The 207,133-nt window shown below is 41.3% G+C and overlaps 4 protein-coding genes and 1 long non-coding RNA gene across 21 annotated transcripts; 2 read left to right on the plus strand and 3 right to left on the minus strand.

Annotated features, from left to right (window-relative positions):
• The first annotated feature begins 5,855 nt into the window (after window positions 1-5,855).
• On the plus strand, window positions 5,856-14,665 carry REELD1 (reeler domain containing 1). Its single transcript, XM_068187783.1, has 6 exons — window positions 5,856-7,425; window positions 8,225-8,447; window positions 10,083-10,234; window positions 10,980-11,265; window positions 11,925-11,988; window positions 14,060-14,665. Exons 1-6 carry the CDS (start codon window positions 7,206-7,208, stop codon window positions 14,663-14,665), a joined length of 1,551 nt encoding a protein of 516 aa, XP_068043884.1. The 5' UTR covers window positions 5,856-7,205.
• A 6,103-nt stretch (window positions 14,666-20,768) lies between these two features.
• On the minus strand, window positions 20,769-23,670 carry LOC137472550 (acrosin-like). Of its 2 annotated transcripts, XM_068187785.1 has the most exons (6): window positions 23,417-23,670; window positions 22,986-23,192; window positions 22,383-22,648; window positions 22,005-22,150; window positions 21,250-21,523; window positions 20,769-21,219 (listed from the first exon to the last, which is right to left on the minus strand). In XM_068187785.1, exons 1-6 carry the CDS (start codon window positions 23,653-23,655, stop codon window positions 20,963-20,965), a joined length of 1,389 nt encoding a protein of 462 aa, XP_068043886.1. In that variant the 5' UTR covers window positions 23,656-23,670; the 3' UTR covers window positions 20,769-20,962. The 2 variants fall into 2 exon arrangements, with proteins under 2 accessions (XP_068043886.1, XP_068043885.1); XM_068187784.1 differs by having other exon boundaries at window positions 20,769-21,523.
• A 7,868-nt stretch (window positions 23,671-31,538) lies between these two features.
• SLC10A7 (solute carrier family 10 member 7) lies at window positions 31,539-169,891 on the minus strand. Of its 9 annotated transcripts, none has more exons than XM_068187787.1 (12): window positions 169,631-169,873; window positions 166,185-166,267; window positions 162,272-162,408; window positions 158,041-158,116; window positions 124,850-124,888; window positions 79,874-79,909; window positions 68,214-68,297; window positions 57,948-58,113; window positions 54,982-55,033; window positions 53,360-53,433; window positions 37,554-37,699; window positions 31,539-34,316 (listed from the first exon to the last, which is right to left on the minus strand). In XM_068187787.1, exons 1-12 carry the CDS (start codon window positions 169,728-169,730, stop codon window positions 34,272-34,274), a joined length of 1,038 nt encoding a protein of 345 aa, XP_068043888.1. In that variant the 5' UTR covers window positions 169,731-169,873; the 3' UTR covers window positions 31,539-34,271. The 9 variants fall into 9 exon arrangements, with proteins under 9 accessions (XP_068043888.1, XP_068043889.1, XP_068043890.1 ...); XM_068187788.1 differs by lacking the exon at window positions 169,631-169,873 and adding an exon at window positions 168,103-168,399; XM_068187790.1 differs by lacking the exon at window positions 31,539-34,316 and adding an exon at window positions 39,665-39,730 and having other exon boundaries at window positions 37,622-37,699; window positions 169,631-169,877.
• A 2,048-nt stretch (window positions 169,892-171,939) lies between these two features.
• Window positions 171,940-189,548, minus strand: LOC137472553 (uncharacterized). Of its 8 annotated transcripts, none has more exons than XR_010998260.1 (5): window positions 189,478-189,548; window positions 182,770-182,929; window positions 174,318-174,379; window positions 173,119-173,291; window positions 171,940-172,250 (listed from the first exon to the last, which is right to left on the minus strand). It is a non-coding gene; the product is annotated as an uncharacterized lncRNA (long non-coding RNA). The 8 variants fall into 8 exon arrangements; XR_010998262.1 differs by having other exon boundaries at window positions 174,318-174,384; XR_010998261.1 differs by lacking the exon at window positions 174,318-174,379.
• Window positions 189,549-197,423: 7,875 nt separating this feature from the next.
• On the plus strand, window positions 197,424-199,337 carry POU4F2 (POU class 4 homeobox 2). The gene is made up of 2 exons (XM_068187798.1): window positions 197,424-197,795; window positions 198,263-199,337. The coding sequence occupies exons 1-2, from the start codon at window positions 197,496-197,498 to the stop codon at window positions 199,202-199,204; spliced, it is 1,242 nt and encodes a 413-aa protein (XP_068043899.1). The 5' UTR covers window positions 197,424-197,495; the 3' UTR covers window positions 199,205-199,337.
• The last annotated feature ends 7,796 nt before the right edge of the window (window positions 199,338-207,133 follow it).

Consider the following 207,133-nt stretch of genomic DNA (forward strand, 5'->3'; position numbering starts at 1 on the left):
TGTATTTTGCAACAATGCTCCCAGATAATCAAAGCACAGTGAATAAAAGCAGGTCAATTTTACATGGATACTTATTCCAATTTATAAAGTATATCTCCTCTTACATGCAGTCAGCCAAGAAGAAACCCAAACCAACTCCAAAAATTCAGATACTCCTTCACCCGTGTTCCTGCATTTAACATCACATACTCAGAATGTTTTCTTGTTCTTCATGATGAAGTTACAAGTTAGGGTAATGTACCTCATGGTGAGGGTATTGAGCCAATTCTTTACATGAGCTTTCTTAAGCCTGGCGTTATTCTTTGGACAGTTTATAATGCCTCCAGGAACAAAAATACTTCTAGTTGTGGATGGATTAACACATGACAACTGTGTGAATATAGCATTGTCCCATTCTTCCCAAGTACCAGTCTGATGCAAGCAGGGAATAGTCACATTCCAGTTATCAGAGGGAGAGAATGTGAGCTGCAAATTTTAATTTTACTGTTTTTTAAGATGAAGAAATAATTCTAAATTATTTTGCAGTCAGTAGTTAACCTTTCCACATCAAGCACTTCAGAAGCCATGATAGAACACACAAATAGAGTTGCTACTGTACAATATACTTCAATAACTTATCATTTTCTGACAAGGGTTGAAAAAGGTCCAGGATATAAGACAAACCACCAGCTTGCTCTTCTGTTAGTGACTTTTTTTAAAAAATGTACCTCCAAGTGAGGCATGCAATTTTTCATTCGCCTTGTCATCTATATGTAGCTAGCAGGTAATTGCTTTCAGTCCTGGAGACTGTCTAGATTTTGCTGTTTGGGTTTTTGTTTTAATACAGGATTAATATTTTTCTCTCTCCACCTTTCTCTCCCCCTCCACACACCTACCCATGTATAGCAACACATTTTGCAGACTTTGATTTAATGTCAAGAGTTTGCATTGTTAACTTTTTAACTGTGGTTCAGTTTCTACAAGTCTAGTTATAGGACATTTTTCAGTTGTAATCTGCTACTTCTGGTGGTCTAATCTCATACTAAGCTCTATATAAATATAAATACTATGTAGTTTACATGCTAAGGGGTTTTTAATGCATTCTAGGTCATGAAGTCATTATTACTATGTGAGGTAGACAGGAAGATTTGCATTGAAGGTCAGCTGTTGTAATTCATATTTAAATTTCAAAAGTAGCAAAAGAAATGAAGCTTTTACTTCCTACAATCACTGACTTCCAGTTTATTTTACAAATTCTTCATATGACATAATTTGCCATATTCTGATGCTCTTGCCCCAATACCTGTGTATAAAACAGTTTCACCTGGGGATCAAGCTCACTGAGATCAGAACTGACCATGAAACATTAATACGTTGAACAACCTGCAAGTATTCCTCCACCACTTTACTTAGAAGAATGTACCCAAAATTAAGTAATCCAAAACTAACAAAATTACTGAATTTCAAAGACTGAAGCTGCACTCATGTTGATAGTCAGTACTTTTATGCAATGAGATCACACTGTGAAACTATGGTCTTTCAACTGCTACCCCACCCTCAGCGACACATTCAGTTCACAGACACTTCATGAAGAGCAGTAACTGTAAATTTGCTGTACACCCACATCCAGCACAAGTTTCTTGCACTGGGAAAGCCAAACTGAGCCACATCTCCTGAAACAAAAGCCTGGCTGAGAGCAGCAGCACAGCATACCTCATGGAAACTAGAGAAAGCCTGGAAGGAGGAGGCAAGCTAGGTCTCTACTAAAGCCTGCAGTGCCCTGGAGTTGCCCTACATAAAGGGAGCAGAGCATGCTAGGAAGGTTTTGTTTTAAAGGTGTATATATACCCTGATGACCACTCACTTTTACAGTTTGTTTCCACCTGGTTCCTAGTTCAAAGGGAATCTAATGCAAACTATGCTGAACATCATTCATTTGAGTTCTGTCTTTTTTGTGATGTTACCATGACAAAACAGCTACTGAGAGCCCTTCTGGGTATGACTTGGTCTTTAGTTCCTCAGGCTTTTTCACAGCTCTGAAAACCAGCTGTGCCCCACAGCTGTGTTGTTCCTGGGAGATAAGAAAGCATAAAAGTGTTTGCAAAGTGACAGCCTTGCAACGTGTGACTGATGGTGCCAGAGCAATGCCTGATCTTTTATATCCCAACTCACATCTGTGGCCACCTCCAGCCCTGTGTTGGTTTTGAAAACAAGCAAGCTTTGGAGTCAGCAGTTTCAAACTCTGGGATTCCTGTGCCAAACTGTTCTCCAAGGCCTGAAATCAGATGGAAGGGGGCATTTCCTGAGCTGCTGTAGTGACCCTGAGCAAAGGACCCTCAGCCACAGGATCCCTCTGCCAGGTCACACTCACAGAGCTCATGGGCAGCTCCCACTCGGTGCCATGATCACACCACCTGCCTGGCCTTGCCTTTCTTTATCTAACAGAGGAGCAACAAGAGATCATCCTTTAGAATAGAGGGTTGGTTTGTGTATGGAAATTATAAAATAGCTCAAGCGGCAAAAAGGGAGAGCAGCTTTCCATGGATAGTTTGCATCTGCTCTGTGCAGCGCACTGTGGGAAAATCCATGTGGGCTCTGACTGATGCTATGTGCGTGTGAGGAGCCCAACATCTGAGGGCATGTTCATTTTACCTGCTGTCTGTATTCCTCATCTTACTCAGTCTTATTAAAGCAATCATTAAACTATTTGTTGCTAGGCCTTGCCTCTCTTTCTCTCTCTTCCCTCCCCTCAACCCCTCCTCTAGAGCAGAACAGCTGCCCAGGTTGCAGCTGTTCTGCAGTAGTTACCAAATAAAATAAAGGATTATTTTGGTTTGAATTTTTAAGGGAAATAGGCTCACAATGTATCTTGCATGCATGTGTATGTGCCAGTTTGTTCCTAGCAATGACATTTTAGTCACTGTCATACTTCAGTGACAGAAGAACAGCAAGAAGAGCCAACTGGATAAAAGGGGAAGGACCTGCTAGTACTTTTGCCAACCCTAGTTTTGCCTAAATAATATGAAAAAAACATCCTGGTCTCCCCAAACACAGAGGCACAGATATGCATAGGTCAATCCATGAGATCCTAGTTTGGAGATAGTTCTCTATTCTCCCTGTGGGATACCATGGGTTTTTAACCACTCATCTCACAGCTGGACACTGCTCTTTGTTTTAAAGATGACTTGAAATATTAAATAAGGTGGTGCTACCAGCTTTGCTGGTTTAATGATCAGTTCCTTGTGATCTGAACTCAACTGTTGCCACCTTCAAGCTCTCTACTTGATCAACCTGCTCACTCTTCCCTAAGCCCCCTCAAGCTTTGTTCACAGGATTCAGGTGGCTGCCAGCTGACCAGGAGGAACTTCTAACTCATTAAAGCCCTTACAATCTTGCAGCAGCAAAGTATTTCCCAACCTGTCAATGAAGCAACCAGCTTGCTCTGGAGTATCAGCTCTGAGTTTCTTATGTTTATGCCCATATTGCATACTGATCTCCACTGCACCTGCTCCACATCTGCTGGCCCTGTTGTGCCCTGGTGATGTGGAGATGTAGAAACAGGCTGCAAGGACAGAGTTTCTGCACCACAGAACCTGCAATGTTAAGGGGTTTATAATCCTTCTGTGCACTTATCAGTGGCATTTCAAGTTATATGGTTTATACTCTGTCTTAATTATCAAGCCACTACAGAGCATACACCGTTTTCCCCAATGCTATTTTAAATTCCCAATTGCAGTTTGTGGGTTTTTTTTCTTCTAGAAATCCACTACATGAATGCTGCTGGGAAAACAATAAGCAGGGTGTAAGTTGTCTTATGTCCCCTTCTCCTGACAGCTTCCTACTAACGAAGACGTTTATGACAAGAAAAATCAAACCTCTCTCCAGTTCCAGCAGTGCCACGTGGTCTGCCTGGGCCCCATGGTCAGAGCTGAGCCCGGCTGAGCCCAAGTGACTCCAGCAGGTCACAGCCCCGGCCAGAGAAGGCTGAGGCAATGCTGTCCTGGTGGCTGATGCAACCAAAGGCTCTGAGAGGGCAGTATTTCTTACTGGAAACATCTGCCTGTCACTTGGCATTTGAATGAGCAGTTCGAAGCTGCTGGTAGGTGCTTGTGTCAGGGTAATGACTGTGACAGGCTTTTTCCATCTCTGAGGAGGAGATGGTTATGACATTTGCTTTGACTGTGGCTTTGAAGCCATGGAGTTCCTGTGTTTGAGAGCAGGCAGTGAGGATGAATGTTGTGTAATGCCGTATTTCAGATCAGCCCAGCAATTAACACTGTCCAGGCAGTGCCATCTGACTGGTGCTGCCGAACTTGTGAACAGCAGCATGCCCTGCCCTGCCAGAGGCTGCTGCAGCCTTGGAAGCGAGTATGGACAGTTCAGTCCTGCCCTACATCCTCTGCTGTTACACATGGGTTAGATCTGTTTGAGCCTCTTCTCCCCACAGCTTCACCTTGTGCTCCAGGGAACACCAAACACTGCTGTTTCAGGTTCTGCCCTTGGCCACTTTTCCCTCTTTTCCAGGTGGGAGTCAGTGGAGAAATGGCCCTCACTGATTTTAGGAATAAGTTAGGAAGAAAAAAACATAAGAGACTAGCTGGTTTCAGGAAAGGATTCATCATCAATACAGCATAAACTTATTCTCTTTTGTGTATGAAGGATGGGCAATTACAAGCTGGAACAGAATCAAGAATGCAAACTTGTCCTCCCTCCCCCTGAACTATGCTCTGCTTCCCCTGAGTAAAGGAAAGAAAACTACAAGACTTACATTATATCTTGATATTCAGTGATTTTAAGGTGTCTTTCAAGTGCAGAGAAGAGCAGGCTGGTGAGAGCCCAGTACCACCAGTTTCCATACTTTCCAACCAGTTTAACTGCTAAGAGCTGGGATGTCAGCAGCAGAACCTCAGTGCCAGCCTGGCATTTTGTGTCTCTTCTAAAAGACAGGCTGTAGAGGAGGCAGGCTGATGGGAACAACACTAATGAGTAAAGCATCTGCAAACCCCCAGTTTTTGGGGGTTTCCCTAGGCAGAGGTCACCAGGATGCCCCCTCTGGACAGACTCACACAATGGTCAGATCCAGCAGGATTACAGATAAGGCACGACTGGCAGAAATGAGCCATTGGCAGGGTGAGCCTGGTGACAGTGGGCAGGATCATCAGAGAGCCCTGATCACCAGAGCAGTCTGCAGTGACAAGGGACAGGATCAGCTCTGCCACTGACTACCAGCACAGCTCCAGCAAAGCTTGGGCAAGGAGCAGGGCTGACAGCCTGGTCATGAATAAAGCTCATGTGCCAGGGGACAGTCATACTTATCACATATTTGGTCCCCTGTGCCAGCTTAGGGGGATTTGTGGGGTGTTGATGGCTCCTTCTGGCAAAGCTGGCACATGGGATGAACCTTCCCAGCCTTTATAGCAAAACTCTGCTTTTACTGCCAAAATTAACCCCATGTAAGCATGAGAGACAGGGCACACTGCTGGGGGCATATGGAGGGAGCTGGGGAGCTGATGTGGCTTGGCTTTGCTTTGCTTCGCTTCAGCATGGAAGAAGGGATGTGTGTGTGGGCAGGGTAACAGGAGAAAAAGTCCCATCATCCTGCACCTCTGCAAAGGATTTTCAGGGTGTCCTACATAAACCTCATGATTTGCTGTGGGTCTCCCCTTTCCTTCCCCACTAGTTGCCTTTGTTTTCATTGAAGAAACTTGGAGATATAACACACACACACACACACACACACACAAACAAACAACACAAAACAAAACAAAACAAAACAAAACAAAACAAAAAAAACACCCCAAAACCAACCAACCAACCAACAAAAACCCACACCGGGTAGGATGTGAAGAAAATACCGAATATGATTAAAGCAGGATTTGGGCACTGGCAGAGAACTGCCGTGGGTGGTGGGTATTAGCAGTAACAGCTGCTGCGCTTCCCATTAGAGGAGCAGGCGAGGAAGGTCCCTGAAAGGATGGGTCTTCGGCAGGCTGGCAGGGCAGTGGTGGCAGCGAGCCCGGCAGCGAACGTGTCCCAAGGTAAGCACCGGCGGCATCGGCAGCCTGAGCCCGGGCAGCCCCGGGGAGCAGCGCTGCTCCCCCGCGGGGATGGGCACAGGAGGGCGGGATGGGAAACAGCACAGCCGGGGCAACACCCAAGGGAAAGAGCTGCTGCTCGGGGCTACTTCCATGAGCTCCAGAGAGAAATCTTACCCAGCAAGGACTGTTTAGGTGTGCCCAGAAGGGAGGCTGGCTCCATGAAGAGGAGACATCCTGCTACTGGTCCAGCAGGGCTGGAAGAGTCAGCAGAGGCTCCTGTGATTCTCACGAACATCTTCTGGCACACACTGGTTGGAGTGGCAGGATGCTTAGCTGCAGAAGGTTAAACTGCATCCATCTGCTTGCTGCTTTAGGCTGGGCATGAATTGTTCCGCTTGCAGTGGTGCTTCGTTAGTCAGCTGGCAAGTTTCAAAAGTGCTTGAGAGGGAGGTGTAAGCTAGACCTCCTCAGCCTCTGTTGCCTCTGATTTATTTACATTTACTCATTGACTAAGTGTAATGACATCTAAGGCAGGCATGTTGAAAAGAAAAAAGCCTTGCATTAAAATCAGAAGCACCTGCTTTGCAATATCCATTACAATAAATGCCACACACTCACCCTTCATCTTCACTTTGAAAAGTGCATTTTGAAAAAGCAGAATGGCACAATACTCTATTCAATCTGGAAATGTGTTTTGTGCTGTCACCGCAGGGATGTGGCTCTATGATGGCAGGCAGGGACAGGCTCTGCCTTGGGCACTAGCCCAGTATGTGATGGGACCTGCAGCAGCTCTACAGGTCCAAGGGGCAGATGTTTCCCCTATGGATCTGGCTGTACATTTGGGCTGGGAGTGGTGGAGGGTGCTGAGTGTGGCTATACAGAGCCTGCTCCTCCTCTTAAAACCCGCAAAACTTTTTAGAGCAAATCTTTTCTGGCTGCACCCTCCATGAGCAGCTTGACAAGAAATACATCCTCTTGTGGGGGGCTCTTCCCTCTCCCAGCCTGAACAGTTCACTTCAGAATGTAAATGCCGTGGATTCCCAAAGTGGTTTCAGGTGCCACAGAGATCATTTATTCTCTTTTGCTTAAAGACTGCAGGGAGGGCAGCTCTGGAGATCAGATAAATCAATGGCACCATTTGGGAAGCCACAGCTTTGAAGTGAACTCCACGTTGTTTCCTGCTGTAGGATGGAGGATGGTGGGAGAGGCCACACTGCTATTGTTGGCTGGGCCTGCACGACCCTGTGCTTGGTCTCCTACGTGGCCGCCTTCTCGCAGGGTGCGAGCCTTTCTGCCTGCAGTGACATGATGCCTAGGCATCTGAGGGTGCAGCTGCACAGCTCCAACAGCAACTATGTCACTGTCCACACCAACATGTCCTTCTTCTTCCCGGGAGACAAGGTGCCAGGTAAGGAACAGCTTCTCATTCCTGCATCTGAAAAATACATGGTAACTTATCTCAAGCGATGGAATTAATCTCTGCGAGGTCTGGGAAGAGGGATAACTGCTCCGAGTGAGCTACAACACCTCTCTTGTCATGAGGACATATTTACAGAGGAATTCTGTTCGCAGCATGGGTGCTTTGGGCGGGATTCATTTATCTCAGCTGCGTCTCAACCATACCAACAGACCTCATTACATGCAGTGGCCCATGAGAGGCACTTCCAGTGGGTAAAGTCACCTTCCCAGCCCCTCTGCACCACTTGAAGGGGTCTGGGTGACTCACCTGACTCTTGGGCATGGTTGGCAGTTTTTCACATCCCTGTCATTGCTGCTTCTCAGGCAGATGCAGACAGAGCTGAGAGGCACCATTCCCCAGCTTGGCCACTTGCCCATTCATCCCTGTGCAAAACAAAACCCCTTTGAGAGCAGAACACGAGCTTTTGCTTACATACAGAGTGGTGTCCAAACCTCCTTGCATAAAAATGGCTGCATACTGTCTGATCCAATATGGTTAACAGCTTATCTTCAAGGAGGGATGGGGGGGAAGTCTCAGGCAAATCCTGTGTGCAATTACATATTGCAAAACCAAAGGTAAAAGTCTGGCCTTCTGTATCTAGCATGTCCAAGACAGACTATGAGGACAAAAACAGTAAGGTGTTTTCAGTAGTGTTGCCCAAGGTTTTTTCTGGGAACTCCATTGCAGGCAATTCACTCCATAACAGCAAGACAAATCCCTTTGTGTCCTGTGTTTTGTACTCCAAAAGTGACAGTAAGAAGCACCCGGGATTACATGGGCTTTATGCTGCAGGCTCGCAAAGTGTCCAACAACGAAATCGCTGGCACATTCATCTTCCTGCCTCCTGGTTCCAAGCTGCTGACTTGTTTTGAAGATGGTGACACTGTCACACACTCGGACAAGTCACTGAAGAGAAACCTGTCCTTTGTATGGAAAGCACCAGACCAACCCATTGGAGACATCAAGTTTTTGTAAGGACATGCTGGTTCCTAATCAGAATTTGTGTCTTCTCAGTTACAGGCTGTCCAGCACAGTGGTTTATGTATCTTGAACCCAATATAGCTAAATACTTACCAAATGCTGCAACAGTATCCTAGCTGGTACATTAGTCACCGTTAATTTCTGCTGCATAGTGCTGCTTTTTATTTACATGGTCACTGTTTTTTCAGAATACATACAATGGAAGATGACAGCTTAAGCATTCTAGGAAACAGAAATGTTAAGGCATAAAGAGAGAACTGTGACCGTGTTGGCTGTCTTTGTAAATTATACAGCCCATAGGAATTCCCTGCCTACAGGATAATCTTGTATATCACTTCTTAAAAAAAAAAAAAAAAAAAAAAAAAAAAAAAAAAAAAAAAAAAACCAGACAAAAAAGAGGTAGTTTTAGAAAAAGTTAAATGTAAACAGAATTACTCCCAATAGAAAGAGCGTGAGCACTGTGTCAAAACTTGACATTTCTGTTTTGCACCAAAGTCCCAAACTGTTCTGATTTGGAATGAAATGAAACATCATCTAACTGACTGCCTTAGAGGAAGCACAGTGGCTCTTCATTTCAAAAGATATTAAATTGTTATATTTCAACTTTACAAAGTCACTTAGAAACTGCTTGGCCAGATCCTTGGCTGCTTCCCAAAACCTAAGTGTCCTGTTGAGTGCTGTGGCTTGAGCATCTCATCATGATTCAAGAAAAATTCATTGAAACAGAAATATTGCTGCTTGGGATTTCCAATTTTTGGTCATTGCTTTCTATCAGGAAATAATATTAAAGTTTAAAGAAATAATATTAAACTCACAAAAATCCCCAAATAAACCTAAACAAATCCCAAGAAGACCTAGACCTAGCCATCCACTCTGATACTTCCTTCATGTCTGGCTTTTGACCCTCCGAGCTGATATCTGATAGATTCTTTCTTTTTACCCCATCACAGCATCTGGAAAAATGCCTTTTTAGGCTTAAAAATGCTTCATAAGTGTCATCTGGCACAGGAAAACCTAGGTTGGTTTCCCCATAGATAATTCTCAGAAGCAGCTGAGCAATCTGAGCTGAAATTGTCCCAAAATCTCCAGCTTAAATAAGGCTCTCAGGGTGAAGTTAAAGGTTGGCCAACAGTTTTGGCACTTGACAAAAAGCAGAGGATTAGGCAGGCTCAAATATCAGAAGGCTGAGAAGAGAGACTTTTTCTTCCCCTTACCTATTCTGCTGTTTGTACAAGTTACATTGGCTTGTTTTAATTAATAAATACCACTGTTGTTTCCCTGCCTACAGAAGATTGTAAGCAAAGCTAGTCCAAGTTTCACAAATGTACTTCTATCAACTTGATGAATGTAATACAGCTTTTTAAATTTGTTTTTTTTGTTTAAGTTCCCACACATTTTTGGCTGAACTTAATTATTTATTGAGTGGTGATTCTTTCCCCACATCTTTCTTATAGGACCTGGTACCTTTTATTTGTACTGCAAAACGTACAATAGGCTAATCCTTCAAAATACTTTTGCATTGGTTCTCTCTTCAGATTAAAGCAGTCTTTGTGATTAGCTAAACAGTCAGATGTTTTATTAATGTCATAGAGCCAGTAAATTCTTGCCTGATTATGTTTTAACAGCATCTCAATAGTCCAGTCATACTTTGTTTACTGGGCAAAGATTGAATCTGCCGTTGTGGCTCAGGGAGGGCAAAACAAGACTCTTGCCGACAAGAAGCCCGACGCCGTAGCACCCACACCCCTACAGGGACCAGCTGACCCTCACCCCACAGGTATGGTGAGCACACCTTGCTGTTTCTTACCAACACCCCCTGCAGAGTAGTTTTACAGCTTATTCTGGGCAAGTCTCCAACACAAGTGGCCCAAATAAGCTGGGGAGACCCATTTAACTCCTGTGTCTGTTGAGGACATCAGTGATGGCCTGGTGAGCTCCTTGAAGTGAAGGTATGGGTCAGTATTTGAGGTGTGGGTCAGTATTTGAGGAGCCAGTTACAAGGAGGGCACCAGAAAGTTAAATGGGGTTGCCAGTGACATAATGTCATAATGCCATTGCATTATGATTTCAATGCAAATCTTAAAATACTTTACCTAAAATCTCAGCTTTTGAAGAGAAGGAAGTGCAAATAGCAATGTTGCCTAAACAGAGGAACATATTTGTCTCTAAATGTGATTATTGCCCTCCAGGTATATGTTTAGTTGTATTTATGCAGCTTCTGGTCAGTAAGATGCTCCAAGAATTTACTTATACCTAAATCAGACGTATTTCTCAGCATTTTTGGCATGGCACCAAGGCCGAGTTTTAATTATTTTACTTGACTATTACATAGGCAGTGAACTTTGCTGCTTTACTTTCCATGTGGGTTCCCTCTTAAAAATAAGTGACATGAAAAAAAAAGAGTCACTGCTACAAAGCTTCCTGGCAAACCTTGTCACTGAGTGGGATTTGAAATAAACAAACCGAAGACAATATTCTGCTCCCCTCTCCCTGATTTTTGTTTTGTCTCCCTGCTGGCCAAGGTCCCATCTCTCCTGCAGCTGTCACTGGCTCCCTGCTGCCTGCCAGCCCCACTGGCATCGTGGCAACACCAGCGCCAGAGCCAGATTCTGGTGTGGGGTCGGAGACTCGTCCCTTTGCTGAGCCAAAGCAGCCAGCCCGGACTTTGCGGGCTGTTTCTGGCAGGAGTATCCGGTCCAGAGGCTGGGGGCTGGAGCTGTCCCTTCCCACCCAAGACATTGGAATGGTGGATGCCTTGCAAGGTTCCCTCTCCCAGGACAATGCCTCCGGCTACAGCACCTTCAATGGGTAAATCTAGGTGGTGGGAAAAGCTGTTTCTCCAGTCCTTGCGGGGAAGGAAAATAGTAATAGTTTCCCTGCAGATGAACAAGGAAAACGTAGGAAGATGCCTAAGTGTAGGAAGGTGTCTGGGGGAGGTTGAGAGGGTGTTTGCTGAGGTTTTGAGAAATAATTCTTTGGATATTGCACATGACAGACAGTGACAGGGAGAAAATCCAAAACTCCTAAGATCCCAACGCTGCATTGCTCAGCACAGTGGGGGACTAGCCAGGTGGTGGAAAGATGTGATAAAAACTATCGATTGTTGTAACATTTTTCTGAAAGTGCATACAAATATTCAGTGAAACAGTGAACTCAGCAAACCTATTTCTCCATCTGCTGGGAAAAGGAAAAAAAAGAGGATGCAAAGCAATTATGAAATTTGGGCTTGGGGATGTCTGCTCTGAAGTTTTAGAAGGTTTGAGCTGCATGAGCTTTCATGCAATATTTCATACTGTGGGTGAAAATGATAGGGATAGGAATCAATGATCAGGCATAATTCAAAATACAGGTTGTATGATCCACATTGACTGCATGCCTCCCAAAACTGCTCTAAGGAGCAGCACTTCTTGGTGGTGTGAGCCATGGTGTCACTTGCCAACCCTGCCTTTCCTCTGTCCATATTTCAGAGCAGGAAGCATTGCCAGTACTGCCACCCTACACTTGTGTTTGTTGTGTACAGGCAACAGAAAGGTAAGAACCAGAGGTGGGGAGGATGCCCCAGCAGCCCATATAGGTGTCATAAGTGACTAAAACTACATTGAAACTGTAGAAAGTTTTAAATTTTTTTCCTTAACTGGAAATTGGGGTTTATATATTTTTCTAGTGGTTTTTTTTTGTTTGTTTTGTTTTTTTTTTTTGTTTTTTGTTTTTTGGTTTTTTTTTTTTTAGCTCACTGCCTGGGTTTTTAAGAGGCCCACTGTAAAAACAATTGCTTTCCCTTATGTAAATGTGACTACAGGCTGCTGGAAATGTGTATGCTTAGAGATACAGGACACAGAGTTAATGGGGTAAGTCCACTGTGCAGGTGATGGAGAGAAGAAAAATACAAGGAGAAGAAAGAACTAGATCTGGTTTCAAAAATGCCAAGGAGAATGAGAAATAATCTCACTGAAAATAAAAGAGAAAGGCAACATACAGCACAGAATGAGCCAGAAATATTTAGGAAGGAGCAGAGGACAGAGAACAAGTAAAGGAGAGATGTATACCATGAGCACCTGGTGTATCCTTGGAGAGAAGTAGAGAACTGGCAGTAGATGGAAACCAAAGGGTAGAAGGATTTATTGCACAAGGCAAGATCAGAAGAGCATAATGAAACAAAAACATTGAGAAATTAGGCAAGAATGGGGAAGAGTATGAAAAGAAAGGAGAAATGAGTTGAGATAGGACAAGGACTTGTGAGCAGTTCCATTTTCTATCCCAAAGTCCCAAGTCCTGCAGCATATCCTTACAGTACGGTGTTTGCATTTTAAGGGCAAGTGATTCATACACATGCAATTCTAACTTTGCCAGCCTGTCACTTTACAGTTTGCAGTTCAGCCACTGAAAGTCTTCTATTTACTACTGTATTTTAATAGCACCTTCAGAAAGCATCCCTTCCACAAAGGATGCTCTGACCCTCCACTACTTTGCTTCACAGCTTGTCAGGGCTCCTACCTCAGCTTTGTGCTCCTGTCACACTGTCTTCCCAGGAAGCTTTAGAAATCACTAATGATGGTAGAGGGTGAGAGTTTCTCTGGTGTAATTAATGGATGTGTGAAAAAGCCTGCTGGGCTGGACAGGCTGGTGAGGTGCCAGCTACTGAGGGCCAGATCCAAATCTCAGTGGAGCCAAATTAAAATTTCCAGTACATTTTGCAGGTTTTGGATGGGGGCTCAGGTGCATAGTGGGAATGGAAAAATTCATTGGGGGCCTCCTAAATTGCATGCTTGTTCCCCAGTTAGTCTTGGATGATACCTGCAGCAAAGCCTGGGCTGCAGAACTGGTGTGGAGCAGCTGGCATTTTATGACAGTTAAAATAAGGTACATGGAACTAGACAGTGCCCAGAAACAGGCCCAGGCAAGAACCTACATTCCCACTAAAATGGGTGGTTAAGCAACAAAGAGGGGCAGAAGATTTGAGACTGGCTATGTAAACTGAGAAAGCAAGACTGGCTTTGGGGAGAGTTTATAGGTTGTATGTGAATGCCCCAAAACTGCTGATGGCAACGACCATCCCAAGTCTTCCATGCCTGTCCACTCCACAGCGTCAGAAGGGCAATACTGAATCCCAGTGGGTCCATGTGAGCCTACACATGCAGCTTGGCTGGGAAAATCACACCTGCCCTTTCAGCATGACCCTGGTGCCATTCAAGGTGGGAATTGTTTATTAGGTGATATCATTTTGTGATAATGATGCCTGTGAAAAATACCACCACCACAACAGGAACTGCAGACATTTAGTCAGACAAAGCAGTGGCCTTCCTCTCCACCTGTGCCCTTCACTTTTGCCCCTCCAACCCACACTGCCTTTGCCCCTGGGACCAACTGGGGTGCCTTGTTCCTCCCATGGAAATTCTGGTGTGGATCAAGCAGGGTTGCTTCTGCTTCATTTTCTAAAAGCTACTGAGTAAACAGGGAATAGAGAAGAGTTAATATAAAGCCAGAGGGACACAAGGGCATTAGAAATACAGTTGAAGTGTTCCATGAGGTAGGTAGAAAGAACTTAATCAGCCCCCTTTTCGCTTCCCTCACTGCACATTTTGGCATGTTTTTGCTTTCAAAGGGCAGCACTGAGAGTGGGACCATCTTGAAAGCCTCCTTACGTGTAACAGCATCTCCCTCTGCCCTGCATGTACGCACTCACCTTGGCAACATCGCTGCAACCACAGCCTGGCTTGGTGATGCCAGCACTGCTGGCAATTTGTCCTTGGCATCAAGGCAAATGGCAGGAAGAGAGTTGGCACCACAGCCAGAGGAAGCAGGCACCCCTGGAGGAGGCAGGGGTGAGGTGGACAAGGATGAGCAGGAGGCAGCTGGGAATACCCTCCCATGGGTGACCAGACCAGCCCCCGAATCTGCTGTTCCTGGGATAGGGGAAGGCCCTGGTAGAGGAACCCGACTCCTTGCAGCCCGACTTGGCATCCTCCTGGTCTCCACGGCCGCGCTGGGCCTGCTGCTGGCAGCTGCCATGCGCTGTGTCTGTGTCCAGCACTGCCTCAAGCGGGCTGAGGTGTCCTTCAGTGAGCCCGACCCTGACATCATCACCATCACGGAAAACGGGGAGGTGATGCACTTCCGAAAGATCCGGGACGACAGCTTCGTGCTGGTGCCGGCTGAGTGCAACTGGGTCAGCCCCTCGAAACCCGCGAAGAGGACTGTGGTGGTTTAGTCCCTCTTTGTGCTGCCAAATAGGCAAACAAACCCAAAGCAGCCAGTTCAGACAGAGGTGTTAGGCAAATGTATCTAAACTACAGCTGCTGAGAAAATTGAAGCTGATAGGTTGCTCAGTGTGTTTCACTTACTGCAATTAATATTGTATATCTGCTCATTAGCTGTCACTGTGGCAATGACATACTCTTCTTCTGTTGCCTAAAGGGTGTAGCCAAAAATAGAAATTCTTCCTCTGCATTGTGGTATTGACTCCTGTTTAATATCAGAAAAAAAGTTTCTAGTGTTATATTTCTTTCTAGGAACTACAAACCCAACCATTCTCATTTAAGAGCTTACATGTTTGACTCTGTGTACGTGGTATCCCTCGGATAACAAATATTTGCCACAAGACTTAAAGTTTCAATTTGAAAATAAAAAGCAATAACTCATTAGTGGAGAACATTGATCCCAAGAACGCTGAATTGATCCATGGAGTGAAACACAGGATCGCAGACACCAGCTTTTGGAGGAGAAACATGCCTCCTCATCAGGTGCAAATGGAAGAAAGTCTTTCCTGTCCATTTGCACCTGATGAAGAAGCGTGTTGAATGAAGCCTGACAGCCAACATTTATTTAGTCTTTTACTTTGAGTCACTCAGTGACACTGTGCAGAAGCATGGACTGAGAAGTACCCTTCCCAGGTCACTTTGGAGATGCCCTGCAAAGGCTGCATGGGAAGTTAACAGCATTCTTGTTTGTGCAAACTTCTCTCTGACCCTGTGGTTTTCTGCAGGAGACCCCAAAAGTAACCCTTGGAAAACAGCATGATCCTGGACACATCCTAAGGAGAGGTGACAACAGCAAGGGTAAAGTTTTATTTTACTGCAGCTTTAAAAGAGCCAGAAATAGACCTGATAATGATCCTCTTGAGATGTACATATTAGAGCCTTTCAGAGAGCAGGAATTGACCCCTCTGGTGTCCTTTTCTAGAGTGGATCAGCTCATCATTCCCAAGCCATGTAGTGGAGAAAAAACTTACATTTTGGTGCTGCAGCCTAATTCACAGCCCACAGCAATCCCCCTGAACCAAGCAGATAATGACAGGACTCTGATGGTTCACCCAGCCTTCCTGGCGACAACTTCCCCTCTGTCAGGAGGGCTCTGTGGCCATCTCCAACTAGCTGCCCATCTCCATGCGGGATAGTCAGTCAAAGCCCTGCTCTTACATCCTCCCTTACCTCACCACTAACTTCAGAGGAGACAGGTGGGACATGAGTTCTCCTGCTTCAGCTCCAGCACGATGCACAGAGTGCAGCTTTTGTTAACAATGCCTTCCATTAGCATTCAGAAAGAGCTGGTTTCTGACCATACTGCTGCACTGTGATTTGTGCTGCACACATGGACAAATTTTTTATCAACTTCACTTCTAGGCCTGGTGAGCCTTGGGCAAAAGAAATGAGGAAGAAAAGAAGTGTACTCACAAATGCAGCTTGCAGAGATGAGCTTGATGCTGTTAACCACTGCACTTTGAAGAGAAGGGCAACTGCACCCTTTGCTGCAGAAAAAACAAGGGTAGTTCTGTAATTGAAAAGACAAAGTTTGGTTTAGGATCAGAAGGATGCCAGGTGAATGGTTTTATATTCACTAATTGAGCTTATGCCCTACCTACCAGTAAATTTCCAGGTTTTTAAACACACATCTAGACACTTACAATGGCATTCCTCTCCCATGTCATGTGCCTTAGAAAGAAGTCATGTTTCTGTAACCCAATGTAGCTGAACTGTGTAGTGACTAAAACAGACTGCACTCAAGTCATTGTTAATGCAGCCAAAAAAATCCTAATTAACTGAGAAAATAGGTCAACAAACTCTTAAATATTTAAAGAACTATCGCATATTATTTTAAAAAGTTTCTTATGATGGCATAGCTGTTTATGAATAAATTACCCATACCTATGACCTCTTTCCCTGTTTCTCTAGGATTAATATTACCAGACTGCTCTGGCTATAAAACCAGAACATTCCTCTCCTCAGCTCTTTCCTCACAACCCAGCACTGCTTCTTTCTAGGCTGACTAGAGCAAGGGAAGGCCTCATGGAAGTGTTTGATTGGGAGAGTGGCACTTCAACACCATTCTGCCTTCTGCCAAACTCTGCCTTCTGCTAAATTGATGTGCTCTAGTATTATTAACAGTAAGACCAGTAATGGTGAGCTCTGAGGGATTCAGCTCCTCTGAATTAGTAATGAGTTTTGCTACTTTGCGACTCTCTTGGCTGAGACCTAAAGTGCCTGTGTCTTTTTTTTTGAATTCTGAATGATGTTCTGTTTGTTGTAGTTGCCATGACAGGAGGAATGGAGGTCTTATCTCTTCCGAAGGCTGTTAAAAACACAAGCACTGGTTAATTTATTAGAAGGCAAACCATTCAAACATCCCCATTCTTAACTGACTTGCCTTATATGGAAATTAGTCTGTGCTCATGCTTGTAACAGATTTCTGAGAAAAAAAAGTCAGAATTAGGAAAACAAAGGCACAACCCATTCTAATATTTACTGGAGAGACAAGTGAAAGACTTGCCTTATTTTCCTCTCTAGGTGCATGACTGGGCTGGTCACAGACGTTCTGCTGGAACTGGGGATTTCAGTTCCTCCAGGGCAGCTCAGCCTGCAGAAACCTGTGGCCCATGCCAGGCTGTCATCCCTCAGTGAAGAGACAAGACTCTTAGGAGAAGCCCCAGGGCCCTGTGGGCCCAGCAATCACAGTCAGCAGGGATGTGTGAGCTCAGGTTCTCCCAGATCAGTGTGGATGCGGCCCCGGGCATTTCAGAGATCTGGCTGGCTGGCTTGGCCAGCCCTTTTGGCACAGTTTCTGCAACTACTCAGGACCACAAAACCAAGGAAGGCAAAGCAGCAAGGTCAGGAACCCAGAGAGTAAAACATTCAGCAGATGCATGTGTTATTTATTCACTCAGATTAAAATAATAATGACAAATGCCTGTAAAAAAGAAAAGGAGACGCTCTAACAATTCCTGCAACATTCAGCTCCTAAAAGACAGCTGCTTGGCAGCAAAACCACATGACAAAGTAGCAGCCTGACCTGCAAAGCTGGTGAACAGCAGAACAGATCTCTCACTCCTCCTGGCAAGCTGGACCCCTTCACTGCCTCTGCCAGGCCCTTAAGGCTCATTGTGTCTGGACAGCTCTACAGGGCTCCCTTCCTGTCTTTGCCTTCCCTTCTCTCTCCCGCCAGCTTGTCCAAGGCTACGAGAAGGCAGAGAAGGACTTGGGGAGTCACAACTTCCCCTGCACCACGAGCTGCTCAGAGATCTCTCCCAGCCCCTTCCTGCCACTGAACTGCTTCCCCTTCACAGGTTTTGTCTCGGCAGCTCTCTTTCCTCATTAGAGTGTGTGTGACTCTCTCAATAAAACATTTTGCTGCATGATGTATGAAGGACCGTGTCTCAAACCACATTTTACTGTATATTTAAGTGCATGTTTTGCTGATTTACTACTGCTCTAGAGAACGTCTCCCTCCCTGAGCAGGGCAGGCCCGTAACGGATACATCAGCTCTGACTAATGATTATTAGTACATCCCAAGGTTATGTCCCACAATCAAATAATGTGTAGGAGGGAAGAGAGACTCCAGCTTGCTTGGCGGAGGACAAAGATCACAGATAGTCCCTTTCAATCTTCAGATTGCAATATCCATTACAGATTGCCACCTTCTAATGTCAAAGTATAATTTGTTGTTGAGAAAATGTGTTGCTGTTCCAAAGGTGAGTCAAAGATCAGGCTGGCTGTATATCAGCGCATGTTGATGTACATTAAGAACTGACGGCCAGGTACCAAGGACATGGGGCAGCTGGTGCAGAGGGAACGGCAGCAGACGTGACTTGCTGATCCTTCCTGTGCAAACACACGGCCCGGAGTGGGAAAATATTTAACCCAGTCGAAGTCCGGTGTCACCAGTAATTACCAGTGTCTAAGGCAGCAGCAACGCGACGTGTCAGAGGCAGCGGCTGCCTGCAGCGGTGTCTGCCCGCGCGGCTCGGGGCAGGAATCGTGCAGTACCTGCGCTCCCGGGCAGATCCGTGCGGGCCCACGCCGCGGGATTCGTCCCCAGGCATTCCCCAGGGCAGCGCTCCCGCCGGCCGCCGCCAGGGGGCAGCGTTGTCCCGGCGATGGCGGCCGCGCGCTCCGGGCCGGTCCCGGCGCCGCGGGGAGCGCTCGGGCGGAGGGAGGGTTTGTAATCCTTCCCTGCGCTTATATTTCAACCTGTATGGTTTATACTCTGTCTTAATTATCAAGCCACTACAGAGCATACACCGTTTTCCCCAATGCTATTTTAAATTCCCAATTGCAGTTTGTGGGTTTTTTTTCTTCTAGAAATCCACTACATGAACGCTGCTGGGAAAACAATAAGCAGGGTGTAAGTTGTCTTATGTCCCCTTCTCCTGACAGCTTCCTACTAACGAAGACGTTTATGACAAGAAAAATCAAACCTCTCTCCAGTTCCAGCAGTGCCACGTGGTCTGCCTGGGCCCCATGGTCAGAGCTGAGCCCGGCTGAGCCCAAGTGACTCCAGCAGGTCACAGCCCCGGCCAGAGAAGGCTGAGGCAATGCTGTCCTGGTGGCTGATGCAACCAAAGGCTCTGAGAGGGCAGTATTTCTTACTGGAAACATCTGCCTGTCACTTGGCATTTGAATGAGCAGTTCGAAGCTGCTGGTAGGTGCTTGTGTCAGGGTAATGACTGTGACAGGCTTTTTCCATCTCTGAGGAGGAGATGGTTATGACATTTGCTTTGACTGCAGCTTTGAAGTCACTGAATTCCTCTGGTTGAGAAGAATCTCTTCCTCATATATATTCTAAATTTACCTTCACTTTAAAGCTATTCCTCCTTGTCCTATTACTATTTGCCCTTGTAAAAAAGTCCCTCTCCAGCTTTATTTTAGCCCCTCTGTTTGCAGGGGCTCCAGAAGTTCTTGCAAATAGCTTGCAAGAAAACACCCTGTGTGGCATCATGCTCTCTCTGGGAGGTTCACTGCCACCCCACCCTCTGCAGCTGCTGGCCAGAAGCTCCTTCTCAAGAAACACCCACTAGAGTACATGGCTCCTGCAGACAATATGCACATGTCCAATCTCGTTACAGCTATGGCAGGCGAGCAGTGCAGCACAAGTCAAATATGCCAGAGATACCCACGGAGTGTCATCCTTCCCGTGCAAAGCACGGGAAATGGATGCAGCACAGTCCATGCTGGCCACATCAGCCACAGCAACACCCTCTGGGAGGCTCCCTGTCCTTGATGTCTACAAGGGCTAGTGCTGTTCTGGGCCCACACTGACAAGGGCAGTGGTGGCACCTGGAATGAATGACAAGGATGCCGCTTGTGTCTGTGAGACTGGCTCCTTGATCCTCCCTTCTCCCTATCTGCCATGCTTACAAATCCCCCTCAATCTTCCTTGACTGCTCTCTTTCTCTGCCCTTCTCCCCTCCCTGCTATCTCTTCCCCCTGAATCCAAGGTTTGTCCCACCTGTGAACAGATGGTTTGTCCCATCTCTTGCAGGTGCTGTTAACTAGCTCACCTTGGGCTTCCATGGCATTACAGATGCAGTTTCCTTGGTCCTTCTTCTACCAGGTTTCTCCCCAGAATGACCCCAACTCTTCCTTCAAACATCTCTGAAGTGTGGCCACCTCACACATCAATGTCCCTTTGCTACCTGTGAAATCATGCTCTTCCTTAGGGGCACTGTATCTCATTTCAGCTTCTCCCTGTCTTTGTGACAGTCAGAAATTTTGCTTGTTGTGCTCAGGAGCTTCCCAGGTCTGCTCCATTAGCTAAGGCTTTTGACAGGCCCCAGTCACCAGCTTGTGTGCCTCAGTGTGTCCCTCCCCAAGGTGTCTGCATGTGGCATTGTCTCCTCCTGTCCTCTTCCTAGCCTTGATCCGCCAGTCTTCTCCATCCTGTGGTGGCTCTGAGCACTCTCCTCTCTGATTAGACACAGTTCCAGCCCTTTAGAGTGACTCTCTTTGTGTCCAAGTGGTCTGAGGCAGCCTCATTTTGCAGGTCATGGGCAAGGAAGTCCTTGCCTTGCCCAGGAGACCAAACTGGACTGAAAGCATGGTTAACTGCAAACACAGGCAACTTTATTTCAGCAACTAAGTCAACATTAGCACTTGTATATGTAAAGAAGAGCAATGTGGGCAGGACAGAGCAGGCCTTTGGCACTGAGGTGGCCTTTGGACCAGCAGGCGCTGCCTCAGCAGGAAACGGTCGTGGTCCCATGCAACCTGCACTGGATCCTGTCCATTCTCCTGCTCAAACTGAAATTCCCTGTAGGTTCTTCAGGAGCTCCTGGATCTGAGTGAAGAATTCCATCAGCTTCTTGAGTGGAAATGGGCAGTTCTTAATCTCTTCCACTGGTGTGGGTATCGAACTTGGCTTCTGAGTGGGGATTGGTTTTGGCCATGGCTTCTGAGTGGGGGTTGGTTTTGGCCATGGCCTCGGAGTAGGCAGTGTTGTTGGCCATGGCTTATGAGTGGGAAGTGTTGTTGGCCATGGCTTATGAGTGGGAGGTGGTCTTGGCCATGGCTTATAAGTGGGAGGTGGTCTCGGCCATGGCTTCTGAGTGGGCCATGGGGCGTTTGTATGATGAGTCCAGGGTTGTGAGGCAGTTGTATAATGACTCCATGCCCGAGAAGCTTCTACTTGTGGAAGCAGTTCCATCTGGATGAGAATCCAGTCATAGAAGTGCTGAACAGAAGTGTATATTCCAGGCCGTTTTGCTCTGGCACAGCCTCTCCCCCAGCTGGTCACTCCAACAACCCAGAAGAAGTCAGCGCTGTTGTCTTTGCACATGAGTGGACCCCCGCTGTCACCCTGCAGAAAACCAGAGAAGAGAGAATTAAGGTGGTGTTGGGTGGCCCCTGTCAGCAATGGTGGTGATTCCTTTTCTCTCACAGCTCCTGCCAGAGCTGTATTCCCAGCAAAGCAAGGCTCTGCTCAGGTGCTGGAGCCTCCAGAAGCTTGGCTGGGAGTGGGTTGGGGCCTGTGAAGTCAGGCTCTCTCTCAGCTCTGCAGAGTGATCCTGGATGTGCAGAGGACAGATGTTCCAGTATTGGTATCTGGACCTCTAGACTGCCAAGAGCACTAGCAGGGCTTTCTGAGCAGTGCCGGCCCTCTGAGACAAGGGAGGCCCTGGGCTAGGCCCTGCAGATGGGTAATGGGTGGGAAGCCCCAGCGAAGGTGGGGAGCTGGGGCTGAGAGTGACTGGCCAGGGAAAGCAGGGGCTGGGCTGTGTTGGGGGGTGCTGCCTGCGCTGCTGGGGGCTGAGTGACTTGTCACTGAGTGACACTCCTACCTGGCAGGTGTCGATGCCACCCTCTGGGTAGCCAGCACACAAGTTGTGGGTATGGATGTCCCCCTGGTACCACTCACTGCTGTTGCAGATCTGGACACTGATAAGGTGGACCTTGGCCTCCTGCAGGACATCACTTGATTTTTGAGCTGTGAGCACAGAAAGGAATGAGGACTCAGCAGCTTGCTGCCACTTTCCCCATCTGGGGTGCTCCCCTTCCCTAGGGCTTGGCTTTGTCTCTACAGAGGTGCTGGAGCTCTCTGTCCCTGCTGTCTGCCATTAGGGAGTGGGCAGCCTGATTCTGGCTTTGGCCCCTGCTGTCAGGAAGCCCAACCCATCTTCCCAGTGTATCAAGCTTGCCCTCCATTTTTAGAAACTCACATCTTGCTGTAGTGGCACCCCAGCCAGCGACATAGCAGGTTTCCAGCTGTGCCACGTTCAGCGTGGCATTGGGCACACAGACCAGCTGGATGTAGGAGCTGCACTGGACAGGCTCATTCAGTTCCAGCAGTGCGATGTCGTTGCTCTGGTCGGCAGAACCGTATTCCTTGTGAATCAGCAGCCGCTTAATCAGGCGCACCTCGGCCCCAGGGCCCGGCTCAGTCAGCTGGGTGGCCCCGATCAGCAGGCGCATGGCGCTGATGTTCCTGAAGGCACATGGAGAGAGGGGTGAGAGGGAGCAGAGCCTGGAGCTGTGGCAGCCCAGCAGTGACCAGCCTTCTGCTTCTCAAGGCAGAGAGGAAAGCAGCACTATGGAGGCGGTGACTACTCTACCACGCCTCAGGCTCTGGGAATGTCAGCTGGAAGCTGCTAGGAAGTAGTGGCATGTGCCCAGCCTTCTCCTGAGCAATTTCTCAGCTGGGCTTTCCATTGCCCAGGCACTGGGCACACTGCAAAGAAATGTGATGGGAGAAGTGTATGGCCCTTGCTGACAGGACACCATCTGATCTTGTGGGGATATCCCTGTTTCCTGCTCCTCCTTACCTGGAATTGGCAAAGCAGTGGGCTGCTGTGAGGACCCACTGTGTGCTGATGAGGGACCCTCCACACAGATGCCCTGTGCCTGAAACTGAGGGATCTTGGATGCTGACGAGCCAGGGCCAGGCCCCTGCCTCAGCGCTTTTGCCACCCACGACGCGTGTCATGCCTCGCTCTTCATCAGAAGTCAAGGGCCGGAGCCCACAGCTTCCTCTGCAAGGAGAAAGTCATTTCCATCCTGCTCCATGGCTTGCTGCTGCTCCAGCAGAAGCTCCCCACAGGGTGTGTGGGGACAGCACGCCAGGCCTGTCCACAAGGAACTGAGGCTTCCCCATGGGGCTCGGGAAGCTGTGGCCTGGCCACAGAGGGCAAGCGGACGCTCTCCAGGGAGCCCCCAAAGTGCTCCAATCTCCCTCCCAGAGCCTGGGGCCACTTACTCGCAGGAGTTCCACGTGCCCTGCACAGGCCTGCACGCGGCCAGCAGCACGAGGAGGCAGAGCAGCAGCATCGCTGCCCGTGGCTCGTGCCAGCTGCAGGAGTGAGGCCTCCGTGCGCCAGCACAGCCGCAGTGCTCGCAGCACCTGCGCCACCCTCGGCCCTGGGCTGATGTCACAGAGCAGTCGGTTCCATGGCCTGGGCACTGCAGCCTCTGGCACAGAGGCACAGGGAGCAACATGGAGCCATAGAATGGTTTGGGTTGGAATGGACCTTAATGATCACCCAGTTCCAGCCCCTGCCACGGGCAGGGACACCTCACACCAGATGCTGCTCAAAGCCCCGTCCAACTGGGCCTTGAACATTTCCAGGGATGGGCCAGCCACAGCTTCTCTGGGTAACCTGTGCCCGTGTCTCACCACCCTCGCAGTCAAGAATTTCTTCCTAATATCTATTCTAAACCTGCTCTCTTTCAGTTTGAAACCATTCCCTCTGGTTCTATCACTACTTGTTCTTATGGAAAATCCCTCTCCAGCTTTTCTTGTTGGCACCTCAGCTTGCAGGATGAGGGTGTGCAGGCCCTGGGGCACAGGGAAGCACAGATCCATTTGTCAGCAAGGTGGACAATTTTGCTTTCATTCTTTAAAATATGACAATTTGACTGACTTTTCCTATCATGTAGTACCTAAGTAAAAGTCAGCTTGGTCATGTATGTGTGGTATTTTGGCCTATGTATCTAAAATGGAAAATAGCCGAGTCCCTGCTCTCCAGGACAACTTCTCAGCCAGTCAGCACTCTCTCTGAAGGACTATGAAGCGCTAAGTGCTGCCTACAAAGAACAAGGCATAGAGAAAAAACTGATGAAAGCACTGGTATTAAGAAGCATTGAGATATATCTGATAAAATCCAGCTTTGCTTTCCATGCCAGCCCATATATTCTGAAAAACTCCTGAAGATCCTTAACCAAACAAACAAAAAAGAAAATATGCAATCAAAATGGTATCTAAATATTAACCTGCTGACTGATACAGATGTATACAATTAATATGTGTATATACACATATTATTCTAGTTATATAGTGCTTTCTACCCCTTTTTCTGTTTTCAGACAGAGCAAGGAAAAGACACAAAGAAGAAAAAATGAGAAACTTGAAAAAAGTCATAATCTGTATTTGCAAACCAAATTAAACTTTTGGACACCTCAGTGTTTAAGCACTTTCTTTTCAATCTTATTAAAAGTGCCCAGTTTTCAGAGAGTACCTGTCCTCCCAGAGTGATGGTTACCTGATGTGTCAGTGCCAGTTGAGCATCTGCCATCATTTCTTATTTTGGGAAATGCAGACCCCCATGTGTTTACACTTCTTCAGATTGTCTATCTCTTTCAAGGAGTTAGCAAAAGGTTTACATTTGCATTGGTTTTACTTATCTGAGTTGTTTTCCTATTCTTATGATCACCCTTTTTCTCAGTGAGAGGTTGAATTTCTGGTGCAGTAATATGCATCCACATAATAATGAGGGCTCAATACATTTTAAAAGGGAGAGTCATTTAATCATTGATGAAGGCACAATATCCTGAGTAAGTCTTAAAACCACCAGAGGTCACACATGGGTTTCTTCCTTCCCCTTTTCATCTTCCAGCTTTTTAAAAAAATTTGTTTGTTTGTTTGCCAGTACAGCTGAATTTTTGATACAACAAGGTAGCTAAATTTCATGTATGGAAAATACTGAAAAATAACTGCATTCAATGTTTGAGCAGACCTAGTGATTCTAAACACATATTTTCCTGTGAAAATTAATGGTGTGCCCAGAATAAGAAATTGTGCTGGTTTGCAAGACTTGGCAAATTTATAATGCATCATTTTAGTGACAAACAGGAAAAATTAAAAGGAGGTGGGCGTTTTTTTTGTTGTTGCTGTTGTTTTGTGGGATTTTTTTGTTGGTTGGTTTTGGGTTGTGGGGTTTTTTGGGGGGGTTTGGTGGTGGTTTGGGGTTTTTTGGTTGTTTTTCCCTTTAAGATGGATACAGCAGTCAACACATTTGGCGAAATCTCATACAATGTTAACTGAGTAATATCAGCTAGAACCACAACTTCTGTTGGAATAAGGGCCATCTAGAAAGTTCTCTTTTTGGTGAAGATGCTGAACAGATGAATATTTGAATTTTAATAAAATGAATTTGAATATGTCTCATGCTGATTTGAAATTTATTAGAGAAATACAGACTTTGGATAAACTACATTGTTCCTGTCTTCTAATTTCAGCCTGTAGCAGCATCCTCTGTGTGTGACTACAAACACTGGTATCTACGGCAGATGTTAAGTACATATTAGTATTTGTTAATTCATACAGTTTTGTGGTATTATGTCTTGCAATTAGTTGAGACATGTTTCAACTTGAAATCCATTCCTAAACAACAACAGCAAAAATTATCAAGGGTACTTAAAAACTAGTTGGAAGTGGGTGATCAGACTCTTCCATTAATTAGGAAAAAATCAAAGAGATGGTGGAATGTGTGCTGCAGAAGCACCAGTGACTGCACCAAATAAACTCAAATCAACAAAAAGCTAATTAAGTAAATGTAGTGATTTCCTACAATGTATTCTTGAAAGATAAGAGGGGCACAAAGTACCTACAACTTCCAGAAGAGAGGGAACTGAAACAGTGGAAGATGCTGGTATATTTCAGGACTTGGTCAGGGCCCTGGGCCATGACTGAAACACAACAGATGCACAGACACAAAGGGTGTCCCAAGATGAAGATTATCAACTCCACTGTTAGCTCTAGCTTCTCAGGAGACTTGGGGTGTTCCATAATACTGGGGAGAGATAAATAACTGAGCCACTTATTAACACAAACCAGTTACCTCCAGTCTCCAGGTGTGGTCAAGTTCCCTAGAAACTAAGAATCCACACTTACCAAGAATCCATGCCTGTCAGCCTTCTCATTTGCCAAACGGTAAAAAACCAAACAATAATAAGGCCCAGAACAAGCATCAGTCCAAATTTTTTACTTCAAGTCAAAGGACAGATTTGACTTTTGATTTTTAAAGGACAACTATCATGGCTTTTAAGCAATAAACTGCAGAAGAGATGAACAGCACACTTAGAATCTGCATGATTTATTTGGCAAAGCCTATCAGTTCTTTCTGGAGAAAATCAATAATAATTCTCATCTGTTTGTCAGTGGGAATTTAATGTAGGCTAAAAAGTCACTGAGAGTTTTATTCAGATGGAAGTCTGCTCAAAATAGAACAAAAAAGATGAGTTTGAGAAAAATGCTTAATAAAATGCTTAAATGAAAACTACTCAAGACTTGACTGCTCATCAGAAGAACATTACTTAACTTACTCAGCATCGCTGTACCAGAATCTGGCAGCAAGTTTTAAAAAGGAACCCTTTTCTCTTTCTTTGCAGTCATAATTTAGAACAGCTAAATTACTGGCTATAAATACTCTTTTCTTTCTACTAATGTATTATGCTTCTGGGATTGTTCAGAGCAAATATTTTGTTACTAAGAAAATAAGCTCCTAAACTGAGGCTTCTGGAAAAAAAATTAAAACACATTCAAAGTAGTATCTATTCAAAGATATCACTGTGCCATCTTAACAGACTAAATTTTATTTTCACTAGTAACAAAATATACTGAAATTATTCACTAAATTTATTTTTTAAACATAGGAAGCTGCTGCTTTCCATATACTGGAGCATATTTATGCATATACTAAAATTCAAGGTTCTTATTCAATTGAAATATAAAAATTCAAATAGGATGAGTTAGCGGAAGGAGTTTGCTGGTGAAAGCAGAGAGCTAGATAAGCAAAATACATTCCTAAAAATATGTGACCAAATTATAGAACATAGAGGATAATGATTTAATATACATAATGATACACATGGAGGAGTTTTTCCTCACATACTGTGCACCTTACTTTAAAACAAAACAAAAAAAACCTACCAAAAATCACCTGAAAAACTGATACTAGCAAGATTTGAATTTTGTTGGGTTTTTTGCTATTGCCCTGATAGATAATTAACATGAGATTATTTGGGACATTGATATGTGATTATGAAGCTATATACAGCTCTTTATGCCTTTTATAATCAGAGAGGTTACACGTTTTGTGTCACAAACAGGCATTACCTGATCACAAACACAACACAAGTCGGGCTCCGCTGACTGCGGCGCTTCTGTTCACTCACACAAAATTCCCCTATGTTTTTACACCTGGAGAGGCCAGAGGGAGGAAGTTTGTGAGCACAGGACAGCACAATAGTGTGGGATTTGGCTCTGGCTCTGGGAGAGATCCACGCGTGATGCTCACAGCCAGCCGGGCTGGAAAGATACAGGCTTCTCACATTAACACTCCATGAGCTGCAGCAAACAGAATTACCAGATTAGCTGGCTCAAATTGTGTCATACTCTTATTTTTAGCATGCTATTATGCCTATGGGATATATTTTATTTATTAGAGAATTGGACCAGATAAACAGATGTTGTAGCTCTTTTCTAAAAAAGGGCTTTATGCAACTTGCTGTGAGGTATCTAAAAGACTATGTTTTGGGGAAGGGGCAGAGTGAATGTGTGAGGCAAATATAGTAGTCCTGAGCTACTTCTGGGAAATTATATTTAATTTTTCAGGCAAACAGAGACCTAAAATAGATCAAAAAAGGGATTTTTTTGTAATTTTTAGAAAGAAAAAGAAGAGGTTTTCTCAACATTTTTCTAATTTGAAGCAATACTATGAAACAGAAAAAGCAGTAATTTGCTGGAGAAGTTGGCAAAATATGTAAGCAGCAGTTTGGGATTGCCCAAAGGACTGACAGTGACTCTAATGGATCCAGCAGTGAGCTTCAGGTCTACATCATGTGGGTGTTTTGTTTTGAATGGTAATTTGCATGGGTTAAGTTGTTCAGTGTCAGCACAAAAAGCTGAGTTCTGCTTCCTCGAGCATCATCTTGGAAAGCTGCCCTGGTTTATTGGCTACAGGACAGGGTCTCTAAGAGAGCTTGGAGAACAGATGAGAGCATCATCTTGATGATGACACCAGGTTCAGTTAGGGACAGCTAACTGGGAGAAGCTAAAATTAAAAAAAAAAAAAAAGGAAAAAGACATTTTATCACTTACTTCATCAAGCAGTGTTGACAAGAAGTGGCAAAACTACACAGGGAAGGTACTGGAAAATAAAGCAATTTTGTGACTGTGCAGCAGAGAAAGGATAGAAACAGGAAAGGACTACAGTCACAATGCTAAGGAACAGAGGGAGCACAGAACTGCAAAAAGCTTTTGTCAATAGAATTTCATACCCAATTATTGTCACAGGACTCTCAAATTTTATTTCCTGCATTACTCCTGGCAGAATGCCAGTCCTCACATGACCTCCATAATTTTTTAATCCTATCAATGAAATTGTCTCTCCTTCAATTTCATCCTTTCCTTCAATTGTCTTTCCTTTTCATTTTCTTCCCTTTCCAGACAGCTGATTTCCCTGAGAAGTTGGAATTGTTTCATAAGAAAACTGACCATGAACAGTAAGTTTTCTCTTACAGAGATGAACCAGCACCAGCATGCCAACATCTGCAAGTCTTTGATTTCGTGACTTTTATACTAGATGTAGCCCTCCCACACAGGATGCCACCCAGAGACTTTTTTCCTTTTTCTTACCTGGGTGACAAATGGTTGTGCCAGGTGGTAGCTTTGAACACAGGCAAAGAGCAGATGAGATGTAAGAATGCAGAATCCTTAGGAGATGCACGGCCTCTTCTGTGGGCTGCAGCTGCTGGGTATGGGCTGTCCCTTGGAGCATGGATCACAATCAGTTCCTAATCTCACACCTGCTTCTGGTTGGGGCTAGCAACACAGTCAAAGTTCATCTGAACCTACCAGGCAGCCTAAGAATTCACAGGTTATTTTGTTACTTAACAAATCCAGGTGTTCCTATCAGCTCAGCAGAGCTCTTTTCTACATAATAATTCCAAAAGCCTTTGATTTACCTGCCCTCCCTGCCCCTGACTTTGATCAGAAGGGTAGGTGGCAGGGAGCAAAGCCTGATTCAGCAGCAGCTATTGCTCATTTTCTTGTCACTCTATAGGTCACTGGCTGGCAGAAATCTCTGTGGAAATGCATCTAAAAATATTTTGAAAACTTGGCCTCCATTGATGAGAAAATTAAGTGGTGACTCATGCTCCCATCAGCTCCAGACTCAATTACTGCAATTTGGGGGACTGATGCTCCACTGAGACTGCAATTTGCTTAGGGGAGTAGCAGAGAGGCCTCATTGGCATTCATTGTTTCCAACACATCTCTCTTGTCCTTTTAATCACTAATAAATTTAATTTCACTTCTCACTGAAGATCTCACTCTCCACCTTTCTGGCAAGAGGAACAATCCCAAGGCTGCTTTCTTGACCTCTGCTGCAGCTTTAGATGCTGGCACAAAGCAGACTTGCCTGGAGCAATGCCTCCAACCTGCATTTCCCAGCATTGCTTTCTCTAGTCCTTCACAGCTTGTCCATGAAACTCCAGAAGATCCCTTACCATCCCACAGGGTGCTCTCTGTTCAGTGAGAATTTTATGGGAACAGGACACAACCACTTTAAGGAATTTAAATCAAAATGCCTCCTCATAGAAGCCACAGTCTAATGATCACGATCAATAGTGTGGTTGAAGCAAGAAAATGGCAAAGAGGAGACCACATCCCTCATTCCTCCCCTGACATTGTTCTGACAGGATGCTCTAAGTTTTGGTCTGGGAGACTGGGGCTACACCATGGAAATAGGAAAAAAGATATTTAGTTTGTAAGATGCTGGAAAGGGCAGGCCATCAAATCTAAAGTAAAATACTCTTAATTTAGTCTCATCATGTGCTATATAATCCCTGAGCTTTGTTAGAACGATGGCAGGGCTCTTCAAACAGGTTCCCTGGGGAGACTGCTCTGCAGCTTAACAACCTTGCACTGGAGATGTGCAAGTGTAACCAAGGGCAGAATTTAGTCTCTTGTCTATTTAACGTGTTTGCTAGGGACTGCCTGTGTTCCTGGCACTTTATAATAATAGTAATATAAATGCATTTGGATTATAACCAAATGGAGAAACTATGATTTAGCCCTTTACTGTGTTGTAATTCTCAAATGCATCAACATCTATTTAAGTGCAAAACAGTCTACATTTTACAAATACAAAGCTGCGATTGTCTGCTTTAAGGGTTCTGTATGAGATTATGATTCAATACAAAACACAATTCAGTGTCGGAAATTTCATTTTTAATGGCAGAATAACATCAAAAAAAGTAGCTCTTTCTCCATATGCAGTCTTGCAAAAAAAAATGTATCCCAGGGACTTGGCCCTTTCTAGTCATTTCTACATATATAACTGCTCATCTCTTATGCACGTATGCACTCGCACATAAATCAGTGTGCTTGCAGACAGACCATATTTCATCTTGCCTTCTAACCTCCCACTGTCAAGATATTTTCACAAAAAATGTAACAAATAAAACTAACAGCTCCTTTTTCCTTGACTGCCAGAGTAATGCAGGGGACTACTCTGTACAACCAAGCTCCTTCTGCTCTGTGAACAAGCACAACCGCGCAGCTTCTGCTGAGACTGCCTTTCTACCACATAACCTGCTCACACTAACTAAAGGATCAGTGAGATAAAACACAACCACATCTTTGATTTTAACTAAAGGGAAAGCAAAACAAAAAAGAAAAAAAGGAAAAAAAAGCAAAACAAAAAGGGAAATAAAATGTTTCAGTAATTCAACACAAAGTGCTAACATTGCCCCTGACTTCTGAAGTGCCATTTTATTGTTTGGGAGGGTTTTTTTCCTCTGCTATCACTGGATGGGATTATAGAGATGCAGAAATAGAAAGTGTTGATGATGAAGAAAATCTTTATGTTGTAACATGGCCAGAGTTCTCATTTGCCATCAGTTTTGCCTGATTATGTTTAATATCAGTTATATTTAAAGCCAAGAAGTTGAAAAGATTCAGAGTTGTTCTAATCCTTTACTGAAAAACTATTTAGGTTCAATGAATTAATTTTCAATTGATGACAATTAGCAGCATTCTGAGGACTTTCTTTCCCCAAGTTCATTAAGTATTTCCAGACAGTTAATGGGCTTTAAAAAAAAAAAAAAGCAAAAATTTAAAAGCTCACCCACAAAAGAATAAAACATGTAACAGAGGTAAAAATGTGACCTAAAGGATAAATAATTTTATCTTGTTTTCTTTTTAACAAAATTGAATTCAAAACAATTCTGTTTATTAAAGACATATAACAAGTCATAAAACAAACATCTTAACAGTCTTAACAGAATTGATGTGCACAATTCAGTTTTATTAAGTATGAATTTAAAATATGTATTGCAGTTTAGCTTGATATTCCCTTTAGACCAACACCTCCAACACTCATACACAATATTTAAGCTGCCCAAAAGCAATCAACAAGGACTTTGTAAAGTCTAACAAAACTACATTGTAAAACAGTCTGAAATAGTCTTAAATGTTGAAAAAAAAACCAACAAAAAAACAAAAACCAAAAGATGTGTTCAATGGAATCTAAGCACATTGTTGGAAGTACCGAAAAGCAGAGATCCAGTACACAGAGGTAGCTCAGTAAGGGTACTTGCAGTGTTCTGATTATTTAACGTTGACACAACCGCAGTCAGCTACTGTCTGCTTGAACTCCTGCTATGTATTTTAAAATACAAGGGAACACTGCCTCTGGGCCTGTTGTGTCAACATTCAAAACCAACAGAAAGAGTCATTGATTTCAGAGGGTTGGGATTAAGTCATTATATTCTCTGGAAATTCAGGTTTATGGAAGCAGAACATAACGAAACTGTCCAGAGTCTGGATGCTGTCCCCTGCTACAAGCGGGGTTTTTAAACCCAGAGGAATTTTTTCCCATATGGAACCAGTTACCACTTAAAATGCTTAAGGAAGTGGAACCTTGAATTTGGCCCAGGAACTCTCCAGTTCCTAGCAGGCCTGTTGGTGGATCTGCCTGTGCTATCTAGGGGTGCACTGATCAAACTGTGAGTTCACTGCCCAGTGGGAAGAGAGCAGAGCCCTGGGCACATGGGCAGTGCACAGTGTCCCTCAGCCCTCTTGCCTACTCGGTAGGGAAAGCTTGATCCCCCTTCCAGGGACGGAAAGAATTCATCATGTGCCACCTCCCATAACTTTGTCACATGGTCCTTTTATTGGTGTGCCAGTTGTGAACAGGGTGATGCTGTCAGCTCCCCACAGTTTCTCATACAGATGGCAACAGGGAGTGGCCATCAGATAAAGCACTGAGGATTGGTACCAGATTACTTTTTTCCTGTTGCTCACAGGACTGGAAGTAACAGACTAGGTAAACCAAGCACATTATTTTGTTTTTTAGTAAGGCAAAAGGGTAAAAATTTCACACGCCTGTTGTCACACAGAAGATCTTCAGTTTGTGTAAAGGCGTGCAGCCTTATCAGAGCTCTGATAACCTACGTTTGCTACAGACTTGCTTCGAGGTGTTTGCACTCGGCCACACCTTTAGCTGCAATGTTAACCACTACACACACAGAAGCTCTGCATTTACATCGATCCCACATTGACCTATTCCTTTCCTTACTTAATATTTTAATGCACAATTGCCAGCACAGTTTTTGCAGATGGGCACACCCCCCAGTCTGGACTAGAGCATGTTTCTGAAATCTTTATCTCCCAGACAAGATGTAGTGCTGGCTGTATATTTAAATATATGCCTGCATTCCTTTCTCTTCAATGCCTAGAAACAGTATTTTGTATTCTTTTTTTACCCAAGTTTATTAGAAAGAGTAATATTGTTTTTTTTTAAGTTGGGATTGATTGTCAAATGAGCTAAGATAGAATTTCTATTACTATAAGGATCCTTTTAATTTGCAAAAAAAAAGAAGTCAACTTTCTTGTCCTCATAAGCTACTATTCATTACCAATGCAGCAATAGAGAAAACATAGCTTATCTTACTACAATAAAGGCTCTGTTTCAGCATCCTAAATCTCTGTGCAGGTCTCTGTGCGTTGCACAGGGGGAAGGAAAAGAAAAAAAAAAAAAACAACCAAAAATTCGCGTTCTTCAGGGGTAAATGATAAAAAGATCTCCTAGCTGCAAACACAAATACTTCACTCATAACTCAAGCACCAGACCATTTCTTTTGAAGACGCTTATGAGGCATTTAAGATATACAATGGCACAATATCATACAATGGAATTGAAAGAATTTTTTTGAGATACCATTAACTTTGAAGGAATGTCTAGACAACTGTGTCAACAAATGCAAATAATTCATGCTTTTCAGCTTCTATCCATTGGATGGCCCCATGCTGAGTATACACAAACTCAGAAGAAAAAGGCATGTCACAGTCATATGACTAGGGAGTGTAACAGAGTCACACAGAAATTCAAGTCAATCTCAGAAAAAAGCCTTCAGAAAGCTCTTCCCCAAGAGAAGAGCTGGTAAGCCAGCAGTGGGATAGACTCCTGGTCATTTTGGCTAGTTTAAAACAGAGACTTGCTGCTGGTGCACCCTGGCTTCAAAGGAGGGGCAATGGAAGAACCAGCTGTCAGTCATGACCATTCACGCGATTAGAAAAATAAACTAAAGGACTCCAAAATACTGTACAACCTCTTGCAGCAACCAACAAAGTGGCTCCTGAAAACAATGCTTTTGCCAAAAATGCATCTGTAAGGCACTTAACAGGTATCTTTTAATATATATAGATAGATATATATAAAAATAAAATATACACTAAAGCAACATTCACAAAACCCAGCTGTGTCAATTGTCCATGTGTACAGTATAGTACATATATACATTCACTGTGACACAGGCCATCTCCACAATTATACCTTCACGGGTGCTTTGGGCTGCCTGGTTAATTTCAGTGCCTGTGAACAGGAAACAAAACAGTCACTTTTTTATGCCCTTAAAAGACAAGCAACAGCACAAGGTAAGAGTCTTATTTATAAAGGGCAACAAAACACTGCGTGTACATCTGAGCAGCTGAGAGCGGAGTCAGCATGCAGCTGACAGGCTGGTGGGTTCTGAGATGATCTTTGTGTCTTATAGCCCATCACAACCTCCACTTACACAGAGAGCCTTAACAGAGGAACCACAAGGACTATGGCTACAGTACCAGTGAAGGAAGCAGAGATGGGTCTCAGATGCCTTTTACAAAGTGACCATTTGGACCCCACTCAAACCACTCGTGGCACAGATAGAAGAGCTTCAGATGCACTTAAGGAGACAGTGAAGAAAATTTGTGCCAGCATCTTTGTGTCCCTGGCTTCCTTCCACATGGCTCAAAGCCAGCTCAGAGGATAATCACTGCTGCAGTGGTGGATGTCATGCACCTTTGATGTTTATAACTTCCTTTCTGAGAAAAGGTATGAAATACCATAAGTCCATCAGTCCAGAGGTGATCTTATGGCGGGGGACATCTGATATCTTTGTAGCTCCATTGTTGCTGAGGAAGAAAGAAACCCCTTTCTTTTTTGATGGCAGGGTCCAGCTCTGTGCTCCTCACAGGGCTGGCCAATTATGGTAGCTGAGCTATTTATTTAGTGTGTGACAGAAGTTCAGCTCAGTGCTCATGCTTCCAGTTTGGCAGGAAGCAGCCTCACTAGGTAAGGAGAGAAATATGATAGGCTCAGAAGGCGTTAGGTTTTCAGCTGCTCCTGTACAGCAGTGTGGGCACTGGGAAGGATGCTGGCTCTTGGTATGCTCTGCAGCAAAAAAAGCTCCATGCCTTCTTAAGTGGGACAAATTGGCCCAGGTGAGAGGAATTTAGACAAATTAGCAAATTCCTGAAATTTGGAACCGCCATTTTTCTGAAGGAAGTCTTTTGGGTGAAGAGCCCTGACAGACTGGAATTTGTCTGAATTCTTGTTTCCAGCAGGTTGGCTAAACAAGCAGTTTTCAGTCTGAGAGATGCCTGATGGGGCTTCTTATCGTAGATATTAACCTTTAATATTGCTTAAAGCTTGTAAGCACTGCTTGAAAATCACTCCAGCACAAATGTAAACCCTTAAAAAAACCCCAAACCTTTAAAAATAAATGGGATATATTCTGCTCAGGAACACCAGCATTTAACTATTGTTAAACCCAATCCTTTGAGATTAGTCTTTTGGATATTATTCAGCAAGAGACTTTGGAGAGAGAGACATCATTCCACACTTTGTTTGGGGAAACAATTTTTTAACTTTGTAGTTTGGCAGATTCTGCTGCCATATTTACAAAGTAGAAATACCTTAGTGTAGATGAACCTCTAAATATTTAAATTCAATTTCATACAACCCGATCACATGTACTATCATAATTAAGTAAGAATGTCACTGCAGTTGAGTACTGTGACTGGATAACTGCCTCCCCCTGCAAGAGAGACGCCAAAATGAAGCCAAGGTGTTTGTAGAAAATAAACATCAAGGGTGATGATGACATGTTTATTTTCAAAGCAGGAGACCATTATCCAGTCACAACATTCACTTCTATTATACTTATTGCAACTGTACCAGACCCAACCTCATTGATTTTTTTCAAAGAGTAATTAAAATAACATTTGTGAATAATACAGAAGACCAACTGAAGAAACTGCAGCAACAGAACAACAATCCCCCAAAGTGGTTCTACAGTGGCATTACAGTCTGCTTAGCACAGGAGGTTTATTTGATGCTTAATGAATAAGAAACTAGTGCTGGTGAACTGTAAATCTCTCCAGTATTGGTTGACTTTTCTGATGCTCTGTTTAAAGGCTGTTTTAATTTGCAGCAGCTGACAGCAGCCCCTAAAGGCCATTACTGCCCTGAGAATCAGGGAGGTCTGGATGAGCTCCAGCTCCACTCCTGAGATGCTGAAGAGAAGTCAGCATTGCAAGGATTGTTCTGTCATCAGCAGCATAAACTTTAGGCTGTCTTTCTAAAGGAATAGCATGGAATTTTCTTTATACCCCCTGTAAAGTCTCCTGACAATTTCTGATTAAAAGAAAAACAATGATTTTCAGACTGATGGATAATTGCCACTGGATTCTCAGATTTTCATTTTCAGATACTCAGATCAGTATATATTAACCAGGTCTGATTTCTGAACACAGTTTCTAAAAACGGAGAGTTTTCCTGCTTTTTACAGTTCAGATAACACATGAAAATCACTGATTTGGGGAATTTTATCATTCAAGATAGCGAGGTTACTTTAGTGGTGTGAAGCTGTAAAATGACAGCCACTGGGGTTTTGCTGAAAATTGGAAATATGAGTGTTAGCAATAAAATTTCTCCACTGCTAAGTGGAGAATGCAGGGTGCTGATGGAGCTGGGCTGCCAAAGGTTGCTTCAGTTGCTGCAGCTTCTTGATCTTTATTATCTCAGAACATTAAAAGATAGCATTCAATTCTATTTCATGGACTAGCTTTTTGCAGGGTGGTTATTCTGAGAACCTAACTGAAACCACTACAATAATTTCACATAGATCACAGGATGGCTGTCAGATGTCAATACCTTCAATTTGTACTGAAATAAGCATAATTTGAATCAGTGATGTTGATTCCAAACCCTCTAGGTTACAGTCTATAATCCTACAAGTTATCATGCCTTAATTTTGGCATGAAATGGGATAACCCAAACTGCTGTGGACTTTTTTTTAATAGACGCTATTGTAAATGGTGACACAAGTAGGGAGGGAAGGGGAAAAAAAGTTTTCATCCTGCTTCAATCCAGTTCAGAAAGCGTCCTTATTTTACCTCATTTCCCCAGCTCCCATGCCAGCCAACATATCTTTGTCACTTCTCCATAAAGGAGATCCAAAGCTGTGATTATTAGTCAGCTAATGGATGGAGACAATCTTATGGGGCATATTTTGAATTCATAATTTGAATGAATTTGTAACTTGAATTAACTGTAGAGGTCTAACTTCATGCTTTGAACTCTTTCACAGTCTTTTCAATCCCCTTTTCAAGCAGGATAAAGTTCTGCACTTTTATTTTGATACTGCTGTGATTATCACTGTCACAGAGGAAGCAAGGAAATAGAAAAATCCCAACCATAGAAGGAACCCCAGGAGTTTAGGACATGTGTTTAGGTATTTTTCCCCTCACAGTACAATTGCCATTATAAATCAAATCCAGCAATCCTTACCTTTTGCCTAGAAACCATCCAGGATTTTATCGTTGGTACCAACAGACTGCCAAGAAGGATCTGAGCAGGATGATAGATGAGCAAAGGGACAGAAATTAAGGACAGGTGTTCATAACCTGCAAATACTATCTTCAGCATGGGAATCCCTGCAGGCAGAAAAACAGCAGACAGACTCTTACCTCAGACTTTGAGCTCCAGATAAAAGCAAAGCATTTTATGTTGCACTGACATTTAACAATAAAAAAAAAGAAATCCCAAAAATCCCAAAATGAACTGAAATGTTTTATATATTAAAAATCCAGCCCAAATGAACAAGAACATGAATACAAAAAATACATGGCAGAGAAAGTTCTGTGGCAGAAAGGGTGGAGTAGGGAATGCCATAAAAGATCTTTTCTAAATATGCTAATATTGCAGTAAATAACTGCTGCTGAAGACTTGATATACAATATATTCTGCTATAGCGTGACTGTTCAGTTGCTGACCACAGTTTTGTACTGCTTCTTTACTACTTCCTCTCACTGGGCTGTTCTATGTTCGCATGATTGTCCTCCATCCAACCTGCCCAACTCCTGCTTGTAATCTTTGCAACCCTTCTTTGGTCTGTTCTCCACTGGAGGAGAGTCATGTTTTGCTCGTGCATTCCCTCCAGTTGGCGAGCATCCAAATGAGAGCCTCCCCTGCTTTGGTTGACCCATGAGATAGAAAAGGTTTAGTCAGCTGGGTGAGCAATATGAAGTGATCCTGCCCACAAAGAGTTAGGCAGCAGCTGGAGTACAGAAGTTGCTAGATGCTGAAACAAGTGAGTGCTAAGACCTAGAGATGGGCCATTTTTTCCAAGAGCTGCAATTTGCTCTCAACAGTGCTAATACTATCAGACATCTCCATGCACGATCTTCCTGCTTGATGATGTGATATGTAAAAATAAGTTTTATTCACTTCTGCAGTAATGAAAACAATTATACCTACTTTGAGCATATTACTGTTCAAAATTATCTGTTTATCTTGGAACTTTGCTACCATGCTTCACAAAGTGCAGGCGTGGACAAAATCTGCAACCAGTTCTGTCTTGCCTGACCAGATATTTGCACAGCTGCCAACAAGAACAGCTGTGATTCCTCAGAAGCCTCCTGAGAATGCACCTTATTTTCTCTCTCATCTTAAACGTCACTCTAGGAGTCCTCTGCCAGCACCAACCTTGAAGTGAAGCAGACTACACATGGTTTTCAGAGAGCTCATATGATTGTCTCATAGAATCACAGAGGGTTTGGGTTGGAAGGGACCTCAAAGACCATCTTGTTCCAGCCCCCTCCTACAGGGACACCTTCCACCAGACCAGGTTGCTCCAACCTTCATCCAGCTTGGCTCTGCCTTGTCTCCTTTCTCAGCAATGACAAAACATTGAGCTTTGTGCCACATACCCTCCATTTCCCCAGGAGGAATTGCATCAGATCAGCCAAAGCTGTCATCTTTATAGCAACTTTTCTTTATCTCTTGGATAAACTCTAATTCTCAACACCATTTCAGGTTTCCTTTAATAACATTGACCCCTCCCTTTGTGAGCAAACAGCTTATTTGTTGAATATTACTACTTCACCAGTGCCCCACTATTGTTGACATGTGTCTGGGCTTGCTGAAATCTTCATGATGTTTCACAGCACCATTTCTTGTAATTATTATTATTATTAGCTTCATCACATTACATCACTAAAAATCTCATGCCTACGCTAGTAGCCTTTACCTATGTATATGTTTGCAGGGATGGATTAATTTAAATAAATAAAGGCTTGCATGCTTTATTTCAGTGTTATAATTGCCTTCAAAACAACATAATGGACCTATCACACAATTGCTTATTATTAACACTAATTTCTGGGGCTTGGGAATAAACAGTATGTAGATAGAAATTAAATGGGCATTAGCATTATATTAAGGCACATAATTTACCTCAAATGCCCATCATACTGTTTTTGTAAACAGATAAAGGTTTTATTGCCTGTTTCTACATCTCAAATTGACCCTCGTGTGTCCTTTTCTATTTTCTAATCACAGAAAAATATACTAGAATGCCAAGCTATTAACATGCTGTATTTCTGTTTGTAAGACAGTACCTGGTGTTTTGGTAGTGCAATTTCATCCACAGATCCAAAAACATTTTAGAAAGCTGAAGAGGGCTCCTACAGAGAATCAGAAACACTACAGTGACTAGCCTAAGATCACACAGAAACTAATGGCAGAGACGTGAACAGAATGCATTCAAAGTGACTGAGACATGCTTTAGATAACTGTACATTTTCTGAAAGAAATAAAAGAAATTCCAGCTTCAAAGGTAAATTCTCTAGAGGAAAACTATTTCTGTAAACTAGGAAAAGAAAATTAAAGTTGTCAAATATAAATACAAAATACTATAATTAACGTGACAATATAATTAGATCACTGAAACAAAGAGGTTCTTAATTCACAGCTTGTTTAAATACATGTCACAACAACAGGTTCTTGGAAACTACTAATGTGCAATTAAAGTTCCTATTATTTACCAGGAAATGCTAACTGGTGAAAAGAAGAAATAATAATCATTTTTGCAGGTAAGGACTAGTCTAATGGAAAGAAAAGAAACCCAACCTTGTTGCCTTTTCATGCAATTTCTGATCTTTGTAATTCCAACTTTGCCGGTATGCAACTCTCTCAGAAAATATTTCGTGACAGAGATCCCCATTGTGTAGTCACAAATGCTTGTGTCAGTAACATTACCACAAAGCTAAACTAAACAGCATGAGTGTTATTTATTTTTAAAAACGCCATCTAAACTTTTTAGTAGCAATATGTAGTAGCTGCAAGCATCAGTATGACTGATGCCAATGTTTTCCAAACATATAAACCCATGCATGTAACTAATTAGGGGAAACATGCTCCAATAGTTACTTCTACCTCTATTAAAATGAAACACAAAAACACCTATATTTTTCTCATATATACACACACACACACACACACATATATATATACATGCATATATATACATATATACATACATATATATACATATATATATATTCACATATATAAACACTTGGGAGAAAAAAACACTGAAGGCTCATGCCACAAACACCCATTCATGCTGCTGTGGTTTATGGAGTTACAAACTTCCAGCAATCTAGTTCAACTCTCTGCCAAAGACCCTCACTCACTAAATATCATGAAACCTGAATAACAAAGTTGTCTTCTGTGCTTTGGTGCTAGGTTGGTGAGCTTTGCTCCACGTGGGGGTTTAACAAGCTTCCCATCTTCCTCCAAATAGGAGTGGGATGAGACAGCAGCACCTCACCTGACTAGAACTACAGAGAGCTGCAGCAGAAGGGAGAAAAAACAAAGATCGTTCTACAGGTATCCCTTTCAAACAAGATCAATGGTATTTCCAGCTTTTTACCCCAAATTTCCCTCTTCTCCTTTGCTTGGGTATGTTTCTCCTACCAGTGCTCCCCCATGTTCCCATCTTCCTACTTGCTCTTTGGTCCTGGTGTTCAGAGGTTCTTTTTCTATTTGTGTTTTCTCCATTCCTCCCTTTCTCTCCTCCACTCCCATGCATTCAGCCTCCAAGGGTTTGTTTCCCAAGACCTTTGATTCTACTCCATGCAGCCATGTAAGTTTTGGGTACTTCCACTAAAATCACTCAGCTCTGCTAAGGGCAGGGGCACCAACATCACAGTCCCACTGCAGCTGAGAGAAGAAGATAGGGAGCACGTTTCAGTTTTCTTCCTTTTTTGTGTCCTCACTCAGCTCTTTTTTTTTCCACATTAAGCCTTTTGCAAACCTGAGGAAAGCAAAGGAAACACTGTTTATCCTTGACCTTCAACAGCAACAAGGAAGAGTGAGAGCACTGCTCTTGCAGCATAGAAAGCCCTCTTTGCTCTCCATCGCTCCAGGGTGTTCCAGTTTGGCTCCAAGGCTGTAGGTTATCAGCCCTGGCCAAAGGCCACTGCTTCTCTAATAACCTGCTCAACTGAAAGCTACTTAATCCTTCCCCCAGTTTGCACCCAGTGTAGCCTCCCACATCCTCCCCTTTCCCCTTCGCTACTTTCACATTTCCTAAAAGGCCCATGAAAATATTATGCTGCACTTCACTACATTTAGTTAACTGTAAAATAATAATAATAATAAAAAACCCTAAAAGATTTGAAGGCATTTTAAAGATAATTTAAATATAGGACTCTTTTCATCTAGCTATCACTGCAGTAATATAAATGAAGCAAATTAATTTTAATGCTCCAAGGTTCTGATTCTGTGTCACTGTCACTGACAGGATCCAACTAGACTTTATGAGATGGCATTTGACTTTATGGAAGTGAGCACTATGCACGCATTTACAATTTTACAGGGACTTTAAGCTGTCATGCTGAAAAATGTTTATAAAACATTAATCAAAAAATGCCTCTTTAATACAATGCATTGTCTGAAAGATGTTAGAAGGCACATATTGTAAATGGATTCTTTTTCTGACTAAAGTAATTTCTACCAAGAGCCTTTCCCCACTGCAATACAAGTACGCAGTGTGGAGAGATAAAGAGCACTTTCTCAGCACATTACTACCTGATCCAAACACTTGGGAAATCACTAATGTACAGCATGCCATATTTCCATGTCACACATGACACATTTGTCTAAAATTACCCAACAGAGTTTGACATTGCAGCATATTCCTTAGCAGAGCTTTCAACTGACATCTGCCAAGTAAGAACTTCAAGTAGGAGCTTTCTTCCTCTAACAAGCAAGTAAGAGTTTTCTTTTATCCTATACCCATGACGGAAATGATAAAACAATAAGTACTGGAAATTAGGGGGTTTTTTTCTGTTTTAATATGTTTATTTTATGCTCACTGGATGTGTAAGCTCCCCTTAAAGCACTGTTTCATCATTTGCTGTTTTCTATCACATTGCAATGGTTTCAGAGAACTTAATAGAACATTTTTATTACCACCAAAACACAGGCCATTATCTCTCACAGCCAAAGCAGAATTATTGCTAGTGCTCTACTGCCATACTTCACTGTATAGGTTTTTTTCCCCTTCCATGTCTTCATAGCAAACAATTTATCCTAAACCTTTATTGCCTACATTACTGAAACACATTCCACATCACAAAAAGCTGCAGCATTTCTCCTCAGGAAAAGAGATTTGGGGCAAAACAGAGAGGTCATCCTAGGGCTATGGAACCAGCAGGCAGTCAGGAATCAGAATGCCAAAGAACCCTCACAAAGAGGCAGTGGAAATACTTGGAAGAAAAGCTTTAGCCTCTGAATTTTTACCCCTCCCTTGTACTTGTCAATGCATTTAAGAACTCTCAATTGCTACAATCTTCAAGTGCAATACACAAAATGAATCAAGTGCATGATGGTAGCTTCTCTGATGCTCTCCACACTACTCTCTTGCTGAAGGATCCTCTCAGGGATTGATGTGAAAGGAACATTATTGGTCAAACAGCTATTTCTTTTTTCATCTGAGAAAAGGCCTGTAAAGAGGGGCATATATTGCGCTGAACCTCTCCCAGGCTCCCAGAGAAGGGAGGGTCTGAATTTATGCTGCAAAGACAGTGCCAAATGAGCACCTGAAACTTGGCTGCTGAGTTTCAGAACAGCTCTGCATGAAGCCCAGTGGCTGCATGGTGGGAAGGGCTGGTAAGATTCAGTCAGTGCCCAATTTAGAGGATTAGAAAAGAGTTGTTCATGCAGAGAGCTGGCAGAACAGTAAGATACTGCTCATCTCACTTGAAAACTTTCTTAAGGGCTTCCCTGTTTCTTCCCAGGCAAATCATTGCTGTAATTAGTTTTGAGGAGACAGAAGGTCACATACTTTGCCTGTCCTCAGTGAAGCCAAACCAGGGATAGATGTTTCTTGCCCTTGTTCAGACTGTGCTATGACATACTGAGATCACAATAGAAAAAGATGCTTTTGACAAATTAACTGGATTCTTTTTCCTACATCCATGCCCTCTTCAAAGCACACCCTGAATTCAAGTTAAATGCTTTTCCCTAAGGACCAGTTTCTTTCAGATATGGGAATAGCTAAACGATACCTGACAACCTCTAACAATGCAAATATTTGTTGGCTACTGAGTATTCCCATTCCAGACAAAGAAAGCACCTTCCAATGTAATATGAGATCACATTACATTGCAGGAAGAATTGTGCCCTTTTGCCCACATACATGCTGTATGAAGAAAACTTCTGCTTAAAATGTTCTCAGGGACAAAAAAGACAATCTTTTTCAGTATGTTTTCATATTTCGGGTCAGTGACAAATGCAATGGAAAGCAAAAACCAGGCTCATGGAGTGGTACAAACACACATCTGAGGGGGAGATTACACAAGGGACTGTGGGATATTAAGAGACTCTGGAAGAACTGCAGGGGAAAACTGCAAAATGAGGCTGTCCTCGCTCAGTTTGGATGTGTGGACCCTAATATTCAAAAACATTTCCCTCTCTTTGGGAAAGAAAAATCCCCTTGCATTACATTAAATGGTTTACCTCTTTGCAGGGCTAGAATTACTGGGAAGGCTCTGCCCTTAATCAGTGATTTGGCCATATACTGGCATACAGTTCTGTGGGATGCAAGAATTTATGCTATGTTATAAGAGTTATATATATATATGCTATGTTATAAGAGTGGTTTAATAATTAAGTAAAGGAGGAAGAAGAGGAGACATTAATGAGAAAGAGTTACAGCAAAAGGAAAATCCTCTAACGAGAATTTTTAAAAAGAAGAAAACTTAATATGCTTTGAATGCTTTTGCTCATTCTTTTTCTTTACGTAACTGGCCCACTATACTCATACAGAAATCAGTAATTCAAATGCAATGTAAGTGCAGTTAACAGGGAACAGCACATCTTGATACTATCAAAGTTTTAAGGAAATAAAATTGCAAAAGCTGGGAGGAAGAGAAAGAAAGCACAGTTTGTCTGTTTCTGGGGCTTCAATGGGTGCATTCAGATTGGAAGTGATGTTTAATGAACAGCATAGGCAATCCTACCAGCTGCTAACAATGAAACATTTAACACCAACAACTGAAGACTGGCGCCTGAAACTCCAGAACACCTCCACCTGGCTGACAATATGGTGGTAGGAATTAGTTAACAGGGGATTCAGGAATGATTTGAACACTGTAAGTCATTTTTCATATTCCTTATTTGGCACCACAATTTGCATGCAGCAATGCCGTAAGCCCACACTCACACTTCAGCGCTTTTTTTATTGCTTGGATACCAGCTCACTCTTCATACATACACCTCCTACTCAAAGCACAGGCAGCAAATTGATAATGAATTACAAATTTGCTATCAATAACTTAGCTACAAAGTTAACAGAATTTTAAATCTTTTTTAGAGGTTTAGTACAGGAAACCTACTAATGAAAGGAATTCTGGACAAAGAAATGGACAAGTAACCTAAGCCCACAAAGTTGAGATTTGATTAATTTGATTCTTTCCTTGAACGCTACTGCCCTTCCACACACAGCTAAGGTTGAGATTTCACAGTATTAAAGTCTTTATTATATAGATTTATCTACACATATTATTAAAAACATTAAAAACATGTTTTATAGTTTTTCTTATTACGTTTGTAAAGACAGGCAGGAAAGGTTTATGCTCCAACCTGTTTCATACTATCTTTTCATCAGATTTTTTTAAAGTGTTTTCTCCACCTGTTGTCGCTGTAAAGCAGGACGGTAATGAGAACACTCCAAGTCAAAGGCTAGAGAATGAATTCTGATTTATTTCAAATGCACCACTCTATAAATAGAGAATATTGTGTGGACTAATTTCATTGGTCTTAGAGTAACAACATCTCACACCATTGGTGTGCACTGAATGACGCACAGTGGCAGAACATATCTGTAAACAATGTGAACAACAAGACAGATTAGAGAATTATTTACATTCCTTCCCAAGTGTCTCCCAGGCTCTCACCTGGTTAGAAAACCTTCTTTTTCTCTCTGCCTGAACTGAGAATATCCACAACCTGTAACCTTGATGCAAAGGAAAACATGTTACACAAATTCATTATAAATAGTAAAAAAGGAAAACCCTTCTTTTCATAAAGGAAAAACCTATATTTTTTCCTTTATTCATCTAATTTCTGTAGCCAAAAAAAGAATATATGAGGCCGGAAAATCTTACTGCTCCATTTGGGAAGGCATTTTAAGACAACAGCTTCCTATACCTAGAAATCCTATGGGATGCTATCTCCTATTCTAAAACTCTGTGGATAGGGTTCTGTGCTTGCAGTGGTCATGGCAGCTTTTAGAGCTGGATCCCTGCTCCAGACTACCAAACTCTCCTGCAATAGGAGATTTCCAGATTTCGCTACTGCTGTTGATTTCTCACATCTTCGCACCCACTGCTTTAGAAGTGTCTGGAGTCAGCAGCTCAGACTGGCTGCCAGAAGGTGCACTGAGAGAGCAAATGTAGATACAACTCTCTCAGGGAGACTCAACATCATCTTCAGTAGTCACCAGCTTTACTATGGGTGACACTCGTAGCCTCTGCCAGCTTGAGGTAAAAAAAACCCCAACTTGAGTCATGTCCAAACACGGATCTTCCCAAGGGTAACCTGTCAGCTGTCTACTGAATATAATGCAGTTTCTTAAAGTAGATAAATTAGCTTTAACTGTTTTAGGTGGAGAAGGAGAGCTCCTGTGTCATTATCATTTTACAGATGGATATGTGTGTTTACTTTTTTTATTTCATTATAAAGAGGTGTGAGCTTGCTGTCATTAAAAACCTGCAATCTGGTTTTTAGTGTCTGATCCAATTACGTGTGCTTCTGGAAAGACACACAACCAAATAAATAATTGGAGAGGTGTAACTCTGAAATGACAATTGTTATTCATCGATCTCTTTCTGCAAGTCGAGATTGAGAGACATAAACTTCAAGTGAATGAGATCTCCTGGGAGAGATTCTTCAGTTCAAACACAGTAAACAACTGATGTCCTCTGATGCACATTTTAGTACTGCTGCAGGCAAACTTTCTAAATATTAATAAAAAACCTATACAGATGAAAAGGAAGCCCTGGGAGCTGGTACAGAATTTCTCGCCACATTCTAGGTCTAATCAAGGAAACATATGTTTCAGGTCAGAAAGGAAAGGAGATTCCCTAATTTGTTGTAGTATTTCCCCTTCTAGAATCACAGAAAGGTCAAAATTTACTAAATTGCAACAGATTAAATGTACTAGATTGTGATAGCTGTGGTTAAAAAAACCAAGGGAGAGACAAGTATTCGGTGCCTAAAAGCCACCATAACTCCCTGGATTATGCCATTTTCTACTGTCAGACTGGCCTGCCAGCACATTTCCCTCTGCAAAGTTCAGACCCAGGGATGCTCTGCTCTGAAGGAGGGAAACAGGGGCCAGCCACATATGAGTAACGAGAGAAAATAAGATTGATGCTCTGGCCCAGAGCATCCCAGTGACCACAGCCTACCCAAAACTGTCAGTTTTGACTTCCTGTGCAGACAGTTCCCCCACGTGAGCGATGGTGTAAGTATTGCAGAAACGCTTTTGTGTGCAAGACAGTGATTGGTATGCAAGCAGGAAACACTCACCCTATTCCCAGTTACAGAAATCTTCTGTCTATATTTCAGTTTGCTAATATTTATATAGGTAAACATACCTATATAAAACCTTGTATTATATATATATATCCAGATATACATGGTTTTGCAGTGTACTGGAAATAGGTAACAGCATTTCCCAGGCATTTTTTTGAGGTCTGCTGAGAGAGAAGACATGACAGTTACTTGGTGATAACCTGACTGATAATACTGATGGATAAGAACCAAATGTTGGCTCTAGAAGACTGCCAAACTAAGAAATATGACTCACATGCCTACAAAAGAAAGATGCTAACATGAGAAAAGCGCAGTAGATCAAGATACTTCTGTTCTCCTCACTGTCATATCATGTAACACAAATCCTTTGATTCTTATTTTTCCAGAGACAGAGAGGAGAATCACAGAGCTGAGGAAAATGCCCAAACAATAACCTGCTGTTCCTTCCAAGCAAATGCTGGGCAAAGACTGAAGTGATGAGAAAAAGATTTCATTTTGGCCCAAAGAATCACTGTATCAAAACTTAAAGAAGGTTCTAGCAGTCACTAAGCCCACTCCTGAGGGATCTCAGAAGCAGAAATGAGAGAGTTCCTAACTCTCTGGGCAGCAGTGAGGGGTCCAGACACAGCCTTTAGAAGACACTCATTCTTTGAAGCATTCTCCTCCCATCAGCTTCCCTTCTGCCCTGAGGGTCAGCACCCACCAGTTCCCAGGCAGAGGAGTAGCTGGATCATTTTTACTTACATCACCCTATCAGACACCCAGGGAAGCAATGAGACTAAAAGCCTGTAAAAGATACAAATGCAAATTCAAGTGCTACCAACACCAAGAGGTATGACAGAATGTAGAAAATCTCCTGTCCAACATTCATGGGAAAAAATCTGAAGGTAAAAAACAGCATCAAAAGTCTTACTCTTGAAAACTTTCAGAGAGCAATTAACCAGGATTATTTTCTATATCTTTATGTGAAAGGCAGAGGACCTTGATGAATAACTGCCTTAGAGGAAAGTTCTCTGCCAGGAGCAGAGAAAAACCACTACACTCCAAAAATACCAGAGAATAGCCTCAATTCTCGCTTAGGGCAACACACGTGATTTTGCCACCCTACCTTTCTATTACAGAATGATTAAGAGATGCCTCCTTTTTTAAATCATCCACCTTTTATCTTAGCACAAGTTAGAACATTTTAGCATTTTTCTATGTAAAGGAGAAAGGTAATTATCACCAGACAATAAATGGATTAGTACAGCATTTCAATATATTATTTATCCTGAAAAATCTTATAAGGTGATATCTGTAGAAAGCATGACAGAAAACTATAGATACCTGAGAGCAGAATGGAGCTATATGTCAGCATGATGCCCGCTGTCCCACTGTGCAGCTGGGCAGCTCGGGGGAAGGCATGGGCTGATTAATCCACAGCCTGAATGATCCCCTCACAGACATTCCCCTCTGAATCCACTTGTGCACTACATCAGGCTTTTAAGAATTGTTCAAGTACACGCCATTGCTCAAGTACTTGAGCAGTAAGAGGCTGAATATTTAAAAAATAAATTTGAATTAAATTAAAACAAGACAAAAGAAAGTTGTTGTTTTGGCTTTTATTTCTAGAATGAACTCTATTCTTGCCTGAAAGTTATTTGGTAGGCTAGAAACTTTGACTGTATTACTTGAAGGGCTTCATGGTGAGAGAACTGCTACATTGCTGAATCCAAATGAGGAAAAATACATCCTCTATCACAAACAATACCCCAATCTTATTATTAGGTAGGGATATTTTTGCTGTTTTGTTTTACCAATCTGCTGTTCATCATACCTCCAGTATTAATATTTGCACCTGTGGTAGCCAAAATAGGTAACAGTATTTTGATTTTGCTGATAATTTTACATAGTAAATACCAAGAATTAAATAAAATATATGTGTTTTGACAATCCTGAATTTTCCTTTCAGAGTTGTAACTTCTAGCTAGCAATTCACTCTCTGAAAAAAATAAATTAACGTTCTGTATTTGGCTGCAACTTTTGTGTAAGTGCAAGCAACAACTGCAGTATTTTTTTAAATGAGCTACAGTGATAGCTTTGCACTTCCTTGAGGCCTCTTCTCTTCTCACTGAATGAACTCCAGGGAATGGCATCATGTCGGGCTTTCCAGATGGATTATGTGAAGCCATAGCTCAATGTCATTTTCAATAGCAAGGCTCATAATTAAAGGTCAAATAGTCACTTCATCTGCAATCAATCAATAGAAGAAGTACTAATACTAAGTACTAATCAATCAATGGCAAATGCACTAATAAAAGCCATGCATCAAATGTCTGCATATGTGTGTGCTCTCATGTACCTAGCATATATGTGAGCAGGGAGACGGAGAGAAAGGGAACAATGTGGGGGTGAAAATGCCAGAGGCCATTGTGGATACTATATTGATCTTGGCTTCCTTGCAAGTTTATATCCTGCTTCGCTCTTTAGGTGAAATGCAAATAAACATTGGTTTTTCTGCATGTGTGATGCCCTTTATTCAAAACCCTGCCGAAGCACCCACCTCTATGCAGAGGTACTGGTTTGTGCTCCCAACCAAGGAACACAAAGGCACCTACCCTGTGTAATTTGTCCTTACACAAACACACCCTGCACTCTGATCTTTGAGACAAAAAGTGTGCCAACTGTTCTGTCTACAAAATAAGACCCAGCACATGGGAGCAGCACTCATCTCTGTGTAGAGCAAGCACTTATTCATGGATGCAACAGTGGAAGTGGCAGTTGGCCTCATGAGCATGCACTGCATGGGAATTAGCTGGTTTCATAATATGGTGTGGGAGAAAGTGACTTACAAAAGTCTTCTCATGCCTCTCCTATTACCACTTCTAAAGCTTTAAAGCTGTCAGCTCTTCTCCCACTTTAGTTGGTGCCATTCTTAGCTCCCCAGGGAATGGGCCAGACATACCTATTTGGAGTTTCACCTGCCAAGCTGAGAGAAATCAGTTTCAAAGCAAAAGAACAGGTGTTGGGGGGTCATTTATGCACTACCACTGGAATCTTGAAGACAAACAAAGCAGAGCTCCACAACAGATGTGAAATGAGAGCGTGAGCCGTGTTTGTGCTTTCCGGCATTGCAGTGACAGAGGGAGAAGGAACATAAGCGAGCAGAAGATCTCTCATTGCATGTTTATAATAAACACCTATGGACAAGCAGAAATGTGCCAGAACAGCAAAAGAGTATAGGCCAAAATGCCTGTGTTTATCTTGTTTCTGCTAAGACCAGGGTGGACAGGGAAAGATTTAAGAGTCATTCAGAAACTGCTAATCCTTAAAAATGAATTAGATCTACTCTGTGCCCACCTTCAGTGAAGGAAAGAATGCCTCCTGCTCTGGTTAACATATCTGTTTGCATCACCAGCTCAGGCACATGCCTCATCACACTCTGGCTTTGTAAAATCCAATATTACTGATTTTCATACACATCTGTTTTTATACAGCTCTATGTCATCTGGAACAGGTACTAACACCAAACAGAATAAAATATCAATGGTCCCAAACTCAGCCAGCTGGAATCTGATACACAGCAGGCATACCTGGACACCCATGGAGCAGGGGTGCACACAAGACCAGCAGGTACTTCAGGCATACCAAGGACAGGCTCCCAGGGGACTGCCAAAAGGAGCATTTCCCCATTCCTCTCCCAGGATGACTGGAAAGCAGCCTGCCCCAAAGCTGACAGACAGAACAGCCCACAGCTCAGAAACAGCCCCACAGTACCACATTCCACTATCTACATGTTCACTTCAACCTGCACACTTAGACATGGGATATCTGAACTAGGGGAAAAATGTATTTATGGCTGGGGAGAAGCTGCAGGAATCCTTGAAGTCAAGGTGGCCAAAGTATTTTTGCTGGTGTACTCAGGCAAAGAAAACTGCAGAATACAAAATCTGGCTCATAAGGCTATGCTAATATAAGCAGTAACTTGGAATTGGGAAAATATAAGCCAAAAGGTCAAGGGAGCTAGGAAGCTCAAACTAAGTTCTTCTAAAAAAGAAAATAACATAAAAAATTGAGAGTGTAGTAGCAGAAGAAAAGTGAACTGACTCAGCTGTGTGCACAGAGTCAGGTCAAGACAGGCTGCATCCTTATGGTAGAGTGAGTAAAAGAAATGAACAGTCCTCATTTTTTGGGGGGTGATGGCAAGCCCCTTTAGGACTTAAATATTTTAAAAGGCTTTGTGCTTATTTTCTTAGTGTCATGGCATGCTGGCAGAAATATGCAACAGAGCCTATATAAAACTATTCCCTCCGGGGAGAGAAAGGGAAACTTGCACATTTGTGCTGTTAAACACAACCAGCTTCTCCAGCTTTTCTTCTGTAGTATCACAGTTGTGCCCTAAGTTCATACACACTTCCAAACAGAAAGCACAGCAGTGTGTTATGACTTATGTGTGCAGCTGCTTTCTACAAATGCAAGAGGAACTGTCCTGAATACAAGCTCCTTTATTAGTCCAAGCTCAGTTTCATAGAACATTTGGCTGGAAAAGAGCAATGTCATTTAATCTATGTACTGCTCAAACGCAGGATCAACTCCAGCTATTTAATTCCCATCTGAGGCTTGTCTACAATGATAGGAGATTGAAGACATCAATAGGCAACATATTCCAAAGCTGAACTGTTTTACACTAGATAGGTTTCCCTGATTGTTAGCTGAAATCATCATCACTGTAACAAAGTCCTTCCCTTTACAAAGTCCACTGTGACAGAGTTACTTTCTTCCTTCTTTGCATCAACCTTTTATGCATTTGGAAATCACTGCAGTATTTCAGTTATCTTCTCTCAACAATCCCAACTGCTTCAATCTACCTCTGGGGTCACGTTTTTGAGGTCTATGATCATTCATGGCACTCTCTTCTCAGTTCTTTCCAGTTAGTCCACATAATTTTTGAATTGTGGAGCCCAAAATATTGTGCAAATATCAAAAGCCATAAATCTCTCAAGCCACATAACTTTTGCTGCTTCCCTGCAACCCACAGGACCCTGTGTGAATGGAAGGTAGGTTAGTTTAGTATGCTATGTATTTGACAAAGCTATGGGGCTGTTACTCGTCTCCTTGTTCTTCCTACACTGTTAAAACAACTTACTTAATTACTTGGTTCAGTAGTTTTCTACAAAATGAAGTTAAAACTCACTGATCTATAATTCCTTGTTCCCTCCTCATTTCCACTGGAAAAAGGGACATTTTGACTTTTCCTTGTCTTCCAGGAACTCCTCCACTTCCCACAGACTTTCAAAGGCACTTGCTAACAGTTCTGCAGCACAGGCCTGGCTGACGCAAAGAACCTGAGGTGAGTTTTGCTCTATCAAACTGACTTGGAAAACATCTAAGTCCGAACATGTTCTTCCCCTGTTTCAGGCTGAGCTCTTACCTTTGTCATTGACACTAGCTGTGCTCCTCTTTCACAGTTACACTCTTGAAAAGAGTCAGATATTCAGTCATATTCATGTTTACTAAACATCTATTTTTATAATCTGAAAACAGCCCAATTGTGTCCCTGACTGAACCTACTGGAGGAACCAGCAGCAAGTGGCTGTAAGCATTTCTGATTTAACAGTATTTTCTGAATATCCATCAGAATATTTTATTATCACTATGGGGTCATAAGTGACAAATATCTCTATGATGTTATGATAAATGAATACCAAGAAATAAAGCTACCGAAAGTGTCTGCAGACTCCAACACATACATTTTGCTCATATTAAGCAAAAGAGTATTGTCTATTTGTGATTTCTGAATACACTATGTCCTTTGATTTTCACTTGTACATCCCAGTTTTTAGATGCAAGATTTTACTGTCAAACTGGGCAGATACACCTAGCCATCTCTTCAGAAAAAAACCTGAAATTTTATCAGCATTGGATTAAGCAACAGAGCAGAATAAAAACCAAAAGAAAAATACAGCTTTTCACAAATCAGGTGGTCTTACTCTACAATCACTAAAATCTCAACTGAGAAAATTGTGTTCTCTGCCCTGTAGGGAGAATTAGTTTCATCTGTGCAAAAATATTATCCTACTTTTAGTATCATACTGGTAACAGTACTTGTCACACTAAACCCAAAACCATTTAAGCAGAAAAACCAGCAACTAAACCAATTTTTTTTTCAACACAGCAAGGCATTAATGTTACTGTTGTTTTACTCACAAGTTTATCTCCTGACTTACCCAGGGTGAGGGATTTGTGTGTGGAACAGAAAACGATAGCCACTGTGTCTGCTGGTGTGAAAGTAGAGCTATTCCTAAAAACAAAAGAATTTTAATAACCTCTGATAGCAAAAACCTTCTTAAAACAGCATCTATCAAAATTATTACTTTGAGGATCCATATACACATTCACATCACTTTGATCAGTCTAGTGACAGAAATAATTCCAGCCATAAGTAACAGTAGCATTTGACTTATTTTTTTTTAGCAGAATAGTTTCTCTGTTGTGGCAAGCTCTCTAATGAATACACTCCCATGTGAAGGATAGAAATTTTGAAGACATGGTGTGTAGGACATAACTTTATTCCAGCCAAGTTTATTTTGTCAAACATGCAAAAATATCATAGCAGGGGCAACTTGCCTCCACAAAATAAGAGAAAATGAACTATTCTTTCTTTTTCTAGTATGGAGCAGTAACAAAATGCTCAGTTTGAACAATATATTGAGTCTACACTACGGAGTTAGCTTCCACTTCAGAGAAAAACTACATCTAAGGGTTTAAACACTGGGACTAAGGTGAGGAGGGGTGGGAAACTGACACATATATATAGAGAGAGATGACTGGCCAATGGATCACCCTTTGTGCCAAATTAGGAGTAATTCTATGAGATTCTAAATATTCACCATACTGAGCTGGTTACTGCTTAAGGTATTTTAGATTTCACAGCTGGGGCATATCTTCCCCCCAGGTTAGGTCTAGCAGTTCAGAAGTTATTTTAAAATGCCTTTTAAGGCTAGGATATGATCTTGTCACAGAGAAATTTTCTTGTGGCACCAAAAAAAGCCTAAGTAGCTCTAAGACACTGTACCCTTCTTTGTGATTCTGCCTTATGGATATTGTATAATTTATATAAAGCATTTGCTTGGAGTCTACTGTATTGTGGCACTCCCCTTTCAGCAGAGAGCTGCTAAAACAAATACTCCAGTAAGCCTAAGTGAGAGGGCAACTGTGGCTACTCCAACCAGCATCAGTGATGCCCTGAGTCACTGGCTAACACCATTCTCACAGTACTAGTTTTTGAGAATGTACAAGTGTCCTTCCTGATTGATACTTTTAAAAAGTTAAAAAAAAAAAAGGGGAAAAAAAAAGAAAAAAGAAAAAAAAAAAGCTCTACCAAACATTAGTTCAGGACAGCCGTCTTTTAAGAATCACCATATAAATGTAGCAAATTTGACATATATAGAGAGGAGTGAATTGCCAGCACAGCAAATGTATCTGGAGATGTAAAAAGTCAAACTGAGTTCTTTCTCTCATATGTCATCAGCATGTCTGCAGGGCAAATTATACCTTCAGTGACATCTGTGCAAATCCATTTTTTTTCAGTGGATGAGGTATAGCAGTGATTGATTGAGATTTAACAACTCTGTAATTAACACACATGAAAGAAAAGAATTCAGGTCCTGCTCTCTCAGCCTATGAAACTCTAACAGAGCAAATGCAGCAAGAACAATATGAAACACCAAAATGAGGTCACCCCTATTCAGAAACCTGCCTTTACACATTTGCATAAACTTTGTCACCCAAACCAAAGATATCACACAAAAGAAATATTCAAAGGTTGGGATTCAGCACATTCAATTACCTTGTGGAGAAGAGGAAAGTCAAAAACATGAAGCTCATCTGAACAGAAAATACTGAAAGAGAAACAAGCTAAAATTAGGCCACAATTGTAATTCCCGTGTCCCTGCCTTTTGTTCCCATACTGCAGGTCAGAAAGGAGGCTGGGCCAAGTCTATCCAGAGAAACCCACTGACAGACAACCTTTAAAGACTGCCTGGAAGAACAACACAGATCATTATATCCAGGGAAGCCAGAATTAATGTTATGGCTGCACAGGTTTTTAAGTTCTTCCTGGGGTAGATCCTCTGAATCAAGTATTTCTTGACACGATGAATGGCAGGAAATAGTGCATGTGCTGCACATCTCTTTGCACAAGTTCTGATTGTTGGGTTGACAACATAAAATGTGTCAGACATGCTCTGGTTGCTGGGCATTTAGACTTGCTATTTTACAGGAGAAAGCACAGTGTGAAATGATGATCCAAATAAATATTCCCAGCCCTGGGTATATTAATCATGATCATTCATGGGGAGAGAAAGAGAAGATCATCATAGATGTTTGGATTCTCTCTGAGACAAAGGCTAATTCCTGGGCTGGGCAGTGTGTGTCAGACATTTACTTCAAGTTCAGTCAGTTCTGTAAGTACAGGTAGTTGTGAGCATCCCAAGGGGAGCTCTTCTCTCTGCCGGTTCTGCTGACACCCACAGGGGCTCTGGGGGGCACAGAGCCCATCTTTGGACTGCAGAGGTACAAGAAGGAGTCAAAGTCCATGAGCTGCAGAGACCAAGCATCAGCCCAGAGCAAGGGGAATCTCCACAAGGCTGAAAGAGAGACCCCGTGACCGGCACAGGCCTTTTCTGAGTTTGTGGGTTTTGGGGAAAAAGCTTTTACTTGCAGCAGAATCTGGGGTGGGTCCTCTCCCTACTCCTTGCAAAAATTGTGAATGCAGTAAGGCTGACATGCCCCATAGGGCAGTGCAAGTCAAGACAATGCTTTTGATTTTGACCCCAGTTTACAACTGGGAAACATGGCAGGGATATTAGCTATTATCAGTGACATTTTCTATTCTCCTACATACATTTCCTAGAATGTATAAATGTCACCTCAGCATGTACTTAATTCCTCCTTCATGAACTAAAGGAGCAATCCATTGTTCCTGAATTATAATTTTTCTCCAACTAAGTACATAATTTAATATGCACAGAATTATTACACATAATTCTGTAAAGCAATAGGCATGTGTTGCTACCAATTATTCCTCGTGAATATTTTGCTGTGGCTAGAATATTAGCATTAAAATTACATAAAAACATTAATCAGCAGAATAACAAACTCAGTTTCACCTCAAACTCCTCGTGCTAATTTCACTTCCTGGTGTTACACAATACAGACATCCAGCCGACACATCCAATGGTGATACAGAAACTTCTTCTGGAATACAATGTGCATACCCATCTCCAAAACTTCCTTGGTTCTCAGTTTTGTAAATATTCCAGAAAAACTCCCCAACCAATTGTCTAATACATTCCAAGTAGTTCCAGTCCTTATGTTAATGTTCTTACTAAGAAATTCTAGCTATGCACACTGGCAATGAACATGTAGATATGATTTTCAGTGTATTCCACAGCAAATGGTGCATTTCATTCCTAATGGCACACATACAGAGTTGTCTTGAAGAGAAATAAAGGCCCAGAAAGGCAACAGAAGCACTATACAAACACTATACATCAGCAGTTCTAGGAAGAACATGTCTTCTTTAAATAAAAACTTTTTTTTTTTTTTTCAAACTAGGGGTCAGCAGAGTACCAGAAAATTACTTCATTCTGAGTTTCTTTGCACAGTAAGTTTAAGTTGAAAATCTCCGTACCAATCTTTTTTGCTGACAATTTTGTACTGATTTAAGTGCAAGGCCCTTCTTGGATGCCAGTGCAAAGAAGTATTTATTCCATTTCAAAAAAAAGCTCCATAGCATTGCTTCCTACTCCTTTGCTTTCAGAATAAAACATTTATATTGTACCATTTATAATTCCATGTATTATTTTACACAGGTATAGTGTTTCATAATCCAAAAAAAAAAAGCCACAATTAGGACAGAATTAAGATCTGATGCACAAAGGGCAGGGGCAAATTTCCTACTGGCTTTAGCAGAAGTCAGGTTTGTAGAAGATCCATTATTTTTATTAGACAGAAGCATATGCAGACACACAACTCAAAGTAGGTGATGGTCTGATCTCTTGCAACCTAACAATTTTAGAGTATGAGATGTGATTTATACTGAAGTATACTGTGGTTACCTCTCCTCCATGCAAATTGAAACTCCTGTCTGTGGACAGTCTGAAGCAAGATGGGAATTCCCTGCTGGGAGAGGAGACAGTGCCTGTACAGCACTGCCTTTCCCTGGGAGGGAGGGATCTGCAAGCGCGTTTCCAGCTGATGGCAAGGATACCAGCAGCCTATTCTCACGTGGATGTTATTTAAGGCTGAATGACTTGAGTGCTTCTAAAATAAACTCTAAGAAATGTGCTCATCCACAGAAACAGATCAACACATTCTAACTCCTAACTAGGTTTATAATATGCTAAAGAAGAACAGTTTAAAAATTATAACAGTGCTTCTGAGTAACAGCTCAACCCCAAATCTTCCACTGCTGTTTGGAATGTGACTTTTGTGTATTTTATGGCCGTTAAATAACAAAGAAGCCGAAACCAGAATGCCAATAAATGCTTGTAAAGTACTACTATGCCCTTTCAGAAAAGAAGAGCCACAGAGCAACCTCAGGCACACCTAAATAGCAGGGTTCATTCTTCTCTAAACACTTACTTAAATCCCTAAATGCATCCAGCTTCTGAGAAGTTTGGCAATCTGGTGTACTAGATGCTTTAGAAGCTCTAACACTATGCCAGTAGCCCCACAGCTCCCCCACTACATGTAGCTCATTACAGACCTGAAACACACACCAAAAAAGAGTAATTTTAGGGCTAAACTTACTTATAAACACGATTATAATCAAGCTAAATTTATCCAGGTCAATATTTGGATTGGCAAAAGTATCGCAGAACGTTGTGTAGATGATCATCAGGAGCACACAGCTGCTGATAGCACCAAATGGAGGCTTCTTCCTTTCAAGCCAGTCCTTGATGTATCTTCGGACAATCTGAAACACAGAAACCAACAGGTTGTCTCTTTTCAAAGATGCAGGGAGCCAAGTTGGGCATCACAAAGTGAATCTGACAGCGGAAAGACACAAAGAGAAGAGAGTAATTTGGATGACGGCCACAGTGGATTTCAAAGCTTCCCTGCCACACAACTCTTCTTCTGGGGAATTTAACATTTGTAGTGCAACTTCCACTGGGCATCCATAATGAGAGTATATTTTCAAGTGCATTCAAATCCATCCTTAATCATGCCAAATGTTCTTTGCTAGCTGTCACTGAGACATGCCCATTAAGCCTCCCCAAAGTTTATCTCCTCTGCTGATACTAATGGATGCATGTAATTATCACAGTCCCCTTTGCATCAACAGACAATTCCAAGTGCAACTTTGGGAATCTTAAAAATCTGACATCTTCAGGAATTTCATGATGGTAGATAATCGAAAGTGATCCATGGAACATTTTAATATTTAAATAGATAGCGATGCACCAGAAGTTTTTAATTAAATTATAACTCAAGCTTGAAAAGCAAAAGTGCATGTGTTGTGGGAGTTTAAATAATTCAATCTCTGAATATCTGGAGTTTTTGTAAATCCAAAGACAAATGCCATTTGCACGCTTTTAGAATACCAGAATTAACACATGAAAACAAGGAAACCCACTGTACTCAGTGGAACTTTTGCACTTTCAGGAAGCAGAATATGAAGCAGTTTTTCAAGAATTTTTTAGAAACTACTATAAATTTTACAGCAACCTCAACATTCAAATTATGCTGAATACCATAGCACTAAGCCTCATTCACCAGATACAATGCATCTATTTTAGTCCTGCCTGGGGAGCCACTTTTAGTTTTTCTGTTTACTTTGTATGGTTTGAAAAAAATTTTTAAAGCTTTTATCGTACAGCTGTGAGTTGTGTTAATTTTTCAGCAATCACATTATCTTTCCTAATTTCTCCTGAGGCCTCCTTATACTCTCTGTTATCACACTCTTTTGCAAATCACATCCCGGGATCCTGAAGCACTTCTGCCAGAATGCTCCAAAGGTGTCTCAAGACCTTCCTTTAGTGGTGCCACTAGCAAACATCACCACCATTGGTTTAATAACTCAGAAAATCTTAGAGGTATTCAAGATTAATATCATGCATCATCACCAATGCTACCATAGGACTCTTTCACACAACAAATGCCAAAGCCACGGAATCAAGTTGCTCTCAGTTTTCCTCACTGCTTTCCTGGACTGTTTGCAAGCCTCTCAGCAGGAAAGTCCTGGGAGCACCTATCCCAGTCACCCCAGCAATGAGACTCCATCAGGGCACACACTAAAACTTTGGCACATAGGCTTCATGCCAAGCTAAGCAGGCTGAAGATCAGCACTCACCTCCCAGCACTTGTGGGCTTCCTGCTGATGAAAAATAACAAATTTGCAGGAAAATATCTAAGGGAATGCTCAACACCCTGGTGAAAACATTGAACTTAAAAATGTCACACTTGCCAGATGTTAAAGAGAGAAAATAACAAAAAATATAAGGCCAGACTTCTGAAAGAGCCTCCACTAGAGCTCCTTCAGCCACTGGGTAGAAATAAGACACTGCACTGATGAAAGAGACACAAGAAAGTGAAGACATGCAGAGAGCAATGTGAAAGACATCTAATGGGAAGTTCAGATGAGTCTAATTCTGAGTAAATTTGGGACTTTATCAGAAGCAAAAAGCAGTCTTTCACTTCTAGTGAGCAGTTTTTTTAACAAAGTTTAAAAAAATCCTATTATCCCTTAAATTGTCACATTGGGGGAAAAGAAAAACTACTTAAGGCCACCTATTAATTTATAGTCCTTCCAGAAGATTTATACTGAAAGTAACGAGATGTTGAAAAAGAAAAGTGATGGTTCATTATGCCATGGTACAATTTCTAGCAGAAGTATTTGATCCAAAAACTATAACTGTGTGCCTGCTCAGGGTCTTATTATAACAGACATGACAATAATAACATTATACACATATTTATCCTTGACTGACACAGAAGAGAAATAAAAAATATTTTAAAAAATGAAACTGCAAGTATTTCCTTAGACTCTTCAATTGAGTGATACTTTCTTTAAATATCCACCTCTATCTAGCCTGGATTTTTTTGTGAATCAATATCCATAAATACCAGTACAGCTTCTTACTGCACATTGTATTTTTTAAAAAATTACATACTCAGACCCCAAAGAACTAAATTGTGGCTTCAGGAAATCATCTAATCAACCCAGTGTCATGCTAAATGTGCACAAAACACAGACAAAATATATCTTCTCTAACTCAGAATCCCATACATTTTGATCTTCTCACAAGGTTCAACATGATCTGTAATTTCAGAGGTCAATTCAGCCTATAATCATGGATTCAAGGTAACCTAAATTCTTGTGTAACTTGATGGGAGAAATATAACCCTACAGAATCTCATGTCAGCTGATTCACTTTGACTGAAAAACAATCCATTTGTTATTCATGCCTGGCAGAGTTGCTTCAGGACAAGGATGCTTTGAAAGCCTTTTCATTCTTAACCCAATTCTCTAAGTTTTCAGGGTAAACACGGAGCTACAAAAAAACCAAAATTGTGAATATTTGTAGTGAAATAAGGATAAAAGCCACAAATACAATAAAGACAACACACATTCAGAGTCTGGGCTGAGATACTAAAGCTTCATTTGTCTGAAATGCAGCAAAAGCTAACACAGTCATTTTGAATGTTAATATAAACCAATGGTATCCAAAATGGATGTATCCCACTGATGGAAGAGAGCAAAAACGGGATGTATTGGGTTTTGTGGCAAGGTTTGGTAGCAGGGCAGGTGACAGGCATGGCTTCTGGAAGAAGCTGCCAGAAGCTTCCCTTATGACTGGTGGAGCCAGTGCCAGCCAGCTCCAAGATGGATCCATTCCTGGCCAAGGCTGAGCTCAGCAGTGATGCTGGTAGTGATGCACTGTAAAGATTTTCATGCAGATTCAAATGCCAGCCCAAAGAGCAGGGAAAGGCTGACCCAGAGGTTTATTTTATAAATAATCCGCCTGATAAACTCACAGAAAAGTTAGACAATAAAAGAACATAAACATGTCCAGCAGGCAACCACCTTCTGAAGACTACATTCTGGCAACCTCTAAAGGTTTTGGAAAGGCATCAGCTCAAATTTGCTTCAAAACACAGTTTCAGGCTCAAACTTTCCTCTTGCCCAGGATTTAATTTTTAACAACAAAGAAATGTAATTACACTTGAGTTAACAGTAGTGTCCCCATTTCAATTTAGTTCTCCTACCAGAATAGTTATATCAGCAGTATTTTTCCTACAGGCTGCTCTGTATCCTGCCATAACCTTCTTGTCAAAACACCAACCTTCCTAAGCAAACGGGCTCACTGCTCTAATGCTTATTTCACTTAACATCCTTGGGCAAAGAAACATGATCTGCTGTTCCAGGAAAGCAGGTAAACAGTACTTATCTATTATTAGATCACACATGAAAATAGCAAAAGGTGTGTTACAGAAAAACAATTTACTTATCTAATTGTACCTTCAAAACAGTCACACTGTATGCCCAGAGAAATCTGTCAGTAAAATACAGCTAGACTGTTTCTACCTGTCTGCCCAAGTGCTGAACACAGAAGGTAAAAAAAGCAATAAACAATGTAATACATTAATGTTCATTATTAATCGAGCTAAACAGGGCAAGGAGATTCCCCACCCCCCTTATATGGAATGGAATAATTTCTGAAATTAGTCATGCAGTACATCTCCTAAAAATTATCTAGATCTGCATCTTATTTATTAAATCCAAGACATGAAAAAAAAAATCCCAAACAACCCAAACCCAAAAAACCCCAAGGAAATGGATAGGAAGTCACAGTTTCTGTTTCAATTATACACAAGAGTCTCTCTCTTTACATCATTATGTAAAATAGATTTTTCCTAGTTCTACCAATTATTATGGACTGACCTCCTCTTTAACAGAATTTACAGTGATTTTACATCACTTCTGCTCCTTTTTATTGTGTATTGGTATGTTCTTCTAGATACCTGGGAAAAACACCTGTGGCTTTACCATCTCAAAAAAACACACAAGTCATCTTTTCCTTGTGTTCAAACACAGGAGTAAACAAGCTGAAACTGCTGGATTATCACCATACCTAAATGCAGCAGTCACCTTACTTAATTTGTCTTCTAAGGTAAGTTTCCTAACTCATTCCTAATTAATATTACTACTACTTATAGCAACAGACTTGTGCAATTAAGTCTAAAATACAAAATTTTCTTTTGAAAATCTTTGAGCCAGGGTAGATATTTTCAACAGTCCTGTAATTTTTCCATATCTCTTATATAATGATGGTAAACCAAGAAACACAATTGCAAAGAATATTGGGAACTAGGTCAGTGAAGCCTGTAAGACATGAAAGGTGAGACAAGAATTGGGAAAAAAAAGGAAAGAAAATCAAGTAAGATGACAGCAGCTGTAAAACCAGTATAAAGAATCAAGTCCTGGACTGGGAGAGAGATTAATTGGGTTGTATAAAAATAGAAATGAAATAAGATGCTAAGATGGACATCATTCACAGATTTCTATAGCATAACCGGCCTCCATATATACAAGGTCTGCAAGCCAGTTCAAATGCACAGACCATTTTATAAAGCAAAACTTGCACCACCTCAGCCAGACCCTGTCCCGATAATTTTAGAGGGATTTTACCTGTGTGAAGGCATAAATTCTCACTGTTTCCTGAATACTGCAGTAAAGTTTCAGATTTTGGGATGGTTCACCTGCTTTCCTAGAACATCATCAATTGTCAAATCTATCCTTATGCTACAGAGTGTGCAATCTAATGTTTTTTTTTTTTTCTGAAGACAGGGTGCAAAAAAAACATTTTTGCAATCTGAAGGAAAAAAATCTTTTTCTAGAAGTATCTTGCTCTTTTCCCCTCAGTTTACCAAACTCCTCTAAAAGCTATCTTATACCATTATGTCAGTCAGCTTACTTCCAAGAGGTAGCTCCTGACACCTATACACCTTTAAAACAAGGTTTATAGAAACCACATAAGGCCATTTTCAAAATTATGTTTCACAGTTTGGGGTAATTTGCAACTGTTGTTTTAAAACCTTATAAAAAGGTGCAACATGGTAAAAATGTGAAGGTTGCCTGCAGCAGCAGTACCTTTCCTCATATTTTACATTCTGTGGTAACAACGCTCTGTTCCCTGCCTAAGTCAGGTGTTAGTAGGGAGTGAAGTGTGCTCTGAAGGCTGTTTATCCCCTCCTTTGGTCCTCTGCAACAAGCTTCTGGGAGACTTCATCTCCCAGGTCTCTCCTCCCTGCAGCTCTCCTGGACTTTGAAGAGAATTAGGGCTACTTCAGTGTGGATTTCATTTACAAGAAGAGACAGATTTGACACTGTTTCCCCCTTTTTTTGATAACAGTTCTGTTAATTTTTATTTCTCCCACCTTAGTTAAATAGTTCCTTCTGCTTCCTATCAACTGCCACCTACCTTCCCCTTACCATCTCTCATTCTTTAAAAATAAATACCTCGCTAAGCTTTTTAGTTTCAATTTCACTTACAACTTGTATTGCAACATAGCACCCTTTTAGACTTGTGTTGATAAGCACAGCTCCCAGATGCTGATAGGGCTCCTCTGGAACATTTTGGGCAACGATGCAGAAGGCACTTAAGATCCTTTACTTGGAGGACATCAAGATTTTTTTTTTTTGTGTGTGTGACTAGATTCAGTGAGAATTTCTGTACAACTGGTTACATTTTATAGATTTGGGAAGAACTACACAGAATCATAGTATTAATTTTAGCTTTAGTTAAGGTCTGTTTAATGCGAAGTGCCCACTTTACGCTGGCAGACAAATTACCAATGGGGCAACTAGAGAATGCATGAATGATAATGTACAGACAAGCTTTTTATAATTTATTCATAGAAAACAGTGGGTTTTGGTGTGCTGCTTTGAAAAATGTTCAAACTAGTAGAATATAATGAAAGCACAGTGAAAATTCTATTTCATTAACATTTAATCATAAATCGCTCTTTAATATAAAACATAAAATAAAAGTCTGTCATAAGCACTTAGGTGTAGGGAACGGAGAAAGTCTGCAAAAAGGGGAAAGGAAGCATTGTGGTGGGTTTCACTGCTCCTGTTGTCTGTCACTTCAGAAGAAAAAAATAAGCAAAGAAACAATAGTCTCCAGCTAATTCTCACAACTGGTCATGAAGAAACTGCTTGGATATTTCTCAAAACCTTACACTTTGATGGCTAAAAGTATTACCAATATCTATGGGCAGGGAAACAATGATTGTAGCAAAATCACAACAACTCAAGAGCAGCAATCTTACCCAGGACTCTGCTACCCAGATAAAAAAATAATCAGAACTTCAAGCTGCCAGAGCAGATTCAAAAATCCATGAAATATCTATTACCATGTTTATTGTATAACAAGTATTCTCAAATTCCCCTTAGAGGTATACAAGAGTGATGCACAAATAACAAGCTCTTACTCCGTACAGATCTTCAAGGCCTATAGGAAATTAGATCTTCATAAAACACTATAGATTACATCCCTTTTCGAGACCTCTTGTCAGAGGGGTCTTATTCGTTACTCCACAAATACAAATGCAATATTATACTATCAATATTGATTTGAGTAACATCAGCCTGTCAAGTAGCAGAACATATCTGCAGACACTGAGGACACAGGCTTCAACATTTTTTAGGATCAGACAACCTGCACGTCTCTGACAAAGAATGGAGCAATTCTTATTGGGGACCATTTATCAATCACTGCTATCTGTGAGACTCAGTGCCTTTCTGATAACACAGTATCTTCTTCTTCCTTTAACAGTTCTTTCTTTCCCTAAAGAATGGTCCACCATCTAAGCAGAGCCTGTACCTGCAGCCCTTTACACATTTCAATGTCAGCAGCTAGAAGAGCATGTTTGACTTCTGTTAATAGTAGTCCTAAAAAGCTAAAAAAACTGTTCAAAACACAGAAGAAAATAAGCATCAATTACACTATTGTGACTTCTTTCTCCCAGCCATCATCAAAAATTCTGACAAATCAGCCAAGCAACCAAAACTCTTGATACATTTTGCCATAAAGCAAACAAAAAACCCCAAACAAAACTAATCTAAAAGCACCTTTTTATGTGTTTTGCTTATATCCCAGAGGCTGCTTAAACAGCCAGCTCTGCAGCCTGCTCAGGAAATGAGCATTTAGGCAACACAGGTTTTCCCAGAGGCAAGATTTTTTTAAAGGAAAAGAAAGCCCTTGGAGAATGCTTCCTCTAAGCAGCCTCCTCTGTTTTACACTGATGTGGTTCAAGCATAAAGCCCCCGTTGATCACAGATGAGTTAGGAAGGCTGAGGAGAGACAATCCTCCAAGCAGGCAGGTTTCAAGCTTGAGGGTTTTTTCCCCCCCAGCCAAGCTCTTTGTTACCAGGTAACCTTACCAGGCATTCTTCCACTGACTTTTCTGCTGAACAGTATGGCTGCATGTGGTAAGGAATTAATGTAGTGGGCATGAAATTATAAATTTGAATTAATTGCTGAAGGCATCATTCAGGAATTGTGGGCCATTATCCCCTAACATACCTGGAACCCCAGAATGAGTGACCTGTGATTCACAAACATGTCCCTGTGCCACATGCCAGGCAACACTTCAGTGATGAGTCAGTGGTGGTCTATGAACAAAGGGCAAAACTTCCCATTTAATTGGAGCACATGAAGGGCAAGAAGACCTGTCACTGCATCTCTTGGTATCAATCCTTTTCTTGCTTATTGTCTTCCCTGACTCCTGCCCATTACTTTTAGATATCCACCTTCAGAAATGGCTTCTATTCATTCCTCTCTGGGCAGGTTGGTTTACCTTTGTACAGCTCTACCTAATCAAGACAATCACTGTAAACTACTGGCATTTCTGATCTGTAGCTTTCATTAGCATTTCTTCTCTTTCACATCCTCTGAACAGATATGGTCAAGTGCAATAACTCCAGAACAAAGTCTGTATGCTTAGAGGAACGTGGGCTACTTCTGTTGAACTTTCAATTCCAGAAACTGCTTCAAACGCTTTTAAAGAAAAATCATCCTATTTCTTGTTGAAGTGTATTTGTAAAAACACAAACTATTAATTTGTCATTGGGTTACACAAGCTTTAAGAGTCTATTTTTTTCTTTCAGTCTTTATCAGAACTCCTAAATGCCATCTCAATCAGAATCACAATTCTGATTTCAATCTTGTGATCACACAGAGCACTTATTTCATATGCCTACTGCTCCATTCATGATACTCAGCCTCATCACTTCTTACAGCTGAAAGAACACCCAACTCCACCAATCTGCTGACATATCAATTTCCTATAACATCTTTCCAAAGTAACATTCCATTATACATACAGATGAAAGTTCTCTTGAAATTTTGCCATCACTTTGTCCAGCAATCTACCTCATCTTTGGGCTTATTACATTGCAGCACAGATGTTGATACTCCATGGCTATAGGACTATTGCTAAATCTGCTGTCGTGCATTTATTCCCTAGAAATGTCCACCTGAGGCTTCCAACTAGCAGCTTCCAGTGTTTGGACCTTTCAGAAGAGGATTCAAGTACTTTTGCTTGTCTGCTTTTGGTGGACACTTAATTTTTATGAGGTAAGAATGCAATACAGAGGTAGGTTAATCAGCAACACTTTGTCCTAATTAATAAGGAAACTCTTTGGCATTTAATTCAAAGTACGAGAGCAGTTCCACAGCCTTCAGGGACACAGAGCTAATGTCCATTTTCTAGATTACATGGTTGCAAAAGGTTACACAGGTGCTGATGCTAGCGACTACTGTCTTGCTTATCATGCTTGTCCCTTTATTAGACTTCAATGTGTGTTTTTAATCAAAAGAAACTTCACTAGGAATTTGTTAAGTTTCAGTACATGCTGATTTTGAAATGTGCAATTATAGCTTGATACAAGACTGATTGACTGTCCTATGTAGCACAGGCAATGACAGACATTCTTAACCTTGTCCAGGGTGCTCCTTTACAGCCTCTGTTCTCATTTGCCTGTATTTTAACCATGCCTTCCATTTCAAAGTCTGCTTTAGGCTGACAAAATTCAGAAGGTTCCAGCTGAACCCATTCAGCTGGATGCTAGAATAAGCCGCAAATCCCACTGATATTCCCTCTGTGCATTCCAAATGCCTGAGAACAACAAATACTTACAAGTAAGTAAAAATTAGTCCTAAGGTGATTTAGTGTCCAAGAACAGTGACAACAGTTACGACAACTTTTGATCTTACTATTGTGATTTCCCACGATGACACGGGAGTAAAAATAACTAATATTAACATTTGTGAACGAACAGACACTACAGAGACAAGGATCACAGAAAACCTTATGTATGCAACTAGCATTTTTTACATTCAGTGGAAGTTTTCTATCATATGCCATGAAAAATAAGGCTTTGTGTGAACATATAAACACTGAGTATAAAATTAACTGTTGAATAACTGCTCATTTCACAAGTATCTTCCACCCAGTGTAACATAATAGGGAAGTCATATAAAAATACTTTGCAGGTGCGCAACGAAACCCCTTATTGCAAAGCATAAACAAAATGGCTCAAGCAGCCTTAATTTTATGATTTCTTAACTTGTGACCACTTAGCCTTTATATGTTTATTAATGTTGAGATTTTTTTTTTTATTCCTGTAATTATACTACAGAGGGAGGAAGGACTTCCTTCACCCCCAGGCAAAGGGCATGTGACAAAAAGACTGTGTAGTAGTCTCAAAGCTCATTTGTATGGGGCTGGAATTTCTCACAGCCTGGGCTGCCATTTTTCCCACTTTATGCTCAGGAGCTCCCTCCTCGCTCTGCAGCAGCGTATGTTTGTGGTAGTGAAGGACAGATGCTCAATCTCAACAAAGATCAATGTGGCTCCAGGGAGCACTGTAGCATCTTTTCTCTGATATTGGACTTCACTATCCTGAGGCTGTTCCTATGTGGCAGCTTATCAGGTTGCCAGTCTGTCTTTAAGATAGCTCTCTTTATCTTGTTTTTTTAAATAAGAATGTATATTTAAAAGACATACCTGTCCAATAATAAGAGGGACTACAACAGTCATAAACAGCTGCGAGAATATGGATGTAAAAGGCACAGAGGAGGATGATCCAAGCTACAAAATAAAGATATACCATTAACATTGCACTTTTTCTTAGTATCTGGAAATTTCATACACAGATATCACATATTAATATGCATTTTATTTTACATATAAAAACTGTGAACTACGTGCACTGGAAGTAGCTGCACACATGTTTAATAGTTAAGTCACAATAAAGCATTTGGTGTTCCACAAAACAGAACTAAACCAGTCTCTGATTATTTTATAACCTAGGGTAATATTTCCATCAATATTCATTTAATTGAAAACCTGCTATACATATATGTCAAGTAAATTATATAAGCATTTGTAGGATGATAGTCTAAAGAGACAGGGAGTGAATCCTCCTAACTAAACAGTTAGCTCGACTTACATTATCATTTATACAAACATCAAGCAACAGAAGTCAGTATAGTTACTTCAATAAATAAAAATAATGAAATAGTGAAGAAAACATGTTTTATTTCAGTGCTGTCAAAAAAAGAGATATGCTCGAAGTATAGAACTATTCTTTCGTTAAGACAATTGAACTGGCAGTCTTAGTCTTCAAATAGGTGATCTCTCTAACAATAATTGTAAATGCTAGAAGTATTTAGAAAAGAGAAGCATATACAGTCAGAGGAATTTTTTGGAACCTGCTTCGGAATGTTTAGGAAAATATACAGTATTTTGTACATTCTGACTGGGCTTGTTTTAGGCTAGGTAATTGGAAAGTTTCCTTTAATGTAATTTAACACCTCTTTAACAGCAATGGAACACACATTAAAAAACATACACTAAGGAGACTGAATAGCATTGTCAGAGTTCCCATAGACAACCACTTGCTTAAGAAGAGGCAAGGGATACAACATCAAGGTTTTCACAGACCCACTCTATTTTATATTTTGCACTTCACTTTAAAGATTCTCAAAATGACAACAGAATACAGAATTTTTTCAGCACCATCTAAATGATGTCGATTTCCTAAAACATTCTTGCATACATCATTCTCATAAATTATACTCAGATTGAATTATACTTTTCACACTTAATTTCCTTTCCAAGCGACCTGCATGACAGACAAGGTGATCATGCAATCTAGTAACTTTCTATAAGCCTGCCTTGAAAAATCAACATATGGGCATACAAATGGGTTTGAAATAAAATAAGATTCTTCATAAATTTGAAAAACAGAAAAATCAGAAATCTTATATAATTAAGTATTTTAATTTACGCAGAAATTTACAGCTGCACTGCTTTTTTGTACCTGTACATTTGTACATGCACCACTTGGGAAATGGGCGAACACAGCTGTGGGGGATGTCTCTGGGCAAGCTGACCTTTTGGTGCAGGCAAATGGCCTCAGACTTCATATGTCCCTTGCTGAATACACTTTGGGTGGAGAGTCTCGGGAGGAACATACAGGATCTAGCTGTTTCCTATGTGCTACCTGAACTGGCAACATCAGCTAAGACTCAGTCTGACTGCTTAATAAATTACAACATCTTGTCAGCATCACCTCCAAATTTAATGTTGTGGGCACATGGGAGGGGACCTGAAGATGACACCACAGCTGAGAATTTTGGTCTGCAGGTAGGGACTACATGAGCCTAAATTTCCCACAGGGTCAAGAGAGAGAAGTAAAAGCTTGCAAGTAAAAGCTTGCATTCAGATCACCCACAAGTACCCAAAGTCTGGCAGTGCAGCCACATTCCCAAGGGATACAAGGCACTCTAAGTGTTTCCCCACAGATAGCACAGACCTCCATCATCCCACTCATCATCTCCTTGTTGTTTTAATTCTTGTAAGGAGCTTCTGAAATTTTAAATGTTCTTAGTTTTTCAAATTGTATTTGGACTTATTGTTACGTGCTGAGAAGCTTAAAAGCATTACTTACTGCGTATTCCAGGAAGCCTTTTCAAGTGAAAGTGAAGATTTTTAAACTTTAAAGTCTGCCTGGGCCACAGAGGAGTCAGTCTAAGCAAGCCAGGACACATGCACAGCTTCACAGAACTACGACAATTTGGCAGTGACTCCTGTGCTTTTCTATAAAATGTAGATTGGACTTTGCTCATTACTTTTAAGTTTTATGCTCAGTGGATGCATAATCAGTTTCTAAGTCAGGAAAGAAAAACTATTCAACAGCATAACACACTGCTGAAAAAGGCATAGCCTTGCCAGCTTTTTAAAATATTACTTCAAATGTAGTGTCTTCAAACTGTTGGGAAGTTTTAAGCACTTTGTATATATATACAAGGATATGTTCTGCTTTGGATGTGGGGCTTTTGGTATTTGTTTTGTTGTGTTTTTTAGATAATTATAAACTGAATTAAAGGTACTGATATTAAGTCTTCAAACAGACTTCTAAACTTTGTTTCCCTTCTGTATACTTTGACAATAATTTCAGTGGGCTGTTTTTTATCAAAATCTGTTAGATTATGTTTACCAATTATTGCATTACCTTAACCTTAAATCTATATCCTGAGAAAGAAACAGAAGATAAGATACAGGCTGAAGAGAAGGCACAAACTTCTCAATTACACAGAAAATAAGGACTCTGGACATATGGTAGCTAACCACAAATAATCAAAAATACTACAGACCCCAAAACTAATGGAAGCATATTTTGACCAGGGCCTTCTCAACATTTGTAGCATGAAAACTCATCAGACTCACAACTCTAAGTGTCCCATGGACTCTCAGAAATTGCCTGGGCTCCAGAGTTCCTTTGAACATATCTTTTGGATATGTTTGCCACACTTGTTTTGAGAAAGAGGAGTGAGCATTGAGGAAACAAAAACCTTGATATAATGTCAATCAAACCTTCCTACACACTTACAGAATGCAAATAATCTGTCTGAATGAATAAATAGGATTTCTCTCAGGTTTTAGTTGGATCAAGCTAAGTTCTGTGCTCCATTAGCTATCATGAAAGTTTTGTGTAAGAACTACCTAGATGATGTTCATTGCACAGAAACTAGTATTATGTTAAAATGGCTGATTATCTTTGGCTGCTCTCCTTGTTATAATAATCTTTATGCCTAAAAATGAACCTTTCTTCAATGGCAAACGGATATACTGTAAGAACTGGCATAAAAATATCATGAAATCAAACTGCTGATTTATAGCTGAAAAAACACCGCCCCTACCTGATTGGAATGACATATGGAAGATAAAATGCACCACTTAATGGAAAAGGAACCACAAATTTCATGCTACCATATTGTCCAAGCTTATTTAGGAACATTTTTAAAAGTTTGATATTGTGAAAAGATTGTTACACACCATTCTGGATAGCAGCATTTCAGTTAAAGGTTTAGTAATAAGGCAGCTCTGCTTTAATGGACTCACTATTCAAGAAAAAGACCCTGAAAATTCTTGATTAGGGAAAGACACTTTTTACTTAAATAATCTGAGTGATTTCAGCAGGGTAACTCAGATAGCAGAAAGATAATTCCAGGCAAATCTTCCCAAACAATTATGTCACCATGCAGTACTTCAAACCTGACCTGCAGCATTCTTGCTAATTTAGTCCTAGACCTTTCTTCTCAAGAGACTGCCTGTTTTAAAAAAAACCCAACAAATAATTTAGTGTGTTTCTTTATAAGTTTGTGGTAGAAACACTGGCTTATCCTTAATTAAAAGGCTATATTTAACTGGATATGGAAAAAAACAAAGAGCAAAACCCAAACTCCCTTGCATAAAAAACAAGACAATTCCATCTCCCAGCCTAGACTGCCTCCACAAGCCAGACGTTCCATCCTCATCTTTCTGGCTGACCAGGCAGGTATCACAGTGGGTGTTCCCACATCTACACTGCCATAGACTCAGAAGAAACACATCATCCCAGTCCCACCAAATTACAGCCCAGTGACTCATGTCCTGCACACATTGCGTCCACTTTGGAGCAGGCTGTCCTTTGGAGGCAGCTTTTACTCTCCCAGTGCTCTCCTGCAATTAATGCTTCCTCAGGTTGTATCTTTGTGCTCTTTACACATCATCAACCAGCTTCAGCCTCAACAGTTTTTGAGCACTGAGAAGGAAGGGGTGAAAAGAGGGCAGAACTGATAGTGAGGCAGGGGTGAAAAGAGGGCAGAACTGATGGGGAGGGGCACTACTGGCTGCTCTTTTACACAAGATATTCAATTTTAACCTTTTCTTTTCTACATTCTGGTGGAAAGGTCTGGCTACTCTGACACCCCCTTTAAATTTTGCACTCAGGGCTGCATTGTCACCACTGCTGATTCCCCTAACCCAGCCCAGATCCAGCTGCCTCAGAGGCCTGTCTGGAACACCTCATGCCTCAATCCCTTTACGTCCTGTTGGGGATGACCGGCCCATTACATAAAGGCCACGGAAAGCAATGCACTTTTGGAAAAGATGTGGATGGCATCCAGTTTAGTGATGAAGGGCAATGCTGAACAAAACCCTCCCTTGCTTTGGACTACTTCTAGAGCCCTTACCCTCACCCAGTCGTTGCAGCATGTTATGGTAGAGCAGAAAAATAACCACGTCTGCCTCAGTATCCCAGAAATGGAAATCCTGTGATGGGAACCACCATGGGCAGCAACGATGCTGAGGCTCTGAGAAGCAGGGAGCAGATGGAAGAGTGCTGATGTGCTCGTCTGAGTTCCACAGTGCCCAGCTCCAGATTTCAGGCAGGAGGTCGAAAGAGATCATTCCCACATAACATCTAAGCAGAGCTGAGAGGTCACTGGGTGTCCTTCCCACCCCCCTGCTTTACAGGCAGTTACACGCACAGCATTCCAACATCTCGGTAAGGCACAGAAGCCGTGCAAGAGATGCCAGCACTGACCAAGAGTCATTGACTGCTACTGAAATAATCCACCTGGAACGGGTGGAAGGGAAAGGGAGGCATATCACTGAGAATGGAGTTTCTACAGGACATGTTTAAATTTAAAAATAAAGGTTTTAATTAAACCTGTCAAAACCTGCAAATTGTCTCTTGCCTCAGAAAGGGGCAAACAGAGATGGCATGTGATGCTTTGACAGTCATGCATTTTAACAAAGAGATCTTTCACTATTATTCTTAAGAATAATAAACTTAAATCCCCCAGTTCTGCTAAATACCTAGATATATTTTGCAAATTCTTGCACATTCTATATATGCTTATATATTCTATGTATGCTTAGCCACACAGCTTGTGTGGCTGTGGGAGTTGAATTGGCACAAATGAAAAAGTATCTGTCTACATACACTCTCCAGTTCTGTTGCCAAATAAAAAAAATCAAAGTTTTGCATTCAGAAGTATGGAAAAACAAAAGCTGACAATCATTACTTTTTTTTTTTTTTTTTAAATTTCCTGGCTGGGGCAATGAGACTGTATATTTCAGGTTTCCCTTGTTAAAGTGAGTACAGATGACTAATCCCCTTTGGGCTCCCCTATGACACATTAAATACCAAGCCAATCCAAACACACCTGTGGATTTTAAAGCCGTTTATAGAGCAGTAAAAATAACCATAGATATTCTTCATCTGAAATACACCAGAGCTACTCTTCCACTTAACTGTGGTGCAATGATCTGGAGGGTTAATGTACAGAAACAAGATCAAGTTTACAACCCAGAAACACCTAAATGGGAATTAGTGTAATACCCTTGGAGAGCAGGGACTTAAGGACTAGCATCCAAAAATTCTGCTGCAAACAAGGGCCTGACTAGCTGGAAAGACATAGATTCATCAATACAGGGTAGTTAAGAACCATGAATATTATTTATCCAGGAAAAAGAAAACTGTGATGTACCAGAAGAAATAAATCAGTCAAGATAGGGGATACTGGAGATGTTGCATGAGGCCTGGATAAGCCCTTGGTGAAGTAAATTGCATAATTGTGCAGGATTTGCATTCCTGGGCTGAAGAAGGAATTAAAACTGGAGCAGGTGCACAAAACACCTCAGATTAAGGGATTTGTTTTATGAATTTAAAGATTAGAAATGTATGGCTTGTTTAGCCTAGCTGACTGGAGGCTGGAAAAGAGAAAGAGCCAGGCTGATTAATTTCAGAGAAGTGCTATTCAATTGTATAACACTGGCAACAAAGACAAATGGATTACACATCCTTAACCAGTACTTAATGGAAATTAGTTTTCTGTTCATCAGAGACACAAGTTTCTAGTACCGCAAGGGTGGAGGCAGAGCAAAAATCCTTAGTTTTAGGTTGGATCATGTTCAGTTTTGAGGTGAATTGCACAGCATGGAAAAGAGATGGATTGGGTGAGTCAGGATGGGATTCTCCTGGTAGCCTGGTTCTATGATCCTATTAAAAATGTCCGGTTAACTTCTGCCCATGTTGAAGCAGGTTGTGCATTTAAAAGGCTCTCCTAGTCTTACATAGATGAAAATCTCAAGAGCAATAACATGTAGAAAAGGACCTAGAAAAACCTACAGTATTTTGTGTGTGAGTCAGGAACAAGGAGGGTCCCTATTACTTGCTCCAATTTAAATAACAAAGCCATAAAAGGTGCATGTGAAAAAAAGCAGTAAAATGATTAAGTAAATATTTTACAGCAGTCATTGAAAAGTTCTAGTTAATTGTAAAGAGTTTGGATCAGATCAGAGAATTTTGTTTTCCCAATGATTAAAGAAGAAAGGAAACAGTGAGGTAAATAACCAGGTAGAAATAATGATGCACTTTAAATCTTCCACATGAATAAGTTGATCTGTTAATAGCTAATGCACTGTGCTGCTCCCCCTCCCTTCCCCTCCCCACTGTAATCAGCCTTTTGTCACATACCAGTGAAATCCATTAGCTGCACTTCCTTATCAACTTCCAAGGCTTTCCAGCTACTAAGATATTTGCATATTTAACGATTCATTTGACTGGTATCAACTCTCATTTACCAAGTGCTTCAGAAGAAAAACAAGGCATAGTAGAAGTGTGTAGAAGTTCTGTTTAAAAACAAAAAAGTACTGACAGCTCCTTTCAATAAACAGATTTATCTGAATTAACTGGATTGGAGTAGACTTGGTAAAAAATCTGAGAAGTATCAACAACTTTTGGACCCATATTTTAATTTAAAGATTGTGAATACAAGTGAAAGCTCTTCAGCATTTGAATCAGCTTCTAATTTCACTCACTTTATTTATTTCACTTTTCTCTGTGCTACTTGCACCAGATTTCCTTCACTTGTCTACTCCTGAATTATTTCAGCAGTGCTACTTTCTAGTACTTATGACATCACCACTACAACACCAACATAAAACTTCAGAAATAAAGAACAGGAGTAAGCTGATAAAGCCTTGGAAAGATTATCTTTTGACACAAACGGTAGTTTTATTGGCAAAAGAGCTAATGGGGGAGTAATACCTGACAGCCGCATAGAAAGTTTGCCAAGTGTATCTTTAAAAATATATATTAATTTCGTATGGGGTCTTTTACATTCCACATTAACTGCTCTGCCGACATGCTTCTGAAGAATGTGAAGTACATAAAAATGTAAAATACTGACTAATCTCAAATATTTTTGATGGCTTTCAAAAGAAGTACATAGATTCACACACTTAAGACTTCTGCTACTTTGATAACTAACCTTGGAGAAAACAAAACTTATTTTTCTGCTTTAAAAATTGTCATGATTGAGCTCTCTTTAAGTGTGCTAAGTGACAAGAGGGAGATGGACAGCCTCACTCTCTGAATGCTTTGGCACACAGCCTCCTAATCATTGCTAATGAAGCATTGCAGAATGCTGCAAAGAAATATCAAACAGCATAACCTCATGCTAATGTGAAACTGATTTAACTTGCTTTGTTTCTGCTCACCACATATATGAGCCCCAGTTATATACAATTTATGGGACATTGGCCATTTCTAACATCTTTTCTGGGAATACAGCATATTAACTGTTAATAACAAGGGTTAACATAAGGATGATGATATTGCTGATTAACATGTCTGGGAAGAAAGATCAAATAGCTTCTTATTAGGCAAAATGTTAATCAGAGGTATCTGTGACAAAGTCAGATATTCTTTATAAAGTTTAGCTAAGCATCCTCATACACTGCAGTAATTACAGGCACAGTGTTTAAGGCTTCATTAAATTATCCTGAACCTCTTAGAATGTTAATTTTGAGTAAGCTTTACACCAGAAGTTTCATAGCAGAAATATACTTTTCAGAAATGTAACTGACTTCCTCTTCAACACCATTCACTTAAAATGATAAATTATTTGCATTAAATGCATTATTTATTATAGCTTCTACATGCCTTTATCAATGTTGTTTAGACAATTTATATTTACATTACTGGGCAATTATGAACAAAAAGGCAGCTCAGAACATTATATTCTCTGGTGCACACAGGGCAAAATATAAACAATAACTACTACCTCAGGTTAAGCTATATTACAAAAACAAGCTAATAGACAACAATGTGTTTTATTTCTGGCAGCACTAAAGGTATTTTATGCACTGTACACAGGGAGAATAACAAATACGAACACTAATGTAACAGAGCATTCAGACTATCACAGCACAACTCAGTAGAAGAGTTAATGCTTGTGAGTACCAGACAGGAATTAAAATTCCTTGATGACATTGACTTGAAAGGTCCATGAATAGCATTCAGCAGCTCAGTTCCGTTATTGTAGAGGTAAATGGAAGTTTTATTTTGAAACTTGAAAGTTTCACCCTGTATTAATTAAGCATTAAGGCTAAATTGCATGACTAAACTGCTGAATGGTTCAGAGAAGAAAACCAGGACTCCTCTAGTCCGTGTTTCTCATTCCACAGTAACTCCACAATACCATATGAAATGACAAAGCTGCAGGTTTTAAGCAAGCATACAGAAACATGTGAATTGTGTGCTTGATTCCACTATGTGTTCACCAGGCCATATGCATCAAGGAAACTCAGAGGAAAACTAGAGAGGTTCACAGAAAAAAAAAGGTTTCAGCAGTCCAAACCACAGACTGTCACAGGACATGAAACTCGAGGTTGCACATTCAGCTCTTCTAAATATCTACCACTGGATAAACTGAACCTTCAGAGAAGGGAGACCTCATCTTAGCAAACTGTGCTGCTGGACTGACCAGAATACTGCTCTTCATCTGTGAAACCCTCAACAAAGACCTCAAGAAGTTTTAAATATTTACATAGCACAAGAGCAGTCCTCAGGTTTTGGGATCTGTGACAAAAACCCACAGGTTTTGTAACTCCCCTCATCCCCAGACTAGTTTGTTTATCACTCTGATGACAAAGCAATTCATGTGTGTATCTTCCTCAAGAAGAACAAGTTCAAGTCATGTTACAAACCACCCAACAATTAATGTGAATTTTACACACTTCTCATACAAATCTTTCCAGGGCTGGCAGGAAGAACAGAGACATGATTTGCCTTCCTGTTCTTGCACACATGAAGTTTTATCACCTCTTCTGAGAAGAGGGAATTATGGGGCAGACTATCTTGTTATCTGCCTATAAAGACACCAAAGAAAAGAATTTTATCTTGCTTGAAAAGACACACAGATCTTTCCTTAACATTCCAGTTTCTGCAGAAAATACCCATTTTGACTATTCAGTGCACCAAACTCAGTGAGGTAGAGCACGGGGAAAGCTGCCAGTGAGCAAAAGTAAAAAGAGCTGAAGTTTCACTTAGAAACAAGGGCATAGTTTTCTGAATGAATGCCTGTGGAAGAAACAGCTTCTATATACAGGAGAGAAGAGGATTGGAAAACAGCAAAGCAGATCATCCTGAATCAACATATTCAATGCAAGAATAACAAAATACTTGTCTTTTTTTAAACAAAAGTTATCTTTTTCAACCTACAGTAAGTCTATGGTCCCAGGTGTACTGAGAAAGCTTTGCTGATGTGTATCAATATATATAATATGGTCAAAGCAGTTTGTGTGTAAACACAGCTACGTCAGTGAATTGCAATTTGCTCTAGTAAAATAAAACTCTTCCCACACAGTTATACTGAGGCAGTAGTTGATGTTACAGCCACTCTCACAGTGCTATTTATCCCAGTTTATACTGCTATATTCGTATATAGCCCATATGTTGCTTAAGCATCCCTGCTATAAACAGTGCATCCCTTGCATGCCACTTACAAATTGTTTCAGACCAACTTCTCACTTCCCCCCCTTTCCAGTGTGCTGACTTACATACTGTCCCAGAGTGCAAGGCAAGATGTATTCCATTTGCCATCTGTATGGCAGCTGTCTTCTGTTAAGTGGGCAGTTTTTCTTATCTCTTCCACAACCAATCCTCCCTTCGGGTGACATCGGCTGTTAATGGCCTATTGAATGTCACTGCATGACTGATAAAAGTTGCAGCATCCCATTGTGAGATGCTCTGCCCAGAGGGAGGAGCCAAGCATTCCTACCTGGATACAACCTTGAGTTTCTGGAACACCAGTATGGCTTCTCCACTGGATTTCCCAGAGGAACAGCTGCCTCTTCCACTGGATCTTCAAAGGAAGACTACATCCTTTTACAGGATCACTGCTCCAACAGAACCACACCTGACACTCCACGAGGACTGCAGCCACAATTGCAACTGGATTGCTGCCAACACCCTGACTAACAGGGTGTCAGGTTGTATCCTGACTCTGTCAGTGTTGTTTTGGTTTACTGCATTGTTTATTTTATCTTTTTCTTTTCTTCCTTAATAAAGAACTGTTATTCCTGCATCCATATTTTGGCCTGAGAGCCCCCCTTAATTTCAAATTTATAACAATTCAGAGGGAGGGGCATTACGCTTTTCCATTTCAGGGGAGGCTCCTGCCTTCCTTAGCAGACACCTGTCTTTCCAAACCAAGACACATACAAAGCCAACAGAAAGACAAACTTAAAAGAATATTTATGTCTTCCTTGAAATTCTTGAAGTGCTTCACAAAGCCATAGCCCTCAGCAGCTTGCACCACACCACACCAGTTATCCTCAAGCCAGCAAATCCTCAAGCACCAAGACTTCCTATCTCACCGGGGATTTACTAAACACCACCACACACCTGCAAAAGCCTCTCCATTGTATGCTAATAGCCATGCCTTTATAAAACATGAAGATAAAGCTTGGTGTCCTCCCTTTCTCTCTACCACGAGCTGCAAGGATCCAAGGCCCTCACTGAAGGGCAACAATTGAACTAACAGGAACGAAACAGCATTACATTTAGTGATGCACAGGGGCTCCAGTAATTTGTCTTGTCTCTACCACAAAAATACCCATGGGCTTAGTTGCCCAAAAGCAAGGCTGTGTTTATCTGAGTAGTGCTTTTCCAGTTGTTCTCATCCACTTCAGATCAGTGCAATCCTGTCCAGCTCCTGCAAGTGAAAGCACGCCAAGAGCTCTCCTGAGTTATCTCCTTACCTGGCAAGTGTTTGTATTTTACCCAGCCTGACTAACAGCATATGATTTTACACTTCTTTAAGAGTAACAGCTTTTGGTCATCTTAGATGAAGTGTAGGTGGTGTTTGCATACACTATGATACATTTTGATGGCCTTCCTGGGAGGCAGCTAATTTCAAATATTGACCAGAAAAATATTCTTCATCATTTATGCATTGTGAAAACCATCCAAACTTGCATCTTAAACATAACATCTAATAGGGGCAAGATTACAGTAAAAGATATATTAATATCATGATACTTACAAAAAGCAAAAGCAGAAGTGGAGTTATAACAATGCCCTGGAAGAAACAAACAAAAACATTATGTTAGTCAGGGAGGCAGAAAAATATTTACTTTCTTACCTTAGTACATGGAAATACACAAACATAATTGAACATCATAGAAATTAAGTAACAAGCTCAATTCGCTCTTCACTGAGCATGTTCTTTAACATTTATGCAGCAATCATTTTATAAACTACACTCAGTACCAAGTACCTTTTTTTAACTTTTTGCATCTAAGTCCCTCTGTTCTAAAATATACAGATATATATTCTGATACACAGAAATATAGATCATTTATTTAAAAAAAAAGACATATTAAAACTCTCCCCTCAGTGTGCTCTATCTTAACTTCACTAAGCAGCTCCTCCTCAGGGAGAGACTTGATCAAGTCCCATGCCACTCAGTCCCAGGTCCTCTTCTGAGCAGAAGCTGCATCAACTGTGATGAATTAGGTGTCGTGACTGTGTAATGTAAGCAGATATTCCCCAAGGAAATGAGCTGAGATCTCAAAACTCATTTCACTTGATTAGACTTCATGTCTCACTGGTAGAAGGCAAGTCTTTCATCTAATTTAATCACACAGGACCACCTCAGCTTTCCACATCCCCCAGGCAGATGCAAGCAAAAAGATTTGTTGTCTTCACTGACAAGGAACAGGTTTAAAGCTGATGATTGGACAAAATAGAGGATTTTAAGTTTCATGAAAGCAAATCTTAGAATGAGTTGTTTGGGATGGGAGTTAATATGACATGCATCACTTTCATAGCTGCAAACAGCAATTCCCCATCACCCTTCCATCTGACTTCAATATTTTATTATTGCTCAATAAAATGAGTCCATCATTTAATGCACGCTAATTCATAGAGCTGGCTCAAAACTTCTCTAGGCCAGGAATATTTTTCATCCAGATAGGTCACAGGAATAGCTAGCTTCTCAGCTATTCACAAATTATTTTTAAAGGACCAAGGTCCAAAACATGCTCACATTTATCTAAAAGGGTATTTATTTTATGTTTTATTTAGCTGCAAGTGAAAAATAATTGAACAAAAAAACCAAGTTGTCCCCTACTTTTCACTTAACTTGAGTAGCATGGCTTTACTTCAATCTCTTGGAAGAAAATATAAAGAAAGACTTGAAACAACTAGTTTTGTATTTGCTTTCTGGGTCCACAAAAAATCACAGATCCAGATGGACTATCAGTCACAGAGAGTTCCTATTGTGTTCCTAAAACAAAGTGCAACAAATAAATGCCACAAATTATAGCAGACAGGAAAGATCAAGGAGGCAACAGTTAAGCTGTGCAACTTGAAGCCTCTGCAGAATTTAAAAATGTATTTCAAAATAAATAATACATGCCATATCTGACTGCCCCACAGCCCAGCTATCCATAATAATTTATCTTTTTGCAAATGTCACAATTGAGATAGATCATAAAAGACTGAAAAGAGAAGTAGAAGCAGTAAGAATTGCTTCAGGGAGTCACTCACTATTTACAGGAGGTCTAGACCAAAATGCAGATAACAGATATAAAGAAATATAGGTGCTCAAGTACAGCAGCTGGAGAGGAAGAAACAAAAGTTGAGGAAGGGAGGAGGCATCAAGGGCTGAACTGACATTTGCATACAGCAGAATCTATGAGGAAGAACTGACTGCAAGATCTGTGTAATGCAGGGAACAACACAGTTACTGCATCAGAGCAACCAAACTCCAGCTTTTAGGGATGGCTGCTACAAGTACCTGAGCCAGACCTTGCCCTTTCCCCATCCACAACTACACTGCACACCCCAAATACCACCAGACATTACCAAGTGCCTGAGTGTTCCCTTAGCCTCCTCCAAGTTTGGGATGATAGAAAACCACTGCAGCAGGGTTCCACCTTCAGGCTTTTGCATAGGTGAGGAGGAGCATGGATGGAGCAGGAGTTGATCTGAAAGCATCCCATACTCCAACTGAGCATTGAGTGTAGGAAGAAGAGAGCACAGCACCAGCTTGAGAGCACAGCCAGCTCTCCTCTGAACCTGAACAAACTCCTTGATTCAGCACCATTAGCTATTTCTTATGTGCTTCATGCCTCAGTGAGGTTTTCTATGTTACAAAAAAAAAAAAAAAAAAAAAAAAGCCAAACCAACCCAACCTTTCTCTTTATCTTGTTGATAAATCAAGATGGTGTCCTTCCTCCTTGGGATGGGAGCTGTGACTTGCTACTTAATTACTTTAGAAGCTTGCTGATATTAACACAGTGGGCAACAGCCACTGCTAATTCAAAGCATGTGCCACAAAAGGAAACTGCACCTCTGTGACAGTAACACTTCTTGCAATTCTGTAAGTGGAGAGTGAGAGAATCGTCCTATACATCATAAAGAGATTCCTGAATGAGCATGCTGCAATTCTAGCATTCAAAAGGTCAATTTTAGCAATTTGTTACTAAATTTTGCTGTTAAACCCGGTGATCTTAATAATCAGAAGTGGGTTTCCTGTTGCCTCACCACAGAAAGGATTTACAAGGTTGAACTTTTCCATTTGCAACACACACACAATTCCCTGGGAAGCTAAACAATTACCTGACAGAACAGACAAGTTCACATTTAAAAATAGATGCTGTTGCTGAATCAGAGTAATTTGATGCTAATATTTTATGTTGATAGGGAGTGCCAGTTTGAAAAACCACAGGGTTTACATTAAAACCAAAGGGTTTTTTTTCTTCAGTCAGTAGTGCAGTGGTGGCTGATGGTTTACAGGGGCAAGCAAGGCACGATTTATTCAGGGAGGGAACCTCTGTTACCCAACCCACTGATGGAACTGCTAAAGAACAGACTTTGGGGATGCAAAGCCTATCTACAGGTTAACCTGAAAACACTGATGTGCTTTTATGAGCTGAAGCCCTTCTCTTCAGGTTCCTGCTCCAGACATGAAGAAGGGCTTACCCAGCCATGGTTTATGTGTCTAACAAAAGGCATTACCTTTCCCTGCACACAGCACCTTGCTTTGACACATCACCTCTTCACTAGGAACATGCTCCTCATTGTGCTCGTGAGCATTATGTGATGCATCTCAATTCATACCCACTAAAGAATAACAAATAACTTCAAATCTAAAGCCTACTGACAGAAAATACAGGAGACAATTTACATTTTGAAGGTAAAGCCCAAAGTCTGATTCACTAAGAATAAAGAAAATGTGGAAGAAAACAGTTACTCCAGAGCCCAGCACACTCTACAGCAGAGGCTTCACGAAGATGAAAATATTCTAACACTGGCGCTGTAGCTGCTTTCTAAGATTGCAACTGGCTGAGAAACACAAAAGAAGCTAAAAATTAAAATAAAGATGACCATTTCTAAGTCCATTGGATACGGAGACCATCAGAGAGGAAAATGGAACTAAATTTGACAATGCTTTTCCCTGCCCTGCCAGGCAAGTGCTGTCAAATACATAGTGTATGGAGACAAACAAATTGTAGATTAGCACTTCCAGCAAAAGCTGAGCATCTGCCCTTGAGAATGCAAGGTCATTACACAGTTTTAGCATCTTCAAAGTTCGGGTGGAGTGTTAGGCTTCCCAACTGCTGCCCACAATGGAGTCAAAGTTGTAAAGTGACTGCGTTCGCTATCTGCAGAAAAACTTTCAAGAAATCCATTTACACCTCTGATGTGAAAGACTGACTGAATATATTTCAATGATTTTAGTGGAAAGGGCAGGAAAAAAAAATCTCAGCCTGACATGAGACACTGATACAACACAGGATTCTGAAGAGTCAGATACTTGGAAACATCTCCCCACAGTAAAGATCATGAAACCAATTTTATTTAAGAGAGTTTAAATACAGGTTTGTGTGTGCAAACATGTACATGAACACACATGTAAACAGCAAGGATGTACTTGGAGATCCCTTTAATTGTTATTTGCTTTGATTAGATAAAATTGCTAAGAGGTTTTCTATAGGTTCCATCCAGTACAGCATTGCTGTAGAACAGGTATTAAGAGGTGCTTATCCTCCAAAAGAATATATAAAATCAATACATGGAATTGGCTGCCAAATCAGACAGGGAAGGGAAGTCACCTAATGAATTTGAAACTATGGTGGCAAATCATTAAGAATGAAATTATGCAAATAGGAAGAAGGAGGTGGGCACAGATCCAGAGGGACACATGGTAGAAGACAAGTAGGGATTATTGTAATGAGGCATGAAATACATGTGAACTTTCCTTAGTTTCCTTTACCCACACATTTCCCTTGCAATTTTTCATCATTCTTACAGGTCATCAATATGACACGCATATGGCAACTGCTAGTGAGAAAAACCTTAACCAAAGTCACATCTGATTTGTCTAAAGAACCAGGGCTAGAAAGGAAATAAAGGGGTTTGTAACCAAGGTTCTGAATAAATGTGTATTTTCTGAAATCAATTACCTACTTGTGCTTAATGCTACAGAGGTTGCTGAATGCTTCATGAGAACAGGATACAAAAGAAGCAGAAGTGTAAGCAGTGTTACATAAAAACTTACAGGGCAGCATTTCCATGCTGCTGATAGGGTAAGGTGTGAGAAAAAAGCTTATGAACACTGGATAATTTCATCAGAAGACAAGCACAAATGAGAAATTAACCTCAGTCTTCTTCTGTGTATGGCAGTGTTTCTCAAACAACTTTACTTCAAGAGTTGCTGGCACTTTTTGGAAAAGAAAGGTCAGCCAAAAAAAAAACCACAATTAGCTCAGTTGCTTAGAGTATGGAGTTAATAACATTAAAAAACCCTGGCCTGCGCACCCCACCTCACCACCCAACAAACAAACAAACCAATGTTCCAAATCCAAAACTGTAGTTTTTATGATTACAATAAGAGTGAAACTTAATGTCAAAAAAAGTGTTATTTCTATTTCTTATGTCTTTTTTTTTCCCTTGATTTTGTGCATGGAAGTGTGTTTTCAAACTTTTTCCTTTATTTTTAACAAGTTTGCAGACAACTTTATAATGTTTTACATTTTAAAAAGAGAACCCTGCCTCTAGAAGATGGAATTTACAGAAATCGTAAGAGCACAGCAGCACTCAGAGCCAACTCTCAGACTATTCAAATCAAGGAGCACAAGACTCCCACTACCCTCACCCCTCAGTCTGATCACAGCTCCACAGTTCCACTTCACAGCATCACCCCTGAGTAAATACACTGTTTATTACCTGTGATACCACATTATTCATCATCTCAAATAAATTGATTTCAAGTGTACTCCCATGTCATGCAGCTTTGCAGTAATCTTAACTTTAAATATCATATATAGAATGCATCCATCTGCTCAAACATGGCTTTCACACACCAAAATTCTCAGCAATTAGCTGTCTTCTCCCTTTTTCCACCTGTCCTCACATCTATGCAGAACCTCTTGGCAGAAACCACAGATGAAGAAAAATCCCCTCTGTGAAATATACACACTTGGTTCCAAACCAGAAGGGCAAAACCCACTAAAAGTCAGGCTGGGACCAGGCAAGTTCTTGTGAAACCACAAGTAGGCACTGGATGCAGTAGTGGCATAACAGAAAAGGGCCTGATAACAATTTCAGAGGCAACTGAGAATTTTACATATCTCAGTTTTGAAGTACTAAATCATTTAAGGAGGTAGATTTCAAGTTTGTAACTGAAATTATTCCAAAAATATTTCAGTGCCTTCGTATTTGGATCCAGTGGCTGCAGGAGCCTCGAGAGACTATATTTTTATGGGTTCTTTAAGCAGCTTTTAACATTTTTCTAAGCATGGCTATACAAGCTATGCTGCTCATTTGATTTACTTAAAGATGGCAGCAAAGATGACAAATTTCTGTTGATGGAGAGGTTGAAATTGGTTTCCACAAAAAAACATGTTTCCCCCATTTCTAACTTTGTCCCCATGTAAATGACATAAATGTTTGACTTTATCTCTTGCAATCTCATAGATAAATTACAACTTTCTCATATTCTTGTAATTTCAGTCATTTCCCCAAGATGCAACTTGTATCCCTGTGTTGCTCCCCCATGGACATCACAGAAGCTCCTGGTGTCAGATAATTACTTGCCTTTCGTTTTCAATTCAATTATTTTCAAAATAACTTCAAGTGTAAAAGTCTTCCCTCTTCTGTCAGTTACTCTAATGACATTGTTGGTTTTGAGAAGACTTATACAACTGCAATTATTCAAAATAAAATATGTAATTTAGCTCTTTGTCTTATTCTATATGAAATTACTATTCTGAAAGCTGGGGAGAACAAAGGCTTATGAACTGATGCTTTTGAGGATGATTAATACACTCATTCTCCCCATAATAAATAATAGGAAAATCTGAAAAGATATTGAAAAGAACGTGAAGTTAAGTTCACACATTTTTGGTAAAATGATAAATATTGTAGCCTACCAGGATTACAAACTACAATACAAAATCAAAACTACAATTCTATGTAACCCTAATTCAACTACAGTTAGAAATAAAGCCCACAACAACAGCTGTAACTCATTCAATTAGGCCAATACTAGATTTTAATAACAAAACTGTGAAATTAGAAGCACTATGTCAAAATGGCTTTTGATTTATCAGCAGGGGCAAAATAAACCAGATTTCATATCACCTATAAGATTATGCAGAGGACTTTGTGAGTTGTTCCAGACATTGCATCACCTTTGTTCTGTCATATTAATCTAGTGCCTCCAATTGTGGGAATGGACATTAATATGAAAAAAAAAAGAATGCTATTTAAAAATGTACCAGCATCAGATAACAGTAGAAATCAAAAACATTTCCAGTATCTATTAATAATTATTATTTGCAGATGTTCCTCTTGCCTACATTTTATACAAGCGTGAAAAAATGGAATCAAAAGGAATGTGAGCAGCCAGAGTTCAGTTCTTTCAACAAAACAGATCAGAGAAACAAGAAATGTTGCGATCTGAGCTACCAGCAGTAACACTACCACACTTGTCACAGATGAAGTGTAAAGAATAAATCCAAAAGGAGATAGCATTTTTTTCAGTAAGGTTGAGGGGGGAGTTTCTGGTATCAGATTGAGCATTAAGCCAAGAATAAAAAAAGGGTATTTTAGAAAGGCAAAACTAGAGATAAGCCCAGTTTGCCTGGCTTTCCCAGCAGAGGGCATCTTAAACACATTAGAAATGTGTTTCTTACACAGCAGCAGAACAGTTCAGAACACAGCAGTAAGGACCCTGAAGCTCTAAAGCAACTAGGAAAACTTCTTGGTGCTTTGCAGGTGATACAGGAGTAATATCTGGAATGATGCACAAAATACAACACATGTCTCAATCAGAGGTGGAAATGACTGCTTCCACCAAACAATCTGAAACCATGAGTTAGCTGGGAGCTGGCTGGCAGGGTATGGAACAGCTTCTACAACAGGTGGGATCCCGGGTGCTGCTTCTGGCCACACTTCACAAGTGCTGCACCCTCTCCGCAGCAGCTTTGTGTGCGACGGAGGAGGTTCCAGTGGTCTTCGCTCACACTCTGGAACAGGATCAAGACATACCCACCACACTTGTAACACCTTCCTGTAATTTTTTCTTGTGCAACACATTTAAGTTGGCTCTCTTGTTGCTATCTTCAATGAGTTCAAGGATACTGTCGACCTTGCTGGAGCTACATTTTACCTCTTTCCTTTTCCTCTTCAGTTACTTTTGCTGACCATCACTCCTGGCCTCAAGATTTTATTCCTCTCCTTTTACCTTCCACCTCAATGGAGCCTTTTAAAATTTCATCCTATGCAAACATTTTTCCTAATTCCGGATGATTAAACCATTGTCTGTTCCTATTCAAATAAATTTCTCACGGGATGTCAGCAGAAAACAAGATCACTAAGATTCTGTATGTCAGGATATGGGTTTATACACTGGCATTAAGCATACCTTGGTTAGAGGAGACATAAAGGTAAGAATGAACTTTTCAATCATTCACACCCTTACTATTTTCAGAGTGATCCCTTTGTCTTTGCAAAAATCACTTGGACACAATCTTGTAATTTCTACCACCACAAGCAGGTTCCACACCATATGAGCATGACCTCAGTGGGACTGAGGAGGAAAGGCACAAAGCTTGTAGGATTAGGGTATGTGCACCTGTAAACCCAGCCCTTCCTTGAAAAAGGGTTTAAGATATAATAAGGACATAATAAACTTAATTACATGTGTTGGGGTGTACTTTAGGTGCAAAGTATATTAGTGTAGTGTTAAGGATGCACCACTATTTCTCCTTTGTACTGTACAAAGAAAATAAAAATGTAGTGACAAACATGTTTCATAAGAAAAGGTAATTTTTGACCAAATTTTTAAGTTTGTTTTCGTGAAGAAGAAAGTCAAAAAGAATCTAAATTTCCCCTGTATTTGGATCTATGCCAAGCCACAGACTAATCTGAATTTAAATTACTAAGAAGCCATTCCCAGCAAAGCATGCCAGCCTAAGCACCTCTGCTCCCACAAAGCCATGTGGCACTAGGACAGGATGGCACTAGATGGTGCTGTGGGACCTTCCAGGGAAAACAATCTCCTCATAAAACAGAAGTTATTGTATTGTTCAATTTGCCAGAGAGTTGATTCTGTATTTTGAGACACATTGAAGAGTAATAAGCCCCAACAAAAGAAACCAGAGCCACAGAAATGGGAGAAAGACACTAAGTAAACATTCTGCTTTGACTGACACTGCTTTTTGGAGTAGCTAAGTGCCACTCTTCCACTGGAAGGCTTCTTGCCTCTCCTTCCCAAAGGCTGCTCTACCAGCCTTGCTTTAAAGGGTTCTACATGTAGAACACAATTGAAACAGTCCCAAGTCACAGCTCCAACAGGCAAGGTCCTCACAAGACTATCATTCTTTGGGAGTGGACCTCACCATCCTTTAACAGACAACATTGTGTTCCAGCCAACATTAAAAAAATTATTTTGACACAATAAGCTTTGAATTAACGAAACTTCGAACAAGCTAATCTGTGCATTTACTTTTCCTGCCATGATGATCAGTTGTATAAAAAAAACCCAGAAGCGTAAAGGAGTGATTACAGAAACCTGAGAGAAAAGCTATAGCAAATTCTTGAGAAATGAGCAGTTATAAGCTGTTATCAAAACTGAGTTTACTTATTTCTTTCTATAGGTTTTCATGTAATTGAAACTATTCAAGTAGAACAGGTTCTGTATAAAGACACCACCAACATATAAAGCAAAGCACATTTTGTTAACATAAACACTATGTTTAAATAAACTCTGATCTCCTTCATTCTTCTTCAAGTCAAGAAGCTCAAACAGTGCAAGCATAAACAGTGTAAAAAACCTCCTTGACACATGCAAAAAAATAAAACTTTATACAATGGGCAGGAGTGTTATTCCAATAAAAACCCATAAAGGTTAATTATGCATCAGTAGTACTAAAACACTTCCTTAGCATTGCAAAGGTCTCTTGGTGACCTATTCAGAAATACCACCTAAAACTTATCACTAAAGTGCTGGCATAATTCTCCACTCCCCCAAAATATGGGTTTTATCTGCATTATCCATGAAATGAGATACTATCTCCCTCACCCCAAATCAAACCAACAGCATAGTTTGTACGTAATTATTGTTATGAATTAGATAGGATACATTGGCTTTATCAGAAAAAATGTCTCATCAGCCAACCTGCTACCTGCACTCTGTGAGGTGAGAAATGCCCTCCAAATCCCCCAGGATCCTTCAAGATCATTCCAAAGTCTGCTGGAAAGTTAAGTTATTATCAATTAGTTTGAGAGCAAACTCACTGATACATTCCTCTTTTTATCTTTAGTCTAAGTGCCCTGAATTGTTTTTATTGAAATGTATGACAAAGCTCATTTAATCTGTTTCCACTGTTATTCTCAGGTAGCATTTCCACTTAGCATTGAGTATTTCCAAGGCCAATCCCAACCCAAATGCACAGAAGCCCATGCATAGACACAAACCCCCCAAACCCAGCCCCCAATATGGTAATCTATATTGCTTGTGTTCTGTGCTGCCTGCCTGGCCCCAAGTCATCAATAATGAATAGAAATGTACAGCTACAGCAGTAGCCTGTGTCATGGGCTTGTCAGGGATTTTTGAAAAGGAACAAAAACACAGGTCTGCCATTTGATTGTGTCTTCTTCTGCAAACACAGGAAGGGCAAAGCAAAGTGGTATTTAAAAAGGGGCAATATGATTAACCCTTTTTGTATGAAATGAACAGTTTTTCTTAGCCATATAGATTAGAAAATCGCTTGCAATACAACCAGTATTCTCCTAGGCCTGAGAATTCAACAATAATGTTGATTCTGAACCCAGGGAGGAGAGGGTTTTTCTATTTTAAGATAATGAATACATACTCAAGAGGAGTCAAATACCACAGTTTACACAGAGGGAGAAAGGATTTCTTTTCTTAGGAATCCAGTAAGTTCAGTATCAAATAAATTTTGCTCTTGAAGAAGAAACTTAATGCATGTAAACACATATACACACAGTCAATGAAAGCAATGGCATTATTAAAAAATATGCAGATCCTCATGAATGGGCTAGAATACACAAAAAGAAAAATGGTGGTACTTGCAGTTATTATTTATTTTCAAATATTTCCAAATACATTTCTAAAGACATTATGACTGTGGTCTTACAGAAGTGATTATCTCACATTTTACAAACAGAACACACCAGCTGGTACACTACCAATTCACCCCCCAGGGAAGGTGGGTGGCAGACTACAAAATGTCTACAGGACACACACAAACTAAACTGATTGAAAACTCAGTAGTGAACCCAAATCTTTCTCGCTTTCTACATCTGCATAAATTCCAGAGAAAGTCCTGCATTAATATATTTAATTAATAGAAACATTAAGTTCTGTAGTAGATGAGTACATATTCTCCACTTTGGAAGACTCAACTGAAGATGCACCCTTGTCTTCAAAAAACCTGGAACTAGACAAACTGAGATAATTTATGTAAGAAATGAAACTATATAAACATGAACTTCCAACCTGGCATCAAAAGCAAGACATCTCAATTCAGGCCTTCTTTTCTAGAAGCCAGTAACAAGAAAAAGCAGATGGTTAAAATACAACTGAGGAAAATCTTCAGAAAGCAGCAATCAATAATACAATTTAACCAGGCTGCTCTGCGTTCTGACCTAATGTTATCTTGTGATAACTGTTTATAATGGCTAGAGTGGGATATTACAGTATTCAGCTGAGCTCAAGTGTGCATAAATCGCCGAACATTCGTACATGGGTTGAATATGTTATTAATGACTGTGAATGAGGAAAAGGGACCATAAACCACCTTCTGTGGCAGATAATAAAATAACTGCCTCAAAATCGTAAGTGCACACTAAGGATAAAAAAACTCCAAACCACAGAAATGTGATTCTATTTAAACTAACTGATTAAACTGAGATAATTGACTTACAAAAGAAACTTTATCCTAGATAAAGAATTCCAAGAGTATTTCATAGCAGAAAAAAGTTGCTTCTCAATTCTAATTTTAAATGCACTTCAGCATGACTACACTAAATAGATTTCATTTTGCAAGTTCTAAGAGTCAGTAAAAAGGTCTCTTCTCCTAGTGGCATCTTTCATGGTTTTGCAAGTGCTCAGACCCCCTACTCCAGCCTACTGCCCAAACACAGGTTTGGCAGCACAAACTTCTGCCTTGTTTTGAATATCCCCACGGAGCACACAATCGACTTAGCACGCATTTTAATGTGCTGAATATGCATGTCTGCAACAAGAAAATTGAGGGGGGTGGGGGGAGTCTCATATGTGGTAGAATGAGCCAAAACCTCATTCTTGTTATCAATGCCATATGACCCTTGGAGTATCTTGTGAGGTTTTTTTTTAATCCATCTGCTTCAAACAGGTTGATTTTTTTGGTGTGTTTTTCACTAGATAGAGATCTCACATTCAAGAAAAGGCCAGGGCCTTTTATCACTATCACACTATTGCTCAATTGACACTGGAAAGGTAAAAAAGTCAGGCAGAAGCATCCTAAAGAACTGCTTTTAAAAAAACCACAAAAAACCCAAACAAGAAAACAAACAGGAAAAGGAAAAAAAAAAAAGGAGGAGGGTAGCAAACAAAATTTGGCTTTGTACTTCTGTATGGGCTGTGCCACTCCAACTTGCCATCAGAAGGAGGCTGCTTTTCCCCTCTCTGATATGAATACTGGTTTTGCATTTAAATCATCGGCCATGAAATGTGGGTCTTTGATTCAGTAACATAACAGAATTTTTCCAGAGGGGGAAAATTGTTTCTGAAAACAAAACAGTCCTAGTCTAGCAGAGACTGTCTAGGCAGGGAAGGGAGCTGGTGTGTGAGATAGAACCAAAGGAAGAGAAAATATTTCCCTCACAGCCCCCACAACAAAAGCTTTTTTTGATTTCAGCTCCTAAGAGTTCAAGTAGCAAGACAGTGTTAACTTGGAAGGTGTTTCTATTTTACAGGAGGTAAAACAAGATGTTATCCAAGATTTCTACCTTCCTCTTCTCAGAGCAAGAGTCTTCATTGTACTTTGTCCTCAGGGAACCACAGTTCCAGAGGTGGCTCCTTTGTGACTCTTTAGGCTTTGCCCCAGGTCTTCCCAAAGAACCACTGCCAAGGCTGAAAGTTCACACTATGGGATTAGACCATTTGTGTACTTAAATTTACAAAAGCCTCAGTCCTCTAGATCCAGAACAATTCTCATTCTACAAGAAGACTATATTCCTTTAAAAAGTGGAATCCCTTGCAATTACTCAGTTAAATGATACACCACTCACGTTCACAGAGCCTTGTTAGCTGAAGGGACAAAACATATCCCTAAGGGCTTTGAGTTTTACTGAGGGTTTCTAGGATTTTTTAACCAACAAGAGATTTGTTTGTGCCTATTTTTACGTGCCTAAAACTTTCCATAAACTGTTTCACCTGGTGGGTGGCAGACTGGACTTCTCCACAGAAGTTGAATGACACTGAACTAAATCACTTGCTATCCATCCCTACTCTGAACATGGAAATTGCAGGGAGAGCAGCAAGATTTAACTCATACTAAGATAAATAACTGACACTATTTTCAAAGCAGTTCTCAGATGCTCTGTTTGCCTCATTGATCTAACATAAATCAGTGATATGCAACCTAATAACACATTACACATCCTTGCCATCTACCACTGTGAAAATCACAAAACCAGCTCAATATTACCTGATAATAACTAATAGTTATGCATTACAGGGCAGTTTCAATACCCACATCATGGAAGATTTAAACACCCTCATCTTGGTGTTAAATATTGGCTCTGATTGAAAATGAGAAATACACCTCCTGTCTGCCTAGGAATGAAAAGTATATTTCTTCAGAGAACAGATCCATACCCACCAGTTCATTCACTACCAGTTTATTGTCAGCCCTTTTCATATTAAGTGTAATTTCCATGTGAAAAAGCCACAATTTCTTTGGGGTTTTTGTACTGAAGTCTTACTGTACATTCTCACACAAGTGACAAAGCCAAAAGAAGCTGTTTTGGTTATTTCCATACATACAACTATTTAATTTCTTTTCCAAAGCAGTTTCAGGCAATGCAAATGCACATAATACAGGTTGGCACCACACCCCAATGGGCAAATCAAGGCCCTGTTACTAAAAGTACTAAAAGGCCACAATGTCATCATCCCACTCATTTCTGGATCAGACAAAAAGGATATCAGGCTACCTCATACACAGAGCATAAATAACCATCCTGTAAGGCTAAAAGTAACAATAATTTGGGATGGTCGTTCCCAAACTGCAAACTATCTAAAGACATACTTTTTTTTTTTTTTTTTTACCACGCTGTTTTACTGAGAAGGTACATGAAGTAAAGAGTTGAAAGATTGCTTGCCACATGCCTAGTAGAGCTTTACATGCACACACACAAAAGATAAAACTGCTGAGTTATTTTTTATATAACTTACATAAGAGGAGTTTTCAAATGTAAATATTATACTTAAATTAGTATTTTTTGTTTGCCTACAATCAAAAGCCTCTAACATCACAAATCATGACAACGAGGTGGCCTAGCAACCTAGACAGACAGACACAGGAAGTTCAGTCAGTCAGTAATAAAAAGCTTTGGCTGTCTGGCTTCAGGGAGAAGAAAATTGCTTGGATGATCACTTCAATTCTCTGCTAGGTGATGCACTATTTTATTCTTTCTGATAGCTACAGTTTAAAAGAACTCAAAACAGGAAAATGTACATGTAAAGGCTGAGCAAAGATGTGGACTGAAGTTTTATTTTGTTTTGTTTCAGATTCACACTTTTGAAAGAGCCCAGGGAGCCAGAGAAAGAAGAAAGGCTGTGCCTGACAGTAACAAAAGTGAAACTAGCTGCTTGAGCTACCTGCAGAGTGGCTCTAGGAGCAAGGGGCTCTGCTGCGGGGGCAACAACCTCTGCAGCGCTAGCAGCGTCACTGCAGTGCACTTGCCAGCACAACAAAACATCCCTACCAAATCACAGACATAATTTATTTGCTTATCAGGATTCACCAAAAATACACTGTCATTCTACTCACCAGCAAATCTACATCTAAAATTACCCTGTGGTAAATTTACAGTACTGCTCATGAGAGACCCAAACTTGACCATGCTGCTGAGCAACTACAGCTCCTCCCAGAGAAAGGAGGCATTCTGCCCCTAGCAGGAAGGTTTGTTTTTTTAAAAGAGGTGTTGTCAGAGCTGAGGATTTTTTCTTCACCCTTTCTCACTCTAATTACATCTAGGTAGTAACAGTGCTAAACTCTATGCTAATGCGAAGCTTCAAATTCTTCTGTCATCATGACTGACTTTTCCCTTCCCTAGTCTTCTTGAGGCTCTTTCTTTTCTGCTCCTTTCAGTCTCTCCACAAAATCTTTTCCAGAAAGATTAAAACTACAACCCTTCAAGGAGCTGACTTCCAAGTACCTAACATTTAAGCCTATACCCAGCAGGACACAGAGGCTCTCTGCATTTTTTGTCATATATATGTTTTTTTCAATAACTCTTAATCATGAGACCAAGAAACACCTTCTAACTCCAGTACTAGTATCAACATTGAAAAAACTCCCAACATTAGCTTGTCTTCAGTCCCTCACAACTACTCGCAACTCACTCAGATAAATGGCAAATAAATCTGCTTTGGTCATTTATCCAGCTAGCAGTGATTATCAAGATGAACATTTCCAGATTTGACAAGTAATTGCTGTATTAAATACCAAAAGAGTACATTTCTCAGTAGCTGATGGCCCATCCACAGAATTCTTGTAATTAGCAGCAATAACCATTCTGGGTAAGTGACTATTCTCTTCCAAGGGTATTAGCATCTGCTTACATAAAGGGGTAGTTTTGGCATATTCTCAAGGTATTATTTCTTCTGCCCTGCTGTCAGAACTCTAATCAGGTATGCACAGCACCTACAGTGGTCCTGCATACTCCAGGTAATTAGCCCTTCCACTAATCAGAGAGCATCTCTCATTGCCGCAAACACACAGGACACTGATTGTTCCTTAACCCTGACATTTCCTTTGCTCATTTCTTAAACAACTGACTCAACACTGGGTACCTTGAATTACTCTTTCAATGCACACAATTTAGAGCTTTCCAAATAAAATAGTTTCTGAGTATTCTGCTGGAAGCTGAATTTAAAGACATGAATTATCAATGCTTCAGCTAAAATGTATCCCTGGTCTTTCCCTTTCCTCCTAATAGTTAAGAAAATAAAAGCTCGCAATACATTTCCCTGTGACCATCTTCACATGCCTTCCTGCTTGAAAAATTGATCATCTTAGATAAAAACTAATTTACACCTGAGATTTATTAAGACAAGAAACTCGTGTTTAGAAGGAAAAAGGCTGCAGTGTCTGTGCTCTGACAAATAGCAAAAAATACAGCTGATTTAACAAATGAGTGATCAATCAATGATGCAGTGAGGCACATGACAAAGGGAAGTCAAAATCCATTACATTCAAGAACCTCCTTTAAATTCCACTTCAGTGCACTGACCCTGTTGCTCAATGCTAAAGACTTTACAAGGTTTTCTGAAACATTTAGAGAAGCTTTTGTTTTGGCATTCACTCAGCTGCACCTCACAATTAACACTGCCAGACTCCTCTCTAATCAATTATTCATTAAGATTACTAGCATATCTTTTGAGTGCCTTAACTCCACATCAGAAGTGTGCGAGGGATGATACATCCGTGTGTACTTTGCAGAATAAAAGGCAGACTCAAGCAGGTTTTAACGTTAAATGAGAGCAAGGCTAAAAGGAGCGAAATCAACACTTTTAGTCAAAGTTGAGCTCCAGGCGAGCTGCAGGCAGTGCACAGCGTGAGAGAATTTGGCTCCAGAAAGTGCCCATGTGTTGACAGCTGAATAAGAGTTTGAAGGCTTAATGGTAAGAAATGTTCCGTCAGTGGTAATGTTACACTTTACTTACTCAGTTAACTACTCATCTTCTCCAGCCCTGACAGCTGATGACACAAACCCCACTCAATTCAACTTTTACCAGTTGCTATACAAACATGTTTATTGTGGTTCTCATGGCTAGTATTTTTACCAGTCAAACAAAAAAAGCAGGAAATAATTTTCAGGATACAGCTATCACATACAATTGTGCTGAGAAATTAGGAATGCAAAAAAAAAAATCTGAAAAGCTACTCAAACAATAGAAAAAACCCAAATAATTTGAGCCTATTTCTACAACTATAATAACACATGTAAAATAAGCAATTATCAATTTATGCTATTGTAGAACCTACTGTATTAAACACATGTGTTGGTGAGGAAGATATTCAACCCCTTAACATAATTTAAGCACATAGGTTAGAAAGGTTCTGTATTTAAAGCCCATGAGAGATCTAACTTGGGCTCTGATGATAGAAGATGTAAATGGTTCTTCCCACAGCACACAGAAAAAACCCTATTATCACAGAACCTTTTAGGTTAGAAAAGACTTCAAGATCCCACTCTACTGTTGAAGTTTTGAAGTTTTCAGTCCTTGTTTGCATCCACCTATTCTATCTGGGTCAGAATGAACAGTCAGATAGGATTGTCAGCAAGATGAGCATAGAGTTACCGAGAATTTTTGCATTTTCTAAACATCACCGCATGAGTGAAGTCTAAAAATCAATCAAACAAACAACCACCAAAAGAAAAGAAAAAAAAAAAAAACACAACATTACCAAAGACAAGTAAATGGTAGAGCCCATAACTGTTCAAGCACTCATGGTGCTACTAGAGCAGAATTGAGTTTTCTGAATCTGAAGTATGAAATCTCATAATCTAAGTGTGAACAAGTCTGTAGCTGCTAAATAACACGTCAGTAAAATGCCAAAGGTGCCTAATATTCCTCTATTCTGCATGCCCACAGCTGCTGCCACCCTGACTGAGACCAGCAGCCCTGCGTTTTCTTTCTACACATAGTGATAAGCATGTCATTTGCCAAAATCTGGTAAATTTGGGGTTTGGTAAATTTTGGGTAAATAAAAAGCAGGTCATTTACCAATGACTGGATATCATGTTTCAGAATCTGATCTTACATTACAGAAACAATTAAAAAACCCCAACTCATCAGCAGCTGGACTCAAGAGCCAGGCAATGCCTTCAAGCATTGCAACAGATCCAAGCACTTCAAAATGAAGTGAAATTATGCTCATCATGACTACACCTTGCTCCTTAGGTTATCAAGTGGCTTAAACGCATAACTCCCACCAACTGGATTTCTTGAAGCTACCCAATTACTAAAGACAGACAGAGGTGCCTAGAAACATTTAAAACAAACAAACAAAAATAGAATAAGGAGTTTAGAAGTGAAACTCCCATTGAAACCAAATTAGGTACTTTGAAAAGTTTAAAAAGTACCTATCACGACTTTACAAAGCATACAAGAAGCTAATTGTGTGCTTCAACAGACAACTATATTCCTGAAATATATTAATTATCACACATACTGTAAATATATGCAAAAAATCTCAATTGAAATCTTGACAGCAAAAGAACTTAGTGTTATCAGACCAGCATTACTGTACCCAAGCCAGCAACAAAGAGATTTAAATTGTCCTTGGAAGAGGTCTACCAAAAGGTATGAATTCACTGTACAAAATACCAGCTTTAACATGTATTTTGTTCCTGTTACACTTCCAGTGATTTCACAGAACTTGGTTACTCAGAAGTCCTTGTTTCAAGTGGAAATAAAATACGATATCTTCCAGCAAATCGTCTGATATTTCAACCGAAGTACAGTCTAAATCCTTACACAATTTTCTTTACTATCCTGATTTGTTCTTTTTGTTCAGAGGTAGCCCTTGCACATGTTATCTCTGCTTTTCAAAGAGAAAATAACCATTTAGATTCATATGTAAATTCCATGTTCCTTTATGGATTTCCACAGCAATGCATGACAGACCGTACAATATTATCATTGAAAATAGAGTATCTTAAAGAAAAAAGAAAAGAGAACAAGACAGAAAAAAAAAAACCCTAATAAAAGCATTACCAATTCTCTGTTAGGATCAGAGGCCTGAACACAAACTACATCTCTACAATGTAAATCTCCCAACTGAGAGCCCTTTTGGACAGTTAGGTGTCACAAATTTCTGCTGTAACAGAGGTCTGCGTTCAATGACCAGTTTTGCAAATGCTCATTGTGGAGCTGCCCATCATTTGTAAAACAGATCAAACGGTCCCACTCAACACCCCCACCCTGTTTATCACCCTGTCCTCAGGGTGTTTATGAACAATGTTTAAAAGGCAGCAATAGGCACAGCTGATCAGACCAGCAGCTGATCAGTATTTCATCACCAAATCCAATAAGGAAACAAATGAGGCAGAGCACAGGGGTGGAAAACAAAGGTAGGTAGAAAATGTTGAATGAGCCACCAATTTATGGAAGATAAAAGCACTCTCAGAAACAATTTACAAAACAATGTTCTTTTTACACATTTAATAAACATTCTGTCAGAGCAAACAAAATCTCAGAAGCTGGAAGTTAGAAAAAAAAAATCAATTAAAATGAAGTCACAGGGAATGGTGGGGAATTGTTCCTGGCAGTTATTTGATATAGTATGGCTAATATTCCTAGTCAGGCATATTAACAGTTTGGCTGCTGTAGACTTGCACTCACACAATACATAATCTCTAAGGGTTTGTTCTAAAAATTGCAGAAATATATGCATAAATACTGTTATATAGCCACATTTGAGATATACAATAACAGTTATTTACTACACAGGCTATAATACAAAAGAGTTCTACACTGCTTAAACCAGCTGAAAAGGATGTCTGCATCTTAAAAGTAAAAAATACACCATTCATTCCACAGGATCACATTTCACTTGTAAAAAATATTTTGAAAGCTCTTAAATAAAAATCTGTTTCTCTAGCCAACTGTATCAATAGATGAGCTTTTCTTTAATAACATTTTGCTGTATAATTTGTACTGTGCCACACTATATTGATTGAAGAAAATTCCAGCGAGGCAGTGTCAGTTTCTGTTTCTACAGGGAAACCACTGAGTTGAACAGCAAGGCTCCTAAGGTCAAATCAGGATGCAACTTGTGTGTTGCTACTTTAAAATTACATGGGGCTAATGAGGAAAACAATGGGAGGTTTGCTGACATAAGATAAACATCACTTTTTCTTTTCACTGTGCTGTTAATGTAACTTGAATCCCCATGTAAATTAAGGTTTTTACATTTCATACCTTTTCATGAATGAAGTGATTTATATTTGCAAGGAGAAGCTGTATTTTCTTCATATGCTTCAAGTCATTTGCTATCTCTACTGTGCTGCCAAGTGTGGCCACAGAAAGAAATCCATTTATCTTCCAGCTTATCTGGAGATTCTGCTTAGGAGAAGCTGCTGCTCTTGGCTTCTGTAGCTCATGTTTGCATTTGAGATTTACCCACCTGCACTTCAGGTGCAGGGAGGGAGACAGAAATCAGCTTGTCTTTATCACAGCGCTCTTTGCAAACACATTTCATTTCACATGGGTGCTGAAAGTACAGATAGGCAATTTGATGCAACCTTGCCTTGTTCAGAGGAATGAAAAGGGGAAGAAACAGGAGTGTTTCACATGAAAGTTCACATTCATTTATGTCTGAGCTGTAAAAGTGAATAACTAATTCTCAGCTGTGACAGAATATCTGCCTGCAGACACCAAAAGTGGAATACAGAGTACCTCTGGTTTAGGTGTTTGGACACCTGTAAGTCAGCAAGTAAAGGGAGTTTCAATCCTGCCCACTCTTCAGAAAAGAAGATTCCCCCTGTCCTGAACCTTGGGCTCCTGGATACATAGTTCCGCTCTGATGCTTGGAAAATCCTTCATCCCAGCTCTCTACCTGACATACATGGTAATTATGGATCAAAACACTGTGCTGGTGTCATGCTATGGGCTTTGCCCATCATTCCTGAGCCTGGCACTCCCTATCAGTGACATTCTCCCTTATCCTGCAAAGATCTCAGAATTACATACAGGTTTGTAATACAGAACTCAGAGCCAGCCAATGAAAAGCTTCCACACCTTCAGGCTTTTAACGTCTAACGTAAAGTTATGAAAATTGAGCTGACAATACAATGAAACAAAGGAAATATATCAATAAAAACAGTTGTATTTGAACTAAAGAATGTGCACACTAAACTAACTTTATGTTGGCCTGAGGCATTTCAGATAGGTCATGCTTCCTTCCCTCCCCCACAGATCATACAAGATATTTATGAATTCCGTTAGCAAGCACATGCTCAAAATAGTGAGCACAGACTGAAAGGATCAGCAACAGTTTTTATAAGAACTGTGCTTAATTACATCTTACTTTTTTTAGTGACTACTGGATTGAAAAAAAAAAACAAGCAACAAAACAAAGCTATTATCTCAGCTCGCTCAGTGTCTCAGAAAGACTAGATGAGTACAAAACTGAAAAGTATCTCCCAGCCCAACAACAGCATGAAGAATGTCAGAAGAAATACAATTAAAAGAGACACCTATTAAAATAACACAGTCTCTCAACTAGCTAACTTTGATTTAACAGAGCAAAACAATTTAGCAGAGAACAATGCACACTTGCTAACCTTTCATACCATGTTAACAGGTGGCAGTGCATTTTTCTTTGATGTTTGTTGTGAAGTCAGATTCAAAGAGCCTGTTCAGTTATTCTTTGTTGCATTTGTATTCCCCTTTGCTATCAATAGCTACATTAAAAACCCAAAACAAACCCTCCACATATTTTTAACCCTATAAGATATGCCTGTCAATGCACACAAGCACCATATGACCTTTTTTTCAAGCTATAATTGAAATTACATACTTTTGACTGCTGACAGATACAGTTTTGTACAGAAGTTTTGTTTGAAAAATCAAGATATATGGCTGAAAATATCAGAAGGGATATAGTTAAAGGAACAAATGGACAAAGTAGAGTAAGGACATACAGAAGGATTTTCTCAACCTGTTCCCATCTGTTCCTTACCCAAAAGCCAAACTTTAGACAGGTCTCCTGAAGTGAGTGATTGCAGTGAGTGACAGTCCTAAGCGAGCAGCAAACCAATGCAAGTTTTTCTGATGTCCAGCTCTATTGAGCTATTATAGCTGTGCCTTTATCCTGCATGTAGTATTGTTTATTTCCAAAGATTTGCACTCAGTCACCTGTTTTCCACTTGATGTGTGAGACACAGAGATACCAATGCCCTACTATTTCAATACAATGCTTCAAGTAGTAGCAGGTAAACACAGCTAACATATGGGAGAAATGGCAGAATCTTCTGGTAAAATCTAATGGAAGAACATCATTCCAGACATCTCTTTCCTTAAAACTATTCTTTTACAACTGGACGCATGTAGAACAGGTTGAAGAGAAAACAGGACAAAGTCACGGAAGATAAACCTGTTGAAATTCATTACATATACAGAAATTATAAGTAATTTAGGAAATACAGAGCTGGAGAGTGTGAGAACTTCAGGGAAAGGTGACATGTAAGAATAACCTGAACTTTAAATATAGTGCTCTTTAACTATCTGCTCTAGGCCACTGATAGAGAAGGAATATTCAGTTAGTTCCAGGATATCAGATTTTGTCTGCTGCAATACAGTAGCAAAAAAAAAAAAAAAAAAAAAAAAGAAAAAGAAAAAAGGTATGAAGTTATTTTCATTGAAGGAATATACTTTGTTTCCCCCCAGACTCCTAATACAACTGAGCTGCTATGGAACCTCTCCTGTTGTTTTATTACCTACAGACTAGGAGAATTTTAGAAATTAAGACGACAGATTAATTACACTGTACAATTTAATTAAGTCTTTGAAGAATAATGGATCCAGCAGAAAGCTCTGTAATAGCATGATAGAACTGAGAAGGAATAGCGAGTTCAAAAAACAGGCTAAAACGCCAAAATGGTACAAAATCTCCCTTTCCACTGAAGTTCTCAGAATGTAGAAAGCACGAGCCTCAGTGACCACATCTGCAGCTGCCTCCTCCAGGATTGCTGGGTCAGTGTGGATCATCTCAGTTAACAGAGATGCCATCTCTCTTAACAATTAGGGCCTCAATACAGAGCACCTGCCTCTTGCACAGCCAAGAGCCACAGTGGGCACAGAGTGAACATTCCCAGGCTACAGAGGGAACAAAGCCTGGCCCTGCACTGTGTCCTAATGAATCAGGATGTACTGCTAGTGGCTGAGAGATGTAAAATGTCCAAGCGCTAGGAGAATAGCCCCAAGCTCTTCGCAAATGATGCACTCTGCTATTACAGGCCTGCTAGCAAAATGGATCAGATTCTTCTGTACCTGGTAGTTATTCTTCTGGACAAAAAGGACAGATAAAAATAAGTTGTAGAACAAAATCTGATACCCAGTGGAATAACAAAGGTGTTCAACTGGGAAAGGTTTTCAGGCACTGCAAAATTCTGCAGAATTTTAGATGGCCAGGACACAGACACAATAAATGCAAATGCATTCACTCTCAAAGTGTGGAAAACTTGGAAAGAGAAAATTCACTTGTATAAACTTAAAATCTTGTTGTAAGTGGCCTGAAAAGCTAACTATCCAGTTAATGGGTATATGCAAGACAAAAAATCCAAACTGACAGAGATTTTCAAAATGGCATTGTGAATGAGACATGACAAAAAGTGCATTTTGAAACTATATGACCATCAGCAGTCAACAAGATACAAAAAACTTAGTCATCTGTGTGTTGAAATTATTTATCTCCATTCTGCAATGTGTTTAGACTCAAAATTAAGGACAATAATAACTTACTGGGCAGTTTGGTTTTTTTAAAATCCAAACAACCCAAAGTACATGAGTTATGGTATCAATTAGTTCTACATTAAGGCATCTGGATGAGGTGAAATTCTGTAGATGGATGTATTTATCTTACTGGTAACATACTCCCATCCAAAACCAGGATTTCACTTATCATATACTTGCAATCCTTTGAAAGGAAAACTGTGAAGAGCTCTCTAGTAGCCATCTGTCCTTCTTATGCCAATACAATGTAGACAATTATAGCAGGATTCCTTTCACCCTCTTGAAGAAAGTACATTAAAAAGGTTTGATCAAATCCTCTTTATGTCACATTCAGTGAATACAAACTGATGATCTTGCCCTTTGCCCTGGCAAACTCTCTTTGTCTTTCCTCCATGAAACGGCATATTTGAACACTGTATTTTCTTAAATGTTGTCATGATTGCATATGGAAAGAACACAGGCAGCTAAATGTTAATCAAACAAGTAAATGAGGTTTCTTAAATACTCTTCTCATACACAAATTTAACATTCTCTCACCCACCTCAAATCTTCTGTATAATGAAATGCCAGACAGGAATATTATGCAAGTGTATTTAAAAAATGGCATAAGCTCAAATTATTTAGCAGTACCATGAAAACATAAATCCTCATTTTTCTGTACCAAAGCACCAACAGATTATCTTTAAAGGGAATATTATAAGCTCTTTTCAAAAAAGCTTGAGCACAAATTATGTTTAATAACTTCTACAGCTATGGACAATTCATTAGGTTGCCGTGACTCAAACAGGCTAAAGAGCACCTCTCCTTTTTGTTCAGTTTAGTATGCAAATGGTTGTCAAACTGCCAGAGTAGCTGGTTGCACTGATTTTTCTACACTGCCAGTTAATCAGTCTCCTATTTCATCTGTATGCAACCTTCATACACACATACAGGAGAAACAAAAACTGGAAACACCCAGGTAAATGCTTACCTACAAATTACCAGAGAAGACTCAGCACTAGAACAGAATTATTTATGTTATTTGTTTTACAATAGCACTAAATGGTTAGATGAACCAATGTGCAGTGAACTGCATGTACTTATCAGGCAGTCTCTTCCTCCAAAAGTCTATAACCTGGCTTATGAGACACACATTAAAAAACCCCAGAGGACAGAAAAGGAAGCCAAGAGACAGATAGATATATGATGGGGTTTGTCTGGTTTTGTTGGCACCCCCTCCCCCTGCTTTTTTTTCATTCTGGGTTTCTAATAAAGATCCCTTAAGAATCACAGAAGTTACAAGTGATGACACAAAGTGAACAAGCACACCTATCTGCTCTAGGGCTCCAGAACAGAACGGATTGAGTAGATATTTATAGATAGAGTTCAAGGAATTGAGACAGAGCTTTGTAAAGCGCACACCCAGAGCATTCAAAGCATTTAACACAAAGTCATGTGTAACAGGCTGGCAAAGACAACGGATTAAAAGGAACCATTAAATACAAAGTGCTATGGTTGTGCTAACTGCCACTGCTTGATCATCAGGAAGTCAGGAGGTGGCATTTGATAAAGCTGGTTACTAGGAGAAACAAAGAACACTCCATCTGTGTCACACGTATGCCACAGCTCATACTAGCATTGAAAAATACAGAGGTGATTGTTCCTTTATTTACATTTTAGGAGATAAGCAGACCTGGCTCTGAATAAATAAGGACTGACAATTCTTCCTCCTTGCTTCATCGAGCAGATTAGATAGAACACAGGTCCTCTTGAGCAGTGTAGCCCACAATTAACTAATACATCACTGGTACCCACAAAGGGCATTTATCCTCCAATTTCTTACACAAAAAGCAGAAGAGTCCAAGCTCCATCTCATTTGGGTACTCTAGCAGACTTTTCTTTGGATTCTTTCTCATAATATTTGTACTTTTCAGAAACATTACCAAGTCTTAACTTTGCTATCAAACTGTGTGACATATCTCATAGATATTAAAAAATTAATCTGGAAGCCTCAAACAGCTAAAAAATAAAGGCAGTGTCGGCAATATATTAAGTGCTACTTATACCTCCATTTGGTACTACATATATTTTACATAAACTCTTAACTTCAGCATTTGAAATGTAAACAATTTTATGTAACTTTAAAATATTTGCAGTTGTTCCATTCAAGCAAAAGGGGTTTGAAAGGAGTAGCATTTCTCCAGCTGGAAGGTATTCATCCTATTTATAAAAAGACAGAATATTGCATACATGATTTGTTACTTGGACCAGGGAGGGATCCCAGTAGAATCATGAGAAGGACATTATCAGAAAGATTGTGTAAGAATAAGTGTATCAACTTACAGCATTTCCACTTTTATTAAACCATAAGAATGGAATGAATTATAGAATCATTTCGTTTGGAGAAGACCACTAAGTTCATGAAGTGCAACCATAAACCCAGCACTGCCTGTCCACCACCAAACCTTCTCCCTCAGTGCCACATCTGCATGTCTGTTAGATGCCACCCGGGACGGTGACTTCAGCACTTCCCTGGACAGCCTGCTCTAGTACCCAATCACCCTTTTAGAGAAGAACTTTCTCCTAATACCCATCTAAACCTCCCCTGGTGCAACTTGAGGCCATTTCTTCTCATCCTATTGCTTGTTTCTTGGCAGAGGAGACTGACCCCTACCTGGCTATAACCTCCTTTCAGGCAGATGTAGAGAGATAAGGTCGATATGAGAGTGATATGAAATATACTTCATTTTTTTTTCTGGCTGCAGCTTGGAGCACTTCAATACTTGACAAGATAAACTTTGAAATACACTACCAAAAAAAAAAAAAGCCTAGAAGAACAATTCTACCAAAAAAAGTAACTGCTTCCTGTAATCCTTCTGTTTTGTAGCAAAACATTAAGAAACCTTGCACTTTGGCACCAGACCAGTCCTTTCCATTGATTTTCATCAGGGCAGAATTCCACCTTTTAAGTTTACACAAGGCACAATTTCACTTCAATCTCCTCCAGCAAAAGTTGTTATCTTTAGCCTCCTCTCCTTTGGCCACAGTTAACCATCTTCTCATCTTCAGTCACACAAGAGACTATTTCTAAAATGGATCACAGACATGATTGAGTGGGGGAAATAAATACCTGGTTTTTGTTTTAAAACTCAACTCATTTCACTGTTCTGGTCTGAAACACAGCCCAATAAACCAACATGTTGGCACTTTTTTTTTGCAGCATGAGAGGAGCATAAATTCGGGTTGTCACCTCTTAAACTGACTGTCATCAGAGAAGTCTGTGAGGAATTGCACCTCAGATTAAAAAAGAAGGAAAAAAAGAAAAAATCCCATTTTGCTGGATCACACCTTCCTTTTGAAAGTGCTGTAAAAAAAAAAAACCAGAAGTGTCTACAAAAAAACTCTGACAGTTGCTGGACAAGAACATTTGTCCTTCTGAGCACCCTGCTACTGTCTATCAAAAGATCCTCAGAAGCAGGTTCACTAGAAGTGCGCCAATAAACACATCACATTTAGGAAAATACATGCTTTATTTGAAACATAATCCCTCACAATTGCAGCATTTAAAGCATATTTCTTGCCCTAAGCAGCAAAACAAGATGTTTAGTTACCTTCAATGTTTCCAGGCACCAGCAGAGAACACCCGCTGTGATGTCCTCACCAAAACACATAGAACTGCCAAATGCCCATTTGGAGACACATTAGCACCCATTCTACCGCCACATTTTTTTCTCCAAACAAGGTTAGTTCCAAATTAATAATATTTCTTTTAAAAGGCCAAGTTTGCTTTTTGACTTGCTTGATGGTTTTTCACTTTTGTAATTCCACTAACCTGAACAACATATAGAAATCAATGCAGTCCTCATGATCCCAAATTCATCTTAAAGTGACTCTGGTTTGACTATCCAAAGCATTCCATGAAATACCTCTCTCCCAACCATTTCATCATTGTTCAGGGCTGTACAAAATAATACATGCACCAAAAGAACTTACTGTGGCATGCACCATAAAATCAACAATATCTGGCCTAAGAGCCTCCAGTTACACTGACAAGCAAAGGACAGACTCTCAAACCTGCTCACCAGCTTCATTCCTGAAAATACTACCACATCTTTGTTAGATAAAATCAAATTTTTATCCCTCCAGTTACAGGGAGAAAACTCTCTAAAGAAGGCATTAGACATCCAAGATGTCACTTCCAGCAGGTAAATTTACTAACTCCACTTACAGACTTATTTCAAAGTGTTTCTTTCTGGTCAAGCAGAAAATCCCCGCCTACTTTACACACTCAGTTTTACTTTTTTCAGACACATTTTCAGTGTTCCTTAAGAAGAAAACATCTGTTAATCAAGGAGAAAAACCAATTCAAGCATATAAGTACATGTATAAGTTCAAAAGTATATTTCCTCCCTAATACTATGTTGTTCTATACAGCAATTCACCATCTTCCCAGTGGCTCTCTAGTCCTTGTGATACAAATTTTGCCTGTCCATTAGGGATGACAGTGAAGAGAACTTACATTGATGATTCACTGCTACACTGACCTCCACCACCACATTCTGCCAACACAACCAGAAACCTCCTTCATGCTACCAAGGGCTGACATCAAGTGGATGGTGTGGCCACCAAGCAAAGAAGACACACCAGGGTGACTCCTCTCCCCTACAATAGCATATTTTCCACTAACTGTGGTATGGACTTTGAATTCCTTAAATGTAGAAGGTTTGGGAAGAGAATACTGGAACTGAAGAGACATGGGGTGTGAGTTGAAACCACCACTCCACATCTCCATAAATAGTCTTGGGAATCAGTCAGTTTTGAAAGGGTTAGTTCTTCTGTAAGCAAGAGAAGTCAAATAATGCCAGAAAATAAGCCCACTGAGCCAAGAAGGCGGGAAAAATGGCTTGGCACAAATGCAAGACTCCCAAAAGCAGTAACAGAAGAACAAAGGAACAGGAGTCTGTGATTTTACTGAGGTTAAATCTCTTGCTGCGTAAGACTTCTGAAAAATAAACTTGTTTTCTGAAGTCTGTGATTCTTTGCTTTCCTGAAAAGTGTTTCCTGCTAAGAGTAATTAGAAAATCAAAGCCTCGACTCATCACTAAGTTAGAGGGGGAGAGGTAGGGAGGTGAGATAAACTAAATATAATCAGCATAGAGAACAGGTTGGCTAAGCCTCAGACAAAATCCTTGTTCTCTGAGGCTGCATTTCCACTTTTGAAACCAGAGGCTAAGCTTGCTTGCAGAGATACGAGCCTGTTCAGAATCTCAGCAGTCCAGTTTGGTCCCTTGCCTATTTTTGTGTGAGATTCTTGCAGTTTCCACTAATTGTGAGTTTTACCAGGAAACTGAAAGTGGGGCATGTCACTTTTCACAGACAGTTCTTGAGAGGTTGTGCCTGTCAGCACTTCCACTTGTGTTTGCCATTTGCCCTGGCACCTGTGTTGTGTATTGTTGTTCCCTGGACTAAGATCCTGGTTCCATGGCCCAGGACCCAGGTTTCCTCTACTCATGAGGATCAAGCATAGCCTAGTGCCATTCTCTTTTCCATCTAACCTCTTACTTCTGTTCCCACATTCTGAAACACCATGTTATCACTAAGAGTTCTCTGTTAAACTAGACTACTGCCGTGCTCAGGATTTAAAAACAGAAAAAAGCACAAGAAAGCCATGCAAACATGGAAAGGGAGATTTTTATACTCAGACCAGGTCTGTCTCCCAGCCCCGTCCCACTGATAGTTGCATTACAACAACTCTGTTTTTGCTTCCCTGGAATTACAAGAAGGCTTCACTTCCAATATTAAAACAAGACTGCCAGCAGCAGAAGCGAAAGCAAAGAAAGATATTCCTAAACCACCTAAAAACTAGCAAATGAAAGTGAAAGGGAAAAAAAAATATCTTTAGACTGTCTCTTCCACACAAGTGTTAAACCGATCTTTCAGTTATTGATATCTCACTGTCTCACTTTCTCAAGTGGCCTAAACTGGAAGCTGCCTAAATCTTTATTTGTTTTTCAAGACAACAGCCACTGAGAAGTCTCACAGACTTACTTAAAGAAAAGTGAGCAGGCTCCTTGCAAAGCAAGTTTGTAATCTGGGACCACAAGTGGAATCGCTGTTTTTCAATAGTGATTTCAACAGTGAACAGTAATTTAATCTAATTGAAATCTGGAACAAAGATAAAACCTACTCCTATTTAAAATTAACAACCTCATGTTAAAATACCATTTATACCAGTATATTAAGAGAAAATGAAGCTTTTGTAAATGGGCTTGCTTAACATGGCAGTGAAACATTCAGTGTGAAGTACTTTTATCTTGTTACCTAAAACAAATGCAACTTGTATAACATCACTCCAAATACTAAATTGCTATGAAAAAGAAAATGTGAAAGTGCCTATATGAATTCAGAAATACAAAAGAGTGAAAAATTATATCTGCTGAAGTGAAATTATATCTGCTGAACAAAAATTCTCTGTGGCAATACTTTAGCAGCCTCACCAGTCAGCCTATCAGTTGAGAAGGCTGGGGGGAGGAAAGAGAGATATTGCATAAAGTGAAAATGCAAGTCTTCTCTTATAAAAGTCAATACATTATCTTAAGCTAGAAAAGAATGGTCCCCAAACATCCGTAATTACAATCAGTAATTGTCATTAAAAGCTCTCATTATACAGAGTAGGTGTAATTAGAGCATCTTGCCCACACCCAGGGTGTAGCACACAGAGATTGCTGGAAGAATTCATAAATTAGTGCCAAATCAGTCTCATTGCCAGCTACCACACAATCTGCTGTAAATCAGAAAAATTGTATTTACACACATTAAGGCAAAGCCCACTGGCCTCTACAAAATTAGCCTAAACACAAAATGCAGTTATTTGAGGGAGTCCCTATTTCATTATGTGTCTTAGGAATAAAGGGATAAAGTTTGCCATCAATAACGCTGAACATATCTGCTGAACCCCGCAGATTCCAGAGCATTAATAATTTAAACTCTTATGGGAATTTTGTCATGGTGGAGATAGGGCTTGTCTGCAAACGGAGCTCAGGGGATGTTCAATATGATCTATTCTAGTATACACACACAATTGCTACATTTATCATGATGCAGAAGAAAATGGTCCCTTCTTAAGGACTTCGGGAATGTTTCTTCTGTAATTTACACAACAAAAACTCTGAGCATTTCTAATAAAAAAAAAAAATCCCAGGTCCTATAAAGACATTATAGTAAGAATTACACTGAAAGGCTTCTTTTCTCCCCCTCTCTATTACTTGTGCATGTACAGTGGTGTTTTCAACACATTATAAAATAGGATGGGAAGAAATTAATCCAGCTCCTGAGAGTAACATTGTCTATGCAAGATGCTACTGCCAGCACAGACAGTATGAGCTTATGGCCTAAGAAAGAAAGCTGTATGACTCAAATATTTATACTAGTGCAAAGCTAATAGCTCTATATATAACACAGTCGGTCACGTGCACAACTACTGGACGGCAGAGCAAAAATCCCCTTTTACACATGTCAGTGGAAATCATGGAAAGAACAAATCCTTTTGAATTGCTTGTGGTATTTGATTAATACAGAGTAAATTCAGACATTTCTGCAGTAGCCAATCTAAGGTAAACTCTAGATATGGACACATTCACTCAAACAGGCTTTGAAATAATTAGACAAGAAAAACCTTCCTTTTGCAACCAAGCCCTAATTCTTAGACTACAGTTTGCAGAAAAAAAACTTCAAAAACATTTATGTCCACATGCTTTTAATGTGCCCACATTGTACATTCCTGGCATAGTGAAGGTACTATCTGATGTGCACCACAGCTCCTGAGAGGCAGAAGGACAAATGTTTCCCTACAAAGATCAGGTACCAGGGAAACTAGTGCAGGTGAACACCTCAAAATAATTCCTTAATTTGCTGAATTTGCAATATTTGCATTGAAATAATATGAATATAGAGGTGATCAGAAAGAATCTTAATGGCACAAGGAATGCCTCAACATCTTAGTCCAGCTGATTACCTTTTCATCATGATTTAAGTTAGCCCCTTTAAAACCTAGAGAACAGCATCCAAATCCTCTACAAGATTACTGCCTGATTGCCCATGAAAACTGAACTTCATCATGTGACGTCATTAACCAATTATTTTTCTGTTGGGATATTTGTAAACAGAATCAGTCTGGAAAATGTAATTCCAAAGTTTTTCACCATAGCAGCTTTTACTTGAGGTTAACACCCTGATGATCTATGCTCCCATCTCAGCATAAACAAGTTATGCTAGTGCTGGCTCTCAAATGATTATTTGATTGAGGACTTCTGTGTTTCTGATGAAAAAAATAAGAAACCTCAGGAGTGAGAACGGTTAGGCAGAGGATGTGTGGCAATGGTGCAAGAGGAATAAATCTGCAGTTGAAGTGTGTGCACCCTACTGCTGAAACAGGAGCCCCCAGGTCGGGGCTGCCTCAGGACACCCCTGGTTCAGGCTGAGCCAGAACTTGCTGTTCTTCCTTCTGCATGGAAGGCAGCACAATCCCCAGAGATCTGCCTATCCTCTCTTGCTTATCCAGTAGATCATCTTAATTTAGACCTCCTGCTCTCCAGGGCTCTCCTGTCCCAAAATCCTGCCTTGTCACAAACCTCTTTTTAATCTGCTTGGACATTTCAGTGCTTGACCGAGCTCTGATGTCTGATGGATCACCCCCTCGCTAGTTCTCCAAAGAGAAAATAACTTCTTATTCTGACAGGGTTTCAGGAATTCCATGGCCCAAATACATGACCAAAACATTAACTGGACAGCCTAGGGACAGCAAGTACTCCTGCAGAAAGAGATACAAGTCCTAATGTATATCTCACTATTCCAAACTGTTTGAACAGCATTATTAATAAGATCATAGTGGTTTTTTTCTATCAGCGCTTTACCACTCCTACATGACAGCACAGTAATTATTTGGAAGAGGCTGTGGAGTGTTTCTAATAGCTTATAAAATAATACCAACAGCAAATAAAACAAATTATACCTCCTACCATATATTACAGACTTCATAGTTTTCTGTGTATTATTTGATAACACTGGCTTGGGATGGTCTCAATACAAGTTCAGCTGGCACTGGACTGTGCAGTTGTCTGAATTAGCATCCCAATTTTAATCCCAAGAGTTAAGAGAAATCAGATTGAAAAACAAAAAAGGATCCAACATAATGCTTTCTAAGCCATTATGGTGCAATAATCATGCCACAGCTTGACGTAGTAAGACTCTCACAATATATTTTTCCAAATGTCTTTGGAGTGACATGTCCCAGTTTGACAGGCTTTCATGTACATGGGTAGGAACAGCCCTCCACTAACTCTGCTTTGGGGTAAGCAAACTGAAATGATAATAATGATGAAATTCTACTTTAGTTCTCTGACTTGAATTCATATATACACTGACTAGATTTTGAAACTGCAAGACAAAATGGCAGAGGGGCCAGCTTTGCTGGGAAGTCCACACTGTAATTAGGAAGGGAGGGGGGAAGAGGAAAAAGAGAAAGCATGCAGCAAAACCATACTTTTATTAACTGAGTGACTAAACTAGGCAGTAAGGCAGTACTCTATAAATATTAGGCTTCATTTAGATTTTATTATTTTGCAAGTTGTTTGTGTTACCGTGATGCTCTTAGCTTGTATTTTAACTACCTACTAAAAATATGGAAAGCAATAGTAATAAATATATTTTATACATGAGTTCATGTACCAGTTCTTTGTCGGGGACACTACATAGTCTATAAAATGAATCTGTAGTCTTTTACTCTGTGTTAATTTGCCTTTAAACTCAGGAAGATGGATAGAAGCTGTTTCTCAAAGTCAATGACCAAAAAACCGTACCAAAATGCTAAACAAGAATAAAGGCTACAGTAAAATCGACACCGTTATTTTGCTAAATGCTTCGTTGTAGTGCATTGTCTGTGTTACAAATGCACCAAGTGGCCTTTCTGGGGACTAAATACAACTTCATATGATTTTGTACCCACTGTAGGTAAAACTCCATTCTGTAGCGCAGGGAAAGATCCAATGATCACCACTGAAGGAACAAAAACATGTGTCTCTAAGCACCAGTTATCAGAAATAAGAAAGAAATCGAGCTATGTCTAGGTGCTTATGGAAAGCAGTGCAATCTCTGGGATTTATTTTTTCTTACGAAAAAACTAATTACATGCATGTAAAAATCTTAGACCAATTTGAAGCCTTTTCAAATTTCCAAAGACTGGTTTGCTGGCTGCATGCTGTCTACTTCCCAGGATGCACTAGACAGAGTCCTGAATATCTGCTTCACTCATTACAACGAAGCTTTCACAACCATATACAGAATATTTACAGATCATGGACTAGTTCCTCCAGTCAGAGCAGAACTGCTGCCAATACAAATACCATGCCCTGTGAGCTGATGGACAAAACAATACTGTCTATGTTAAAAAAAACCCCAAAACATAACAAACAAAAAACCAAAATCACAGAGGCAGTACTTGCATAACAGCATACTTTTAGAACCAGCAGATCCAGGGACTACTTAAGAAAAAAAATCCTGCAAAGGCTCCCCTTCTCTCACAGTCATTCTAGGTGACAAAGGATAGCACCATGTCCCTGTTGCTATCTTCCCTGCTAGTCAGATGTTGGGCTATTGTGGGGTCCCACCAGACTCTTCTAACAGCAGTCCAGAGTGAGAACAACACCGGCAGTCTGTGTGCGGAGCAGGGGCCTCAGTACTGCTCCTCACTTTAAGAGACTCCGTCTTCTAATCCACTTCCAATTTTAATTTGTCCAAGAATTAGACCTCTTACAGATTGATTACTAGCTCCAGGCACCTGAAAAGTCATGACAAAATTAAATTCACAGTCTAGTACAGTTTATTAGCAGATTACTGAGATGTTGGAATGAAACACCCTCAATTCTCTCCCAATGCCTTCTTCCCATGCTTCACACCACCCACACAATAAGGTACCTGTACATCATGGAGCATAATGTCTACACAAAGCCTGTGAAGTCCAAAACAGACTGACCTGCAAATTAACACTATGTCACTTTGTGTGGAAGGACCAGATTCAGATTTCCCATGTCTACAGGTTTGCACAGCAACACTACTAACATTCAGTCTTCTTCCTTTACAGAAATTGCATTTACCCACAACTGTGTATTTGCACTGCATGTTCCTGTGAAACACCTAACTGGCAAATAAACCTACAGTGTGGATTTATCTACCTGCATTATGTATTCTCTTTCCAAGCAAAACTCAACAAGGAATCAAATTCTGTCAGCTGCTCATCACTTAGCATTAAAAGGATTACAAGGGTAAAGTTAAATCATAAATGCACAAGGACCTTCTCCCTAACTGCTGCACTATCTCACACAATAAAATTAATAATTTAACTATCTGAAACTTCACATGTGCAGGGCGCTGCAAGTAGACCACTGGTGTTTTCATTTCAAATTTATATAGTCTTTAGTCACTATACTTAATCTGCATTTCTAACACCTGCTTCAGTCAGCTGTGAAGTGCAATGTTATCTGTAAAATTTTCTTTCATCTTTGTACTGTCCATCCAACAAAAAAAAATTATGATATTGGATAATTATTTGACTTTTAAAGGATAAGAAACTTTTCACACATTTTTTGATCACTGCTTGAAAGACATGCTCATATATTTGACAGTCCATTTTATTAAAAGGTTTGAGTTTTTCAAAAACCCTTTCCCATTATTCATGTTATCTAATTCTATGTAATATAATTCTCCTTCAAGTAGTTAACATTTGCTTTCCATATAGTAGTAAAAATGTGGTTAAGAAAGTAGATCACAATTAAGCAATGAGGCATAGCAAAGTGTGCATTTTCAGACTTTAAGAGCTTGCCTCAAATGCACCAGGAGGAAGAAGCCAGAATGACTTTTCCATTCAGATGGACATCAATGCTGGCACCTGTAGCTACCACAGTACAAGGGCATGTGGAAAGAGTAGGCAGAGGGGGTGAAACCACGTGCAGCTTTCATCCAGCAGGTTTATGTGAGGCAAAAAGCTGTTCCCAGTCATGCACAGTCTCAGCCAAGTAAACACTCAATACCAACAAATGTATTCAAGGAAAGTGTCCCATGTTGAGCTTTCAGTACACTGGTTGAAAGAAGATAATATGAAAAACCTATATTCATATATCAATGGGCAAAATTTTCTATCTGACACAGACACCTAATTTAGATACAAGTATATATAATTATTTTTCTTGGAACGTAAAAAATGACAAGTTTTCATCATTTCACCCTTTGTAGAGCATACTGAGTTTGTCATAGATAAAGTCTGATGTTCATCTAGTCTGATCTTCCACCAGCTCTCAGGGAAAGGACTGCACATAAACATCCTTGCAAAAAGTTACGCTGGAGCAACCAAGAAGGTACCATCAGAAAATAATTTAGAAAAATAATTTTGTCATACTATCTTTTTTTAGGAAGTAGAAACAACAAATACAACAATTTACTTATCATTGTAGGAAAGTAATCTGGAGGAGGTGGGTGGAGAGTTGGAATGATGGTGGGGGAAACAAGATGCTGCAAGGTGCATTTGCTCGTGCCATGCCAAAAAGGTGATAAATAGTTCCCTCCCTCCTCCACAATTACTGGTCTTTTCAAATATGTGCCATTAAGGATGAAAGCTGAAGATTGTTTTGATACCTACAAAGAAGATAAGGCAAAATAATAATGAAAGGAGACTCTCCACAACAACACAAGTACAGCGATTTAAAAAAAAAAAAAGAATTCATTAACTACTCCTGGCTCATACGGAAGGGTCATGATGGTTTCCCAAAACTGACTTTTAAAAAGTCAACAATAAAGAATAAACACAATTTCCAAAGGAAGCTCCAGTTTTATAACCATGCCTTGCTTGCTAGTTGAGCTAAAGGCTTTGCGAGAGCTTTTGACCTAACCTCTGGCACCTCCACTAAGACAGTATTTGTCACCCTGACAGCAAGGGGAATGATTTCCAGCCCCTCAACTTAGAGTAATAATGACATCCGTCTTGTTTTCACCCCTAGAGACTGAGGACTGCTGAGTTTTGAACAGGCGCTGTTCAGTCAGATAGAGAAGAACCACAGCAAAAAAATCCAGGCAGAGATTTAACCTGTTCTGGACCAAAAAGCTTAATAAATTCATGTGGTTTGGATATTTTCCTCCCATAAAGAGTTAACTAAAGGTAAAAGAAGGTTTGTATAGAACAGTGCAGCACTGGTACTGCCGTTTGTACTACATGCTAGAACTCAACTCTTGCTCGCTACTGAATCCATGTTTGGTGGCCAGAGAAGGAAAAAGAGTTCCGTGCTCCCTGATGGATTAGTGTAGGTGACTGCTCAGCGCACCAGCTCGTGTTTCACAGCACACACACACAGCTGCTGGGTGAAACAACTCCTTGCAGCAGCAGTAGTTCAAAGTCCTAATCAAGCACAAAGCAGGGGCTTAAATATCCCCATTCCCAAGGAAAGGATGATTTCTTTCCACTCCCTCTCACCCCACACACACTTTTCTTATGCAGGTGACTAAAAGCTGCAGCAAAGAAGAAAGAACATTGCTCCATTTCAATCAGAAGCTAAAACTTTGGGGGAGAACATTAACAGTAGATTCTAAAAACATTTTCATTTCCTTTTGATGAATTTTTTAAAAGTGAGGGAGAAAATTACACATTTTGTGCATTTCCAAATCTGTCTGCAGGGAACATTTACCCTTAAATCAGGCCAAATGACTACATGTTTGTGTATAACCACAGCCCTAGAAGAATGCAGAGGAATGCTTCTTCTAGTATTAAAAGATACTAGAGAGGGCAAAATAAAAACCAAATTGTCTTTCACAGTGCCTCCCTTCTCAATTTCTACTTGATACACCAACCTACCTAACAAAAAGAACTAATAAATTCAAACATTTGGTTCCCACAGACACCACTAAATTCTTGCAAGAATTTTAACTCTCTTGCTTTACAACTTTGAACTCTTGTTCAAAGTTATGTAGTGTACATTTTCACTTAAAAAAAAAAAACAAAAACAAAACAAAGTATATTTCTCCACATAGTTGTCCGAAGCAAATAAAGCAGCTTTTCAATGCAAACATTTTTAAAACTAATTTTAAGTGATATGACACAGTTCCACAATACAAAGTTCAGTGACTTAACTAGAAGTCAGACATCTTGATCTTATTTTATAACATAAAAATTGATATTTCTTTCTGTTAATTTCACTTTCTTTATTTTGGAGTGAAAAAACAGGAAACCATTCTAATACAGAAGACAAGAAAATATCATAAACTAAACCCAGGACCTTTCAACATTATGATCTGTACACAATTTCTATCCTGGGATAATTGTTTTTATTTGTGGTTCATGGTTGTTTGTTTTTTTTTTTTTTTCTTTCAAGTTCTGGCCAATAACCATAGTAAACAAAACCAGAAAAGAAATAGCCCAAAACAAGCAAATTCTTTTGACAAAAATGCGATATTTTCATACTAAAGGGGACAGTGACAAATTGCTAATTATTACATAAGTAATCTTAGACAAACTGATTTCATGCTAAAACTGTATCAGCACAGATTTGATTTACATACTAATCCAACCAATCACTTGATTATATAATATTAAACACATATATTTCCTTCTTTAGTTGTTCTCCAAATAATAGTTAACAAAGAGAGGCACTCTTGATTCTCTAATTCATTAGCTTTCACTTCAAATGGAATCAAGCTTCCTGTAAATTTCCAGTGCTCATTCTCCATTAACAATGATGACTGTGGTGATGACTGCACCACAGTCACAGAGACACTTTCATTTGCAGTTTCCACACGCTATGTGATCAGAAGAAAGATACCAGATCACAAAGTTTAAGATACTTTGAGTGTCCACTCTTGGCCACAGCAACTTCTCTCCCTTCTACCTTGCAATTCCTGAATTGACAATTAGAGTGGAAGAGTGAAGCTGCTTGAACTCTCACACTGTCTTTCCGAAGTGCAACAAACATGCTGAGTTCTGCCTCTGAATTTTGACCAGCAACATCCACTTTTGCTATTTGTTTTACTAACTCAAGAAATGCTAGTGGCATGTACTTCCTCAGCTCTCTCTTTTCCTAAGAGCCTGCTAATCCATGGAAACAGTAATGATGGGGGCAGGATTCAACCTACTGTCTCAAAAGCCCTCACCGAGTACCATGCCTAGCAAGTACACTAGATGAGGTTGCTGACCAAAAAAAGTAGGTGCAAGGAAAAAAAAATCCTACCTGTCTGCTGTCATATGAGGAAGTGGGAAAAGCAGAATACCCAAATATATTTATCTTTAGAAAGGTAGCAATTACTTATTTTTTGGCCTCAAAGATAATACAAAGAGCTGTATTTAATGGCCTACTTATTGCTATCTTTAAACAAACTTTTTTGGCAGAACTGACTGCTTGAGTCCCATAAGACCAAGATGAATTAAATGATCAGTAGCAAACGCTAATGGGAAAACTGAGAAAGCCCTGAGATAAGCTACAGCCCACATAATTTCTACACATTTGACAGCAAATGGTTTCATTTTTTGTTATTAGGTAGATTTCAAGGCATTTTCCTCTTGACCACTATATAAAAAATACAGGGACTAATCATTGGCCTTCTAGAGGACACTTTTTTGAGACCTTGCCAGCACATTTTCTTTCCTCTTGGTTACTGTTACCTACCCTCCTTCTCTGTAACATATCAAAGATAACCACCAGCACTGTTGTTATTTGTTAACTGGTTCTCTGTGCTTGCTGGCTCTGCAAATCCCTACTGACTTAAAGGTCTTTTCAGACCAACGGTGTCATCAGTAAGACTACACAGTGGGTGCTACAATACCCACATTTCCAGTTATCCCTCTACCCAATTTCTCTCAATCCCTTGTGAGCAAAATCCCATTTACTTCTTTTGGAGTAACTGCACCTTTATACTTTTTTTTATTTTTTAATTTTTTTAAGGAGTTCAGCATTAGTCATAGACAGGCAGAATTTTTTATTATTGTTTTATTTAGTAAAAAATTCTACATCCCATTCTATCTGACACCCACTCTGTCAGCCTGGCTTTGGGAGGGAGAGAGATGATCAATAAAGGAATACTGGGATGGGTGCACATGCCCAGCAATCCCTGAAAATAATCATGTATGTATTTAAGCCTTTGCTAAAGGGTGTCTTTCACAGGAAGCTTTGTTATTCTGCCTTGCTTGTACCAAAATAGTACAAACTAACTCAAGTTTAGGTATTCAACTGAGCATACTATACACTGGAAGTTTGAGTACACGGTGAGAGTGAAGGCCTACATGCTTTGAGAAGTTACTTGGCAAACCTGGAAACAGCCAATGATGCCCAAGCTTACTTTGAGATTTCAGCTCCAGCTAGCAGAAATCAAAATGGGGATGTTAAACAACAACAAGAGATCTGAGCATTAACCATGAAATAAGTTACAGTAAAGCAACATAAGTGGCTCCCAAGATCATTTAAATTCCATGGAATATAAACTTTTCCTGCCTGGTTCATACTATCTGGCCCAAACACTCACTGCTGCTGAGATCTGCCATCCCCTTCCACTCATGCAAAAAACAATACTTCAAGGATAAGGTGCCTTCTCTAGTGGCTGATTCAGAGTGAGAACTTGCTCAGGACTTGGAGAACCACCCCGATCAAATTCGGAGCACAGACCAGCAGCACCTCTGTACTGCTCACAGAGCAAGAGGAGACTGCTTCTGAGAGTGCAGTGGCTCACCATAAAGCAGCTCCACTTTGAAATTAAACAAGACTCCATCTAGAATTCAGCACCTGTTGTGAACAGACTTCCTGGCAAGATTTCCTTGTAAACAGCTAGCAGAGTAAAAAGGGAATCCCAGATGACTGCTCTGCCCCTTTTCATACTGCAAAGACACAATTAAGATGGAACAAAGGGGTATACAAACGTGCCTGATTTTAGAAAAATATTTACAATGTTTATACTAGAAATACTTAAGACAGATATGGATATTTATCCTAGAAATAACTAAGATTTAAAAAGTGATAATAAAAAAGGCCCCAAATAAACCTAAACCATTCAACATCCATTAAGGTAAAATAAAGTAAATAAATTCAGCCAATTGGTTATTTCCATATGGTTGGATTTCTTTAAATGGTAATGAAATCATTGCTAAAAAATCCATTGTTATTAAAATAAAAAAGTTGGCTCAGCCTACCAAAATTAGATTTGTAAGTTGCTGGTCATTCCCATAATTAAATCTGTGTCACAAATTTGCAAGAAAAATGGACACTATGACTAAAGCATTTACTTGCAGCACTAGCGCTGTCAGGCTGTGTAAATCATTATGCCTGCTAAAGCAGACTAGATAAGAATTCCATACATTTTCATTAACCAAATAAGCTTTGTGTATATGTGAGAAGCTAACTTTATTCTCTGCTAGCTTTAGCTTGCATTTGGAAGACAATGTAAATACTAGCCATGTGATGGCTCCAAAAATTATTTGAGCTTTTTGAACGACATGAGCCAGCTCTGTCTCCTCTGAGATATGGTCAGATAACAGAAAAAACCCACACATACTTAGTTTGGACAAAGGAGATTAGTGGAATGATGGGCACCTGACATGTGCCTCATTTCATCTATTATGTTTCAACAGAGAAAGAAAAGCTAATCCAAGACAGCACTGGAGGAAGTTTTAAACAATGCTTTCAGGAGTTTTCTCAGGAGTCCAGTGGTCACCAGAGCAGAGTGCCCAGAATCCTCTCTTTTCCTCTTGATTTTCTGTCACCACAGACCTTCAGACCCTCAGCTGCAGTTCTTTGTTTAAGGTGAAGCTGATGGCTGTTCCTTTCACACTAACTGTTCATAACCCCAAGGTATTGAAGAAAAAGCCTGCACTGACTCACACCACAGACCACAGGCTGGATATTCTTACAGGATTCCCAGCCCACAGTCTCGAGCAGAAGGGAGAGTAATGAGAGTTAGAAAGATTAGACAAGACTGGTCTAGTCCAGCAGTGCAGAGCATTTTGTGAGGACATAACGTTCTGGAAGCCCACGTCCCACACACAAGGCATCACATTGTCACTGCAAACTGAGTGCAGCTCTCAACCAAGCACGTCTCCAGTGCAGGAGCAGCCTCAGTGACAGGTGGACAAAGTCAAAGCAGCTGAACCACTCAGGCAAACACCATGGAACAGCCATCAGCACGGCATGATTTGCAGTCTCCTGCCTACTAATCTGTGATTTGTACATTCGCAAGTATTTGTCTTCTTCTTTTAGAAGCAGAATAGAAGGGCTTAGGAAGCATGTCAAGGCATACAACATTAAGAATTCCAGTAGACCTACACTTCACATTCCAGGCAATTTCTTCAGCCTTTAGGTGCAAAAGTATCCTCTCCTCCAAGTGGAAGCAGCTATCACAGTGCTTTCTATCTTAGCATGTGCATGCAACCTTGGGATAACCAACCACTCTGTATGAGTAAAACACCACTAGATTATATTAAAATTCCATTAAGAGGAAAATCTGAAATCACTTCTTATGTTCTACAATTATTGTAAACCAAACTGCTTAAATGAGGGGAGGAGATAATGATATTAACTACCCAGCTCAGAGCAATCCTCTGTGGTATGAGCCTAAATATTCTCTTGGCTGAAATTTATGTAAATTGAATTCATCTATCGTTAGTTATTAATAATCTAGCTATATAAAAACACTTTTCTGTAACAATTAGTTTTTTCAAACACTGGGTTTTAATTAGACCTGAGCCATTATTAAACTAAATCAATAAAATAATGTAAATATGTACAATATCATTCCATGTACTGTTTTGTCTGTATATTTATAGGGATATGGACTTTGGTGGAGTTAAAAAGGAATAACTTTGTGGTTGGCTTGCAGTTTTTGTAAATCTCTTTACTAGTGGAAACACCCCCAGGTCCTTAATCTAAGTGCATTTCTGCTCATCAGGACATATTTGGCATTTCTACATCTTGTATATCACAAGATGTTCCATTTCATCTGAATAAGCTGATCTCAGTATTATTCTAACATTATACCAAGTATTTTCCTGCAAACATTTTGTTCCACTACTTACTTTAATTTAACTTCTCAAGCACTATTTCCTAGTCTTAAGGGGAAAAAAAAGGTGGTGGGGGCACGAGAGTAAACAGCACAGCACATCTTTCAGCCCTTTTAAATCAGCCTGTTTGACACTATCACACACAGGCACTGGCCCACAGGGCATAGTCTGAAAAGGGAAAACACTGTCCTGGCTTTGTCACAGCACCACAACCTACCCACATGCTACACATGGTAAGACAAGGAACATAAGAAAAACTTCAGCCTTGCTAAGGTCAAAGCCTTCCAAATAATCTCCATAATGTTTTGGTCACAAAAGTCTATAACTCCACCTAAGCCTGTACACATACAACTCACCATCAGTCACTCCTAAGAAAAATGCAGATGTGATTTAGATTTATCACGAATTGAAGATACAGGATATAGGTTCTCCACCCATAGCTGAATCCATAAGTTAGATATAAACTGATGGATTCCCAAAAACACTTCCCCTAGGACCTTCCATTATGTTCTCAGAAACAAGCCAATTATTTTTATACACACACACACACACAGACAAACACATATGTATTTAATGCTTTGCCAGTTTTTCAACAGTGAACTTTCTTTGTAAGTGACTACATGCTTGCCAGTGCTCCATATCTGGAGCATCTCAATTCAAGGTCATGTAGACCCACACAACTGTGAAACTACTGGAACTACTGGTGAACAACTCTGTCTACTTACTACTGTCCCTGGCCTACTATCACATTTCAATCACAAGGTTTATCCTATCAACTTCATAACTGGAAAAATTTGTAAGAACAAAGCACTCAGTAAACATATTTGTGATTTGCTTAGTGTCATACACATGTATTCCCTACATAATCATGATTTCAAAGTAGAATTACCATAACAAGTGTTTAAATGTATGGAATTTATTTGTAATTTAATAGTAACCAGTGTTTTAGTATGTTATTCTAAAAAAAAATAGTAATTAGAAAAAAATCAGCTGGTACTGTGGTTTCATTCTAGCTGATCTTCAATATTTTTGAAAAGTCTTTTCTGGGAACTTTGTAAGAATAATGTTTACTGTAATGCTGCTCCAACGTTTGCAAAAAGACCTGAAGGGAACAAAAAGTGAAATGAGGTAATTACATGTAAGCAGAACTTTCCAATGATCATGAACTAAGACCAAAACCAAAATTAGGAGTATTACATGAAAACAAAATCTAACTCAGCTTCTTGAGCTCAGATTTCTTCAAAGAGCTGCAAAGAGCTACTAGAAATAGAAAATATGTCTCTGTTGATTTACTAGGAGCCAGCATTGTAGTCAGATGCAGTGGAGCTTAAATTCTTATTTGAAGCCAAAAAGTATCTCCAAATGGCAGCCGAACTGAGCCTTTGGGTATTCACAGAAACCTCTTGAACTGAAAGCTGGAGACAGCAGGGAAACCAGGAGCTCATGCCAAACAACAAGAGAAAATATCATGCACATACACACACAGACTTAAGAGTTTCCCTAACACTTCCACAGTTTGAGGCAGCCCCATGGAAGGAGGACATTACAGGTAACAAAAAGGACAAGTACTTGGGAAGTCATATTTTAAATATGTGAGAGATCATCCATACCCCGAAAACCTTACATCCACCTTCCTAACTCCAGCCTAGTCCCTCAGAAAATGCAGCAGCACAACACAACTTCAAAATGCCATGACTTTATCACTCTCCATATACTTAAGCTTCTAAAAGCCAGTTTTTCATTAAAAAAAAGCCATGAATAAAAAGTGAGTTATTTTGTACTCAGAGTTTTGATTTCAATTTCCTAATTTGAATTCTTTTGTCATTCATTCATTTTTATACATCACAGTATAAAATTGGGACACAAGACTGGCATCACAAACACGTACTTCTAAACATGCATAAATTTTAGTAAGAACAAATTCAATTATTAGCTGCCTAAATAAACAATCAGTAGTTTGCTGACACATCATGTAATTTTTTCCTTAACATTCATGAATATCTCTCTAAACAACACATCAGTAAAAGAAATCTATTCTTCCTTTCTTCATAAATACATTTAGTGTTCTTTACCCTGTCCTTTCCAAATGCTTGTAGACCATCAGGACCACAAATACTGTTTTTGCTTTTTAAGGAAACAGTTATATTTCCAGCTGGATTGATTGCTTTCCCATATCTAGCTATTTTAGTGTGTTCCTCAGAGACATCGAGTGGCTTCACTGACAGTAAAATATGCTAAACAAATGACAAGTCACTGAGTAAATTAGCATCTACTCTCTGATCAGCTGGGTCATGTTTTCTTTTCAAAATCCATGGCCTCTTGATAGAAAATAATGAGTATTTGATGGGCCTTATTAGAAAAATCAATATATTGATGCCCATGTCTGAAACATCTGCATAATAATAGATTCTGTTAACCCATTAAGGAGAAAATTAAGATGTGTTTACACATTATTAATTTACTATGAGCAAAGACAATTTATTCACTACCTTTCTCAAGAGTTTAACAAAAAGAAAAGAAATTGCAATATCCATATTTAAGGGCATGGTGACATAAACTGAAAGATGGTTCAAATTTTTGCCATCTGAATGGCAAAATTCCACCAACAATGATGTGAAAAAATACAAACACACCAATGATACTGTTAAAAATAAGACTATTAAAGCACTTGCTATAAATACTGTGTTACTTACCAAAAAACTTCCAAAAGCAGAATTAAATATAGCAGCTGCCTAGAGAGAAAAAAAGGATAAATATCACCAATGGTACAATAGCTACAGGGCAAGAACAAAATGTCCTTCCCCCACCCACCAAACTATTAGATTCTCCAAATACACACATACACAGAGACCATTAGCCACTGCTTAAAAAATTGCCAGTCGCCTGTAACTTATGAAGACTGATGCATTCTGGTTTATGCATTCATAAATAATCTGCTGAAACGGACAAAAGCATGAGGAAAACAAAATTTTTTGCCAATAGACTGAAGAGGAATATCCACAAGAACTAAGAATATTAAACAGAAGCTTGGTGTCCCTACTCATGCTCTAATTTGCCAGGAACATTTTCATATACTGCCTTAGTAATTAAAATAAACATTACCTGATTTAACTAAAATACTGCCTTTTCATACACGTAAAAAAATTTCAATGAAATATTAATCTGGAAAATAAACTACTTTAATAGTTAATCATAATAAAGTATTGACAGAGAGAATTTCCTGTAGATTGACAAACAAATTTAAAATAGGAATAACAGAAAAAAACATTAAAAAAAAAATCCTACAACAACCCCATACTTCTGAGTCCAAAATGTCATTACTTTTCACTCCATGGTCTTTTAAAATAAGAAAATAAACAATTTTGATAATGACTTTAGTGTTTGTGCTTACCTAAATATCCAGGAAATATAAGATAGCAGTATTATTTCTTAATCTGAACTCTTTAAATTCCAGGAAGTTAAAACTCGAGTCTTGCATAGCTTTCCCCAATTATCAAGAAAGAACAGAAACTCCATGGCAGCCAGTCTGACGATGAGAAGCCACACAGCAAAGGTAAGAGGAAAGGGAGGAGGGAAATCTACCATTTATGTGCTGATTTAGAGTCAAATTAATCACCCTGGACACTTCCAGCCACAGATTAATAACAAGAGGCTGTTAGTGAGTTGAGCAAGTTTGAATAAAGTCCAAAATCAGGGTAGGAGCAGTAGCTGAACCTGCCTTCTGCTCCATAAGAGGATGCAATGAAAATGAATGGGTAATGAGATCCTTGGCTCTAGAGAGCTTAGCTTTCTTATTCAAGTTCATAATTAATTCAAAGCTTTGATAATTTCATTAGATTCCTCCTCTGCTGGCCCTATCAATAAAAGATGGCACTGGACCACAGCTCCTCAGTGGCCCAAATACAAAAACAAATGCAGACTGGGAAACCCTTGCTGACTTGCTCACTAACAGGGACAATGGCATATGGCACTCCATGTTGTAGAGGGAGCATCTGAATAGATACAGCTAAATAAAACATTATAGTTGACAGTTGTAAACTACAGTAACATATTTTAACACCTCTTTCTCATCAGCATTTCTTTTTTGAACATTAAAAAATAAAAAAGGAGGCACAAGTCCAAATAGCTTCTCTAGCCAGACATCACAGCTGAAAGGAAGCGCAACAAGTGTGAATTAAATCAGGATTTTCTACTTGTATTCGAAGCTGTGCAACTGACACTTTCATGTAGCAAGACAAAGACACACTATACTCATCCACACAAACCCAGAACATGGCTACCAATCCTGATTTGTGGATCATCTAGAGATATCACATTATTTTACTTAAAACAGGCTGCAATTCCACTTACAGGAGAAATTCTGTATCTGGAAAGGTGTAAAGGAGAGATACTAGATGGTGGTATTTTGCCCATTATCAAACTTCTTTTATTCATTCCTGACCCATCTGGAAGGTATCTGGATTTTTAAAATAATCTCAAGCATGTAACAGGGACTAAAACAATCCTGGACAAATTTTATGCTTCAGATGTTTAGGCAGTCATGTGCAAAAGTCATAATTCACAACGAGTTCTGGAGTACCCTAGTTTACAGTTTTTAACTCCCTTTCTCTGAAGTGTCAGAAATTATCCAGAGCAGATGATTAAACACTCATTACAGGCAAAAGAAGAGAAAAAAAAAAAAACAAACAGGAAGACTGCATATTAAGATACAATCATCCAGATTATTTGCCTCAGTGAGGGAGGATTTATTCTATCTGCAGTTTTTTGGAAACATTTTCCCTGCAAAACAAACTTAGAAGTAATTTCTTCTCATACTCACAAACCTGGGGCTTATATTTGTGATTCTGGTTCTGTTTAAACAAACTAGTAGTAAACTGAATCAACTGCTCCAATTTGTAATTAAACATACCTAGTTGCATAACCCTGTAGAGTTTAAACACTTTTGTGCTTCCAACTCCCTTCTATCAAAGGGATACATACCTCACAGGGCATTGTCAAAGTTAATTCATTCCTTAAAAAGCACTCTGAAATCCTTAGAGGGATGATACAAATAAATATTAGTGCTGACACATGATACAGCCAGACTCTTCATTTTCTATTTGAAACATTTATTAGTCACTATTATTGCATCACTTTTTTAGTGTTTGCTCTTTCTGTGCTTCAACAGATATCAGACTGTCTGCAGCCAGCTTAAATGAAACAATGAAATACAAAAACATGTGGATGTCTTTATAATACTCCAAGTTGAGATTTGCATGTGTCTGCAAACCATTCATTGCATTTACCATTAGTATGAGGGGAGAGCTCTCTATAAAATCCATGGTGAAGTCCTTTCAAAAGGTAAGTGCACATCCATGTATTGAAATGTAAGGTCAGACTGCATTCAAAAGCAGCAGAATCAACTAGACAAATTTTCTACATTTGCCTCAGCTCAAGAGACATGACAAAATCACTGCCAATGATGTCCATACAAGAGCATGGACAGTATCACTTGAGTTAACAATTGTACATATTAGCTCCATTAAAAAACAAATTCACTTATTATTGGGAAGGTACAATTTCAGTCAACTTTGCATGGCACTGGCCTTGAGGGAATGCTGAGAGTCTACATTTCCAAGGAGAATTCCAAATGACAAGTGACCAGGCCACCTTAGAAGGACACCTGTCTGGCAGCACTTGGCAGAAAGTTTCCTCTTCTCATAAGAGAGTCTAGCACAAAGCTTCAGCCCTTCATCTCTCACCTTTTCCTGGAATATACGTATGGAAAACACTGCTTAGATTTCTACAGTGGCAGCAACAAGATCTAAGACAGTCCTCCTGGCAACAACGGCTGGTAAAAGATGGAAGAAAAAGGCAGAGCCACTACCAAGGGGCTGAGCATTCCCCCACTAGGTGTGGATGCAAATGCAGCATCAAGTACATGCAGCACTCAAGTATATGTGACTGGGCAGCAAATCAAACAAGTGTCTTGAGAATTCAAGTATTAAATATAGAATACGTCCTGAACTTGGTCCCATTGCCTTGTTTTTGGTACCAAGCTAAACTGTCTTGGAATTTATTAGACTAGATATTGTTTTGATAATAAAGCAGCCAGACTACATTAAACAACAGGAAAAGACACCCTGGCCACATTTGGAACACCTGGGTCAAACAGCAACATTTTATCATTATCAGCAGTATTTCAAAGAAATTGTTATGCACAGCTGAACTGGAACTTTACTGCAGAGCACAGAGAAAGAGCAGTGCCTCACAGCTTTGTACATGGACTTCAGAGAAAAAAAGTAAGATTTTCTCACCAATATGTGTATAGTGCTTCAATACAAAAACATTTGATTCTCGAGTGCCATTTGGCAGCCTTTAGGGAGACAACCTTCCAAGATGTATTTAAGCCTACACTTACCCCCAGGCACCCCACAGCTGGGACAGCACATGCTATGGACACCAGGGCCTGTCTGGCCCCAAGTCATCTCTACTCTGAGGAAAGGACATTCCAGGGTCAAGGCCACAGATGCAGAGTAATGAAACCAAACAGCCCCAGAACATCCTGGAAGGAAGCAGCCTGGGCATCATACAGAGCTGTTCTGTGTCTGTCTGCAATTTCCTGCAGTTAAAACCTGAGCACTAGGGGGATGCACCACACACTAGTGGGATATACAGCTCAAGCATTAGCAACAAGACTAATTATCCTATTTAACACAGAAGGCACAGTGAAGAAGAAAGAAAAACCCAGAAGAGCAGAAAAGAACTGGGGAGAGACAAGGACTCTCACAGTTCTAGTGCAGGATTATGCAGTAGAGGACAGAGAACATTATATGGTAGTGTAACATTTTACAGCATCATACTATTATTGCAAAATTTAATACAACCATGTCTCCTATTTGACAAAAGAAGAAAAAAAAAAAAAAAAAAAGGAGAGAGAAAGACTGAAGAAAGTGATGGAAACTATTTGACCGAACAGGACAGAAAAGGAAATTTTATCTACCCAAAAAGATCAGAGTAGTTCAAAAAGGTGGAAGAAGGCAGAACGTCAGAAGTAACTTGAATGAGTTGGCAGAGTCTCTTTAAACAACTCTTTCAATCTCCTATTTAAAAATAAAATCTCATGTGTTACCACAGCTCATGTCTTAACTGCTGTTTCCAATAACAAGACGTTACATCTCTGTAGAAAGCTATTTGCCACAGCACTGTTACTGCAAACAGAATATAAATATACCTAATAAGGTTTAATCTGTGTTGCTGTTCATAACTATTCATCTGAGTTCAGACAGGAAAAAAAAAAATATAAATTCAAGTTCCTGGCTTTGAGCACTAAATTGAATCAGGTGTCCTCTTCTCTTAAGAAAATTAAGTTGCTTTTGTGCAAGAGTGTTTTAATGAGAACAGAGCCTGCCGACATTGATAAATGGGAACGACACCAGAGAGAGCATGTAAGCAGGACAATATGTGCATGTTACAGTCTTACAGGCTATTTTTCACTGACTATCCTGAATGACTTCGCTGTTTCTTAAGGGGCCTATTAATCTCAAATTTAGTTATTACACAACGTTTATTTGAACATATATTCTGTGGATGATGACAGTTAATAAAGGAAATCTTTTACAAGCTGTATTTTTACATATTGTTCCAACTGCAGCTCCCAGTCCTTCTACTGTATTGATGGAATAACCTAGTTATGATGCAGCTTTAAAAAAGGCACATATATTCAGATTCCTTTCTAAGTATATGGGGACTCTTAAATAACTGTTAAAATGCATATAAAAATCCTGCTCCAGCATGGCAAAAATGAAAGAGGCAGTGTTAACTGCTCAACCAAATCTCCAGAAGCCCAGTTGCCCCCTCCAAGGCAAAGCACATGTCTTTTTAACACTCCGGCATCATTTCTGGGAAACAAACAGGGTCTAAATTTGACTCTGATATACATACACTCCATACTGAATTCAACAGAAGCTGAAGAATACATCTTACACGTGACTCCAGCCCATGTGCTATACATGGGGTAGGGCACCACAACAGCTGTATTACATTTACAACAAAACAAAATGCACACAAAACCCCCAAACCAACAACCACACAACATATGAAAAACACAAAACCCCCACAAAACAAAACAAACTAAACCCCACAAAACTTTGATATCAACTAAATTTTGAGTCCAAAGAAATCTTCCAAAAAAATGTGCTGATGTTCAAAAAATCTCTATTAAAAATACCAAATTACTCTAATTATTTTAGTAGAGTGAAAATGTACACAACCTTATGCTCTTATTAAAAAATAAATCAAAAAATCCAGAGAATCACAAATACACACACACAAATTCCACACCTACCAACCAAGAAGCCTCCAGTATACTAACAAAAAAAACCCTTAAGTACAGAGGGGATTATGTATTTATCCATTGCCATGTCCCCTGTGGTCCAACACATTTTGCTGACTGGGAAAAAATAGCAAAGATATCACCTAATCCCCAACCCACTCCTAGAGCTGTGCTGACAACATGAAAACATTGTTTTATTTCAACCATCTTTGATAACCATCAGTTGTATGTATCAGCTGTACAATGCTGTCACTTTGTTCATAGTTTCTTTGCTTTATCCTAAATGGCAGATTTACCCACACCGGATGATCCTGCGGCTGTGTGGCAAACAAAAGTTGTGCGATGTTCATAAGAAAAGCAGAAAAAAAGCCATCTAGGCCATATTCAGAAACACAAATGTAGGCAACACACAAAGCCTTGTCTATTCAGGTTGCCAAGGTTAAGGGAGTCTTCCTCTTTCTAGCAACTGTGATCCTCTTCCTTTTGACAATGAGAAGGGCTGTAAGTAGAGCCAGCCACCAATACTCTCACCTCATCTTGCGTGACAGTCATACCCCAAGCCCAGCAGTACCCTGAAGATCTAATTTAATTTTCCCATCCTCCTGTCAGCTGCAGCTCAAAACACAAAATCACTCTCATAAGACACAGTACCTTCCACTGTTGGCTCCTATGTCACACACCCTTGGTGGGGCAGTGACCTGAGCACCTACAGTGGACTTTTGAATACCAACATGAATAAACAGAGGCACTTTCTCTTTTTTCCCTCTTCTACTTAAAAATTGCAAATACAAACATTGAGATGACTGTCCAGTGCCAGTGTAAACATTGGCACAAGCAGTGATTTAAAGCTGACAGGCTCATTAAAACACGGGCTTTATCATATCAAATACACATGTGCATAAACACCATGCCCCAGCATCTGACGTAGTCCTCCACAAACTTCACGTGGCTCTGACACACCAGAAAGCTCTGAGTTCCTAGAAAGGCATCTAGCCAAACATTTTGTATGTATTTTTCCCCAAATGGAAAGCCCATTTCCATAATTTTCCTAATCAGGGAAAAACAGGGTAACTTCTCTCTTGTACTCACATATTGTGAAGTGTAAGCCCTAGCTGCCATACATTTGGCCTATGAAATGTGGTTAGAGGGCAAAAAGTTAAGAATTTAACCAGTCACTGGCACTCTGGTATCAAAATTACCCACAAGCCTTATGCACATCATGCATTTCTTAGGGACTTCTGGTTTATCACCTTAGCAGTGAAGACACTGGGTCTCACACCAGGACAACAGATTGCTGAACAATGATTTAATAAAAGAGGCTCAGCTGAACAGTGGTAAAAAAGTACTGCCAACTTGTTCCTCTCTTATGGCCAAACACTTCATAACTGTAAGAGACTTTCTTTCTAAAAAAAAAAAAAAAAAGAAAAAAAAAAAAAAACTATGGAAGGTATCCTCAAAAGGATACAGAGCAATAACAACCTCCTGAACATACTTTTATTTAAGTTCACATTCTCTGAGATCTTAAGCTGTGATAAAAACACTTAAAGGTCTTGTCCCCTGATTCTCCTGGAGACACATCATCCATAACATGATTAGAGGTCTAGTTAAACAATACATCCCACAACTCCAAAGAGTATTACTTCCCTGTTGAAGTGAAATGAAAGCACAAGGCCACTTTTTAAAAGGTGCCCTTTGCATTTACTGTAAGGATGTGCCTGCACCAGTATTCTTCTATAAATATCCCACTCGTATTGCTTTCTGGGCAGTTAGTAGCAGAACCAGACATTTTAACTGCTATGCCTTCAAAACCAGCTCAGAATAGCATTGTTATGAAAGTCCCTGTCACTACTACCACTGGCAACAGCTTCACTAGCAGTTGTGTAATGCCAGGAGATAGGAAACAACAGTAGTGCAAGGAAGGCCACAGCATGGGGCCGGCTGGCTGAAACAGCGGCTTTGTAAAACATAAATTAAGTGTGGCCCTCTGCACAGATCCATGAATCCTGAGCTCTGGAGCTCGTGTTAGAATTTGTCATCTCATCAACAAATGTCCATATTTCAAAGAAGAACAATTTGTATTTCCTTAACCTGGCCCAAAGGTTAGGCTTTACTATAAGCCAGTATTATATGGTACTGGAAATGCCCTTCTTATGAGCTAGCCAAAGCTCTGCACACTGCAATATTGTGGTAGAGGTAGAGAGAGGAGGAAAAGTTGCATACAATAAGCAACAGACCAACGTAACAGCCACTGCATGAAAGATAAAAAGGAACAATCTTGATGCATCCAACTGCATGCTTTGAAATGCTGCTCAGCTACTTTCACCATCTATATTAGCAATTCATATAACTACAACTTACACATGCACAGAGTTAGAAAGTGCCTAAATGTGCATCTTTATATATTACATATCCCCAAAATATGCCCAAGGAATTCAGCAGTGGATCAGCAAGAACTGAAGGTCCAAGCTACTTTTCTCTGACAACAAATTAACTACAGCATGGGTATTTACCACTACCCTTCTTCTGAATCATGCCTAAAACATCTTTAAATTCTACTCAGATGGCTGCCCCCATTTTTCCACTGGACTGCTACATTCTCTAATCCAAAGGGAGTAGAAGGCGCTTGTCTTCCATGCAGTGCAAGGATTAATACTCAAATGCCAATCAAGTCTAGGTCAGGAACTTAGTTTCACAGCTACATAGCAAACAGCACGAGTACATCATGAACTACAAAGGTGCTGAAACTGTTCTTTAAAATTTTCCTTCATATTTGTATATATTTATTATGTAAACATATAAACAAAATACACATCAACTCATCAGTAACTAAATTGAAGGTATTTTTATTACTTCCTTAAGGTAATTTACTTGACTCTCTAATGGGTCATATAGACTATTATATAACTACTACTTCTCTAACAAAAAGGTGGAGAGAAAACTCTAAAACCTACGAGTTTCAGGTACAGAATTCTACTCGTTCTCTGTGGAGAGCAGAGGATCACCAAAAGCTGTGATGGCTGTGAGTTTGTTTTACTGAAAAAAGTTAAAAACTTGCCATTCTCACTGAACATGCACTTTGTGGCAGCATTCACCAAATTTTCCATTGACATCCAGAGCTGGCTAAAAACTGGAATATGCAGCATAAGGGAAGCTACAGTATTTAAACATGTGCTTTAACCCTAAGGTTCCCCTATCCTTAGAATCACTACTTTTGGCCCCATGTTTGATATTTTCTGTTTTAATAATTTCATTTTGTTATTTTGCTGCTTTCAGCTGAATTTCTCCCATACCTAGTGGAAGATGGCCTCTGTGACTGTTGTCACACAAAGCTTTCCAGCTGATCCACAATGCAGCACTGTTATCAAATTCTTACGATGCACTGAGAAGACAGAGCCAGGGAGATCAGTTTACCATGAGAAATGGGAATATGGAACACCTAAGTTGTACTGAAAAATGTGGACCATGTGAAAATTGTTTGCAAAACTGAAAAGTTAACCTGACCTGGAACAAAATATTTACAAATATCTTCCTGAAAGAATCAGGAAGCATTTTTGCAAAGTCTAAATTGCATAAACAGGGGGAGGGGAAAAAAAAAAAGCCACAAGAATGGAAACATTCCAAATTTGAGACAGTATGTAGCTCAAGTTCCATATTCCCAAAGATGTTACTCAAGAACTATGTGCAGATACAATTTGAAAGAAAAACAAAAAGGAAATTTTTGAAAAATACACTCCTTCAACAAGAAAGCAATTCTTTTACATCAATGCTCCTATTTTTCACCATTTTGTGGTGAAAAATATCTTCTTACCTTAACTCATAAGCTGTAGAGACAGGTACAACGCATTCTGATTTGCCTACAAAGAATACCAAGGACACCTCGATAAAGAAATCAATAATTTTGTGTTAAGTACAAAGGCTCCAGCAGGACACAGAATGTTACTACCTGTTCTGTGATGGTTATTCATGGGCACCCAGTGAAGCAAGGGCTCCCAGAAATTCTCAGTCATGCACAGAACATCTTTTATCTGCACTAGGTCTGCAGAAGCAATCTAGATCCAGAGTTCTTTTTCACCACACAGTACTCCAGTAACACAAGATGCATAAGTGGACAACACTGTGCAAGGAGAACATTCACAGCTGCCAGGTCAGAAGTGTGAGCTGCCAATTTTGCTGCACAGCAGGAGGTACCCATGCCAAGACAGACACCTTCTTTAGGGCAAGGCAGAGCAGCAATATATGTGAACACATAGATAAGGAGTAGAACTGGAATACCCAAATGTGTGAAGAGTAGAAAAAGACACCTTATCACTAGGAGCAATCAGAAATCACAACTTTGACACAAACCAAGTACCAGCTCCACGAGCAGCGCTTCATCTATCAAACAACTTTATATCTGACACACTAGCTGCATTTTGTAAAAATAGCTTTCAATTTCAAAAGTTCAATTTAGAGAACACCAATTTCTTTGACTAGTCAGTGATCAGCACTTTGGGATGTAAAACAGACAAATAAGGATGTTAGAAATCCCACCTGACTGGTATTTTGAATCACAATTTGCCACTGATAGAAGCGTGATAAAAGGCAGAGAAAGACTCAGTACATCAAGGCCAGATCATCACAAGGAAAAAAAAACCCAACCAAACACCAACCCCCCCCACACCTGTCTGTGGAACACATTTTCATCTCTCACATCCATTCATTCTAAAACCCAGTCACTGTTTAGTCAATTGTACTGTAGGAAAGACCTCAGAAAAATATCACAACATTGTCACCATCTCATTGAATCAAAGTTCAATTTGCTCTAACACCATAACAAATGTATTCCTGTAATCTGTATCTATATCCTACTCTCAAAGTATCAACAAAATGCAGAGTGATATACTTATCTACAATACATAAAAGAATCATATCATCACTACAAGCTGTAGTGTAGCAATAGAGTGGCAGAGCATGAAACAGTAATCAAAGTCCTGAAAATACACCATTGTCAGCACTGTACACTGGTACCAGTGTATTATAGCACCGCAGTTCCAAATAAATCAACCTAAGTGCCTGCTTTGGTAAGCACTTCAAATTCACTGTACATCAGCATTAGGGGGGGTAACACACAAAGAAACAAATCAGGGAATGGGACTTGTAAATAACAATTCAATTAGCAGATTTATATTACTCATTTCCTAATAAACTTCCTACCCACACCTACATGCAAACCCTCCTACAGCCTTCCCCCCTTCATTTACATATCTGTGCAGGCCTGCTCTCTTTCCTTGCCAGCCCCTTTGCCCTTTCAATCATGAAGTATATTACTCCACTGTCAGAGCAAAGCAGTTCCTAACAACAGGGAGCCCAGCTGGGATAGGAAGAGGGCAGCAGGCTCAGGCATTAACATAATAATCCAACTGTGTTCCTCAGGCCCTTAGGGCACACAGCATATTAGGCAGCCCTCCTGCGCCGCCCGGCCGAGCCTGCCGGATCACCTGCCCATCAACCTGTGGCAGTCGCCCCCACCTCGGCCGACGCAGCTCCTGCCAAGCCCCCATCCCAATTACCTTCCCACAGAAGACACATTTCCACGCCTCAACATGCCTGCTGCACATCCTTATTCACTCCATTCGAATGCACCTTGCCGTGCCGTTTCCAGCTGACTCGCTCCCTGCCTTTTAACTTCTGGAAATTCTAGGGATTGGAACAGGACCTACTGCTGCTGCCAGCAGGATCCAGACCTTGGAACAAGAATTCAAATACAAAGCACTGCTCTCCTGATGCAACTTTCAGCCCTACCTATCCTCTGGATTCTTCCCCGAAATAAAGAGCAGGAGAAACCAAAGAGACATGCCTTTGTTATTTCCGTGCCATGCCATCCAAGGAAACCAGTTTAGGGTGGGCTTGCTTGTTCTTGCTGGGGTTTGGAATGCTGGAGGATTTTCAGCAGTAAAGTTATTTCACAATCTTTGGTACAAGGCCTGCCACCCCACAGGACACAGCTACTGATTAAGGAGCAGAGCCCATAACAAGATTTCGGTGTACAAACACACATACTAGATATTTCCAAGAATCACTATAATGCTGATTTCAGACACAAGACCTATGAAAATGTCCAACTTAAAGAAGGCTTAGAATAGTACTACTCTTCCCAACTAACATTTCTTAACACCTAAAAAATATTCCCACATTTCAAATGCTTTCAGTAGCAAACTACAACTCAGAATATTAATTTGCACATACCCTCTATCAAGCCCTTAAAAAAGCCCTCAAATAAAAGTATTATGCAGTGTATTTCAGTGTAATTCTGTAAAAACCCTTTGTTTACCGTATATATGCTGCTTGTACAAAGTACTTAACAAAAAGAAAAATAAACACACTTGCCAGTAAAAATCAGTATTTTCCTCATATTATATAAGACAACCTCAGAGACTACTAGGAGAAAAGCTTTTGGTTCTAACATAACTTTTATTCTCATTAAAACATACATATTCTCTAATTACCCTTAACAATGGAAGGCACAACAGAAATGTTATACAGTCTTGTTAAAATAACATTTTGCAGACTGTGCAAAGCCCAATTTACTTGATCACTTGTGAAGCAAAATTTCCCTAACCTCATTAACTTTCATTAATCTAACCCTCTCAAAGAAGGAAACATTCAGCAGCAAATGTGCATTTTATTTTAAATGCTTGGTTGTTATATTATTAGTACAAAGAATTGTTAAGCATAGTAATCCATGTCACAGTGGATGTCAGAGAAAGACCACGGAAAACAACATTAGATGTATAATTTAAATATTTTAGAAAGCAATCCTTAGGAAAGCTCTGTCTCTTACTATTCCTCGAATACATAATGCTAACAAAAAGCATACATTATGAAAACCATGTCACATTTTAAAAACATTTGCTTACAAGCAATTAATTTTCCCAACACAGACATTCTTTTCTGCCATCACAGCCATAACTTGTTAGCAGCACACCCCTCTGAGCTGGGAAGAGGGCACAGTTAAAACAGCCCTTTGCCTTGAATTTATGCTGGGTCACAGGATCACCAATAAAACACCAGGATAACCCAGGGCCTTGCTAAGTACTTTATATAGTCAGGAGACTTCTTATACAGCCACAAGCCCATATATTACTGTGACTTGATTTAGATGTTTAGCATCTGCAATTTAGAGAGGAAGAGCTTTGTCAACTGGCTTCTGATCCTTCCATCATCTCTTCTGCCACACAAGGCAGTTCCCATCATTGTTGGCATAAAACTGAATAGAACTTTGAAAATTCACTACAGCATTTCTCCTTCAACACCTCTAAACATTTTTTGCTCATCCAAAAACCAGGAAAAGGAGCTGACATTTTTAAATACGAGAGATCATAAGAACACTCACAGCTTTCTGGAGTTTGTTCTAATTAATTTCCTTTCTTCCCCACATTAGAAAACAAAAGCTTCACAAACTCAAGTAACACCAAGTTGTTGGCATGCTGGAAAACTGGATATTCTACACCAAGAATTCTCTACCAAGAATCTGAGTATAATCAAGCCACCAAACACTTTTGTTTCTGATTACTCACATGTTGCCATGTGCAGACACCTTTCAAAAATTTGCCACGATAGTTACATTCCACATTTTTCCTATGAATTCCAGTGTTGTGAATGGAACATGGGACTTGAAATAAATTTGTGAATGGAAACAAAGATTTTCCTATTTATCTCATTACATGAGCTTTAGATCATGTCCCAGCCTCAATTACATCAATATGTGATCTTTTTATTTGATTTTACACATCCCAAGGTTGTAATGGTTCAGGTAAGTAAAAAGGGAAACTTATGGCTTAGGTTCAGCTTGGGTTGTCATGGGTTGTTTAAAACAGTAAACAGCCTCAAAACCACTAAATATAACAACTGCAGCATGGAGCAAAATACGTAGAGATACATTTCATTTGATGACATAACTATAAAACACCTATATATTCCCTTGAAGTAACAAACTACTAGTGCCATGCAGATGTTGTGGTTTAATTTTCTGCATAATTTACTCTTCAATTCAAACCTAATTTTCTTTTCTTTTACACTCACTCTTGCTGACTGCTTCTAGAGCCCTTCCTCTTTCATAGTTCCTATGGCTTTATTCTTAAATACCAGACAGGAGCACATTAATGACACAATTGTTTTCATCCCTGCATAGCTGTGCCAGCAGGGCATCCCTGTCATTCCTAGATACCCAAAAGCCCTAATCAGAGAACACTGTTCCCACAGATTTCTAGGGGGCTGTGTCTTGACTTCCTATGTTTTTTCCTTCACAAAAGTTATTTCAAATTCATAGACTCTCTGGTAATAGAAGCACCCAGAATGAAGCAGTATTCATTAATATGCAATGTAACACCTTAATGTACTCAAATTTATTCAGTTTGTTGTGGTGGGTTGACCTTGGCTGAATGCCAGGGTCCTACCAAAGCCACTTTATCACTCTCCTCTTCAGCAGGACAGGGGAGAGAAATGTATAACACAACACTGGTGGATTGGTATCAGGACAGAGGGAGATTGCTCACCCATTTACTGCTACAGGCAAAACAACCCTGACTTTAGGAAGAAATATTTTTTTTCCCCTAACAAGTCAGAGTAGGAAAACAAGAAATAAAATAAAAACCCAAAAACACCTTCCCCTCACCCCTCCTTTCTTTCCAGGCTTAACTTGACTCCCAAATTCTCTACCTCTTCCCCACCAGAAGTGCAGGGTGATGAGAAACAGGGCTTAAAGTCAGTTCATCACACACTGCCTCTGCCTCCTCACACTCTTCTCCCCTGCTCTGGCACGGGGTATCCAACATGAGTCCTTCTCACAGGCTGCAGTTCTTCACAAACTGCCCCAGCATGGGTCCTTTTCCATGGATGCAGTCTTTCAGAAACAGGCTGCTCCAGGATGGGTCCCTCACAAGTCCTGCCAGCAAACCTGCACCAGTATGGGCTCCTTTCTCCATGGATCTGAAAGTCTTGCCAGGAGTCTGCTCCAGTGCAGCCTTGCCCCAGAGTCACATCTTCCTTCAGGCATCCACCTGCTCTAGTGTGGGCTTCTCCATGGGCTGCAGGTGGATGGATATCTGCTCCACCATGGTCCTGCATGGGCTGCAGGGGTGCAGCTGCCTCACAGGCTGCAGGGGAACCTCAGCTCTGGCACCTGGAACACCTCCTGCCCCTCCTTATTCACTGGCCTGGCTGTCAGCAGGGCTGCTCCTCTCACATATTCTCACTCCTCTCTCCTGGCTGCAGTTGTGCAGAGACTTCTGGCCCTTCTCAACAACGTAATCCCAGAGGCACAACCAGTAAGAACCTGCTGATGGGCTTTGGCTGGTCCATCTTGGAGCCAGCTGGCATTGGCTTCATCAGGTGTAGGAGACACTTCCAGCAGCTTCTCACATCCTGTAGCACCCTGGCTTTGCCACACAAGTCAAATACACTTCTGTAAGATATTTACACCTGTTTCTGAGTCCACTCAAGGACCTGCATTGCTCTAAAGCCAGTTTTCTTTAAATCCAAATAAAGAACAGCTTTACAGGTCCTTATGACATTTCCTGTGCCACATGAACAAGAAAGCAGGTGACAATCTACTCGCAGAAGATGTCAGTAATTGCACCAGTGACAAACTCCAAGTACTTGTTTAATAACAACTAGTGTCTCATAACTCCAGCTCTCAATATAAAAAGTGGCTGGCATGTCAGGGAGAAGTAGTTCTGCAGTGCTTTGCTCTGCTCCTCCACTGCATTGGAATCTCCCACATCACCTCAGATCCAGTCACCTTTTTACTTAAACTGGTGAGGTGGCACTAGTGATCAAAATATATGAATTTTACCAGCCTGAAAACACAGGAAGATGGCTGTGCCTCTACTTCTGTAAACTCATCTAGTATTTGCTAACTGTGTCACATTCTTGCTTGTCAGCTGTAGTGGAATGGCTTCCAAGACCTCCAGGCAGATAACAAAAGAGAATGAAGTGAAAGGAATTCTGTTTCAGATACATTGCAAATCCATCCAGTAGAGCTCTTCCCAAAACCTCACCTGGGGCTTCTGCCTTCCTGGGAAGCACCCTGCTGCCTGTGTGAGGTAACTCAAAGGGAGGTCATACTGACTGGCCTTCACAGACATGACTTCATGGAACCTGGATTTTGCCTATTCCAGTTCTGACTGTAACCTTCAACAGAGCAGTGCAGACAAACAAAACTGCTGCAATGCATCCCAAAGGAACAACAGAGAAGGAAAAGTAAGAAAAAAGCAACCCACAAGGGTTGTGCTAAACAGAATTGATATGTTATGAAGACCTCATTTCTTTATGTTAAGATAGCCAGGCAGAATCTTTTGAGCAGCAGGCAGCTGCCAATAAGTCACAGTGCTTGTACCTGGATTATGGCACATGAATGGCAACAAATGACCCAAAATCCAGGGTGCCAGCATCCTTATGAAAACAGCTACTGCCTTCAAACCACTCCTGTGCAGCTTCCCCTTCCCGTGCACCTCCAAGAAGCAACATACCTCTCTCCATCCTGTTCATATTATGTACCTCAGTGAATTTTTCAGATAATGACTGGCTATTTCTGCTGGTAGCCACAGATTAAACAAGTCTGGCTCATGGGAAAGCTTTTCCCTCACATTTCTTTAGATAGTAATTTGCTTTGAACAAAGCTTTGGGTGTGCAGCTGAACAGGAATGGGGACAGTGGAGCAGCAGCCATGGCTGTGCTGGGAGATGCAGACAGCATCTTGTCACACCACCTGTGACAGAAGTGGAAGTACAAAAAAACACAATAGGCTTTCAGACAGGTCAGCTTTTGGGGTTTCTTGCTCAAATAAAATGGTTTGAAGTAAGACTGTCAAGACTGAAACAGACAAATCAATTCAACCCTTTAAAGCACTCCAGGGATCTTTTCTTCACTTACTGCTCACTCAAAATTGCCTGTTAGAATTGTTAAACATCTGCAATATAGACATTAAACCACACACAAACTTAGTGTGACCAGAAACTCACACTCAAATGTGCACATACAGTATTTGCCTCACAAAATATTGTATAATGTTAAAGATAGTGAAATTGTAGTAATCAGAACAAACAACAGGTATCTCTGATAACTATATATTATTGTCGAAAAGTCAGGGAAAATTGTTCAGTCTTCAATTCTACAACAACAGAGAATGTTATTACTTACTAAAATAGATATTCAACTCACAATATTGCTATTTTCATCTGAGGATGAAAAAAGAGAAGCACAGAAGGCTACAATCAGGTTTTCCTCTCTCTAGGACTCACTTGTTCCTAAAGCACTACATGAATTCAGTCAGCACTTACAGTCTGAGTTTGTTATTTCAGAATATATAATACAAACAAGTGTTGATCACTAAAAATATTAATTAGCATTTAATTAGAAATACCAACAAGGGGGAAAGCAATGATATGCAGACATCCCATCCCTGGAATTAGATACTAATTCATTTTAGATTATTAGGAAGCAATAAGCTAAAATCACCACCCTGATTAAGTATCATTATTTACACAGTTCTGGATAGAAATTACACCAGCCCAAAGGATGGCACAGTAAACAAAGAGAAATCATTCTCACTTCTGACATTTACAAATGACCATGATAAAAAACATCTGAATGAGTTACATACATTTGCTATTATAAGAACATTTAATTTACTTTTTTTTTCCTTTTTTTTTTTTAACTAACACGTAATGGTATCAAAAATAACAAATAGTTCTTACAGACAGGACTGTACTGGCAAAAAAATTTAACCAACAAAAGGGTTAATTACAGATACAAATTTTCTCAGACTGTTAATAATGGGAATGACACATAGTATGTGCCCATAAGTAATTCTCAGGTATCTTTGATCTTCAGCCCCCAGCGATTACTGCTGCCTACCATACCCTGGCCTCTGGGACTCTCTCAGAACCAGACATCTGGCTACTTTGTTGTTTTAGACTAATCTCATCCCAGGAGAGCTCAAGAAATGACACCAGGCAAGGAGGGTCCTGGCAAGGGAAAAAACATTACGGTATCAGCAGATTTTTTGAGTGGACTAGAGTATCAAAATTGCCTGCAAATTTCTATAGGGATCCCAGGGCTTCTCTGCTCTCCAGCACCGCTTTCACACAGAACACCAGAATGCACATGATCCTGTTTTAAGGAACTGTTAATCTCTTTAGAGAAGCTAATGAATGATAATCCAAGCAATAACATGTGACACAGGCAAACAGAAGTCAAAAAAAAAAAAAAACCTGTAAGGAGTGGATGGATTTAATGAAGATTTTATTGAAAGACCAACACATGCTGCATGACCAAACAATGTTTTTCAAACCTATTAAAAAATACTCCAACACCTCAAACACTCTATTCTTGAGTCATTCATAGGTTTTAGCTGCCAGCAGTTATCCCAGAAGAATGACCCTCTGACAACTGCAACAGATCCAGCTGAGTGCCCTACTGGCTGCTCTGGGTTTAGACACTGAGCAACTCATGATGCACAGAGCCCACAGGGGTCAAATGGGCAGCAAACATGGACAAAGGAAGATTTAAGTTCACGGCCAAAGGAAGGTTTAAGTCTGAGACCAGGCTCTCTAACCATCACAGGTTACCTGGGTTTTGCCACAACCTCTAGTCCAGACTCCCACCTTGCCCAAATCTCTGTAGGTCACATCAGATGTGCTGCTGGCAGCTGGACAAGAGCTGTTGCAGGGATCCCTGCAGAGGGCTCTTTTCCTGTTCTTGCGGCACAACTCCTACATCCCAAGTGTTCTCAGGGCTCTCTTACTGCCTGCACTCAGCAACACAAAGAAGCAGAGCACTTAGACCTGGAATAAACAGAACTCTCACATGTTTTTCTGAGAGCAATTAAACATGCCCATAACTATGAACATTATCTCAGCCATGTACTTCCATTGGCATTGCTTTTAAAATCCAGGGGTGGCACATAACAGCAAGAATTCATTTCTGTGTGGGTGTCCTTTCGTTTCAAATCAGCCACCACACCTTTTTTCCTCTCTCCAATTGAAAAGAGCAAGCTAAAAAGAATGGACACAAAATAAAGGCAGATTCTAATGCTTTTCTAAAGGCAGGCTCATATGATTTAACTTTGCCTCATTTCAGGATATTTTCAAAGTGCTGAGAACAAAGCTATGGAAAAACCTCTGAATAATCTGTCATATCACACCAGCTCCCAAAGAAAACCTTCAGCAAGTGCTACAGACAGAAGCAGTTTGAAAATCGTGTGCTTTATTGGTGATCCTGCTGTTACAGAGCATCCTACTCTCTTTATTTCCTCATTTCTCACACCAGAGCTATCCTGCTTCCTTCCAGCCACAACAGTCCCCTCCCAGTGGGACAAACAACACTAAAAAGTTACCCCAAAGTATGTAAGCAGTTTCATAATGCACTGTAACAGTTGGACCAATAAGAAAAGAACCTGGGCACCACTTGCTTTAGCTGCATCATATCAACAGTAAATTAACTCCTGAAAAATTCAGCATAGTTGTAAGATATTCAGAAAGATGCTAAGCTATTTCTTTCTGAATATGACCTAAGCAAATTCTCCTCTGCTTGTATGGTATGTTGTTAGAGTGAATGTGGATTAGTCCAAATAATCAAATTTTTAAATACCGGCAGCACCAGGACAACATAAACTGGTTTTTATGCTTTATGAAACACAGGCTGAACAAATGTTTGTCTTAAAAGCTTTGCTATGATATCAGCCTGTTAGAGTTTAATTGATGACTTCTGTGACTGTTGTATCTTGCAAGTAGCTATGATGCTCCACACAACAGAAACAAGAAGTCATAAAATAGTCCATATCATCACAGTAAAAACTTGTATTGTACTTATCAATACATTGTCTACTGCAGAACAATCCAGACTGCAGTGTAACAAAAAAAGTGCTGCAAGGCAGAACAGGTCAAACTAATGTGTTTTAAAAAAGCATGTGACTTTATTGGTGAGCTGGCATCAATACAAGCAACAAAAAATGAAGCACACACTAGGCAGAATTTTAATTTTGATATCTTATGCACTGTAGATGCCTAATACCTTCTGACTTCACCAGCCATAGAATTCAAATGGTGCATCCCACACACTTGCCTTTCTCTCTACTCCTTTTAAATCAACAATAAACAAAACTCCACAAAAAAACACATTATTTACTTCTCAAAAACAGGCAGAAAATGGCAGTCAAAAAGCAAAGAAATCTCACATTAATTCTACATATCAAATATAGTAAAATTCAATCTATATACATGTTCTAATTAACATTTCTCACAGTGCCTAAAGGCACATTTTTCTAGGACTGTGTTATATACTGCAGTTGCAGCCTAGATTTAGGTACTACAGCCTTATTTGCAAGACCATATGCCATCACCAGGACTCCAACATCAAATGAGCAAATGCTCCAGAACATAAAAACTCCTCTGTTGACTCTAAGTATTGATTTATGTTCTGTGGGTATCCAAACATCGGTAGCTAATGCTGCCTGGCACTATCTATTACGAAATTACAGCTCTTCAGTGAGGTTTTCTAATAGTGAATAAAGCTCCCCACAGCCCTTCTCCAAAAGCTCCACAGCTGGAAGCAGAAAGCACTGCAGCATGACAGGAATGCCAAGATGTCCATACAAAAGCAAATCAAATATGAAAAAATACTCCAGAGTTAAAAGGTTTTCAAACAAAATCAATGTTAACACTTCTAATTTGGAAATGGAATGGAATAGTTCCCATTTTTCTGTTACTACAGTGGAACAGAGAGAGGCAAAGCCACTCTGGACAAGAACTCCTCCAAGAACCTAGTTAATCTACACCAAAAAAGGTTTAATGAGCAGTATTTTAAATGGCATATAGTTCAAGCATTGATTCACTGCAGAACCATTAATCCCCTCCAAGTACTAAAACCTAACTAGGATTCAACCTACATATTTGAAAGGTGTCTATACAACTGGTACATGTTCTTTCCTCTTTCCCAATCCAGGGCTTTGAACAGTATAGCTCTATAGTTCACTGCTGACTACATGCATACTGTGCACTTCTTCATGGTTTAGGTATTTTATTTCTGCATTTCATTTCTGTCTGTATCAACAAAACCAGGAGAAAACATCCATAAACCACTTTGATTAAATTCTCCTGGGTTTTGGAGGCTGTCTTTGCCTCCAATGAAAGCTGGAGGAAATAGGCTTCTGAATGTAGATGGAAGAACTACACATTTCCTCCACTGAGCAAGGCTCTGCTTCTTATCTTGTAATTAAGCAGTTTGTCAGCTAATAAAATGACTTTACAGTCCTCTAATATCTGCATAAAGAGATAGTAGAGGGAAAGCTTAGTGATGAGGAATATGCTTCCTAGAGATAAGTACAATTACTCTAACTTCAAGATAATGACATAAACTTAGCCCATAAATAAAGTTCCATCTTTAGAACCATTTATAGCATGAACAATACTGATACTTGTTTTTACTTCTCTATTTTAAAATTACAGGCAGTTTCAGTTACTTGAAATAAAGACCATATTTTCAAAAACACAGTATTTAGCATGATAATACAGTGTAAAAAATTGCAGTGCTCCACTATTTTTGCATCTACTTGGTATTTATGTCAGCTGCACACTTTTGCATAAGGACACCACTTCAGGCCAATTACTGCCGCTGGAATCCACCTACTAGAAATTATATAGATCCAATTTTCCTTTGTGACTCTCACCTACACTGATCCACCCCACTGCTTTGACTTCAACAGAAGAATATCTGATTTACACTAGGATAAAGGAGAAGAATCAAGCCCAAGTTTCCAGGTATCTTCACTAGCAGCACAGGTGTTCTTTTGCTGGAAGCAGCTGGCATGTGCTAATTAGAAGGAAAACCCAACTCAACTAATTTTAGTTTTGTAAAAACATCTAAGAAATGAGATGGCTCGGAATAAAGTCTCAGTGTATTACAGTATGTTCCACAGGAGGAAATAACCTGGCAAAATTAAATTTTCCATTGCCTTGCATCACACAATTTAGAAGGAAATTGAAGCCTGAAAGACAGGAAATCTTTTTAAAATCTGCTTGTATGGCAGATCTGCATTAGGCTGCAAAAAATTATTAGAGTATTAAAAGACACTCTTGCCTCCCACTACCCACAAACCAAACAAAAACACCCACAAGCTGATAAAGAAACCATGAACACAGCCTGCTGGAAGTGTTGCTAAATGAGCCATCCACCTCACAAGACACTGTATGTTAAGTTAGCATGACAAGTCATTCGTCTGAGTGTAAAATCCTCTTGCAATTTGGAAGAAGCACTGACTGATATTAAAACCAGACAGGGAAACAAAAGACTACTACAGATTTATACTGTGTTTTTATACTAATAGGGAAGATGACATACAGTATGCTGCAACTGGCTGATGCTTTGGAAGAGGAGAGCAATTAAAATCAGTCTGATCACTTGGAGATATGACAGAATACTTATGCAATGTGCACAAGGACTTATACTATGCAAAAATCCCAGAGAGGGGAAGAACTGGGAGGCTGGTAAGCGTAACTGTGCTGCTAAGACAATGAGGAAGATTTTACACATTCTTAAGGAAACATGCACATCTGAATCATGATCACAGAGAGAGCACAGCTGTCAGACTCTCAAAGTACCTCAGTTATAAAGTATCCTTATATTCTAGGAGTTCATATTTACATAAAACAAAGTTACACAAAACTACTGCATAGGCTAGTGGTTTAAATTTGTATACATGTATACATTTTTACCAATAGAACTGAGTTAATTTAATGGACTAGTGTAAATTTCAAGAAAATTGAATTAAAATGCTGAGGAATCAACTAAAAGAAATCAAGGTTACAAGGTATGTATTTTGTTGTTATTTGCAGAAGATGAGATAAAATTGAACTTTATCTACTGGGAGTTTCAGGGAGGTTTGGAAACCCAAATGTAACAACAGAGGCATTTGTTACTCAAGGGGTCATGACACCAGACCCCTTATAGAGCAGAGATGCCCCAGAGTGACTTGTTTGCAGAAGGGATTTGTGGACAGCACTGTACATACAATACTGTGTATTTTTCTGTGTATTTCATACCTACAAATACCATCTGTTCTGAGCTCCTCAGATCATAAATTACAGAAAACTAAGCCATGCAGAAGCCGTCGGAACGGGTGCTGCAAACAGCAGAAATGTCCCAGTATCAATAGGTCACTGACATCTGTGACTAGGCTTAGAAACCAAAATGCCTCACAACTGCACAGACACTGCTGGTTGAGAAGAAAAGGTAAAAGAGAGGCCATCAACTAAATTATTACAATATATGCCTTGGAGGACATAACATACACAGAAAGTCTTACTCAATGCTGATATTCCAGGCCATTTGGATAATGAAAATACAGCAAGTGTTTTTGAGGTAACATACACAATATTAACAGTACAGAAAAAAAAGTTATAGGATATATTTCCTAAATTGCAGGAGCACAATTTTAAAACAGAAGCGTAAAACACATGCATAGATCAGAACTGAGATTTTATGTCTAATTTTAATGCTGCCATTTCTTGAATTACAGGTAACCTATCAATCCAGTTTATGCTTCCTCTTCCTACAGGACTTTTAAGTAATCTTGTAAGCATTGAATATATGAAAGGTTTCCCAAAAACACATTCATTTAGAAACCAAACACTTCGCTCAGGTAGAATACAACTTGATAGCTACTCTTAGACCTGACTTGCTGTAGTTCCAGTTACAAAATCTTACTACTGTAGAAATAGCTCAAAGAAATTTTTACTTTATTTTTTATTTTAATTTTCATTTAATTTTAATTTTTATTTTAATTCAAAGAAATTAAAATAACACTTGCAAAGAATATGTAATGTGCTTGTCATTTGCAGTTGTAACTTGAGGAACAAATACCTTTTCTTAAGGAGATAGAAGGATTTAAGAAAACAAAATAGCAAAACATTGAATTTTAACCCAAAAGTGAAATACATGAAAAGAGGGCTAAGCAGACTATTCTGAATAAAACTGCAACAGCTGAAACTTTCCTGTAAGTGGAATCACCTTCATGACAGCAAAAGCACAGATTCATTTTTGGTGATGATTTTTTAATGCTCGTCTTTTAAACATTAGTGGCAGATTTCATCACTTCTGCAAGCAAACAGGCTGAGCTCTATAAACTCTGTAAGCAAGCAAGTGCTGCTACAGGCAGGGATATTTGCAAAACCGGTCCCAAGGTGCAGGCAAAGAGTTCAGACTCTACTCTTGGGCAGGTTTCTATTGCTCATTGGTACCACTGGGATGCCTGTACACATGCAAAGTTTAGCAAAATAGAACACTGTGTTGAATAAACAGACAAATGAATATCCATTTCCATCAACAGGACAAAAATCTGGGTCTCTAAGAACTTTAGTTCTACTTATGCTTTTCTTCCCTGTTTCCCTTCATCATTTGTTCCTTCTGATTTACGTGGACTATCAGCAAATAAGGACAGAGATCACATCACTGCATGCACATGTGCTTTGATGGGTTCATTAAGATCATTCAGGTTTACTAAATTATCTTCCTATAAAAGGATTATCATCATTATTATTAAGGTAGCCTGTGTGCAATGGCAGAGACTGACACACCTGAAAATCTAGGATATTTTTTTAAAGTCTTTACAATATAATTTAAAAAAAAATTTAAAAATTTTCCCCTTTGCAAAGGTTGAAATAAAGCCATAACAGTAGCAATGATGACAACCATTCTGATCTTCAGTATCCAGATTGCAGGCTGTAAACTCAATAATGTGAAAACCTCAGTGAATGTTTCACGCCCCAGTATTATGGCTCAGAAATAACTTTTCAGACTCCATTATGTCTGCCATGAACTTGATCTTTCACCTCTAGTGAAAATCCTCTTACAACTATAATTCTAAAGTTAATGATGAGAGATTTCATTTGCTTTCCAAGCACAGATAAAACCTTTTTGAAATACACTTTCACTGCCATGACCTTGGTCTATGACTTAGGAGTTCACCACATGTAATAATTTACTTCATCCCATAGGGCTCATTGAGATTTCCTTTTAAAAGGTTTTGGATATGCAGTTGAAGCACTCACACAGCATGCCTCAAGTATACATCGCAATATACATTACAGACTTACAACCATATCATTAAACAAAATTAATTTTGATCATTAAAAAACATAACAAAAAATAGGTCTAACTAAGCAAAGTCATCTACACACTAGAAATTCAACATTTTGTGAATCCTGTTGCAATAATCCACAGTATCTGCTAGAACAGGGAGTTGCAAAATTTCACCAAAGTAACACATATATATTGGAGCACCATTTCAGGAAATACGCTGTTGCTTTCAACTTACCAGCTCAAACACAGTTCGGTTCAAGCCCAGTAATAATCTCTCTAGCTCATGTGCCACATAATTACCAGAATTACTGCATTAGACCACCTGGTTAGCACATGGCTGCTGACTTCTTTGCTGATAAACAAAGTTGCTCTGTTTGCTCAGGCAGGTCTTAGTAAACATGTCTTTACTATAAAAAACAAATAGATGAAGTCAGACCTACTACATCCACCTCAATTAAAGGCAAGTTTTTTGTTCCCCTGAATCTAGGGGGAAATTCCTCCTTGTGTCCACTCCCTGGGGGATCCCAAGGGCTTGGGGCAGGGCAGGATGCAGAGGCAGACAGCACAGACCTGGGCAGGTTAGGCAGAGGCTGGTGAGGGGACCCCAAGAGCCAGAGAAGCAAATAGCCTGTAAATGCAGCTTGTATAGGGGGTATATACCATGAGGTATTGGATGGTTTGGCAAAGATTATGTTTAACAGCAAAACTTCTCCCCCATCACACAGATGAATTACCAGGAGCTGCTGTGCTTCCAGGGCACTCCTTCACCAGTCTCCTGCCCCTCAAAACTTCCATCTGCTCACAGGGCTTCCCATGTGAGTACAAGAGTTTAAGCTTCTGCACCAGCTAGTCCAAGTGCTGCTGTTCCCACCCCCCACCCCACTAATTTAAAAGCAGCAGCAAAGTACAGGATTTCAAATAGGAAAGGACATATTCATGAGGGAACATGAGCAAAAATCCTGGCTGAGCAGGAAAGCACCTGGGCATGGGGTCTGCATGTCTGAAAAAGGGTTCCCAGGAAACACATGGCTTTACTTCAACATGTCCAGAAACACTTTATCAGCACCTTGCTCTTTTCAGACTTCACCATAGGGCCAATATTTTCCTGAAACTGAAGGATGAAAAAATGCTTTGGAATCAGTAAAAATTTGCTGCTCTACTGATCTCCACACTTTTTGCCACGTGCGCTAACTAACAAATGAACAAAAAAGTCAGTTTAACAGAAAAGTATAAATGGAAAACACTTCTAAAATATCTAAACTTCTTATATGAAAGAATTTTAAATAAATTTGGGCTTATTTAGATGTGTATAAAGTAACCTAGGAGTTTGATCTCTCTTCACAGAAATGAGGTTTTCCTCATAAAATGTAAAACACATTTTCTTAACACATATTGAATAAATTGACAAACAATTTAGAAGACAAAAACATTCACAATGTTCATAACCACAGTGAAAAAAAAAAGAATAATAAAATAAATTTAATTTCCTTGAAAAGGAATGAAATTTAAACAGAGCAATTTTATCTGAAAATCCTGTTTCATATTTTACAGATTTGATTTGCACAAATCAAGACTTAATACTGCACACCCAAAAAGAGAGCTAAAGAAAAGAAATTATGTAAATGTTTAATTTGCTTTCTTCTCTATATATTCTTATTAGCCCCTCAGCAAAAATATTCATGCCAGGTAAAACAGTCCCTGGATACAAGAAAAAGTTTTCCAAGTGAAATATGTTAAAGCTTTAATTTTAAACACAAAAAGGGTAAAATCAAAAAAAGACAAAACAATGTAACATTATCTATTTACAAGTCAGTGTTGAGAACTCCAATAGCAATGCTCCTAGACTAAACCCATCGAAGAATTTCCTAAATGGCATTTTTTGTTCTCAATAGATTTGTTTAATATAGATGTATCTGCAATAAGCTGTAAGGCAACAGGTGAGGGACAGTGGAACCAGAAGCCAGCACATCCCTGGGTTTCAGTGCCAGCAAACAACTGCACCACTCTGCCAAAAGAAAGGTTTTCATTAGAAAATCACCCTCACACAATGCATGCAGGTGCTCAATGGAATTTAGACTGCAAAACAACACTCCACTGAAAACAAATCACTTGTAACTTTTTGAATAATCTTTCCAATTTTCACTGCCCTCCAAAACATGTTTATCTTCAAAGGCTGAGTTAGGAAGAGCGGGTTGCTCCTTGCTAGCAAAATGCCTGCTCTCTCTCAAACAGGCATAATATTGAACAGCAAAAAGTACAGAGCCTGAATTTTAGAGCACTAGACCCCACTCTGTAAATACTTTAATATAACTATTTCTGAATTGCTCACATTTAAAAATGCGTGCTTTGTATACACAATGCATTTCATACATCACTCACTGTTAAATAAAGTAAGCTCCTGCACAGTATAACCTCACACTGAATTAAACTGCAGACAAATTCAAGACAAAGAACCCAAGACAAATTCAAAACCACCTTTCTTTAAAAGGCCACTTTTATCAAGCGTGAGAGCAAGACCCTCCTTTCTGTCCTGGCTTCTTTATACCACAAACAGCTTTCAGGGTCAGTGACTGTGCCATAGCAGACAAAAAACTGGCTTCCAAGCCAAGCACTGCAGAACAGCAACAGCAAACCTCTAAAAACACTCTTACAAAGTCAGATCTAGGACAGTTGTGCAAACACAGCTGTAAAAACACAAGGCTGTGATGATCCCAGGTAGCTTCCAGCCACAGCCCAGCTTAGTGCAATTTAAAGAGGCTATTTTACAGCGTTCTAGATTATGGCAGAACTGCTACAAGGGAAGGCTGAACATGCACAAGACTGCAAATTCTGTTTTATATATCTTAACTGCACAACTCTAAGAGTCTTGCACTTCCAGGACTTTTTCCACTGGACACCTTATGAGCAATATGAAAGACCCTCAGTTACAGGTAATGGAAACCAGAGACAAAATTAAATCTTATCCCAAGTGTAACTCAACCACTGACACCTTGGGTTAGTAAATCAGCTGCTTTTCAAAGGTGCTGGAGAATCTGAAACTTCATACAAAGTAAAGAGCTTGAAGCTGAAGTGCTTCGCTGGGCATTTCACACACCTCATTTTAGCCTGGATTTGCTCCACTGAATTAAAAGCAGAGCTGTATGCCTTCGAAAATCCCCTTCCCTCTCAGCAGTTTGACTAGTGGGTTTGTATTACGACTACTATCGATAAACAAAAGGAGATCAGTGAGGGAAGGAAAAAACCCCAAAGACTCCCAATTGCTTTGGGTTATGGAAGACTTGAGAAGATATGAGGAACTCTAGAGATAGCTAATGGAGCTGCATGACTGGGACACATTACAGTGATGAAATTCATATTGTAAGTAATAATTTGGGCTCCTCCTATGCATTGATGGATATAAAATGCACTCACCACTCAGGGAAGGAAAAAACCCTAAGCATCAATAAATAGATCAATAAAAACCATCTGCTCAAAGCACAGCAACAATAAAAGAGAAGCAAACTCTTAGGATACATAAAAAACTAGACTGTAATACGAGAACAGAGTGGGTGAGTAACAGCACAACAGCTCCTATGTACATACAAAGCTTATGCTGACACAGTTCTTTATTTTTGTACAGGTGAAGTACAGACATGTAAAATGTCCTCCAACACTCTCATACTTTCAAGTGAATTCAGTGCAGTATCTAATAGTAGAATTATTTAATTTTCATTTAGAATTGTTTAATCTGTGTAGGCAGACAAAATTTACTACTTAGGAAAGGAAAAAAGAATCATGGTATTTCTTTTCCTTTTACAGTATCATATTTAAAAACAATATAATTAAACTACTTACCCTTTCATAAACAAAGCCTGACTGTTCAAAGACTGTGACTATTTAAAGTGTAATCTGTAAATCAAATTTTAGACAGCACTACTGACTTATAATTAGAGAGGAAAAACTATATTATAGAAGATAACTAAACATCCTAACACAGTTTATTTGAAGATCTTAAAAAATTTTATTTCATAATGTTCACGTGTTACCTTCCAAAAGTAAACACTCACGGTACACTGGTGCATAAGTCCGTGTATGAATCACAAACCATTAGAGCTTGTACTTCTTTTTATTCATTTTATTTTGTTTTCTAAAAGGTCAATGTACATGCATACACAGGTCAAAGAACTTCAGATATTTTTAGAGAAATCAATATCTTTCCTGTAACTTTACAGCAGTTTTAGAGTTCACTTTTTCTTTATTTCTACTAAAAAAAAAAAAAAAAAAAAAAAACAAAAACATAAAGACAAACAAAGGAATTTTCCAGTCTTCATTTCTCAGAAACTATTCATGTGCTATGTTTTTCAAAATATCATTTTCAACTATTGTATATAATTTGTTGGGTAAATGTTGCTGTTCTCCCTTAATTCTTTCCCAGAAAGGTTAGCTGTGGACCTTGCAAATTTGTACTCAGTTTTATGCTCTACATCTGCTTCAAAATACAAATCTAAAAATCAATAACAGAATTATTTCTTTACATTATACCTTATTTCATTAACACCTTTTGGCTTTCTTCATTGTAGCCTATTTTACATTTCAAAATCTTGTCTTGCATGTGCAACACCTTGTTTTACAAAAGGGCATAGCAACATCAAAGTTGCAAAAAAAAAAAATAAAGCAGCATGTTGATTAAGAGGTTTTGTACAAGCTATAGCTCAACTGAACAATAACAAAAAATCCTCAGTGGTTGTGTGGTGTATGAGAAAGCAAAATAGCCAAAGTATTCTTCAACAAAATGAGCTGTCTGCCACGATTTATCTCTACAATTCCATCACAGCTCCTGCCTGTTATGTTACACTTTTCAAAAGTGTGTCATTAAGCTGCCATAAAAGTCATCACAAATTGCTTTTTCTCCCAAACTGATAATAGACTTATAGATCTAATTTCCAATCTCTTTTCTTCATTACTTTGATTCTTAAGGAGTGTGTGACATTTGCTGTCTGAATACTTTGTAGTAATATCTGGCATCTCTACAGCACTTCTGTCTGAGTATCTCTGAGCTTTTAATAGGTTTGCCTTAACAGTGCCTTGATGACATATTTATTTGTCTGTATTGCAGACTTTTAAAGAAATTGTTTTTATAATTTCACTGAAAAACTACAAGACTTGTTGAAAAAAAAATGACACAGCAAAGCCTTCAGTGCTGTCAATGTGCTGCACCATTAAAATCCCGACCCTTCACAGCACAAGAGCAAAGAACAAACATGAGGCCTTCTGGTTTTCCTTCCAATCTTTTTAGCTTCACAGAGTGCGGTCTACACAAAACACGAGACTGATTAACAGGAACAACTAAGTAATTGAGAAAATATCAACAAATTAAAAATTAGATTTTCATTCTTATGGTGATCCCTCCTCATTTTTCACCAGTCAACATATGAAAGTTTTTTTGTTCATATAGGCCTTCATAGGTATCAAACTAACATTCAGTACTTGAAACTGGCTTTGCTAATGAACTAAGTGCATTTGTAACATAAGCTAGGAATAGGCTGGTTTAGAAAGTTGCTTGCAGGGTTAATGAAAGTAACATAGGAAAAGATCACAGGAGCAATGTTGGAGAATCAGGGTGAAGGAAAAACAGAGAAGAAAGAAAGTCTCCCTTTTATCATCTCACAACCAAATTTTCCATTAATATGCAACAAAATCCACCACCCAAGTAGCCTCTAATGATGTAGGTCACTTTTGAAGCACTTGACCAAATACTTAACTACCCTGTGCCAGGCCAATAAAATACAGATCTTATATCAGATTTTTTCAGCACTGATCTTCAAACACAAATGTGCTATTATGCATCACAGCCAACCCTGGAGACACAGTAACTCATCCTGTTTTACCCAAAAGGTTGATGAGAGAGCTAAAAATAGAGACCATGTTTCCCCAGCCCCAGGGGTACTACTTCTACCATGACACAGGACCTGATATTTCTTTAAGAAAACCCCAAGTCCAAACTGACAATTAACAGTCACGTCTACTTAGACAAAGAAACCTAAACCCCTCTACACCCTCATAATACAGGCAAACACCACAGCTCTTAAGTGCTGTGTTTTAAGACATCCAAAGAGGTCTTCAGAGCAGTTATTGAGGGTGTGCCTGTACTCTACAGCAGCAGGACACTTCTCAGACTAATTACTTCACGTGGAGCTTCCTTGCTATAGTCCTTCTGAGCAAGCTCATTTATCTTCATATTCTATTATGCAGTGTAGATACATGCTCGGACAAATCAATTTTCTAGGTAAGGGATACACGTTTGTTGAGGCAAAAAGCAGTTTAAGAAGCATTATTATGAACAAATGCTCTCACAGTATAACCATTTGTACTTCCAACTGACTCCCACGTTTAAATTCTTTGTATATCAGAGTGGATTCAAACTGAAATGGGAAAAAATGCAGTGTTCTGCTTATATCAGAAAAAGAAATACATCAGTAACAGCTCAGCTGAAGTCTGGCAAGGAGAGATGCAAGAATGTTTTCCTCCCCTAGCATGAGGGATGCGATTTGGTGCTCTTCAGAAGAAAAATCAGTCTGAACAACAAAGAAATATTAAATTCCAAAAATATGCTTGCATTGGAAACATGTCAACAGGTCAAGTTTGGCAATAACTTTGCCACACTCTTTGTCTACACTGAGCGTGTTTAAAGGGAGCGTTTCCTTTACAGACTCTCTTAGAGCCTGAGAACTCTCAATTCCCAAGACTAAAATCTTGATTCACCCTCCCTGCTGTCAAGCAACTATCTGTAAAACTTACTACAATGTATGGAATTTCACATTCCTCTAACACCAGCTTGGCACAGAAAAATCAGAGTTTAAAGTTTACCTTGTCAGTGACTTATAGAATCACATAATAGAAAGCAGCCATTGTTCAGCTTTTACAGGTATAAAATGCACACACCCTCACCACCCCTGAAGGACACTACCATAAGAAAGTGCTTTCTAATGGTCAAGAAGCTAAAGTACCTCTCTCCCTCCTGCACACTGTATTATATGGCTTTCAACTAACCAATCTCACTGTAGTTTTTTCCAGAGGACCTTTACCCTGTTCTAAGGATAGTACAACAGTGCTGAATGAGCACTCACTCAATTAATCCTCACTGTTCACTGTGTGGTATCTTGCTGTAATTTACAGCATCTACATGTAGAATCATAACTGGAAAACCACTCATTTCTCTGTTGATCACTATTAGGTACTTGAATTATTTCTTTATAGTAACTACTCCCCAGCACCTCCATCAGACAATTTTATGGTTCTTTCTTCAAGGTAGCAAACTGGCAGACAGTGATGTGCATCAAGTTTGCCCATAATTACAGATGGTTGACTTGAAATACTTTGGGTCTCCCTTCAGAGGATAAAGCAATTAAACAGCACTTTGTCAGTACAAAGTACAACTTCAATCTCTTTCAGTGCTATCATGTGTTTTCAAAGCTGACATTAATCAGTCCCAAGAGCCTGAACTCAGAAAATGAGAAGTTCACAACTAACAGCCATATTTAAAACATGTGGTTGAAGTGAACCACCCAACCTCACACAGGAGTTCTACGGCTGAATTAAGATTTGCCTTTAACTCTCCAGAACAGCATCCAACAGCCCTGGGTGTAAATCCCATCTGTCAATGTTAATTCCCTTCTTTATTCACCTACCAGGTCTCCTCCACCTTCAGCAGCTATGAGGAGGCAAATCTAAAGGAAACAAGCTCATTAATTAGCACAGCTGGATTAATTTCCTAAATGCCATTTATCTTGCCTTCCTGAAAACAGAAAGTGCTTTGTGGATAAAGAAAGAGTCTGAAATTACACCAGAATATGCCATTTTAAGGCAGAAATTTATCATGATCAAGCTGAGTTGACACCAATAACTTCTATCCCAGCATTTTCTATCTGTTGAGAACTTTGCATTGCATCACTGCTAGAGAACTCCACGTTCCCTTAATTTTCACTTCATGCAGTCTCAAATAACAATATAAGATTTAAATCCAAGTTTGTATTGCCATGTTACTTGATACATTTGCAGCTTCAAGCTTGAGAAATTCCAACTCCGGGATCTTTTAATACTGAACACATCCAAAGAATCTCTGCAAGGGCATGACTTTACTGCAAATCTATTGGTCTATGTGATAACTACAGCATAGGAACATTATAGGGTTAGGACTTCCAGTGCAGCAACCACTAGAAATCTCCCAACACTAATTTCTATCAGAAACCTTTGTATCAGCTCAGAAAAGTGAATTTCTTTCAGTTTCACCAATGCCAGCACATAACATATCACTGTTTTCCTTGTTTGACACCAAGTCAACACCCAATCCCTAACTCCAGAATGCTTTACAAACCACAGTAGTGTCATATTTCTGTCTGTGCTTTGCCACTTGAGTTCATTATCAATAAATACTTGTTTGAATGCCTGTTGAAAAAAGCCAAAACACAAACTCACCTCATTCCCACCAACAGCTTTGGTTAAAATTACAGCAGAAGACACAGGAGGTGGCATGCAGCCCACTGTCTGCAAGCTGAAAACAACAAAAAGAATGTTACATTCCTTACAGGAGCAAACACTAAGCAACCTGCTACCTTAAAATACCAAATAGCAGAATAGAAAGTCTTAACACCTGTGCAGTGTAATCAGTTTCCAATCAGTTACAGCCCTGCACCAGGAACGACACTCCTGCTGGCACCATTTCTATACCATCTCTCACCAGTCAGCATGGTGAAGAGTCATGTCACGATGCAAAAAGCACAAACACTTAACCTCTCTGTGACTCCACTTCCCCATCTGTAGTGCTGTAGCTCTCATTCACAAAGGTTTCTATCTATCGATCACAGACTTCCAGATAAAATCACCTGCCATCAAAGCACCAACATCTTTCTCTCACACTTTAGAAATCCAAGATACCCTATCATTATTGTCAATTTTAGCATTGTTTGTGCAGCAAAGTTACTGAAGTGCACATAAATGCTGTTGCAAAGTAAGAAAAAAGTGGTGAACTTTCCTTTGCTTTCAAAGACAGTCCACAAAATCACACCACAATAAATTACAATTACATTTGAGGCTAAGTAAAATAGGGCTTCTGAGGAAAATTTGTGTTGACTTGGAAGGAACAGTATAGCATGGAATAAAATAGATTGCAAAATCCCCAAAAGTGTGGAATCTACATATTATTTCAAGTATCAGAGCTTGAGATTCTAATTCAGAACAATTAATTACTAGTTGTGAACCACTTTGCATTCGTAACCCTGTCAGTAGAACCCCCAAGAAAAGCAGTGTCAAAAAGCTGCAGCAAACAGAAGTATTAAATCCAGGCACCAGGGTGCACATTAGAGTGCAACTGATATTCCACAACTACACAAAAAGCTTAAAGAGAAGAAACAGGTAAGCGACAATGACAGCATTCCCTTTGTCAGCTACAGACACTGTGGGAAAGGAAAGAGGCAACCAATGTAAGCATTATATAAATCCAAGCACCACCTTGGAAGCACAGAGCACCTTCAGCTTACAGTGAAATAAGCTATGGCAGTAGAGAGTTGTCAGGACACGGCAGAATAAGCTCACACTGAAAAGAAAGGAAAAAGAAACCATGCAGGAAAGTTTGGAAATATATAGGAAAATTTACAGTAGACAAACACATGGCAAGTCTGATGTCTGTCTCCTACACTGTGATACTCTTATCTCTCCTATGTGGCAGCCAGCTCCTCAAACTTCTCACCTGCTCTAATAAGGAGTGGATTAAATTGAGAGTTATCCAGAGAGGTACAAAATGTGTGCAAGGGCATTCCTCTTAGCTGGCAGGGATTTTCCATACTACAAGGGAAAGATTTAAGCATACAATCTCTGTTAACCCTCTCAAATTGAAAATAATACATTTGGGATTAAAAATAAAAATCCCTACCAAGCAATATTAATCTAAAAAAAAACCTGGTACACACTGAATGGACACACTCTTAATTGAGTGTCTTGAAACATGCACCTGTAAACTTTTTTTCAGTTTGTATCAACAACACAATTCTACCAATATATAAACAGATCCCTCTAATGGCCAACAGACTATTAGAGATAACAACCAACTCATATATTCCACTGGATCAGGCCATGCTATGACTACTAACATCAGGGGCTCAGACACTTGCTGTTCTGCTGATATCACTACAGACGACTGAGCAGTGGAGTCTGAAGTCACATGTTTTAGACATATCTTATCATATCTTATATCCAATCTTTGCATCTCGTGCCTTACCACCTGTGCTGTAAATGCTACATCCTAAAGTGGAGAACAGGTGAATCTCTGCATAAATTAATAACCTGCTTCATGCTCCTTTTCAAATAGATGTTGTCAATGCAAAACCTGGTCAGCTAACAAAAATTCAACTTATAAGATGCCTGGGTGGATGTCAGTTTCTCCTCTATTTTATAAACGTCAAAATAATTGCAAAGCAACGGACTTCCTAATATCATCCCAGACAGAGAGTGGGGGAAAGAAAAAAAAATCCCACTCAGCTGTAGAAACACAGGTGAAAAGCTGGGACCACCCAAATCTGCCTCTCAAATAACACTTACAGCAAAACAGACCATTAGGAAAGATGGGAGAATCTACCATGCATTCTGATGCAAGATGGAAAAGGTTCTGTGGGCTGTGCCCTTCAGGCACAACCTTGTGTAGGGAGCAGTGGAGAACTGCAGTGCCCAGGGGAGCCACCCTGCCAAAGGGTGCTGCATGCCCTTGGGAGCACATGCCTGCTTTTCCAGGCCTTTTTGAGGGCTATCAACCAGCCTCCCCCACTAAATGTGTGATAAGGAAGTAACTTTGCCCAAACCTGTCTTCCTCCCTCCCTGTTTTCCTTAGGTACTATAGCATTTCTAAGGAAATAAAAACTACAGCTGTGGGGGATTAGGATGAACTTTTGTTTGCATAGAGCTGCCACAGCACAGTCCTTCCCATCAGCTCCTCACACATGCACAGGGACCTGCTTTGAAATGTGTTATTCTAGAATTAGGACAGAGCCCAGTATCCTCTGCACCCACATCACACTGTACAGCTCCCACTGCAGTGGCTGCTGCTCTGAGTGTGTCCTGAACAGCAGTATTTCTCAAGAAAGTACTCTCAAAAAAATAAAAAACCCAACCAAACCACATCAATTAAACTCCTCAATCTAATCATTCTTTCAATGAAACCTCAGTACAACAGAGTTACTGCACTAAAAGATAAAATTGCCAAATCAGAAGCAGTACTCAAGGAACAAGTGCTTGAAAGGCAGCTTGAAGCATACAGAAGTACAGCAGCTCACTAGTAAGACACAGACACACTCTCATGACAAATGAGCCTGATTTAGGCTCCACATTTAGAGAGATAAATGCACAAGTATTTATTTTCTTTACAAAAATAAATACATCCCAAGTTTTACAAACAGTTTTACAGCTGTACATGCATATACATACAATTATACTTGTGCATGCACTAGATCATGACACTTAAGTACTAAGAATCAAAGTGGCATAAGATTCATGGGAAAGGAGGAATGAGACATGCTTCATGGAACCAAAAACGCCACAAAAATCTTTCACTTTGCACTTCAGAAACTGAAACTCCATGGATTATAAAAGAATTTTGGCTACTGTGGAAAATCACATATTTCTCCTAGCTGGCAAAAAACTTCACAATTATTTTATTTTAAAGAATACCCTTTACTAAAAATAGCTAAATACAAATGAACATCATATAGCAATCTTGTTATTTCCTTGCTTTACTGATACTGTTAAGCAAAAGTGTGTTAACTTTAATTGATGTTGTCTCAATGCCACCTTTCCACTGTCATTTGGACCAATTCACACTTGATGGAGCATCAGGAGAAGCCTCTTACAAACAAAATGAAATGCTCCTTTATGTTTAGGCCTTGTAGAAACACAAACACGAGCAGCTTTTTCATTAAACTTTTAAGACAAGGAACTCCCCAAGCAATGTTTCACCAAGCAGTAAGAAACAATGGGGATTCTTTCACTAGTTTTCTGAAATAATTGATTTTTACATTCAAACATTCCAGTATACCTGCATGGTACTAAGTATTGACTTCCATTCCAAAAAAACCCTTTTTTTTTAACATAGCATCTATCCCTAGCACACCATCAATGCAGCTTTGCACACTGGCAGTGTACACCCAAGGTTTAAAACACACTGTTTTCATGGTAACTTAGTGTCTGCTCATCACAAAGTTCTTGTCCTACAAAAGCTTTACTCTTTTTCCCCCATAATTTAGCTGGAAACAGATACTGAACCCATGCAAGAAATGCTCAACAAAAACTACTTAAAAACAGCAGGCCAGAATGTGGCATACACAATATTTATTCACTGATTTATGCTTTTCCTTCAGTATTCCTTTTCTTTCTTCCCCACCTTTCTTGCGACCCAACACATCCCTTCAGCTGTGTTTTGCGAAAATGAAAGCTAACCTGTTGCAACCTCCCTATACATAAGACTGTCCAGACTTTCTGAAAATGAGACCAGGTTCCTGAAGGGATAATCTTGTGCACGTACTTTGTTTTCAATAGCAAAGTGCTGAAGCACAAAAAACAACCAGCAAAATCTGTTCACAATACAACAAAACTCCAGTTGCAGGATAAGCAGCCCTTTAAGACAACAGCTACAAATATATTTTACTCCATTATACTTACATACCCTTTTAAAAGCCATTCATTTATAGGTGTGATTGATAACAGCTGAAGAAAGACCCATATTGCTGTTGGGAAGAACACAAGTGTAAAAATCTGGACAAAAAGGTGTAGTTTCACATGCATCAAAGCACTTGTCAGCTCCTGCAAAAGAAAAAGAAGAGAGGAAGCTGCAGTCATAACAGCTGAAGTAAGATCACGTTTGTGCTTTTAAAACTAAGATCAGCTTTATAATACAAAAGGAGTGCATGTCAAAAAGTCACCTTTAGGGATCATCTGATCTTCTCTTTAATAATGAAGTACATCCAGACAACATAAAAGCTGTCTGCTCCTGGGTATTTCTCCACAAGAATTGTCCACTACTTCAATAATAGTGTAGTCTCAGAACAGCAGCTTTTCAGCAGGCAGCCTTAGCACTTTGTCACGGCTTCAAAACCTGTGTTAACTGCACTGATGGCTGTTTACTGACTTTTAATATCAAGAGGCATGAAAACTTGTAAGGAGTACATGATTTCAGGTTCCTCTGTCTAAAGAGAGCCACAAATGGTGATTCTCATTTATACTATTAAAAAAAAAAAAGTATGTTTATGGATGTTTGTATTAACAACCATTCATTTGTGGTGTTGGGGTTTTTTTATGTTGGTTATTTTTTTTCCTAAAAGCAAAGGAGCAGACTTTGATTATTTATTGTATCAATAGGAAATTTATAGGAAAAAGAAATTTGGCTGATGAAAAATAAAAAAGAAAGAATACCAAGACCAAAACTGTTAAGCCATAAATTTCAGAGAAATAAAGTCTAAAGCACCACTGGAGACTCAGAAAACAACAAAGAAAAATTTAATTTTAAATAGTGTAAGAGCACTCCAGAGAGATGATCAAGTAGCCTTAAAGAAAAAAACTCTTCAGCTAGCTCTGTGTCTCACTGTTTCTGCCTTTTCAGGCATTTCAAGAACCTTCTACACAGGTTTTTGAGTACAAGGAAAGAGCCTTGCACATTTCAACTCATTGCAAGTCTCTCAGACTGAGAATAAAAACTCCTCTTCCTTTGTCTCACAGTAACTCACACTCTTCTCAAGTAAACAATGCAAAAGAACTGATGGCACTCTTATTTAAAATATATTTTGTTGGGATTCTCCAGCTGACGCTCCAGATGCATTAAACATATCTACCTATATCTCACATACAGAAGTACCCTTCTAATTTCATATTTTTACAATTGGAAAATGACTCAAAACCAGAGGGTTTTAAGAAGACACTGTGATACTTCCAAAACCAAAACAGAAAGAAAGCCTCGTTGTAACTTCCAGAAGGTGATAGAACACAGCCAATCTACTGCATGTATTGATGGAACAAATCTCTGCAGATCTAAATTACCAGTCTTGAAAATGTTTCCAGTGATTGCTTTTGAGAATAGTAACAGTAATTTAAAAGAGTTATCATTATAATATTATGCCTTAGACGGGATGATCACAGCATAATGCTGAGGCAAACAGCCTTCACCCTCTTACAAGGGCTTATACAAAAATACATCTGCCACCTCAAAAAAGTTGCTGGAAGCTTCTAGTTATGACTCTGTTTCTGCACACCAGACAGAACAGGTTACCTTGTCTTCCCCAGTATTTCACACCCTTTAGGGAGCTGATCCAGCCTCTCCCTGGCTGGTGTGGGTCCCTGTTGCCATCCAGCCACTCTTCCGATAGTCACAGCTGGACTCCTCCGAGCAAATACCCACACAGAGCAAACAGTGTTCTCAGTGGCTTGCCAAATTCCTCGTTGAAATGGATAACTCAAGTATGTGATTTAATTTCTGGGGCCCTATGGGAGGTATTTGCTTTAAAAGAGCAAGCTTTCCAGTCACTGCAAACTGAAATAGCATTATATTAAGGTGGAATGAAATGTTCTTGTCAGAGAACACTGAGTATTTCTACAAATGTAAGAGGACCTTTGTCACCTCTGGTTCTGAAAGTGTAACAATGCCATGCACAGATAGGTTCTCCTTGAATGTTGCCAATTATTCTGTAAAATGCTTTCTGAACACACTAGCAATTTTTTTGAGCATGCACTTACACAGCAGATTAAACCAGAACTGTGACATTAAAAGAACATCAGTTATTTCTACTTTTGTCAGATTTATCAGAAGGCCTCTGTAAACACTTACAAATGTCTCATCCTGTCATAAAGCATACCAAACACTAGTTTCCATCTAACTAATACATTGTCTAAGGTAGAACAGCTGATACGCAGGTGAAGAACAAATAAAGCCAAAAGCAAAAACTATATACTTTGCAATCCAATAAAAAGGCCTGTTGACTAATAATACCAGCTTTACGTTGTGCCTTAAACAACTAAAATATGCCTCAAAGTATTTTAATAAAAACGTGATCTGGCCACCTAACACATATAAGGATTGTTTTTAACATACACTTTAGAAAGTAATAGCACAAGCTACAATGTGAGAAATTATTTTCTTCTTCTGTCTTCTACCCCCATGGCAGAAATTCAGGAAAGGCCCAGCTTCTTCATGAAGCTGGATAACAGCACTAGCCCTAACTGCTGCTCCCAAAACTATCTGAGATCAGCTACCTTGACATAAACATCAGCTCCTGTAAAAGCTTCATTTACATCAATATATTGCTTTTAATATCTTAGATGGGAAAAAGTTATGTAAGTTCAAAGTAAAACATGACATATTGCCCAGAAATCTGTCAGTCACATCACCTTAATTGGAAGAAGTTAGATGTAAACTAGCATGGAGAATCTGATCAGGACTTTGACAATGCTACTGATTTCTTACAGCTGCTTTGCAAATACAAGGTTTCAAGGATACAAGCTAGTGAAAGGCAAAGAAATTTTACTTTTTTTTTTCCTTTGTATGCAAATATTCCTAAGCCTGAAAGAGGAAAACTCCACTCCATTAATACCACTCAGGTTTGTGTTTTGAGTTCTCTTCTCTGTGGAAGAGAGTGCCCCTCCACAGCCTATTTCCATTCAAGTTGAAAAGATGAAAGTTCACCACTATAACCATGATTCAGGTGGAGAGACTTTTTTGTTGTTGAATACACAGTGTTCACTCAAATCCCAGTCCACCAAGAGATAACTGGACAAAATTGTGATGACTCTTTCAGGCATTAGTATCATGCAACTTATGAATAGCATCCCTTGTTAGTCAACAGCACAAAGGAATCAGAAAACTAGACTAGCAGAGACGTGCAGTGTTTCATTTCAACTCTGGCTGCTCCTTCTCTTGGCTCACAGCCATTATCTCCTTTCTCCATGATTCCTTTACATGCCCCTTCATCTCTTCTGAATGCCAGACTGTTCCTCTTTGAATAACATGTGACACAGAATTTTAAACAAATCTCAGTGCCTGTGATATGCACCAGCGTGTAGGTACCTCAATCCCACCCGTCCACAACAAAATCCTATGGGAAAAGATTGCCAAGACTTTGCCCTTTTTATATTGACATTTTATCTGCATAGGAATCCTCTTGTGCTAATCCTAGCTGCTGCCCTGGCCTTACCAAAAAAGGTAACTTAAATCTACCAGGTCTTTGTTTCCATCAACCCAGCAGTGAACAGCTGCATCTCACCCTGATTTGGGTTTGGAACACAACCAGGGTGTAGACCAGTCTCCAAATTGTATTCATCGCTTCCATTTAGTTAAAGCTGTGCAGAGACAAACCACCCACCCTCTGTGGATGGGTGACATTTATTCACACTCTCCTTCTCATCACCTTCTTTACTTTGTGAAGAACTTTCTGAAATCAAGGAAGGCTATTCCTTAAACATCTAACATTTATCTTCTCTTGCTAGCCATCCTCCCAGCACCACCACCATTCCAATTACATTCAAATCTGAACAAAAGGAACACAAAAATTTTTAGAGCATAATAGGAATGAAGCTATGAAACAGTACAGTACCTCAGTTTTTAAGGAGAGTCCACTGTTAAAGAATATAGCTGAAACAGCAATGTAAGTTATGGTAATTTCTGGTTTCAAGGGTCCTAAAAAATACAAACATAGAGAACAAAGTGAACAACAGTCAAAGGGATAATGATATGTATATACTATATCAGAGTAAATGAGAACACTTAAAAAAACACCTGGCGAAAATCTAATCAGTAAAGTCTGCAATAAAAATAATGGCATTTCTATCAAGTTACAGAAAGCATGCTATTCATTTTAAAATAAAAGTAAACCAGTGAGTGTAGATTGAGTTATGTCATCATATAAATTTGACTTCCGTGATTAGAGGCCACTGGGAACCCACAGGTAAATTCTGGAAATTTGAAAATGGGGAGTCTTTCAAAGTTCTGCCATCAGACTATCCCTACAGCATCAGCAAACTCAAACCATGCATTCCAATAAAAATATTAGATGGTACCTTCAAGGGCCGTTGACATCCCTCACACAGCTACCTCTCACTTTTTTCCCTACAACATACACACCTTTCTGGCTGCCTGCACAGAAGATCCCAAATCACACCTTGCAATGATTTCCTCAGGGCAATACAATTCTGTGTTATTCCACTCACACCAGAAAATGGTTGAAAATGATTCATTCCAGCCCCACAATAACACATTTCAGACACTGCTGCAGTGAGATCAGCAAGGGCAGATGCCTGCATCACCAAGGGTTCCTCTGTATTAAAGGCTTACATTTGTATATATTTATATACTTTTTTCAGGGACATTAAAATATAGTCTTTTTTACACTCCTATAAAAATGACAAATGCTCTTAATACACTTTGCCTTCAGAGGCCACCAAACATAAAATGTATGTGCTCATTTTTTCATGAGCATTCAACCAGATATTATGTTAGAAAGAAAATATTAGAAGTCTACTTAGGACCAAAGTAATATCCCAACTCTACAAGTGACCATAAGTTGTCAGGAGCAAAAGTGCAGCAGCAAACAAGCCAGCCTTGACTCACCACTGCAGAAGAGAGGAACCTTTCTGCTCCCCTAGATGAATGATATATTGATGGTCACACTGGAATAAGGTCCACGGTCCTTAAACAAGAGGGACTTGATTGTACAAGTCAAATTAGCATCTCAAGTCATTTCAACTCAAATCCTACTCTCAGAGAGAACTCTGTTGACAAGACACTAAAACTGTGTATGCGAAACACAAAAAAAAGAAAAACAAAAAAAGAAAAACCAAACAAGAAAAAGCCCCAAGCAAGCTACATCTATGAAGACTAAGGTAAAAATAAGACAGGAAATGCAAAAGTTACAGTTGCAACAAAGCACATGACTAGTTGCAAAATTATAGCATGTTAACTGAATAGATGGGGGGGAAAAAACCCAAAATATTATATAAATATGTAGCTCTACAGAAAACTATATTTTATAGACACAATTACCTCTTTTTTCTAATCCTTTAGAAGATTAGCGTCTCTATGTACATGCACATACAGCAGACAGGCAGTGAGTTAATCTGGCTAAAACAGGGGTTCTTCCAGGACTCAGTTTTTTCTGGTTTATGATTTTTCACTGGGCTACCTGAACTCCTTCTCCCAGGAGAAGCCTCTACCACCAGAGCAACCACACACTCGAGGAGCACAGGGAACTCTGGTCACAACAGAAAAATTCTTTTCACAGAGGAACTAAATGGGCTCATTTATCAAATAGGAAAACACACAAAAATGGCTTGGCTTATGTCACAAAGGTGACAACAACACAAATCTTTGTTATTTATGGCACAATCTTCCACGGGTACAGATGCTAGACCATCCATACCATTCACTAAAGCCCTGCAAATTACCGTGCATGGCTTTGTCAGCTGGAAGATGACAAACTAAGGTTTGTTCATGTATTGATACCTCCCACCCCTCACCTCTTTCTGCTTTTAAAAAGAAATATTTTTCTTCCTCACAGCACTGAGATCTCAGTTTCAGAGGAAGGGATACCACTATGAGGAACATGTGCTCACTACTTTCAATCAATGTTTCCAAGATTTTTCAAGCAAGTTATCCCAGGAACAATACAGTGTCAAAGCTTGACATCTCTTTGCAGCATGATAATTTAATGAAGTGCTCCATCATAGTGCTTCCATGCAGGAAGTGAGCCGAGGAACAATTATCTCCTATTCTAGTTAAAAGGACCTCCCACACGGCTGCTAACAATTAGCACGGCACTCAAAGCAGAAAGGGACAAAACACCTGATACTATCAATATCAAGTCAGTCTCTAAGGTCTGCGGAAAACACAGCACGGATCCTGCAAGAAGCTCCACGTGGGTTCTATTCACCCATGCAGAACAGCACCGATGCTAGAAGGGATCCTTGTACAGCAGGAATTTTCCTTGCCCTGAACTCCATGAAGTACCGGAGCCTTAGATGCCACAGCATATATTCAGAGCCATATTTTTTTTAATCACTTTCTTTTTTCCCAGAATCTAAGAGGTGGGAAAAGTTTGGCTACTCAGTGAAAAGCTGTCTATCCTCAAACTTCAGCTCTGTTAAGAAGAAAAAAAAAAAAAAAGAAAAAATCCCTGTGCCTATAAAAGCACAGATAGATTCTTCCGCCTCTCACATAACATGGAACTGCTAGAGGAATCCTATTGAAGTGTTTTACATGTCTTTTCTCAAGCCATCAGAGGAAGAAGGAAGAAGACTAGGAAGAAGAAATACAAAATTCAATTTGCTCTTGAAATCTGTGAACGTCTGGAGCTGAAGTTCCAATGGAAACCGACCAGGATATACCCCTCAGCCCTTGCTCCGGGAGACATACAAGCCCTCCCTGCTCAGCAGAGGACAGATCTGCTTTGCCCCGTGTGCGCATTTTTTACACCACCACTTTCCACAGGAGCAGTTTCCCTGTTTTCCTCCCCCTTTCATGAGGAAGTAAGAAGGAACAACAACGAGACCGAAAAAAATCCAAAACTTTAAAACACAAGTGTTCTACTATAAAGCGAAAGAAAAGGTCTGGCCGAAACACAGCACCTGAGAGTTTACCACAATACTCCTCCAGCTACACCTCCGGGGAAGCTCCCAGACGGAGAAATCCGTACCCTGAGCTGCCGGGACTTCGTGCCCACAGCTCTGGAAGTTATGACTTAGTTGAACAGGAGCACATTCAGAGCCAGTCACCGCTTGGCTTCCATGACTCCTAATCCCAAAAGAGCAGGACGCTCCTCCAGCCACTGGTAAAGTGCCGAGCAAAGACACGGGAACACACCGGGAGCAATTCCCGGGCTCCTGAGGAGCAGTGGCTGGAAGCAGGGAAGAAGAGGAGCCGATGGAGGGCAGGGACCCCTCATGGGCGGGACGGGGCGCGGGGGCAGCGCGGCCGCCGGGAGTTGGCAAAGTCCCGGGGGCTCCCGGTGCCCCCGCCGGGCTGCCGGGGCACAGCGCCCGCACTCACCGCCTTTGACGCCGACGCCGGGCTCCAGCCGCGCCACAGCGATGACCAGCACGATGCCGAGGATGAACCACTCCTTCCGCAGCCGCTCCAGCAGCCCCATGGCGCTGCCCGGCGCGGCGCGGATTGGCTCCGCCCGGCGCCGCTCGGTCCGGTTCGGCCGGGCTCGGCCCGGTGCCGCTCGGCTGCTCCGGGCTGCTGCGGGCGCGGGGCGGGGCGCGGCCCCACCGCCCGCCGGCAGGACCAGCCGGATCCGCTGACGGGAAAAGTCTCACCCACCGCCGCCATCGCTACCACGCAGCTCCTAATAGGCGCGCAGACCCGCGCTGCCGCCCTCCCGTCCTCACGGCTACGCGCAACTGCGGCCCCCCACCGGCTCCGGCCGCCCCCGCCGCGCATCTCCGCGCCGAGGCGGACAACGCGGGTGGCGGTGGCGGCAACGGTGCAGCGCCGTGGCTGCCGTCGCCGAGCGGGTCGGGGAGAGAGCGGGCACGGAGCCGGTGCCGGCGGGCGGGAGCGGGACTGGGCGGTCGCGGCAGGGCGGGCGCAGCGAGACGGTGCGCGCTGTTTCGGTACATTACAACTCCCGCGTGACGGCCGGCGTTTGACGCGCGGGAGGGCGGGCACGAGCCGGGAAGCGCCGGGGCGGGAGGCGGGATCCGGGATCGCTCCGTGAGGGCGGGCGCGGGCCGGGGCTGGCAGGGCGAGCACCGACAGCTGCGCTCCCCGCAGCCCCGGGCGCGGCAGCCAGGAGCGCCGGGCGGGCGGGGCCGCCGCCGCGTCACGCACCTGTTACCGGTGTGCGCTCACGCCCGCCCCTCCCGGCCCTGCGCCGCCGCCGCCGCCAAGGACACGTGGATCGGGATCGCCCTGGAGTTCCCACTGAGCGCCTGCCTGTCCGTTCTGGGTAGACCCAAAGGCACCCGTTCAGCCCCTGTCGCGACATGCCGACAGCATCGCCCGAGCGAGCCAGCCGCTTCCCAGCGGCGGGCGGTTCCCTGGTTTGCCTCTGTGCTAGAGCCACTTCCATTAAAACAGTATCGTAAAACCTCATCCTGGTGCTCCACCCGCGCTTTCCATTCCCTATTCCCCTCTTATGGCGCTTCCCCGATGGATTCATCATCCTGCCCGGCCGCGGCCACCGCACTCCATCCACGAACAGGGAGATGATAAAGGAGGAGACGCTCTGTCTTCCAGCGGCTCCCCCGGTGCTGCCGCGGCTGCCCCGTCCCGCAGGGCTCTCCCGCGCACGGCAGCTCTGCTGCGCGATTCCTGAACGTTCTGGGCAAGTTTCATCCTGCAGTCTCTGCTGCTGTATTCAAGCTTCAAGGAATAGACCCGCCACGGGCTTTCTGCTACCAAGGAAAGAAATGTTTATGGCTGAAAGCTCAGTTGATCTGCAAGATGTGTATATCCCTGCGCGTCCTGGGAGGTTCACTTGTGTAAACAGGGATACATCAGAGCCGAAATATTTGGATATGGGAGGGAACCTGCCTTCTGCCACCCGCAAGCAGATCCAAATTGTGAGGTTTAAAATGATCGTACATTTCACCGCTTTACTAAAGTTTACGTGTTGATCCTCACTCCCTTCTCAGGAGGGAGAGACAGATTGCAAAATCTCAGTGCACTTGCCCTGTGCAATCACTGCGTGTTGGCTGTTTTGGGAGAAAATAAATGCATAATGTGTTCATCTAGAGCAAGCTGTGATTATAATGAGTGTACAATTTAAATACTTGGAGGATTTGATTGCTGCACAGGAGAGATAAATCAGATGAAGATGTACAGTCAATGTTTATCATATAAACTATATTCAATCTCTCTGTGGATACTCACTCACAGGTGGTCCTAGTTCCAGGACATCTGCACCGTTCATGGGTCACAGCATGAACATCTTTTCCTGTGGGGCTCTAAAAGCACACCAGCAAGGGCACAGGCCCTCTGATCTGAACACAACAGGAGACCAGGCAGCTGTCCATGGTTTCCCAGGAGGTTTCCTGGTGAATTTGTGCACAGCCCTGGAGCTCCTAAGAGAGATGGGAAGGAGACTTTTCACCCTGTTCCTAGTGGTTCTAGCCAGGCTGATGAGTTGCAAGATGCAGAGGCCTCAGACTGCACCAGCAGGGCTAGAAGGCAGGAGCAGATCCAGCATAATTCAGGAAAAATATAATAATAAATAATCTGTTTAGGTCAAGAGTTATGGACTCAGAAGTTAGAAGCAGCTGAATTTCATAGTGAATGAAAATGCTGCAATATCAATTCCTGCAGAGGGATGCAAAGAAGGGGCATGTATAGAGGAGAGGGCAGGTATATTGCTCAGTCTGGCAATAAAATTCAATCATGCAATAAAGACAGCGGTCTCACCCTGCTTTTGCATCATATTTTTTATATGGTAGTAATCCTGTCCCTCACTCTTTTCAGGTGGATACTAATAATGAATTTCTAATCTTGCTTAGTGTTCAAGTTAATTCCATTTAATTTTGCCAACAAGTTTCAGATATTTGCTCATAGCCGATCTAATAGGCAAAAGTTAGAAACCTCAGGTTCAGTCCTAGGCTCTATAAGGTGCTTCTCAATTTCCCCTCCAAAGGGTCACTTCCTGTGCACAGTTCCAAGCCTGTTTCTCCTTTTCTAAAGAAGGATATCTCACCGGGTATTACATTTAGAACAGTTAAGAAATCCATATACTAAAAACCATAAACAAACAAGCAAGAAAATTCCCCAAAACCAAACAGTTATCAGATATAACAAACTTCTGTCTACACTCAAAATAAAGATAAGCTTTATGAGGCTTTCTTGCTTTGAGTGGATGCTTTGCCTTTAAATTATTTCCAAGTTTGTAATAAACATCTTTTGCCATCTGAGTTACAAAATAACCAGGTTCACGAGGATCTCTTCTTCTGTAATCTTTAAAGTCATATGCAAATATTCTAAGCTGTGTGGGTTTTTTTTTAAAGCTGTCCTGCTATGACTGTGGTAAGCATATATGTCTCTCAGATTAAATAGATGAAACTGTTCCTGCTTTTAAATAAGAGAGGACTCTGTAAGCCCTGCCGTGTACCACCAGAGTGGAGCAGAAGGGAAGAAAACACTATATGTGAATTTTATAATTGGCAGGACACTCAGACATCCTAAATCTGTCTGCAAGGCAGCATCACTGTTGCTATCAGGGAATTTATCATTCATATGGAGGCATTTGGTCTCTATTTTAGAGAGGGACAATTCAGTGTCATCCAAAACTGGCTCCTGCAACATTTCACATTCCTCCTCGTGTTTCTATACAGATAATACATATATTCTAATAAACACCAGGACTCAAACAGATCTGTAATGTGCACATGGCACATGTGCACATATTTATTCTCTGTTACATTGTACAAAAATTTTTTTAGGGTATATTTATCTGTGGCTTAGACATAGTACAGGAACAAGAATTTAGCTTCTCTCTAATTTCACATGACCAAGTTTTATTTTATTTTTGTTCAACTGCAAACATACCTCGGGGCTTCCAGATGCTTTCCTGCCTCCAAAGGCCCTTATGCTTCCTTCTGCATAATACAAAAGCTCTGTGATGTGTGTAGCTACGTAGCACCAGGTCTTTGTTGCTCACAGGTAGCCTGCTGAAACCAAAAGGGCTGTTTGTGTGAGCAGGGACTGGATTTCATGTCTGCAAAGACACAGGAGTGGACTGGACATTTCTGGGCTTCACATTTTGAACCACCACTCTTGTGTGGTTTGAGCCTATTCCTTTGGTGTGCCCAGCCTCTGATCTGCACCACACACCTCACTGCCTGATAAGTGCACAGTTATTTTAGGGAATGTGCAAGGATTTTCATGCTCCTGAGTAGCAGATGTCATCTGAAAATGCGTTTAGACAGGAGAGATTTTAATATAAAGGAGAGGGGACCAGATAAAGGGATCTTAAATGAGATGAAGAGATAGTATTAAATAATTTAGCTTGAAAAGAACAAAGATATTCAGAATGAACAAGATAAAGAGATGTGTTAATTATAAATAGGAAAGTTGAGGAGAAAAAGTGGAAATATATGGGAGGCGGTTTACAACACATTTATATTTCTCACAAGCACTTAGTGGCATGATCTCAGATTTTCTCAGAGAAAATTGAAGAGATTGCTGTACTGATCCCAGTAGCTGGATTTCTTCATGGAAGAGGAATTTCCAAGGCTTTATTGTGCCTTGGCATAGATGCTTATACTGCTTTAGGCATCTGCAAGGGATCTTTTGGTTCTTGCTATTGAATATTATTGAATACCTATAAATGCTTAGGTATTGCCAGATGCAGGACTTACTACCCTTAGCATAATGCAGTGGCAGGAATTATGTATAAGTTCAATTTAGAATAGTACTTAATGGGACTTAAATACACATATAAGTGTGCTTTTCTAAATAGAAGCTATGAGATGATTAAAGGTTTTGTGAATCTTTGGGTTTATTATAATGCCATGATCTTTTTTTCCCCAGGGAACATAAATGCAGAATACTTTTTTTGTTTTTAACTTGCAATACAAAGTCCTCTTACATATTTAGTTATTCAGCAAATAAGCGATTTTTCTTTTTCTTAAGAGCTCAGTGTGAAATTTTCATGAGATAATCTCAGGCATTAGGAAGAAAATTTAAAAGACAACAAGTGGGGGTTTTGCTGATCCCTTTCCTAGAACCTGCTTGTTCTTACCAGAAACAGAACCTGGTTCACTGATGTTCCACTCATTATATTCTCTTGACTTACTTCTCCTCCTAGACTGCCAAGAGACCATATAAATTTAGAGAAATTTTCATGTTTAGCACTTTTTCACAGAAATACAGTTTCCTAGTAGACAGCAAAGCTATAATGTATTCAGAAGGTTGCATTAAAAAATTAAAAAGGAAAAGAAAAGCTATAGGCATAATAAAGCTGCTGCTCTTGATACAAATTATGGGCTTCTTCAACTGCAATTCAAAATCAGAAGACAAAAAAATATTTTTTTAAAACTATGAAAAGCTGTACATATTTGAACCTGAAAAATGAAAGCAAGAACAGGAAATAGCTTCTCTGAATAATTTCACAATGAACAACTGTGTTTAACCTATTAAATAAAAGACTTCAGAAATAACAGGAGGATACCTTCATATAATTTTCTCCTTATGATTACAAAAATAAGCTTCTAATATTATAATAATCATACCAAAATACCTACAACATGAGAATTTTCATTACAACAGTCTGTGTTGCATTTTTACAGGGGAAAAGCAGGGAATTTATTCCTGGGTGTGGATGCACAGATGTGCAGATGCAAAAGTTTTACAATGCTTTTAAGGTAATTAACCACTCATAATGGGAAGAGCGTGTAGATCACAGAAAGCAGAAAGAGGAGAGCAGTCACACCAGCCCCTCTAGCACTGAAATCAGGAATCTGTCCCAAAGGTTGAGTTTGGAAGGAGCAGTTAACAGAGAAATCAGCTGCTAGAAGTTTCTAGATTTGTCTCAAGAGACAGGTGAAAGCTGGCTTATTAGGATCTTCAGCTTAATCTTCTAGAATGTCCAGGAGGAAGGACAGCCCATGCTCCAAATTTTGTATTGTCTTAGCTGGAAAGAATGTAGAGCCTCATATCTCTTGTATTTGTCCCATTTGATTTTAATATTACTAAAGAGTTTAAAGATTCAAAGAGATGGGTCCAATTCACCAGCTTCCCTGAGGGAGAATGCCAAAGAAGGCTTTACACTTCCTGAGATTTGTCAGTTTGACTTCCTCTTAATATTGGCACCTGTTGTTGAACCTCTTGGATCCTTGCAGGTCATTGCTGTGTCCTGTCTTCACTGCAGGCCAGGACCCAGCGCTCCATCAGTCTGAAGAAAAGCAAAGTACATTCCACAGGAAACACACAAACACGTAACGTGACAGTGCCATCGTTTACCTCCATTGAAGTGAATTCCACACTATTTGCAAGTATATTCATTTGGTCCCAGCCTATCTGGCCGTGATTTTAAATGGACTAGGAAGTGATGTCACAGAAACACCTAGTGCTTCCAAATGCTGCATATGTAAGTCCTGAAAAGAAAGTTCCCACACATCCTCTCCTAAAGATGTGCATGATAACACATTAATAGATGAGGTCTAATATGTCTAATGTTGATCAGGTTCACATTTAAGTGAAAAAATGTCAAATGATAAAGCAGATGCAGGAAAAAAAAAAAAAAAAAAAAAAAGTGGAGCCAGGAAGGAAGATAAGCTACGGGGAAATAGATTAAATAATTAGGAAAAGTGTAACCAGAGAGGAAGAAATCCTTTAAAAGCTATTTACTAATAAATCAGATATTATATCTATCAATACATAAAAAATGAGGTTGCTGACAACTCTTCATCCCACAATCTCCAGCATTAATAAGTTATGAAGTATTAAAAAAACTGGGACACTTTGTGCCTAAAACAGTATCACACGAGGACAAGGAAATAAAGCTGAACTAAAGCAAAGGACATGATTGTGATTTGCTGGCAAATAATGACATAAATGAAAAACAAAACCATGGAAACAAACACAACCCCTCCAACCATCAAATAGAAGGAAAATATGACTGCTTCAGTTCTTTGGCAGTAAATCAGATACAAATCATGAAATCAGCACTATCTGACAAAAGTTTTGGATGCATTTATTATTCCAGAAGTGTTCAGCCCAAACTGCTTATTTAAACAATATAAACAAAATAAATGAGGAGGAGATCACAGGGGAGCAGAAGATTAAAGTGACACTGAAGTAGGAGCTTTGGGATCCAAACTATCCCAAGGTAAACAGCACCATGAGGGAGAGAACCTGAAGGGAAAGCCATGTCTATCCAAGCCTCCTGTCCTGCTGCTCTCCTTCCACTGTGAATTCATTTCCCTTACTGCTGCCTCACTAACCAGAAGGCAGGACTTTTGCTCCTCTGTCACATCCAGGGCTCAAATATCCCCCACTTGCTTTTTTTTGGCACAGCAATCACAGCTGCTAAACCCTCTCATCCTCCCCTCTGTGGTATTCAGCATCTGCCCCATACCTGCACCAGGACATTACTGAATAGGTCTACTCCTGGGATACTCTGCCTTCTCATTCCCAGGGAAAGCAAAGAGTTATTCTTTTGCCAAATTGAAATATTCCTACAACATAATCAGGGCCTGACAAAGACTTCCAAGCAGCACTATGCCCTTCCTGACATCTATCCAGCTTATGCCACACAAGCCATCCTTGAGCAATTTTATATTGTTCATTTCACAGGTCTCATCCATTCTTCCCCATTCCCTTCCATGTAAGCAGCTTTAATGCCACAGCCTTGAGCTGCAGTAAGTGAGGGAAGGAACTAATTTATTTTTTAGTAGGTACAAGTCAGTCAGCAAGCGCAGTAGGGAAGTTAGAGCAGAGATGGGGAGGGATCATCTGGTTGGGGTTTTTTTCAGTAGAACCTAAAGAGGCTGCATTAGGTAGGGCCTTATATTTCCTTTAGAGGATGTGCATTAAGCAGAGCTCTACCCTGATACCTTTAGGAAGTGGGAGAGTTATGATGGTTCCTTTTCCCTGAGAGCATTTCTAAGCTTTCCTCATAGGAAGCTTTCCTTGTGGTGCATTCTTAAGTAGATCAAATGTAAAGGAAAATCCCAATTCAGAATTAATTGGCATACATTTTTTCAGGAGCTGGAGGGATTTTGAATTTCTTCCTTCTTGATGAACTTACTACAGTCCTGTGTTTGATGTTGTACCTGTCTGTGGAAGGAGGCAATCACAAGACCTGCAGCAAGGCACATCACCCTGATTTTACCTCACTACACTGTTACTCAGAGGCTGCCCAGTGTAGTGCCCATAGCCCACATTTAATTCCAGCTCATTCTTGAAGTCTTTTCTTCTGTAGGTGCTGTTCTCACTCTGGAGAGAGTAGTATAGAAAGAAAGCCATGTTTGGAATTAACCATTTCCAGCAACACTGTGCAACCAGAATTAGCAGTTGAAGCAGATGCTTGGTGGGGGAAATAAGACTCATTTTTTAAAGGGGTCCAGAATAATAGTTGGCTTAGAATTTATTAGTACCTTTAGCTTCAGGATCATCCACACTGTGTGCTTGCTTTCTGTTATTTTGTCAAACAAAGCAGAGGTGTTTCTACCATGACAGACCACTGTCCCCTTGAGTCATGCTCCTGCTCTGGGAAAATGACTTTCCTCTAAATATGTCCAACCCACTGACACATCCAGTACTGCCTAAGCAGCACCACTCTCCATCCAGACAGGTATTCCCTGTGCACCTCCCGTCCAGCAGCTCTCTGGGTACACAGCAAGCTCCATCTGAGTCACACAGTAATAATCATTGCTTATATACAAGATCCCTTGTGTACTGTATATTAATGTCTGGCTGGTAATTTAATGGCACCTCTAGGCATAAACAAAAGTTTATTAAAACAGTAAGTAAAGTGTTCCTGAAGACTGGCCTGCATTTTTAATTTTCTATTCAGCATGCCAAAGTACAGAGCCAGCCTCCTTATGCAAAAGGAAAGCTGCAGAGTTAACACCAAATCACTCTGCACGAGTCAGACATAGCACAGTCTGATGCAACAGGATGCTTCATTTATTCTCACAAGCCCCTTTCTTTCTGATCATCTTTAGCAATGACAGCCATGCAGAAATTTTAATGATTGGGAAATGCAAACAACTTCAGAAAGCAGCAGCATATTGATTACTACTCATTTTACTTGTCATTTCTCGGCTAGGAAGCCACACAGCAGCTAAAACCTTAAATCCCTCAGTAGTCAGTAGTTAGCAGTGCCCACCATAGTTAAGACTGAGGCATGCTCTGAGCCTTGGGTGCATAAAAGTAACACCATTCCTCCCCCATGCTTTTCATTCACCAGATGCTTTTTTTACAAATGATTTTGTGCTTTAAAACCACCAGGTTTCTTTTCTCATAACCTAATTTATTGAGCTCAGTAAAATGTGTATGTGCTTACTAATAAGTATGTTTTAATACATTTACAGTAGACAAGTAGATGGACACATTTTTAGACAACAGTTAAGCAGAAACTTGAACTGATTTTCACATTTTAGATTAAAGTTATGGAGACATAAAAAATTCCAGTAAAAATTGTCCATTGAGAAAATTCACTGTGGAGATGCTGGAGCAAGCAGCTGTGCTTTTAGCAAGTCTCCTTTCAAATCCCAACCACACTTCCAGACTGCATACATTCCCCCTCTGCTCCTCCACTGTAATTTATGTACACTAAGGGCCAGGAAGCATTTCTCAGCTCCCAGGGTACATCACCACTTCTCTCCACAATGAAACACAGCCCCAAGGTGCTCAACTGGCCTCTTGGTTTCCACAGAAAGACAACAGGAGCATTCAGACTGAACAGAAGGTGCAAACACATGCTCCAAGAGGTCCCACCAATGTGAGCATCCACAGGACTTTGGGAGCCCGGAAAAAACACAGCTGCTCCCACCTCTTTGCTTAGAACCTCAAAACTTTTGTCATAACCTAGAATGTTTATCTGTTTGCCACCCTCTACAGCTACCTGAAAGGAAGTTGTAGTCAGGTGGGGGTCACTCTCAACACCCAAGTGACAAGAGGAAGTGGCCTCAGGTTGTGTCAGGGGAGGCTGAGATTGGATATTAGGAAAAATTTATTCACCAAAAGTGTTGCCAAGCACTGGAACAGGTTGCCCAGGGAAGTGGTGGAGTCACCATCCCTAAAGGCACATAAAAGACATGCAGAAGTGGCATTTAGGGGCATGGTTTAGTGGTGAGCTTGGCAGTACTGGGGGAACAGGTGGAGTGGATGATCTTAGAGGTCTTTTCCAATTCAAAGGATTCTGTGATCAAGGAACTCAAGCAGCTAAGAAGTCACAAACAGCACCAGCAAGAATTAGCAAGGAGGAGAAAGACTACAACTATCATGGGAAAAAATGCCCAGAATAAATCCTTTAATACTTATACAGAATAAAAACTTACTCTGTAAAAAATAAAAGCATTAATTGTGCGGCAACAGCTTTTTTAATGCACCATTCTTCAGATTTTTAATTTTTAGAACATGTTTTTCTTATATTTAAGAGACTATCTAATATAAACAGATTTGTTATTTACCCGTTAGCCTTAACCTGCAGAGTCTGGTGTCTTTTATTTATAGCAACATGATTTTAGCTTTTAAGAAAAAACACAGACCCTTGTTCAAGATTAGATATTAAAGCTTTGAGCATTCATCAGTAAGCACGGGACTCCAACACTTGCACAGAAATCTCAGGGGGAATTTTTGTCTATCAATATTTCGTGTCACTGCCCATGTGAGAAAAAGGAAGAGATAAGGGTGAGGCAACAATGCCAGTTTAAGTATGATGTGCACTGTGTGATATTTCTTATTTCCAGTTACAACTTCAGGGCTGATATGTTATCTGTCATAAAATGCTGCCACAAAATATTCAGACATAATGGACTGGATATGCAAACAAGAGCTTGCATGATCTGGCCCAGAACTTAAAATTAGGCAAATTAACACTGCCTTTGCAGCCTTCAGACTCAACCTAGCAGTAAGTCCCTGAAATCCTCACGGAGGTCAAGAGGTCTTCCACATGGGATAGCAATTCTTATTCAAACCATTCCCTCATATAAAGACATTCAGTGTAAGTCTCTTTTCTAGAGAAGAGTGTTTAGAATCCTCACTATTAAAGGCAAGAATTCGTTCCCATTTTTTAATTTTTAAATCTCCACAGTTGTAGTTGAATCCATTCTTAATATCATGCTGTCTATGCAAGGTCCACCTTTTATCTCCCCTGCAGAACAGCTGGGAAGACACAAGAACTGAAATTTTAGCCCTGGTTCAACAGAGCACTCACACACGTATTTCAGCTGCTGCAGCTGGCGAAGAGGCTGATTTACTTAAGTGCTCTGCTGAGTTAGGGACCTGTGACCTTATATCATATGCAACTTTAAATTGAGCTAATGGCAGTTATAGATATATGCACTAACATAAACCACTGGCTTTTTCATTCCAGGAACAGAAGGGAAAAAGGAAAACGTTGGTCAGAGTCTGAAAGCTTTGCATATTCATACTTCTCACAGTCGTTAAGTGTTTGAAAATTCAGGTAATGAGCATACAATACTCAGGCTGCCTTTGTATTGCTTGGGGGTTTGCCATTCTAGTAATATCTCTACAGAAACCCTTCTATCAAGACAGGGTTTTTTTGCCCTCAAATTGAATTAGCACTTGTACATTGAAGTTTTCAACATCACCCATAAGATTTTTCAACTTGTCAAAAGAATCTGCATGGTCTCTAACCATGAATAAAAATGATTTCAGATATCATCTTTATTTCAAGTTTTATTTCCTGGGATTAATCTAATTGATTGTGCTGGTGGCTTGTTGAACAGCTGCTGAAATAAACAGACTATTTGTCTTTCTATGTAAACATATGGGTACCTGGTTTAATTAAAGTTCATACCAGTGTTGAGGGGAAAAACATCCAACAATAACAGAAAATACCCTGTTTTCCAAACTGACACCATACACCTGAAATTGCAACAACTCTCTTAATTTTCCTCCTGCTGATTTTAATAAATCTTTTATCATATAGACAAGAAAATAAAGTCCTGTAGACTTATATGAGTAAATAACCTCACTTTTTAAAATATATATCCAGATGCTCACACAAGGCATGCATGGTTTCCTCCTCTATAAATAGGAATAATCCCATAAACCTTTACTGCAACATAATTCTCATTTTTTGCTTAGAAGACCTTGTTTTGCATCTTTGATTACAATCTCATTAACCCTTTTTCTGGCTTCATAACAGACCAGGGTCTACACCAAAGACTGTGGGTAAAGTACAGTGAAATGCAAATAGTTCTGGGCAGATCCCAGTTACAAACGTTTACATTTTTACTTTCCCCAGGTATTTCTAGTGAAGTAAATAGCATTGCCAATAGGAAATAAAAGGAATAAATTGTTCCAAATAATTCTTCTTAAACTCTGTAAAAAAATTATTTAGTTGCCTTTAGATCCTGAGGCATCTTGATTTTTCTTAACTATTCTCATATGCATAATCAAAAAATTATGGGCTGGCATGGAGATAATGTAAGTGTAAGTAGGTGGAGCCTCTAGCATCAGGGTGGAATTGGGCAAAAATAATTGCTTCTGTAATAAGATGCTGGCAAATAATAGGTACATACAGGATCAGTTATTAATAGCCTTTTTATGCATAGATAAGCATCACTCTTAGCAGCATGCATGTGCACAAATTAAATATTAATAAGCAGCACACAGTTGCGTCCAAACAGAAGGAAAGCTCCACAGATAAGACTTAGAATCACATAATCACTAAATTATTTAGGTTTGAAAATACCTTTAGGATCAAGTCCAACCCTTAACCCAGCACCGACAGGAGCATCACTAAAACATGTACCTAAGTGTCACATTTACACATCTTGTAAACATCTCCAGGGATGGTGACTCCACCTCTACCCTGGGCAGCCTGTTCCAATACCTGGCAACACTTCGGGAGTAGAAATTTTTCCTAATATCCAACCTAAACCTCCCCTGGTGCAACCTGAAGCCATTTTCTCTGGTCCAGGCACTTGTTACCTGAGAGAAGAAATTGACCCCTATCCAGCTACAACCTTCTTTCAGGGAGTGTAGAGAGTGGTAAGGTCTCCCCTGAGCCTCCTTTTCTCCAAATCTATCACTAAACAGCTCAAAATTTCAGAAAGACAGCAAAGACTTCAGAAGAGGCAAAACCAAGCTATGGTTGCTGAAAGAAGTTATTCAATTAATGGCAAAAGTAAGCTATTCCCATTTTCTGAGATCAGTGTATAATTTGGGGGGCTGTCTATCTTGGGATAGCCTATTTTTACCCTTAATGAAGGAACATAAAAATTCTAATCAGTTTTCAAATCTCAAGAGTCCAAAGAGAATTTGCATATCTGCATAAAGAGGGACCTGGTACAGAAGAATAAAACAGCAATCTTTTGGATTACATAGACTCAGATGGGATGCTGCTGTGGTCAGTTCCCCAGCAGGATTAAGCACAGTTGGTAAGACCTACCTTCTTTCAACCCCTCCTCTGGAATAATGCCAGCTGTAATTATACATTATAATGAGCAAGAATCTTGAATTCACAGTAGAGAAGTGAAGTTGTTTCTTCTCACCTTCAGTAATGTATTTCTGCCCTCCTTCTTCATCTTTGCTGTGTTGTTTTGTAGTTTATGTCAAACAAGTCTCATTCTTCTCATTACAGACAAAAATCTCTGCTTGTTGAAGTGCTGAGAGAGCTAATTCTTGTTGTTCTCACTTGTTACAGAAAACCTCCTGCCAAAGGAACCGTTTGGCTTAAAATACTGTAAACAACCTCTCCTCCTTTACCCGCCACCACAGCTTGCTTTTAAGAAGTTTATTTTCATAAAGTGTGCCTTGTCTGCTCAAAACAGCATAACTGGGAGTTGCCATATCAAATACATTTCTAAAAGATGGCAGCAAAGGAATACCTTGACAGACTAATGATGACCTCCTGCAAGTCAGGCACTTAAAAGGCTCATTTCCCTGGTTAGCAGATTAAAAAGTAATATCTGAGTGGCACTGCTTCCACTCACTTGTCAAGGGTAATACCTGCCCTCTGGGCTACTGTGGAAATAACACCCAAACTCACCATGGAGGTGGCTACCAAATAAGTCAGTCTGACTGGAAGTATGAAAAGCACAAGTTAATGTCAGCTTACAGCAGACAGCAGAAAAGACTGAAGCTAGACCAAAAAATACAGACCTGCTTTTTCCAATGCACACTTTGCTTTGGTAATGCCCACGGATTTCTACAGTATTTCTTCCAGGTTAAAAGCAGGGTGGGAAGGATGAGCTTTGTTAAGGAGAAAACCTGTCTTTGTATGTATCTGGGTGTTTTGCCTGGTGCCTAAGTGCTAGTCTCTTAAAACACAAATGCACAAAAGCATGAAAGAGATTTAAAAAACTAACTGTAGTTGTTATTTAAACAGGTCTGTGTAATTCCTGAAGCAAGTAGAAGGGGCAGAAAATGCCTCATGCCCACAACTTAGAAATTCACTGATCTGTTGTCTCACACTTAGACTACCACCATTCAGACCAAGCATTTGAACTGGAGGTAAAAATGAAGTTCACTCTTTGAATTTGATTTATTCTTGCAGACTTCAAAGCTGGGCAGAAATCTTGGTAGAAAAAGTGAAAACTGAAATCTTGATTCTACTCAGGTTAATAGAGAAGGTACTCTTGACAACTGAAGTTAATCCTGGATTTAGTTTCTAAATTCCAAGTCCTGACTTCATGGAAGTCCCATTAGCACTTCTGAAAGTATCAGAGACCAACACACTTCTGCTAAAATAACCTCTGCATCTGAGTGCAGGGATTGCGCACATTGCCCACACATACTGGCAGGTGCTGGGTGATGTTGAGTGAATTAAATTAATTTTCCCTTGGACAAAACTCACGCGAAAGCCTACTGAGCTCCTCCACATAGGAGTGAGCAAAGCCATATGCAAGGAGGTGGGGTTGTTCCCCAGAGATTGGGATTAGTGTTTGAAAATGGGAGAGCAGTAGAAATTGCCCTAAAAAGCAAATTTTTTTTCCATGTAAGCAGGGAAAAAAAAAATAAACAACAAACTTAAACCAACTGGAATGATGTTAAATCAAGCTATGGTGTTTTTCATTAGGCTTTGTGCTAATTGTTTACTAATAAGAAGAAAGTTTTTGTCACCTTAGAGTGAGATACATGGGTATCACAGAATCATAGAATGGCTTGAGTTGGAAGGTGACCTTGAAGATCATCTGGTTCCAGCCCCGCTGCTGGGGGCCGGGATGTGTAAGGCAGGATGTATCCTAGAGGTTGTTAATTTGTGTTCCCCCACCCACCCACTAGAGGGTTTTGAGAAGTTCCCACCTTTGCTTTCTATTTTACCTGCTGTATTACCCTCCGTCTCCTGAAGTTGCATTGGGCTACTATTTATTCATCACTTTGCTTTATTAAGACGTAGTTCAGGTTTTCACCTACGTTGTATGTTTTGCAACCATGAAATAAGGATCTAAAAATTCAAAAGACACAAGAGTGTAAAGAACCTTTCAGACACCTTCTGCTTTCTGAAGAAGCCTCAGCAGATAGAGCAGTTCAGCAGTGCAGAGCTGTTATCTGTGACCTAAAATAGCTTCAACATAGCAAATTATTTTAGGTATCAACATTGTTATGCTGGAATAAATGCAGAGCTCTTTCTACATTTTTGTCATGTTCTGTTGAAATCCCAGCTCTGACAGGATAGCTTGACTAAAGAGTCCACATGAAATATGTTGCTAATTATTTATACATCTTTTCAAAGGCTCAGTGCTACTACTTGTACTTCTTGCTACTCTTACCTACCCAGCCCCTAAAGCTGTTTTTCAGTCACTGAACTGAAACCCCTTAGAGTAACAAGTTTATAATAGAGGTTCATAAACATGGCAGTGATTAACAGCACAGGTTAATCAAATGGGTGTAGAACAGGCTTTTCCTCTTCTTTTCTTTAAAGGAAACTGGCCCCAAGTGTTTTTCCCTTTTTGCTATGTGGAAATAAATTTGCAATTAACTTTTACTTATTGGTGTTGTAGCAGCCTCTGAAGACCCCAGCCAGAAGCCAGCACTTGTTGTGCTTCTCAGCACGCAAATGTGCACCAGAGGACAGCAGTCACTCTCAAGAGCTGACAGCTCAGCACCATCCCCCTGAAGTCCAGGGATGGGCTCTGCCAGGACCCACACCTGCATGGAAAAGAGCAGGTAGCCACATGCTTATGTGTCACCATCATGACTAAAGCTGCTTGATGGTTTAAAATAATTAAGAGGAGTTGTCCTCCACTGACATTGGTTGGTCAGCTTCTTATGAAAATCAAAATTATCAAGTCCACCTACTGCCAAATCTCCTGTGTTCAATTCACTCCAAGACCAACAGCACGCCCCACACAGAGGAAATTAGTATCTGATTTCAGCTGTTTGCAATCAGAATCTCACTGAACATGACAGAGTAACAACAGGAAAAATGAGTTTGTGGTGGTTACCAGGCTGGATGACAGCTGGGCCTAGGAAGCCTGAACTTCCCAAAACTTGGAGCCAGCAAAAAACTTCAAGCAGAAAACAGCTATCAGTGGCTGGTTTCTATACCCTGAACCCATTATTTATCAGTCAGTAGCCACAGCATTTTTTTGAGGATTTTCTGGAGCATGATCTTGAAATAAATGGGATTAAAATCTTGATTCAATTCCAATTGAGAGAAAAAAAGTAAATTCCTGGACTGCATTAGCTAAGTGAAAAGACAAAAACCCCCTTTTGAATTAGCACTGAAATGTATATTTGCTTCACCTCACTAAGTCAGAGGGATTTTTTCCTTGTGTTAATTGCTTCTAAAAATTGCAGTCTCCAACCACCCACAGTCTGAGTGTGTGACAGACTGAGCCTGAACACCCAACAATTTCTCTCAGGACTCTCCCTCAGTTGTGCAAACCCAGACTTCCCTCGCTACCAGCTGAGTTTATGACAACAGAACCACCACATTGATCCAGAGCAAACTCATCCACTTGACAGCTCTGCCGCCTCATGAGGTCCTGGCAGCACACAGGAGCAGAAAGCACCCCTCATCCCCTGCCTGTATCCATGGCCTGCTGGGACCTGTCCCTTCTCTCCAGCTGTCAATGCTCAGTACTGCTGCAGGTGCTGCTATGGGCGCTAAGTTAAGCTGTGCAAGTAATGACTGCCATGGGGTCACCCAGCTCCCTTACCCTCATCCCAGCCACTCATCAGGATTTTTTTAATGCCTAGATATATTTTTTTCCTGCTTAGATTTTCATATTTCTATAGGCCTCCCCTATTTCACTTTGTTTTGGTGATGAGCATGACATTTTTGTACCAGCAAGTCAGAAGAGTGAGACCTGAGGTAGAAGATAGTAAGCATCAGTCCCCAGTTCTTGGGTGTGCTTATTCCATACCTTGGACCAGTCCCGAAGGAAGATTTTCCTTCTGCAGAGTCAAGGATTCACAAAAAGTTTTAAAACCCCACACCTTACAGCACTAAATCTCACCACACCAGAGGAACAAAAGCCTTCATCCTGAAGAAGCAGCGGTTTACTTTCTACCCTCTCACACCGAGTGCTCTCTGTCCTCTACTGCTTTTTCTATGAAACACAGACCATTCTAAATAACAAAAGTTACCCTCAAGAAGGCATCTGCCTCCTTCTCACATCCTGCACTGCCATCAGCTGTGATCCCACCATCCTCTACCTGCTTTAAAGTGCTGTTCTCACTTTTCATGACAGATAATAGCAATCAGAAACACATTAAAAAAAAACCAAAACAAACTTATTTGTACATAAACTATTGGTAGACTTCAAGCACATTCTGAAGAGCAAAATTTTAGCAATCTAAAAGAGACATAAAGACAAAGTTGCTTCTCTTTCAGATAAAGGCTCGATTTCTCATTTATGGCCTGTGCAAAACTGTTGGTGGTGGTTCATCTAAAAGGGGATATTTCCTCTTCCTTGCTCCTACTTAGACAAACTGTCAAAGAAGGGGAAGAAAGTAGTTGGCAAGGACATCACAAAACCTGAAATATTTTTTTTGTTAAGTTATAGCTGGGTGTAGGTTTCTTTACTACTGGAAAGGTTTCAAAAAATTATATTATAGCCCTAGCCTGAGCTCTGCTATAACCCGAAATCTTAATATTCTGATGGTGCCAGTATAGGATTTAAGGTCCAATTCATACAGACATTTACTAACAAACCAGGGAAATGCTAACTTACATAGGAATTCCTGCTTGCATAACATAGAGGGATGATGATTTCAAGAGGCAACTGTGTTCATACACTCAAGGACTGAGTTTTTGTAGTCTCTGGCCTGCCAGCAATTTCTTTAATGGGAAAAATAAAGAAAAAATAAGCAAACTTCCCCACCAAAATAATACTGCAAATTCCACTTAGCAGTTCCTTAGTTTTAGTACTACTAGTACAGCTTGTCTCTCCTCTAGGTTCAGCTCAAACTCTGATTTGATAGCTGGTCTTTGACTTGGCAGGAGCCTTGCCCACCAAAAATGCACCAATCCTGCTTTCATCTTTAAATCCTTTTGCTCCGCAGAGTCCAGTGGCACCTTAAATCTCCGAGTTCAAGGAAAACCAGCAACTGTTCATACAGATAGAGAGATCTCTTGTTTTCTATCATTTTACAGGGAACAGCTCAATTTGTGAAAATAAGTTTAAAAAAAGTTGATTATTGCAATGAAATCTTACCTTACAACAGGTAAGGCAACGGGACACAAACTCAAACAGTGAATTGCAGCTATTTTGAAGGCAAATGGAACATTGGACTGCCTCTTTAAAACAGATAGTCTTTCCAAAGAGCAGCATGTCTCAGCTCTCAGAAGAAAGTTACCCAGCTATTCCCAGGTCTGGCTGAATTTTTAAAGAACACTGAAATGTTTGGAGCACTAACACATGTATTAATGCAGCAAAGATGCTTCCAATTCACTCAATTTTTTCTGACTTAAAGTGGAATAAATAAAGGCAAAATCTAGTCATGTACCTTTGCTGAATTAATGTTTCTTCTCTCTCCCTTTAACCAGCTTGGCTTCTTTATATATGGATAGTGGTCTTGGTTATGGTCAAGGCTGACACTTCTGTTGCCTGACCCACTGACACCACCACAGTGCAAATGCAAAATCATTATCAAAATGTTACCAAAAAGATATATTGTGCAGATATAGAAGAAAGTCTGCTATCCCCTGCAACATCATCCATTTTTATTATGCCACATTATAAATTACATTTTTCATCGTGTATCTTAGGCATGGAAAATAAATGCACTAACCCTCTGAAAATAAGATTCCTCACTAAAACCCTCTACAGAAGATACCAATCCAGAGCACACATTTACAGCTACATCATAAATCTTTGGTAAAAATGGGATTTATAAAAGCAGTGCTGACACAGCTTATCTACAAGATTCTGAAAACGACAGCCATGTGTAGAGAGCTCACCCCGCTAAAACACAGCTGTATGAATATTGAACATCAAACCCCACACAAATCCTCTGACCTCTGCAGCAGCTCCCAAACCACCCCTGCCTGCCTCCCTCCCCAAGCCAGGCTCTACCCACAGCTGGAGCACAATTCTGAATCAAATGAAGCAAAACTCTTTTCATCATTTCCTTTCCCTCACTTGCCTGCAGGAAGATATTCTTTCTACCCACCTGTTCTGGGCTTTTCTCACCACCACCTTTTAGTATCTAAAGCAGCTGGGCTTTGCTAATTGATGCACTTCAGTAGCTTTGACCTGCAGGCATGTAACCCTTATTTGTCAGCTTCCTGAACTTTTCTGGTCTTCTGGTCCATTTTTAAGTATTCTGAGCAAAAACCTTCTTTTGCACTAGACACAAGCCCTGCAAAATACTGTGACATGTCATGAAACATCCTTCTGGGGACACGGAAGGGCACAAGGTATTAGAGAGATGTGAAGTAAGAACTCAACCCCATTTCATTCCAAGATATACCTCTTGCATGATCCTTGCAGCAGGTGAGTCCCAACACCCTGCTGGGCAGCTGAAGGAGGATTTGCTTTTGGCTCTGGTTGAGGAGAGGAATTTTCCCAATTCTCTAGAAACAGGCAGTGGGGCCAGGCACCCAGAAGATGCCAACACCTGTACACCCAGCCCAACCCTCTGGAAGCACTTCCAGGAGTCACCCTTCCCAGAGCAAACTTTCAGGGCTCCCCAGGGTCATGGGAACACAGATTAACTCTGGCTGTCGCTGGCCCCCGTGGCCCTAAACTGTCACTGGGACCACGGAGGGAGAAAGGGAAGGGCCAGGGGAATCCTGGTCCTGAACTCACCTCTCCAGCACCTGGGCTGCCTCGACCTCCCAGGAAGAAAACAAAACAAAGCAAAGCCAAAACAAACCCCCTTAAAAGCCCCAAACCTTCCACTCACTACCACAAACTGCGTTTAATTTTCTGATTGCCCCAGCTCTGTTTATATGGATGGGGGAGGGGGCAGCGCAGCGCAGCGCATCCCATCCCACCTTCCCCTCCCCTTCCCTCCCGACTCTGCCTTGGAAAGCCCCGCGGGAGCCCTCCCGACTCCAAGCAGGGCACTCCCGAGTGCCTCCCCCATCACTAAAAGCCATCGCACAGCTGTCAGCACTTACAGCAGACAACTTCAAATGGTTGTAAAAGCTTCTTCAGCTCCAGCCTCCTCGTTCAGAAATATGCACGAACATTATTTAAAATTATATCAAGCAAAAAAACCGGAAACTCTTCCCTTAATTAAAAAAAGAAAAAAAAAAAAAAAAAAAAAAAAAAAAAAAAAAAAAAACACCACAAAAGGCCAAAAGCCTCCCCATCATTTTGGCCTACTTTGGGCTAGAGTGTCTGAAGCCAGCAGGAGCATTTTCAAAGGCAGGTGAATGCACTGGGAGCCCAGGTCACTGGGAAAGACAGGGATTCTGGGATCTCTTAGGAAGTGTTTCCTCCTCTCATGGGTGTGCAGCAACAAATTCACTTACCCAAGGAAATATGCTGGCCTAAACAAGGAAAGCAAAATGCATTTTACTCAAGTATGTTCAGCGTGTCAGGGCACCTACCAGGCAACAGAACGGGTAAGGGATTAGCAAGTAAAAATACTACTTGATTCTACATTTTCTATATATACACAGCAACAGACACAGCATCACACACATGCAGCTTGATGATTTGAAAGGTTTTAAATGACAGCATCTTTGTGTTGTCCCAGGTCTTCCCTATCAAAACAAACAGTAAAGCAGTTAAACTTTAATTTAGTTCACTCCAATTCAGCAAAATATTTAAAGCAGGATGTATGGATAGAAGCTCTTGTGAGTAAACACCTCTACAGAAGTTTGTGTTACAGACTGAGTTGCCTGCATTTTAAACTCTGCTTTGGATTGGCTGTACATACATCTGTCAGTTATTAATCTCATGCATTTTTTTTTCTGGGCATAATTTTTTTCTTTCTTCAATTTTTCTTTACCTTCACACTACCATTTTCTGAGCTGTCTTCTTTCCTGTATGTCTGTGTGTTTGCAGTTCTTAACACAGAACCATTTAATAAGCTTTGATGTTCCTGGCAAAACTCCCATTGATCGTCTTGATTGCCTTTGTAAGAGATTTCACTGGAATTCGATGGCTGTCTCAGGACTGGGGGAGACACGTGATAACACACTCCTAACCCGCTGCTTCCAACAGGAAATGCTGATGCAAGCTGCAGATGCGTTTCACAACTTGATTTCACTATTAACAGTCTTCAAAACATACAATACTTCATTTATAAAAAGGGATATGGAGCAGAGGTGGATACCTGTCCATGCTCTGTGTGGGAAGAGAAGGGAAGGGCTTTGATGTGTGCCAAGATGTTGTAGAAAAGGTGGAAAGCATTTCCACTGAATTTTAACCAATATAAAATGAAGAGGATTTGTGATTAGCTTTGAATAAAACTTGGTCAAGTGTCTGTGCCCACATATAAGGTGGACACACCCAAAATTATCATTGCTATTATGCACAGATTTATCTACTGGGAATTAAAGCCTGGTTATCAAGGACTAGGTCTGAGCCCAGTGTGCCTGGCCTTGCAGGGATGGATGTTCCAGCACACATCTGATATTTCCAGGAGATGCTGGTCCTAGTGGAGCTTCCGCACCAGTCAGGTTCCAGTCCCACCATGCTCTGATTGTGTGAACATTGAATTAAAGGGAGAAAACAGAATAATTCCCAGACATTTTCCACCACACATTCATGGATGAGTCCAGAGCCAGAGCTCTCTAAAACTACAGAGACTGTGAAAGCGCGGTGCATGGCGTGGCACACACCAAATACCACAGGCCACATGACCCTATTCCCTAAATAAGTATTTTAACACACTATTTAATGGCTCAGAGGTACAACACCAACCCAGTTACACAACTGTGCCTGCTCCGAGACACAAGGTTTTCATCACCTTTTCCAAGGCATATCAATTGTCACAGGTTTTTCTTCCTGGCTGGAAGAAGAAGGCTGTCTGGTGAATCCTAAGGACCTGTAAAGAGATCAGCAAACACATTGCATGGCAGAAGGGGGAGAAAAGCAAATAATATTTTTCTTGAAGACAGTGAAGAAGTAGATGGAAGACACTGAAAATTTTCAAGGGCTAAGAGCTCCAATCTGAGGACATGCCCATGTTGGTGATCAAATTAAAAACCACAACATTTTCCCTAAGTTAGAGCAAACCCTGAAAGATATCTGAAATGCAAGCACCATCTTTCGTTGCACCGAGTGCCTGGCACCAGCCTCTAGGCACCAGGCTGAACGCACGCATCCTCATTGCTCCAGTTAAATGGCATATGGAGGGAGGGAGAGAGGAATTTCATGCTTAATTAGGGAATGTGTTTGGAATATGATTTGTGATAATACATCTATAACAAGGGAAATTAATGAAAATAATTAATGAAGGCTAATCTAAGATACCAGGGTTTTGTCTAAATCAGCAAGAGTAGAGTCCCAAGGATATTCACAATATGATTTATAGGATTTTTTTTTTTAATGATCCATGAGGTCTTAATGTTTTCCATACAAGTAGGATCTGGGAACGTGGTTAGGGAGAGCTCCTACCTGTGAGACTGTTTGTAAGGTGGGTTCCTGTGTTCCTGTGACAGATCTGAATTTATCTGCTTTGTATTATCCAGTGTTTCTTTTCTTTTAGAAGCCACTTTATGTCTGAATTTCTCTCTTTAGAATTTTATCTTGATCTGTAAGGAAGATCAGTGAAGTCTGCTGCATATCCAGCTGCTCTAATTTTACAGTATTTGGACAGCAAGTATATCTCAAAAAAAAAAAAAAACCCAAACCCAAATCCAAACCATCAGAAATACAGGCAAGATCACAGCCTTGCAGGACACTCATGACCCTTGAGCTATAAAGCATACAATGGAAACTGGAATTAAAATGAATGTATTAAAAATAACTTTTGTACAGTGCCATGGCAAGCCAAGCAGGGGATTGCTATGCTGATCCCAGCTAGATGACACAGGGCAGGAGAGTCACCATTGCCACTGGTGTTAGCCAAGGCTATGGATGAAAAAGGCCTTTCCTGAAGTCTCCAGGGCTGGCAGAGCTTTGGGAAAGCCTGAGGAGGTGTGGGAGTGTTCTTGGTCTCCCCTGCCACACTGGGCCCATCTCAAACAGAAGCCCCAACAAGGAGGGGGGCTTGAAATCCAAAATGAAAGTGCCAAAATGAATGCCAAAAAACCCTGTAGAAAGACAGGCCTTGCCTCCACCTCCACCCTCCCTCTTGGAAAAGCAGTTTTGGAACGGTGTCTTGGGTGCTGTGGGGAATGTGCAGTGTGTGAACAGAGAAGAGTCAGTTTGAGCTGGACAGCTCCTGCTTAGCAGTCCGCTCACATCATTCTCCCACGAAGAATATTCAGCTTTCTTTGTCTAAAATGTTGAGTGGTTGTGAATAGTAAGGATAGACTATCTGTAATTATCTTTAAATTATTAATGGTTTTGTTAGATCCCTTCACTTCTACATTAGGTTTCTGTTAATGTAAGTTAAATCAAAATGTACTTCAGTTTCCAGGCAGCTCCCAAATGTATTTTTCATTCTTTCATAACATTACTTCAAGTTCTCGATGAGGTGTCTATGATAAAGTTTGCTCCCGAACCAGCAGACTTCCAGTCCTAATGAATTCAGAGAAAGGCTCACCAGGCAGGGCTCTCATCAGCCGGGCTGGATGGCAAGTGAGGAGGCCATGCCTGCATCGCCAGTCAGTGTCCCACCCCCAGCTTCCAGGTGTCATACCCCATCCGTGAGAAGGAGTATGAGATCCACGGGGGGATCATTAAAGACAGGGGGGTAAATTTGTCAGAATAACTGAGTTACTTTATTGGCACTTTCCATCGTGCTTAGGAGATGCAGCTTGTTACGCCAGGCACTCGTGGTCAAAAAATATCCGCGGAGTGCCTGGCTCAGGGCTCAGACCCTGCAGGCAGGGAGGAGAGGTTCCCGCTTGTCACCCTACCCCAGGAGATGCTCTCGGATGGTGGAAAAGAGAGGGGCACAAATGCGGATTTCTCTTCCCTCCTCGCCTCTCAGCCGGGGGTCCGGGGGTCCGCCCCCCACTGCCCGGCCGGCGCCCCGCTCCTGCCGAGGGGGGCGGCGCTGGAGAGAGGAGCGTGCGGAGTCAAAAGCGTGCATTCAACACAAACGCCACGAAAAAAATGCCTAGATAAATTATGCAGAGGGATTTCTGGATTTCTTTCAAGTAATTAAGTTTCGATTTCTTGCATTTATTTTAGTGCCAGGAAGCACGAGGCGCCACGGACGGCAAAACTCTTCATTGATCTTTCCGGGCTTGAAGTTTGACTTCGTGACTTGACTCGGCTCGCGGCGGCGGCGCGGCCGCAGATTTGGAGCGGGAGAGGAGATCTGGGAGAGGGGGAGCAGGGGCCGGTGCGGGCGGCGATGCCGGGCTGGAGGCACTGAGGGGCCCGGGGTTGCCGAGGCACCGCCGGCGTGCGGAGATGCCCCAAAGGAGCGTCCCGGGACGGTGCATCTGTCCGCACCCGCGGAGCCTCCGCGGCAGCGGGGCCGGGTCGCCCTCCGTGCCCGGAATCCCGGGAGAGCGTCCCGGAGGTGGCGGGGGCCGGGAGCGGTGTGGAGCACCGGGTGGCAGGGCCGGGACCGGCGCTGCCCTGCCCTCAAAACAAAGGTAGAGTTTGCTCAAAGTGTAGCCCGCATCTTAATGGATTAAAAATTCATAGGGCGCATTAGGTTCGGTAAAATATGAATGCGCGTCTTTAAATTTTAATCGTAAATCAGAACATGGATACATGAGAGGCGACAGTGATTTCTCCCCAGATGTCTGCGTGGGTCAGGGTGTGGGCGTGGGTAAGTTGGAGGGGGGCTCTCCTTTTATTTAGGCAGCCCAGCGGCGCGCAGAGCCGGCTGCGGGGCCCGCGGGGCCACCGAGGTGCCGGGGGACGGCGGAGCCTCCGCGGCTGCTGCGGCTCCCCCCGGCGCCCCTCCCGACTCCGGGCGGGGGGTGCGGATGGGCAGCGCGGGGGCTCCACGAAAAAAACCCATCACCCCAAACACAAACAAATAAATAAACAAACAAAAAAAAAATCACCAAGAAAAGGCGGGGGGGGGGGAATGGGAAGGTGCTGGGCGGTGGAGCCGAGGGCAAGGCGCTGCCGGCAGCGGGCACAGCGGCAGCGCAGCGCTGCGCGGGGCCAGAGTCGCGGCGAGTCTCTGCAGCGCGGAGAGCCACCGCGGGGACCCCCGGGGTCACCCCGGGCCTGGCACCGAGGAAAGTTAGCCCAGCTATGCGGCCGCGCCGCTCCGCGTCCCGGTGGCGGCCGTTCGGAGCGGCGATGAGCGCTCAGCGTTTTGGAGATCGGTTGTCAGTTGCTATTAAAATCAAGATTAATTCATATTAACGATATGCGTTCTCAATTCTCCCGTGTGACAGCATACATTAGAACAACTATTGCGAGTAATTAAACTCAGAGCGGGAGGGGTTAAATGTATGGGGGGGGGGGAGTTCCTCCTCGCATTTCTCTCCGCCAAAGTTGAGCAGGAGAGCCGGGCGGGCAGAGCCCCTTCCCGGCTCCGCGCACCCGGCAGGCTGGCTGCCCTCGGACCTCCCCGTGCCAACGAGGTATTTTCTTCTTCTTCTTCTTCTTCTTCTTCTTCTTCTTCTTCTTTTTCTTCTTCTTCTTTTTCTTCTTCTTCTTCTTCTTCTTCTTTCTTCTTCTTCTTCTTCTTCTTCTTCTTCTTCTTCTTCTTCTTCTTCTTCTTCTTCTTCTTCTTCTTCTTCTTCTTCTTCTTCTTCTTCTTCTTTCCATTTCTTTTTTTTTTTTTTCCTCTTCGCCGGGAAGCGGGAGCATTCCCTTGTTCTCCCGCACACCTCCAGGCACTCCATCGCCGAGGCGCGCAGGGCTGCGGCCGCTGCCGGGGAGGCGGAGGCGGGGGCTCAGGAGCGGCCGGGCGCGCTGCGGGGACCGCGGCGGAGGGAGGCGGGGGACAGTGGCCTCCCTGCCAGCCCTGCCAGCCCTGCCAGCCCTGCCCGCCACGGGCGGGCCGCACCCCGCGTGGGCACGGCCCGCGATCACCTCAAAACGCGCGAAGTATTATTGAGGACTCTTTCTTGGGCGTTGGAGATGCTCGATGTTTTAGACTAATTAGACAAGCCAAAAGCCTTTTGAAGATTAAGCAAATTGGACAACCCTTGTTAATTAGAACATAATTTAAAGTTTGAAATTATATCACTCATGAAGTAGCCTAATTAGTATGACGATATGTTAATAGCCTACCGAGACACGAAGCGCGGAGGTTTGGCACGAACTCCTTAAAGGCTTGCAAGAAAATCCTCTTTCCTATGTTGTCATTAATAAAAGATTTCTATAGACTTCAGCCTTTCAACGGTGACATACAATTTATAGTACACACAATGCATTAGCCCATAGTGCTGCTCAATTTTTTTACTATTATGAAAACTAATAAATTCGTCAAGCTGAATTAAGCATACAAATCAGATGAGGCATAACAGATTACATATTGAAGCGCCGTGTCTCCCGAGCCTAAATGAAATTTCAATCTAATAATTCCTTCCTGGCCCGGCCATAATTTGTTTAGAGATGTTGTTCTACTTCTTTCCAAGCGCTATTCACACCATAATTAAATGATACTCAAGCTTTTAACTTTGATTTATTTCATTTCTCCGAGCTGGCGACAGTGAGAGCTGATACAATGTAATTTTTTTTATTTCCCTTAAAATTACCAAGTCTGCTGTTTAGGTGAGAAATTAAACACCTAAGCACTTATTTTAACCTTCTGCAGCAAAGTGAAATTCATGGAAATAAACCCGACCACCTCCAGGAAAACTGATTTTCCCCAGTTTCTTTTCTCTTTTCTTTTTTTTTTTTTTTTCTTTTGCTTTTTTTTCTTTTCCTATTAGACAGGCGTAGGAAATTGGCGGGATAGCGATGCGCTTTTGCAGGAGGAACCCTCCGGCTCCCCGCCGACGGGGAACACCGGCGGGGGCAGCCCCTGGCCGCTGCTCCCGGCCTTTCCCCGCGCTGTCCCCGCGCAGAGCCCGGCGCATCCCCCGCCCCTGCCGCCCTCTGGAGCGGTGCCAGAGCAGCGGCGGGACACTCTGGCTGTAGGTGCATGGTGAGCCTGGACGGGACTTTTTCCCCCCCTTTTAAAAAATTATTTTTTCTTTCCATGGAAGGTGGATCCGAGGCGGTGGGGTCTTCGCTTCCCCCACCTTTTTTTTTTTTTTTCCCCCTTTTTGGCTTTTTCCCTCCCCTTTCCAGGAGGCGACGGGGCGCGGCGCGGCGGTGAGTGTGGGAGCACGCGTGGGCGTGGGAGCGGCGGGGGGCGGGCAGGGAGCGGCGGAGGAGGGGGCCGGGGCCGAGGAGGCAGGCGCGGAGGGCCCTTCCCGAGGAGTTGGGCTGTAGTGACAGGCGAGAGGGGAGGGGAGGGAGGGGAGAGAGTAAAACCCACCGGCGCGGCGGCGGGGAGGGCACTTCGCGAGAGGCGAGGCCCGGCGCCGGAGCGGAGGCGGCGGCGGACAGCGGCGAGCGCCCGGGCGGAGGGCGGGCAGGCGGGCAGGAGGCATCCCGCGCATCCCCCGCGCATCGCCGGCTCGCCGGAGCCGCCTCTCCCTCTCGTCCCCGGCGGGGCTCGGGCAGCCGGCTGGGGGGCGAGTGGGAATTTTTTTTTTTTTTATTTTTCGGGGGGTGGGGGCGCGGGGCTCCTGTGTCTTTTCCGGGGGATTCGGGCCCCCGGCCCCGCGCCCCTGCCCTCCTCCGGCGGCCGACTGCCGGCGGGCCGGGCCGCGGCAGCGGCGAGCACCATGATGATGTCTCTGAGCAGCAAGCAGCCTTTCGGCCTCCCCCACGGCGGCGGCAGCGGCGGCGGCCTCCACGAAACCAAGTACTCGGCCCTGCACACCGCCTCGCCCTGTCCCTCCGCCGGTGCCGCCGCCCCCGCCGCCAGCTCCCCCAGCAGCACCGGCAGCGGCGGCTCCGCCGGACGCGGCTCCGGCTCCGGCCCCGGCGGCAGCGGCGGCTCCGGCTCCAGCTCGGGCTCCGGCCCCGGCGGCAGCGGCGGCGGCGCGGAGGCGATGCGGCGGGCCTGCCTGCCCGCCCCTCCGGTAGGTGCCCGCCGCCCGCCGCCCCGCTTTAAGGGGAGCCCCTCGCCGGCCCCCCGGATCCGCCTGATGATTTTTTCATGGCCGTGCAGCAAATCACCCGGCGCCACCGGGCGCTCGCCCAACTTATGCATGCGGCGGCTTTTGCCGCTCGTATTAATTTTTATGACCTGGGATGCTGCGTGCGGCTGGTGCGTGTGTCCGTCCGTCCGTCCGTCCGTCCGCCCGCCCGCCCGCCCGCCGCGGATCCTCTGTGCGAGCGGCTGCGCGCCGCGCCCGCTCCCTCGCCCCGCTCGCTCCCTCTTCTCTTCTCCTCTCCTATCCTCTCCTCCCCCCCACCACCCCACCCCCCCTCCCTTCTCCAGGATTTCTCTTTTAACATGCTGGGAAGGTTTTAGTGGCACGGCGGAGTGCGCGGGGAGGCGAATTCCCTGCTGAGCGTTATGTGTGCCTTCTATTTGCAATTGCAGAGCAATATATTCGGCGGTCTGGACGAGAGCCTGCTGGCCCGCGCCGAAGCCCTGGCAGCGGTGGACATCGTCTCCCCGAGCAAGAGCCACCACCACCACCCGCCGCACCACAGCCCCTTCAAGCCGGACGCCACGTACCACACCATGAACACCATCCCCTGCACCTCGGCCGCCTCCTCCTCCTCCGTGCCCATCTCCCACCCGTCCGCCCTGTCGGGCACCCACCACCACCATCACCACCATCACCACCACCACCACCAGCCCCACCAGGCGCTGGAGGGGGAACTCTTGGAGCACCTGACGCCGGGGCTGGCGCTGGGGGCCATGGCGGCCCCCGACGGCGCCGTGGTCTCCACGCCGGGCCACGCTCCGCACATGGCCGGCATGAACCCCATGCACCCGGCGGCGCTGGGCATGGCCCACGCCCACGGGCTGCCGGCCCACATGGGCTGCATGAGCGACGTGGACGCCGACCCCCGCGACTTGGAGGCCTTTGCCGAGCGCTTCAAGCAGCGCCGCATCAAGCTGGGGGTGACCCAGGCCGACGTGGGCTCGGCGCTGGCCAACCTGAAGATCCCGGGGGTGGGCTCCCTCAGCCAGAGCACCATCTGCCGCTTCGAGTCCCTCACCCTCTCCCACAACAACATGATCGCCCTCAAACCCATCCTGCAGGCGTGGCTGGAGGAGGCCGAGAAGTCCCACCGCGAGAAACTGGCCAAGCCCGAGCTCTTCAGCGGCGCGGAGAAGAAGCGCAAGCGGACCTCCATCGCCGCCCCCGAGAAGCGCTCGCTAGAGGCCTATTTCGCCCTGCAGCCCCGGCCCTCCTCCGAGAAGATCGCCGCCATCGCCGAGAAGCTGGACCTCAAGAAGAACGTGGTCCGTGTCTGGTTCTGCAACCAGCGCCAGAAGCAGAAGCGCATGAAGTACTCGGCGGGCATCTGAGCCGGCCGCGGAGCAGCACCGACAGCATCAGCGCCACCGTCACCGACAGAAAATCCGATAAACAACGAGAACAACAAAAAGGAAAGGAGGAAAACAACCCCAAACAACCCCAGCCCACCCCGCCGCCCGCCCCGCGCCCAACTTTCGGGGGGAACTTCCCCGCGGAGCCGCGCCCGGACCCGCCCCGGCAAGTACCGCTGGTTTTTATTGCTAACAGACCTCGCCCGGGTGGCAGCGGGGTGGCCACGATGTCATGGCTTTCTCGGGACCCAAACTTGAATCTAGAGTTGAGGCTTCGCACAGCGAGAGACGTCTCAAAAGTATTTTGATTTAAATAATAATAATAATAATAATAATAATGATTAAAAAAAAAAAAACAGATGGCAGGTTTTTCTGCATTTACACTGCGTATTATAAATATATAAATATATATATATTTTTACTGTGGTTATTATCCTTTTCCTTCTCTGAAGTCATAACGCTTAGGGAAAGAGCTGATCCTGCTGTGTTCACTGGTCTTCAAAAGCTATTATTAGATTACTGCCAAACAACCCCTTGTAAATTATTAATTTATCTCTCTAGCAACTTCATTTTGTGCTCATTCTAATTAATTACACCTCTTTAATCTAAGTCTTGATAAAAGTAAAAAAAAAATTGTTAGTGAGAATCAAATATTTTGTGTTGGTAGGATTTATGAACGTGAGCTTTTCTTCTTCTGAATGTCCCTTTTGGCCATTTGTAAATTGTCACCTGAACCTAAGGTATTTCTCTGGCGAGTATTCTTATTCGTACGGCGTTGGCACCCTATAGTAGATGTCCTACATTATTTGTGTAGCCTGATTCACTGTCCAAGGTATTTGTTTACCGCGTTACATATTTAATGGGGATTCCCATATTGTCCCCACCACACGCTGCTCCCGAAGTGAGAAAGGACGTGGCCGCGTAGGTGACAGCGCTGGAGGGGGTGGGGAGGGAGGGGGGTTGGGATTGTCGCTTCGGGTTTCTTGCCAGCACAATATCCGTCTTTCTCGATTTCAAAGGTGTATCGCGACGGTATTCAGACCGGCTTGGTTATTTATTTAATTATCCGACTGATTATTTACTTATTTATTTGTTTGTTTGTTCAGTTATTTATTACCTTTAATTGCAATACTTTTCCATGGAAGAAAGTCCCTTTTTGGAAGTCTGTTTGTAGAAAAGCCAAATTAAAATTTGTAGGGAAGGGGAGCGAGCGAGCGAACAAGCGAGGCTGCACTGCTTGTAAATTCACAACCGATTTGGTACACTTCTTTTTGGAACAACAACAATAATAAACTGAGGGTACTCGGTTGGGTACCTGTATGTTTTGTAAATATTTCATTGGCGTTGACGCACATATAGATATATTCTTACAGATTTCGCTGTATCGCTATTCTATCCGAGACTGTTTGAAGTCTTAAGTTCTGTACATGACGCGATTTCGTTGGTTTTTGTTTGTGTTTTTTTTTAAATTTTATTTTGTTGTTTTTGTTTTGTTAATAGGAGGTTTATTTATTCTAGTAATGTACAAAGTTATTTTTAAATGTTGTTAAAATCGTCTTTCATTAAAAAAAAAAGAAAACAGGGTTTTTACGTTTTATTGGCAAAGCGCGTTTGCTGCTTCTCGTTTTTCCACCGCCAGCCTCTGCCCGAGCTCCGCGCCGCCTCCGGGCAGGGGAGAGCGGTCCGGGGAGCGGCGGGCAGCGGCAGCAGCACCAGGGACAGCTCCGCGCCCGCTGTTCGGCGTGTGCGCGGGGGAGGGGGGGGACACGGGGCTGTGGGGTGTCCCCGCTCCCCGAGCTGCTGTGTCCCGTCCCCCGGCAAGGGGGACCCGAGGGTGCCTCGCAGGCTAAGGCGCGAAAATAACCCCCAGATTTGAAAAGGGAAAAATAATTTCCCCACGCGGCGCTCACAAAAGCCGGGGGGGGGGGGGGAAAACCGACGGCGGCGGGAGAGGGGGAGAGGGAGATCATACACGAACCGCGATTAAATATTCATATTTCCGCCCAGCCACCAGCTCCAGCTGCAGCTTCAAAGCCGCCCGGGCACGCCGAGGGTGCCGGAGGCTCCGCGAGCGCGGAGGCAGGGCCCGGTGTCCCGCGGTCCGGCGGGCACAGGCGCGTGTCCCCGCCGGTGTCCGCACCCACGCCCTCCCCCGGCCCTGCCAGTCCTTGTCGCTGTCGTTACCGTCGTGGCCCCCACAGCGTCACGGCTCAGCCCCGAGGGCGCGCAGCGGGGATTGCCTGCTCCTCCATCCGCGGCCGAGGCTCGCAACTTTTTGGGAGGGGGTGGCGCTGTCCCACGCACCTCGCCGGGAAGTGCCCCTCTGCCCCCTGCCCCGTGGGTTGGGCTGCCGCGCAACCTTCGCGGGCGCGGGGCTCGTTCTAAAAGGTGAGGGAGGGCAGGAGGAAGCAGGGGAGCGGCCGTCAGGGGAGCAGGGTTAGGCAGCCCGGCTGGGGCAGGGCCCGGGCGGCCCCCGAAAGCAGCAGAGCCCCCCCAGACCGTGAGCAGGCGAAGGCGGCGAGCGGCGAACAGCCCCTGAACCGCCGCTGCGCCCTCTTAAATGAGCCATTCACTTAAAGGCTATTACGGGCGAATTAATAAATTACACAGCGAATTATTAAATCCAGATAATTACAAGGAATAAGTAAGTAATCATTAGTTATCTCAGCTAATTACTGTGGGTCAGAGCGAGCGAGAATGTGAAATCCTCCTCGGGAATTGAAATTAACTTTGCACTGTGAGTCTCTCTGCTTGACATCCCCAGTCTGTAGGCACATGGCAGCTCCCCTGTGAGCTCGGCTTTCTATTTAACTTGGAGAGAATGGAAATAAAATTAAGTGGCGATGTGATAATAGGAAGCTGCTTAGAAAGCAAACACGGTGGATTTTATTTTTTACCTTTTACTGCCTGCAGATAGATCGCTCTCGTTTGCCAAATTAAAAACCTGGGGCAATTAACCGACTTCCCCCAGTACCTGCCGGTCCTGCACTTGCAGATGATTAACAAACGAAAAGGCACGGAAGAGCCGGGGGGCTGAGGGTTGTGTGGGGGTGCAGAGGTGCCCGGGATCCGGGAGAACCGGGCCGGGCGCCAGGGCAGCCCCTCCGCTGCCCGGGCCGAGCAGGGCTGAGGCACCAGCGTGCTTTGTTTTGGGAGACAATAAGCTGACGAGCTCTAATGAGGGTCCTCGTCTCTTCCGTTGATCTTTCGCCAGATCCTCCAGGAGCCCCCCCTTCTCCCCCAACACCCATCTACAGCATCACTTCCCGGCTTTCCTTCACGTGCATCTTTTGTAAACAGCAGATCTATAGGCGGAGATGCTCACGCTGCTCTCGACGGGCTTTGCCCGCATTAAAACAACAACAACAAAAACAACTGCTGTGCATGCACGGCGAGGAAAAATATCTCGGCTTCTTTGCCTTTATCAATTGCAATTAGGTGGACAGTCTTCCCCCTCTTTCCTTGCTCCAGTCTGGGATGATAATTAAAATTTAATGAAGCCTGGGAGTAGCAGAGCTCTGTCTGGGGACTGTGGAATAGAATATTTTAACTGTACATTTACACCAAGTGTCTGGCTTCAAAGACGTGACTGCTTTTAATCTCGAATTAGAAAACCACAGACCTGAAATTAAATATTAGCCACCCTCGGCTCCCCTTCCTTCCCGCCACACGGTCACGCCTGTGTTTGCCTGCCTTGCCCCACGACACGCACACATCCGCGTCTCGGGTCTCCAATTACTCTCGCGTTAATAATAAATGGCTTTGACGGGGTGCGGGCTTTCCCCTTTCTTTTCCTTTTTTTTTTTTTTTTTTAAATTTATTTTTTAATAGGGTTAATGCAATATTAATTGCTCATAGCTGCTATAAGAATGCGCCGCGTTTTTCTAGGAACAAATCGATGGATCGGGGAGGCGAGCGCGGAGCAGGAGGGGCAGTCCCGGGGCCGCCCGGGTGAGTATGGCCTTCAGCGGGGCCCTCCGCGCCCGCGGAACTCCCGCGTCCCTTTCCGCCCCGGCCCGCCGGTCGCTGCCCCGCTGAGGATGTGGGCGGGTCGTCGTTTTCCCTCCCCAAATGCTCTCTCGGAGGAAATCCCAGCAGTGCCCACTCCCAGGACAGCCCAGTTTGTGATCCTGGCGAGGTGACCGGCGTAGGGAGGATGGGGGGACAACGTTCCCCTCCCTCCTTTTATGGTTGTTGTTATTTTGGCAGGTGAGACCCCCGAGCCCTCCGGGAGGAGTGAGCCCGGCGGCGCAGGAGGGAAACCTGCCCCGCGGCTGCCGCTCAGTGTGCCCCGCAAAGGTAAAGGAGGGGCTTGGAGGGAAGACGAGGACACCCCGCAAGTCAGCGGGGATGCGGGTGGGGGATAGAAAAAGAATCACAACCCACCAACCAAAAAAATCCCCCAGGAAAACCCGCGAGTTCCCCCAGACAGGCGGGACCCCCTTCCCAGGGCGGGGGAGTTGCTGACGTGCGGACACGGCTCCTCCGCGCAGGAGCATCCCGGAGGCCGGGCAGGGCCGGGGGTGGGCGGGCAGGAGTCGCGGCCGCTGCGCGGGGTACGTCACGCCTTCCCTGGCCCGGGGCCGGGCTTTCAGCTGGCACTTGTTGACAAAAACAACAACAACAACAACAACAAAAAAAAAAAAAAAAAAGAAAAAAAAAAAAAAAAAAAAAAAAGAGCAAGTAACAGAAATAAACCAACCAAAACCCTGTCCCCAAACTGGCCACGACCCTCGAACGAAAACAACGGAGAGAAAACAGAGGCGCTCGCAGCGCGCTGAGCGGCAGCTGGGACACCCCGGGATCGTGTGTGTGTGCGGGATCCGGCTCCGCAGATGGGCCCCCGCCTCTGCCCAGCTCTCCGCGGGGTGCAGCACTGCCCGACCGGGTTGGCCTGGATCCCCGCGGGCGCTGGGCACTGTCTCCCGCAGCGGCACAGCTGCCCTCTGAACCCGCCACCAGCCCCAGTGGGACGAGCTTTCGGCCTCCTCCTCTTCCTTCCCTCACCGCGGGGAACTCGGGCGGCCCTGGGGCAGGCGGAGCTGTGCCGCTGTGCGCAGGTGGCGGTGCGGGCGTGGCGCCCCGCGCAGCCCCGCGGAGTTCGCGCGGCGGCGGGGCCGGGGGCTGCGCGCCCCATCGGGCTGCGGCATCGCTCGGCGGCGCGGCGGGGCTGGGCTGGGCTTGCCTCCCCGTTTATACAGAACAGGATAATTTACATAAAGTCCTTAAGGCAAATAACTGTTGGGGCTCTAATTTATATCTGATCGAAAATTAGCCGTCATTATGCGCTCCATTAGCAGCGTCTTTAATGTGCTTCTAAGCACCATTTGTCAAGCGGCTTGTTAATATCCTTCAAGTCTTTAAAGTTGAGAGCTCATTAAAGAGTGCGCTCTGTTATTGATGTAATTTAGATGAGTTTGGAGGAGCGAGTGCGCCGCGGACAACCTGGCTGAGAGGGGAGAGGCTGGGGCTGTCCCGGGGGCCGGGGGAGCAGCACCCCCGGCGCGCTGGCCCCTCACGGTCGCCCCTCACGGCGGCGCCGGGCCCGGCCCGGGGCCCGCTCCGTGGCGGGGCCGGGGGAGCCTCTCTGGGCCGAGGCGGAGAAAACCCTGTTAATGATGTGCAGACGTGACTCCGCCGCCTCTCCCCCACTCCATCGGAAGAGCATAAAGGCCAATAAATTACCTCCGCTGCTTATCTGAAAATCCATCTATCCTGTCGCCTTTTTTATTTTTTTTCCCTCCGCTGGAGGAGATCGCGTTTGTGCAACACGCTGAAGCCGCCCCTCGAGGGCGAGCTGTGGGGCAGCGCCCTCTGGCCCCCCCGGGGTGCTCAGGGGCCAGGCTCGGCCCCTCCCCGCCCCAAATCCTGCCGAAACCAGGTGCTTGTGGGGGCAGCCCCGGCTGAGCTCTGTGTCCCCCCTCCTCCGGGCAGTGCGGGAGCTGGAGAGGAGGGTCCTCCCCTGCGCCGCCGTCCCCGGGCTTCCCCCGGGCAAAAGCAATAAAGCGGGTAATTAGAGTGCTAAAGACGGATGTAAATAACGGGGAGGAGGCGGAGGTGACAGGCGTGCGGCGGGGCCGCTGCCCCCCGGGCATCAGGAAAGGAGCCCCGCAGCGCCCGCCCCGAGGCTCTGTGAGGCGTGCTCGCTGCCCCAGAGGCCGGAGAGCACCGGCAATTCAGGAGGGACTCACCACCCATGGGAGGGTCCCTTTGGCCCCCAGAACCCAGGGCGTGCAGGGCAGAGGGGCTGCTGTGCCGAGGGGACTGCTGCAGGTATCAGCAGCCTTTCAAACCCCGCTGCAGCCCGGCAGCCTCCGCGCAGGGGCTCCAAGTGGCCTTTCACACAGGCTTCTGCCAAAGGGGTGTCTCCTTCACCCCACCGTCCCAGGGACACACGGACACCCCAGGTATTTTTTCTAAAAGTGTGATGATGTAAACAGCCACGTGTGATCCAGCCCTGCTCAGCTCTCAGGCAGTGAGCCCAGGGATGCTCCCCATCACGGCAGGGTGGGGTGCATCCAGCCCTGGCTCTTACATGTCAGATGGCCGCTCCTGACCATCTGGGCATATCTTCTGCACTTTGCATGCTCTAGCATGCAAAGGTGAGGTGTCCTAGTCCTAGAGCCTGGAGATGACCTGTCCTAGAGCAAAACCACCACCTTGGGTGGGCAAAAGCATGAGGCACAAAGAGCCACCAGGTGGCCCGAGGGTGACTGATGAGTTGTCCCTGCAGATGTGCCCTTAGTGATTGTCACCAGGAGCACACAGGAGCTGCAGCAAAGTGGCACACGGCCCTGGCTGGCCTCTGCTCACTGTGTCCGTCTGCGTGTGGCATTTGGGGACAGAGTCCTCTCAGGGTGTGTGTGGGCACACGTGGGTGGCCTGCTGGATTTGAGGAAGGCTCACTGCCTGATGGGAAGCCCTTTCTTACCCATCTTTTCACTCACTCATAGCTTTTCTCTTGCCTGTGGCACCACATTATTTTGGAGGGAAAACCATGGAAGCAGGTGGGATAAACTTTGAGAATGCGCATTTTTTAGGGAGGACAGTTACAGGGAGATAGCTTTGTCTGTACTGAACAAAGCCATTCCAAACCAGGATGTCAAACATAGACTTACCCATGCCAGATGGGGAGGGAAACCCATGGAAGAGACTCATGTTATGACCACGCCAACATTTTATAGCAGCAGCGGCTGCAGCTTCTACAAAAGCAAAAGGCAGTTCAGTTTCTTGCCATATTTTGTGGGCAGAACTTGTGGATGTGCAGCAGCAGATGAACCATGTCCCGTTCTCACCCTGGACACACTTGTTGTGGGGCTTCTGGCAGTGACACATGTGGCAATGCCCGCTGGGCAGCAGCTGGGAGGTCCCTGGACCAAAGAAAGGTGTGATGAGCAGGGCTTGTGCAAACCTCTGCATAATAAAAGCCTTTACCCACAGGTACACACAAACATACAGACACAGCAGATGTTAGGTAAAAAAAAGCAAAAGGTGTCACCTTTTGAAATAGTTTTGCATCCTGAGTTGCAAAATTTCTTTCCTGATTGCTCTTCCTTTTAGAAATACAGATTCTTTAATAATAGAGTCTTAAAATGCAGCCTCTTTAAAAATGACTGTGAATGGACACATCTGGTGCTTGATACTAACCCTCCCAAATTTCTACTACAAAAAGTGTCTCACCACCCTCCTGGTGAAGCCAAGGGCATGGGATCCTTGGAGGCTACCCAGTTCAGCCTCGCTGGAGACTGGGATAGCCCCACAGGTCAGCATCTCCTGGCTGTGCCTGCAGCAGGGAAGGAAGCAGGGCAGGGCACCAGGCTGGCACAGACAGCTCTGCCTCGACTGTGCTGGCTGGAGCCGATGAACATCCGCCCAAGCAATGCCTACCATGGGCTGGGGACAGGGTCT

Source organism: Anomalospiza imberbis, chromosome 4 (assembly GCF_031753505.1).
Source record: "Anomalospiza imberbis isolate Cuckoo-Finch-1a 21T00152 chromosome 4, ASM3175350v1, whole genome shotgun sequence".
In the NCBI taxonomy this organism is placed as follows: Eukaryota; Metazoa; Chordata; class Aves; order Passeriformes; family Viduidae; genus Anomalospiza; species Anomalospiza imberbis.

Coding starts and splice junctions, on each gene's coding strand:
- LOC137472550 (XM_068187784.1), bottom strand. CDS start 23,655: ATGTTGCTCCCTGTGCCTCTGTGCCAGAGGCTGCAGTGCCCAGGCCAT. Junction 23,193..23,416: donor GGCACGTGGAACTCCTGCGA/GTAAGTGGCCCC, acceptor TTCTCCTTGCAG/AGGAAGCTGTGGGCTCCGGC. Junction 22,649..22,985: donor CACTGCTTTGCCAATTCCAG/GTAAGGAGGAGC, acceptor ATGTGCCTTCAG/GAACATCAGCGCCATGCGCC.
- POU4F2 (XM_068187798.1), top strand. CDS start 197,496: ATGATGATGTCTCTGAGCAGCAAGCAGCCTTTCGGCCTCCCCCACGGC. Junction 197,796..198,262: donor CCTGCCTGCCCGCCCCTCCG/GTAGGTGCCCGC, acceptor TTGCAATTGCAG/AGCAATATATTCGGCGGTCT.
- SLC10A7 (XM_068187787.1), bottom strand. CDS start 169,730: ATGGGGCTGCTGGAGCGGCTGCGGAAGGAGTGGTTCATCCTCGGCATC. Junction 58,114..68,213: donor TCCCTCTTATTATTGGACAG/GTATGTCTTTTA, acceptor TCTGTGTTTCAG/ATTGTCCGAAGATACATCAA. Junction 34,317..37,553: donor GGATGGTTTCTAGGCAAAAG/GTAAGGATTGCT, acceptor TCCTGTTCACAG/GCACTGAAATTAACCAGGCA.
- REELD1 (XM_068187783.1), top strand. CDS start 7,206: ATGGAGGATGGTGGGAGAGGCCACACTGCTATTGTTGGCTGGGCCTGC. Junction 7,426..8,224: donor CCCGGGAGACAAGGTGCCAG/GTAAGGAACAGC, acceptor GTACTCCAAAAG/TGACAGTAAGAAGCACCCGG. Junction 8,448..10,082: donor ATTGGAGACATCAAGTTTTT/GTAAGGACATGC, acceptor ATGTTTTAACAG/CATCTCAATAGTCCAGTCAT.